This window comes from Cyrtonyx montezumae, unplaced genomic scaffold, assembly GCF_038088225.1.
Source record: "Cyrtonyx montezumae isolate F1298 unplaced genomic scaffold, pur_monq_1.0 scaffold_3, whole genome shotgun sequence".
Lineage (NCBI taxonomy): Eukaryota > Metazoa > Chordata > Aves > Galliformes > Odontophoridae > Cyrtonyx > Cyrtonyx montezumae.
In genome coordinates, this window is record NW_027072034.1 from 108,498,683 (window position 1) to 108,723,604 (window position 224,922).

The window sequence follows — 224,922 nt, forward strand, 5'->3', positions numbered from 1 at the left end:
ATTTATGTTCATCATGAAATTTGGGTGAGTTCCTTAGGATCGGAAATAGCCACACGGCACATGTATTTTGAGCACTGGGATTTTCTTGTACACATATGTCCTGCAATTTATTTCCAAGCCTATCACTAGAGTGTGTTTCCAAGAATATTTCTGGAAACTTACTTCCAGCTAGTTGGATTTGCAAAACCAAAAGCACAGGATGGTATGTTTAAAAGTTCTGACGCAGCCTGTGCACTGTTTCTGTGCAATAGCAAGAGTGTGATGCAATTTGCAAGCGTCTTATGCCTTATGACACCACCATAACAAGTTAAATATTTCAAGAAGCATAATTCCCTAATTCTATGTCTCCAGCATTTCCAACCCTCTTCCTAAATTTTCAGGGGCTTAGGTTAGCGAAAGGAAGATAAGCTTAAGACTCTAATCAGTGTTTCCCTGAGTGACAACAAGATTGCTTGAAGAGCTTGTCCTCTCATGCTTAGCTTGTTTGGGACACAGAAAAGATGGAGTGACTTCCAGAAAAATGGAGGCAGGGAAAGAGCCAGGGAGTTGCATAAAAGTTACAGAAATAAATCAAGTCCCTGTTGACGTTTTGAATGAAACCTTCTTGGTTGGTTGTTTTGTTTTTTTTTTTCCATCTTGCATTCCATAGAAATGTGAACCAACGCAATTTGCAAGCAAAATGATTTAAAGATGAATGCTTAATGGTCCTGAGAAGAAAAGTTAAGATTGTGTAACTCCCTAGTACCTACACACCTTTTAAAATCAATAGGCAGTGCCTCAGGACTGAAGGAAGTAGTTAAGTTAGCCATCAATGCCGAGTGGATTTGGATCTTATAGTTTATTTGCTGGAGAATTCTGTGCTTTCACTTAAAAGAACAAATTTCACAATTTATTTATGGACTGCAGTGAGATGTGACATGTATAATTATTTTCTCAAGAGAATAATTAGTATGAGGATAAAAATGTGGTACAGGTTTCATTCCTTCTTTAACTGAAAAGGATAAATAAGTTACATGCTTGAACTTTATTCTCGTGGCATCGGGATCTTTTGTTTATTTAAGGTGTTCAATTTTGCATCAAGAGAATTACAATTCAACTAGTTTGCTTACTCACAGTTAATGTATGAAAAAGGGCTGACGAAAGTTCACCAGAATGATCAACAAAAAAAATTGATTTTTTTTTTCTGAATGGATCTTTTCTTGATTTTCTTATTTTATTTCTGTCGTTTTATCTTTCTCCACTACCTGCCATCCAAATGATTTCTGCTCACATGTTTGAGTTGGTGTTATTTTGAGATATGCTTGCTCTGGGTATGCAGTGTTGGTACTGCAGTTGTGCAGCTTGGCTCCCTACATTTCCCCTCTAACCTGTAGAGAAAGGCAGCCTCTTCTGAAAGAAACTGCTGCTTTGATGCTGTCCTGGGAGAAACCTTTCTCTTCCCATTATCTACAGAGGAAACCTCTAAAAATGAAACTCCTCACTTCAGCACTTAAGAATAATAATAATAAAAAAAGTTCCCTGACACTATCACAGTGCTCTGAGTAGATCTACTTTTTATTATCTTCATTTTTTCTTCCATTCACACACAGGAGTCTTTCACCAGTTCTGGCATCTCCCTTGTTATCCACCTGTTGTTCTTCTTTGTAATTCCCAGCGATAATTCCTCTTGTGCTCCCAAATTCCTTTCATCATGTTTCAAAATAGGCACTGGTGGAGAACCTGTGAACTGGCTTCTGTGCTACTCGACACGTAAGTGCTGGTCCTCTTCCACTGGTTAGGAACAATAGGTCAAATGCAACCACTGTGCAGCACATAGTTATAGCCAGAGAGGTTCATTGCCTCCTTTTATAAGCAAGTTCCTGACCCACATAAGCAATGAGGACTTCACCTGCCTCAATGTCATTTTTTTTTCCTCACTTGGGTGATAATACCCAAGTCCCATTTTCTGTTGCTGAAGTGCCAGGCTCCATCCACCTGGATATCTTTCACACAAGGATCTATTCTTTGAGTGCATGCTACTTATTTCAGTTGTTTTAATGGCTGATCATATTTTAGACCCACAAGTCAGTATTAGAAGCAATGGCAGGATCCAAAAGCTTATGTAAGGTTTCTGTAAAAAGAAGAGACAGCCATGTTTCTTTCCTTTGAGTTATCAATATCTCTACACTATTAATAAAACTTTGCATTAATAAAACCTTGCAATTCTTTCACCAGAGAATTGTTTTCCAAGCCATTGTATCTCCTTGAAGGGTTTGTATCATAAATGGGAACTAACTGACTAGCAGAAACACGGGGTGTTAGGTGTTAAGAGCACATGCCTGAGACGTCTCTAGCAGTCCTACTTCATTATGACTAGGCATGTTGTCCAGAAGTGAAATGAATTCTGTGATGTTGTATGAACCAGGTAGATGCAGAGACTTGAAGAATAGAATCATTTGCATTGTATGCTATCTTCTATTCAGTGGCAGGAACTCTCAGTAACAAAGCAATTCCTCTCAGCAACAAAATGCCTGGCCTGATTTGCCCCTGAAAGCTGTGCACAGCTGACTTTGCAAGTTAGATGGCAGAAACTATTTGAGAAAGGATACTTGATCTCGTCCTTCAATCATTTGATGTATCCCACTCTAGATTAAACAACACTAGTTTCTCAACATCCTTGTTACAGAAGAATTGTTTTCAGTAGGGAAATTACTGTTCTGGATTATTGATTTATTATTTCCACAGTGGCCTTTAATAGATAAAGGAATAAATAAAGACAGAGCAGAAGAAGGGGAAATAAAAGAAAGAAAACTAAGGTGGAGATGGCAGTGATTTTGAGGGAAGCATTCTCTTGTGTGCACCTGTTTCTAAAAGATCTTTACCTTTATCCATCTTCTCTGTTTTGGAAGGCTGAACTTACTTTAAAACTTAAAGTTGTGATCTTTTGGTCCCTGTTCCTCACACTGCAGCTTCAAGCTACCGAGCAAACAAGAGGGATTTTGGGTGGGGAGAAGGAGAAATCTGGGAACACAATTTGGATCCACTACTGAAGGCTTTATACTTTGTTGCTGGACAAGCCAAATATCCAGATTTCAGGACCACTGTCAGAAACTTGGATTAGACTGCAATCAGATGTTTCAGTCCCAGGCAGCTGACAGAGACTGACTGTCAAATCCAGATGCCCATCATTCTAGTGGAGAGGGCAAAATACACATCCCTTTCAGGAGAAGACTTACTCCTGCTCACTGGTGTCCTCTGCTTCCTCTGTGGTTCTTGCTCCTATTGCCCCTGTTGCTGTTGCTTTCAACAAGGCTGATGCCAGTCTTGCTGCTGCCATTGTGGCAGAGCATTGGGATGAAGAACAGTAGCAGTGGACACCACTGAAATCTCTTCCTGTCCCAGAGTCATCTGTATAAATGTTATCCATGCAGAAATCAGACCTTCCTTTTTTTTTTTTCTAACAGAAACTACACTCCAACTTTCTTCCCCACATGCACACACACAAAAAAAAAAGTGTGGCTTCCCACTGGGCAGAAACCTTGAGGCAGTAGTATTTGGCATGAGACAAAATTGTACCAGAGACTGTGTGTTAATGATGTTAACGATTAATTGGCCTAGATGGTCCCTGGGCTCTGGCACTATTCAGTTCACTTCTAGAGATGGAGCTTGGGCAGCCCACCTGCTCCAGCTCTGCAGCAGCACCCTGTCTTGCAACAGAGGAGCCACTGGCCTAGGTGTCTTGAGCTGAATCATGTTATTAGTGACTGTTGTTATCAAACTGTGAAGGAAGGCTCTAAATTCAGGATATTTCATAAATATAGCTGTAGAAATCTGGGGTATTTTTTCCAGCTCCTAGACCAAAACTCCTGATGTACAAACCTTAAGGACAGTTGAAATTCTCCCCAGGACTCAGCCAGCATTGACCTGGTGTCACATTATTTACAGAATCTCTGTGCTTCAGGCAGATTAGAAAAAATGTGGCCAAACAGTTCTACCAGTTTGCAGAACAGGATTCCAGTGTCTTGTCTGCTTTGTTTTTGAAAATGCAAGTGCTCTCAACCATAACCTACATAATCTTGTGGGATGTCCTCCTGCAGGACAAGGCAAAATGCCAGCTAGAATTTCAGGAGGAAACTGGCAAAGAAAAACCCAAACATGTCCTTGTGTTTCAAAGGGCTCTTCATGCTTTCCAGACAAATTAAACAGTTAAAAGAGTATTCTGAAGACATCATTCACCTGTATAACCTGCCTCAGACCCATGCCAGCCTTCCTTCCCTGAGGATTTTGAGAGCACTTGTGAGGCAGAGGGGTTCCAGCTGCACACACAGACTATGCATCAGAGCTATTCTGTGGGGTGAGTTGTACAAAGAGAAGGACTTTTGGGATCACAAGCAAGGCTCCAGAAGTGCTGATGTATTACTGTCAGGGACTGGTGGTTGTAGCCTACAGCAAGTGTGTGAAGAAGTCAAATCTACAGAGGTCACTGCTCTGATAGACACACACCTGCTGTTTTAGGAGTTTTCTCTACGTGCCTCTATGGGCATTACTGCCAATAAACCATCACCCTTCAGAAGGCAATCTGCTTGCTATTAGTGTAGATTTCTGAAGAAGAATTGTCGACAGCTGGATCTGCTAGATAATCATGGGGTGTTGGAGCTGGGACCTGCCCACAGGTGGGAGAGCTGCATCTCTTCCTGGAAAGGCAAAGGAATAAGGCTTAAGGCATTGCAGTTGGAGTGGAGTTCTTGTAGTCAGGACACTGCTAATTTAGATGTTATTAATGCAGAAGTGAACGCCAGACCTTCTGCATCACTGGACCCTCCCAGCTGAAGTGCCAGACCTACTGCTATGGCCACACTTCCCTGTGGCTCACTCAGATGCATCCTCAAGCACTATGTTCACAGCACTGGCTGAAGTGCAGCCTGTCAGTGGTTCTTGCAGGCAGAAGCTCTCGTGTACATCAGCAGCTGCAGGTCTAGCCAGTCTCACTCTTCTGGAAAGCTGCCGCTTCACAAACAATAAGTGACAAATTTCCCCAGCATCTTCTGTTATTGCTGATGACGCCTTTTCTGCAACAAGCAGAACATGCTGGAACTCTTCACCCTGCTGCTTTTCACAGATGTGGAAATGATGGTCTTTTCCCTTGGTTTATTTTGGAACACAGGCATCCAAGGAATTTCCACAACTCTAGAAGATTATAGAATCATTGAGATTGGAAAAGACCACTAAGAGGATCACAGCATTCTAACCGACAGTCCATCCCCACCATGCCCACTAACCATGTCCCTCAGAGCCACATCCACACAGTTCCTGAACGCTTCCAGGCATGGTGACTCCACCATCTCCCAGGATGCTATTCATAACAGAAGAAAGATGTTGTAGACTGTTTTTCACAAGTTAGCAGTGTGTAGGAGACACATTAGGGGAATTTACTAGCCAAAGCTGAAGAGGTATTTGTAAACTTCAGTGGTATCATATTGATACCTAACCTCTTCTGTGGACCTAAACCTGCCCACAAGCTGATAGCTGCACATTACTATTGAGGTATTTGGGCTTGAAAGCATTAAAGCCAAACTTCTCAAACTCTAGAGCTTAAATTAAATGTGGGGTTTTTTTGTTTGTTTGTTTTTTGTTTTTTCCACTTAATGTAAATACCAGAAGTTCTTTTTCATTCCTCAAGAAGAACAAGCTCAAGATTCTGTAGCTGTAGGTGCTGGAGTGAGCACGCTCCCTGCCCATTCAGATAGCTATCATGCTAATGGCTTATTGCCTGCCTGTGGGCAGCTTTGCTGGTTACACCTGGCAGCACATAACCTGTCAGGTCTATTCAAAGCAGTACTCCTAGGAGTGCACTTCAGCCATGCTCACATCTAGCTTGGTGGTTTGCTGAGTAACCTCCATGCCAGGTTTGGGAGCGAGGCCTTGAGCTGGAAAAACAAATAAGATGGGGAAAGGCAAACCCTGGGGCCCTATCAACTGCCTCCCAAAATGGGCGCATGGTTCTGACCTTCTACTGCATCTGCCCAAACCAAAGCTTCCAGCTTCCGCTCTCTCTACTTCTGTAACTGCAGCCACAGCCAGAAACTCCCACAGGCTCTGGCATTCCTGTGACCACAGCAGTAACAGCCAGTCTATAGTTATTTGCTCTTGCACCATTAAGAAGGTGCCAGATATTTTAGGTAACTTTAAGCACTGTCCAAATCCATGACTAATCTTGGTCTGAAGAATTACAGATACAAAACGGCTCCTAAAACTCTGTGTGTGAAGAAGTACCTTGCCCTACCACAGAACTGTGGCTAGATGTTGCTTTTTTTTCCTCAGGGTTGTTCGAAATTAAGTAAATATTCAGAGAAGTCCCACAGCCTCAGTTGGGCAAGAAAAGTTTGATGCAAGCCAGCAGCATGCTCTTGCAGTCTAGAAGGCCAACAGGCTGCACCAAGAGTGGTGGCCAGCATGGACAGGGAGGGGACTGACCCCCTCTGCTCTGCCCTTGTCAGGCCCCATCTGGAGTACTGCATCCAGGTCTGGGGCCTCCAGTACAAGAAGGATGCAGAGCTGCTGGAGCAGGTCCAAGGGAAGGCTACAAAGATGACCAGAGAGCTAGAGCACACCTCCTGTGATGAAAAGCAAAGAGAGCTGGGCTTATTTTGCTTGGAGAAGGCTCTGTGAGACCTTCAGGGAATCACAGAATTGTAGGGGTCGGAAGGGACCTCTAGAGGCCGTCGAGTCCAACCCCCCTGCCAAAGCAGGCTCCCTAGACCGGGTTGCACAGGTAGGTCTTGAATGTCTCCAGAGAAGGAGACTCCAAGATCATGACCAGTAAGGAGGGTGCCTTTTTACATGGACAGGGAGTGATAGGGCAAGTGGGAATGATTTAAAACTAAATGAGATTTAGATTAGCTATTAGGAGGAAACCTTTCACTCAGAGGGCAGTGAAGCACTGGCACAGGCCAGGCACACGCCCCATCCCTGGAGACATCCAGGGTCACGCTAGAAGAGCAGCTCCCGCCTTACCCCACACAGCCCTCCCATCCGCAGCCCCGGCAGCCGCCCCTTCCGCCGGCAGCCCCGCCTCCTCCTCCCGGCAGCCCCAGCCGGCATGGCGGCTCCCAGAGCTTAGCATCGCACGTGTGGTCCGCGCTGCGGGGCTCGGCTTGCCGCCATGAAGGGCAAATCCTCGGCCCACAAGTCGGGGAACACGCACCGGGTGAGCGCCTTAGTCTGCATGGAGCGGTGGTGGGAGGGACGGAGGGCTCTGCAGGGCTCTGCTCCTGTGCTGCAGGGGAGGTGCGGCTGCTGGCCTCGCAGGCAAACAGCACGAACATACTTGTCCCTTTGTTTTACAGTTTCTTACCTTCTCGGAACGCTTGAGTAATATTAACATCGATATTATTCATCGCATTGACAGAAGTGGAAGCAGCGCTGAGGTGAGAAGAGCAGTCCTTTTCTGCTAGAGGACCGCAAATCGCTCCACAAGTAGGCATGCTCCCTGAGAGATTCACTTAAAGTTTTCTTTTGGGAGCAATTAGAAAACGCAGCTCTTCCGTGAGCTTCCTAAAGTCTCATTGACTGTTTTGTTTTTTTCCTTCTTTTGGAAATACTTCTCAGTATTGCCATTGAGACCCATTAGCAGTGTTACCCTGATGGTTCCCACGTAATGAATGTGCCTGTGGGTGACAGTCAGCACTCTTAGGTCCTGTCCTGCAAAGACTTAAGGATGCTGAGTAGTTGCAATACTTGCTGGGGAGTTGGACTTGATTTCATTTAAAGATGCTTTCCAACTCTTTATGGGTCATAAATAAACATCATCCGTGTGTCTTGCAGATCACCAGTGTGAATACATTGCTTTGCAGCTTATTGCCTCCTTGCCTGCTGGATTGTTTTCCTAAGCTTCCTAACAAATAGCTGTGAGGATGTCAAAACAAATCCCAAAGCATTTTTTTTTCATACTGGATAGCCATAGTTCAGCATTTTAGATTATCAAGCCCAGTCAATAGAGGTCTAAAAAGCAGTCATGTAAATAAGTTTTGTCACCAGAAGGTATTTTAAAATGTTTTTTGAGTGTAGAAATGCAAGTCTTATTTTCAGACAAATCCCATAGCACCTTGATGAAGGACTTTATCAAGATTTCTTAAAATATTCTTGAAGTGTTTGAAGCACTTGGTAGTTCTTTTTGCTGGAACCTGTCGTCTTTACAGGCTACATCCTGTAGAGTTGGTGAGCTGTTATTTTGTCTTTATTTTGACAGGAGGTTGAAACCTACTTCTTTGAAGGACTACAGAAATGGAGGGAGCTGAACCTCACTCAGCATTTTGGTACCTCATTTTTATTTGTTGGTATTTTGTGCCTGTTCTAGACTGTTAAAATACGTTTCTTCTGCATCCAGAGCAAACTGAGAAAGTTTCTGTAGATTTGGTTTTGGATTGGGCTTTGGAGAGATGTTATTTTTAACATCCTGTATGTTCATTGAACTATGGCTTTCATGATTTCTCTTTCGTGCTTTGAACAGTGCAATTCTACAAAGAAGTGGCCAAAAAATGCCAATCCTTCAACCAGCTGGTATATTACCAGAATACCATTGTTCAGAGCTTGAAGACACATTTGCAAGTCAAAAGCAGTCTTGCTTATCAACCACTGTTAGAGTAAGTATATGGTGATCAACTGTAGAATCATTCAGGTTGAGAAAGAACTTTAAGATCATCTAGTCCAACCATCAGGCCATCACCATTGTGCCCACTTACCTCAATGCCACATTCATGAATGCCTCCAGGGACAGTGTCTCCACCATCTCCATGGACAGCTGTTGAGTACTTGACCACTCTGGAGAATAAATTTTTCTTAATATTTAACCTGAACCTCCCCTGGTACAAATTAAAGCCATAATCTCTTGTCCTATCACTGTTACCCAGAAGATCAACCCCACCTTGCTGTCACCTCCTTTTGGGGCATAGAAGAGAGCAATAGAGTCTCCTCTGAGACTTTCCTGCTTTGAACAATTTCAGTTCCCTTGGCCACTCCATGTCAGATTTGTGCTCCAATCCTCTTGCAGCTCCATTGCCCTTCTCTGGACGTACTCCATGTCCTCCATGTCTTTCTTGTAGTGAGGGGACCAAAACTGAACACAATACTCATGGTATGGCCTCACCAGAGCCAAGTACAGAGGGATGATCACCTCCCTGCTCCTGCTGGCTGCACTATTGCTGACAAAAGCCACAATGCCAATGGTTCACATTCAGTCAACTGGCACCTCCAGACCCCTTTCTGCCAAACAACTTTCCCCAGGCTTGTAGCACTGACTAGGGTTGTGACTGAAGTGCAGGTACTAGCACTTGGTCTTCTTGATCCTCATACAATTGGACTCAGCCCATTGATCCAGCCTATCCCAGTCCCTCTGTAAGACCTTCCTACCCTCACTTTTTCCCAGCTTGGTGTCATCTTCAAACTTAGTGAGGATGCACTCAATCCCTTCATCCGGATCATTAATAAAGATGTGCCAGTGTTCATTCCCCCTGAGAAATGCTGCTAGTGGCTGGTCCCCTTCTGAATGTATTAAAAAGCCTGATGTTATTGCAAATAATCCCAAGTCTTGCTCTGAGCGTTCTTTTTTGTACGTGAAGAATATGTAAAACAATGAGATACCCAAAGTGGTCACGTTTCCCTGGTAGTACATTATCCTAGGTCTTCAAAAAAACAAAAACAAAAAACAAACAAACAAAAAAAAAAAACCTAACAAGGAGTACTAACTGAGTGTCTGAAAGAAAATTAATGTGCTTTGGTTGATGTTGATCACTTAATGTTTGGTTGGTCCATTTTTCTTATTATTTAATGTTAGCTGTTTGTATTATTTTAAAACCATTGTCATCCACAGCTGCTTAGAGGTGATTTAGTAAAGGTAAAAAGCAAGAGTAATGCTGTCTGTGTTCCCAAAGATACTGTGCTTAACTGCAAGCAGTGCTTGGCTATCTTTTTACTGCTTTGTGTTTGTTTTTTTTAAAACAACATACTAACACTGATATATTATCTGCAATACAGTCTAGTGGTGCAACTGGCTCGAGATCTGCAGACTGATTTCTATCCTCACTTCCATGACTTCTTTGTGGCCATCACCAAGTTGCTGGATACACAGGACACAGAGCTGCTGGAATGGGCTTTCACCTCTCTTTCCTATCTCTACAAGTACTTGTGGAGATTGATGGTGAAGGACATAAGCAACATATATAGGTAAAAGCTGTTTTCGATTTCTGTCTTGATTGGCATTTAATAAATGCTATAGAAATGCAAGTGTCATACAGATGTATGGTTTAGTGCATTAGAATACTTCTTAGCATGATTTCTTTGCTTTCTAGGACAAGCTGAGCCTTGCTATCATATGCAGCTCCTTTGAGATCCTCCTGACTTACAGGGGGCACTGTTTAGGAGGAGGAGTGTGCATTAATCTGTTTTCAGCATTCATTCTTCTTTTCTCCTGGTGTGTTGGATGCAGGTGGTCATAGGAGAGGAAGCAGCTACCTTGGCTGGTTAAACAAAGCTCAGAAGGGCACTGGCAGCTTAGAGAAGTCTAAATTCAACACAGGTCTCTTGAGTACCTGTCAAATACATTGTTTCCATCATTTCCAGTTTCAGGCACTTAGACATACAACATGAAATGAATTCTTTTGAGTCTTTTATTGCTTCTGTTGCAGCGTTTTGCCCTTTATGTTCTTCTTGTCTGTTTAGTGAGAGAGCAGGCAGGCTGTGCTGTATGCTGTGAAGCTTCTTGCCACAGGATTCTAGGCATGTAGAAGTTGGGCGTGAGCTCAGAGGGAAATTGGCAAAATCTGAGGGAATTTCCAAATGCACAAGAACCAATTCTGTCTTGAGAAGTCCCTGAGATGCAGGTGGTGGAAGGCTGTTTTTGTATGTGCTTGCCCTCTTTAAATTTTACCCAGGCATCTGCTCCTGGCTGCTGCTGTGCTGGATGGACTGTATTCTGATCCATGGTGGCTGCTTGCTCACTCTTGGGCTGCAGTGGTAGCAGCTCTCTTCATGTCCTAGCCAGTGGGTCCATGCTGCTTCCTACTAGTTTCAGTTCAGAACAGATGGAGCAAAAGATGGGTTACAGATTTCCTCCCCAACCCAGCAAAAGCTGTCAGGCATATTGCAAAAACATCTGCTTCTCTGTGAATGTGAGGCACCACTCTCTACTCTTAACATGTGCTGAGCCACTTGCAACTGTCACTGGTATTTACCAAAGAACTGCAAACACTTGTCACTCTTCTCAGTTGTGTTTTTGGAAAATCTACATGCACAGGAGAGCTTGTTGGCTCATCTGAAATACAAATGTGGCACATCAAGTAAATTTTGGTTTCACTAAGTGCTGCTGAGTGTAGCTCTTGAAAACCTTGATGCTGCATTTAGATCTCTGTGGATCCAGAATTGTTACAGGTATTCAGGCTGCAGCTTAAGTTGCCTGGTGTTATTATTTGGTCTTCACATAGGGGGAGTGAGACAGAATGGAATTAAGGAGAATATCTGCAGTTCCTCAGTGGTTGAATTCCTGGTGCTTATAAAACGTGGCAATGTAAAATGAAAACATAATTTTTAAAGCCAGTTGGTGGCAGTTCTTGCACAGCCTTTAAGACAGCTTGTTGCTGTGTTTCTTTTTAGCCTCTACAGCACCCTGCTGGCTCATCACAAGCTTCACATCAGAAACTTTGCTGCTGAAAGTTTTGTCTTTTTAATGAGAAAGGTAAGTGAGGCGTTTGTACCTTGACACACTCCTTTTTCATGGCTTCAATATGTAATCAGTTTTGTAAAAAGGAAGGTCTAAACTGACATTCTGCATATCCTGAGTTGTGATTTTCAGTGAGTGTTTTGCTAGCTATGTCATGCACTTCATATCAGCAGTGGCAAATAGAGGCCATAACACTGTTTTAAGAGCAGTTAAACCAAGTGTTTGTGAGCATTTGTTTAGTTGTTTTCAGGAGTTGCTGAACTTCGGGTCCTTAGGGACAAAGGGTTTAAAAATCTAAGAGCAGAAATCCTTGCAGTATTCTTAGGTGTCACTGTAGTTTTGGATGACTGGATTCTGCTTTCAGTTGATGCATGTCTCCTTCCACGCACCAGAACACTGACCTTTGTATTTCAGTTAGGACCAATTTAGTGGTGGTATGCACATTGTTAACTCTAAAATAGTAAGAATAGCCAAAAGGACATATTTCAGCTGCAGTGGCCTCACCACAACCTTGGTGGTTGCAGAAATGATGAGGTTGAACAGGTGAGAAAGGACTTAGAAGTGCATTGTGGTGCAATGGAGCCATTGAATTGCCTCTGTCCATCTCATAGCTCAACAGAAGATGATTATTTTGTTTCTCTCCTTGTGTTTTGTAGGTTTCTGATAAAAATGCCCTCTTCAACTTAATGTTCCTTGACCTGGGGGAGCACCCCAAGAAGGTGGAAGGTGTGGGACGGCTGCTTTTTGAGATGTGCAAGGGTGTTCGAAACATGTTCCACTCTTGCACAGAGACGGTAAAGACAAGAAGAAAAGAAAGTTGGTTTAATGGTGCTGCAGTGAAGCACTCGGTGAAACCAAGGAGTAACCTTGTTCCTTTCTCTGAATCCTTAGTCACTTTGTTCATTATTTAACAGGATCCAAAACACACTTTCTGAAGATCTTTTTCTGAGATGTTTTTGAAGCATTCCTATATGATACAGCTGTATGTTAAAACAATACTGCTTGATAACACTGCATGTTTTACACACTTCAGGTGAATCTAAAAACAATTTAGGTTTTAAGTGATAGCCTATTTTTTTTCCCCACTAATCATTCTAGAGAGAATTGAGATCACTGGAATATAATAGTATCTTGCACTAGCTGATTTTTGGATTTAGTTCTGTTTTTTTATTTATTAGATTTATTTTCTGATATGTTGAGATATGCTCTTTTCCTGTAAAGGCTCTAAAATTAATTCTGGTAAAGCTGGGACCTGTTACTGAAGAGGAAACTGAACTACCATGGATAACAGTTGGAGAAGCCTTTGAGCAGATGATCAGAACAGCTGCAGTGCATATACATAGGGAGCATTTTGACATTGTTTTCAAGTGCCTGGAGGTATGCTTATTTCTTTATTTTTTTTCCTCCTTTGTGAGAGACTGAAGAAAAGCTGTGTGTACTTACCAAGAAAACTGTTCGTGTCCTGTTTGACCAGAACTGGGTTTTCTCTCCTTTGGGAACATTAACTTGAGTGTCGTATGTATGGGAAAAAATTCCATCCATTTTTTGCAAGTCTTCTGTGACCCAGGTGGCTGTGCTGCCCTGTGAGTAGGAAGGAAACCATTGTGAATGAGACTGAAAGCTCAGTCCCATGTCTGGGTAAGGAGTGTTTGTAGGATCTGCCTTGGCAGAGATGGATATTACAGGCCCCTTGCTGGGCTTTCCTTGTGTTCTTCTGAATCAGATCTACTGGTGGTTCCAAAAAAGCTTTGTAATGGTGAATTGGAAGCTTCTTTCCCTCCAGTTGTCTTTACGTCAAAGACTTAGGCTGTACTTGGAAAGCCAAGTTTAACCCTCAGAGCCAAGTGCTGCAAGTCGGAGCGTGTGTTTTCCAATTGTACATTGCTGTGTTGCACCATGGTGGTTACACTCTGAGGTCTGAGGGAGGAGAGCTGAGTGCCGTAGGCCATGCTGAGTCAGGATGATGTAGAATGGATAAGCAAAGGGTATAGCAAGTGGGTTTTACTTACCTGATCAGATGTTTCAATCCTAGGGACTGGGATTTTCTAAGAGGGTTTGAAACCTTTTGTAAATTACAGCATATGCTGTCAGCTTTGCTCCTCAGAAGGGCAAAATGGGAAACTGGAAGAACTGGTACACGTGCAAACCTAATGTAGTTTGTATGTGTTCCATGCAGGGCAGTCCTTCCAGCACTGATAAATAATCCTATCTGTGTGGTACTTGGACTTTTAACTACCCATAGCTTCAAATGGAAAAGTAAATGAAACAGGGTCTGATCTTTTTTTCTGAAGCATTTTGTTTTTCTTTCTTCTTTGAACAGGAGTCACTCTTAAACTTGCAGAGCAAAATAACTAAGGCCAACTGCTGTATGGCTTCAGAGCAGATGGAAAGGGTTCTGCAAGCATATCTGATCCTAGCGAAACATGCAAATGGATCCAAAATCTCACAGCCAGAAGAAGTCTGTCAGGTAAGTCAGACCATCTCTTCACCATGCCTGCCAGAGAAGGATCAGTTGAACCTGGAAGAAATATGATCAGCTGAAGCACTCTGAAACATTCATGCTGCAGTAACAGGCTTAAGATATGTGTTAAGTGAACAGACTGATTTATGGGGAATATTGCTACCTTTCCAGTTCCGTGAAAATTTTCTTCTGTCATGAAATGATGGTGTAATCTTCCTTTAAATAAGCAGGGGGGGATGTGAGATGTTGCTACTAGAGACCACGCTGTACTGTAATTCCTGCTACTGTGAAGGAGAGCTAGGTGCCCCCAGCCTGATGCCTGTGGTAGATATGTTCCACCAGATTCACATGCATTTGTCCTTGTGAATTCAGCTATAGATTTCATGCCTTCAAACTTAGACAGGGCTTGTTAGGATTCATTTTTGTGGGCTGAAGCTTAGAGGTCACTATTACCCTCCTGCTTCAGGAGGTCATTCAGGCCAGACAGTCCCTGTCTTATTACATGGGTACCAGTTATCTCTCTTTCATTTCAGGTTTTAATGAAAATGTTACAGACACCAGATCTCTTGTCATCTTGCTGCAAGACCCTGCTGAACACCATTTCTTCATTACTGCTGGCCGAGAGTGTTCTCTTGCCTGACTCTTTGACCAGGGAAGCTATTGAAAAGGTAACAAAGACTTATTACCAGAGAAATACCAGAGTCCAGGTTCCCTACAGCAGCCTCATTTCAGGATACTCTCATTTCAAGTTGGGCAACAGACTACAGCGTTCTCTTTAGTTTTGTTTTTTTTTATGCACTGAAAAGTGAGAAACTGCCCAGTGCCTAAAATAATGTCCACTAGGTTCTTAGGACTCCTTAAGAGTCTTGCACAGGCTGTCAGAGTGTTATAACAATGCCACTGTGGCAGACACACTTGCAGGGAAAAACGGATCCTGTTTCAAAAACTAACACCTTGTATTAAAGCGAGGGAACAGAGAGGGATCCTGTTCTATCCTAGATTATGAAGCAAATCAGTGAGTTGGACTTGATTGAAAAAGTATACTTTTCACTAAGCTGACAAGCACCACAGGTTAGGCTTATGAGCAAGGTTCAGGCAAGTTTTATTTAGAAAGTACAGGGTAGGCAAATTTTAGTATAACCACTGAACCTGAAGCATTAACAGGATCAGTTGTATACACTCATATAAAGCACAATGTAGCAGGTTTGTTGGAGATGCTGCTTCAAAGTGCTGTTCATCAGTTGTCCTGTTAAAGTACATGATAATTTTGCAATCTACATTGTAAGCCATAGTTGTATTATGTATGCAAAAATATTATGGAAAATAAAGATGTCGTGTGATTTGCAATTGGAAAATAGGGCTGTTGCAATTGTTTAGAGAAGATCATGTGGACTTCAGCGTTGGCTTTTGCTGAAAGAGGTTGGTCCTGCCTGTGTGGCAAGAGTCCAGTTTTGTTCAAGAGAGGTGATCTTGAAACGTTTAATTTGTGCAGGCTTCTGTTCATCTGAAGGAGGCTTAAAGCTGTTGTAATCTGAAGGGTCTGGGAAAGGAATTGTGCATGCGTGTTTCTGTGTTGCACATCTCAGCATTGAAAAGCACTGATTCCATGTGCAAACAGGGATGGTTTCCATCTTTTTTCCTTCAGAAGCGTATAGGTTGACTCCCCACCTTGAAGTGGAAAACTTTCTGCATCCAGCTATGTTGGAGTCGTGTACCAGGATGTATGCAGCAAGAATGCTGACTTAAAAGACCTTTTGAACCTGAGCTTCTTTCTAATGGTTGTAGTGTGTCTATGCTGCAGTCAGAGACCTTTCAGCTTACATTTTCCACACCACTTTAAAGAGATGGATGAGCTCTCTTTGCAAAGTGGCAGCTTGGACTTCACAGGGATTATTACAGGGGTTCTGCTGCTTCTATACCTGAGCTACCACTGGAAATGGTATTGCTGTGTGTGGCTGCCTTAAAAACTGCTAGCTGTGAACAGAGAGCCAGGCAGGGTGTCTCAGAGTTTAGAGCGTGGTTGATTGATAATCCAGAAAAAAATATCCTATGGATATGGAAACTTAAGTATAGGATGTCTCTTCTTAATGTATTCCTGCCAATTTTTCATTTGCATCTTGCAGGTATTTGGAAGTGGAATTGAATTGCGCTTGCTTTTGGACTTCTCTGAAGCAATGTTCACAATGAAGCAATTTGAGAGGGTAAGTGGAAGCTCTTGTGCATTTTGTTTATTTTTTGTTGCCAAAAGAAGTGTAAGTCATGAGGACACCTGGACTGGAAAATCCTTTTACAACTGGAAAATTCATAGTATGTTTATTTGTCTTGTATGATGAGTCACTTATCTGTATTGATGTGATGTTTAAATAAACTTTTGTCATGATCTGGTAAGAATGAAAGAGGTTTTACTTATGCCATTGTGTTAGAACTTGCTGCTCGGGGTTGAAGAGGCTACCCATGTCCACAGGGAGAAGCTTATGTTATGTGTTGAAAAGTAAAGATGTGGAATTGTTTTAGATAGGATGAGGGGAAAATTAGTGGAAATGATGAATAAGGGATATCTGATGAACAGGGTCTGGAAATGGTGATCTGGGAGGAGTGAAACAAATTAAAGGGAATGAGATACGAAAGGACAGTTGAGCATCAGGAAGATCCTGACAAGATTCCTGGGAGCAGTGTGAGTTTTTACATCAAACTGTTGTCCTGTCTCAGGTATCAGGATGTCTATGTGCTGATGACTTGGAGCACCAGAACTGATGAGAAGTCTGGTGCTTTGGTTGCTCATTTGTGCTTGGCTTCCTCTCTAGCTGGTATTACGTGCTCTTGTGGTCTTGATGACAGTTATGGAAACATTACTAAAGCTTGATTTTTTGTTTTTTCCCCTTTAGCATTTTCTTCCATGCTTTCTGAAGTACATTGAGCATTGCTTCTCTGGCACAGATGCACTTCAAAAGGATCAGGCAACAGCAATTCTGGCTAAACTCATTCTGGTGAAAGCAGAGCCTCCTACCATTGGTTCAATGGCATTTGAAAAGTATCCTCTTGTTTTCACTGAATCATCATCCATCAGGTGAGACTTCTCAGGTTTAGCAAACACTGCATGTGTCTGCACAGCTGCAGATCTGAAAGCCTGCAAGGTGATACAGTGGGATCCTATTTTCCTTTCTGAGGTGATTTGAGGAGAGATAACTGCACTGGAAATGATATCACTCATCAGGACTAACCTCCTGTCTGTGCCTCATCTTTCTTCCATGTGTGCTTATGTGTGTCCAGGTGCTTGCTGGAAGCTGTGCCTGTAGTCTTACCACAGAGCACAGCTGAGTTCCATAGTACATATAATGAATCGAGATAGAGCGGTGTGCTGGCACAGCTTGGCTGCTTCTGGTTGCAGAGCTAAGTTGGCTACAGCCAGGTGTTTGCTTTCCCACTGGAACCTCTTTGGAAAGATTTGAGTGACAGCAGTCAAGCACAGAATGACCACTGTTAGTCTTACAATGACCATTAATGATCACTCTAGCTCAAAACTTTATCCTGCTGAGAGTGGTGACTGATACTGACTTTTATGTAAGATTTTGTCTTTCCTAAAAGTAATTCATTCTGTGGGTTTCCTTTTGTTTTTACTGAGTGAAGGTATCAGGTTTAGGGAACAGAAGGCTGAGAGTCAAAAATTAAGAAAATTAAAAAACAAAAAATTCTATTTTTGTCTTTTTATATTTTTCTGTGGGTTTTTCTGGATTTTCAGTGAAATTGAATAAATAGCTGGAAGGATGTTGCTCCTGCAATGTCAGTGTCTGAACTAAACTTCCTTTGCTGCAGATTAAATCCATTGCTGCTTATCTTATCTGCATGGAACACAGAAAACAGATTATCTTCTTTGTGTCCAGCTTTCACAAAAAACAGACTTTGATCATCAGAAACATCAGAAATCATTTCTGTGGGCCAGCAGTCCCAAGTCCTTGGGGTTTATCTTTATTTTATTTCTTAAAACCTCTAATCATTTTTGTGTTGTTATATGTGTTGTTAGCTGCTTGCTTTCTTGAAGGGTGAAGCTCACGGAGCTTTCCAGCTATGGTCTTGCAAGTGCTGAGTGGAATGGAAAGGAAGCTTTCCATGAGGTGTGAAGTACTCCTATTTATGTGTTCCAGTATGGTGTCAGCTCTTTGTGCCTGAAGATAGGGCTTTGAATCTGGGCTCAAATGGGGATTCCTTATAAGTCACCAAACTCTTAGTTAGCAGGTTATTTTCTGTCATCTATTAGTCTTTGCTAGTGTCTGGGTTGTTGTAAGTAAGAATCACTCTGAATCCCAGAGTTATACTCCCAGGTGCTTCTCACCCTTAGTTGTAAGGATGTCCAACTGAGAACTGGACTCTCTCCTCCTAGAAAGGCTTTTAAAATTTGTAATAAAGACGTGATATTTATTGTGTGGGAAACATGGGTTGTTTATATCATGGGAGGAAAAGAAACAATCTCTGATGTGCAGGGGGTTTCATGGATTGCTAAGAAGTTTTGATTTTATTTCTAGCTCTAATACAAGACAGCAAACGAGTAAAAGACAAGGAGGAAAGGTAGAAGTCCCAGTGCTTGATCATGTGCTGTCTCTAATCCAGTTGCCTGAGAATGAAGACATTGCTGACCTTTCACAGCCTTGGGTTGCTTTGGTTGTACTGCCACATCTTAGGTAAGGGATACTCTTAAGGTGCTATTGCTGTGTATTTCTGCAGTACTATCTACTTCACATCTTTATCAAAAATGGCTTTACTATGGTAAGCTCAAGGGTTGTTAACCCTAGTTTGGGGAAACTGGGGTGAAAATGTGGAGGGAAAAAAAAAAAGAAAGCTGTGCAGAAATATTGGGTCAGTGGTGAAGTCAAGAGTGTCTGTTTTTTTAATTATCTGCTCCTTTAAATTTAGTATGCTAGCATATGGAGTTGTTCCTGACACATTTCTGTTTTTGTTTGTTAAGTACCATCCTTTCTAGACAGCAGTGTTTTCAATGATTATTATATTCTGGTATGACAGAAGCAATTGGAAAGAGGCTGCTCTTCTGCAGCTTTGTGACTCAGAAATAGCAAGTATGGTTTGCTATTGATTTGATACTTCAGATAATCTCTCTGTAATTTGAGATAGATGCAAAAGGAAGTATTTGTACATGTCTAGGTGTGAGTGTTAACACAGAGATAAAAGGCTTCCCATTTATTTTGAACAGACCAATGAACAAAGAAATGATCCTGTCCCGTGTGACAAGTTTTATAGATTCTCTATGCACAGCCATTGACAAAGGAAGCCTCTGGAAAGGTCGGTTACTGTTACTTCCTGTCCGTTTGCTTTCTGTTGAGACATAAGAGGGAGAAAAAAAATAGTTTTGCTGATGGCTCAAAACATGAAAATGAATGGCAGTGGTGTTGTATCCAGATGTACTCAGCAGGAAAACTAGAAAAGCAAAGCTTGAGGGAAACACCGTCCAGGAAACAATTCTGCTATTGTTATTGATAGTCATAATGGAGTGGCAGATGTTCCACAAAGTGGAGGGCAGACTGTTCAAACTGAGGCTTGATCAAGAAAATAGAGAAGGAAAAGAGTCATATAAAAAGAGGAAGGAAATCCTTCCAAACCAGATCCAGGCTGAAGCAGTCAAGTGAAGGAGAGACTATTGACTGAAAAGCTCCAATTAGACTATTTTAAACCTGTAGCTCAAATTTTGGGACCTTACCATCTCTGACATATATGCCAACACCAATAATAAAATGATGCATCCTCACTCCAGGCATGGGTGGCTGCAGGGACCCCACTGGTTGTCATCTATCACTGTCTAGAAAAAAATAGTCTTTTTGCTTAGTTTGTGTGGTGCAGTGCTGTTGTTACTCGAAGAGATTTCAAGCATTTGGCTTTGTGACAAAGTATGAGCAAGTATTGGGTTGCCCCAGGTTCAGTGTTTTTCCTCCTGTGGGTTGAAAGGGCTTGCCTAACGTTTGGCCTTTCTTCTTAATAATCTCTTTATTACGTTGCTGACTATATCCTATATCTGCCAACTGGTTCTGCTGCTTTTTCATTTCTGGTGTTTGTTGAGCATGGTCCTTTTTAATTTAGCTCTTCCATCCATCCTCTTTGTAGGTTTTGCATGCTTTCATGACTATGTGACTGGTAATTACTCTAGAAAGAGAGTACCCAGACTTTTTTTTTCTCATTCTTGGTGACAGCAGTAGCAGCTCTGCACCAGTTGTGTGAGTGCCCCAGAAGAGGCCATGTTGCCATTTCCTCCTTCACTGCTGAAGAAAAGATAACAAATGAAGTGTCAGTCCTATGTTTCTTCATTCTGTTGCCCTGTGCTACACTTTCTTACTCCAAACTGGTATTCTAGGGCACTAGGTCCATCTTTGCATTCTCTTAAGCTCAATGGCCTCTGTAACTCCTTTACCTTCAACTCCAGTCTCCTCTCATTGCCTGTGCAGGGTGCACCCTGCCCTGTGCTTCCGCTGGATCTGCCTGGCCTCTAGCCTGAGGCACTGTGCATGTCTCAGAGCTAGGTGGTTTTCTACAGTTGCTTGGGAGTGCAGAAAAGCAGGTTTGGAAGCTGGGATAAAGCTCAGGAAGAGACAAAGAAAGTGATTATTTTTTAAACAAGCTGCTTGCCAACTTAAGGCTGGCAGGGAATGGGATTGCCTTCTGTTCTCACCTGGATAGGCTTTGAATGACCCATACTGTTGGGAAGCTGTCCCTGGAGGAGGCTGGAGGTTTATGAAAGGCATGCTGTTGCTGTAACAATATTCAATAAACCCAGCATCCACTTAGTGACAGGAATTGAGCCTTTAAGTATATGGGACAGCTTTGAAGATCTCATATAGGGCCTGGAGCACCTCCTGTGCTCCTTTTGTACTGACCACGGTGCCTGCAGGACTGTATCTGATTACTCAGTTCTCTCTCCTGGCAGCTGTTGCAGAGCAGTTTTCCCCTTCCTTAAATCTCCAGTGGGGCCCTGCTGGAGCAGCCGGAGCTAGCTCTTGTCACAGAGCCCTCCCTGCAGCCTCCTCAGCACCCAGACTTTGCCATAGAAGACCAATACAGCCATCCGTAGCATAAAACCCCAAGGCCCCTGTGACAGTGCTTGCTTAGCTCCAAATCTCATCTCCATATATAGAAGGGTGTGATGGAGGGAGATGTGAAATGGGAGCTGTTCGTGGCTTTCAATAGTGGCTTGCCAGGGTAGTAATTTACTTTGTTAGCCAAAGAAACATTTCCCTTAAGGGTTCTAAGTGTTATAAAACACACATATGAGTTTTGAGACGTATGTGTTACTCTATTTCTGTGACTCAAGCTATTTCAAGAAGGGCAATCGCCATGCAAGCACAAGTTGTTGAGACCTGAGTAAATATACAGGCTGTTCTTGTTCTCTCTGCTCCAGGAAGCCTGTTTGTGGCCTGCCAAGCTCTAAGTACTCTTCTCAGTTTGACAGAGTCTTCTGAAATACTCCATTTGTTGCCTGTGGAGCGTGTCAAGAACTTGGTGACGTAAGTAAGCTCTGTGTGCACTGTGATTCTCAGAGATTTTCCTTCAAATGGCAAGGAGTTGATTTGCCTTATATATGGAAGCACGTTAATGCCTTTTTGTGAGTTGTCAGTCTGCACGTTGCTTCAGTACTGTGGTTATGTACGGTAGTAATGCTGTAGGCACTATTTAGAGAACTGTATAGGTATAATACCTGCTCAGTGGTGTTTTCTCTGCAAGCCCAAGCTTTCTTAGCCAACTGCAGGATAGTGTATTAAATATGTTGCTTCTAGTTTTTCTAGAGCACTACACTTAGTAACAGTGTCTTACATTATAATAATAAAAGACAGTAGCAGTGCATTTTGAGTTGCATCAGAAGCCTGAGGCTCAGCAGTCTGATGCAAGTGTTGGGATTCCCTTGTCCTTGCATATTTACATGTATGTTTGCTTCACAGTGCGAGTATGCTCAGTTGTGGTCTTTTTTTGTATACTCAGTTTTATTTATTACCCTTTACTTAAAATTAACAGACGTAACTGAATGGCTGGAGAGATTGAGGGAGACTGTTGATCTCTCTCCAACAAGTCCTGCTTAACCTGTCATCTCCTGTAATTGCTCTGCTTAGAGCATTTCCAGGTCTTCAGTGGCCTGAGCTTCAAAATATTTTGCTCAGATAGTAAATCGGCATGCTGCCCGTGTCTGGGGCACGATGGAGACAGAACAGATGAAGCAGAAAGTGTTGGCAGGGAGTGCCAGTGTAATGCTTTTGTTCCAGCTTTGTGCTGGGCGTGTAAATCCCTCTTGGAGCAAGGGATGTTGAGTAGAAGGTTTCCCTGTGAGCAGGCGAGATTCCTGCTGACAGTAGAACTGATGTCCCCTCTAGGCCTGATTGTTTCTTTTCTACTGCAGGTGATTGCTAGCCAGGCACCTAGGCAGCAGCAGCAGCAGATTTGTTTTCAGAAGCTGTCTGTGTGTGGGTCCAGCTTGCTTGCCCCAGCTTGATAGGCCCAATTAGTACAGAGGGGGGAATCTCATGTCTCTGAGGCTGCTGTGGGTACTGTCTTTGAGGCTGTGTCCCATTGTGTCGGTGAATTCTGGCTCTGCCAGCCTAAAATCCCTTAATGCTGTTATTGTCACTATTGCCTTATTTTCAAATATGTGCATTGTTGGCAGTGCTGTTTGTATGCATAATAAAGCACTCTCTTGTTTTAGCACTTTCCCTTCAGACCCATCAGTGTTGCTGCTGGCCGATCTCTATTACACAAGACTGGCATTGTGTGGCTGCCAGGAGCCTCTTTCCCAAGCTAATCTAATGGACTTGTTTGAGAAGTTGCTGCCTAATATCTCCACTGGTATTTCCAAGGTAATCTGCCTTATTTATTTATTTTAGCACATACTAGATGATTTGTATTTTACAAAGCAGTTTAAGTAAGCTAGCTTGAACGAGAAAGACTGAAAGGAGAAATTTAAGAGGCTACCACAGGACATGAATTTGCAGAAGTTAACTTTTAGCCCTGAGAGGCTTGCTTCTTTCCTAGAAATGAAAGCAGATCAGAAGTCCGCTGTATTTATTCTGAGTTGCCTACTAGACCAGAGGAGCTCATCTGTTTCTCAGCTTTGCAGGGAACCTGATGAAATCAACGATCCTGTGCAAGACATGAACCTCTGTGTAACTGTATATGTGTCTGTATATGTAGCCTGCATTCTTCTGTGTGCTTCTGACCTACGTTTCCACTTCACACAGGTCCGACTCTTAACTGTCCATATTCTGAACCATTTTGAGACTCCACCTTCTACAGTGATTGAGGTAGGGCTAAAACTTTCATTTAACGTTTTGAGTCAATCTGATTTTTATAAGTGAACCATTTCCTGCTTTGCAGAAGCAGAGCATGTTTCTGCCCAAGGCTGTGCCCTGGTTTTGTGCCTTCACATTCCAGAGTAATCTGTTTATCCCTCTGACCTCTGATGTTTTCACATGTGTCAGTTCTGATCCCTAAGTGATGAAAAGTGGAACAAACCTCTTGACTTTGTTTTCTGATTCAAAATAGCTCAGAATCTGTTTAGTTTTGTTGAGATACCTTTCAATAGGAAAAGGATACTCCAGCAAAACTTGTGTCACTTGTTTGTTCAGGCACAGGGGATGTCACAATTTGATGGCATAGGGGAACTCCAGTCAGTATTTGCCATACTGCTGCAAGCAGAGCTTATGCCAGCAACAGTGAATGATTACAGAGAGAAACTTCTCCATTTGAGGAAACTGAGATGTGATGTAGTGCTGTCTGCAATACCAAGTGGATGTTTGCAGGAGGTAAGTAGCTTTTGTCAGTTGACATTTGTCACATTCCCATATTCTAATTCTTCCATTCCATGAATTACAGAGTTTTTAATAAGAATTTGTAAAAAATAAATTAGATCTCAGATCATAGCTCACTCACTCAGATCATAGATCACTCATTTGTCCTTGAGACTATTGTGTATTGTTGGGCAATGGTGATATCTAGATGAATGGCCCACAGACTGTTCGATCAGGTGTTATGGAAAGGAGGGCTACTCGTTCCAGGGAGAAGTGAATTGTCAGCAAATGTAAAACTATGACCTTGCCATACACTCAGCATGATTTGACACTGGTAGGGTTCCTACTGGTCATTGGCAAACGTAGCGTCTGGATATTGCTGCAGGGTGAAAACTCTTGCCTTCCATCTGGCTGTTACATCTCCTGTGCAGCTGTGCAAAAGGAGCTCTCACTTTCTAGATGCTGGAAGGGTCACATTTTAATAGTATTAAAATGTTCATGGAGGGGGGATGGGAGGATTTTTTTCCAATTATTTTTATGGCTATTGTACTTTTATTTATTTATTTATTGCCTTGACTTGCTAGTTCCTCAGAGGAGGGGTTGTAGGTTGGTCCGACTGCATTCAGCATTGCTGTGCAGAACTGTCTTTTACACATTCATGGTACGTAGATATGGGCCTACAAATTTCATCAAGTAGCTATGAGACAAAAAATTATGTATGTGACTTGATCTGTTACAAGTAGTACTTCTAAGTATTTCTTAGATCAAAGTTTCTTCTTTGATAAGAGGAAAGGTTAGAGGAGGTTGGTTGGTCTTTAACTATTGTTTTTAACTTCTCAGCAAGGTGGTTTTATGTCATTCTAGGTGCCTCTTCGGTATTTACTGGGAATGCTTTATATTAACTTTAGTCCCCTCTGGGATCCTGTAATTGAACTCATAACGTGAGTATATGTGGCTGGATGCTGCAATCTGTGCCTGTTTCACAGAACAGTTCCTTCCATTGAAGGCTGAGGGCAATCTGCTCGTGGTCTACAGCCTCCTCATAAGGGGGAGATGCTAATTTCTTCTCTCTGCTGACAGCTACAGGGCCCAAGGAAATGGCATGGAGCTGCTTCAGGGGAGGGTCAGGTTGGGCATTAGGAAAAGGTTTTTCAAGAGTGTGGTTGGGCCCTGGCACAGGCTCCCCGGGGCAGTGGTCCTGATCTCAATCTGATGGAGTTCAGGGAGCATCTAGACAACACTCTTAGACATACGGTCTGAGTTTTGAGTGATCCTGTGTGGAGCCAGGAGTTGAACTTGATGGTCCTTGTGGGTCCTTTCCAACTGAGAGTATTCTCTGATGATTGTTCTGTGAACAAAAGCTGATGTTAAAATGTCTGATTTGAAGAGATGTGTGCATGAGAGCCTTTGTGTGAAATCTTTCCAAATGGATTTGATCTCCCATATTATAGTATAGGGAGCCTGTTAGTTTTTAACTTAATTTCTGATTTTTTTCTCACTATTAAAAGGAACTTGCAACAAATACAGTTAAATAACATCAGAGTTTGAGTCCAAGATAGCAAGATTTTATTAATGTTTCACAAATGCTCAAGAAACAGAAAATGCCTTCAATTTCCCCATCTCCTGACTTTTCTGTCCTTAGTAAAAAAACCTCTCAATTCTGCTGAAGAGCAGGGAAGTCTTACCATGGTGTCTGCTGAGCTGAATACTGAAGTAAATATCTCTTCTTGCAGCATGATGTTATCTCCTTGCTTTTGTGTTTTTTCCTCTGTCATATGATTACAAAGGATGGGATTTGCCCCATCAAACTACTGAATTAACAAAATAATATTAAACCAGCTCTCATAAGTTCATAAGTTCATAAGGTTGGAAAGGACCTATAAGATCATCTAGTCCAACCATCCTCCTATCACTATCTCTACCCAACTACTAAATTAAGTCCTTTAGCACCTCATCTAAACGCTTCTTGAACAGCGCTAGGGATGGTGCCTCAACCACCTCCCTAGGCAGGCCATTCCAGTGCCTGACCACTCTTTCAGAAAAGAAATGCTTCCTGAGGTCTAATCTAAATCTTCCCTGGCGCAACTTGTGGCCATTCCCTCTCGTCCTGTCATTACTTATCAGGGAGAAGAGGCCTACCCCCTCCTCACCACAACCCCCCTTCAGGAAGTGGTAGAGTGCAATAAGGTCTCCTCTGAGCCTCCTCTTCTCCAGACTGAACAATCCCAGCTCCCTCAGCCGCTCCTCATAAGACTTGTGCTCCAGGCCCCTCACCAGTTTTGTTGCCCTTCTCTGAACACGCTCCAGGGCCTCAATGTCCTTCTTGTAGTGAGGGGCCCAAAACTGAACACAGTACTCGAGGTGCGGCCGTACCAGAGCTGAGTACAGGGGGATGATCACCTCCCTGCTCCTGCTGGCTACACTATTTCTAATACAGGCCAGGATGCCGTTGGCCTTCTTGGCCACCTGGGCACACTGCCGGCTCATGTTGAGCCGAGCATCAACCAACACCCCCAGGTCCTTTTCCTCTCTACATTCTTCAAGCCATTCTGCCCCAAGCCTATAGCATTGCATGGGGTTATTGTGGCCAAAGTGCAGGACCCGGCACTTGGTCTTATTGAACCTCATCCCATTTTGCTCAGCCCAGCTGTTCAGCCTATCCAAATCCCTCTGAAGGGCCTCCCTACCCTCAGGCAGTTTGACACATCCTCCCAGCTTTGTGTCATCTGCAAACTTACTGAGGGTACACTCAATTCCCTCGTCTAGGTCATCAATAAAGATATTAAACAAGATGGGCCCCAAAACTGACCCTTGGGGGACACCACTCGTTACAGGGTTACTCGTTACTCTCCTAAAGATGCACACTAATTCTTCCTTTGGTTCTGTATGATATAACTGTACTGAAGTCAGTGGAAGAGTCAAGAACATTTTTAATCAATTTGAGTTCATTTGAAGTCATGGGATACGACCTGATTATTTTAATAATTGATATTTGGGATCCATGAATGAGGACAAGGAAGTGCTACAGCTGTATCTTGCAGATGTCCTATCTTCGGACACTCATTAGAGCTATTATCAAAGCCTCTGATTGCATTAGCTGTTAGCTTCCCTTGATGCATGGCTTTTTCTTCTAATTTCATGCTCTTACGTTTTCTTTAGTTCTCATGCAAAGGAAATGGAGAATAAGCAATTCTGGAAGGTCTTTTATGAACATCTGGAGAGGGCTGCTGCCTATGCTGGTAAGTGTCAGCTCCTAAATGGTATTTTGATAGTAACCCAACAGATTGTGACTGACATGGGACCATGTTTTTACGTGTCCCAAATTTACATGTAATGGAGGAATTCAGAACCAGAGCTCTTGACTGTCAGTGTCGTGTCCAGGGCAGGAATGGAGAGGCTTGGGAAGGGACTATGCCTCCTTTTGTCCTAAATAGCAAGAAATAGAAGTGTCACCCATGTCGGGGAGTCCCATGTTGTGGAAAGCCTTGCAACAAATTCATCTCTGCTTAAGGCTGGCTTATTTTCCAGACTGATAGTAACAGTGAAGAAACTTGTATAATAAAGTACATCATCTTTCTGCTACATAGATTGAGTGGAATCCCCGCGGGCACTATGCCTTTCTTGATTCTACTCTGCATACTCGAGATATACTCTGTGAACTCTTGAGATATATCTATGACTGTATGGAATCTATGATTTCACAGTAGAGATGTGATCGTACAGCCATTTGTGGGCTTCTCTGTTATTAAAGAGAATTGAACTCAGTTAAGCTGTCAAGGCTGTAATACATCCTGGAGTACTCTCTAAGCAATGTGGGCCTTTCAGGTCATAGTTAAATGTAGCTGTCTGAGCAGGTGCTTGGCATCAGGAGTCTTACTTTCATAATGTGGGGCAGATTTCTTTCTGCTGACTCAAGTAACGTGAAGATATTTACTTTATAACATCCGTTGTATAGAAATGGAACTGCAGAATGAACTGGATGAACATAAGGAAAGCATCGATGAATCCAAAAGTGAGAAGATGCCAGAAGGAGGGGTGGGCACTCTCTTCCTGGAGCAACTGGGGACAAGAACAGACTGCAGCGAGCGACTGGACCACACCAACTTCCGCTTTCTATTGTGGAAAGCATTAGAGAAGTTCCCAGACAGGGTGGAGCCCAGGTCGAGGGAACTTTCCCCACTTCTTCTGAGGTTCATTAGGTAAGTATGTTTTGCATATTGTTTGGGAAGACACATTGCTTTCTGTTGATTTTGGTGTTGCTGAACTTTGAGTCAACATCTAGTTCTTTATAGACTTTGTTTCCTAAAAGCATTCCTGATAGGCTGCTTGTTCCCAGCTAACATAACTTTTTGACTGAGATGCAGATTCTGTTAGAGTATGATGCACGTGGGTTAGATGTGATATGGTGGCAGGGAAGAGTTTCTAATAGTCCTTTTCTGTAGTTAGAATGCCTGTGTTTTGCTTGTCTTCCTGGAGAAATAAACTGTACTGTGCTAGGTTAGTTTCCTGCATTTTCTCTCATGCTGCCATACAATCTGTTTGTTGCTCAGTGTAGCAAACAAGGCCCCTTTCCCTGCATGAAGCCTCTTTACAGAATTCTCATAACTCAGTGATTCTCTTTTCCCCTTTCCACCAGGTACCTCCAGTATTCTCTAGCATATATGGCTACTGCCTTGCATTGCTGCAACTTGTAGGCAAAGAAGCTTGTATTTGGTGAAGGACACTCTTCTGAGAGTTTTCAGCCATACAGCATCCCATAACACAGCAACACGAATGAGAATTCTGGACTGGGCAGTTTGAATTTATTCTTGCACTGAAACCTTGAAAAAATGCTTCTTAATGCCTTTCTTTCTTCTTTCTCTTAAACACAGAAATGAGTACTACCCAGCAGATTCATTAGTGGCTCCGACTCAGGATCTTAGAAAGAAAACCAATGGTACAGTCACAGCAAAAGAAGTATCTGGTGAAGAAGTTAATGATGTTAATATGGAGGAGGAGGAGGAGGAAGAAAAGGAGGAGGGAGAAACAATTACTGTAGGGCTTCCAAAAAAGAAGACAAGAAGAGCTGCTGCTAAGTATGTGTTTTTAGTTTTCTAGTGATTTCATGGAAAGGCAGATTCAGTGGTTCCTTCCAAGATAAAAGCTATTTGTGGGTATATTCATTTTTCTTCTTTTGCTTGCACTTTTTTCAGTGGATTTTTAGAATTTTAAAGTCATAAATTCTGCTTGTGCATTACTGTACAAAAGACCTGCTCAAGCTTTTATCATTATCTCCTTATACCTGATAGGCTGTGGTGTTATTACTGTGAGTGATGTAGAATTCTGAAGCCGTTTTGAAGTACCTGTACTCCCTTAGCTTCTCTGTCTGTTTTTCTTGATCTTTTAAAACCAAACACTTTGAAGAATCAGACTGTTCATTTAGGTACCTTTGATATTGGGATCCTGTTATTTGCCTGTTAAATATCTTGGTCCCACTTGTCTTCTTGTGGACACAGGTTGTTCTACTTTGTTTTCTTTTGTTGGTACAAAGCTCCATGGCATTGTAATGTCATTGTTTTATGATACTGAATACTTAGAGGAAGTGGATCTATATGAATTCTCTATGATCTTTAGTGGAGTTTCTTTACGTTGATACCATCCATTATGTGTCCATTACAAGCACTTCATTCACATTTGTACTGTGCCCATTTTTTGTTGGTTTTTTTGCAAAGAATGGTGTTTGTAATCACAGAGAACTTCAACATGTCACCTTAAAGGTGGGAACACCATAAGTATTTGAGATCTAACCCATATTGATGTCTTATCCTGGATTCCTTACAGATGCTTTGCTTTGTTCTCAGGTTCTGGCTTACATCTAGAAATCAGCAGCAATAAAAATACAGTGACAGTTCAAGATTATTATATGTGGAAAAAAACAACAACCTTCCATCTCAGAGTGTACTTATGTGGAAGCGTTATTTCCTCGTAGTGCTAACAAGTCTATAAAAGATTTGCTGGAGACATGTTAATGAGTTCTGGAGTGACCTCTCTTTGTCTGGGCCCTGGCCCAGTTCATGCTGCCAGGTCTGTGCTGCTGTCCTGAGGCTCTCACTCATGATGGCTCAGCTCTGGCTGGTGCAGCAGGAGAACCCAGGGCTGCCCTGTGCTCCATGTGAGGTTGCCTTCTCTTTGCAGTGAGGTGACACCTAGGAGAAACTGCGCAGGCGAGAGAGCAGCATGCATCCTGCTGCATCTCTGAAATGGAGACCCGTAGGCTTGGGATCCTGTTGGGTTTTCCTTCTTGTTGATCAACTTTAAAAAAAGTTCCCCTAATGTTTGTGATAATCTGGGATTATTTTAGCCATGTTAAAAAAAAAAAAGATAATTGTTTTGTTTTGTTTTACAGGCAGCTAATAGCTCACTTACAGGTTTTCTCTAAGTTCTCCAATCCTCGTGCATTGTATCTGGAGCAGAAGTTAAATGCACTGTATACCCAGGTACTTGCTGGCTTTTAGAATAATTGCTCATAAATAGACACTTTCCTTTCTGAGTGCAGTGCCTGCAACTGTGAAAACCTGTTGTTTTCTGAACTCAGCCATGTTAGCTGGAAAAGGAGCTATACTTGAGCAGGCTTTGTAGCAGGCTTCAGTTGGAGTGAGCCACTTAGCAAAGGCCTGCTTTTGAGATAACTGGGTTAGTTTTGCAGGAGTGGTTCATGTGAATGGATCTGGTGACTGAAAAAGTAATGGGCTTTGGCAGTGTGGGAACATGGCTGTAAGGAGAGCAGGAGGTACAGCAGGATTTGGAAGAGGATTTTGAATCCAATGCCTGGTGAAGAGATGAAAGCATTTGTTATTGTGTTATATCAGTAGAAGGCATGGTCAGTGTGAAGAACAGATCATTTTGCACCAGCTGTTCTTCCAAAATTGTTGTAGACCCACAGCTATTGGCATTTCTAATTGTGACTGTTGAGATACAGAATGCACTAAATTCTGGATCTTCATCCTGTCTAGCATTTGGAGAAGGGAAGTGCAACAGTGGCCATCGTTATGAAAAAACAAACTTCTGCAGAAAGATAGAGGAGATACAAATCTCCTTGTGTGTGTGTCTCTTTTTACTTTGGTTTTAGTGGCTGATGATGGCAGTCCTTTGCCTAGCGTGTGTGTACACTGGCTGTGCATAGTGTATTACTCACTGTCATTATCAGTAGAATAGAAACTGAAGATAAACAGACATTAAGTGAAGAAGGAGCAGACAAGAATTAAAGAGCAGAGCCTAGATAATGCCTATCCAACCAAGACATAAGGAAAGCAGGAAAACAGATCTAAAAATGAGATGCGCCCTTACGAGTGTATTTCTTGAATTTTTATCATATTTTGTTGGTTCTGGATTTGTTTGGATGATTGGGTTTTGCTCTGATCCCAGTTCATGTTCTCTGACAGTGCAGTCTGTGGGCTGTAGAACTAAATTAAGTGGTGTGAACCTATTAGTTCTCTGCTCTGGGTTCTTTCTGGTTCTTGATGTGGAAGCTGGAAGGCCCATTTGTTCCCAAACATAAGGATCTCTGAGGTGTATCAGCTCTGGTTCAGTCACCCTCAGAATTTAGTGCAGGAGCAGTTGGTCCATGTGTTTATGTATTGGGAAAACATGGAGCAGATGTGTACAGGTCAAAGCGGTGTGTCAGCATATTTATTATCACTGGTGTGTCCATCTGTCAAAAGAACGCTGTGGCAAAGTGGCCTTTGATGACTCCAGCATGTGCTGTTTGGTAGGAGACTGAAGAGCTGATAAGGATGCAGCCCGGGGAAATGATCTGATTTCTCAGTGCCTAGGCTATGAGGATACATCTTCTAGAGAGGATGAATTTCAGTGAGGCCTTGTATATCAGCTCTGATGAGGATTTTGTGTTTGTCAAAAGAAAGAAAGGCAGGTGTCTTGGGTTGGTTTGAGTAGGCTGTTTTTTTCATTTGGTCTCACCAGAGGCACAGTTGAGGCTGAAAACTCAAACTGATGGTGGCCCAAAAGATCATTTGGAAAAAACAATTATAACCAGGCTAATGAAGATGAGGGGCTGGGGTGTAAGCATGTATAAAGTGCCAGCAGCTGTGTCTGCTTTTTATGAGTGACAATTGTGTTTACGCATCTCAATGTTAGACTTGCAACACATGTTCTGCTTCTATTTTGGCAGTGTAATCCAAAACATGCTTGAGTTTGGAAGGTTTGGGTTGTTTCACTATTTTTGTTAGGCAGTCCTGCAGATGTGGTTACGATCTCATTTCCTTTCTTTTGTCACCTGCAGTTACTGTCCCATCAAGATCAGAATGTGCAGAGAATAGCTCTTGACTGCATCATGACATACAAGCATCCTCATCTACTGCCATACAGGTAAAAACCTTTGCATTATTTTAGTATCAGTGAATGAGCCTGCTGTCGAATGTTTACTTGGAATCAATTGCCTCTGAAATTACAAATTCTTCAACAAACACTAATTCTAGTGAGAAGAAACACTAATTCTGATCTTACCCAGCTGTGTGTTTCCTACCTAAAACAGAAAATAAGGCCATAATGCAGTAGTATGTCAGTGTGTCTCTTTGGTTTACAAAAAAATGACAGTACTTCCATTTTGACACAGAATAGTATGTGCTTAGCAGTTGCATCATTTTCAAAGAGGTCTTCAGTTGCAGTGCTTTGTAGCCACCCTGTGAAAATAGCTGCATAAAACTGTAGTTGGTAATGGAATAGTATCTTCAGAACATGTTCAGAAGGTACTTACATGATTAGTTTAAACTCGCTGACTTTTAAAATATATTTTTTTAAAAGGGTGGGAACAAGATACTGTATTAATTTATACACAGTGTAGGTAGGAAGGTAGAGATAGGTAAGGGGTGTGTGTGAGTTTATGTTTATTTTTACAGTCCCCACCTGCCCAACAAATTATATGTATTACTCTCAGGGAGAACTTGCAAAGGCTGCTGGAGGACAAGAGCTTTAAAGAAGAAATAGTCCATTTCAGTATTTGTGAGGAGAGCACGATCGTAAAAACGGAGCATCGACCACATCTTGTCCCTGTTCTTATGAGGTTTGTAACAAAGCGCTGGAATTAAGGTTTCATGTCAAAGTACCGTGAGCAGAGATGTGATGCTGCTGCTTCACATTTTAAACAGTTGAGAGAAGTCTAGGGCTAAAGGTATAGTTCGACTTCGTGGTTTGTGATGTTACGCATAGCTTCCTTCTTAATGCCACTGTGCAATGTGTTAGGCAAAGGATGTCCTCTTAAAAAGCAGCATTTTGGTAAATACTCTTTCTTCTAAAGCTTACAGAATACTGGAAGACATTCCAGTGCATTGTTTATGACCATTTATTCTTACTAAGGTGTAATAATGCAGGTTGTATAGATTGCTTCTTCAGCAGTAACTACCCTCAAGCTGGCCTGCAGGTGTTCTAGTTTTGTATCTGAACTCTCCAGCAAAACTGCTATAGTGGAAGCAGAAGCTGATCTTTCACTGGCATGTTTCTGAGCACTGTGTAATTCAGAGGAGATCCTGAAGCAGGAGTTTCCACTTGATTTACTCACGCTGGGCAAAGCTTTTAAAGCAAAACAACCCACGGAGTGAGAGGTAGGGAAGCAGATGGCATGCTGAAAGCTAATGCAACCTCTTTTTGGCTCTTGAAGAATTCTCTATGGCAGGATGAGAAACAAAACAGGGAACAAAACACAGGGCAAGTCTGCAGCAGCCACTCGCATGTCCATCGTCCTGCGATTTCTTGCCGGCTCACTGCCAGAAGAGATCCGGATGTTCTTGGATCTGCTCTTCGAAGCTGTGAAGCAGTTCAGCCACGGTAGGTACAGGCAGTAGATCCTGCATTTGTACTGCTTTCTGAGCTGTTGAGAAGTAGGAGAATAAACACACCTGGTGATGTTTGTCTCTAACAGCTTCCTGTTGGAAGGATGAAAGGGTGAAAATCCCAGGGGACCCTGAGGTTTTACTTACAAAGCACGGTTACTGTCTTTTTAAGATCTGAGTTCAGACAAATAAAATGACTTGCCACACCTGTGCTACTTACTATAGCAGGCCAGGAGTGAGCTGATTACTGATGCTGTAGGCTGCCCCTGTGCTGTCCTTCCCATGTGATGTGCTGCTGTGCACAAGACTTCTGGTATATGATGGCATTGAACAGGGGTTATAAAGAGGAAAAAGTGGTTATAAAGTGTTCTGATACTGTAGCAGTGGGAAATGTCTTGATGTCACAGAGTGGTGAATTCCTGGAGCTGCCTTTTTTTAGAAAGATGAATGTAAGGAACTGTAATTTTAGGCTACATTATACTATTTTTTAATTGACAATTACTTTTGATGTTTTTATGGTACTTTTCAAAGTAAGCTACTGTCCCTTTGTCTGTAACAGGGCCTTGCCAGACGGCAGTGCTTCGAAGTATGTCAGAGCTGGATTTAGCTAAAGTCCTGCCTCTTGGGCGTCAGCACAGCCTCTTCAATGGTCTTGAAGTTGTGTTGAAGAACATGGGACATTTGATCAGTCAGTACCTGCCTGAAATTCTACAAATTCTGCTCTGCATGACAGCTGTGGTATCCTGCATCCTCCAGCAAAGAGAAAAGGTAGATAGTAAGCACTACGTGTATGTGTACACCTATGCGTACGAGATGTAGGTGAAATTCCTTTTCCAGGGCTTAGCTTGCAGGTGTACAAACACCTTGATTGATTCAGATAAAGATAATTTCAATGCCTGCATGCAATGAAGCTTAGCCATTAGGTGTCATTCAAAATAGAGGCCAGTGATACTGAATGTGCTGCAGGGCTCAGACAGTACAAGCAAAGCTGACAAGTTCAGAACCCTGCTTTGGAGTTCTGTTTTTTTTCAAGTTAGTGAAGGTTGGAGGTTGCTACATATCTGCTCTGTGGACGAATAGGCATGAGGGCAAGGTAAATGATTTGTTGTAAGGGCATAACAGGATCTTATGGCTGGAGGTTGAATTTGATCTTAGAGTTGAAGCTTCTTGGCTGCAGGGGTTAAATACTGAAGCAGGAGAAGGAGAGGATTTCAAGTTTCTTGGCCTGTGGAGTAAATCTTATCTTTAAGGTGTTTTGTTGCATTTCTAGGTCCCAAGGGAGCTCAGCATTGTGGACGATCACAAAGATTATGTATAGTGATAGTCTCCTGTCATGGGACACAGGGAGAACGTGGCTATGAGCTGTGCTTTCAGCACACTAGTAGCACGTACAGCTCTGCATCAGAAGCAGTCGTGCCAATCCAGTTTGAGTCTCAGCCAGGTACTTGCAGAGCACTGAGCATGTTCTTTCCCTTGGTGTGCAGTGGCTGTACTTGCAGAACAAATCAAGTGAGGAAAATATTCTGTTAAAGATTGGCTGCAACTGAAGACGGGCCTTGTTGGCTTATTGCCACCGTGTTGACCAGGAGAGCAGTGTGGAGACTCCTGAGCTCATTCCCAGAGCATGGGCAGAGGCAGGGCTGACTGTCTGGGTGGAAAGGATGTGGCTGTTCTGCTTTGAGTTGCCTGCTAGCACTTCTTTGTAACGCTCCACAGCATCTTGTGGAGGCCCTGCTATCTCATGGGCTCTGTTACCTGTTGCTTGGAATTAATGACATCAAGCCAGGCTTTTCTACCTTTCTAAAACTTGTGCCTTTGTCAGGTTTCAATCTAAACAGGATAGAGAATGTTCAAGTCTAGTCCTGTGCGGAGCCTGATGGTATATTTGATGAGAAGCAAACTGCACAGCCATCATCATCACTGTGATGCTGAAAGGAATTATGTCATGATAGACTCAGCAAGTAATGTGTTGAAATGAGTTTTGTAATAGACTGATCGAGGGATGTTAGGTAGTGAAGGTTCTGTCACCATGTGTTTGTTCTTGCCTGGACCTGACTGTGAACATCTGAGGCTAGAACTTGTCTTGAAAACAATCCATCAATGACTCAAGTCCTTGCAGTCAATTCAGTAAGGATAGCAGCATCCCATAGTCCAACTTCAGCAGTGGACTGAATGTGCTTACATGTTTTAAACTGAGAAAGGAGCTTCAGGAGCTTCGTTCATTGTTGAGATAGTCACGTTTTGCCTGGGCTACTACATAAACCTGTCACCATTTTGTAACTTGAGGAGTGACAGTTTATCATTTTCCTGAATTTAATTTAGCACTTCATTAGTCCATAAGATGTTAAAAGCTCAAGGAAGAGTGTGAGAAATCTGTTTGTCTTGGCTAATGATTAGCTGACATGCTTGGGGGTTGAGGGTAATTTATTGCAGGCTGATAATGCCTGGGGAGTTAAACATCTACACTGACAGTTTTAAGCGGAGTTATTCATTTCCCATTTCCTTCTGACTGTGTTCAGTGGTGAGTTTCTTTGTCCCCTCAAAGTCTTGATCTCAGAGGACTGCTCTTCTGGCAGTTTAGCTAAGGGTTGTCATTAGCATTAGTGGCCTGGTTTGTGCTCCCTGGGTGAAGGGCTCCCTGGGCGTTTGGCCCTTCAGGCAGCTTATTGCTGCTTTGGAAACCACTTGCACACCATTATGTGACTACATTTCAGCATAGCTTGGGAGGTTCCAAGCAAGAGGATCTTTGATTTGTTTTCCATTGTCTTCTCTTCTTGCATATAGTTTTGGGTGTAGAGGCAGTGTAGCAGTGTATTACATTTTAGAGGGTGCTGGATTCAGAATTCTACAGGTATGTCGAGTACAAAAAAAGTAGTATCTTTCTGTAGGGCAGCACCAGAACTGCTTGGCAAAATAAGGACGTGTGTGTTTATTCAGCATGGGGGACTGTGATGCGTGATGGAGGCCCTGAGGATCCCAAGATGTAGTTCCGGTATCAATCTGACATGGCTCCATTGTTTCTGAGACAGGAGTTGGTACTCTGCACTGTGCAGTGTCCCTGTTCTTGAAATTATCTCAGATTATTCCTATAAACTGCATAAGATTATTCAAATTGTAACAGGGAGAAGAGCCAGAATGCAGCAGTGTGTGAATAACTGATTAGCTGTGTGGCTGATTTCTTTACTTAAACATTTTCCCCCAAAAGCACATGGAGCATCCTTCTGTAACTGAGCGCTGATGCCCACGCTGTTCTGCTGTATCTGTGGCCAATGAATTTCTGTAGTTAATTTCAGAGCAAGTAGTTAGTGATTATTCTGCAGACGCTTTATGTTTTGTTTTTTGTTTTGTTTTTACAGGTTCAACCACGGTTGATTAATCCACTGAAGAACTTGCGACGTCTTGGGCTCAAGCTTGTGGTTGAGTTTTTTTCAGATCATGAGACCTACAGCTTTACTGTGGAAGAGATTGATGCAGTTTTCCATGCAGTGGTATGGCCTCAGGTAATGTGTTTCTTCTTCATCCAGGCCAGCATGTGTGTAACCTGTACCGTGCAGAGAACTCTCAGGCATTCTGATGTGTGCCTGGAAGGACAGATTTTGGCTCGAGTCTGATTAGTCCTGGAGTAATTTAAGTCACGGGCTTAAGTTGAAACTGTGATGGAGGATTACAGAACCGAACATAAGCAGGCTTTCCTGCTGCTGCCAGAAAGGAAGGACTACAGCATCATCCACCAGTGGGCTGTGTGCTCTTCTGCTGGCCTGCCAGGAATTCCGTTTGAGCACAGTAACAAAGCACAGGATTGCAGCTTTCATCAGAGAAATTCAGACCTCTTTTAGTTGAGAAAATGCACTGTTGACACAGGGAGAGAGAACACACAGTATTGAAAGTAAAACTGTACTGATCACATCAGGCAGTGCATATATCTATGCATTTCACTAGGCTGAGCAGCAGCAACTTGTCCATCCCAGTGTTTCAAAGCTTTGTGGAACAAAGCAGTGAAAATTTACTTCAGTCCCAGAGCAGTAAAAGCACATAGTTCAGGCACAGGATCAGCAAAGCACTTAATGCTCACGAGAGCATTGTGTTTGGAACCACTCAGTAAATCTGAACAGGGTGCAGAATTGTTGAGAAGTTGTAACTCCTGTTTTCCTGATAGATGTCAGGAAGACTGTTAATTTTGGAGCTTGGATTGTAGCATGATCTATAAGCTCCCTCTAGAGGGAATTTCTGTCAGTGAACCTGGTGAGGATTTGGTTTTGGCAGAAGAATATTTTGACTTTTGAGCTTTAAGGCTGTAGAACTGATACATAGAAAAAGATTTAATGCATTGCGAAGCTGGAGGTGTGGGAGGAAGAAGTCTTGGGGTCATGCCTGAGATCTCATAGGCATGTTCAGGAGAGGTGGTTAGATCTCTGTGGCAAATGTGAGATTCAAATCCCTGGTGGGGGAATTCACTTTTAGGGGAGGACAGAAAAAGTAGCTGGAGCAATGCTCAAAGTTGGAGTAAGATAAACTAAAGTGAGGGAAGAAATATTGAAGGGGATGGAAAAACAGCAGAAGATTGCTTTGTAAAAGAGGCAGTATAGTCTGTAGTGGGGTCTTTGTTAGAAATGGGGTTTTAGTTGGCCTTCCATACTTGTATTGCATTGGTGTCTGATTTATATCTCCTTCAGGTTTGCAGGTTGGCTTCAGAGAGCCAGTATTCTCCAACTTTTCTGCTCAAACTCATTCACACCTGGAGTAAGAATCCTAGGTGAGTAAGTGCTCTTGCAATGAAACTCTCAAGTATTTCTCTCAAGTACGCATTTTTGTTAAAACAATCACAACACTTTTAACAGACTATGAATAATTGCGTGAAAACTCATCTTCTCCACTAGGCTGTTACTCTTTTGCTAGCATCCCAGATGCAATTGTGAAGCTTTGCAATTTGTGGCAATTAAGCTATTTTTAATGGTCTGCTTTTCCTATACATGAAGAACCAAACAGATGTGTAAAATAAACCCAGCTCACAGTTCAGGAGGACAATGAATTCCTAGAATACATCTGTGTATTAAACAATTACTTTTATTTAAGTCATCTGAGGAGATGGAGGGGATAGTTTGACAGTATTATTTTATTCTTGATTCTCTATTTCTTGCTATTTTATGAAAGAAAATGGGCAAATTCAGCACAGAATTCTGTGACTGAAAATTGCAAGAGAGCCTTTTTTGAGGCAAACACTATGAGAAATTTCATCTCTGCTGTCTTGGGTGATCTCCCACTGACATACTGCTCTTCTTTTGCTAAAGTATCTGGTGTCTCTTTTGACAGCTCTCATTTGTAAGAATGAAGAACTTGCTCACAAACTTACATTAAAAAAATCAGATTGTTAGGATAGGAGCAAGCTCTGACAGGAGACTTGGGCAAACATTTGTGGAGAAAGGACTAAGCTTAGATGATGCTATCTTGAAGAGTGAAAAGAAACTTGACGACCTTTTAACCTCCATTCCTTCTACTTTTCATGACTCACTTCTATGACATCTGTGTTTTTTCCCCGTCATCTTTTTTGTATGACTCTGCACAAAAGAACTGTAAAGTTCTGTTCTCAGATTTTCAGTGTATCTTTTTTGTAATCTTTTTCTCAGATACTTCCCCTTACTGGCCAAGCAGTATCCGGATCATCCAGAGTATGATATACTGTCAAATGTGTTTGCTGTTCTGTCAGCCAAGAATCTGTCTGAGGCAACATCCAATCTTGTGATGGACATCACCGATAGCCTTCTCAACAGCCCCGATTTTGAACCCACGGAGCAGGTTTCCAGTTTAAATGTGACTGACTGTGTTATCCCAAACACTGGAGAAGTGACAGAAGGTATCTGTGTGTAACAGCCGTGAGAGCCTTTGGGGTGATTTGAAAAGAGGCATTAGATCATGAGGGGATTGTCCTGAGTGAGAATACAAGGAAAAAGACTTCAGGGAAAAGTCATTGTACAGATTTGTCATAGCATGCTCAAAAAATGTTAAGGCCTGCTTATCACTTAGACAAGTGAGATCCACGTTTGAATGTGGATCAGGAGAAATTCCTTATGAAGAGCCTACACTTACCATGGCCATAATGGAAATCTGTAAGGCGAGCTTTTAATTTCTGTGTGTGTGTTTTTTTGTCCTAGCTCAGACACACTCTACTTGTCCTCAGCAAGTGCCAGTGTATGTTCTCAGCAGCACGTTCGTAGTTCCCACTGCCTTTCTTCCACTGATGAAACCTCTTTTGGTTGCCTTTCCTCATGTTTGTGAGGGGCTGAATCTTCCTTCTGTTGCACGGAGCTTGCCTTTGTTTCTTGCAGCAGAGAGTTGAGTGTTGCTGACTGTTGTATCCCTTACAGAGGCCCTCAGCCTAGGCTGTCGCTTGGTCCTACCTCATGTTCCTGCCATACTTCAGTACTTCAGCAAAGCAATGTTAAATGTGGAGAAAATGAAAAAGAAGAAGTACAGAGCTCAAGTCAGCAAAGAGCTGAGTATACTTTCCAAGTAAGTGATTCTTTAGAGCTCCGAACAGTTGAAGGGTTAGAAAGGGGAGGAGGAAAGAGTCTTCTCTTAATAGGCTGCAAATTAGGAACTCTGAATGAAACTATTTAAGTTTAGAGCATTTGAAAACGCTCGAGTATCTGTTGTTGACCTTGGAAGTTTTCAGAAATTGACTCTACTTGTTTCTATTTGCTGGTGCTAAAACCAGTGCTTCCTGTGGTAGGAAAAGGTACAGAGCGGGCTGCAGTCATGTGGAACCGAATACTTGGGCTGATATTGTGATGTTGTTGGAGAAGTCTATTAGCCTGTGTGCGGGTGGATGGGCTGACAAAATCCTGTGATATGGCACTGGTGCTGGCTGCGTCCTTCTTTGCTCTTTACTGGTGATTGGGTTGAATTAAACAGTAAATTACATTGTCTTATCATGCAGGATTAGCAAATTTATACAAGAAAAGAGTCAGAATTCAGTGCTTGTGAGCCTCCTCCTCCCTTTCCTTCACCAGAGTAACATTGAGCAAGTAAGTAGAAATGACTTATTCCCCCCAGTTGAAAATGCAGTTACCTTTCTGTGAAGTAGATTTATTTGAGATGCATTTAAAGCACATTGGTTACATGCCATTTCTCATAACTAGTCTGAAATCGGGTTTCATGTGTTTGTAGTCCACCCACCAGTTTTTTATTGTGTGTTGATGAGTACAAAGCCACTGGATGCTTTGCAGGAATGCCAGTGTCACACCACTTTTGCCCCTTTTCATGGGAAAGGTCTGCAAAAGTGTTCATACAATCTTTGCCTCTGTTGCTGGAGTAGTCACTTCACCCAGTTCCTTGCCATGTTTTCAATAAACGCTCTCTTGTACTTCATACATCACAAATCCCAAGTGACAGAATTTGGACAGAGTGTGAGTATGTGTGAATGTAATACATACTGTGCAACGGGCTTTCCTTGGTCTGTTGCAGGATACAAGGCAAATGTTGTATAGTACTATTAACCCACTCCCATAATTCCTCTTTCCATTCCATTCTCTGTCTACTGTTACTGAAATACTCACCCACCTGTGAGTACAGAAGCATATTTCAGAACTGAAACTTCACTAAAATTCTTTAGGCATGCAAAGCTTAGGGGCTGCAGTTGAGTGAAATAGAGTTCTCTGTGACTTAAGCTTTGGATCATGGTTTGAGTCTTGCTTTTTCTTAAATGGGATAGAGTTGCTCAAGAAGAGGTTTCAGGGTTTCAGAAAGAGCTGCTAGGCAGCAGCCTGTAACTTCTGCTTTGCAGATGGTCATCAAATTGTTCACCATTTCTTTTTTAAGAATTCTTTTATGAAGCATTAGTGAAGTGCCTGCAGTTTCCTTTAAAGGAGATCATACAGGGAGTTGGTACTGTTCGTGTTCATTTCACAGATTGAAGAAAGATGACTTTGTAGGGCTCTAAGAGTTTTCTAACCATTGAGTAATCAGAAGAAAGACCCTGAAAAGAAGTTAGCATTGTGACAGCACTCTCCTCTGACTCTGCTGGTGTCTAATTGGAAGGTTTCAAGTGCTTCTGAAATGTGGTGATTGCAATGAATGTCCTCCCATTTTTTTGTTCTAATTCAGTGTCTGTGATCTGTATAAAATACAGCAAAGCTTACTCTGTGTCTTGAAATATTTCTCAAGTAATCTCATGAGGTTTCAGTTACTGATGGCTTTGTATGTCTTTCAGGATGCAGAGATTGACATTCTGGAGACAGTGCAGAACTTGTTGAGGCATTGCTCAAACCCTGCAAGCTTTCTCAAACCTCTAGCAAAGCTGTTTTCTGTCATCCAGAACAAACTGTCTCGACAGAAGTTGTGCTTGGTATTTCAGGTACTGCATTTTTACACATCTTTCTGTGCTTTTTCTCCCATTGATTTAACAGTTCAAGAACAAAATAAATGCATTTATCTTCGTTGTACGTGAGCTTAAGAATATTTTTCATCTCTACCAATCTGCTTAGTGGAAGTGAACTAAGAGTATTGCATATTGCAGACATTAATGAACTGCAAGAAGACTGGTAAAACTTGTGTTTGAAACTTCCTCGGTGCGACATCTCCAGGGTTCTGTTGTGGAAGAGAGGCCAAATAAGCACAGTGCATCTATAGGGAATCCTGTGTCTCTTTATGAAATACGAGTGGCTTTTAGCAGCTTCTAGATGATCTTTATTTTTATCCTTCTCTCAGATCTATAGCAGTCAGGCTGTTCTGTACTTACTGAAGTGACTTACATAGCCATTTTTGTTTTGTTTTGTTTTTGTTTTCAGCAGGAAAACCCAGGATATCCTTCATGTAAACGTTTAGAAATTTAGGGAGTTAAAAAATATTCAGTCCATCTTAAAGAAGAAATATGCTGAAGGCAAAATAGCTCTTATTTAGCTTATAAAAGGATTGATATTGTTACCTTTTTTTTTAATTTCAAGTGGTTAGAATTGAAATAAGTCTGGAGTCCTCCAAATTTATGACAGCTCTAACAGTTAAACTATTTTCATTTGTTTCATTCTAGACTTTATCTGATTTGGACAGTGAATTGAAATACATTACAGATGTTGTTAAGGTATGTTCAGCGTCTTTGCTCCCTTTTTTTCCCCCAAATTGTGCTGTCATGTTTCTAGCTTTTTCATGAATGACTTGTTGCTCTCTTTTAGTTGAATGCCTTTGATCAACGGCATCTTGATGATATCAACTTCGATGTACGTCTGTCAGCGTTCCAGTCAATCACTGCCCACATCAAAGAAATGCAAACAGTGGATATCAACTTCCTCATCCCTGTTATGCACAACTGCTTCTATACCATCCAGGTGGGCTAAATGTTCCTTCTCTTGCTTTGTGTGTCATGTTTGCGTGATGAATCCAACCTAAAAATTCATTCCATTCACTGTTGGGTTTTTTGACACTGCAAAGCATTCAGAGAGGAGATGGATTCTTCTTACAAACACCTGTTTTTAATTTTCCTCCACTTGCCTTTTCCCTTCTGTGTCCTGAAGGTACAAGGGAAGCTTTCTTTTATGATCAGGATGGTGAAGCACTGGCACAGGTTGCCCTGTGGTGGATGGTGGCAGATGCCTCATCCCTGGAGATATCCAACGTCAGGCTGGAAGGGCTCTGAGCACCCTTATCAGCTGTAGATGTCCCTGTTCATTGCAGGGGAGTTGGAATGGATGATCTTTAAGGGTCCCTTCCAACTCAAACAGTTCTATGTTTCTATGGAGTGCACCTCAGCAAGAAGAATAAACCAAGTGCCAATATACCTGTCTGTCAGTGAGCCCTGAACTCTCTGGTCAGTTTTTTTCTGTACTAAAGGCGTATTACAATCTCTATAGGCTGTTTTTCTTTTTGTTGCAGTGTGTTCTGGCTGTGTAGGCTTGCTGCTGAGTCAAAAAGCATGCTTTTCTGTTTGAAAAAGTGGGCATAAGTTAAGGACTAGAACTTCTATAGGAGTTGGTAGAATTACTGGATCATTATAGGCTTTGTTCTGCTATGTACAGTGTTACTACTCACTCCAGTCTTTTGAGCAGAAAAGGTTGTTTGTATCTAGACTCATGTAGTGCAATTTCTTTATCCCCTCAGCTAGGAGATATGGCTCTTAGTGACAACGCAAGCCTTTGCTTGACCAGTTTTATCCACCGCCTGGCAGAAATTGACCACACAGAAGGTGACTACAAGGAGCTAATCCAGCACACTCTCTTGGAGTCTCTGAGAAGGGGGCTGAAGAGTAAGACTGAGGTAAGGCACTGCTATCTGATGACCCATGTGGCAAGGCACTGGTAATGGGAAGGCTACAGGGGCAACCTCTGTGAGCAGAGCCCCAGGTCAGATCATAGCCAGCTCCCACTCCAGAAGAGACTCACTGCTGGCAGTGGGGACCCATGCCAGAGCAGTCTGCTCCTGAAGGGTGGGCACCTGTGGTATGGACCCATGTTGGAGCAGCGCTCGAAGAGCTGCAGCCTGTGGGAAGCCCATGTGGGACCAGTTCAGGAAGGGCATCATCCCATGGGAGGGATCGCACGTGGAGCAGGAGCAGAGAATGACCACGTGAAGGAGGGATGGAGACCAGTGATTGAGAGCTGCCTGCAGTCTCCATTCTGTGTTACCCTACACTGTTTGGGGAGGGAGGAAGTTGGAGAGGGTGAATAGGGGAAAGGTGTATTAAGTTTGCTTTAAATTTCTCACTGCTATAGGGAATTATATTAATCTCCCTACCCTGAGCCTGTTTTGCCCATGATAGCAGTTGGTAAGCAATCTCCTTGTCCTCATCTCATCCCATGAGCCCTTTTTAATTATATTTTCTTCCCCTCTTCCTTTGATGTGGGGGGAGTGAGTGAGTGGTTGTGGTGAAGTTTAGCTGCCCCTCAGAGCCAAACCACCACAGAAGTACAGATACACACTGTAATCGAACTTAACGTTCATTTGAAATCACAATAAAATCTAACAAATCACAGAACCTTGCTGTTGTGTAGGGTTTGGGTTTTTTTGCTGCTGCTTGGCTTTTTTCAGTTGTATCTCATTCTTTGAAGAAGAAATTTTAATTTACGTGCAGTCCAAACTCATTATATATTTGGTGTTACCAAAGAATGTGACCTGTTGGCCTCAAACACTGTGAGTGGCAGGATAATTGTTCTGAGTGTGTAGCTGCCTTTCCAAGGAATGCTTAACCTTCATTTCTTGTTCTTTGCAGAGCATCCAGCAAGACTACACCTCTTTGCTTTCCTGCCTCATTCAAACATTCCCAGCAAATCCTGAATTCCGGGATTTGGTCCAGCTGACCAATAGCCATGATCCTGACATGGACTTCTTTGAGAACATGAAACATATGCAGGTAAAAGGCAGTGCACATTCCTTAACACCCCTCTTCCCCTTACCAAAGCAAAAGCATTTTACTTTGGGGTAATGCCATTCCTTTAAGGAAGTATTGAACCAGTATCATTAGATGTCATTTATAAAAAGAAAAAGAGGCATGGACGTGGAAGTAATGTGTCTGATAGCTGAAGGTGACATGTTCTTGTGCCTGTTAATTCACAGTGAAGCATCTCATTGAGTAATCATATTTATTGGGGCAAAAGTCTAGTGAAAGCCCAGATAAGAATGGAAAGGCCAAGGCCAACCTTTGGAGATGTACTGCATTTATGTCATTGCCTCAGACTGAGCCACCTTCATGACTGCTGGATGTTTGCTCCCTTGTGCTAGCTATGACTCGAGGGCCACCTCATCACTCTCCTTTGTGTTTGGCTCAGATCCACAGGAGGGCACGAGCTCTGAGGAGACTGGCTAAGCAGCTGACTGAGAAGAAACTTGTGCTGTCTTCCAAATCTCTGCAGAACTACATCATGCCTTATGCTACTACTGCCATTTTTAGTGAAAAAATGCTAAAGGTAGACATGTAAATTGTATGCATCCAGTTTTTGTATTTTTGCCATTCTTGTTGTATTGCTCTCCTTAAAAGAACAAATGCTTTAAAAGGCAGATGAGTTTATAGAGTGTTTGCTCCCCCTTCAGGGGAGAGCACTGTTTTTCTTTCAGTGGCAGAAAGTGGGTTCGGTGGGTGCAGATGCAATCTGGACCCGATTCTCTATATGCTAAACTTGTCCTGTTTCTCCAAAGTCTGTAACATCGTTTGGGTTGGGTTTTCAGTGCTGGTTTTGTTGTTGTTGTTTGAGTTGTGGTTTTTTTTGTGCTTTGGGTTATGATTTTTTTCCACTTGTTTTTATATCACTTTGCTTTTTTTTAGTAATCTCTTTGGTTTTTCTCCCTCTCCCTCCAAACTACTCTCTCTCAGTTGTGAGATTAGCCACTGTTTTGGCAGCTTTTAAAGGGTCTGTGTTGGACATGGGCTGTATGTAATAACTGAATTAGAAGTAAATACCCTTTTGGCTGGGACTGAGGGGGACTGCAGGAACTGATTTCAGAGGTTCTCACCCAGCAGCAGCTTTGTAAATGTTTGAAGGGCAGCATTCACTTTGTCACTTTCCATACCTTTTACTTAAAGCATGAGATTAAATTACTTGTAATGTCACTATAGATAGACTATCAGGAGGACAGCAGAGCTGCTTATGTCAGACCAAGCAGACATCATTTGTGTAATTCACTTACATTCAGAAACATTCTTCTGAACTGTGCCTGAATTAGTGCTCAGGCACATGAGCCAGCACCTGCAGTCATGTATATAGTCTGTGCCCATTGATGGGGTGAACATGATTGCCCTCTTACCAACAAGAGGTGAAGTACATTGACAGAAAATACATCTACTAAAACCTTGAAGGAACAGATGTGTGATGTTATTACTCATTGTGACTGCTTTCAGTTCCTCACGGAGGTGGGCCCATGGATTTAGTTACGTGAGAAAAGATAAACTACAGAAATGTTTGGAGGAAGCAGGTCTGAAGAACTGCTTGGTGAGCTGTGATGTTGTTTAAGCTGATAACAGAGAGGAGATCTAATAAAGCAGAGTACCAGATGTCCTCACCAGACAGGAGTTACTTCTTCTGGCTTGTGTTATTTTGAGTAGAGTATACTTTAGAATGCTTGAATGCTAATAGTGCCTAACTTCTGTTTTTTGGGTAGCATGAAAACATGGTAACGGCCTCTGTTGAAGTCATTGGAGCCATCTGCCGGCATCTCTCATGGTCAGCATACTTGTACCACTTAAAGCATTTCATCCATGTCCTGCAGACGGGACAGATCAGTCCCAAGTTGGGAGTCAGGTGGGTACCACGAGCAATGCTGCCATAGCTTCGAAGACTAAGGCAGAATTCAGAGCCTTAAGGAACATCGTGTGGATTTTAAACTCTTCACTAGCATGAGATTTTTCCCTTACGCAATTGAAAGTGGGCATGGCTTTGCAGTTCTGTGTAACTGAGCTATGAAGGATTAATAGGTCATTGCTTTCACTTGCGGGATCTTGGTTTGTGCATTAAACATTAAATTAAACATTAAAATTTCCTCTCCCATTTGGCTTTCCCAGCTCCTGAGATGCCTCTGCAACTCCAGTAGTGCTGTCTGTGAGGTTTCACACTGAGCTGGGTGACAGAGGCCATCTAGCTGAAAAAACAAGTTTTTGTTTTTGTTTCAGGACAATCCATTTTTAGCTGCACTGCCACTGAGCCTGAAATATTTTTTAAAGCATTTTTAAGATTTTGTGTTGTCTTGGTTCTATGCAGCCTCTCTTTTTTTTGTGTGCGGAGAGCTCACCTCTGTGTGTGTTTCTTTTTCAGCTTGTTAGAAACAGTGCTGGAAGCCTTTCACTTTGACCATGAAACACTTGAAAAACAGCTTATGACCATTGAGAACCAAGGTGAGCTTTCTGCTCCTGATGGTGGAGACACAACCTGTATTTGCTCAAAATGCAGCTGATTGATGCATTTTTACTTCAGAGCTCAACTACTCAGATTTTTAAAATTTGCATGTTAGAAAACCAGTTTTAATTTGCCTCCTCAGGAGCAGACTCTCTTCCTATTGGGTGGGGTGGGGAATCACCTCCACGTTACCTCTCCATCCCAGACCAGCCTAGACTGAGATTATGCTAATCTGGAAGGTTCTCCATGCTCTGCACCCAGCTGTGTTGCTGCAACCACGTTTTCCCTTGTTGCCTGCTCCTATCACTTTTATCTTCAGCCTAGCAGAGTGCTTTCTGCCCTGGCCCTCTTCCTCTGAGGTTTCACAAGGAGAAATTATGTTGTGGCCTTTAGGATATTCTGAGGAGGGAGGGGTATATCTCACAGATGGGCTTGTCAATACTTCTTGCCTTGTAAAATTACCAAATGTAAATGTATGATACTTCTCTAAGGTTCAAGGGCGTTGACCTTAGTTAAATTGTCTATGGAGTTCAGCTGAAGAACAGCCTAATCTTTGCTTTAAGCCAGGCCCTGAGGGATGATTATCAAAAACCAGCATGGCAGAGCTTCTCTGCCCAGTAGAACAGCCCTGATGTTTATTGATTTTTTTTACTGTTACCGATGGCAGGAAGCTCTGTCCAGATCAAAGCCATGCCAGGAGTCTGTTTCAAAGGCTCCAATTATGTTGCCCCCAGTATTTACTTGTGGTTCTAATAATTACTCGACAGAAGCTGCTGCCATGGATCTTGAGCCAGAGGTGGAAGGTGAAGAAGCCATGGAGCTGGAACAGAGTGAAGGAGAAGAGGAAGCAGTTGATAAAGACAAGAGGGAGAATATCCCTGAAGAACCAGCAGAACCTGAGCTGGTTCTGCCTGAAAAGGCAGCTGAGACACCTGAAAACACAGACCAAGTGGCCAAACCAGTTTCCTTCTTGCCCCGAAATAAAGAAGAGCTGGAGTGTCTGATCAAACACATTCAAGATACAGTCGTAGTCAACATTTTGCCTAAATTGCACAGGTGCATTGTTGCGAAGGTGAGAAGCTGGCATTGGAAAGGCAGTTTGCTGACCTGCTGCTGTGAGTGTTGGAGTGGTACTGCAAAGAGCCCTGTTGAAATGCAGCGTGTAATAAAAGAAATAGGCACAACTGGAGAGGGACCACCTGAAATCACAGTAGAGACTTATCCCATTTGATGTGTCATCGAGAAAGCACATCAGTGTTGGTGTGAAACAGTTCACTTAGTGCAGCCTTTTGAAAATTTCTCAGCCACTTGATAGCACCTGGCTTTCCTTATAGAAGGGAATTCATCTTGCACATCCTTCAGCTGTGTGGGCTTGTCATGTAGTCAGCATTGGAAATCAGCTTGCAGTATTGACCTCTTCTCAGGTTTTGTTGAGAAAAAGACAGATTTTTTTTTTGAACTGTTGGTTACACTTGTGTATATTTAACTTGTGCTGTGTCTTGCTCTGTCTTACAAAGGTTAAAAGAGATGAAGAACACAAGCTTGTGAAATCCAATGTTGTGAATGATGACGAGGTAGTCCGTGTGCCTTTAGCTTTTGCAATGGTCAGGGTGATGCAGTGTCTTCCCCAAGAAGTGATGGAAGCCAACCTGCCAAGGTAGGTCCTGGAGGAGTGCTTTGAGTACTGCTCATTTTGTTGGGAATTAGTACAGACATGTTTATTAAGCTGCAGTTATACACATGGCTAAATGCTGGATGGGCTTCCTGACTGGCCTGAAGTTCTTTTTATTTGGAAATACATTTTCCTAGTTATGTTCCCCTTGCATTTGACTTTTGCAGCTAAGTTTGAAAGGGACTTGGTAAATCCTTAAATTAGAGCAGTGCTGTTAAGCAGAGTGCGGAGGTAGGAGTGGCAGAGCTGAAGAAATAGCATACAGAAGTGACAAAATCTGTTTTTTGAAAGACAGTAGATCTGTGTATGACTGTAAAGTCTTTCTTTGAGGTTGACTTTGAGCATTGCTCTGCTTATAGAAACATCCCTGAAAGCCATCTCCTTGGCTAGCAGTGTAATTAATTCTGCTGTGTTTAAGGGCTGAACTAAGCTGTCTGTCTCTGCTTCCAGCATCCTCCTGAAGGTCTGCTCATTTCTGAGGAACAGATTTCAGGAAATCCGGGATGTTGCTCGTAACACCCTCACTAAAATCATGGAAGTGTTGGGGGTGCAGTACCTTCTGTATGTTTTAAAAGAGATGCAGTCAACTCTGATCCATGGGTACCAGGTAATGCTGAAATTCTTTGTAAGTTTGTTTGGTTTTTTTGAAGAGTTGTGTGTGTGTGTGTGTGTGTGTGTGTTAGAAGACTCTAAAGGGGAATTGCTACTGAAATTGTTTTGCACTGGGAGAATTGATGGGTATTGTAGAACTAAATACTACTGCTATGCCTACATCAGTCTTTGTTATTTCAAGTAGTATATAAACCTATGTTGATGGAGGGTCTGTATGCAAAGAAACAGCAGTCTAAGCAGAGAAGGGAAGATCTCCATTTTCTCAGGGAAGAGTTGAGGTATGGAGTTGAAGAACAAATTTCTTATTCTGGTAAAGTTATTGGGAATCTTTGCAGTGAGTTCATCAGAGCCAAGCATCATCTGAGGTGAACTTCCACAAAGACTATGTTGACAATACGTAGAGATGCTAATTGAACTCTTGCTGCTTAGTTACAGAGCCAAGACCATAGCTCTGAACTCATCTTTCCTTTTTACACAGTGGTTGGTGGCAAGAGTGATTTCCACAGTGGAAATGTGGGAGCTTTTATCTACTATAACAGTGAAAGCAGTGATTAGGGCAGCCTGAAAACAGTTCTAAGAGTACTGAGGAAAGAGGAAATTCCAAGCCTCTGCCAGCGTGTGGAGGGATGGAGGTCCTTTTCCTGCTACTTGTAATGAGGATTCCTATCCTCCCAGTATTTTTTCCTGTAGCAGGAACTCAAGTGTATTGTGTGAGTTATGATGTCTCTGTATATAGGTGTCTACTTATCCAGTAATACATGTCCATACGGGGGTTTGGAAACTTGATCTGTTCTCTTCTTTTCTAGCTCCATGTGCTGACATTCACTGTGAACCTGCTACTGAAGGGTCTTACTACCAGGCTGAGTGCTGGTGATTTGGACCCCTGCTTAGATATACTGATTGAGGTAACAGTTATTAAAGTCTGAAAGAGGTAGCATCATGAAATGCTTGGGGGAGAATCTAAGAGGAGAAGGTTGTGTGTAGATTGCCTCAGACTTGATGGCAAACAGGGTTGGTTGTGCTTGTACTTCAAAAGTAAGAGTCCATTTTCTTCTGTGGCATCAACATGCTCCTGGTAGAAGAGCAGAGTACTTCTAGGGCTGTTTCTTGAGCCCTGCATCTTGGGAAGGGCATGATTTAATATGAAGACACTTAACTGTGTTTCCCTGTGTTTTCCTGTGGCCTAAATGACTGAGCAGTAGACAGCGGATGTCTGTTTAGTGGGGTCATTTGCAGGTGCACTTGTCTTTGTTGTATTTTAAGAAGTTCCTCTTTACCTATCACTTCAGTCTCCTGAAGTGCTTCTGGATGGTCAGCTTGGCTGGAATCCCACCATTTGTATCAAAATACCTCCACGGGTTTTGAAAACAGCTTCCCCATCTAATGTGTTCAGCCTGGGATGTCTTATGTCAACTAAGAAAAGGTGGGCGTGATTTGTAGGGAACCTGAAGAACTGAGTTTTCTGCACCTGGGGAAAAATAGTGTGGTCCTGCTGTTAATGGAAGAATCTTGCTCTGTTTTTTTTTCTGCTCCTCTCCTTGATTTCTTTGGGCTGCTTTCCAAAGATTTTCAACCAAGAGCTGTTCGGTGATGTAGCTGAGGAGAAGGAAGTAAAGGGAATCGTCTCCAAGGTCATGGAAGCACGCAAGAACAAGAGTTACGATTCCTATGAAATTCTTGGAAAATACATAGGGAAGGGCCAGGTGACTAAGCTTATTCTGCCACTGAAAGAGGTAAGAAAAAGGCAGCCAGAGCCTTCCTTTACTCTGAGTACTCTCAATTCTGTATGATCTGAAGAAACTGTAGAGCCTCCAGATGGCTACCTACATAATCCCACTATGGTTCCCTATTTTCTTTTGAGAGGCAGCACATCACCAAAATGTATTAAATCTCTGTCCATGTGCAGTAAATTGCCTTTACAGAGATGCAGTTTTTTGATTAGGTGGGTGCTCATGCAGAAATGGACCCTTGTTTGCTTATGTGCCCTGGAGTGTCCTGGTGGTGACAGGTGAACTGGTTGGAGTCTGAGGAGAGGCTGGAGAGTAAAAAGGAGGGATGGTGGGGTGGAGTTGAGGGGATGGGAGAGCTGGGGGCTTAAGGCAAGTCATGTTGGATGAATTGCACTGGCTTTTGCTATGATTTCTGATGTCAGATCACTGCCTTCCTGATTCTCGTGGTGATGCCTTTGCAGATTCTAGACAGCACCACAAGCTTGAAGATAGTCCGGAAGGTGCACGAGGCGCTGCGTCACATCATGGCAGGGCTGATCTTCAACTCAGACATGAATGCAGAATCTCTCCTCCTCCTCAGCCATGGTCTCATCAGTGAAAACTTGCCTCTGCTCACTGAGAAGGCCAAGTGAGTTCCAAGATGTTACGCAGCTGCTCTGTTATCAGTTGAGAGGTCTGCTTGCAGCTCTCAAACCAAATGTTTGAGGGTTTCCTTCCATTTGTATGCCTTTTCTTTTGGGTGTAAGCAAATAATTTGGGCAGCTAGAGGGTGAGGGGAAAGCTTGGAAATTGAAGCTATCCTTTCCTGAACTAATGGGAATCTACTGTTGCATGTGCTCTTGAGTAATGCTCCTTCACCCTCTGCTAAGGTGATGTTTGTGTTTCAATTAAGGTACAGGTGACAGTGGTAAGAAGGGAGCTACAAATTAGCATATAAGAGGTGATTGGGGTCCTGGATATTTTTAGTAAACCATGCAGTAGGTGTACATTCTTGAAGGAACTACCAAAGTTCTGTCTGTGGAAATGTTACCCAAATCAGTGTGTGTGTTGTAATCTTTCAAACAGTGACACTGTTCTTAAGTCTGAGTGTCCCATCTCTCCTGTTGCTCTCAAGCTCAGTTTATTTCACTGTGTTCACAGACCTTTTACTTGCTGTGTGGCTATGAGCACACTCCAACTCTTTCCACAGCAAACTTGTGGAGAGGGCTGCAGTCTGAATTTTCATCTTTGCCATGTGCCTTCTTTTCAGAACAAAAGTTGCCCCCCCTCCAGATCCTCGACTGCAACCAGAGAGCTGCCTGCTGCTCCAGCCCACTCCCACGAGAGGGGGACAGAAAGCTCCTGTCAGCAGAAGGACAAACACATACATCTTGGTTGAATCAGGACTTAGGGTAAGGATTTCCTCAGATAGAAAGAGAAAGCTGTGAAACCAGTATTTTGGTTAAGAAGAGCATCCAAAGGAAGGTGTTTTGAATACATATTGTTAACAGTATAACCATTTACCTTAACTTCAGTTTGCATGCGTTAACTCCAGTGATGCCTCTTTGAGAGCTCAGCCAGTTGCAGATAATAGCCACAACTTCTACTATAACCCAAATGAATGTGGGACTTTACTTGAACTTGAGTCTCAGTTTGACTTTGAGATGAATGTCCTTTGTTTTCTGTGCTAGCTGCTGCACATGAGCCTGAAGAGATCCAAAGTAAATTCTTCTGATGAACATGTTTTGGAAATGTTAGACCCCTTTGTTCAGCTGCTCATAGACTGCCTGAAATCCATGGATGTCAAGGTATGGTTCTGTGGTGGAGCCCATCTCTTCAGCTAAGAAGGCTCCTGCCCACAAATGTCATCTTGCAGTCAATTTGCAAAAGCAGAGAAGGGCATTCTTTTTTCAAGCCTAATTTTATAGGTATACAGTTACCTTTGATACAGATACCTTGTCTGAGGACAAGCTGTCCCAGGGGTGAGGGGGAATTACGGTTGATGGAGGAATTAATGTTCTGGCCGTAGTGCTGCTAGTTCAAATACGGACAAGTTCTCTAGAAGCATGTTCACACGAGGACTTCAGGGCCATCTGTGAGGAGGTTCCTGAGGTCCTGCAGCTGCACAGAACAGCTGTGGTTTCTTTTGATCCTTCTGTTAACATCTTTGTGCCCAGCACCACAGCCTCCCTGGGTTTGAATGAGCCTAGGGGGGAAACTATTAAACCCCAAGTTTCCCAGGTGTGGGAGACATGCCTCAGACAGCATGAGATACTTCTAGCCAGACTTTCAGGTGACTGCGCAGCTTCTGTGCCTTGAAGGCACCTCTGCTTCAGAAAGGGTTCCTGCCCTCTGCTGAATCAACTCTGTGTTAATGTCTTTACCTCCTAAAATCCAAATTGGAGAACTAAAGAGTGGCAGATAGTGTTCTTAGGAACTGAGAAACCCTTTGTATTACATATGAATGGTTTGAAAGATGTTAATGTTAGCTAATCCCTTTTTACTGCAGTTACAAATAGCCTGAAAACATCTGAAACATCTGTAGCAGAGTGAGAAGTGTTCTTTCAGTATCACCGTACCCAGGTGCTGATCTCTGGCTCTTTCTTACAGGTGATAACTGGTGCTCTGCAGTCCTTAGTATGGATTTTAAAGTTCCCTTTGCCTTCTATCAATACTAACCTGGAGTCACTAATCAAGCAGCTTTTCCTCTTGCTGAAAGAATTTGCCAAGACAGGAATAGCCAAAGGCCAGAATTTCCACTTGGTTGTGAACTGTTTCAAAGTAAGTCAGAGCAAGGTCTGCTCACCTCTCCTTCAGAATTAATTGTGTAGAACGAGACTTCTTCCACTGCGGATCCCTCCTGTAGCTGATCCTGAAGAGTTAGTCTGGAGACCACAAGGTAGCGTGGGAGGAGGAGTCTTGCCCTGAGTCTTTCCTGAGTACAGACTTAAAGAAAGTTACCCTTTGGAGCTGCACACAGCTTGGAGCTGAGGGGTGGTGTTTTACTGAAGCGGATTTGCCTTCTTTCTTTCTTGTGATAGTAACTTGTTACCACCCTGTCTTCTGAGAGGCATCAGTTTTGAGCATGAGTGTTGGAATAAACCCTCACAGATTAAGTGAAGCAACTGTAGGAGGGCAATTAATTGTAGTAGTAACTGTTGTTACTGTGTGCATTGTCTTCCTTTACATGTCTTCTAAATGCATTGCTGAATTAGTTACAGCTTTGCAATCATAAGGGATGATGAGAGCCCCAATGCCATAAAGATTTTCTCCTCTTTCAGTCTGTGTTCCTGGATTGTGGCACGTCAGTGAGCATCCCCACTCATTTCAAGGACTGAATTTGTATATTTGCTTGTATTCAGTTTTCATCTCAAGATTGCTAGCGAAAAGCAAAGAAAACAGCACTGGAAGCAGTGTTAACTGCATGTTTGAGAGCAGCAGTTTGTCCTGTCAAACCCAAGTGTTATAAACAGTCAGGTTTTGATGTGAGATTATATTTTATGGTGCTATATGTGTATTGACAATGTGCAATTTGATTTTGCAGTCTGTAACAATACTTGTGAAGAATGCAAAGAGCCAAATAACAAGCAAACAGCTCCAAGTGCTGCTTGGCTTTGCTGAAGAAGATATTTATGATTCATCACGGCAAGCCACTGCCTTTGGCCTTCTAAAGGTATTTCTTTGGAGTGAGTGTATGGGTTTTGTGAACCACTGGAATGGTAGTGATTACATTTTGGTGGAAGTTTATAAGATCTCATTTCTGGAACAGCCTGCAGTGCTGCTGATGTTCTCTGTTACAGAAGAGGAAAAAGGGGACAAAAAAAAAAAAAAGCAGCAGAGCTTTCCTGTTTGACTTGTAGTCTCTGTTTAAAATTGTTTGGGAGGCTGTTTGATACACAAAATCTTAGAGTCATTAAGGTTAGAAAAGTTCTCTAAGATCACCCAGTCCAGCCATCAGTCCATCACCACCGTGCCCACTGCCCGTGTCCTCAGTGCCACATCCACACTGTTCTGGAACACCTCCAGGGATGGTGACCCCACCACCTCCCTGGGCAGCCTGTGCCACTGCACCACCGCTCCTGAGAAGAAATTCTTCGTATCAAACCTGAGCCTCCCCTGGTGCAACTTGAGGCCATTACCTCTCATCCTGTTGTGGTGCATATGAGGATGCATTTGGGTGGCAGGATGTTTTTGCTAAAGAATTCACATTCCAAACCATTGGACCAGGTATTCTGTGTCCTCCAAAAATGGATTTGCAAGCCAACTTTCTTCACTTTTTTTGTTTGTTGTTCATTGATTGATTCCCTCTGGCTATGTTTGAAGATGTGTAAAAGTCAGTGTTGATGTACCACTTGATACCAATGTAATCCCCCTGGTTATAATACAGCATCTCACACTGTGCAAACAGAACGATGTGACTCCAGCTGTGCTTTCATATTTTCAGGCTATTTTATCCAGGAAGCTGATTGTCCCTGAGATTGATGATGTGATGCAGAAGGTTGCCCAGCTTGCCATCACAGGCCAGAGTGAGCCAGTGCGAATCCAGTGCAGGCAGGTGGGAACCGTGAGAAGTCTCATTATTTACAGCAGTAACAGGCTGGAGGGCTCTGTGAGGCCATCCCAGCTCTCACAGAGATATGCCTTAGCTCTGTTGAATCCCAGCCCTGTTTCTCCATCCTCCTAATCGTTTTTCCCTTGTCTGGCTGGTTTTAGCTCATGAGATCCATAGCAGAACTTCAGGCTGCTTGCCTGCAGTGAAACTGCTTGCCAGGGCATGCCTTCAGAGGGCTCCTCAGCAGCACTTACACAGCTCCTCCTTTGAAGGCTTTAAAGCTTGTGTAACTTGCTGTTTTCTGTATCCCGGCAGAAGAGAATTTGCCACAAACCATGGTTCCTTCCCATTATTTCTTTTTAACCAAAAAACAGCTAAAAGCAACCGGAAGATGGAGTTGGTTGCTTTGTTTTGAGCACTGGGATACAGATGCAGCAGGAGCTGTGTGTGGTCAAACAGAGCTTTTCCACAGTTACCTGATGAATTATGAAGAATGCTGCATTTCTGTTAACAGAAGCCTGGGCAAGGCACGGTAATTACTCTGAGGACTGATCTGGCAGATGTCAGATGCAGATCCTGTTCCAGGCGTGGAACTTCCACCCCTTGTGGAATAGGAACTAGTGCATTCAGGAGGATGGAAGGATTTATTCTCATCTACCTTCGGATCCATAACTGCATTCCTTATATCTTTTCTACAAGCTTGTCCAAGTGTTTATTGTAACTCCTTTCTGTTGTGTTGTGTTGTTTTGTTTTCCAGATTTACTTGAAGTACATTCTGGATTACCCCCTTGGTGACAAGCTGAAACCCAATTTGGATTTCATGCTCGCACAGCTGGAGTGAGTTTATGCTCTCCACTTCTCTTTCTCTCAGTACAGAACCTTGGTGCTTTAAGTATGATTTTAGCATCATCCTTTTTGTTTGCTGTTCATGGAGAGGAGTGGGTGCACTGGCCTTTTGATTTTTTCCACCTGTAAAGAGCTTTCCTTTTTTTCTGAGGTGGATGATTGAGAAATGAAGCAGTTTTGACTTCCCCCTTTCCCAGCTGTTTTTTTTTCTGTTGTTGTTCTTCACCTGTATAAGCAAAGGTGCTGTTTTCTGCCTTGTGCATCACCAGTTGCACTGCTTTGTGACCCAGGTGAGCTAGAAAGTCCAGAAAGGAAACAGGAAGATGCATTTATATGGCTGCTGTCCCTTGGCAATTGTCTGAGCTGCAGCAGTTCAGCAGGAGCAGTGTGTGTGCCTGAAGCTGCCTTCTGAGCATGACCCCTCCCCCTTGCTTGAGGTGACAGCAGTTTGCTGTGCCCTCAGCATCACAGCACAGTGCTGTTGCAGTGGCACAGGTTGTCTGCAGCAATGATTCACCTCTGTGAATGTGCCCATTCTTTAGCAGGTGGAGCTGAGTGGCCTGTTTTGCTTCTCTTCTAAGCATTAGAGCAGGGAGCTGTTGTAAAAAGATCCATGTCTGTGTGTTACTGGCACTGGCGATCCTGATCCTTGTAAATCGTTAGTAACTTTATGGAGTGTCAGCCCAGCCCTAAACTGTTAACCATTTCCTTGCAGGTATGAGTATGAAACTGGAAGAGAGTCTGCTCTGGAGATGATTGTGTACCTCCTTGACATGTTCCCACAGGTAATGATCATCAGGTACCGTTCATCAGGCAGTTGATTCCCTTCAGCTGCTTGCAGTAACAGCATTTTTAGAGCAGTTTATTTGTTAAGAACTTGGTATTTCATATTAACTTCTATCATAAGCGAATATTCACTTATCTCCAAAAAAACTGTCTTTGCTCCAGAAGAGAGATGACATGCTGGAAGGTCTGCATCACTTCTGGATCTAATGTGCTCAGTCTGCAAGTAAAGCAAAGCTCTGTCAGCAGGAGCTTGGGTGAACGTGATGCAGGTTTATGCATTGGGATGTGCTGTGAAATACCAGTTTTGTTGGCCTGATTGGAGACAGAGGGCTTCTCGGTAGGATGAATCAAAAGACAGTTAAATAATAGCTGCATCTCTGTAGGATAACATGCATAAAATGCTAAGCTGCCCCGATGCCTTGCAGCTGGAGCTTGACTGAGCATACAGGAGGCTGAGAGAAGTGCAGTCAAGCAAGAGTATGGGAGGAAGGAGGAGAAATTGAGCACAGTGAGCTGTGCCTCTCCATCCTTGGTTCACGTTTGTACCAGCTACTCTGTATGGCAGCAAAGCACTGCTTTTTCTGCAAGAGAAGGGCCCTTGGGCCTTACTGCAGCAGTGCTTAGAAACGTATGCCTATTTCAATGCAAGTTAGTTATAAAAAGGCCCTTTAAGGTCTGCTACTCAGGTTGCTGTCTTAGAGGCACGTTAGCGAGTCAGGAGACAGAGGGGGCTGCTGTGCATTCCCTGCCTGCATCAGCAGCTTGGCTGTCCTCTGCATTAGTTCATCTGCCTTGACTTGAACCCTAGTCAGGGCTGTGCCTCAAATATCCCTCATCTCCCCTTTAAATGACAGAAGTTCCTTAGGGGTGTATCGCACACTAATGGTTGTTTCTTTCCAGGAGCTCCTCCACAAATACTGCGGGCTGTTTTTCATCTCCTTGTGTATGATGATGATAAACGATGACTCGGCCAAATGCAAAAAGATGGCGGCTTTGACCTGCAAATCTCTGCTCAGTAAGATAAACAACAATAAACAAGATCTGCTGTTTTCACTGGTCACAGAGTGGTTTCACAGCAAGAAGGTATTCATTCCATGCTCTTTTTTGTTCACTGAGTCTAGACTTCGGGGACTGAGTAAGATTAAGGCAAGCGTGATTGCTGCTGTCAGGCATGGTGCTTTGATGGCTGCAGTTAAGTCTGTCTTAGAGCTTTAGGAAAGGAGTATGAGCAGGAGTCAGTGTAGAAGAAAAAGCTTTTTAAAGCTGTGCTCAGTAACATGCTTCTTGTTAGCAAGAAGGGAGGGAGAAATGATAAACGTTTGTGTAGCTTCACAAATGCAGAGAACTGCTGCTGCTGTGGATCAGGATCAGCCTACAGATTTCCTGGCTGCATTCAAACGGTCCCACCTAGGATGGGTGTTTTGCCATGAGAGCCTTTGCTGAGGTTTAAGATTTGAGCAAATTCTTTACAGCTCTTCTGATCCCATTAACTGACTATCATGCTGTCTTTTGCCAAGACTTGCTTCATTTTGTGGCCAGCATCTGGAGGGTGGCAAACCTGGTCTTACAGACCTCCCGTTTTGGTCTGGATTCCTGGCTGTTCACTTCTCCAATAGGACCCAGTTTCTTTCCCTTTGCTCTAGTGTAGCAAGTGTTCTTCAGTACTTCATCCTTGACATCACTGTTGCGTTCAGTTCTGATTTATAGCTTTGAGCTACCCATGGTATTGTAAAGAACTCAATGAATGCAGAGTTGCCTCCACTGCTCTGCAGTTGGGAACTGGGCTAGAAAGAACCCTTTGGCATTTATTTGTAGGGTGCCTTCCCTGGGATAATGTGTCCTGCTAGGTGTTTGTGCCCCTAGCTGGCAGCATCTCCTATTTCAATAGTAGTCAGAAAATCAACCTTTCTTAAAATGCCACTGCTGCAGGTAAAAATAGTTGTCACTGGCTTGTGGGAGCTGCAGGACTTGATGAACAAGAGGTAACGGGGTGTTTTCTTTCTGCTGGCAGAGCTCACACCGCAGGCTGGCTGCCCAGGCGTGCGGCTTGTTCGTGGAAGTGGAGGGAGTCATGTTTGAGCGGCGCCTTGGAGCTGTCCTTGCCTTAGTTGAGAAAGAAATCAACCCAGTTCGGTTTGAAGATGTAAGTCATACTGCCACTTCCTTTTGGGGAAGGAAAATGGAAGAAGGGAAGAAGTGTAGGAGAGATTTAACCTTTGGTGATACTGTTTTGAGACTGAGGAAACACGCATAGTACACACATTTGTCCTGTACACACATTTGTCCTGAAGGGGACATATCTGATCTAGAACCATACTTTGTAGGCCCAAATTTCATGTCATTTGTCACAGCACAAGGAGCAAAGGAGCTTTGCAAAGCCTCAGCCTGCAGCTGTGCTGTGTAACCAGCAGATGCTTTGCTCCTTGTCAGCCTCTGTCTGGATTTCTGTGGGTGAAAGGGGTTCTTGAGACAACCCTTGAGTCATGGGCTGTTGGATTTTTAGCCTGTTGAATTGGTGCGTAGAATCACAGAGTCATTAAGGGTGCAAAAGACTTCTGAGATCACCTGTGCCAGTGCAGCACCACTCCTTCAGAGAAGAAATCATTTCTAATATCCAACCTGAACCTCTCCTGGCAGAGCTTGAGGCCTTATAGCAGTGTTTATGTCTCGGCAGCTTTCCCTGCTTGTGTGGTCCTTGCTGTGGTGGCAGGAGAGAAGGGATGGAGGAAGGAGTGGTGGAATGCACATTCTGGGACTGGGATGCCATAGTGTCTCTTCAGTTAGGAAACAGCCTGGTATCATGCTGACACCTGTTTACCTGGGAAGTATCTGCTAGATACAGAGATCAGTGTAAGCATGGGAGGTCAGAAGTGAATCACTTGTGACTGACTGCCTTGTTCAGTGTTACCTACAACTTTTACTTTCTGAGGAATTCACATACCATGGTTTTGTTGTTTGGTGGTTGGGATTTTTTGTGTGTGTGTACACCATTAACTCAGAATGACAAGGCTGCCTCAGATCCTGCACGGCATGTGGCACTCCCGGAGGGATCACAGACACTTGGGAAGCTGCCATGTGTGCTACTGGTGTGCCTGGAAAGCATGCTGAGCAAGGGAGGAGAGCCTTGGGGTGTGAAGATTGGCAGGAGGTGAAAGTATCTGCAGTAATAAGAAATGCCATGTGATCACTCCCTGTGCTGCACTGTGGGAGAGAGGCATGGGCTGGCTGCATCCTGCCAGCTGGGACTGCAGGCGGTCAGGTCCTGCACGCAGTTCAGAACAGCATTGCTCTAATGGAGCTACTTCCCTTTGGCTGGTTATAGGAACTGGGTACAGGTCACTCCTCTGCTTCCTTGTGGTGCTGGTAGGAAATGCACCTGGTAGGGAAATAAGCACTATCTTCACACCCTCTCAAGCACATTTCTGGTCTTGCTGATTTTTTTTCAGATAACTGAGGAGGAGGAGGAGAAGGCTGCAGATAGGCTGCTGTTCAGCTTCCTTGTGCTGGTGACAAAGCTGATCTCAGAGTGCAATTTGATTCAGCTAACTAAGCACGGGGACATTGTCAGCCAGATCTGGGGTGAGTATGGAGAGTCTGTGTTACACAGGGAAGATTCTTGAAGTGCCTTGGGTTTCTTCATGCCTGAAGGGAAAGAACGAGATACTGTCACACAAAGTTTGCGTGCTCATACGTAGCAGCTGCTGGGCAACAAGAACAGATCTTAATAGAAAAGGTTATGTAGCTGTTGAAAACCATATGCCATCTGTCTCAGTTGCTGGGAAGTATTTCCTATCATCCCAAGAGCAAACACTTGCAAATGATGGCATGTTTGACCGTAATTACAGCCTCCTCGATGAAGACTTTCACTTCTTCCAGGAGATTTCCCTGATGAGATCATGCACACAGCCAGCGATGACATGTGGCAGTGGCACTGTCAACACTGTGTGCCTGCCAGCATGATAAGGCCCAGAGATTGTCTGATCCCAGTGATTTCTGTATGAGTGAGATTCTGCAATGTCAGGCTGCATTACTGTCATTTTTGTCAACTTGTTTCCATTTGCTTTATTGCCAGTAGTGGAAGGCGTGTTTCTGGCTGGGTTCTGTCTTCAGCCTGCCAGGTGCTCCCTTTGAGAGACAAGGCAACCCTGGCAAGTCCTGGATTTGCTTTGGCTTGACAGAGATCCTAGGAACAATTTTATTAAGTTCCGAGCATATGAGCACAGTTGGTTTCTTCCACCATTTTACTGCAGTGTGTGCTCTGATAGCTCTAGGAGGGATGGGGTGATTTTTCTGCTCTTGCCAGGCCAGCTCCTGGACTGAAAGAGGTTTTCTCTCCCCTAGGCCATGTCCAGTCTCACTTGTGGCATCCCCACAGCTGGGTCTGGCTGACAGCCACTCAGATCTTTGGCTTGTTGTTTGCATCCCACAAGCCAGAAGACCTGGTTGCCAAGTGGAAGGAAAGGCAAGCAGTGAGGAGGAAAAAGCTGTCAGCAGAGCTGTCTGCATCCACTTTCTTCTTGGCTACTGAACTGGACAGAAAGGTGATTATGTCTGTGCTGCTCCTTCCCCTCTGCATGCACCCATTCCGTGCCCAGGACACCAAAATAACTTCAGTAGTTTGGTGTGCGTGTTTCTTAGTTGCTTCTGTCCGCTGCCTAATCCCAGTGACTTGAAAGCATTTGAGCAGCTGTCTATGCTGTTGGGGGGGGGCATCTCAGGGGCCTTATTCTAAGCAACACAAAGATTCCCTTCAGGATGCAGGCAGAACTTGTGCTGAGTCAGTTCACCAGCCTTCTTGGGAACCACGTTTGGTGACTGCACAGTGCTGCTGTGGGGTTCTGATGCTGGCTTCCTCTCATGTTAACAATTCCTTCCATGTTTTGTCCCACCAGGTGAAGGAACTTGTGTTTGCATTCTGCCACCAGCTGCACTCCAAGTTCCTGGACCAGTCCCTGGGAGAGCAGGTAGGAGCAGCAGCCTGTCTGGGGCTGCAGGGGGCACCTGAGGCAGTGTCACCTCCTGGCTGGGACTGTAGTGCTGCCCAGGGTTCTGGGGTCAGTATGCTGGAAGGGTGAGGGTGACAGGACGGACATTTTGGGCATCATGCAGAGCAGAACACGGGTCTATTCTGTGCAGCCCTTGCCCAGGGAGTCTGGCTCTGTGCAGTATAGACAGGATAAGGGCAACCAGATCTCTGCTGCTGTCTCCCTGAAGCTGAGGTCCTGGCTGCTTGCTTGTTGGAAGCATTTAACTGAGCTTTATGCTGTTGCTTGAAGGCGTGCCTCCACTATGCACCATCCCGCGGCATGGTGTGAACCCATCAGTGGGTTGGCCAGTTTCTCTTTTAGATTTAAAGTTGACTCTTGGCTACATTGAATCACTTCTGGTGCTGGCACTGTGGGAACCCCTATTGATTGACCGCTCTGTTTTCACATTTCAGGTTATAAAGAATTTGCTGTTTGTTGCCAAAGTTATCTACTTGCTAGCACCTGCCTCAGAGGAAAGTGAGCAGGCTGAAGAAGAACTTGGCTGTGAGGTGGAAGAGCAGGAGGCTTCTGAAGATGAGGAAGAGAAAGATGTTTCTGCTCAAGGAGAGGATGCAGAAGAGAAGGGCCGGACAGCCACGCTGATATGGCTGATGAAGAAGCTCTCTCTCATGGCAAAGCGAGAAGCAGCGTATTCCCCCAAGGTGCCACTAAAGGTGAGAACAAGGTTAGCCTACAGGTTTGATGTGGCAAGAGCTTGCACAGGCTCTTTGCTACCACAGGCTGCTGGGAACTGGTGCTGAGGTGAGGAGTAGTAGGTGCTGATGGAGAAACCAAGCATTTCAGGTTGGGATTCTGAGGAAGGTCTTCCTTCAGTTCTCTTCTGCTTTGCTGGTGCTTCCAGGCGGTGGAAAGGTGGGAAGCCAAAGGCACCAGGGTGCAGGGACCTGGTGTGGAATTCCACACCTGTGATTCTACGCACCAATTCAAACAGGCTAAAAATCCAACAGCCCATGACTCAAGGGTTGTCTCAGGAACCCCTTTCACCCACAGAAATCCAGACAGAGGCTGGCAAGGAGCAGCTGGGCAGGGGAATGGCAGTGTGGAATTACTTGTCAGGAGAAGGGGAGGCCATGGGACTGTGATTTCTTGTGGTGCAGAAGAGAAGGCTGAGCTTTCTTTTCTCAAGCTATCACAGTACGGGACAGTGACAGAACAAGCTTGTTTTTAAAGTGTTACCAGCTAAGAAGTGAAGTCAGAGCTCGCACATTTACATATCTCACGGGGCTGTGACTCGTCTGAAAGCTGTACATAGCTGCACTAAGACCTTATGCCAGCAGTATCTGAAGCACCTTGTACACTGAGCTGTGATGCACATGTAGCTGCTCAGTTAGGCAGTTTCCTTCTTACACTCTTTTGCAGAGGAGCTGCATCTTTAAGTTCCTCGGAGCCATCTCAGTGGATCTGGGGAAAGACAGAATTGAGCCATACCTTCCAACAGTCCTCACTCCTTTGTACAGGGAGCTGAACAGCACCTATGCAGAGCAAGGTAAGTGATATCCTTCACCATGCTTGCCCCATCATCCTTTTCCTCTGTTGAGGAATAGATACCTTAACAAACAGTGCATTTCACTGACTTGCAGTTTAATTGAAGTATCAGGAGAGGAAGAGAATGTATGACAGCTGCAACAAAAATGTACATGTCAACAAAGCAAAGTCCTGGAGTTAGGCAGGCTCCTGCATGCAGGGGGGTAAAGCTTGAGCTTATGTGAAAAAAGTGTAGTACTCAAGGGTGGGCTCATGGCAGCAGGACTGACTCCTCAGCGAGGGCAGGCTGTGCAGGTCTCAGAGAAGCCAGAACAAAGCTGCTGCCAAGTGTCTGTCTTTCTGAAATGCCATATTCAAGTCTGCTGCGAGGATTAGGGGCTCAAAGATTCACATCCTGTGGCTAAAAGTGTGTTTCAGAAGTGGAGAGGAGGTGTTTATGGCCACAAGAGCAAGGAACTGTACAGTTTGGAAGTGCTTGGTTGGCAGGAGCTGCTGTTTTCCCCAGGTGTTCTCTTTTGAAATAGAGCATCCTGAAAATGAACTTCAGTGTGTGTCATGTGAATAGCGACTGAAATCAGAGAACCAATGCTGCAGCGAAGGGGTTGGGGGGAAAGCTGAGCAGAAACTTGTTCCTCCTCCGTGGGGACCTGTGTTTATTTAACATTCTTAAGGAAACCTGAAGGTACATACTGTGGAAAATGACAGCAAAGATTGCAGGACGGCCTCAGCACTTAATTGCAGAGCAGTGAATCTGCGTGCGTGACCTGTACGACGTGATGCTGGTCAGAGAAAGACCAGCTAATTTCCCATGATGGACTCCTGACTTAAGAACAATCCTGATGGTTACACTGTTCATGAGAGTGCTTTAAGTAAGTCACACAAATCCACAAGGATCAGGATAAGCACAGGCAATGAAGCAAAGAACAGCTACACAGCCATACATTTAGAGCGACATGTGCCTTAAAAGTATATTGTGCAACACTGGGTCCCACGTCTCTAGAAAGGATATAAAAGAACTGGGGAAAAGGAGAAGGGCAGTGAATACTGGGAAAGATCCATCAGTAAGAATATTTTTAGTAAAAGGGGTAATTCTCTATTGGGTTCTTGGCTTTTGCTTCATATGCTGAAAAGATTAAGCTAGTTTATTTTGGTTTATTAGATCCAACACTGAAGAACCTTTCCCAAGAAATTATAGAACTGCTCAAGAAATTGGTCGGTCTGGAGGCTTTTTCACTCGCCTTTTCTTCTGTGCAGAAACAGGCCAATCAGAAAAGAGCTATGAGGAAAAAGCAGAGGGCTTTACAGGTAAGTTTATTCTGCTTCCCCTCTGGGAAAAAACAGGGCTTTTCTAAAGGCTGGAGAGCTGACCAGGAAAGTGAGCATGAAGATGAGCATGAAGAATAACTTTGTCCTGAATTAGGATAGTTTCATTTCAGAAACTTGTTTAAGTATTGAGAAGGGTGGTCAGGTACTGCAACAGCCTCCCTAGGGCAGTGGTCACAGCCCCAAGCAAGCAGCATTTGGGAAACACTCTCAGACATAGGGTTTGTTGGCTTGTGCAGAGCCAGGACTCGATCATCTTTGTGGGCTCCTCCAACTCAGGATGTTCTATGATGCTGTGTTTTCATTTAAGGTAACATTTGGGGCAGCTTTTGACCGACCCCAGGGCCCTACTGTTTAGGTTAGCTGAAGAGCAGCAATAAATGTGGCTCCAGCAGCCAGAAGACCCTGAGTTCTGAGAAGCCTTGCAGCTAAAAGTGTGCTGGCTGTCAGTCACACATTTCTTTGGAACTGTGCTTACAGCTTTAACTAAGCAAACTAATGTTTTCTTTTTCATTAGACTGTGGCAAACCCTGACATCGCTGCAAGGAGGAAGCTGAAGAGACATAAGAATAAAGCAGAAACAAGGAAGAGAAAAATAGAATTCCTGCGTCCTAGCTACAAGGCCAAGAAACAGCGTGGTCACGCTCTGAAAGACTTAGCAATGGTGGAACGAAAAGGCTTTTCCTGAAACAGAGGATTAATTTGTAAAAATGAATTTCAAGCTAATTACTGTTGGGGTGGGAAGGGGAAAAAGAGAATATTTACATATTTTAATTGTATTTATTTGTATTTTTTCCATGTCCTCTTTTTCAGCTAGGATCTTAAATAGAAGCTTTTTAATAAAGCTTAAGGGTTTTTTTTGTTTGTTTGTTTTTTCCCCCAACCTGTGTATTTATTAGAGTGGGTACAGTTGATTGGACCACCACTCACTCTGGGTTGTATGATACGGTGACTGCATTCACACCTATGGCCCTCCTACCTCTGGAGAAAGCAGGCTGCACTGACCTTGATTTGTCTTCCAGCCTCTCCACAGCTGTAGGGAGAAAGCAGACTCGCTTCCAACTATGCACAGACTATAGAAAAACAGCTCAGGAAAGGGAGGAGTTAAAAGTGCCACGCCACATCAGGGCAGCAAGCAGTTACTGAAGAAACAGAAAAATTGATGCTAAGTTAAAAGGCACAGTAATATCTCAGTTGCACTTTATTCTAACAGCACAGCTGCACCGAGGAATGCTGAAGCATAACAACATCAGCTTCAGGAAACCTCCTGCAACACTCAGCCACAAGTCCGCTAGAACTGGCTGCAGTTGAACTCAAATCTGTTTCTGCAAGCAAGCAACGCACCTTTGATTACAGCTGATGGTTGCAGATTTTATTAATTAGTGTTTTAATTACACAAAGAGTAACCACACCAACTTCAAACTACCTGGTGTATGGAAAAAGAAAAATATAAATCCCTCTGCCCGCCAGGAAAGCTTCCATACAAATTATTAAGCACATCTTTAAACACAAAGAAGGAAAATGAGGATCATAATGTACACAGACATTCGCTTGGTTCAGTTTTCTATCTGAAGAAAGGCATCCACGTTACACAACCCAAACACAAACCTGCCCTATTTACAAGTGCTTGCATCCTGACTGTCGCTGACTGCAGAAAGAGGGATGCTGGACGCAGTTAAAACTTCTTGGCAACTGTCAGTTCTGTATCACTGCCTACTCTTCAACGCTTCCACCAACCTAGGAAAAAGGGTAAACCAGTTAACTGAAACATCATTTCAAAGGTGCCAGGACACCTTTCAAAGCAAGCTACCCTTATCCATTCATGTGGGCTCTTGTTTTAAGAAGACTGCCCAGAGCCATACAGCCCTAGCTCGAGGGCACAGTGAACAGGCAAGTCCTGAAACGCTCATCTTTCTGCTCTCACAAGTACCAAGGAAGCACTGCAAGCCTGCCATTCATACCATAATGCTTTTACATCAGTTACACTTTCCACAGATCCAGTCTTTACAAAAGAAGATGAGTTAAGAGACATTTCAGTCATGAAGCTAGCATAATTAGATTCTTACTCACCATTCCATTGCTTCATCAAGCCCAGTGCCCTTGGTTGCAGAGGTTTTGAATATCTGCCATTTTCTGTCCTTCAGTGCTGGTAAGCCGAGTGCGTTTGCCATTTCTGTGGGAGTCATGGCCTGTTCCATGTCCTGCTTGTTTGCAAACACCACCAAAATGGCTTTCTTCAATTCTTCTTCCTAAGAAACGGGAATCAATCGTGCCAAACTGTTTGCCTGGGTTTTTACTATGTTGATTTTCACAGAGAAAACCCGTAGGACAAAAAGCAGCTTATATCATGACTCTCCAGCTTGCCAATTTTAGTGTGTCAGCAAAAGAATGGCACCTATTTTGAATTGCATATTCTCCCACATCGCATAGGAGCACTTTCAAAACAAGGCAGGCTTCATGACAGAACAGCACTCTGTGAACGGGAGGCAGATTTAACAAGGCACACTGTCAGAAAAAGCTTGCAGCAATTTTGGAAGAAAAATAAAGTTTCACTTCACACATCCTTCCTCTCTTACTCTGTACTATATATGTTCTTCAGGTTCACCACCCAGTAAGACACCACTGGAACTCCTTCAGGGCCTGATTTTCCACCAGTGACACAGCGAGCAGCTGTCCCTGCAGACAGGTAAGGCTACACACAACTTACTATCCACAGAATTCCTGCATGGAAGTATAAAATACCAGCACACTGAGTTTGTTTCAGTTAGAAGTGCTGCATGGGCCTGTTCTGAGGGCTCAAACTTCACACATGAACGTGATCCGCAGAATCAAATTTCACATTTGCTCCAAGGCTTGCAACTTCTTCATTTCCATTCCACTCTCATTTCCTTACCTCTAGCATAGCAACAAGCTCTGATTTCGAAGTGCCAATTCTGTCTCGGTCACAGCTGTCCACCACATAAATGACCGCATCTGTATTGGAATAGTAACACCGCCAGTATGGCCTGCACAAGACACAAAGAGCCGTATGGAGGTTTAGCAGTACCCTACAGCCACACAATGAAAAGCCAACCAGAGGAAGCAACAGACGCCTCTGGGGAGAAATAAGTTACCATCACGAGGTTACGTAAAAGACTGAAGTGGTACAGGTACTCAACAGCGAAAACTAAGTCTTTCAAAGAGCTAATTCATATAGATACGTAATTAAAAAAGGGTCACAACAAACCATCTTCACCAGGATTATTTTACTGGAGCTAAAAAGGAAAAGGAAACAAGCACTGCCCCTTACTAAACAGTGTTCAGAGCACAATCCTGAGGAGAGCACACAGGGGTCCTGCTCAAGACATTAGAATTACACACAGAATGGTTTGTTACTATGTCTAAATATAACCTTACAGCTTTGCACTCTTAAAAATATTCATATTTAAAGATAATTTTTCAGAACGCTGCCTTATTATACACAACAGAAGTAAACTAGCTTTTCAAAGCAGAATAGTACACCAGTGAAATAATTCACTTGCAGTCCACAACAGAGGTGCCAGTAAGGGAACTCTCTCATACAAAAGTGCTCTCCCATCAATGAGCTGGTTTTAAACAAAAGGAGACAACTGTCAGAACCAACAGCTATGAGAACTCCAAGAACTCTGCAAGCACTTTTTGAAGAAATTTGATGACATTTTTTCATTTTAAGACACATATTACCTTATGCTCGTCTGTCCTCCCAGGTCCCAAACTTGAAATTTCAGATTCTTGTACGTCACTGTTTCAACATTGAAGCCAATTGCTGAAACAAAGTTAAACAATTTCACTGATGATCTTTTTTTTTTCCCTCTGAAATACGCTTAGTCTAAAATCACCCTGCCTAAAAATTCCTCATGAACAACACAGTGACATTGAGAAGTTACTCCAACAGGCATTTGTGGCTGAAAAAAAAAGCATCATAAACATATTCTAGAGACTCGCCAACAAGTGAAGTTGTTACAAATGAAGTGTGTCTGAAAGCATCAAAGGAAGCAAAGCAGCACCTAAAGAAGTGGCTTGCTTTGATAACCAAGTACATAACTGACAGCAACAGAACACTAAGGAGCATATCCTACATGACAACACCAGATCTGTGGCCTTTTAAGACCAGAGCAGAGACTGCTTTGCAGCAGAAGGCTTTATACCATGATATCTGGAGGATGTATATGTTGTAACTTTACTGCCATAGGTCATTCCTTTCCCTGTCAGCACAGAGAAACACAGTAACAAACGTGGACTGCCTAGAAGACCTGACCAAAGTCAGTCAGTTCATCACGGCCATTCAGGAAGACTTCAAGAGATGTGGCAAGGAGTCAACAACCAGCAGGCCCCATGCTTTATGTTACACTATGATCTCGCTCATGTTATGCTATGATTTAGACTGTGTATCAAGGAAGAAACTCTTTACTGAGAGGGTGGTGAGACACTGGAACAGGCTGCCCAGAGAGGTTGTGAACACTCCCTCCCTGGAGGCATTCAAGGCCAGGCTGGATGGGGCTTGAGCAACCTGGTCTAGAAGGATGTGTCCCTGTCTATAGCAGGGGGTTGGAACTAGATCCTCTAGTTTATGTCCCTTCCAACACAAACCACTGAATGATTCTGTGATCCCAGACCAAAAACTAAAGCACACAAACCTCAGTGTTTGTTATACGCAGGTCTGACTGCGTGAATACTAAAACAATTGGTGAAATTGTATCTTTTGAGGAAATACTTCCTACCATTACATCTCATATCAAGTTGTTACACTTTCTACAGCATGTATAAGATAAGAAGCAATACAGGTGATTTTCTATGTTAAATAGAAGTGTTTATATAACAAACTGAAGACCCTTGTCAATAACAAGAAGTGAGAATCATAGAATCACCAAGGTTGGAAAAGACCACCAAATTCACCCAGTCCAACAGTGCACCTACCACCAGTATCTCCCCACTAAACCATGCCCCTTAAATTAAATAGTGTGGCACTAGTGAATTGTACCTATGTGAAATTCTATAAGTACAATAACAATAAATTCTAGTATTCGCATTAGTGCTGTGTCTGCAGACAGAAAATTTCAACAGTCCACAGTGCCTAGTTAGAAAAGTCTGTCAATTGCAGTAACAACCTTGAGGTCAAGTACTTTTTGCATTCAGCAGAGCAGCAAAAAAAATTCCTTTCTGTTGTATTTCCAGTAAGAGAATCATGCAAGAAAGTTCTCAGGCTGCCACAACGTAAGGTGCTTTTGTTTACAAAGTAGCAGATGTGAGTTCAGCTGATAAAGCTGACATACCAGAGCTGTGTTTAGTAACGGACAAACTGCTTACTTGGAATGGTGGTAACAACTTCTCCAACCTGTAACCTGTACAGGATGGTTGTTTTTCCCGCTCCATCCAGCCCCAGGATGAGAATCCTCATCTCTCGAGTTCCAAACAAACTGGAAAATATGGTGGAGAAAAAGCCCCCTGCAAAAAATAAAGCAGAACAGCAAACCGTGTCAGCTGGCAAAACAGTGGCTGTCCTGATTTCTTACTGAACAGCAGTACATCTCTTACATTTGAAGTTAAAAAAAAAAAAAAAAAGACAAGTTCAGTGCTGAATTTATCAGTCTTACGCCTTTATTTTATCACAAACCTGCCCGGCCAAATGGAGCTCGTGACAGCATCAAGCTTTCTCACCGCGGTTAATGAGGAAGCTCGATTTGCCAAAATCTGAGCCACCTACTTCTTCCTTTGCATCGTCCTCTGCCTCATCAACGCCAGGGACCGCACAAGGGCTCCTCCTGACGCGCACGGTCCCCCTAGGGACCGCCTGCTTCCCCTCCCTCGAAACGAAGCGCGGGTGCCCACAGAGTCACTCCGCCACCGCACCGCGCCGTGAGGTCCTGAGGTACGTGGGCGGGAAGGCGGCAGGCGCTGCTCACCGCCACGAACCTCCCCCACTCTACGCCCTCACGCGCTTCTGCCACCGTGGGTTAAGACTCGAGCGAACCGTTCACCTGACCCTCACCGCTCCGCACCACGAGCTCAACCCGGCCCACCGCGCTGCCCTGCCCCGCCGCCCTCACCCATGTCGAGCCGCCGTGCCCGCCCCGCCGCTCCTGTCAGCGCCGCCGCCGCCCGCCCGCAGCTCCACGTCGCACGCCGCGCCAAGTAAATGAGGCGTCCCCCTCTACCCCGCCGTTTCGACACGAGAGCGGGACGGGCTCTACCTCCAGGGGAAAAATGGAGCAAAGCGCAGGGCAACCCTAACCCTGCTGGTACAGGAGCACGCGGAACGGAAGGAGAAATAAAAAAAGAAACGATAACGGTAAAGCGGGCCAGCGCGGAAACGTGACGAATCTGACGATGCTGAAGCGGAGTGTGAGGAAGTTGGAGCGGTGGGGGCCGGATCTCTCCCCACACCTCGCCCTCGCGCGTAGGGGGCGTTACGGGCGCAGGTGTGTCCGCGCCGATCCTTCTCGCACTGATCTTTCCCGCTGTGACGTAATAAATACGCACGAGCAGAGTCGCTGCACGGCAGCAGCAGCACGAAGGGCAGAGTCGCGCTATGTAAAATGGCGGTGGAAGCGTTACCCATCACCAACACAGCGTTCCAAAGCTGAGATGTCTGAGCACACACAAGTCCAGGCTTTCTCATTAGGTGCGGTGCTCCCTGATTCTCAGTGATGAGCATGGTAATAAAACCACTGTGAACCATCAGAAAAAACACAGCTCTGTAAACCATGAATAACCCAGTAATTCCTAGAGAACAGCTAACAGCCCTCAGCTGACAGCAGAGTACCACCATCCCTGTGTGAAAAACAGTATCAGCACAAATCAGTTATGTGATGTATAAAATCCTTAATGTGAAACGCTATGTAGTGGAAGCTCAGGAGACAATTCACAAAGCATGCATAGAGAAGTGAGCTGTAACATCAGACTGTCATAAGAAATCGAACCAATCTCACATCACAAGTCAGTGGTTACACTATTCTTTCTTTACCTAAAAGACAGTCAGATATGAAAATCTCTTCTGAGAATAATCTCTTAACTAAAGAACCAATCTACCACTCCAACCTGCCAGCTCCCTCTTCAAGCACTGTATTCTCTCTTTGTAATCCTGTTCCAGCTAAAGCAGCACAGAAATATTGAGCCCTCCAAGCCATAAGTACATAATCTAAGGCTGTCACCTTCTGTGCCTTTGCCCGTTTTTTTTTTTTCCTTGGATCTAGACTTGTCCAAAGAAAGAAAGCTTGTACCTGTGTCAGCTGAAAAAAAAAGGCAGGTCTATGGGGAAGAGAAACAAGCAGCTTACAGTGCAAAAATAATCAACTTTCTCATAAAATCCATATCAAAGAGTGTGATCACAGTCTGCAAATGCTGACATGAAAAAACCTCATGCTTTCATTAAATGCATGTGAAGCAAGGGCAGCATGAACAGACAGACCTCTCCATTTTCTATGGGATCATCCATAAGTATAGTACCAACGCAGTTGCAGAACAGCTTTTGTTTCCTTTACGTCCTCCATTTGAATTCTTTCTTGCTTTAGTTTTTACATTAATCAGAACTCACTTAAAAATGATTCTTTATTTTTCCTTTCAAGTTGGGAGCAGTAAGAAAGAATGCACAAAACTGCTCACAAAGGGATAAGAAGAAAAGGTAACAAAAATGTTTTTTCTGACATTGTTTAGAAAATGTGTGATCTACAAAATCTGATGATCCAGAGGGCCTGCCCAAGTGCACTGTTTCAAGGGGCAAGCTTCATGTATCAGTCTTTTAGGTCCTTGATATCCTTAGGAGACCACGGATACGTCTTACAAGAGCTTGAATGAAGGTGTAACGTGACCGAACCTTCGAATATAACCCCTCAATGTCCAGAAGCTTCTTCTGTAGAGATTCACCAAAACTGTTGGTGGTTTCAATCTGAAGCTGAGAAACAGATTTGTTTCAGTCAACAATACAAAATCTTATCATCTAGAACATTCTAGAATATCTGTTTATCCATCACCTGTCAACTCTTACACAGTACTTTACAATCAAACTTTCAATAGGGTTTTTTTTTCAGCTCCCCTAGTATGTACTACTTGCATTCTTCCTTACACTTTGCCCCCTAACATTTAAAGGATGGCCTTTCAGAGATGGTTTTTGATGGTTCAAAGCATTTGCAGATTATCTGCATATCATAAATGACAAACTCTCCAAGCGTTTAAGGAATTAAACAAAACATTTTCTTACAAAGGTGCTTGAGATTACAAAGGATTTTGAACACAGGCTCTTTTTTGTGCACAAACAGCAGCAGAAATTTAATGGAATTTTTTAACAAAAATGACCATTTTTTTCTGCTGCTTCTGCACCCAATTAACACACACTATTAACTTTCTGTGTAAGAAGAAATCAATTCTGTTGCTAATATTCACGCTTTACAGTCTGCTCAGTTTCTGTTACCCTTTCCAATCTCATTTCTCTATGGTTAGTTGCTGCTGACTTGTAAACAGTTACAGAATTGAAAACCTTTCAAGATAACTGATGGTTTCAGATAGGTGCTATTAATAAATACATACCATTTGTTTATTAAAAAAAATGATTAGTTTCATTTGTAATATTCAAGCTCATTTTTCATTTAAATTTAAATTTTATATATTGTCTTGAAAATGTGTGTGCAGCAATGGAAGTGCTACCTGCTTCATAACATTTCCTAAAAAAACACGTGCAATGCATCATTAGTTCTAAATCAAGTTATTGACTGTTGGTGTTACCGCAGGTTGTTGAGAGATGGGAGAATCGTAGTCAGACTGCTCTCAATAGCTTAATTAACCCTGTGCATTCTGCATTTTTCAGTAGACTGTCACATCTCACCTGATCTATATCATGCTGACTCACTCGATTCAGTCCACTGCTGAAATCCAAGCTGGACTCTGATCCAAAGGAATCTATCAACAGAAAATAAGAGGTTAAAATTATATTGGCTACTCAACACCATAAATTTTCCACATTGTCATAAATGATTTTAAAATGTAATACTCGAGATTTGTCACTAAACTTGCATATTAGAAATAAGTAATTTTTTGATTTAACATATTCTCTCTAAAATATTGAGCAGCCACAATCACAGAACGTGGCACTTTAAGCAAAAAGCTTCTCCCCAGATCACTAATCTTTCTGACTTCCATCAAAATTCATCACATTCTGCCAGTCTCCATTCTAGTTCTTCATTTCCTCTTTGTTTACAGTATTCTCATATGTATCATTTTGGATCACAGGTCTGATTTTATTATTTGAACTTCACTCTGTACGAACGATTTGAACGACATAAATAAAATAGTTAATTTGAAGATTATGTGTAAGAGAAAAAACCCCAAAGTCAGTGGCTCAAAAACACTTGCACTGTCGATTCTTCAGAGGAAAATACAAACTTATCTCCAAACCCAAACAAAATCTCTTTATTAAATACAAATGGCAAAATGTTAGTAGTAACCAATCAGTTTTACATTTAACCATCAGATTAACTCAAAGACATCTTGACATTTCTGAATTTTTACCTTGCAGTCTTCCTCTCTTAAATGACATCCTAGAAGACAGCAATGAGTCTTGGGAGTCAGTGGGCGCGTAGTTTAACAGATAGTGTTCCAGATGACGCCAAAGAACGAAGAGACACGTTTCTATAATATCTGTTGACACATTTCTAAGTGAAGGAGTGTAAGTTTGTCTTCGGATTGTAAATTTACTTCATAAGCATATTTACACAATCATTTTTAAGCAGTTGAAGATTTTATCTCAGCCAACTGTAACTTCCTCCAGCAGCAGGTTCCCACCCCTGCCGCTGATGAGGGCCTGGAATGGCTCACATGGATCCTTACCTGCTTCCATACTGGCTAGGCTAGTTCAAATGACTGCTATACTTATTCTGAAGAGGCTTTAAACCAGCACTCTGAAACACAACAGAATACAAATGCTAATGTGACTTGTAACGGTAGCTCAGTTGCAGTAGTGCGTTACAGCTTATGCCTTAAAGGTGGAAGTGGCTGTACCAGCTACAACAGGTAAGTCTGCAAGTGCATGTCTTTCCTAAGCTAGATTTCAGAGGAAAATTCTGAGCCAATTATTTTGTGCAGTACTAGTTATTTCCAAGGAATTACTGGTATTCACAGGAAAAAGCTTATTGTTCACTATAATACTGTGAACTCCAGTTGCTCTCATGAGCATCTCAATTATTTTTCAAAGTACTTTTGGTACTACACTTGTACATATGTGCACATATCTAGCAGGCCTGGACACTAAATTTATGGACTGGTGTGTAATACCATTGGCAATATAATACTGTAACAACACTTCTCAATATTATAATGAAGCACAGCTCTTAAAACTCCTAGTAAGGGTGTTTCTATGATGAGAAATATCACTGACCTCATCATCCACTCCAAATACTAATTCCAAAATTTTTACAGCCTGAAAATACCAGAACAATGTGTGCTATTTTAAGTGTCTGTAGTTCAAGTTTTCCTTTTGCAAGATGTGTTGTTCAAAGTGGTCAGAAATATAGGTTAAAACAACCCGTTCCTATTTGTCTTCATTTTTGAAGGGAATTACTCTGATGGAAACTTCCATTTCAAAAGGATACAAGAACAAAGAGAAAGCAGCTTGGCTCGGTTGTTTATTAGCTTCACCAGCCGTCGCCTTGCCAAAACATATTTTTGGGCAGTGGAGATTTTATCAACACCAGCTGGCATAACTGATTGACACAGCTGTGACAAGAAGAGGAAAAACAAGAAAATTTTAGCAAGTCAGAACAGAAGGAAAGAATAATGAAAGAAATAAGCAAATAAATTTACTTATCAATATCTACAACTTCATTGTCAATCAGTTACTATTTCTTCAAAACTTTACTCTTTAATTCTAACCTGCATAACCTTGCTTACCAAAAAATGAATCAATCAAATGTATCCTCAAGGAACTTTTCTGTCAAGAAAAATGACTATTTGGTTTATCATTCAGTGATACACTGTGATTGTGTTTCTATACGAAGTACTCATTCTCCCTGTAACTCAGTCAAGGTCTGATGCAGAAGTTACAGCTATTACAGTTACTAAACACTATACAAGTTGCATCTATTTAGTCAAGGAGAAACATGATCAACAGACCCGAAGTGCTAACAATGGTTTTCCAATATAATGAAAAAAATCACTCAACTTTTAAACAAGCCCAGCATTATCCACCCATAAATTTTATGTCACCCTTCCGTGGTCCTTTTTATTAACAGTAGGAAGGACCATGCAGAAGAACTGGAACTATTTATCTAAAATGCTTCAGACTCCCTGGTACAGCTGTATGTTACAAGCAACACAGTCCCTACAAAGTTAGCAGAACTGGTACCTCTTTTATTTCATCTGGTGGGAGTTGCTCCACATTTTGCAGTTTGTTAAGACTCTGTCGATGGCTATCATAGTAACTGAAGAAATCATTAGTGCTCTGTTTCAGTAGATAGATGATAATGCCCAAACCAGGCAAGCGCCAGTATGGGACCACTGGTACTTGTGTATCTAGAAAAAGATGACCAAGTCATGATAAACAACTCAAATTAAGAAAAATGATTAAAAAAATTAAAAAAAAATCAAGAAATCAATCCAGTATCCACTCTGTCAATAAAGCAGTGAAAGACACAAAAGCACTGGCAAGTCTGTGCTTTATTGCTGTGCCAGAATTCATATAAATGGAAGTCTAGGCACAAAGTTCTTCTGCAGCAGTACTCGAAGACAGTCAAAGCATTGAGTACACACAAAACTGTAACTAGAAGACATATGGTGTACATTTCCTAACCACTCAACTGCATAATAGCACAACCATGTGTTGTAATGGAAAGCCAACACCAAAACAAATCTTACGTGTCATAAATAAATAGTTTTGCCTAATTTAATCCAGCATAGCAGCTGGAAAAAACAAGTCCTTACTTTCCCCTGGCTTGTACTATTTATTTATATCAACTTTTTTTTTTTTTTTTTTTAACTCACGCATATGTTTCTGAGGCTCCAGTGGGAAGTAGATTAAAAATATTTTTGGTTGTATTTACTTTAACTCGATTAGTTCCCCAATTTGGATTTGTTCAAGGCTGTAAAAGTATTTATTGCAGAGTATGAAAATCATAGATTCATAGAATCATAGAGGTTGGAAGGCACCTCAAGAGATCACTGAGTCCAACCTCAAAACGAGCAGCAACATCATTGGCATAAAGTGTACATAAAGCTGCAGTCCCTGCTACATTATTTTCTACAAACCCAGATGTCTCTATTCAATCTTAAAAAAAAAGTAGCAAGCCAAAAATGTCACCTTGACGAGGCCCATCTCGGTTGGTTGACTCTGACAGACTAGGAGTGAACAGACAAACCGTGTGCTCAAAACTGGGGGCACTTTGCAACATCAGTGACTCACAGTACTCCATCACATTTGCACAGATCTTAAAATAAAAAGAAGGAGATGGTATGCAAGTTAAAACATGGAGAAAAGTCAATACATAACATTTGATTTTTCTTTGTCTCTATTCAGTTGAATGTGAAGATTCTCTTTTCTGATCAGCTATATCCCCACTTCCATTTCAAGTCTAGGACTTTCAACCTTACCTCTTTCCCAAACCCACTAGACACAATTTCTGGTAGCTCAAAACTCCTCTTGGGTTCTGACTTCGTATTCTCCATGCTCCCTGTATCCAGGCTTTATTTTGAAATTCTCTGAGCAATGTAAAGCTTTCAAATCGACAGACTTTGTATCCAGAACAGTAATGATCACTAATGCAAATTTAAGTAACCAAATTTTCAATGACTATTTTGAATAGAAATTAAATGTGGGATCCTATACCAAACTAAACATAGCGTAGAGCATTAAAACTAGTCAAAAAATCACATGAAAGTATGGCAACAAAAGTAATCCACACAACAGCTAGAATTCCATAATTTGAGAATGAAGGTTCCTGCGACTTCTTTTGTCCTTACCTGTTGCATGGCCAACTCAATTTCATCTCTCCTGTTCACTCTGTCTCCTGCATTATCATCCTGCAGCTTGAACTGACGCAGCCTGTCTGAACCACCAAATCGACTCAGAAGTCCTAAGCACTGGCGCTGCCATGAGAAACACACAGTTCAATTAGAATCAGCAACGTGCCTCCCTGCCATTCTTAAAAGCAGGAAAGCAATACACATCCCTTACCACACAACAGAAAGAGCAACACAAATAAAACTTTTAGAACTTTGTAAGCTACATTTCTATCTTTCGAAACACAGCGCTGTACCTCATTTTTAGTTAAATCAGAAACTAAATGACATCCTAAAACAGTTTGTTGAGAAATGTGATTCAGAAGTGCACAGTGTCTTATACCTCTTTCAGACCTTTACACTGACTAGCAGTAATGACAGATTAGGTTTATGTATACTCATTTAAAACATCCATGAAGAAGCAAAATCTGGATATGGAGATACTTAGTTGCATTAAAGAAGTTAAAAAAAAAAGTAGTTTCATAAAAAGGAGAAACAACCTATAAATTTGGTTTTATTTGTATACAGCTGTTAAGATCATCATAGTGACTCACACTGGAACTCAGTTTTATATGGAGTGTTCAAAAATATTGAAGATTAAAGACTTTTTTGCTTTTAGGAAAAAGTATTTTTATTACTTGATGAAAATAATATGACAAACTAGAGACAGAAGTTACAGTAACAGACGACTGATTTGCAGTTTTGCTCTGAATAGCTGTTTCAAATTAACCAATTAAAACTTGTTATAACAAGAAACATTTCTGCTGTTTGGCATGAGAGTCTCCTGCTGACATGAAACAACTAGCCCAGCATTTCAGCAATCGTTCATATCTTACTACTCTTCTTTAGGCTGGTCAGACTAGTAGTTACTATCAAAATGCCCAGAAAACACATCCTCCTTTTGGTAAATAAAAATATTTGCCAGGGCAGCTCTGTCTAGCCAGTTTTCAAAAGATGTTTCTTTACAAACACCCTTACTGACATGAATAGCACAGCTTCAAACACTGCTGAATGATAAGCTGCAAAAAGGTCAACAGTTACAGCTGCTAAGCAAAACTCACTCTATCTTGGCTTTACTTAGAGATTTAAGTCAGTTATTCTTAAAAGGAGAGCAAAGAAATTTAACATAAGCATGTTATATGTCTTACACTGTCGAGCTAGAGTCACACGTGGCAGAAGTGGTAACAATATTCTGCACCACTTCACGTGCATTGGTGTTTATTTCAAATCATTCTCCATATAAGTTGGATCCCACACCACAAAACACACAAAAAATAAGCACTGCACATTCTCTTTAATGTTAGACAAGGCATTTCTTACCTATTAGTCAGCAAAAAACATACAGAAGCAGGAAACAACTCTAATCTACACACACAGTTCCAAAAAGACAGGTGTTAAATATGTAACTTTATTACCTGAAATCGACCTATATGTCCTTGTAGCTCCATCTGTGTCCCATCACTAACATCAACATCCAATTCATTTAGCACTCCTGGTAAAAAATACAGCCATTAATTAACTTTTTCCAAAGAAAACAAATGTATGCAGTATAAATATATTTAAGTGCAAGTATTGATCAGGAAAAAAAAATCAGCAAAACAATCTAACCTTTGCACACTTTTGATGAAAATATTCAGATATGAATGTAGCTAGTATGCATGTTATGTAGCTTACTAATTTGCAAAGTAGTTAACAAAACCACTGTGTACTACACACAAATTAACATATGGCCTCAACCTGCAACTTTGTGCTCTTTTCTGCTGTACTCAAGCTTTCCTTCAAACAAAACAAGCCATTAAGCCAAAATAGAAAAGTTACTTAGAAATTGTAAGCAACACTTCTGGAATCCAGTAGAAATCTCCATATACTTCAAAATAAAGATTGGCCTCTATGAAGATACATCACCCAAGAGAAATGTCAGTGTGCTAACCCACAGAAGTTCCAAGAAAAAAAAATAATCACATTTTTTCTTTATTTACTTTAATAGAAAACGTTAATAAAAATATGGGTACACAATCATTTTCTGTCTTTATTTCCTCAGTTACAGAATTTTCTGAATGAAAATTCTTTTTGAAGCAGCTCATGCACTTTGAACAGTATTATTAGCAAGTAATCTCAAAGACAAAAAGGACTTACTGCCAGCTAAGATAATGAAAAGATTATGAAAATCAAATGCACGTTTTACCAGTGTACTAATTCTTTACAGAAAACAAACTCCAAGATTCATGCAGATGCAGGTAAGAGAATTCATAACTACGGTTCTTACCAGGCAAAGCTGCCTTGCTGATTATTCCTGTCAGGAAGGCCAGCTCTTGGAGAGATCCAACACTAACATCTTGACACCTCAGGATTGCCTGGATAGTATCTGAATGGGAAATGAGAAACTGCAAAACCTGTACCACAAGAAGAAAAAAGGAAATAAGAGTCCATCCAAATTTAGCAGTAAGCAATGAGGAAGCAGTGTTCTAACTTCTGAGAGAATTTTAGAGCACTCTCTCATTATCAGTGAAGAGGCTGTTTTAAAATAGCTTACTAAAGCAGAGCAAGATGACACACAGTCTGATTGAAGGAAAGATAACAGTGATATTTCAGTATCTTTCAGAACATACCTGCCCCGCTGCTTGCAAGTGATGCGCCATGCTGGATGTGAGGATCACTTGGCACAGCTGAAGAGCTGGAAGAAGAATCTGGCGATAACGTTCCACTGGAGCAGGAATGAAGACTGGGGAATCTCTCATTCCATACATTCTTAAGAGGTTCAGGGGAAAACAAATTAAAAGGAAAAAACAATGAAGAAAAGCGAGACCCGCTCATGAATCAGAGCCTTAGCTTAAAGTCACCCTCAACCTAGAAGGCTGCCATCAGACAATTTCTCCATGCAGAGATGATTACTTCTTTGTACTGTACTATATAAAAACGGATTTTTTTTTATTTGTAGAAATAAGACATTGTTTTCTTTTCCAGAAATAAAACTAAATATTCTCAAATCTTTTATGGAGAAATGTGCTTCATTCTGCAGCAACTGAAAAATACAGTCCTCTACAAATAACCTATAGGTTTCATATGATTTTATACGTGTCACCGACACTTTTACACAAAGTATTTCACATAACCATAGAATCATTTGGACTAGAAGGGATATTAATGATCATCTAGTTTCAATCTCCCTGCCATAGGCAGGGACATCTTCCATTAGATAGGTTGCCCAAGGGCCCGTACTACCTGGCACTGAACACTTCCAGGGTGGGGGTGCCCACAACTGCCCTGGACAACCTGTGACAGTGTCTTACCACCCTCAAAGTGGAGAATTTCTCCCTTACACGTCATCTAAATCTACTCTTTTACTTTAAAGTCATTACACTCACTGATAAAGTGTCCCTCTATCAGCTTTATTGTATTAAGTAATAGAAGGTCTACACAGAGCCTTCTTCAGACTGAACAACCTCAGTTCCCTCAGCCTGTCTACACAGGAGGGCCGCTTCAGGATACAGTTGGCTTTCTGGGCTCCAAGTGCACACTGCTGGCTCATGTTGAGGTTTTAACTAACCAGCATCCTCATATCTTTCTCCTCAAGGCTGCTCTCAAACCATTCTCAGACCAGCCTATATCTGTGCTTGGAATTGCCTCAAATATTAATGATATACAGACAATTGCTGGCTAAGGAACCTGAAACAAATAGAACTTCACACACTATAAGCAACTTAACATGCAAGTACACTCACTTGAAACTTCTTTCAATAAGAGAAAAAAAACTTGAAAAATGCAAAAAATACATGCTAAAACTTACTTGAAAGATCTATGGCTATAAAAAAAGATATCACGTGCTCTCTTTACCATATTGCAGTTTCAAAATCAAATATGGGAATAACACTTACCCCTGATGGTCTGTTTCAGGTCGCATGTCATACACTTGACACTGCGCCAGCCTCACGATCACACCGGACCGCAACAGTTCTAATGCCCCTTGCTGACTTTTAGCTACCCTGGTGAGGAATGCCTAGAAAACAACAGAAAAACTTAAGTACTTGCTACTGGAGATGAACAAATTTCTCTCTATTTTAGCATCATTTCAAATACCATCATCTTAATACAGAATTTCTGTATGATATCAATTTTAAGTATAGAGAAGCAACTCTAACGTAGAAACACAAAGTTGTTCCTTAGCTGCTCTTACCATTTTGGACTCATAGGTGTACAACGCTTTAAGTAAAGGTGGCTGAGGTGTGAGTAAGCTCTGAAGAGTGAGATCATCATCTGCTAGGCTATCCACAAGCACCTTCAGGTAGCCACTATTGGACAGGTACAAAAGCCACTGCTGCTGCTTGTCTACTGAAACAATGCGGTCAAGCAACGCCAATGCCAACATCTGGGGATGGGAAGGAAAAAAACAAAATTGGAAAAAATTGGAAAAAAAACTAAAACAGGATTAAATTGATTAAGATGAATGAGATTTCTAACAAATACCCAAGAATATGAAATGCTAGAGAGTTGTTTCTAATCACTTCTTAAAAGCAGAATGCACTTCTGTCTACAATTGTAATCCCTCCTTTGTAAAATATTTTATAAAAATTCTTGTTTTAGTATAGGACAAGTCAAGTATCTTTCCTCTAAGCCAATTACCTTTCCTCTATTGCTCATTCCTTAACAAAACAACATAGATATTCTTCACCAATAACAATACCAAGTTCTTTTTTAATGACGTACTGCTACAAGTACTATTAGTAATTAAAATGCATTCTGACTAGATTCCCATCTACTGAAGTTATCACTAAATATTTCTGAAGTTAACAAATCTTTTGGAAGTGGGAAAAATAACCAGAAAGTTCATGATTTAAAGATAACAGATAAATGTCACAGCAGCTCATACCTACAATCTTACGCAGTAGTCCCTGATTCTTTTGTTTTTAAACAAAGGGACACATTACTTTTTTGACAAAATAATACATATATACATCCATATTTCTAACAGCTTGAAGGATGAGTGGGAGGACAGAAATGTGAAAGAGAAAGAATGTTCCAGTTCTACCTCATGCAATTTACCTTCTCTGCACAGTAGGAAAATGTACTTCACAACAAACAAAGCAATGATTGCAGAGGAATAGATTTATTTACCCGGCCTATCTCATGACCATCACAAGCATCACGACAGACCACCTCCATGAGAGCTGCCCCGTAACTCTCAATAATTGCCATGTTTTCTCGTTGCAATTTACTAAACACATCTTCAGGAGCTGTCAGACGTTCCCACATTGTCTTTTTAGCTGTAAAAAAAAAGCAAAAAACAAGTAAAGCAAAGAAGGAAAAATACAAAGACGAGCAGCTTAGCATTAGCTTAGCTATAGCAAAGCTCAGCCTATTTCCTTCAGGGCACTCTATGTTGAAAGAGAAATATAAAAACCATGGGAGGACAAGTTTTGATCAAAGCACAATGTTTTCCCACAAATCCTTTTTTCTTTCTTTTTCCTAAGTATCACATACATGCCAGCCAGAATTATAAAAGGTTTGTGCCTGTATACATGCTTGTAAATAATCTGTATGAAGTTATTTTAAGATTCAGTACATGCAAGTTAAAATATATATCAGGGCTAAGAACTTTCACTGGGAACGAAACACTCAGTTTGAAGGAAAGTAAACAAGATGAGTTAAGTGGGAAAGTCCTGACTTCAATAAACTACAGAGAGGTCATAACAATTTCAGAGTTATTTTCACTTCAGCTCAAAAAGCTGATAAAGTAATAGCAGTCTCCATTTACAATTACTGTCCTCAAGTGTGGTGTTTTGTTTTTTTTTTTAATCCTCATTCAACATCTAAGATGAAATAGCAGTTACAAATGCTGATGAGTCAAGTACCCAAGCCATTAACAGAGAATGTTATATTAGCCATAAGCTCTCTTGGCTGGTTAAGCAGTTGTGGACTTTTGTTTGATGGTTTGTTTTTTTGGCTTTGCTTTGTGTTTTTGTTTGTTTTCCCCTGGAGTCTCCCACTAAACAATCAGAAAGTATATTATCTTAGAGGTTGTTTGCTTTTTTTTTTTTTTTAATATAATCACAGTGGTATCAGTGTACACAGAGGTGTGAAGGCAACATATTTCTACAGCTGTAACTGTTCTGAGGTAGGTCCAAGTAATCTCGAGTCTTTCAACAACTTTGTAGCTATGAGACACAGCTTTAAATGAAAACAAATGATGTAACTTCCTTCAGTGCCTATGCAGACAGTAGACATTTGCATCATAAACTGTATCTCAGCATGTGTTAAATTTTGTTTGCTCTTTCCCAAAATACAGCTGATTCATACCAGCTTCTAAAGTGTCTGGTTCATCCGGTCTCTGGGCAATCTGTAAATAATAAAGCAGTGATCCATAAAGGTGTGTCCTCACTCTCTGGAATCCACCACCTGTTCACAAGAAATATTCATAATTACAACCAAACAGATACAAACAGATAGCTGTCTTCCACTGACACTTTTCTGTGGCAGAGCTGGTAAAGACAAAACAAATAGATTTCTCAAGAGTTCTACTGTTTGTATAAGTAGTAACGTATGAGTAAATTCAGCAAGTTTATGCTGCTGTAAGTACCAGAACATGACATTCCCTTTAAATTAATTCACACTCTCTTGTTATTGCTCTGATTAAACATACACATGCCTTTTTCTAATTATTCCTTTTCATATTAGCAGTATCACCTATTATTCATATTATCAATATGAATCTCAGAAGATCCACCTAATCGACTGCAATAAAAAAAAACTTTACTGCAGTAGGTTTGTTAAAAAGAGCAGTTCAGTCCATCATTCTGCTCTCAGTGGCACCTTGCAAATACCTGTTTTCAAAATGAAATCCAGCAGCTTTTTTAAGATGATGTGGAGTGAAGAGTCACCAATGGAAGCAAAACCCATGGATATGCTCTCGGAGCCAGGTGATGAGGTGAAAGAACCATCCAGCATCAAGGCATATTGGGACTGTCCTGCCACTGGGACTGAAAGTGGCTGTTTCTGCTCTGTTTTCACAGACTGGCTTAGATGGGCAGTGAGGGTGAACACAGCCCCTGCCACCACTGGCATCAGCTCCTGAGCTGCATCATCATCTAGGATCTTAACATAGAAGAAAACAAACAGTAGTAGAAGGAAATAATTAAAAAAGAAAAAAAGTCCATAAGCATCTAATTTCATGAGTTACCGTATAGGAATTGCTAAGTCACAGCCTCAACCAATGATTGAGCACCTGGTGAAGGGACACAGTCAGCCCTGAGGGCACAGATGAAAGCAATCAAGGGTCCATCCCTCCCTAAGCCTTACTAAAGAGCTGGCTGCTGCAAGGGAAGGATCTCTACTTAGAGATCCCTTCTTTTGGAGTATTTTGTGAACTCTGATCCTTGGGATGTTTAAGCAAATCTTTCTTTAACTGGATTTTGACAATCACTTTTTTGGGTAATTTAGAACTGGTTATCTGCCACAGCCTTTTCCTACAGTTATAGAAGTAATTTATTTAGCCACTCAATGCTATTTAATCCATACATGTGTAAGAAATTCATTAATATGGCAATATTTAAGACAAATTAAACCAGTAGTGTTAGATAAACGTGTCCAGAAAGACAAGCTGAGAATATCTTCATTGAGATGACCATTAACTTTCTGGATTTTATTTACACGTATAGGAAAGATGTGGAACTACAGGCAAGATGGGAATCAAATATGGATGGGAAGAAGAAAAGAATGCGTTGACATCTAAGTTGCTTTACTGGTAAAATATTTAAACTTAAACTTGAGAAAGCGCAACTAATCCTCTCTTGGTTTTAGAGCTATTTAAATAAAGCTTTCTATCAAAAAATGTGAAGATGCTGTAAGAAACTCAAAGGGGTAAGCATCAAAGAAGTACTTAATACAAAGTGTAGAAACATAAACAGAAAGCACATACTGTTTTAGTTCACACTCCATCATTTGAAAGGTCAACCTAGTATCTTTATACCTGACACTCAAGCAGCTTTCCTTTTAAGCAGTATGATTGTTTAACACAGTAGACAAACTATTTCCAAAGAAAATCAAAGAATTTTCCTCAAGTTACCAAAGATCTTCCCTAAAATGTAATACAGAAAATTAGAATCTGAAAGTTCTGCTGTGAAAATATCTTAGAAATTGAAGAAATTGCTTTGGTCAGTAAAGGCCTCCCTTGTTTCTTGCTTTCTAAGTTTGTTCATATAAAAACTGAAAATCACATTTCATTTTTTCAAAAAACTAATCAAAACAACAACAAACCCCAAAAGGTTACTCCATCAGAAAAGATGACATTTTCATATAGATACCTCAAAACACAGCATGTATAATCAGGAGAACTGCAAGCAGTATGCCTCTCACAATACAGAAAAAATTACACCCCAGTAGATGAAACAACATTAGGATCAGATTTTGTCTCTGAAAATGGCTGAGTCGGTAGTAACTGCCTAGTCTGTCTCAAAGATTATTACTATAAATCAGTAGTAATCCTTTACTTCAAACATTTTAAGACAAAGCAAACTCTCCTGTTTCCAGAAGTCTAATTACAGAATCCTTTCTCTTTCTACTATGAGGCTTCATTCAACTCTTTCACTCTTCAAAGTAAGTATTGATAGCATTTAAATGAGTATGTAAGTGCAGTAAATTAACAAATGCAGTACTGGCTGCTTTCATCACTTCAAGTGTTTTCTTCTATAAGGGCTGCCTCCTTCACACTCACCTTTTCCAGACTATCTTCATTCCAGTATACACTAAAATGTCTTTGAAATTTGTCAATAAATGGTTCTTACTTCATCAGAGTAACAATCAAAAAGCTGAAAATAATACTTAAGGCAGAGAAATTTTGTTTTGCCTATAATCAAGAATGGTACATAAAGAGTAGTTTCTCTTTCATATTAAAAAAAAAATTAAAAACAGAACAAGTTCAAGGAGAGAGCTGTTTTTCCAATAAAGCTTTACCTTGTCATGAACATCCTGTAACAGATCACGGATAATCAACTGTCTGTCTTCAGCCTGTATAAGATCCTGGGGGCAGGCAGTGAGTATAATTTCCACCAGCTGTCTCCATGACTCTAAAGCATGCTTCTTAGCATGGAGGCACTGCAGCAGCTTATTCCGTTCCACTACATATTGCAGGATAGTGTTGATCTCCTGACCACGCATGACAAAGAAACTGAGTTATAATATGCTAAAAGAGGTTAATGGCAAAGACAGATTTCAAGACTATACATTTTAATCTATTAGTAATAGTCTTTGGGAGAAAGAAAAAAAAGAGGAAAAAAGCATAAGTTTTCAGCTTTAGAAAAATTAAGGAATTTCAAACAAATTTTGAAAACCAAAACAGACAACTGTGCAAAGGCTGTTTGTGTATTTTATTCTCATTTTAGTGTCAGTTATCTCTCCTTCATATTTTCATTTTCAAATCCACTTAGCTAATTTCAAGTAAAATTAAAAGATAGGACTCAAATCTACAAGCTTTCATGGTAAAACTTACTGCTTAACACTATGAAATTCACCAAGAGAAACAACAGTAGGTTATTTTTTTTTCTTACCTCCATAAGTAGAGGTCTCTGACCTATTGCTGCCATTCCTTGAAGGGCATTGACTTCTGCAACCAGAACTCTGTGAAGATGCTGAAAAAAAAAAAAAAAACTTTAAGCATAGGAAAGATTTAAAGTTATTTAGGAGGTAGCTACATAGTAACAAATGCAATTAAAAGACAGAAATTCAATAAGTTTCAGCAATTTTTTAGGTTTCTCTCATATTTAATTCTCCAGCGAATTTCAGCTGTCCAGACTCTCCCTGCTGACTGCACTTTCACTTCTGCACTTATTCATCTCCATCCTTTCCTAAGTTGGTCAGTCTTTTCATCAGAACTTCCAGTACATCACAGTCCCTTTTTTTGTCAACCTCCACTACAGCCCTCTTGCACAGGAGTAAGGTTTGTCTCCTCTCTAAAATATGTTCTACAACGTAGAGTAATGACATTCCTAACATGGAATAGCAGTTTTCTCATTGCCATCAAGATTACTTTTATATTCTGTTCCACTCCTCCATTGTTGACTGTCTTTCAGATCACAAATTTTTCAGGTCTACCTATTAGGTCACTCCAAAAACAATGCCTCCTATTTGTTTCCATGAAAACTACAAAAGATAAAAAGAGCACAATAACACTACTTGACAGAGCAAATTCTCAGCTACAAAACATGCTTTTTCAACACAGTCAACACCATTAGCTAATTTGTGCAGATGAGCTGATTGAGATGCTCTTTATATCACATTGTGACTGCTGTGCACGGCAGCCATCCAGAACATGGCTTGTCTTTTACATCACAGTCACCTCTCCTGAAATGCACCACCCACCTCACTACACTAACATCCACTGTTTGGTCTCCATAAATGTTAAGCAAGTATCAATGAATATCAATGGGTGCAATTTTTTGCCTCATTTGCACTTCCATGACAAATGTCATTTTGTCAGACTGCCACTCTGCAGTCATCTGTCGCACAGCAACAAAACATAATGAAATACTGGTGGGAAGGTTCAACCTCTACTGTCATACCACCAACATCCACCTCTGACATTGTGTGCCAGCATAATAAAATAGGAGGCATTACTTCCAAAGCAGCCCTCAGATTATATGCTCGTCAAGTACTTATCACCACGAGGCACTATCTTAACTGAAGCCATTAAGCCATTATTTTGTGTACATAACTGTGTACATACACAGTACTACACAGTTGCGTATTGCACAGCAATGAAATAGGAAATGCAGAAGTCACTTCTGCAATTTCATTCAGCTATTCTGAGGCTGGAAGATCATTAAAACAGAAAATATTTCCTGAAAGGATATTTCTATTCATAAACTGCATAAACTGCTAAATCTGACAGGTGCAAATGAAAAATCTGTGTATACAATACAGAAGAAAAAATAAGCTAATCCAAACAGTTGCATACAGCTACATTCTTCATGTAGAAGTATCTTTCATAACATATTAATAAACCGATCAATTAAAGAAATTATTAATTATTAGGACATAAATGGCACACACAATTAGAGAACAAAGACTGCTGCACACCTTGACATTGCAGACTACTTGTCCACGTGCATTCTTGTGCTCACAATTAGCAATGACTTGCTCAATCTGAACACGGTCAAAAAAATCTAGTTGCAAAGGCTCTGGAATGTCCTGAGTGAAGTCAATTGAATCCAAGATACTTAAGATTTTCCTGCGTACTGTAAAAACAAAACAATTCAGATGTACTCCAAAATACCAGAGGGAAGAAAAGGATTAAATAAAAAGACTGAGAATAGGAGCCTTATTTACCTCTGTAAATTCAAATCTTAATGTCAAAAAGGAAATTAAGTCTTCTGAAAGTGCTATCAATCCGCATGAGGGAGTTAAGAACATTTTCTAGAGCTGTTAACTCTGCTGTTTTCTACTGTTATCAGTTATGTATACACTTAATCTAACTTACAACAACCACGACTCTAAATTTTGTCTCTTCAAAACAGGCTGTTTTTCCTGCAGTCTTTTGTTGAGACTTAATAAGATGGTAAGGAATCTAAAGTTAATTATCTGGTATTTATATTCCCTGCCATTAATATACAAGTAAGTTGAATCTTAGCAACAGTCTCACTGTTGTTACTGTTACCAGTAAATTTATAGACTGCCACCTCCCTTTTCTCCCTTTCACAGATATTAAAACACACAGTTCTTCCTTCCTTTCCAGTCTGATATTTTCTACTCTCCCATGTCACTCTCCTACTCATCTATGTCACGGTTCTAAAATTCATTTATTCCACAATAAATAAAAGTATTTCACGTTCTGCTGCTGTTTTGAAAGACTACTATTTTCTTTTTCACAGTGTCCCCTCTAGATGCAGCCCCAATTCAGGATCAGAACACTTTTCTGAGAAATAATCAGCAGCCAGAACAGTTACCTTTGGAGGCAGTATCAAAATGGAGAAAACCACTGACAGATCGACTTTCGTCTTCCATTCCTCCTTCGCCATCAGCTGAAAGTAATGAAACAATAAACCAAAAAATTGAGAGAAAAATACCACCTATTGTATCAACACTGATACTGAATCAATACTGATTTGTATTGCCACCTGTTTATATTTGTCTTGAATCACTTCCAATCTGTTCTGAAGTTATGTATTCTTGCCTTTTAAAGTAACATTATTTTAAGGCATATTGGGTTGAAATATCTTTTTTGTGATGTTGTACTGTCAAAGGTCAAACTGACCTATAGCTACTGTCTGAAGCAAATACAAAGTAGTTATTAATAAAAAAAATGCCCTTTTTTCACTTTGGAGTATTACAACCACGTTCATCATCTTTCTTACAGTCTCTCCAGTGGCACTTCCAGACCTAAGAACACATTAATTTTCAAAAATCAGAAATGAATGTCACAAGCCCATAGAGAGAAGACTTCAAAATAAGCCACTTTCTCATACTTTCATTTATTTGAGTTTATTTGTCCTCACAACAAATTCTTCTTACCCAAGTATGGTTTCACAGGCACGTCATCAAGCAGCAGATGCAGCAGTCTCTGTGTATGAGAGCGCTGGCGGTTAAGTGATGTCACTCGCATTTCTATAGCTGCAGTTTTCATCAACCACGACATTTGGTTCAGTGTTGAAATCTCATGTTCTGGGTGGGGATAAGGAAACAATTATAAAACTGAGCACAAATAATACTGCGCACGCCAAGGAAAGCATTTCTTCATATGAGAAAACTTTTGGCGGATGCTGTTAGTAATTGCTCACCAAGTGTTCACAAGACAAAATTAATGAGGGATCTGACAGAAGCCATTACATTCACATCAATTTTCAGAAAGAATCACACATATACTTGCATTTAGAATTATAAAAAAAATACAGGATATCTGTACTAACAGTTATTGTACACAGTGTATGAAAAAACAAGATCGATTACGATTTCAGTGGAAATAAACAGACATCTACTAAATGCGAAGTTATCATTTTTGTTTAAAGTTGTTAAGGCTTGAACTTGGATCTCCAAAGGTCTTATAACTCTATATCCATCTAATTTAGACACTTAAGTTACATAGGAAATCATCTGAAATACTTTGCCTATTTTGGATACGTATATTTGAATACTAGGTTCACTATCATTTAAGAAATGACTTGTAATCTGCTATGCGATATAGGAAGTAAGTAAACGTAGTCAGTTTGAAACACTAGAGAAATGTTGGTCTGGAAGCATTAAAACACATCTATTTATGTAGAAACTAATGTAATCACCAAACAAAATCAAGATATTTATTTAAAAGGAGAGAAGCTACAAGAAGTTATAACCACCGACCTTCTACTCTCTTAGTTATGCTTTCAAAATTATGCTTATTTTTTCCTGTTACATCACCTAAAACTACAGTGATTATTAAAATATAAAAAAGATTTGCTTCTGTAGAACTGATGCACTCTGAAAGTCACAGAATCATGAAATCATAGGGGTTAGAAGGGACCCCTGGAAATAACCTAATCCAATTCCCTCCACTTAAGCAGGTTCTTTGGAGCAGATTACATGGGAACATGTCCAGGCGGGTTTTGAGTACCTCCAGAGAAGGCAACTCCACAACCTCTCTGGCAGCTTGTTCCAGCACTCTATCACCTTAAAAGTAAAGACGTTTCTCATGCTTATATAGAACTTTCCAGTTTCTAGTCTGTTGTCACTTGTCCTGTTGCTGGGCACTGCTGAAAAGAGCCTGGCCCCACACACTTTACTCCTGCACTTCAGATATTTAAGTGTTGATAAGATCCCCTCTCAGTCTTCTCCAGGCTGAACAGCCCCACATCTCCCAGCCTTTCCTCACAGGCAAGGATGTGCCAGCCCCCCCATCATCTTTGAGGCCCCCTGCTGGACTCTCTCCAGGAGTTTTCTGGACACAGTACTCCAGACGTGGACACTCCAGAGCAGAGCAGAGGGAGAGGATAACCTCTCTCAACCTGTTGGTCACACTTTATAATGCTACCACAGGTTACCAGCAGCCCTTCTTGGCCAAAAGGGCACACTGCTGGCTCATGGCCAACCTGTTGTGCAACATCAACAATACAAACTTAAATCATAAAATTACAGGAATTGTTCAGGAAGAGTACAACCTTTACAGAAATAAACGATTAGCAAAGAGGCAATCATTAATTCAGTATTATAATGCTACATGTATTTCTTCTGTGACTCCTAGAGATGCAAAGGATGCACTGAATTTTAACCCAGCACAATCTTACCTTAGTGAAGGAAATTTATCTGAAAGAGCGGTCAGGCACTGGAATGGCCTGCCTAGGGAGGTGGTAGAGGCACCATCCCTAGTGCTGTTCAAGAAGCGTTTAGATGAGGTGCTAAGGGATTTGATTTAGTGGTTCAGTGGGTAGGGATGGTGATAGGAGGATGGTTGGACTAGATGATCTTGTAGGCCCTTTCCAACCTAATGTATCTATGAATCTATAAGTACAAAAGTTACCTCTTATAGAAAATGGCAAATACTGCAGCTGTGTGAATAAGAAATCCTGACTGGTCCTCAGGTATCGCATAGTTGGACCCGATGTGTCAGAGCATGCACATAACTGATAGATCACCTGACAATTAAAAAGAGTAAATACTCATTTATGGAATTTATTTAAAAACGAAAAAGAAAAACAGAACAAAACAACTAATCAAATCAAAAGCAGAATAACCGTTTTACTGCTCAAACAGAATAGCCAGTATCTGTATTACATAAATATTGTAACATTACAGGATTCAGCATGTGGGCAATTAGAACAACTAGTCACCCACAATCTGACACTGAATAATCCTTCCTGTTAATCCACTTCCTTTAAATGTCATTTTTTCTTTTTAGTGTCCAGGTTCATCAAGACAGGAAATGTCATCTTTCTGTCCCCTTCCACTTTAATCACTTAAATTTAAAATAATTTCTAGATTTCACAAACCAACTGCATGATAAAGGTGTGTAATTTTTATTATTTTATTATTTAAGGCCAAACACCAGCTAACCTTGCATACATGTAAAATGCAACTGCCTTCCCTGCCTCCTCCCCGACAAGACAGATAGACAGATAGACACATGTCTCTGCTACAGAATGAAGAAAATAATTTCATTTTCTTATTTGTGATTACCTATCATCTTAACTGTTGGCAAACTGCAGTTCCAAACATTAAAGAAAAAAAAAGGCAGGTGGTCACAAGAGACTTGAAGTCTTGAAAAAAATATTTATATCATCAGCTTTGTAAGTATATACTAATTCCAAGTTCTGATATGAGTGTAAACTCTTTATTATGTGTTTAGAAAACGCCTGTTAAAAAGTTATCCATTTCACCAACCACAAAGCAGCTAATTTTATTTACAGTTTTTCACAATGCGCTGAAAGAAAATATGTTGAATACCTGGTAACAGAGTTCTGCAAGATGAGGAGATTCCTGAACTGCTGTAGGCCCATTTCTTGTTTCAGTGCCTTTCTCCAGTATGTTCAAAATAGCATGAAGGCAAGTCCGTGGACAACCCAGGACACCTTAAAAATACAAATCTTTCCTAGCATTCTTGATCTCACTTGCCTCCACAACAAATACACATTTGTACACAGAACCACAGAAACTGAACTCTTCAGATACCTTATTCTGTACCATACAACTTCAAAGAGCAGCAGAAAAGAAACATACATAGATTCTTTTGAATTAAAATAGAAGGAGGAACTCTTTCAGAAAAAATGAAATGAAAACATATATAGTTACTCTGCAGGCTTTTGAGACTGGTGAAAGAAGTCAAATTATGCAATCAAAACTTATTTAAGAACTTCTTCAGTTCCATAAAAAAAGATTCAAGTGATACTTTAACACTCTGAATGAACCAAAGGAAAATCTGTATACTTGGTTTAAAGTTATATTCAAAATACTTATTTGACAATTTTAAAGGCGAGTTTTAAATCTCTGCATTTAGTCAAAAAACTGCAATTGTTAAATAATGCTCATATAGGTACTTGACACCACAGCAAATGGGGAAGGGAGAAAAGACTTCAATACCGAAGTAAAATTAATTCTTTAATAAGCCCAGAAAGACGCTGAGAAGCAGTAAAGGCATCAATAACCACATTTCTTACAGATGAAATAATCTTCTGTCTGGACCTTCAGACAGAGCTTTAGTAGAAAATATTACTTTTTTAGGCATATAGATGTCTATTATTTTTTTTACATTATTAATGAGATAATTCAAAGGGGTCTTAAAGGTTTTCTCATGCCTTTGAGACATCAACAGTCCCCTATCACATACCAGATGCCTGACCTGTAAGCCTTGTGTGCTTACAGCTTAGTTACCTGTATTCTGCAGGTACAAAATTTCAAAATACTCTCTTAACATGGCCTGCAAGCTACTTTCCAGATTAAAAAAATAGGCTAGCATCTTTCTGCACCTGATACGTGAAATAAGGTTATTCTTTCAAATGAAATTTAGGTCCTACCTCCCTTCTACTTCTATCTTAAAAAACAATTATAAAATAACAAAATTTGCAGGGATGCAGCATCCAACACAAAAACAGCTCATCTGTTCATTCCAGTGTGGTGTTGTGGTTTAACCCCGCAGGCAGCTAAACACCACAAAGGCATCTGCTCATTTCTCCCTCATCCCACCTGAGGGGGTAAAGTGGAAACAAAATAGAACTCATGGGTTGAAATAAAAACTATTTACTGAGGCAGAAGAGGAAAATGGAAAAAAAAATGCAATGGCAGCTATATATCTACATATCTACCTAGATATATAGATATATTTAGCCACTGCAATTATTTGCCACCTGCCAACCAATGCCCTGCTGACAACAAAACTGCTCACCAACCAATGCCCAGCAATCCCCAAGCAGTGGCTATCCACCCACCCCAGCCAACTCCCCACAGATTTATGTCCTTCCACATGGTGCCAGGTGGTATGAACAACCCCATGCCTCATTCAGGCACTGTCCTGGCTCTGCCCTATCACCTGCACCATAAAGACATGCTATTTTTCACATCTCTTCAAGAAATATTTAAAATACCGCTCCCATTGCTTTGAAAGCTTGTAAATATGCATATATGAATTCACAAAAGAATGAAAAATGCACATTTTCTATCTTTAGCACTGTTAAACAGCAAGACTGTTCTTCCTAACCTAATAATTAATCTTAGAGGAGGGGCAGGATAGTACTCAAGCAGTGTAACAGTTCAAAGTGTTGTCTTATGACGGGACTTTCTGGGTCCGAAAATTAATTTCTTCATACTGCTGACACAACACCAATGCATGGAAACAGTAAATAAATCAATGCTTCACTTCTAAACTAATATTTTCTCTGAGAACTCTCATTTTGAGTCTGATCTTTCATATAAATTTGCTCTGGAACAAGTTCTGAAGTTTAAGTTGATACTCAGATGCAGTATTTAACTTTTAAATCAGATTTTGAGGAATAGAATAAGGCTTGTTCTCTTAGTTTTGACATTCAGAGGAACTGATTCTCTCCATGAATTTTACAATAGATACCCTCGGTGGCAGGAAAACTGAAAAACAATCTGCTTTTCATATTCATACCTGGGTCTTGCAGGTTTGTGGTGCTGACAGGTTTCTTTAGTTCATATCCCAAGAGATACAGAGCAAGGCTGGGAGGACTACACTCAAGAGACGTGATGAGGAGATTCAGAATATGGATCCTTGTCTCATGATGGATGCGCGCCCGCTTCTTTTCAGGTTCTAGCTCTTGATTCAAAACGATCAAACGAGCAACAAAGTAAAGAAATCCATTTAACAAAACAACTTCCAGAGCCTTCAGATTAAGGGCAATAAAGTTGAGGCATCAGCTTATATTAGTACAGAGAAATACAAGAGCAAAGTTTCAAATTGCTGTTAATAAAATCCTAAATAATACATCCAGAGCAATATTAAATGCTTCCCTTCTGAAAACACTCAATTTCCATTAGTTTCAGTATACAATGGACATGCTTTAACAAGACACAGAGTTTTTTCGTTCTGTTAAGGGTCTGTCTCTAGAGAATGTAAGAAAAGTTTTTTTTTTACTTAAAAGCCTCTTCTTTCATTAATTTCATACTGTGCAAAAGATAAATGCAAATCATTTTACAAAGCCTTTTTTACATACCTGGATTTACATCATCTGGATTAATTAATTCTTCTGCATCTTCATTGTCCAAACATTCCACAAACCCAGCCATTAGTTTCTGACTAGTACTCTGCATTCAGCAATGGAAGGATGGAAATGAAGGAGATTTTAAGAGTACTGAAAACAGTAACAATTCCCTCCATAGAATTGGTACACAAAAATTAACCTAGTAACCTGGTTACTAAGCATTAAGAGTATATGCTAAGTTGAGCTTAGCAAGTAGCCACTGGAAAAAAAACAAATCCTCTGTTGTTACATATGCTACCTTATCCTCAGAAGCTGAAGGCTTTATAGTCTTCATAGAGACTTCTTCATGACTATCACATAGAATATTGTCCAAAAACGTGTGATTTTGCTTTTTTTTTCTCCAATTAGTGAAGTAGTCACAATGCCGCTTTAAAAGACTTTTTGGAGGAGCAGAGACAAGACAAAATAGTGCAATCCACAGTACAGGAGAGCTGTGAAGCTGTTAGTGCACATCCAGAGGAGCGCCACAGGCATGATCCAAGGGATGGCAGACCTCCTCTACAAGGACAGGCTGAGGGAGCTGGGGCTGTTCAGCCTGGAGAAAAGAAGGCTCAGGTGAGACCTGAGAGCAGCCTTTCAGTACCTAAAGGGAAGCTATGAGAAAGAAGGGGCAGACGCTTCTGTGATAGGACAAGGGAAACAGGTTTCAAATTTAAAGAGGAACAATTTAGAATGGATACAATGTTGTGTTGTTTGTTTTTTGTTTTGTTTTTTTTTTTACAATGAGGAGTGAAGCGGCATAGGTTGCCCCAGAGAGGTGGCAGATGCCCGGTCCCTGGAGACATCCAAGATCAGGCTGGACCAGGCTCTGAACACCCTGATCAGCTGTAGAAGATCTTGTTCTTTGCAGGACCGTTGGACTAGACGACTTCTAAGGGTCCCTTCCAATTCAAATGGTTCTATGATTCCACAACTGTTTTAATGTATTTCATCTAGAAACATAGCTCTGAAAGTAACATCACGGAGCACTAGGATTTCTCCACTAGTTGGTCATTCCAAATGCAAACAGACACCCACCTGATCATGTGTGAAATCACCAACTAGCTTTATCTGGATATTGGAGTTACAAGAAATACAGCACAAAATCTTGGCACTTTCAAAAGCCAGTTCAGGATTGCTGTTTCCATGATAAAGATACCTTCAAAAACACAAGATTATTGTAATGACTTTTTTGAGAATTGTAACATTTCAAGATGATAATGCATAGATGAGAGAGTACTAAACAATCACAAAACAAATGTGGCAAGAAAACGTTAACACTATGAACAAATTTTCATTCTGTATGAAAGACTTAACAATACTTCATCAAATGTATAAGCTGATGTGAAAATTTAATAATGACTCCTACAATTTTCATCATTCTTTTTATCCATTATCTACCCACAAACACTGAAAGACGAAGCTAAAACAACTGGTCAAAGACTCGCATAAAACACACGGACAAAGTACATTCAGCTCACGCAGAAATGAATATCACTGAACATTAAAACTATCTAAACTCAACTGTTACCTATTCCCAGAACAGGAGAGATTTTAAAACGATTAAAAGCATCTTTAAATACACTTTTTTTTTTAAACTACTTGTCAACTACAGTTACGTGAAAAAAAAGTAATAAGGCAAAAGAAAGACAAAGAGAATTTGGTTTCTCAGAATCTCACTGCTTTTTATGCAGTCAGTTCTGCTATTCAGTGCTGGTGTGTGTAAATTCATAAAACCTATTAAAACATAGTAAAACAACAAATCACTATATAATATTAAGTACAGTAACTAACGGTTAATTCTATAAAATATGTAAATAGACAACAGCAACAAAAAGAAGCTTTTGGTTGTCTCCCACTCTATGACATCCATCCAAAGTATGTGACGGATTCAAACTCATATGCCAGGGAACCACTGCATATGAGGCAAATTGGCAGAATTAATGAGGAAAAAAAATTAAAAAGAAAAAATATAAAGGCAGATTCCAGTATCGAGAAGTACTGCTAGCTGATAAAAATGAAAGGATAGGGGATTCAATGACTTCTGTGCCTCTAAAACCTCTCCCTTCTCAGTAATTTGAACGTACCTAGCAATATTCACCACATGATCGGCCTTTTTGGTGCGGGGATTGATTCCTTGAAGCAGCTGCTCCAGTGGTGTGACAATCAGGGAAAGATGGCTTTCCCGTAACAGATCCATAAAAAGATTCTCTTTTTGTAGGGTTAAGTTTAGAAGTGCAAGGCAATACTGCACTGCTTTCTCTAAATGCTTCTTCCCTGCGGTGTACAAAGAAACAAGAAGAATAAGGAGCAAATAAATTGGACGTATTCATAAACATAATTCACCAAGTCTTACACCAAGAAAGAATTCTGTCAGTTATTTACTACTAGGAAAATTCCCCATAAAACACTATAAAATCAAGTTGAAGTTATGCAACAGCAGCTTCAGATCCCATGTAGTATGCACTTAAGGTTAACTAAGTTAATAAATTCTAGGCACATACCAGGAAATGGGGCATAAGTATCCAACTGCTTAACTCCTTCCTCCAGCAAACTCAGAGACAGTTCCAGCATTGGGGACTCATTCAATAGATGATACATCAAACTGAATCCAGGTGGTTTGTATACTATTATTTCATCTCCTAAAGGCAGAAGAAAACACACAAAAAACCCCATGAAACAGAAAAGGCTTCCATTACTCAAGCTAGCCTGAACTAGAAAACAGAGCAGAACCTGTTGTTGCTGCAAGCAACAGATGTAAGTAACATCTAAATTAATGAAACTTGCTGCATCTGCAGTCTTCAGAGCTTTTCTTTATACACAAACCATTTAGGTAGCTTAGAAAGTTCTGGAAGAGTAGTAATGCCAATTACCATTACTTTCCAATTTCTAATGGCATGATTTCAACTCTAACCAGTTAGACTGTCCCTAAGCTGATCTGGCCTTGAATTCAGATAAACGATAGGACTTTATACTACACTGGAGCTATGTTAAATGGTTTTGTGAGACTGAAAAGTAACTGAGAAAAAAATTCCATCCCTCAAAACCTGCATGAAGATCCCATGAAGAAAACATTTACAGAAACCAATGTTGAATAGACCCACTGAACCACTGATGCTTAGAGTCTATATTTACTTACCTACTGCAACAACGTATGTAAAAATAACAAAACTACTAGTTTGAAACATGAAGTTACTCAATAAAAGAAAAGAAAAGCAAAATTCAAGACTGGTCTCTGACTTATCCAGTCCCCTGGTTCAAAAAAAAAAAATAGGAAAGCAGTCAGTATCATTTTTAAATATGCAAGTGACAAAGGAGCGTGCGGTTTCTTTAGGCATTGGAGACAACTTAAATCTTTTCTCTCTCCTTTTTTCATTTATTCTGTCTGCTTCCTCTTAACATGTTGATAGACACACCAAAACACTGCAGACAAAGTTAATTCAATAAATGTATTTGTCTAAAAAAGTAGTTCCAGCCCATTTCTCAAATACATCACATAATTCACAATCAAACAAGATGAAGCAGTAGCTGAAGACAAGAATGAGCTAACAATGATTGCTCAAACCAGTTCAGCTAAAAACTGTCAAGAAACAGGGCACAGAGGCCTCTACATTGAGCTTGCTGCAGACTGAAAGCGTCTTTAAGTTAGAATCATTTCTGAAATGATTCTAACAGCTCTCTACTGCTACAGTAAACCAATAAGCATCAGGTTGGCATTCAGTGCAAAGGAGAAACTTTGTATTGAAACAAATCTGTAGCCCAAATGGAGTTCCCATATGTCTTATGAGGTAATTGCAATTTGACTTGGTATTTAAAAGAACAGCTGTACAGAATTAAATAATTTCAGATCACAATTCTATTATTATTGACTGCTGTGAATAATCAATATATTATTGGATAAAGGATATATCAAGTACACTGATATTTTTAAATTGACTCTATGTATAGTGGTGATTAAAATCTAGACAAAAAGGAAAAAATCCAGGGAAATAAGACTCAAAATTTTTTTAGATTTTTTTTTTTATGTGTCGAATGTGGGTTTTAACCAAATCAGCAATGGAATAGAAATGTAAGTGATCCTCCTAGTAGAGCTAGAGATGCTCAAAATCATTTACATGAAGCCCTACTAAATCAGGAGTATAACTCCCCATAGTATGTGGACTTTTTTAAAGTCTTCCTATATTACTGCCCTGACCCATCTTTTTGCCTCCTTACTTGCTATATGAACAAGATCAGAAGATTGAGGCAAGACAGCAAACCAAGTTACAGTTCTGTTTGTCAGTGAACAAATCTAAGTGAACAAACAAGTTAACCTTGTAGCTCCACGTATTGGTCCACGAAGTCTTCAAGCTGAGGTTCATAGTCCCGCAGCAATTTGTAAAATACCTCCAGTACTACCTCAGCAACTTCCCACTGTAGATAATGACAAAATAAAGAAAAATTATACATAGAATATGACTAATGCTGCAGCAACAAGGCTAGAATGCAAATAATACAACAGAATACACTGATGTGGTGGATCAGATGCACAGCATGACTGCCTCATTTTAAAGTACTATCCCACAACACTTAATTCATCACAACAAATAATTTAGACTGCCAAGTTTCCTTTTTATTTATTTGAAGTAAAATGAAACAGTAAAGCAGATTTACTGTCTATTTTGTCCTCTCTCCCTTATTACACATATTAATGTATTAAAAGCTACAAGTAATAAACAGGCTACAGATATACAGCTAGTAACAGTTCCTTAACAGCTTTCAAAATACAGTGTAGCATGAATTTCAAACAAACATTACTTTTTCAGCAGCTCTTCGGTAAGCCCTGGTGCGGAATCGAAGAAACACAGAGTCCCTGAGGAACTGGAGATAGGGATCGAAGCCTGGTGGGCGCAGACCTGCTCCCAAGTTTGAGGGGAATGAACTCTCTACAAGCGTGCTGATGAGTCGACAGAAGGCACGGGTTAAAGGATACTCCTCACATCTGGATTCAATCTCATTCAGTTCAACCTTCCCAAGAGGACAGCAAAAACAGAAAATCAAACATTCTGAGCGAGAAAGAAACACACGAGAACAATAAGATAAGGGCATCATCTAAAAACTGTTTTCAGTGAATTGACTTCACTGCACTTCTGTCCACAGAACTTCACAAACAAAGCAAAAGCAGTGAAGCAACAAAACTGTCATTTAAGTTCAACAATATACTCTTCATTAAGTTATGATTTATTGGGAGATATGCTTCAGCATTTAACTGCACTTAGCATTTAATTACCATTATAATGGAACTGAAATGTATTAAGATATAATAAAAATGACTCAAATTTAGGAAAATAGGAAAATCTTGAGATGCATGCTCATAAGGACCATGAAAGTTTAGACACTTTTGTATTACTAGTACAATACTGCACTATATTCATAAATGTATACAATTTCCAGAAATTGTAACAAGTCCCTAAGTTTCCCCTGCTCATATGATGAAGATGAGACAGTCTGCATAGGAACAAAGAAACCCTCACCTCAATACCAATTGCTTGTCTCTGGCCTGGAGTTCTCACAGTTTGTAATATCTTCAAAACAGAAGGAGAAAAGAAAACAGATAAACAATACGTTCCACTTCATCAAAGCACTTCTCCATCATTCCTAGCTGTACTAAAAGGTACTCATCACTTTGTAGCTGTAAGCAGTTTTCTATATCCTCTTAAAAGGCAAAAAGCTAATATTAGTCTGGCTGAAATGATGAAGTAGATATTGTACACTTACATGCTTCTAGCTTTACATTCCCAAAGATTTGCATCATGCTTTTTTTTTTTTTTTTTTTTTTTTTTAAGAAGTTCTATCCCATTATTGATTTTCTTCTGATACTGGTCATGGAACGGACATTTCCTTTATTAACTCCTTCAGCAGTATATTTTAGGAAATGTCAAATTAGGAAGCAGAGGTGGTGAGCATTTAAGGTACTACTACTGTAAGATGTCATCATTGCCAGTGCCTGTTGCAATCAGCAATATGTTAGCAGACAGAGCTCAAATGCCTCAAGTTCTTTCAAACACAACAGAAATGAGCCTGAACTATAATGATGGTAATTTTTGATTATACACAGTACAATGTAATTCCATTCCTTATGATTCCTGAGTTAACAACATTGAAAGTATTTTTTGAGATCAGTCTTCTTTAGGAGTCATATTTACAATTTTTTGTCTGAAATCAAGAGAAAAAGGAAAAGCTGCTTTTTTAAAACATCCACCTGATGTTTGCCATCTCATTGTGAAAGTTAGCAACCATACATGAAATTTCAATCAACTTTTCCTCTGAAAATCCTGACAGAGATTTTCTTCTTTCTGCGAGCACCACTCACAGCAGAAGAAAGTTACATGTGTTCTAAAAAAAATAAAAAAAAAAAAACAAACCACAACAGAAAAATACATGACCCATAAAACATTAATTGTTAGTGACAAACATGGAGGGAAAGAATATACTGAATATTACATGAGTGCCTGTTACAAAGCATATTTATGTAAAAATAACAGAGCCTGTGAGATCTGAGACATTGACAATACAATTCTTTTTCAAACTTGTTTCAAAATATGAACTGCATTACCTAAGCGAAGAACCTGAAATTCAATAATGAAAATGAGAAGTTCGCAGAAAATGTAATACTATTGGCACAAATACATATTCTAACCATACTGGCAACTTTAATCAGACTGGCATGCTATAGCTGTGAGCACTGAAAATCCTAAATTACCTGTGTGTATTCCAGAGATTGCCAAAGTGAAGCAGCTATTTCAGGAGATTTCCCAAAAGCAGTAAGAGTTTCTAACAGCTCAGCTTTCAAAACAGGAGGAATGCTGCACTGCAGAAGTCCCAGAATGACCACCACTGGTGTCCACTGAGGGTGTTCACAAAGAGCCAAGCGAGCATTCTCACTCTAGAATTCAACATTACAAAAAAAAAAATTGCATGTTATAATTTTGATGACTGTTACTGAACTGTAAGCTGGAGATTATAAGTCAGCAACAGCAATAATAACTGCACAGGTACACAAAACATCAGAAGAATGGCAGACTGTTCCAATGCAAACAACTTACATTCAACAAAAACCCAATTTAATGATTCAAATTTTGCCTAAAATTATGCAGAAATAGCCCCGTCCATAAAGAAAATTTAGGTGCATTATAAGTTTATTAAAATAGTCTTTTTTCCTAAGTAAATGCACATATATGCAATTAACCCTAAACAAGTACCTAAATTCTATCATTACCTAGGAAGTTTCACGCAATAGTTTAAATCTAAGAGCAGGACCATCATCACTGTAAGCTCACTTGAGACATTTTGATCCACTAGGCAAGATCAAGCCTCTAGCCTCATCAAATAAGAACTGCTTACAACCTTAGATGTTTATTTCTTCCAAGGTTATGGTTTGATATTGCTAGAATAATACTTCTTCCCCCACTCATTCAATGCTGACGTGATAGTTAATGTAGGTTTCACTGAAATAATTTGGCTTTCAGGAGAAACAGCTCTATGTCGGCACCAAAAAGATATGTTTTTAAAAGCCCAATTAGGTTCAGTGATCTGTCTTGTGTTTGTGTCAATAAAATCGAGAGCATCTTGATAAAATAAAATTTTTAGGCTGGTATTCTTCAAACCTCTAAACTGCAGACTCTGGTGGGTATTAAAGAAATGAATTCCATAGTACCCTGAGTTACACAGATAATTCACAAAATAAAGCCTGTTTTGCACTTTTATTTTCTTAGATTTCCTCCTCTGGCCAATCCATGGCACATTTTGCATTACTGGTTTGGGGATATACTGAATGTAACTCTGAAGGCAAGTTTCTACCATTTCCCTGGGAAGTCTTTTATTATTTTTACTTTTTTTAAATCTTTATCAAAGAACTCGCCTACTCTCTAAGCTCTTCTTCTAAATATACCTCACTTCTGAAACACATCTTCATGACAGAAAAGCACCAGGAAAGCAAGAAAATCAGTATGTTCGGTCATAGAAGTGATTTCTCATACTTCTGAAGTTCCCTAATCAAATGAAAAGAGCTGCTAAGTAAATTAGCCTTAAATATCTTTTTGGTCAAGCGAACATCACAGCTGAATGGAAATCTTCATGAAAAAACAATATATTAAAGAACAACAAATAAATTGTCACTTACCCAATTTACTATAACAGTGGTCAGCTGTAAAAAGGCAATTAACCCATCCTGCTCTTTCTGTGTGATTCCTCGGAGAGGCAGGTGACGATACTGAACGCTGTCTGCACTTGGCAAGTCTTTCCTTAAGTGTTCATGATAAAGCATCAAAGAGTGGAAAAAATGCTCCCAGGAGACAGGGCTGCCACCTGCTCCTTGGATGTTTTCCGCTAGAAAAATGACAAAAAGGTGACAAGATTTTTCTTTTCTTTTTTTTTTTTCTCCACTCTTTCATAGGGCAACCAGGAAGGTAGTTAAATTTTGTAAAAAGGAAAACTTTCTTATCTTGACTCAACAATAAAGTTCAAAGGAAAGCTATTGTTTCAGAAATTAGTGGTCTTGTTGTTTTGCTGGAAGTTGTTTTGCTTCTTTGACAACAAACAGGTAAGTGCTAACATGAAAAGCCAGCAGAAAACAGTTTTCTATTTTATTAATCAGAATGTTTGTAGTACTGCTTGGAAGTATTTTTCCAATTTGACCGATGCAAAATATAAAACATAGGATTAACTACCAATTCTTAATCTGTTCTGTTAGAATTTCTTATACATTTCTCAAAATGCTTCTGGAAAACAAAAAACAACAACAAAAACTCAGGGAAGATAACTACATTTAAAATATATCTAACTCATGTAGAAGATAGTACCCACATTGTATTTCACATTAAGCTATACTAATATTCTGCATCTTGTTGTAAGTCATGCCTTTTTAAAATGCACTACTTGGTTAAGTAATTTATTTGCTAAGGTACTCAGACACTTAATTACCTAATCAGTTTTTTTTTTTCCCTAGGTTACACTTTCAAGCAAAGCATTCCAACTACATCTGTGTACTAATAATGCAAAGTGTAAAGCCACAGTTCATTTCACAATTCTTCATTTTTTTACTTTATTACTTCAGAAGGAAAAAATACAAGAAATAGCTGAAGTGTTATTTTTCTTACCATGACTACTGCCATTAACTTTCAGCAAACTAAAGCAGTAATGAGAACACTGAGGCCCACTGGCCAGTCCCCGCAGCATTTTCAAGTATGGGATGTAAATGGTGGAGGGAAGCAGATCTCCCATTTGCCTAACAAACTTTGACAACACAACCTAGAACAAATAAATATATATATATCATTTATACATATACGCTGATACGTGTGTGCATATGTGTTTGTATATATATAGATATATGAGTATTCTAGGAAAACAAGGAAGTCAGAGTGAGAAAACAGATCTAGAAGTCCCTTCCAAACCCTACAATTCTGCGATTCTGAAGCAATCATAGGGGATGTATGTAGAGGTCATCAAACAGAAAACACAAGAGTGCTGACTAACAGCAGTAAAACTGAAGTTTAAGAGAGGTTACTTAGACTCTCTATTACTAAATGTATTGACAACCATGAGTGACTTGCAGTAGCTCATTTTAGAGTAAGCAACAGGAAACACATCCTGCCAAATAAGACATATGCAGATAAGCCAGGGAGAAAAGATGATAATGTCTTCTCAGAGGCTAGCTGTAAATAAGGTAAAAAGGATACCGAACTTTCTTTTTTTTTTACCTCATACTATTGTATAATCTGTTACTGCTTCAGCCTGCAACTATTATTACTTTAATTTGAAGTTAACAGTAATTACTCAAAAAACTTTTTTCCACTTTAAAAATTTTAAAACACAAATGTAGATAACCTGGCGCTGAGGAGGCCGCTGATGAGCTACTCCAAGGTAGGACCCCATGATGGTAGAAGTCTGCAAAGGCTCTGATGGACACCAGTATTCGAGTGCAAGTTCCAAATTAAAGGGGTCTTTCCTATACAGTTCAGCAATCTGTCAGAGAAAGGAGGATGACAAAAAACATCAGTATGTAAAGATGAGAAGATTATTTCTATGAGTACCACTTCCAGGTAAGTGAAGCATGCCTGAAACACAAAGCATCCTACACCATGTTTCATTCCTTAAAACTCTATGAAAAAATGACAGCTGCTTAACAGTAATACCAGAACAAATGACAGCCAGAGAAATCAAAAAGCTCACGTCAAACTTTCATAGCTTTGATACTTCCTATTTAATTCCTACAGGTGAAAGCATTGCTAATAGAAGAGTGGCATTTCTCCTTAAACAACCATTTGTGTATCTTGCTATATTGACTTATCAATATACTTGTTGGTATCAGGATCACAAATTTTTCAATTATACAATTTCTCAGATAACGTTCACTTTTAGTTCTTTGTATAAGTTTACTACTTGAGAAAATATTTCACTAAAACCATTTCTTTTGATGACCTACAGTCTAAAGGGCTACCTTTACATAAGACAAGTAGTCCCTATATTAGGCTGCAATATTTAAAACTGCACACTTGTACATCAGCATGCTAGTTAGCACAAAATACATACATGTTTTTAATTCATAAATGAACAGAAAATATGAAGCAGCCACTAAATTTAAAATTTCTTTCTGATTTTAAGTAGCATTAGGCAACTTTAGTAACTAGTATTTAAATAAACATATAGACTCAATTTTCTTTCTTTTATTAAAAAAAAAAGACTGAAACAAAAAGACCTTTTTTTCAAATGTAATCATAACAAAGGAAATGATGGAATTTGCAATTCCAGCACCAGACTTACTGTGGTCACCTTGACTAGCCTACTCTATAGCAAACATAAAATAGAGTTTCAAAAGTCTCATTACAAATACATCACACATTAGAAAGAATTGTTTAAATAATAGGGGAAAAAAAAGCAGCTTTCTCCCTATGTATTACAGATGATTTTGAAGAATTAAAAAAAGATCAAACGTTGGGTAAAAAATAAGGCATTGATACACACTGGTGTTTAGAATTTACATTCATTTTGTCAGATATTAACTTCAACAATGAGAACTTAAAGAATAAAGGTTGTTTCTAAGTTACATTAAAATGTTTATAATGTATAATATATATATATTATAATATAATATGTTAAGGAAAACGGTTAAGACAATCTTGTTATAATTTAAATTATAGGTATTCAACATTTTCTACAATAACAATAGCTCAAGAATTCCTCCACCAGAAGAAACAACACTGTATTTACTCACTAAACAGGAATGAATTGATGCTTTAACATCAGAAGCCAGGGCAGTATATTCTTTTCATAAAAACTTATAGCAAACATCAATACTTATACAAGAGGCAATTCAATCCAAAGACAGCAAGATCCAGCACTGTAGTTTATCATTTAAATACAGGCTTTCTGATGAAGAAGGAAAGTCACAATCACTTTTTTTTTCCCTATGATAACTTATATGAAAATAGGGCTTACTAAAAGCATTAAATGCTCCAGATCTCTTCGAAGAGAAATAGGTGGATCATTTCCCATCTGAATACTCATGTGGATCATGCGAGCATCTTCATCAGCACGGTTTCTCAGCTGCTTCACCTACACAATTTAAGAAATCAGAGAAAATACCATTCTATATTTAGCTGAGAATGAAATACAAAAGCAGAAATAACTGAATTACCTCAATGGCCTATTAAAAAGTAAGAAAGCAAATGAATTTGCATATACGCAACAAGCAAATTTGATAATTTCATTCATTTATTTATAACAGAGCCTACATTCAAAGATATGCTCCATCACTTCTTCATTATCAAGGCCCTGACTTCACTCGATCCCCTAGTCTGGCTGTAGAAGATAGATCCTTTTCTTCTTTTTATTTTGAAAGAAAGATAAGCTTAGCTAGATTTCACAGAAAGTTTGACTGTAATCCAAAAGGAGAAAAGAGTAATGGAAAATACCAGGAAATACTGTCTTCTATATGAAGATCTCTGGACTGTGCCTTACTTAGCTGTATTTAGAAGTAGCCTTAAACTACTAATTTATATTTTGAGAAGTTTTTGACTGATGCTATTACTTCGGCTCTAGGAATAGTCTACAACTAATAGCACTACTGTATTTCAAGAAATACAGTAGGACAAAAGAGAAAAGAGAAAATACTTACTAAAAGAAAAAGCTGATTTAATATTTTATCAAAAAGCCTTTCACAAAGCAGGCTGCTAGAGTTTTAAAGAAAAAATAGCTATGAGATAAAAAGTTCAGTTCTGTTCTGCTAAATATTAAACAAAGATCAAGAAGCAGCCAGTTCTACACAAATTAAAATGCAGTGATGCCCAATAGTAAGTTCACAGTTCTGTAACATATCTCGAAGTGTAGAACTGAACAGTCAGCTAAAGAATTTGTAATCTCAAAAGGTCAGTTAAAATTAGAGGTAACTATGGAAAGGATAAGAGCAAACTATCCAAACCAGTATACCAACAAAACTCATACACAGACAAAACAGTGCTGATAACTGAAATAGTGGATTACCCAAATTACTAAAGCTAACTATGAGTGCAATACAGTTAACCAAAAGATTTATCCAAACCATAACTGGCAAGCAGCATTAGAATTATACAGAAGAGTTAAATGAAATGCTGAGTTACAGACTTAAAACTAAACAAAGATTATAAATACCTTAAAAGGAAAAGGATCCTGCAAAGCAAAGATTTCTATTTCCCTAAAACTTGAGACTCAGTAGAAATAACTCATAACACATAAGTTAAGCACTGAATAACTGTAGCTGGACAAAAGAATCCCCTTCTACAGCTACATCCTAATTGCCTGTCAACAAGCCTTTCCTCCAAAAGAACTGGCGCTGGCCTCTCTCAAGCAGGAATATAAGCCAATGGTTAGACTTTTGTTTAATAACCTATTACAGAATCCTATTTCTGGCGACAAATCTCTTTTCATGTTTAGGCATGAACAAACCACAGATTTGAACCAAAGCAAAAAAAAACCGAAATACTTTCCTAGAGCCTCACTTTCCATTGTGCTACTGTATGGGAACTGTTGAATCACGGCCTGAGCCACAGATTGATCACCTGAGGCAAGCACTGAGTCAGCCATGAGAACACAGGTGAAGGCAATGCACCTGTGTGACCAGAAGGGGTGGAGTCTGGCTCCACCTCTCCCAGACCCCATTTAAGGGCTGACCACCACTGGGGAAGGATCTCTTGTTGGAGATTCCTTCCGTGTGGAGTTCCACATGAACCTTAACCTTCGGTGAAGGTGAGCCCTTCCTAATTTATCAGGTGTCTTTATACCATCTGTAAAACCTGTCCAAAAATATACCATCCATCTTCATTATATTGTGTGGGTACTATTCATTCAGGGAATTCACCCTACAGAAACAAAGAGATGTATCAACAAACAGCCTTGAGGTTTTCATGCAGCTCTGTGGGATACAGGAAACAGGGTCAGGTGTGCATCTAGAAAATCAGCAACTTGAGCCTGACTCAGCCTTCAGCTCTTCTACCTTCATTCAAATAATCTGGCTATATGTCCTTTGTGAAATTTAGTATAAATACAGGAACATGTTTCATCTCTGGTGAGGTAACACTATCCTCAAAACTATCTTGTTAAAAAAAAAGTTCCCAAATCCAAACATGTTAGCACCTGATTGCTCACAGAACTTTCATAAGACACACCTCACGTACTGCTCATATATTCAACGTACTCCTATGGGCTACTGCTTCTGTACTGCAGAAGACACTGCTGAAGGCAGCCTTCAAAGAAAGTCCAAAGTCTGTTACAACACAGTCAATTCTGTATGCAGGCAACCACTGAAGCAGAAGTATATTGCTAAAGTTATCTACAAGAATTTGCGTGAAATGCCATCATATTTGTTCTTCTGTGGATATTCTGTGGGTTAAACAGACGGCTTCAGAAAATAACGTGTAAAACCAACGAATTATAAATTAGTATTAAAGACAAAAGCTCTCTCCAGTATTTTTATATGTGCCCTCAGAGATTCTTAAAGCTCAAACATTTTCCTGCCAATATTGTTCTCATTCTGACAGTTTACAATGAACAGAATTTTAAAATATTCCTTTTTTTCCTCATTGAAAGAAGTAATTATTTGCAACTCCAATTACAGCTCAACACAATGGAGGTCAAAAAATAAAGCTTCTATCAATTAAGTAAAAGTATTTTCATAGAATTTTCATTTTCCATGCCCAGATACGAGGTCTTACACAAATAAAGCTATTGTAAATGCTTCAAACTTTTTTAAACCCCTTTCACATTTCTGTTCTAGCTCTCCTACCAACAACTGATGGTACTACTGAAAGAAACAGCAGCATCCTTCCCCTTAAACATGAAAAAGTTTGACACTAACAGAATGAAATAAACAATGAAGGACAAAAACAGTCAGTTCAACTGCCTGTATCTAAAGAGATAAAAAAAAAAAAGACAAACACATACTGCCAACAACCCCAGAATTCGTTTAAATTATGAGCATTTAAAACAAAACCAAATCACTACCACCACAATAGCTTACTCTGCACATCTCACCACGCTGAAATAAAACATGATTTTTAAAACACTTCAGTATGGAAAACAAACCCCAAATGTTATGGATTCCACAAAAGAGTTCTGAACTGCAGCACCTCAAGGCTCTACATTATCAGCCCCAATTTTAGAAATATAGAAGACATCTACATTTCTCAAGAACTGCTATTTGCAGAAAACAAAACAAAAATCTTACTTTCATTGGCATGAGTGCAAGGAAGTCTGTGACAAGGTTATGAATCTTGCGAATATAAAATTCCTCCTGGTAGAAATTTTCAGATCCCACAACAGATTCCGTCAGGAACAGAAAGACGTTATCAGCAACTGCTAGCTCTGCCATTGCTTCATCTGCCTCTGTGAATTCTGCAAGAGCTGGGCAATTAAAAATAAATAAATTACAAAGGAGAGAAAAAAATGAATTACAACTATCTGTAAACTAGCTAACACATTTTAGAATAACTGTCTGACAAGCAAACCAACATTCTGCTATCCTCTAGGTTTTTTTTTCTGCTGCACAGGAAAAGTCCAGACCAGAAAAGACAAGTTACTATAAGGTGATAGTCTCAACTTTCTTCTCTAAGTGAGATAAAGAGCATAATCCATTAAATCTATGATCAAACCTAAGGCTGTGTACTGCCTTCCTAAGGCTGAAGCACAAACCTACATTAATTCAACATTAACTACAATGTGTACATTTTCTTTAATAAACATTCTGTAGTAGACTCAATTCTGAGCTAGTGTGGAGCATAGAAAGCTTGTGAAGTACAGGAAAAAAAAAATAAGACATCTGTCCTCTTAAGATGCTGAGACAAAAATATCTCCAGAGGCAAAAAGTCATAAACATGAATCTATAATCTATTTTTAATTTAACCGTTCAAGTTAATATTAAAGTAGGTAAGATGCAATTTTTCACATTTTTCAGTGTATTAAAATCCCTTTCACTTCACTGAGATACTATACAATATTAATGTCTAATGACTAATTATTAATAAACCTGTGTACTTACCATAGCAATTTAATTCTCAACAACCAAATTCACACACCAAGAAAGCTTTGAAGTAGTGTCAACAGTAGCTTTATTATGAAAGTAAATACCAGTGCTTTGAGAAGGGAACATATACTTTGACTTGCAAGCTCAGAATACTGAAGTGCACTAACTGCAATTCAGGGTAATTTACCTGTCACATCAGAAAATTGGGATATTCCTCGTAATGCCAGTGCCCAGGCTAATCTAACAGTTGCTTGCAAGCCTGGTAGCTTCCAAGGCTGAGACTCCTGAAGACGAGTGTGTATTGTTGCTATGTACTGTCTTTCTGCTAGTAGAGGGAGCCGGTGCATGAGATCTTAAAAGAAAAAGAAAGCCACAAATGCAACACCATCAACCCTTGAACATGAAAAACAGCATGGGAAATTTCACCAATTTGTTATCAACAAATAAGACCAGTTGAATAACAATGTATCTATCTGCACAGCATAACCTCCCTGAGAAAGAAACCTATCAGCATTACCTTCACGGTCCTCTGTGCCTTGTTCCAGAAAGCTGACATCAAAGCAGTAGAGGAGTGCCATGAGAAGAGACAAGTTCACAGCATCCAATGAGCCATCAGCTTCTACTGTTACTTTCTCCAAGTAACTTATGAGGATTAGAGTGTCATCCTTACTCAGCGGTGACTGGCAGGTCCAGACAAAGAGACTTTCAGCCAAGGACTGTCGGCACTCTTTGATGAGGTCAGAAACCTTTTGAAAGAAATAAGAGCATATGAATGAACCAGCAACACTTCCAATTTGTCCTTCTCAGTTATTATGACTAGAGTAAGCTAAAAACAACTCTAAAAAGAGCAGGAGTAAATGCTGATATTTTTTCACTGCTAAACGACAAAAGGCACTTTTTTTCTTGTTAAATGCCCCTATTTCATGCCATTTCATATGGTCTGTGACATGATATCTCTGAGTATGACAATATGCAAACCAGCATGGCAGTCCAGATCAGAAGATACAAATCTACACAGAATTTTGTAGCTACAAACGTAATACATACAGAAAACTAGACGGATATTCTTTGGGTTGTTTCTAGATAAATAGCAAAAATGTAAAACTGATTATTTGGCAGAAAATGAATTAACTGATTACATCATAAAATAAATTTTAGTTATATCACATATCAGAAAGATCAGGAGTTAAACTGTTTAAACACTTAAAAGTTTCATATTGCAAGCACACTGTATAGCTAGTCACAGTCCCAATTAATTCCAAGGAATACAAAAATGAGAACTGATTTTCAAGCAGTTTTTACTGTTTACAATTTGAGATGCTTCTGATCATATTAACACAAATGGATAATTAAAAAAATGCGTTATTTGCCTGACTAGACCTGGTTTCATTCTCTTTAAACATTTTTGAATTTTATTTTTCAATTTTTATTCTATTCTATTTTTATTTATGGTGGAAATGAAAGCAGATAATTAGATATACACTTTTAAGAATAAAATAGCAAAAAAATTGTACTACATGTGAATATTGCACTTCTATACAGCCCTTAATTCCACTCCTTCAGTAAAGATAACACGTGTCCTTATGTAAAAGAGCAACAGAGAAACAAATCCAGGTAGTAATCTGGATTACACAGCGATATAGTGTAAAGTGCAGAGCAGTTACTTTTATATCTCAACCAGTAACGTAGCTCCCAAAGGTAAAGAAAACAGAAAGTAGGGAGGAAAAAAAAAATCATCCATCTCTCTTTATGATCCAACTGTATTTCGTTCTGTGCAGTGATATGGAAGAATAATTACACCCAGCCTCCTCTTTACCTCTTTGCGATGTTTCTCACTGCCCAATCCTCGCTCTCTCTGGAGTTTATCAAATTCATTGTTTAAATCAATTTGAGACACAAGTGTGAGGATTTTCTGAGTCAAACCTTGCTCCATTAGGTCATCTGTAAAGCGTGTTGTCATGGACACTAGCTCTTGACTATAACAGAGGGAATATAAATGTAACAATTAATCATACTATTCTCAGTCACAGAGGAATTCTAAAATAATGAATCCCATCAACTGCATATGCAAGCTGACATAAAATGCACACCTACATTATACACATATAAAATAATTTAATGTGCATGAGTGATCAGTAAGCAGTGCTCTGTCTAAACACGCTGAATGGATACAAAGTCTGTATGTAACTAGGTCTAAGAACATGGAATATGAGGATAGTGCAATATGGATTAGGTAGGTTGAGATTTCTAACAAAAGGCAAAAAGCATTATGATTAAGAAGCACATCATTCATAAGCTCACATCCCCTTTCTCACTAGGAAGTGCAATTATCCAACATCCTAACAAAGCAGCAGAATTCATTTTAAAGCAATACTTTCTTTTAAGTTACAGAACTTAAGTTTATGCCATAAGACATCTTTTAAGCTTTCTGCATTTAAGCAATCACAGTGCACTGTAACTAAACAGTGTGTAATGTTCTTAGTCAAAAAGACGTGCTTGCAGTAGACAGTGCATCCATTTCAAGTAGAGGCAGGAACACAATTCTCTGCTTTGTGGGATGTGGGAAGTCAGAACACAGCAAAGGCAGAAACTCAGTTTCTCAAATACTGAGTAATCATCACTGGTTTGAGCAGCAGCAACTGGGAGGGTGCCTGAAACAAAACACTGCTAAAAGCTGAAGCAGTATGAAAAAAATGAAAATAAAATGGGTATCCTCATTATCTGTTAAACATACTACTAAAACAGAGAATATTATGTTTAAACATGAAAGCAATAGCCTTAGGTTACAACTATGACAAACCTGAGAATATCTGCATGCCCCTAAGCCTACACAGTCCCAAAAGCATTAAAAGTAGCTAACCCAAATACAGACCTGAGTTCCAATGTCCATGTCTTGCCTTGGCGTGACTGGATGAGAGTTCGTAGTGAATTGGCTATGCACCTCTTTCCATCCCAGTACAACAGCACAGCCACAAGACCTCTTGTAAGACCAGGAAAATGAGGTTGCTGGTGTTCTCCTATTGAGTGAAAAGAATATCCAAGGAAATTTGAGGATACATATTCTGGTAATAGCTTTATATGACTGTATTTCTAATTTAAATATAAACAAACAATCCAAAGCAACCACTGTTACTCACTATCACTTTGATTTGCTTCAGGCATTTCCAAGAAATCCTAAGTGTTTTGGGTGATATTAAAACTCACATCCAACTATTAAAACTTCCTCAAACTAAAGAGTGGAAGTGCAAGTCCATAAATAACCTAGGTCAAATGGTATTTGCAATATCTGCCTGTCTTAATCAGTTCAAGCTAATTACCAGAAAAATATTTTTCCCTTGTTCAAAATGAAATTTTCTTTCTGAATTTACAACAGAAATGCAAGTTCCAACTAGAAATTGAGACTGGTTTCAAGGTGATTTTCCAAAGGTGACAAACTAGCAAGCCATTTCTTCATGAATTTGAAAAATAGTTAACGATGAACAGTAGCTAATAATGATAACTAAGATATTATATTTAATAACACTGAAATCGCTTTCCAGAACACAACCCTTACTAATCATTTATTAGATTATAACTAAGTAGTTACATATTAATGTGTAATTAATACATAATTTGCAGAACCAATGTCTATTTTTAGACCATTTAAGTTATTTTAAAACTTTTCTTTCTCCATCACTGAATTTAAAATCTTCTTTTTTTTTTAATCAAATTACTCCCTTTTGCAAAACCTGCATAAGATAAAACATGAAAACATAAAAGTTCAGAACACTGCCTTTACATTAAATGACAGCAGGTAGTAGAGTTTATTTTAAGACCATTCTAAATGTCAGGAAAGTCAGGTCTTGACAGAATCATGCACTCATGTTAGGCATACACTTGACATAAAAAGGAGGGTTCTATTTAAGCTGCATTTGCCCAGCTCTTAAATGTTTTCCCTTCTTACCAGCTAGAAGAAGTTCAACAGCTGCCAACTCTCCAATGTCAAAGAGGTCACTGAGGATAAAGGCTTCTCTGATGAGTTGTTCTGGCAAAAGCCTGGTTCCCTGCTGACCTTGGATAGCAACCCCTTCTGTACTTGCTTTCTGAATTTTCTCATGCTGCTGAACATTCTTTGGCTGGAAGAGAAACAAGAATCCAAAGTTATTCAAAATGGCAAGATGAAAAACCAAAGGAAGCTTTACACATTAATCCTTCCTCACAAATACATTTCTGATGGGTTAGATTGTCCTCTTAAAAACAAAGGCAGCATTTCTAAACACAAAGATGGTAAAGGTATCCCAATAACACTTTACACTTCACAGCAATAGTCTTGTAGTGAGAACATATCAAAAAACAGTATTGTACAATCACTGTTAGTTTACTGAAAACAACGGATCTGAGAATTAAACTTTGCTAAAATTCTCTACAGAAATGGGCATCAGATCAATGAAAGGTATTAGGAACTGCTGCATTTTTAAAAAATGTCTGTTTTCCATGTCATTATTTTTTCTATTAAACTCAGACACTCAAATATGCTGACAAGTCTTTGTATCTCACTGTAAAATCTTCCGATCTACTGGTCTCATAAAGCCACACACTACTTCAGAAGTAACAACAGGAAACATTTATAGTTACTACCTTGTGATCCATTAGCCAAGAAGCAGCGATTTTTTCCAAACCATGTCAAACTCTGAACAATTTATATAATATATATTTCATAGACCCACGTTTACCTGTTCTGTGGGTTCATTTATCTAACTAACTGAAGCATGAGCATGGGCCAATGCCAGAAGAAATAGTTTTGTGCTTCATTTCAGACAAACAAGAATATTCACGGAAAAAGCAACACTGGATCAATGGATCATCAGATATTCTTACTACTCCTTTCAAAAAATTCAAGTAATCAGAGGAAAAATGTTACAATTATCCTATACAAGAGGCAAAATAACGTGTTTTTCAAGCTACTTCTCTCTGTTCAACAGAACAAGATTTCTGTAAGACAGCTGTGTAATGTACTGTAAAAATGTAGAATAGAAGGTACAGTCAGTGCCTAAATATGCAATCCAGCAATACAAAACAGAGAAAATTATCAGTTCTCCAAATCGTTCTGTAAGAGCATTTGTCCAGTACCGGATTTCTGAAGAGAGAGATGAAGTCAGATCTGTGTTTCTTTAAAACCTGGTCGAGGCGATGAATAGCTTCAGGTTGCCTTTTGCAAATGGCATTCATTACAGTCTGCAATATGTCCTTATATGGACCCCACAGGCTGGCAGCTGGAAGAAAAAAATAGAAATAAATAAACAGATTTCTTTTTAATAGAAAGAAATAAAACAAAAAAAAATATGCATAGATTCTGTGATAAGAAATAGGAAAAAGAAAAAAATAATTCTTCATACAGTATTTTCAATAGGATTTTTTTAGTGACAGTGTGGATTGTTACACACATCAAGTGAAACATATTTTCCCCTTTTTATGGTACAGAAAACAACAATCACCTGATATAAAACCTAACTGATTAAGAGAAACATAAAAGATGATGCAAGCAGGTAAGTTTTGGGACTGGAAGTCAACATCTCATGTCCTTATATACTTAAGAAACTCCACCCTCTTCAGTGAGATTAAAGAATAATTACAAATTAGCAGCAGTCGTTGAATCTGAATGAAATTCAGCAAGATAGGCTTCCTGCTTTTAGCAAAAAGACCAAACCAAAGAAATACTCAGTAAGAGGGACTATGAATGAACAATTGCTCTATCAGAAAGTGATGCATCACCAGACTACGGAGAATAAAATATATATTAGAAACCAAAGCTGTAAGTGTAAAGGTAATACCATATAAATGTTAAAAATCATAAACCTGAAGACATTTTCTCATTTGTTCAACCTTCTCACTCTAATTAAAAAAAAAAAGTACTTTGGATTCATAAACACATTTGCTGCTATCATTGTGCATTAGAGTTTCTCAAAGATATCGATTTGTTTTAATAGAAATAGACAGATCAGCACAAATAATTACCTCCGTACATTAAGAAGAGACTAGGTTATTTCTGGAAGCTAGCAAGCACAAATTTAAGTCAAGTCTGACCCTATTCCAGAATCTCTCTCCTCCTCAATACTGAAAAAGTTTCCTTTGAATACTTCAAACCGGAATTCAGTACTACAGCTGTCAGTATTCACTAGAAGTAGCAACATTCACAAACCAAAGTCTGCAGTATAAAGATTACACTAGAATTTTCCCCATTTGCCTCAGGTCTCATGAAAATAGTATGGCAACCCATTCCTCAGACTTCTGTCAGTACCACTGTGTAAAGAGACAACCCCCACCAAGTATTAACATCCCATTAAAAAAAAAAAACCAAAAAATAGAGATTATAAGGTCCATATAACAAAAAGTAACAAAATGTTTCTCTTCTTAAAGATAATCTGTAATCATGGAAGTTTCAGATTCTAAACTCAAGCCACTGCTAAAAGCATGATCACATCTATAATCCAAATTGCTGTGATGAGCACAAACTATAAGAGCACAAAGATGTGCAGAGAAAGGAACAAGCACCTGGGATGGAAATCAGCTGAATCGTTTTGTTTCTCTCAGTAACCATGCTAACTTTTGCCACTACATTATTTCTGTTACTCCAGTTTTAGAAGGACTGCCCATCCTACCAGGGTATGTAAGGACAGGCTAGGCTGCTTCTTCTGACAAAGCCTTCTATCAAGCTACAGACTTGTCCCTGCTAGGTCTGTCCTCACAAACAACTTACTACAATCTAAGGCAAAATTTCCATTAGCTGTAGTGTTACATCTGGCTTATTTTTTACCTTATCTTTTGTCCATACATTTCCTCCTTCACCTTCATTTTTATTTTACCTGTAGGTTTCATAATTTGTTTTACTATTACACAGCAAGAGAGACCAAATGACTACCATTTTCACCTTAACGAAGTCATCACTGTTCAGATCTTCCTCCACCCTCAAATGAAGGATCTGTTTTATAAATGTTATCTGTGGTGGGGCAAAGGATGTAATTGCTTCATTTAGATCATGACACCTTCTATGTAAGTTTACTCCATGCTAGATGTGGGAGCTGAGCTTTTAAAATCTGACAGCTTTATTAACTACTTCACTATGATATATACTACCATTTGGCCACGCCCACATTCTAGTCATAGTCACAACTGCTATTCAGAATGTCTCTGCACTCTCCATTTTAACCCAGTCCAAAGCTATCAAATGCAAATACCTGAGAGAGAATAACCATGTAACAATACAGGCTGGGAAAAGCTATTTTAATGCACGTTCAGGCAGATAAAAAGTTGATCAACCTCACAGAAAGGGCAGCCTGTGCACACTGAGATGTGCTAACAGAATGGCAGCCAGCAGTGCACGGAAGCAGCTGAGCATCTCTGAGGTAGTACTGCGTCGAGCTCTGGGCTTCCCAGAGCAAGCAAGATAACGAAGCAGGCAAGCAGAGAACATAATTAATGAGAAGGCTGAAAGAACTGATCTTGTTCAGTCGTTAACACCACGAGGGTTATCAAACTTTTGAGCAGAGGCCCAAGGCGTTCTCTAGGAGAATCTCCATCCTCAGAAACGCCCAAAACCCGTTCGGATAAAGCTCCGTGGCACTGTACCTAGCTGGCTGTACTGCAGGCAGGCGGGGAGAGGCGTTGGACGGGGTAACAACCACACAACATCCTGAGCCGGACCCATAAGGATCGTCAAGTGCAACTCCTGGCTCCACGCAAACCCCACTCAAACATCAGACGCACACAGGGAGGCAGCACCCGGGCAGGGCGGCCGCTCGGACCATCCCGTAGCGCCGGGCCTGCACGGAGCGCTTCCTCTACGCTCGACGGTCCCGAGGTGCGAGTTTCCCGCTGTTCCCTCCCGGCCGACGCGCCAAGGAAAGCCGGAGAAACCCGCAGTCGGCGGCGCCGCCGCCCAGCAGAGCGAGGAGGGGCCGCGCGGGTTCCTCTTACCCGAATTTACCGCCAACGGCGCCGCCATCTTGACCAGAGCAGGCGCGGGCCGGCGCCGCGCCCGAGGAAGGCCCACGTGGAGTGGGGCCGCCCGCGGCGGCGCCTCGGGGGAGAGGGGTGGCGCCCCTCCGCGCGCGTCCCTGCCGGGCGGGCCGAGGTCCCGCAGCCGCACCCCGCTCCCAACCCGGAGCTCGGGAGGGCCGCTTCACGCCGGGAGAGCGGCAGCCCGAGGCAGCCGTGCGGCGGGGCCTTATGCTCCGAGCCGAGGCATGACGGGAGCTGTAGGCTGAGCGCAGGTGCCTGCCTGAGGCAGCGCGGTGCGGCCGCTGCTTGAATTCGTGTTAACGCCTTTCCACGGCGGCTGCAGGGCGGCACGGGGAGGTGGGATGCCGGGCAGAGCCGAGCTCCATCGCGCCCCGAGGTTCTGCGTTTCCGCATTCCTTCGTGTAATGTAAATAATGAAGTCATTCCTTCATTCATTCATTTCCTCATTCAGCGACGGGGATTCATGTCGTGCTGAAGGGAAATCTTTCACGTCCCACCCGTATTAATTAAATGAAGAAGGATGCCTGAAGTCAGATTCTGCAGCATGGTGTAAATTCATTAGAACTTTCTTTTCGTTTTTTATATTAAAAAATACAGGTTTTTTTCTTCCCCCACCCCAAAATCAGAGTGGTTTGTGTTTCTGTGTCTGCAAACTGAAGCCTTTACAAAAATAATTTGGAAACGCATTACGGTGGCTGATCCTTATTTTAAAATACAGATAATTGAAACAGTACAATCCACTTAAAACCAGTAAACTACATTTTTGGATCAACTTTGCTAGTAAGTGTGGGGCATCTAAAAGCAATATCTTTCTTGGTCTTCTATTGTAAGCTAAGGCTTATAATTTTGTTTAACAAAAGGACTCTGATAGGGGTTATACCATGAGGAAATCTGCCTTTAAACTCTTAAGTATAAGATAAAGCTATGGGAAGGGAAGGGAAGGGAAGGGAAAAGAGGAAAGACATTTATACACGTTACTGGAGCTGAAGAGTGAATGTTGCTATCTTAGAAGTGCTGCATATCTGAAGTCAATTTACTGTCCTCCATCCCAGTAGTAATTATCCAGAAATTCTCTCTTGTATTACCATTAAGACAAAAGAATCCACCAAAAGCATGTATTCATTTTTAGTGTCAATAGTTTCTCCTCTTGAGCTTTATTAAAACAATATTTTGCCAGTTGCTGTACAGTATCCAACAAACTAGACCCATGGGAAACTGGCAAAATAAATACCTTTGCTTCTGTATAATTGGATGGCAGAGGGGGCATTATAGAGAAAGTGGTGGTCCTGGGGTGAGAGTGAATTGGCAAGATAGCTATAGGAAAAAAGAGACCAAAACCAGAGAAAGTTTCTGGAGAGAACAGAGGTAGCAATCGAAGAAAAAATAATCGAATAAAAAGTCTGACTTGTTAAGAATAGCTTCTCACAGACTTCATTGGACCTTACTTGTTCATTTAGTCACAGGGCTTATATTTCCTTGAGATTTCTGTTTTCCTTGTTTTAGCCATGAGCCTGTGCAGATCTATCATAACAATAAGATTAGTGTTGAATTATTTATTTTGTTCTAGGAAAAAAACAACAGCAACAAAACAAAAGTGGCAAGCAACAGGTAAAAGTAGAAAAGCTAAATTACTCCACAAACAGCAGAACTAATGCAACCTAAGTACAGCGTTTCTGTAGCTTCTCTTTTTGCATTCAGCACTGCAAAGCCACGTCCCTACTCCTACAGTGCACGTGTGCCACCCCAAGACTTGTGGCTGTGAGGAGAGAAAGAGCAGGCAGGTATCATGATAAATTCACAGACGTGCTTTTAGATCACCTGGCTGTGGCAAACCTAATACCTGAAGATTTGTTTCAGTCTTTCCAACAGCAGGGGCACTCATTTTCATCTTTTACCATATTCCCTGATTTACACAAAGCTCGTGAGGACATAAACTTTTAAGCCCATTAGCCCTCAATCATATTACATTGGAAATGGTTCAGGAATTGCAACAGGTTCAAAAGCTACTGAAAAAAATTGGCAGAGTGATTTCCTAAGATTCATTTACTTAAGAAACATGACCCAAAAAGAGAAATAAATAAATGATTTTTTTAAGCCTTTTCCAGGCATTAAGAACTGTCATATTTCTTTTGGCATTGTGATGCGGCCAGATTGCTTACTTTTTTTTTTTTTTTTTTTTGCATCTCTGTTGGAGAAAAAATCCTGTTGAACCACTGCAGATTTAATACTTTACATTTCCAGATAATTCTTTCCTGATCTTTGCCAAGTGGCCAACAGTAACATAGCAACATGAAGCAAAAGCACCATGAAAAGAGTGGATGGAATGGGGCAGGCCATTGGGCAATTGAACTTCAAAAGAAAAATACCAGTTAGCTGCAACTCCTTTCTTTTCTCTGTTGGCAATGGGGCTTTTTTTTTAATGCAAAATAGTTGTGACAGTACAACTCCTATTACAGATGAGGGGATGAATCTAGATAAACTATACAGTACATTCTAAACATATTTACATCAGCATAGCCACATTCATCCACGCTTTGATGAGTAGGCAAGTCCACGCATACAAATTCTTTGCTTTTTCTTGCTTTATTGCCTGTTCTTTAATTTAGGATCTTACTGTTTAGCAAGATCACTCACTGGTGTAGTAGTCTATTTTTAGTCTACCAAGTCAGTAAAGTCTTTTTTAAAGGAAAAGACTACCTCATTCCTCTTCCTAACAATAACTCTCAGCAAGTTCTCCTCCAAGACAGCTGGGTTCAGTGAGGGACACATGCTTCCTTCATCCTTAATTAGAAGATGGAAATCTGTGAAGTATTAAAGGCAGGCTGACACTAAATACCTACGATGGACATTAATTCCTCTGGATTCCAGGGAAAGGAGGTCCCCACATTGCCTGCAGAGTACTGAATTCTGCTTGTGTCAGGTGAGATCTTGCATAATGTATGTTGTTTTCCAGAGGTGGAAATAACTACTAGTAAGAATTAAAATCAGCTGCACATTGGAAACCTGATCTTTGCTTTGTGATATAATACAGGTGCTATTTATATTAGATCCACTCGTTGTTTTTCGTAGCCAAATCACATACCAAAATGCAAAAATAATAACGATGATACAATTAACTCTGCATTATATTATGATAAGAAAGAACAATTATTAGTAATAAATAGTTATTCCTAATGCACAAGTGACTATCCTTAATCTCCTACCATTAATTTTGTGTACCATTGTGATCACATCCTGCATGATATGAAATGCATTGTAGCTGAAAAAGATGCCTCGTGAAAGTATTTCTCCATACAGACCAGTCTTCGCCTTCTGAAATACGGCTTTTTCTCCTAAAAGTCAAAAGCATTTCTGGCTACTGATCAGACTATAAACCTTCCTTGAGCTTTTATTTTGACTGACGCTAACACTGTGCATCTCAGCTTACTCATCTGTAAAAATGGATATAACATTTCACAGTAGCCTGGAATGCTGATCAACTGGATCTTTAGCCTGGCCCTATCTGAAAGGAGAAAAAGAATGCATTCTGAGGTTATATTAGCAGAGTAAAATCCCTGACTTCTCTTGCCATGCAGGATAATTTTCCTGAAAACTTAACTGACTATAATCCTGTCTTCATTGCAAAAAGCTGTGTTTTATACATCAAGATAATTAGCTCAGCATCAAATCTTAGAAGAAAAGTGTAAGACATGCAGTGATTCTCAAAAAAATAACTTTCTAATATCTCTGTTTTTCCTCCTAGATATTTCTACTGTCACCATGGTATCTAAGCTCATCACAGAAACTGTGTGAGGTTGTTGCTAGCTTGAAAAAGTGGTTTATCTACTCCAAGACAACAAAGAGCTAAATGTTCTCAAAGTTATATGAATACCTTCCTCAGGATCTGGGAGTGGAGAAAAGGGAGCAGAACAATGGCAAGTGCTGTCCTTCCTATGTCAATTACAACAATTATTGACTATAGGCATCTGGTCATAAATGAATGCCCTGATAAATGCCGTCAGTTATTTCCCTGCTCAACAAATGGGTATTTATGATCCCTGTTGGAGCTGTAGAGGTACAATGAAAAATACTATTCTTGGCTATGTAATGTATCATTAACTATTTTGACAATGAACTTTTTGCTCTTCTTCTCCCTCCCAGAATTAAAAATAGCTTTTGAATTCATTTTTTTGCTTGGTAGTTTGTTTTTTATAATTCCTTCATTTAGGTTCTGAAGGGAATCAACCAGTTACTAGCGTAGGAGATATGAAATAATCATTGTAGTGCTTTAACAGCTAGTAATTGACAACAAGAGGTAGAGAAACATGCAGCAGGGAAAATGAGAGAAAAATGAAGTGTAAGTAATATGGAGATATTTAATATAGTAAGTAGAAATGTTGGCACATCAATTGCCTTATTGATATTCATTCTGTTCAGTGATTTCTCTATCAGATTTACAGATGGTTTATGTTTTTGCTAGATGCCAGCCTCACAATTTCAGACTTTGTTCTGAAATCCACCGTGAGCTATTTCCAAGGTATCTTGTACCCTGCAGGCTGACTTACACACTTACCTGTTGGATTCTCATCAGAGAATGGCTGTGCTGAAATAGATGTAAGGCACAGAAGAGTAATGAGGTCACTGACAAGACTGAAGGTGTGAAAGGTTGCACAAAAATGTCTGTGCTAATAATGTAAAGCACAGGGTTTTTTCAAGTGGCGATAGAGGAGATGGGAGAGAAAGCATCTTGGCAGTAATAATCTGAGCTCAGTTGGAAAATATCAGGACTTTATGCCTACAAACTGAGTTGATCTGATATGAGAACCCATAGGATTCAGGAAAAAATGGCATCTCAAAATACCTCCTCTACTGCAACATAAATAGGCTTCACAAATTATACTAGCATTCATTATTTTCCTAGTGACATCTACTTATTTGGAGTTTTATGGGTACAAGAGGACAAGCTCCTCCACACTAAAAATGTGTGTAGAATTTGTCTTGCACACTTCAGGTAGTCAGTTACTGGAGTACTTTCCATGTCTTGATGCTCTGAGATTGCGTATTCACACAGGAGTCTCTTTCATATAGGCTATATAAGGAAGGATTTGCTTTCAGCTCAAGTCCATTTTTGGTTTGCTTAAGTTTTCTGAGGATCAGGAAGAATAATCCTCAGCTGCAAGAATCTGAAGGACATGGACAGAACAAATCAAATTTCTGGAATGGGCAACTGTGTTAATTGGCTGTGTTGTCAGATTATTTCACTAAAAGTCACCAATCTGTTAAAAGTCTCTTCCTGCCTTATTTGGTTATGACTATGCTGCAGAAGGATAATGAGAAGCAACGTTAGCTGTTCACAGTTAATAGGGCAATTGTTGAGACCACATGTTCAATAACTCCTACCAAGGTGACACCTTAGATGTTGAAGTGCTAAACTATATTACATGCTTGAGTAATCAAGGCTGGAATTTATGGCTTATGCTCATTCAGTTGCTTGAGTGCTTAACAGTATAATAGTGGAAAACCTTTATCTTATGTGCAGGTTTTCCAAGCTTCTTGGCACGTATAACTTTCATACCTTTCTTCTAGATGGTGTCAGATAGTCAAAATGAATTTCCCTTATCATTCAAGTGCATTCCTGTTCTAAATCAGACAAAGCTAAGCTTCTGTCTTTGAAATGTAGTGCTAAAAAACACCTTGTCAGCTAATCTGAACTCTTAAATAAAGTGACACCTAAGCAATGGAGAAGACAAAATCCATTGAGTTAATTTTGTTTCTGTAGGTGTCCAACATGGTAGAATAGTAATCTTTTATGTCTTCCTGCAAGCCCAAACTACTAATGTGGTAAACTTTAGTGGAATTATAATGGATAACAAAGCATACTTAGGTGAATAGTTCACTCCAAAGTTAATAACCCATTGAAAGCATGCATTCAAGATATACTGATTTGAGGAACAGAAACTCAAAGGTCAAGAACAAGCAGAAAAAAAAATTTAGTGACCCACATTCATCATTACAGTTGGTATCCACATAAAGGTTCATACCAGTTCTTATTCAGTAGACAGCCATAAATTGTGGTTATGATCTCAGGATACCTTTACATCTTGTGCTATCTCTTTACAAATAGCAATCAATATTTGCTTGGAAATAACACTCTGAAAGTGTTGTCGGGCTGCATTCCTAGGCATCTTGCTATTAACAACATAATTCATTTTTTTAAGCATCACACTCTTCTATTTAATGCATAGTCTGTCTGCAGAGACAAGAAGTTGCGGTGAAGTCCAGCCCAAGAGAAGCCTGAGGTACTGACTCATTCTAAGACAACTAAAACAAATTCTAAGAAAAATTTGCTTGTAGGTGTGTTTAGAATATACATATGCAAGGACACTAAGCTATATAAAACACCTGAAAATGAGGTGCCCTTATTTTTAATGAAGATTTGATTGCGCATTTGGGTGGCTTAGTTTGACATTGTTTAATCCTGGCAGATGGCTAATGTGTTTCAAAGTAATTTTTGAGAACTTCAGAGAAATCTGAGTATCAATTTTGCTCTAAGATCCGGCTAGTGTTAGAGAAAGGATTAATGTCTCCCTTTCACTGGAGGAGTTGAGATCATTTGTTCAGATTGTGAGGGGCTTACTGTGTCCTCCTCCTCAGTTTAACATATATTCCGTATCTCCCATAAAGGTTGGAGGAAACTTTGGCCATGTACACTCTCAATCTGTCTTAATGCCACTTCATTTTGCAAAAATAATTAAACCTTCACTGGATACGGAACTGGAACCTTCCAGGGGGACTTAGAGGTAATTCCACCTTTCAGATGAATAATCTGACCACTAGGTAGAGAATATTTCTCATGCAGGCTGCTTTAGTCTGTAATTCTTTTGAGAAAAAGAATCTGCCTCAGCCAAGATAACTGAGAAAAGCACAATCCAAAGCAACTCTTTTTACCTGAGCAGGAGGTCTAGGCACATGAAACTCAAATACTAATTTACTTTCTGCCTAACTCATGAAGAAATATACCCCAAGTTCCTACTACTTTGGAAAGTTCTTGAAAGCCTGAGTCATATGTGAAAGGGGACACTACTTCCACCAGGTCTGTGAACCTGACCAGCTATAACCTTTTTTTCCTTACAGATCTTTAAACCAAGCTGATCTATATTCCCAACCTTCTTTGTCTTTTCTCTGATCTCAGCGAGAACAAAATTGGGGTTTTATTTGTATTGATCTGAACCACTCTTTTAATACTCTGCATTTTTTTTTACCTACTCAGATAATTCAGTGAGTCATATAGCCCCAGCACTCTCAATATACTGATCTCTTGTCTCAGTGTTCTTTCTTTTCTCTTTATTCGAGGCTCCAAAAGGATCCAACTCCAGGTCTGGCTTTCATGCGGAACCCAGATAAAAGGACTTTTTTGAGGAGTTAGTCTCCCTCAGGATATAACAGCTTTCTTTATTGCTAGGATTCTTTGTTCATTAAAAAAAAACAAAAAAACAAAAAAAAAAAAAAACCACCACGTACCTCCTTATCTCTTTAAATACAACGCAAACACAGACTTGGAGAAAATTGGGGAATAGTATTAATTGTTGATGTATAAAATTAAGGGGGGAACTGAAGGGAGATAAATTAGTAGGCTCTGCCACCACACAGAGCAAGTGTCACCGAGTGCGATGTATGTTCTTGCACAATGCTTCTGCCAACATCCTTCTCAACCAGTTCACAGTTGGAGGAAGCCTGCCTGCCAGAGATGGCCAGCATGAGCGCTGCTGTGGTGGGACAGGAGGAATCACCTTCCTGGTTGCCTTTTGCTGCATGTGGTAACATGAACAAGCTAACCAAACTCAGACTTACACACCTTACAGGCAGTCGTGCCACCAGTCTGCTCTTCTGTAGCCACAAGCTCTCTGCAGACTGTGCTGCCAGGGCTCACTTTTAGAGCTTTTATTTAAAACCTGCTTGAATTTCACAGGTATGAAAGCTTCAAAGAGGGCTTAAAGAAGCCATCCTTTTGAACCTGTGTGTGTTGAATTTCTTGGAGATTTCTCTCATGAACTGTTTGCTTCATGACACACAGAGCTACTAAACTGTAAAGGCCTATAAAAGAGACAGACAAGTCATGAAAACCTAGGGCGGCTCTATTTATCTTCTTAATTCCTCAGTTATCTGAGATGAAAGGTACCATTTAAAGGTGGATGCTGTGTCATAACCAAGTTTTCATAAAGATTTACACTACTATTAGCCAAGTGCCTGTTACAGTTTTGATTGTTCAGTCGCATCAATAATTAAAAAGCAGTGCCTAGTAAAGCTCAATTAGGCCATCAAGTTTGCTTTTGTATAGGAGTATAACAGAACCATTGTTAGTCTTTCAGTAGTTTTACTTCAGCAGATTTTGAGACCTGCATTCTTTGTTTCTACTCTTTGACTTTTCATGAAAATACTTTTACCTCAATAAATTGATACCGTACCTACTCAACTATTTTAAAATGAAATCCACATTGGTGTTTTCTTTTACTAAATTGAGACAAGAAGCTTGCATTTTTAACTAGACCTTGGAGATGAAACGTTAACTTGCTCATCTTTATTAGGATTTCAGCTGAGAGAACATAATGTTTACCCGTTCTGAGGTGACAAGATACAACTTCATTTTAGTGAGGTGTGAGAGATCTCCCTCTGATTTCTGCACCTTTGAAGTAGGACAGCAGTGAGTCAAGGTATAAACTGCTCAGAAGAATGAGGAAAGGTATATATTACTCAGAAGGAAGGAAGTCCAGTGTCTAGATTCCTATCTGCAAAGAAGACTAAAGAAGAAAGCAACTAGCAGCTCACTTCCCTCTTGTCCCTAATTTTGGCAAAGTCTCATTACCAAAGTGGGAAGCAGCAGGCTCCCCACAGGCTCCTGATGCTCTTACTCTGCTGGTTCTGTGCAGGAAGGTGTCTGTCCACTCGTGAGCTGCATGGATACCTCCGAAGGGCAACAAAGCTACCTATGGCAGGTAACCTATAGCAAAGCCTCCCCTTACACATCACCCTGTGCATCTTGCTTTACAGCAAATTCCCTAAGTGCATCCTGAAGTTTTTGTAAAACTCATTCCAACATAACATGTCCATGAGATTAAACATGGAAATCTCTGGATACATTTGGTTGAATCTGGTGGGTGCCCACCTCTTTTTGTATCATGCGTACCAATGCTTTCCACAGTGAAAGTCTGATATCAAGTGTGGAAATCCTGTGCAGGAAACTGCAGATGGAAGCTCATCCATAAGAGGAACTGAGTTTTCACTGTCCTCAAGAAAAGTTGCTAATCTTCACCTGTTGTAGAAAACAACGGTTTCATGGGATCCTGCACAAACAGAAATGTCTGAAAGTTTTTGAAGTTCTGGCTTTTAGACACTACGTTGTTTATTTCTTTGAGCAATTACCGCTATAGGAATGGACTAAACCAAAAATTTCAGCATATCCTTTCTTGTGCCCACGTCAACCCAACAACTGTGCGATACGTTCTAAGGCCTAGCGAAGACTGAGATTGTATAGAACAAGTGCTTCAGGCAAGAGTAATGCAGGACATTAGCAAGTGCTGATGGCATCTGTGCAGAAGATGGTCCCTGCTCTCAGTGGCTCTCGGTCCAGCACTGTTGTGCCACCAGAAGAGAGATGCTCAAGGGGAGGTGGAGCAGAAGAAGACAAGCAGAGTAGCACCAGGCACACAGCACAGCCTTCACTCTGCCAGCATGTCAAGTGCAGGCTGTTAAAAAGAGGAAATGCTCTCTATCAGAATATAAGGGTCCAATTTCTCTGTACAACAAGCACATCTGTGTCACACAGAGTCTCAGTTGTGGCTCTGCCTATATGCAAGACTGATCTTATTATTCTGGGATCTCTCATTTGTCATCATTACAGTCAGATTCCTGCAGCTCCTTTAAGGAACACACTCATATTTCTGATTAACAAATGCTTCAACTTTCCTATTTAATGTATTATTTTGGCTATCTTACCTACCTAATCTCAAGCTTGTCTCTCTATTGGTGTTATTTATATAGCATAAAATTAGCTGCAGTAGCTCATATGCCTTTGGCTAAAGGAAGCAGGGCTGCCTGAAAAACTGCAAGGTTGCAGCTAGAGCTTGGCTGGTGCAATATACTTACAAGCGCGGAAGTTCACCCCTGCCCCTTAGTGCAACATCATACTCCTTGACAGGAGAACTCCTGCTACTCCAGACCTGTGCAGAATGTGGACTCAAATGCTGCAAGACTGTGGAAATTCTTTATACTAACACTTTGTGTTTATACCGTGACTATGGAATCAATACACAATATAAAGTATTGCATTTTCCCAAGTCATGCACTTCTAATTTACTTTCAGCAAATCCCATATGGCTGAGGCATTTTTATAAGAATGCAAGCAATTCTGAGCTCTGTAGAAAATGCTGAGTGCTGCTGGATGCAGGCAGAGAAGGGCAGAAGAGAAAAAAATACATTCCTTTGAACACACTAATTTAGAAGGCAATTAAGGAATACAACAATAGTGAGCAATAATTTTCTCTCATAATGTATGCTGAACTTTAAAGAGCAGGTGAGGACTCACTGAAAACAATAACAAGTAGCATAATGAAGTCCTGTCTACACAGGGATGTTACTTCAATGCTTTAGATGAGTTGTCTTGCGTGCATTCACAGGGATTGTTTTAAAGTGACTGGGCTTTCGTTTTGCATGAATGAAAGCCAGGCTTACCAGCTATAAGCTGCATTGAGATCAGATGAGGATTCTGTCCATTCTCTCAATGATTTTCCCTCATTGCATAACATGATATGGTTTATTTGCTGTCTGGCCCCTGAGTGCCCTCTTCTGTTACGAGATCATCTGGATTAAATCTAGCTGAATGCTGATGGCTTCCTTTGCAATTCCAGCCCTGGCAGCCAAATTTGCACACTCCAGAGCACAGCCTCTTTTCTTCCTCTGATACTGTACCATAGGTTGTGCGTAGCATATCCACGCCCAATTCTGTGTCGTGCCTCAAGTACCATGATTTGTCAAACAGAATGCAAGAGGGAAGGACCGGTACCACCAGAAAGCAAATACTGGTTGGACTACAAGAGCATGAAAGATGTGAACAGGACATCCAGGACTTACTCTTTCAAATGCCCAGAACTGGGTGAGTTGGAAAAGATTCATACAAATCACCACTGAGCTCCAGTATTGTAGTGTAGTCACGGGATTTACAATAGCTGTCCAATGATGTCACTTCATATGGGGAGTTGTAGAGCTAATGTATTTTTCAAACTGCTACAGTGAAATGCAAAGACTGAGGTTACAAAAATGCTTTTTGCAATCCAGGTAGAGGGTGAGCTTGAAAACACTGCAGAGGGAAATCCTGCTATCAGCTTGTATTAGATTGCAGCCCTGCACCTCTAACCCAGGCAGTATCTGGATGCCATCAGTGACAGTGAAAACAAGCTACGGGAGCCATGAGCCACTCTCCACCAGCTTGGCACTGCCTTCCCCAGAGTGGTCACTGTGGTCTTCCACAACGAGAACCCAACCCACGTCCTCACCTCACACTGCTTGGCTGCTGCTCTCCCTGTCACGCAAACAGAGCAGAGACCCTGCAGGAGTTAAAGGGAGCCTGGACTGCAGTGCAGGCTTACTGTAACAGTGGAAGTAGAAAGAGAAAAAGCAGTAACAGATTTACTTTGGTTCACGCTATGTTCAGCACATTGAGCTCTTAGCTCCTTTCACATTTTATGAGACAAATTACCAAAATTAAACATTTCAAAATGCTGAGGCTATGAGACACTTATAATCAAATCTTTAGCAATATAAAATTCTTGGATTTGGGCCAGTTGCTCTGAAGTCTGTTCCTTCCTAGTGCACATGGTGCTGACCTGCATGTGCCATCAGATATGTTAATGCAAAGACTGCATTCCATTTTAGTGTTTTACTGTCATGTAGAGAAGGGCAATGCTACCTTCTTGCTTGTCAGTATTATGTCTCTCGTTTACTTCTGCAGTTGAATATGCTTCAGTACCCTCCTGTGCAATGCTGCATTCCTTTCTGATCTTTTTTATCGGTAGGACTTTTTCCTCATCTCTCAGAAACACACTTTGAGGTAACATCCTTGCCGACATGCACATGGAACTGCAAGCTTGAATTCTGTTGCTGGTCAGCCCCTGACAATTCTGGATCTCCTCTCCTTCCCATTCCAGCACCAGCACAGGCTTTCTATAGCAAGGACATGTAAAGTAGGAGGCATCCTACTTAGTTAAACACAACTGTGTCCCCTGGGAACATCAATTTCCTAGGGAAGCCCAGGCTGAAGAAGCAGATGGTAATGACATCCCAAAATTGAGAGAAAAAAAAGAAACCTATTATCATTGGCACTGTGTTCCATGTAGAAATGACAAATATTTGCAATTTGTCTCTGGCAACCAAGGCACCATAATGATGACGAACATGAGCCCTGCAAGCTGCTTGAGGCATGAAAAAATGTTTCAAAATAGAAAAAGAGAATAGGAAGGAGATGTCCATGGATCCTGTGAATGGCTTTTAGCACAGGAACCAGAAGGCACTAAAAGAGCTGGAAAGATGCTTGTGACATTTTGTGTTAACTTGCATGCAAGTATCCAGCTTCAGAGAAGGCTGGGACAAGGAAAACGACACACAGGGAAATTTGCTGGAAATTATGCAGAAGGAAAAAAAACCTCTGAAGGAAATATTTGGATGTTATATTCATTCCAGTACCTCAAGTGCGTACCAAGGTTAATAAGAGTAGCAGTGACTTCCTGTAGGTCCCCAAGGATCTCTGCACCTTTCCAGAAAACGGAAGTGATTTCTGCTTTCCTTTCCAAAGATAAGTGTAATTAGCACTTAAGATGTGTCATGCCAGAGTTAAACTGAGTTAGTAAAGGTCATCGTGAAAAAATGGGCAGAGGCATCCTAAAGTTCTCACCTTTCCCTGATAACAAAAGTTCTTAACAACAAAAAAAGAACAGTAACAAAGATGCTTGTCTTTCATATCTTTGGCTACAACACATTCATTTTTCACCTCTATATTCTCTCACTTAAGAAAGAGCAGAACAAAATCTCTCATCCTGTTTCCCTGAGCAGTTTGGATGCTTTCTCCTTCTCTCATAGATTTTGAGCAAGACATGGTGAACACCTGTCACTTGCAGCAAATATTGATCAGTGTCTGCAAGGCTCCTCCACCCGACCTTCAATTTTCCAACAAAGCCCTTCATTATTATTCTGCAGTTACTTGGAACAGTCACACAGTTCCTTTCTCCAGCACATTTGCCCAGTAAAAGGCATCATCCACCAGAGAAACGGAAAGATGTCTGCATCCCCCAGAGTGACAAGAGGGATGGCAACACTGCTAACATTCGCAGCAGTCCAGGGAGCCATTCTTACTTCGGACATAGTAAAGAAGTCTGAATTTCTAAAAATCCTGTCATCAACTATTTTATTCTTGAACTTTCCCTTGTTATCTATGAGACTCTGCAGAAGCTTGAAAAGCATTTTTTTTTTTATGAAACCTGTGGCATTAAGCAGGTGACCCTGTCCAGCTACTGCTTCCAGCACAACTCAGGAACAATCACAAATCAGCTTTCCAGATGTTGAAGGATTTTCTCAGTCCTAGCATGCCTGAAGGTCACACAAGTTCTGTACTTCCAGCACTCGTACAGAGCAGGGTGACTCCATCTAGCAGCACCTATCCAGATGACTATTGAGACAAGCAGCCAGTGCAGACGCTTTGCAGCCCTTACCATCTTAAAGTCCTAGTGTAAGGACTCGTCATCCAAACCATGGATCAGAAGGAGACAACCGCATCTCTTCCCAAGATGCTCTGCTGTATCACTGACCAGTTGGTATTAAGGGCAGATGGAGCTCTGCCATGTTTCTTCCACGCAGCTCAGCTGCCATTGGAAGTGGCACTGACTAAGAAAGTGGGTAACTTCAAGTAATGTCACCTAAAGCAATCTTCACCCATGAAGGCATTTTTCAGATTATTATTGGATGTCGCTGAAATCTGTGTTCATATGGGGCTCAAGCAAAGGAAGATGAATGACCCCTTAGGAAGGGGAAGTCCCCTCAACAGTGGATTTAAAAAAACATAGACAGTCTTAACTCTGATCCACCAATTACAGCTTTTAGATATATTTTTCTAATTTATTCTTTAGAGTCAAAGTACTTACTTTTATTCAACAGAACACACTGCCAGGTATTAGGTGTGTCACCAATTACATTATTTATGTAAGCTTCTTACATAATAGGCACTTCTGGAACCTAATGGTTTATATAGAGCTTGACACGGAAACATGCAACACATAGACTTTTTCAGATGCATATTATTTTTATATATATATACCTGAATTCGATTATTATGTAGCTCTATATATGATCTATGTGTTTCAGTTGAATATATAAGCAAACAAGGATTTTCTCACATAATACAGCTGTTTCAATTTCACTGAGTGCTTTGTTTCTAAAAGAGCACTACATTTGTGATACATATGTCAGAACTACTAATGAAAACTATTTATTTTTATGCAATCTGTAGCCAGAGGTGGTAAAGTTAATTCACTGAGCTTTCCTGGTACAGATATACTCACATCAGTATAAAGTTGCATATGTGAGGTAACGTCAGCTTGTCTCGGTTAGAACAAACAGCGTCAATATCAGGCGCTTCACTGCTAGTGGAGCACACAATGGTTCAGGGTTGTCCAACACCCTGAGATACAAAGGTGAGTCATAGAATACCCCAAGTTGGAAGGGACTCATAAAGATCACAGAGTTCAGCTCCTGGCTGCAAAACAGCACGGTGCAAAAATCAGACCTTGTGTCTGAGTGATGTCACATGCCCCTTGAACTCCAGCAGCTCGGGGCCGTGCCCACTGCTCTGGGGAGCCTGTTGCATGCCCACCGCCCTGTGGTGCATCACCTGTCCCTGACCCCCAGCTGCCCCTCCCCTGACACAGCTCCATGCCGTTCCCTCGGGCCCTGTCGCTGTCACACAGCTCAGCGCTGCCCTCTGCTCCCTGTGAGAGCTGCAGCCGCCATCAGGCCTCCCCTCAGCCAACGGAGGGAAGGTGAAGAGCATCACTGTGTCACTGAACAAAGCAGCCGTACCAGCACGCCGTGTGACAGCAGCTCCGGCACCAACACCCCTCTCCCTCAGCAACGGCTGAAGTAACCAAGCCCGTATGGGTTTCCGTCAGCACGGAGACCAAAGACTGGGGAGAGATCCCTTCCTTAAGAGCTGGCAGGAAGGAAGGATGCTTCGGTCAAAGTTACTCACGGCTGCTACACTCGAAAACACAGTTTCCCTGGATTTTGCTACTGGATAGAGAAAACCAAGGGCGCGGCGCGCCAGTTCCCGTGCCGCTGCTTTCCACTTCGAGACGGCAACAGATCCGGGATATCCGTCAGCGGCAGCAGCACCCGCGATCGTCCGCGCGGAGGAGCGGGGGGACGCGACGCAGGCGCGGTCCAAGGGGCTCCGGCGCTCCCCGGCAGCGGCGCTCCCGTCCCGGCTGAGCAGCCTACAAGTCCCGTGCCGCCCCGCGCCGTCGCGCTCGCTGCCATCGCGCCCCGTCCGTGCGGCCGCCCTCTGCCGTGGCTCCCCGCCCATTATCGGCGGCGCAAGCGCAGGGGAGGCGGCGTCCGGGGCAAGTCTCCCTAATGTAAGATGGTGGCCGGGCTGGCAGCGGAGCGCCCCGAGCTCGGAGATTCCTCGTCTCTCGCCTAAAGGTCGTCGGAGCAGCCGCCTAGAGCGCCCGGCCGGCCGCCGCCACAGGTCCCACCCCGGGAGCGCCGCTGCGGTTTCCTCCCCGCGTTTTTCCTCGCCTCTTCTTGCCTTCCCTCCCCACCCTTCTCCTCCTCCTTCTCCCCTCTCCTCCTTCCCCGCACGCTCACCCACTGCCCGCCCCCGCCGGCCCGGCCGCCGCCGCCGCCGGGCAGCGCCGCGCAGGGAGAGCCGGGCACGCGCTCCGCGGGCCGGGCAGGGACGAGGAAGGCGGGTGAGTGCGAGCCGAAGGCCGGGCCCGGGAAGGAAGGAGGGAGAGGCGAGGAGGGGGGTGGGGGTGGGAGCAGAGCCGAACAGAGCCGCTCTGCCTACCACAGCGCCGAGGCTTCGCCGGGACGGCGCAGGCCTCAGCCCACCCCCCCGGGCCGGCCCTGACGATGGGGGTACGCGCCGGGCCGGGGCGGCGCGCGGAAGGGCTCGGGCCGGGCGGGCAGGGCGCGGGGTGGCGCCTCCCGGGCCGGGGGCGCGGGGCCGGGCCGGGTGCTGCGCCCGGAGCCGCCGGGAGCCCGCCGCCACCGGCCGTGCGGGGAGGCCGGGCGCGGGGATCGCGGCGTGATTCACTTAAGGGTTGCGTGGAAATTTCCTCTCTTCTCTCCTTCCTCTTCTCCGAAGCTGGGGGCTCCGTTTGTTCTTACGATTTGCACTTTTTTTCCCCCGTTTTCCTTGAAAGAGCGGCAAACGGATGGTAAATGGCAGCGTCTTGTTTTTCGCGTCGTTTTGGACCGTCCGTGTAACCTCCCGAGATTTGTCTGTTAGTAGAATAATCGGTATGTAACTTTCCGTCTCCAACTTGCAAAACACTGCGAGCTCTTTCCATTTTGTGCCTCGGTGGAGGCAAATGACAGGGCTGCGTGCGGACTCTGCGTCGACTTCCAGTGACTGTCAGAGCTCTGCCTGCCAATCTGAGCAAGCTGCTGCCGGCTGCGTGTGTGCAGGAGCAGGGAGGGAGAATATGCTCGATAATTACCTCAAAACACTTCTTTACTCTACCTGAAAGAACGTAATTGGCCTTGGCTTAGATATGTATGTCAGCACGGGAACACCAAGTGCAGAGTTTGCAGCAGAAAGTTCTCCTTGGGCCATATGTTAGTGTAAGCAGAGTCCTCAGCAGGTTAAAGCTGTGGATGCTCTCACCCTGCAGATGTTAGCTCCCTCTTGCCCAGAAGTTTCAGAAGTTACTGTTGGCCAAGTGTGTGTTTACTGAGCCTGTACCAATTTCTGACTTGCTGGGTTTTAACTCTCTGCATTTCATTTCACTTTTAAGATGTCTCCACTTGAGCATCCCTGTGCTTTGCCTTCGTATTCACGTGAGGATTGACATGAGCAGAAGATAAACTTGTACGGACAGATGAATACACAGAGGAATGAAATTGCTGCTGTCCTCCCTGTATTCCTGTTTGCTTCTTGGTGGCTTTTTTCCTTTTTTTGTTAAATACAGTCCTAGAGCGGAGAACAAAATAGCTGTTTGGTTTGAGTAGAGGAATTGTTTTCAGATAGCCTTCAAATACTCAAATGTGTGACTGCTTTCTTAGCATCTCTTTAATGTATCTGAACTCTAGGCTATGCTCTAGTTCACTGAGTTGCACCTTAAGCCTTTGGGACTCTGTGATAGTTCCTTGCTCATGAGCAAGTTGAACACATGTAAGTGTTTAGAAATGCTTGGCAGTTGAACTTGGCTGAATTGCAACCAAAGTTCATTCTAGGGGAAAGGATTGTTTTGGAAAGGGGGAATACAATGATAAAATGATCTGTTCTGTGAACTTACTGTTTCTTCAGGTGCCTCTTTTTCCTTTTTTTTGATGACTCTTGGATGATCCTAACAGCTGCTCTCTTTCCAAAGAGGTGGTGAGTGCCTTTCAAGAACAGCATTCAGTTAACGTATTTGTACCTCTTCTTCAGAAAGTTTAGGAATTACTAGAAAGTGCCCTCTGAATAAAGGACTTGGGGAGAGAATATGCATAAGTATGTGGCTTTTCTCTGTTTTTTTTCCTTCATGGCTGTTGTTCAGGAAAGTTAGAGTACGTAAGTGAAACATTTTGAGATTACTCTGACCAAGATCTTAAGTACAGGCCTTGAAGACTTAACTTTGGCAGCTCTCTCTCAAAATTTTGCTTACTTCTTTGAAATAAATGAGTTTATTTCAAATAGCTTACGAAACATCTTTGCAGTGGCTGGTCTAGGCGTTGGATGACTACCTTCCTTGCTCAGGTAAGGTGAGGCTGATAGCTAGGCCCTACCACAGTGGAAAGAAATTAATTGCTCAATAAGACCAGTAGCATCAAGGCTTGCTGAACTTTCATGTGGAGAATGGTGTCTTAGGTTGTACAGACCAGTTTGTCCCACTTGCATTTGTGTAGTATTCTTCCTGTGACAGCTCTGTACAGAGACTGCCTAATCTACATTTCTTTCTGATCTTTCTACCAAGTGTTTCTATACTTTAGGATTTTGGTGTTTTCTTTGCTTTTTAGCATGCGTCTTTGGGTTGCTTCATCATATGGGAACAGTGTCAAGAGTCAAGATTTGGTGAATTACTAGACATCTCTTTGGGGCTGTTCTTGTTTTTGGAGAGTAGTCCAGGAATTGATACCTTTCAACACATGATTTAACATTTACTAAGATGTTAACAGCTGTAAGCACTTACCAGATCTGGAAACTGAAGTTGGGCAGGCCTTGGGGTGCTGCACAGGTTTTCTGGTGCTGCCTGTAAGCAAATTGGGAGGGCAGTGTGAGTGTCTAGCAGGCAGTATAAGTATAAGCTCTGTGAGTGAAAGTGTTTAGGTCTGTTAGGTGCATGCTTTCATCAAATTGGGTTTTATGTCATATCAGAAACCTTGTGTTTTGTTTAGTCAGATGGCGTTTTTCTTGATGAAGGTTCCCTTTAAACTCACCCTTCTGATTTCAGAATTGTATTAAACAGTCTCAATTTAGTATACGTTCAGAATTCACGTTCAGATTTCTGGTTCTGGCTAGATGCTATTAAGCTGGAGTAGGCAGTCTAATGAAAGGAATCAGTTGTTTAGATAGTGATTTCCCCATAGCACTTGATCTAAGTGTTAGTAATTAGGCTTGATGGCCATTTTTGTGCAGGTGTGGTACTGTTTCTTTTCTTCTTCCTCCCCACCCACTATTCTGGGGTCATGGCAAATCTGTGTTATTTTTCTTTGGGGATCTTTCATTTCAGTGGGCCTTAGAAATGTTTTCTTGAACATAAACTACTTTGTTCATATGTGTTATCTTTCCTTATGGTGTTACAGCATGTACACGCATCCAAAAACACTCCAAAAGTACAGGCCAGAGAGTGACACTCCTCATCCCTTTTCTGTGAATCTTAAAAGCGCTTGACTGTATTCTGGAGAAGAGTATGATAGAATTAATAAGGGTGAATCAATTACTTGAGTGTTTTTATCAGTTACTTGCTCTTTTGGTGGTTTTCGCACTGGGGAAAGGGGTTGAGGTCAATATAGTGGTCTTCTAGTCAGAAAATTTAAGGACAGATACAGAGGCCAAGCAAAAACGTTACTTAATTTGGTGGAAGCAGAGCTTAGCTCTGGGCTGGGGCTTGTTTCCAGAGGGGTACTGCGTGCTTCTACCAAGATCTGCTTTCTTATAAAGAAGATGACAAAACTTCAGTTGTCTGTAAGTGACTTTCTCCTGCAAACTGAGCATCGTTTCTTTTGTCTTGCTGTTCTCTCAAGAATACGGGACAGCTGGTGTGAAGTGAAATTTCTATTGAATGCAATATCTAACATAGAATAAGAGCAATATTAAAGTTCTAGTTGTGCGATGAGGAGTTCTCTGGCATAGCACAGATCACTGGAATGTGTCCTTTAGGTTTGTTACTTGTCACAGCAGTCCTTTACTGCTGGAATGTAGTGTTGCTAGATCTTGTATCTGAGGGCAAGTACCAGTTAGCAGCACTAGGAGTTTCATTTCTTTCAGTTCTTGACATTGAATTTCTGCTAATGAATTCTGAACAGAATCACAGGAACTTTGTAGGAGTGACAAGAGTAAGTGAGAAAGTACTATGGCTTTCAAGCAGCGCTTCATTCCTGCTACTACTTCAGCCCACTTTTTTAGGCCTCTGTGGTGAACTGCAAGGTAATCTTCTGGTTCTGACAACTGCGTGCTAATCTCTTTCTCCCTGAACAGAAAGGGTGCTTACTTTCCCAATGTGGATGTTCTTGAACACACTCCTGTCATGTAAAATTTGATACAGAAAAGTGGTAACTGAAAGGGCGGGTATCTTGTAGAAGGGCAGAATACATGGCTTACAAAGACTTCCTGAATTCTCACTTTTCCACAGCACTAAGCTGGCAGTAATTTGTTTTAAGCACAATAGATTCAACAGATGAGACTTGTAAGAAACACATGTTGTGCTTATGTTAAGCTTTCTGCCAGGACTGTAGATTTAATGTGAAACCTGTTTGGATGATATGTGTTAGTCTTAATTTGCAGGATGCAGGGGCTAACACTAAGAACTGTGAAGTGCTATATCTGCCCTTGAAGTAATTTTATTATTTCAAATAATGTTACCATATTTTGCCCTTTTAAAATACATATGTTTAATAATTTGTGTACAGTAATGGAAGGAAATAATTCAATGATACAAATACCTGCTTTGGCATTGCTGACCTGAGGGAGTTTCAGTGATAAAAATTTTGATGCAGGTAGTGTAAGCTAGGTGATAGGTAAGCATGGTGACTCATTCAGAGTTCCTGGTTTGCAATCCATCTTAGAAATTAAAAATAAAATAAAAAAAAAAAAAAAAGAGGCAGGGTGGGAGTGAGGTATATATCAGTAGTCCCTGGATGTGTGGAGAAAGTGTTTGACTGCTTTTCTTCTGTCAGCGTTCTCTACAGATGTAATGAACAAGGACAGGTATAGGTGGCTACAGAAGTAAGAAGTACAGAAGTAGTAAGTACAGAAGTTCAAGGCCTAGAGCTTCACTTTGGTCTGTAGAAGTTAGCTTGGGCTAATGGATGATTCCAAAATAGAAACTGTGCCCCCACTACTGAGCAGCTACTGCTTCATTACGTGACTTTTTTTCTTTTAATGAAATCTAGAGTTCATCTTCAGTATTTCATTCATAAAAAGTGTCCTCAGGGAGCTCCTAAACTAGCATCAAAAGAAGGGCCAGAACTTGCTAGGTCAGAATCAGTTTTTATAGGTCATCTCACCTTAGAACTAACGAGTGTGTTTCCCCCATCAGTATGAAATGTAGGGGCCCCTAAACTGCTGGAATTAGTTAAAAGCGCTCTTCCAAATGGAAGAGGGACCCAGTGACATTAATCCAATTTGTCTTGTGACTTAATCTTGCTGCCATTTACTGTACAACTGCTGCTCCTCTGAAGCAGCCCACTTGCATATGCTTCTGTTGCTTGTGTAGTGAGTTCAGTCCTTCTTCCTAAGGCACTAGGTTTTCCTTCTACATAACTTTGTCTTTAAGTTAAGGGTCAAGGGAGTTGTAACTGAGGAACCATGTTTGGAAAGTTGTAGCTGCCTCTCGTCTCTTAAAGCTTCTTTGCTAATACTTTCATTTAGTGAAGTGTATACTTAACATATTAATGTTGTGGTTTCAGTTATTGGCTAACTGGTTCTAGAGCGCTAGGTGGTAAGCCTGAAAATAGAGGATGATGATCACTGGTGACTTTCTTTAATATAACTATTAGTGTATGTTGAAAATAAGAAAGAACAGCTGGGAAATTTAAGGGGATGCCAGCTTCCTAATCATCAAGGCTGTCTTCTGCACATAGGTAGTCATCTTCTGGCTTGTTTACAATTTCTTTTGTCTCAAATAGTAGTTACAACTGTAAGCGTGCTTTGAGGTAGGTCCATTCTCTTGTTCACGCCAGTGTAGTGGCTTCCTGCTCTAATTGAGCCCTCTTAAAAAGCCATTAATTCCTTCTTGCTCATGGTCTCATTTTGATTTAACCTTTCAGGCTCGTGATTCCCTGGGAGTGGGGCAGTGGCATACCTTGTCTAAGAACTATTGCTCTGGTTACTACTATATAAATACATAGCACAGTGAAACTTGGTAAGAACCAGCTGTGTTGTGTGACCATATGACTCCTTGACAGTGTTAAGAAAACACCTTACCTCAGTTGGAAACCGCTTTGAAATGATTCTGTAGACAGCAGTGTCTTTTTCTGAGCGACCAGCTAACAGCTGTTCACTAGCCAAAAAGAAAGCAGCCATCTTCATAAGGAGGCCCACAGTGGCACTGCTTTTATTTCTTTGGCTTAGTTATACAGAATACAATCAATGTGAAGGACAAGGAAACAAGCACTTGGAATCCTCATTCTGTCCCTGCTGATTATCTATTTAAATTGTGTGCACACATCTCACCATAGTGTGTAGAGGTGAGCCAGAATTTTTTGCATAACTGTAATATGGTAAGAAGAGGTGAGAGGCAGGTTCCTTTTGGTATTTGCAGTACTGTCATCAGCCATGCTTAACAAATGAGCTGCATGATATTGGTTGAGAGGAACAGCCAGCTGCTTTTTCTGTTGCGGTGAGAATGTACTTCTGCAAGCTTGAAGGCAAGTTCCATAGAGGTGCAGTACAGTATCTTCTGATAGTATTGTGTTTTCCTGGGATTGATGATGGACTTGGGAACTACACTATTACATGGAAGTATAAGAAAGGAGAAGGACTCACTGCCACTGTCTGTATTACTAAATGGAAAGCCAGGTATTAGAGAGCATCCCTAAATCAGAGCTGACAAGTATAGATGTTGCTGAGGCCTCTTTAATGTTGTGTTCCTCTTGTATACTTCTTCCTTAAAGAAAAAAAAAAGGCTGTTGGATTTCTCTTAAGGCAGTTATTTGAATCACGTGCATTCAGGTTAGTTTATGTCTAACATGGTCTTGAGCTTCTGAAGGTTACTGCATTCAGCTGCTTTTGTTCAGTAAGAATTTGGAGCTGTCTGTTGGCATGGGAGGAAGCAAATTAAACCTGTGAAGTAGAGCCACAGCACTTAAAGAATATGCTGGGCAAGTGCATCTGCAGTGCACTTGAGCTTCTGTGCTTTTTGCAGCATGTTTAACATAGTCTGGCAGATTTTTGGTTTTTTTTTTTTTTTGGAGATTGAGTTTGATATTTTGTATATATCAGATGACATCTTAAATTCACCCATCTGAATGGAAGCAGTTCCACATAAATTAGTAGAAGGAATTTATCTAAGAAAGCAGTACTCTGTACCTCACTGAAGTCTGTGGGAGTTGGTGCTCTGCTTTTGAGTGTTTCTTTTTAGAATATGTATTTTATTGTTATTTTTTTGCTATGTGGCCAGCCTTTTTAGAAAACAATCTGGAGAACAATGTCCCTAGGATACTCCTTAATGTTCTCCCCCCTTTTTTTTCTTTTGAGGTGACTGTCTCTAGAATTTGTTTACTACAGCATAAAGGTTATCTTCAAGCCATTATATACTCTTCCCCATTGAGTTAAAGATACTTCCCTGAGTGCAGATCCTGATCTTCCTCAACATTGTTTAGTAACAGATACGTATTTCCCTGAACAGGAGGAGATTGTAGCTCATGTACCAGACATGTGGGAGGCAGGATTTATGATCTTGAGAGAATACTACACAAAGCTATCATCTTTCTGGTTTTACAGCAGTTGTGTGGAGTGAGAGTGATAGGAGGATTCTTCCATCCTCTGAAGTTTACCTTACCTCTACGTTGAAATGTATGAAGTTTGGTTTGCTTTCTGAAATATATATTAAAAATGTGTATAGTAAAGCTGCAACTTAAATCACTTTTAGAATTGACTACTTGCAAGTGTGTATATCTTTTTATTGTTAACTTGTGAATTCTTGAAGCTTGCTAGCATTTATCCGTTGGAGATGCAACCTTCTCTTGGAGACGCTGATCTGATGTTCTTATCTGGAGTCTTTAATTCTCACTTTTAGTTAGAGTAATAATTTCAAATTATTCCAAGTCATACTAAATTTCTGCCTGAAGGAATTGAGCTTAGTTCCTTGTAATGTAACTTACTGAGATTGTCTTCCAATTGTAGTTTGTCTTTTTATCTTCATTTGTATACTGTCATAGGATTTCTTAACTTTAATTCTCTCTGGTAGAAGTGAATGGTGATTGATAATTTCTGAGACTTGTCTCAAATGCCTAGGCATGTAAATCTGAGCTCTGCTCTGCATTGTTGTTCGTTGTTGTTGTTGCAGTAACAATCTTTTTAGGTAAAGAAGTGCTGAATTAAGTGCAATATTTCACTTTCTAAAAGGTCTATTTTATAGAAAACTATAGTGCATGTTAAGGTAGTGGAAAAGATAGGAACTGAATGTCTACTTCTGAAGTAGATTTCACTCTGGAATTGCTAGTATTTCTCCTTTTTTGCCCCCGTGATGTCTTCAGGAGATGCAAGGTTCTGAACTACAACTTGGTCAAAAGTGAGCAGGGAGGATAAACTTTTTAGGGGGTAGCTGTTCTGTTAAAGCTCCTGATATCCAGTTCTACATGGGATGTCTCTGTGTTCTTTTCCTACAAAGTAAAGCTTGAAACGTTCTGTGGAAAAAAAAGTAATAATCCCAAGGCGTGTTTGGATGTGACTATGATGTGGTAGTCATTTATGCTCTTCACTGTTGTGTGAGCTGTGACACTGGATCTTTTAAACAGCATCCTATGTTGTCTGTCCCAAGAGTGACCTGAGCACGATATTCTTATTTTCCATGGTTAAACTGAACTGGGTCAATGTTGTTCTTCAGCCAGTAGAACAAATGTGTCCCTGATTTTATCTGGTACTGCGTTTTAGCTAGTTGTGCCTGTGTTCTATTCAACTAATTCCTCTAAGTTGCTAAGCGAGAGTTGAATATATAGATTTATATCTGCTGTAGAATTCCAGATTTTGGAGAAGTCCTTTGATGTTCATCACAAGACAAGGTAGAAGTTAGAACTTTGGTTTGTTTCAGTAGCGTCACAAATCTGGACATGGTGCTATATTTGCAATCGACTTTACCTTCCAGATGTGCTTAGACAACAAAAAAATAAAATTGCTTCAATTGTGTTTTGTTGTTTCTTCCCTGTTGCTAGCTGCAGGGGCTAGTGCTTCAGTTATTTGCATGCTCTTGAAAAGTTCTGAATGTAGAATTCTAAATGTAGGTGCCTAAGTATAGGTATTGTGTCCACTTAAAGTTAAAACAGACTTGTTTATGTTAAACTTCTACTGTAACTTAATAATTCCCCCATAACATGTGGGTTTACACATTAAGGCAGTTTTGTTGTGCAAGGAAAGTAATTATACTAGAGAATCTTTTAATAAAGCATACATTTTTGCACCTGATATTGCAAATGTAGGCTTTGTTCTGTGGTTCAAGCATATTTTTAAGTTTTGTTACAGTTAATAGATAAATTCCACTGTGAGATGTTAGATACTACTAAGAAGTGTTCATGGGAATCAAGGCATCAAGTTTTGTGTTTTGTTTTCTGCCTTAAGTGTATAAATTAGGTTCTAATGCATTGCTGTGTTGCCTGAGGTTTAAAGTGAAAGTATAGGCAAGTTATTCATCTAATATTATTGTATTTCCAAGCTGTTAAGTGCTCTTTTGCCCCTGGTTAACAAACTGACTCGGCTACCTCTGCGGTAAGGGTAAACATTGTCACTTTTGCAGAAGTCAGGTTTGTTTTCTTCTGCACTTAAGTGGCTATAAATACACCACGTGAGTCAATGTCTGAAGCAGTGGCTGTGCTGTTTCTCAAGTTTTAGAATGAGGCTGCTCTCAGATCTCCCTGTAGCTTTCAGTGTGTCTTTGGTCTCCTTTAGCTAGGAATGAAAGAAAGGAAGGGAGGCTTCTCTGAGAAGTGTAGAAAAGATTTCCTGTTAGTTTTATTGTATTTTATTTTTTAATGAAACATTGCTGTTTAGCTTTATCTCTCTCATCATTCTTTTGAGAAAAAGGGACGGAAGACATCTTGGTTATGGGATTTCCCAGTAGTGCACTATTTCTTATTTTACTTGCCTCACCCTGGAGTGTCTGTGTATAAATAGCTAATATTGTCCCAAAGTATCTCACCATTACCCTGCTCGATTGCTTTGGTGGACTGAATGGAAGATCTGGGAGATTGACATAAACTTACAATTGTCTCTAGGGTGCTATGAATTCCCAGAACACTGGAGTGCTTGTGGCTCTTCTGTTATTTCACTTTATCACCTTATGGTTTAGATATCAGCCCTAGTAATGTATTCTTTTTCTCTCCTTGGAAGAAAATAAACTTCCTCAGTGTACACACAGCATAGTTGTTTTTGTTTGTTTGTTTCTGTGGATGTTATATACATTCAGGTATACCAGAGAAAGTAAATATGTATTGCTCTACTTAGCAGAGATGTTGTTCAGTTGTGGGTCCTATTGTTGTCTTTAGGAAAGTATAGAGATGGAGAGCAATACCCACTCTGATTATCAAACTTTATATCGTAATGTGAAGTTCTGTCAATTTGTTTAGTATCAGTTTTGACTGTTGCTGGTACTTTTATCAGTGCCGATTTTAGGCATTGCGGTACAAGAAGGTGACAGATTGAGTGAGTTCAGTGGAGAGCCATGACAATGGCCCAGTCACTTTGTACTTTCTGCCTGGGTGAGAAGAGATGAAGGGAGGTCTTCAGCCTAGAGAATGGACTTCAGTAAGGGGAGAACTAATAGTGACCACTGGTACCTATGGGCAGGCTGTTGAGAGTGCTGAGCCAGGCTCTTCGCAGTATGAGGAGGGCAGGGTGGGCAAGAGACAGCAGGACTGAGTAAAATAACTGGTTTTAAGAATAGTGTTTCACAGGGAAGATGTCAATCATCAGAACGGGTTGCTGGATGAATTTACAGTGTCTTATCTTCAGCTACTTCAGTTACCCAGCTAGACAAAACCCTGAGTAGTCTGGACTGATCTTGCTGACTGTTTTGAGCAGGAGGTTATTGAGAGAACCTCTTAGGTTCTTTCCAGCTTGAATGATTCTATGATGCTATAACAGAAAAGGCATGAAAACTCAAATTCATAAATAGGAAGTTGTCTGTGCTGCCATTTAAAACCAAGTATCTGTCCTGAGCCTACGTTTAAAGCATTAATGTTGGTATTGTGGGTTCAATATAAGCACAAAAAGAGTTTTTAAACTTCAAGGAGCTCCTTGAAGAAAACACTGAAGCTTATGGGTGTTATACAGAAAATTGCTGAATTTCTTTCTCTGGATAATTATGTCACTAAAGACAAAAAAAATCAAGAAGTTTGAGCTGACTGCATACAAATTCAATAATTCAGTGCTTAAATTCTAAGAAATGAAGAAACTTTTCCATACACTGTCCATGGTACTGCAGGTGCAGCCTGCATCCCTCTGCAGCTTTTGCAAGCCTGAGAATGCAGCAGCAGCAGTGGTGGGACTGAAAGTGGACAGGTTGTGTGTGTGTGTGTTGTTTACTGTTGTTTTTTTTTCTCCTGTAAGGTTTTCTTTTCATTTGCCCTTTGAGCTATTATTTCTGTTTGAAGCCTCAGGAGTAGTAACAGTGCTGCTTGTGGTTAAATGCTATTTCTTGTAGTTGTGCCATGATGTAAAGCATGAGAAAGTGAGCATGCTCTACAATAAAACTGTCCTTTTTAACCAACAGAAGTTAGTCCAAAATCTACTTGAAACTGCAAATATGCTATAATTTGTCTTACAGCAGAATTTAAAGTCACAATTTTCTGCCAATACCAAGACCTCTAATTAGCTGGCTAGTGAGTTATGAACCAACAAATAAAATATAAAATTAGCTGTTGAATATTGCTCTGGTGGTTCATGGCTTCCCCAGTGTCCCCTGGGAGCACGCAGGCAAGGAAGGAAATCTAGTCCTAGCACCCAAAACATAATGCTCTTGTTCTTTGTGCTGTGCTTATGGGTGGTATCCTTTATAGTAGTTACTCTAGAGTTTACAGGTATTCTTTTGTTGTTTTTTTTTGTGCTTTGGAATCTTCTTTGGGTAATTGGGAAAGCTTTTAAACAATGCCTTTGTTATGATGAAAATACTGTTAGATGGAAAAAAAAGATGCAAGTAGTGAATTACTGAAAAATTATTTGCTTTAAAAAAAAGAAAACAGAATACTTATTCAGTATTTAATTGTTGCATGGTAATGATTTGTGATAGTTTAGTGATACTTGCAAATGAAAGCTGATTATGGACTAATGAGCTAGTACAAATATTTGTAAAATATTCAATAACTTTAAAGAAAGCTGTGAAGAAATAGTGTTTGAGAACTTTTTTTCTTGTTCAGTAATATTCTTCAATTCTTCATCCATTAGGCAAGTTTGGCAAGAACAGTGTGAATAATCTTACAAATGTACCTTAATTATGGCCTGGAGGAATGAGGAGGTAGCTTATTCTTCAAGCTGGCATTGGTTTGTGATTTCTCAACACAACTGGTAACTTAGTTTGGTAAGGGCAAACTGGGGTACTATGTGTACTGGATATCTGGACTGCAGCTGACAGATATGATAAGTAGTTTACATATCATGGTCACCACTAACCCTGAACTAGATCTGGGCGCCAGCTAAAAGGTCAGAGTTCTTAATCTTTCAGTGACTGCTGGAGAACTGAAGTTCTGCAGACTATGTAATTTTGGCTTTCTACTGTAAGAAAAACAGGGTAAATGAAGGACAGAATCTTCCTCTGTGAAAATTCTTTCTTGGAAACATTGAACATACAGTACCTTTGCTCTTGTGTGTTGTTGCCTTTTGCCTCCTATGTAGCTTATCAGTGGATTACGTTTGTTGACTATTATTAGACATGTTGAAAATAAAATACAATGAAAATAATGTTTCTCCACCTAAAAATGCAAATGTAATGCTTAGCTCAAGTGTTATTTTTGAAGAGAGTGTGCAGGGGTAAACTACTTATGTCATATAAGTGGTTCTGTACCGTAGACTAATTATCTATGAAAGGACTAAGAGAATGATTCTGAAAGACAGAGTGACCTGTAAAGGTTGGAAGGAAGTAAACTTCTAAGATTTTTTTTTCCAAGCTTATTTTGTTAGTTAATGTATTTTTAGGGCAGAATGCATTGTGAGAACTAATTCTAGCTATGAATGACTTCAGTTAAATCTAAAGTAATTGGCATCATTTACATATAAATATGTAATGGATTTTGCCATTTATACCTAAAATCAGTGTTGAACTCTGGGCAAGACTAGGTGCAAGGTTTGTAGACTTGTCTAAATGGGAAGCGTGTATGATTGGGACATTCAGCAGCCATAATGCTACGTGTTTCAGGCACAATGTGATTATCTATAATAGGTACTTAAGAGATCTTTGTTCGCCTTTTAAACTGCTATAGGATGTTTAATTTACTGTACAGATAAAGTATGAAGAAGGCTCTTCTGACCCTCTCCTCCCTTGTCTGTTAAGGGTAACTTGTGAAGCATTCTCTTGCAGTAATATAATAAATCTGTTGTTGCTTCTCCTACTGGTGTAGCTGTTGGCTTCTTTTGCAAAGCCATAGTTGAACTTCTGAAATGGCCATGTTTCTTTTTGCCTTTTACTGGGAATGGTGATGTAAATGATAATTCTTACACACAACCTTATTAAATCTGTTTAAAAATTCTCTGAAGTTCTTCAAATCAGTGAGATTTTAGGACATCAGAATTTGGGATCAAGTACTGAATATATTAAGGAACCTATTTATAATTAATAGCAGTCAGCAATTACTGAATTTTGGAAGTACTGTCATCCTCTTGATCTGTGCAAAAATATGCTTTGCAACGATCCAGCTGTAATTGACAGGGTTATTACAGATGTACAAGGCTTGGATACAGAGGTGGTATCTTGTTGTTAAACTAGTATGCCTGTTTATTACTGGTGTTGATCTAATAAGATGCCATCTCAGCCTGCAAACCTGCCCGATGTCCTTAAACCATGGTGGCTGCTTTGGTCTAGGGTGGGAGTATATGTGAGACATGAGGATGTGACTTCTCAGACTTCAGCAGCCCCAGGACTCTGCAGCAGTGCACAAAGCTAGGAGGAAGCTGAGTTTTCCTTTCCTTCATGTGCATTCTCACCCCTTCTTGTGCTCTGCTGTTCAAGAATGGCTACCTAGGTCTTACACTTTATTTTTGGTATTAATATATTTGCGTTCAAGTACAACAAAGTGACTTGTGATTTGTAGTGGAAAATCTTAATTCTGAGTAATATATCTTTTTCTATCTTACGTACTGTGGTCTTAATCAAGAAATTAAATGCTCAATGGCTGTTAATGTCCATTTAATAGTGTTTGGAACTCTCTTCAGGCTTTTACTGAAACTCTTCTCCTATGAAAATCAAAAAGCTAAGCTGTAATGCAACTTTTGAGCAGTAGTGCTTTGCCTTGGGTCTTCTTGAAGGATTGGTCTTGGGGAGCAGCAGGAGAGCCTGGCAGCTGTTGTAATCTGTAATCCTAAGGAGTGGGGATAGTGGGAAGAGTGTCTCTGCTGCTGTCATCAAGACTTTTTCTCTTGGGAGAGAATGTTACTCTATTTCTCTTACTTTGGATTTCTTCTCTGTACTGCCTACTCCACCCAGTGAGAGTTTGGTAACTGAGTTGCTGACGTTCCATTTCCAAAGGTTTGCTGTTAGTGTGAGAGCTGGGAATTTATCTCACTGATGTTCTAGTCTAAATTTGGGATCGATGATGCAGTTGAGACATGCATACATCTCAAGGCTTCAATAAACAGAGTGAAGAAAAGCAGTAAGAAAAGCACACAAAATTAAAGCTGCTCTTTATTCACCCTGACTTTTCATTGCTGTGTTAGCGCTCTACAGGTGGTCTGAACTAGTTTCTTTCTATATGTATTACATATCAAATAACTCTTGATAACGTATGATTTATGTCTGTATGCACAATACTGATTACAAGCCTTTTTTACTTTAGTACTTAAGGAGAAAGAACTAACCTGCTTTTCACATTCAAGTTTTCTTGCTTAAAAAGCAGATAAGCGTTTTCTTCTGCTATGTGTTGTACAGATTACTTTATCCTCTTTGTTACTGCATGGATCTTAGCAGATCTGTATTAAAAACTTAAAATATGTTGACTGTTGCAGTGAGGTGGCTACAGCACTTGCCAGGAAGCAGATAACCTGGGTGCTCACCTCTGAACACGATTCACCCAGCCCCTAGACCTCAAGGAACAGTGTTCTGTGACTATTTTGTTGACTAGATAAATGGTGTTGAAAAATCTAGAGTATGTCTGTGGTCTGGTAGCTTTTCATTATTCTGAAACTGGACATTTTTATTGGAGCCAGCAAGAGCACTTTTCTGCTGTTGGAACATTAATGAGGGTTTTTCTGGTTGCACTCTAAAACACTAAATTGCTATTCAGCACCTTTGCAGATAAGGCTAAACAGCACTGTAAAGTTGCTATTATAGGTAACACACACGAAAGTGACAAGGTGTGATGACCCATTGTTGTATTTTCTGATTTCTGCATGTATGTTTCAAATGGAGTATCTGGTTTTAAGACTAACTTTTGGAGATGTTTCTCATCAAATTAAGCTCCATGCTAAACTGCTCTTGAAAAACAAATGCAGCGTGTCAGATTCCAGGTAGTGTTGGCTGCCCTGTGATTTATAGCATTGGTAAGCATAAATGTGAACGGACCTATTTGTAACTCATTCTGGTTTACTGTCACTCAGCCTCCTGATGCCAAGGTCCTAGAAATTCTGAGCACTAAAACAATAGATTGAGAAGATTATCTTTTTAAATGCTGCTGCTGAGCTTATTTGAATATATTTACATATTAGTTTTTCAAATACTTTGATTATTGGGCATATGCAGCTATATATAATGAGCATGCGTGCTAGCCATCTATGTTGTAAAACAATTTAGAAATGGTCTTCCTCTGCACTGGTAATATTTGTTGTATTTATGAAGAAGCTTTAGGATATATGCAATAATGCTTTATTTACATCCAGAATTCAAGCAACTGAAGCTTACTATATGGAACATTCTAAGGAAAATAGAATGATGTCAGAAAAGTAGTCATGAACAGTTGAGCTCTGAAGATCTGAGTCAGTGATCCCAAACCTAAAATATGAGATCATGGCAAGGGAAAAGGATGCTGCTTTTTATGCTTGCTGAATTCTGTTCAGTGGTCTTGTACGTGGATCTGTCTGCAGTGAATAACTGTGTCCAGTGCAGCTTCTGTACTAAGCCTGTGCAGCTAAAGGAATAAGAAAGCCTGATTGGGGCAGCTTCTTAGTTCTACATCTCCTGAACTTAAGAATTGTTGTGTGTGATAGACTGTGGCTGCTTCCAGTGGTAGAGACTTTAGAGTAATAAAGCACTTGATAGTAGTTATTAATTTGGAGAAATCCCTGCAGCTTTTTTCTAAACTTCATTTCTTGATGACGCCCCCCACACACACACATTTTAATATGGGCTCAGCTTCTCTAGAGAAAGTCCTCGGAGTTCTGTTCTCTCTTCTATGACCAGCATCTTGAAAGAGAGTTCTATTCAAAGGCTCATGTTGGTTTGCCATACTGATCAACAAACTGAAGTGTTCCTGTAACCTACTGTAGGGAACCTACTTTAGTGGGGGTTGGATGAGATGAGGAAATGGCTGCAGGTTGTACTGGGGAGGTTTAAATTGGACAGAAGGAAAAACTTTTAGAGAGTGGTCCGGCCCTGGAATGGCCTGCACAGGGAGGTGGTGAAGTCACTGTCCCTGGCAGTGTTCAAGAGATGTCTGGATGAGGAGCTCCAAGATATGGTTTAGTAGCTTATGGTAACAGTGATAATGGGTGGATGGTTGGACTAGATGATCTTGTAGGTCCTTTCCAACCCTGTGATTCTATGATCTCCTGAGGTCCCTTGTAGCCCCTGTGACTCTGTGGTGCAAGTCTTCTAGAACGTGGTAGTCTGAGACTTCATTAGAATCTCTATTCTGACCTGTTTCTTTAATGTAGCAAGGACTGTCGTGCTTCTGGCACTGATTTGACCTGAAGCTTTTGGTGATTATCTCTGTGCTGTCTGTGCAGTCTGGTACTGAAACAGATCCCAATAAACAAAGCTTTCTGGTTGTGTCAGAGTGGAGGAACTTGAAGCCAATATAAAGATGCAGTCTGCAAAATTCCTTTCCTTGCCTGAGAAAGTATCTCTGGGCCGCAACACAAAAATCTGTTAATTGTGGCACACAGCTATGTTTCTTCCTGTGCTTCTTCCCATGGGAGTGAATAAGGGCAGTGATAATTGAGCCAAGGGTTTTTAGTAGGCGCTGTAGCCTTTCAGAGGAGGCATAATTGTATACTAGGGTATATTTATTGGCAAGGAGGAGGTTGGTTGGTTTGTTTGCTTGTTTCCTTTCCCCCTCTTCCCTGATCCTGGAATCTTTAATCGTGTCAGCTTGGATGATGTAAACTGCCTCTTAAAAAGCAAACATCTCTGGAGTCTTCTAGAGATGGCTATAAAGGAAACTTTCAGTTTAATTTTGAGAAAGGTAAGAAATACATCATAGGTGTACCCAGATTTTACTACGCTGTTTAGCTTTTGCTGAAAATGTGTGAGAATGATCTTTTTCCACATAGTGGGAGTCTTGGTGTGTGATGTTTGCTGCCAGATGAGAAGCACAGACCCGTCTGTTGTTGGCCGTTCAAACTAGGCTTATGTAGCCTCTCTTGTTTGGAGATGTGAAAGGGGAAACAGCAATACCTCTAATTCTTTGCAGAGCTCTGAATTATGTTGTTATTCTTTGATTCCAGAACTGACTTTAAGTCACTCTTTGGAAAATACTGTACTTTCCACTTTTGAGAACCATTTTCTAATGAGAAGGGACACCATCTGTATGAAAAACATCAGAAAAATCCCTTCTAATTAGGCAATACTCCATGACATAAATAGACTGTAGATGAGTTGTTTCTTTTTTCCTTTAAGCAGTTTTCAGTTGTGGCTGCCACTACAGGTTATGCCTTAAGTTGTGGTGGATAAAAGAGGTCTGAGGTGCTTGGGTGTGGTTATGGGAGATACTGCTCTGTCAAGAAGCAAAACTTTGCTTGTAAATCTAATCAAAGATTCATAGGGGTTGGAAGGGTCCTCAGGAGATCATCTCATCCGGCCCCCTGCTGAAGCAGGTTCCTTGCAGTTAGGTCACGTAGGTAGGCATCCAATTGGGTCTTGCATATCTCTGTAGAAAGGAGACTCTACAACCTCTCTGGGCAGCCTGTTCCAGTGCTTTGTCTCTCTTAGCATAAAGCAGTCCTCCATTTTTGTATGGAACTTCTTATGTTCATGTTACTCCTTGCCCTCTCACTGTGCACCACTGAGTAGAGCCTGGCCTCAAAATCACTGTCAAGTTGTAGTCATCATGAAAGTTAGTTTACAAAAACATTAGTCAGCTCTTACAGATAGGAAATGAAATTAAAAAGACATGGAAGGATTTTTGTTTCCAAAACATTTCAGACTCATTGGTACATATTACAGGATCTTTCCTTCCTTTTGTGTTTCTGAAAGTGTGGAACTTTGTAATTAGACCGATACTGTGATCAAGAACTGCTGTACTGGATCAGCATAGAATTACTAGTGTAGTGCTTTGCCATGGTTAGTGACTGGTAGCAGTCTCTCTGTGAAAGAACATAAGATTGGCAGACGCATGATGTTGCTTCCTTCTCGTGGTTCTGAAGTCTCTGCTTCTCCAACTCAGGAGGCATTGGGAGCAGCAGCTTCCTTGGCAGTGTATTTTGTTTCATTGTGTTGGAGCTACTCACTTAACCCTGCTTCTTCCACACGTGGTGGTTTGTGTGATTACTTTCTAGCCTTCTAAATTCTATCATCCTTGCCAAAGGTTGCAGGTTTTCACAATTTAATCTGATTCCATGTGGAATATTGCCTTCATCTGTCAGTTTTAAATGTTTTTACTTCTGTTTAAAGCATTTCTCTGCTTACTGCTTGATAATGTATGCATGTTCCATTTGTCTTGACACTTACATGGTCTCACTCGCTCTCAGCACCCTTTTTTCCAGCACATCAGTTTTGTTCCTTACTATACACTTGGTAATTCTTGTTATCCTTCTCTGTTCTATTTCCTCCCACATGTGGTAGTAGAACAGTTTTCCCAAGTATCAGTTGCAAGTGCTTTGTTGATTTCTGCATGTCCCACGATCTGTGACATTGTTCAGAATTATTTGTGGAGAGTGACTTCTGTCCAAGAGTAGCTGGATATTTCTCTTGTTCTGCCTGCCTGCTGACTATCTGGCTGTGACTTGCTCGTCCATTAGACTTGATTACAGGCTAAAGCTTGAGAGCTTCAGGTTTTGCATCACTTGCTCACAGCTGGAGAATCTGACCTGTTACTGTTTATGAGCAGATGCTTCTTTGAGTGCTTAATATCTGACTGGAAGCTGAAGTGTGCCTCTGATTCTGTAAACCTAATGGGAGGAGATGCAATGATGTTTAAACTACTTATATTCTTGGAAATATCTTAGCGCTTTTCTAACCATCAATGTGCAGTTTTAATTAAAGGAAGCAAAGTTTCTTCTAAAAAGTTTTTGGACAGTTGCTGCTGCTCTTAAAAGTCTTCTACAGCAGCTGTTAAACAGCACTGCGTAAATGCATTGGCAAAAATTTAAGTATGGGCTTCTAGGCTGACAACTGCACTGCTCTGTCCTGTGTGTACTACTGCGCATAGTCTCAGCAAAAGTAAGCGTGCAAACAGCTTCTCTACTAAACTTGTAGAGAAAAGCCTGGTCAAATTCTTAAGCAAAACATTTTAAAAACAGCCTAGAACTTGCTCTTTTGCTTAGTGTTTGTCAGGGGATTTATATTTAATCTTTAAGTTGATTTAAAATAATCTGATGAAGTATTAATGATACTTGGCATTATAAATTTGCACTCCTCATCAGTCCTTAGTAAAGCTTGTATTTGGAAAAGATAAAATCTAAAGATATTGAGGGAAAATATTTTTTGCCCATTTTTCAGGCTATCTATATTATGATTTTAAGATTATATTCTAATAAACAGAGGCAAGAAATCCCAGTTGTAGACAACTGTTTAATGTAAATAAGATTATTTTTGTTAAACATAGAGGCTGCAAATTGCAATCTACTCATTAACACTGTTACATGTTTCCTGATAGCACTCTCTTTCCCAAACGGTGAGTTTTCCTTGAAAAATAAAAATGTAATTTGGATAACATGGCCTTGATGCTTCTGTAGTGGAAAAAAGCAGCTTTGCTCTGCTTATACTAAGCAAGGAACAATTTGAACCATGAGATCTCTTTGATTCTCTCTTGTTCACCCCTACCCCAGTCAAGGAATGGCTAGACAAAGTGTAATGGCTGACTTTCACATCAAACCTGTATGTGTAAATTCATGTTGCTGTTTGGTTTGGTTGGTTGCATTACATGTCTGATCTGTACAAGTGAGCCGTAGATTACAGGAAAGTCAGAAAATGTGAGATTCGTGAAGAGAAATCACTACTAAGTTGCCTGATTATTTAAAGAAAAAAGAAAAAAGAAAAAAGATGGTGTTGGAAGCTGTTTGTTGTGGTTTGACCAAGTGTAACCAGAGGCATTGAAAAGCAAAATGCTCGATTTTGCCATGGAAATACTTCAAATAGTATAGTATGAAAATGCTGATAAACCACAAACGTGAGGAAACCATTACTGCTTAGCAGTTTTTCTTGCACTGTGTCCTGTGCAGCTACTCTGCCATTCCTTTTCATAATTACTTCTATGCATCACCTTTGGGTCTAGAAATACAGTGATTTAATGGTTGCAAAATTTAACTTTTAGCATGTCTGTTCCATTTCTAGCCTTTTCAGGAATGTATTTCAGGTTAGCAGTCACCTCTTGATTATCCCTTCTTCCTTGTTCTCTTGCTGTCTTCATTTGAAGCCAAGTGCTGTAGTTAATAACTGCCTGCCGAAGGTTCCTGTCATAGGCCAAACAAAGTATGTACAATTATGCCTTGAGAAGGGAGTGAAGGGGAAAGCATGGCTCTTGCTTGCTTTGTAGGAGGGCGGCCTTAGCTCTGGAGGGGAGAGCTCTCTCTTCAGTTCTCTCCATTGTTTTCCTTTCTACATGTTTGTAAGGATATATTATATATTCCTTTTCCTTTTGAAATCTGTAGGAACTTTCAGGAGTGAAACACACTTGTTGATACCAAATGATATCGTTTGTGCTATTTTGTTTATCACAGTTCTCATTTAACATCCTGTGCAGGCTTCAAAGCATATGATAGGGTGCCTTGAATTGTCAGGAATAAAGGCTGCATCCTGGAGATTCAGGTGATTTACTTTTTTTTGTAAAGTACCTACATAATTGTAGGGTGAAAGGTCAGTTTTTGTTCTTCTTTTCTTAGTTGTTTTTTTTTATTCACAAATAAAGGTTAGATTTCATCTGCCCTCAGTTTTATCTGTAGGTTTTGATGTAGGTGGTTCATGGTTTCTGGCCAGGGAGCTGACAAGAAAAGAACCACTTTGTTATTTACTTGCATAAAACGAAGGAGGGGTGTTCTACATGGCTGTTGGTTTGTCAGGCATGCAGAGCACTATGCCAGTCAGATTCTCCCTGGCACCAGCTATCTGTGAGTTTCAGGATAGCCCATGCATTCCTCAGTGCTCACATCTCTTTGGCAAGAGTTATTATTCTTCTGAGCTCAGTGCTTTGCATTACTCCTCGAGCTCAGTGGAAGCACTCAAGCTGGAATCGGTGTGCTTCCAGAACCTAAATGTGAGCTGCATAAGGTTTCCTCTGTACGAATTTTTCCATCTAAACCTTATTTTGATGTTTCTCTTCTCTGTCCAATGCAGCTGAAGCACTTAGGCTTGTTTTTTTTCAGGGGTTATGAAAAAGCATAAGATGTCTAATGCTATTGTTGCAAGAAAACAATTAGGCTAGTCTTACATTCATGTTTGCCATTTAAAGTGGTTTGAAAGTGGCATAATAGGTCTGTCATTGGCAATACTGAAAGGCCAGGTTATCCTTTTGTTCTGTCTTGATCATGTTGAACAATTAGCAGGAGCTGAGGCAGGGAATGATTATGCCTTAGTTGAGAAGCTGGGGAGAAAGCAAGACAACAATGGCTTATCATAGATTTTCACAAAGTTTGTTAATGAGTTTTAAACACCTACGTAAGGAACTTTGATCAGAATTATTTAAAATGTGCTGCCCCTTTCAGGTTCTTGGTAAAGCATAAGGTGAGATGCCAAACTCGAAGTGTACCACTGAACAGAGTTCTGGGGCTGTCGGTAACAGCGGCTGCATCTTCTATACCTGAGTTCTGAAGCACCTTAAGCTGATGTTAAGCTTCAGAGCAAATAAGTCTTAATTTCATTCATGTCACAGTGACACTGAAAGAGTTACAGAGTTGATTCAGTTATACTCTGTTCAAGAAAACTTACCGTTGTGCTTTATTTTGTCTGAGAGTAGTGCTAATATATGGCTGATAACCCTTCTGTTTTGTTATATGTAATACTGATTTGTCAACTCAGCAATTCAATTGGAAGAGTTAAAGAATTTCAGAGGTTTGAGGTGTTTGGTTTGTTGAGACAGGAATCCAAAAGCTGTGATCATTTGGTCTTACACTTTATACTCAGCTTTCTACCAGTCATTTGGGGAATTCCTGCAGGCTTTAAGAGTCTCTGTGTGTCTCTCTGTAGTGAGTAACACTACCAATAACAATGCACACATCTTTAGTGTGATCAGCCTTTATTATCTTGTTCTGTGCCCTTTTGCTCAAACCTGACTTAGAGTTATTAAATCCAAGGTAACTTCACAATTGTGCTCTGAGAACTAGGTACTGTTGCCTGGAGCAAAAGATAACACTGAACTTTTTAACAACTAGAGATTGTTGTTTGCTTCAGTTTTCCCAAACATTTGTGTTCATGCTTCTCCATGAAAATGCAAGTGAGGGTTTTGTTTAATGTAAAATCTGAGCTTTTACTGCACATTAAAAAAAAAAAAGTTGTTTCTTTTTGAGTATCCTACATTGATGGTGCTCTGCACTTAGGGCTGTATCTCTTGTTCTTCAGACATCCTTTGAGATCAGACCAGCTGTAATATTAGGCGTGTGAACAAATGCAGCTGAAAGCAGCGGGTCAAAAATAAGTCCTGGTAAACTATCCAGGTAGTTATAGTTGGCAGCAGAATATTGCAGACTTATTTTCAAACAGTCTTACAGCCTCAACTGGTATGATTTTTGTGTGAGAGTATTTCTGGGTAGTCACTCTAAAGGCTGCAAAAGCTTTTCAGAACTGAGCCCTTCTCTAGTTGGACTTGGGAATGCTGGCTATTATTATTAGGTGTGCAGTTCTGATACAAGGTAGCACAAGGTGTTTTCATTACAGAATGGTATGTTCTTACCTCTCCAGGTGAGAAAGGAAGACTGATTAACAACTCCATTAGCCAGAAAACTGAAGTAAACTCATTTTGAGTTTCTCTTCTCTTGGATGAAGGCATCCAACTAAATAACTAAAGTCTTGTTAACAGCTACACCAAGTTTTCTTAAAAGTGCAGTCAGACCATGTCACTTTAATTTACTAGCTCAATGATCTGTTCCCTTTCTTTGGAGAAACCAGTTCTCTTACAGTTGAAAATAACACTTTAAATTTCTTTCTTCAGGAAAAGAATGAAGATATATTGTAACTGTTCTGAAATCATATGGGATTTGGAGATAGCAGCGACTGTAAGATCATTACTTCTGGATAATGTTCATAGGTTTCACATATTCTCAGTTCAAGGGGGTTGTAAGGTCAAATGGAGCTTTAAGCTGTTCCAGCCAGTGCCCCCAAAGTTACTCAGGATAACATCAGTGAAACCTCTGTGTTTAGGTTTTTTTAATCTTCAGAGGTAAAACTGTCAGAAAAAAATGGATGTTGGGAAGTTCTGTGAAGCACATGAAATCTGGTCTGCTGAGGTACAGCTGCTGTCACTCAGCCTCTGTGCTTTGCTGAGGGGAGCTTGAGTTGCCGCAATCTATTAGCTGGTTACATTAACATTGGGCACTCAGCCTGCCAGGATGCTCTGCCTTGGTGTTGAATACTCTTTAGTGTGTTAGTGACTACAATTAAATGCTGTCATATCACAAATTGCTGCATGTACATACATTAAGAAAGCTTTTAATTGCAAAACCATCTGTCTTCTACAAAATGCTTTGTTTTGCCAAAGTACTGTTCTGACTGCCTAATAATGTTTCTATATTAGAATGTGGATCTCTTACAAAGAGATCAATAATCTAGACCTCATATGCAGAAAACTGCTGTATTGGATTTGGAGATTATACTCCCCTTCAGTTCTAGTGATCCTTTACAACTGTACAAGGACAGCAGAAGTAAGTAGACGTGCACTTGTTCTTGATATGGGCTAGGGAGAACACAGTGTTAAGGAATACTTAAACTACTGGCAAGCATGTAGGTACCTGCAATGAGGTTTCTGTATGGTTGAGCAACCTGACCCATTTTGATTCTCTTTCCATCAATGACTTTGCAGATGCTCTGAAGAAAAAGTGCAAGAAGTGGGAGTAGCACCTTTTTTTCCCACTAGTAATTAGAGATTTAGGGAACTTAAACTTGAAAAATTACTAAGTATTCTAACAGCAGCTAATAGATGTAAATCGTGACTATTTTTGGATGACAATTTTTGTCTACAACATTTGATAACTTATTGTACACACCTGTGTAGGTATGGCTTTTCTGTTTTTACAGTGTAAGCTTTTCTTTCTCATGCCCTGGGAAGTTTGAAATAATCTTTCTGGAATATTTATTCTCATATTAAGTGGTTACTGTCTGTGTCGTAAGCTTTTTAAGAGTATCTGAGTTTCTGATTGTATAGACCACTGTAATATGTTGTCCCAAGTTCTTTTGGTATTTTATTTGTATAGTCAAGTTATAGGTAGGAAAAGAATTCAAATGAGGTAACATAGAAAGCGAAGAACACTTCACTTTTCACTTTTTTTCACTTTGGAGGATGGTTGGACTAGATGATCTTGTAGGTCCTTTCCAACCTTACGAACCTATTAACACTGGCATTCATGTTCATAGGATCATAGAATGATTTGAGTTGGAAGGGACCTTCAAAGTCATCTCATTCCAACCCCTCTGCTGTAGGCTAACCTAAACCAGGTTGCTCGAAGCCCCATCCAGCCTGGCCTTGAATGTCTCCAGGGTGGGAGCATCTACGGCCTCTCTGGACATACTAGTCCAGTGTCTCACCACCTTCACAGTAAATAACGTTTTCCTAGTATCTAGTCTAAATCTACCCTCGTCCAGTTTAAAGCCATTTCCCCCTCATCCTGTCTCTGTGTGCCTCTGGTCATCTTCACGGCCCTCCTCTGAACCTGTTCCAGCAGCTTGGTGTCCTTATTGTGTTGGGAGTCCCAGAACTGGACACAGTACACCAGATAGAGTCCCGTGAAAGCAAAGTATAGGGGTAGAATCACTTTCCTCAGCCTACTGGTCACACTTCTCTTGATACAACCCAAGTAACTGCCTTCTGGACTGCAGGGTCACATGCTAGCTCATGTTGAATCTGTCATCAGCCAGCACCCCAAATCCTTCTCCTCAGGGCTGCTCTCCAGCTATTCTCCACCCAACCTGTTCTAATATGAATGTGAGAAGTTAATTTATACAGCTACAGATCAATGTAATGCTTTTAATTTCTTTCAGTGAATCAACTTAGATGCTAGAATGTTTGTTTTTTTTATGGTGTCCAACGCTTTACTATGGATCAATTTGTCATAATCTTATTTGGCCTGTTTTCTTTCTGAATAAAGTTCAACATCTTGGTTCCATGCATGACTTGTAAGGAAGTAATTGAGTAAATTATCTCTTAATAGGCATTCATATGTCATCGGTAGCATGTAGCCCTATATGCAAAGAAGCTCTGAGTTCTGTAACGGTAAGACAGTATAGTATTGATTAGATCTTGGCTTAATTTACATCAGAGCAAGTTTTTTTTGTTGTAAAAACTTTTTTCTTTTTTGCACTTAAGTGTCTTACATTACATTGTGAACATAAACTATTTTTATGAAGAATTAGTATCGCTTTCATTTAGCAGTTGCCACTTGTCTTCTGTTTTTGCCATTAGGGGTGCCTTGAGGGCACTGTATAGAAAATTGTCAGGTCATTTCTCTGGCTGATTTTTACACTGATGCTGAATGTGTTACTTGAGCAGTTACTACTTCCAGTTTCTTGTTTCTACATCTTACTGTTGTGATGCAAGCTCTTGCATGGCTGTATGATGAACTGAATGAAGAATTAAGGTAAAATGTTAGCTAGCTAAAATAGTTTTTCTTCATCTTGCAAAGTTGAGAGTACAAGCACCTAGACTGACAGAGGTCAGAGAGATGGACAGCAAGAAATGACCCAATCTGAAAACATGGGGGAGAGCTTCTTAGGCACCTGCAGGGAGGTGTAGAGCTGAGGAATCTCTAGAGGCTTCAAACAGTGATCTCAAAAGTTCCTTCTTTCAAAGAAACAATCCTAATCAGTGTAGTATTCAGAATGTCAATCACTTGCTTTTCTTATGCCTTGTAATATAATCAGAGCGTTGCTGCAGACTTCCAAATGAGTAATAAACATAATATTAGAGAGAGAAGACAGAGAGAACAGGCTGTGCAGTTACTGGGCACGGTTTTGCACTTACTAGTACTGTTTATTTTAAAAGTGTGAAATGGACAGGAAATTGAGGTAGACGGAGGACAGCTCATGAAAGAGCCTGGAGAAAGTTCATAGATTTCTGAACCCTGAGTGTAACTTAACTCATGGGAAGTTTTAGTGACTAGGCGACCTGGGATGTATGCAAGTGATCTTTCTCTGTCACTGGTTTGCTAGATGACTTGATTGGTCTCCTTTAATTCTGGGTTCTTAGAAATGTACCTTTCTGTTCCATTAGTGGGCATGGCAGTGATGGGTTGATGGATGGACTTTGATTGTAGAGGTATTTTCCAACCTTAATGATTCTTGCAATGGCCACTGTGATAACCTTTCATACATTTGGAGGTGAAAGGAAATAAGGCTGTTTTCCTGTTAGCAGTAGTGCTAGTCCAGAGGTGGGCCTCTGAACAGCAAACTGGTGCTACCTGGAGGAGAGTGTTGCACTGAGGAAGCTGTAGCTCTCCTAGATCAAGGAAGTAGAGTAATTCATTCCAATTTTTTTTTTACCTTTTTCACCTCCAGCTTTTAAGCAGAGTCACAGTAGAGATTAGGGTTTAAAGGGGAATTGATCCTTCAGCATGGTGAGGATGGGAGTTTCCAGCAGGCTGCCTGTTGTGTGAAGTTATACAGATAGAACCCCCGCTTCATTCTTGAGATTTCTCAAGGCCTAGATGAATATCAAAAGGTACAAGGCAGCGGAAAAAAATGTGAGTTTAAGTTTAACTGATACTTACTGATGGTTTTGTGCATAGGCTCTGATCTGTTTCAGTTCTAGTGTCAGATGTGTTTGAACTTAATGTGAAACATTAGCTGTCACGTGCCTGGATTTCTCTTGAAAGAGGCCTCAGATCTCTAAAATATTTTCTGGATTGTGAGTCTTCTACTAAAGTTTTTTTTTTAACAACTTTAGATTGTAATACTTTTAATGTCCTAAAGCATGTGACAAAGCTGGATTCAACCCATTGGCTGACAAAGGGGCCATGGCATCTGCATCCTATGGGTTGAGTTGCCCCCCTGAAACAGGAATTAAAGAACACTTATGCTATGGCGAACTGCTAGCAAGTAGAAATGTTCTAGTGTTTATTATGCAAAGATGTACTCTGCATCTGTCAAGTTTTGAATGAGTTCACTTGAGAAACAAGAATGAATTACAAGATAGTTGCTTTCTTCCCGCTTCCTCCCTCTCTTTTATTTTTTCTTTGATAGACCCCTTCTAAAACTAAGGAAGAGTATGCTAAACTGTGGGAAGCTAAGCTTGCTCACCTCATGTCAAAACCAAACCGTCAGTGTCTGCATCCTGAATGGACTGAAAACACAAGTTGTGTTAGTTTTAAATAGTTTTTTAATTTTACTTATATGTTTGGAAAAAGAAAACACTGTGGTGGTGTGTCTTATCCCTTCTATCACACCAACTAAATCATTCTTTTTTCTGATTATTACCTGTTACAAATTCACTGTATCTACGAGATGCTGCTTGATGTTGTCCACCTTTGCTCTTACCTCTGTGAATGCTTTCATAGTCTTTAAACAGGATGCAAGCTGCTGGAGTGCTGTTTGACAGCAGTGTCAGTGCTATAGAAAGTGGACAGATAAATTCTAGCTGCTGTTATTTTGTGTGTGCATATACATATGTGTACACAGCATTCCTTTATTTTTTCCTCTTGAGATGCTATTAGATTAATCTGTGGGAACTCGAATCCAAAGACCACGTACTTGGGATTGAATGCAGCATGTAATACTGCCTTGTGTGGTTTGCTGTCACTGTGTTACTTTTCCTACAGGGTTAATCTTCCATATGAATTTTGTAGAATAGCCTTAGAACTGACTGGTTATTGTTTTTTTTTTTGGTAGCTTTGTATGAATGTGACTCTTCTAGTTTTCCAAATTAGTATTATTCTGATGCAGGATTGGGCCATGGTCCCTGATATATTAACCTCCCTTTCCCTCCCCCACCCCCTCCAAAATGGAGACAATTCATTGGAGATAATCTTTAGATGGATGCGTGAATGGTGTTTTCCCAAGCAAATAAATATTGCTTTTCACTTAGTTTCTTGAAACATGGTGCACAGCTGCTCTTTACTCCTTGCTGTAAAATAACAGGCCATTTATTGTCTGAAGCAAACTATTGGCGTTATTGCTAGCAGATGCTGAACTCTTAAGTGTTAACTTAAACAGTTCATTAACAAAACTGCAACATGATTAACGCTTGAGCTTGTCTGCATATCCCAGAGGCACTGGCTAACATGTCACACTCTTTTTACATGAACTGTTTCTAGCTGAGATTCCAGAAATGACTTCCTAATTCAGTAGGATTATTGTGATGACCTGGAAGTTCTTCAAAGATGCACTTCCATGTACAGCTTCACTAGTACTAGCATAACTTTACTTAAACACATTTCAGTAGGCTCAAAGTTGCTGGGTGTGCAGTGGAATGAGTACAGTGTGGAACAGAATATGCTGTTCACTTACTGACCTGTCATTCAGCAATCTACAGAAAGTCAAATCCAGGTAAATACTGAGCAAAATGTGTGCAGTTTATTGCATGCTTCAGTTTTTAAAGTCACTTTCAAATTGCTAAGCTTTTTCTGCCATACAAGTGTGCAAAGTGTGTTACAGCAAACTTAATTTGCATACAGCAGATGCAAAAAGTGTTGGAGTTGCTACAGAAATGTGTGTCATCTGTGTAACAAGCAATTAAATAGTGTGCTATGGGCTTTTAACAATCCTTGCAGCCGATGCAAATGGGTTTTATAAACAAGACAAAGCTCCCAGGCAAACCAAGCCTTTCTTTCAGGACAGATTCTGTTCTGCCTAAACCACTGGTGAGGTCCTAAAATGTGATTTTTGAGGTGGCCAAAAGGATTGTAATATACCACTAATTAAATCACAGTTAATTAAGTGAAAGTTGCCATGTTATTGTAGGAGTTAAATTTGATTTTTAATCCTTGTGGAGGCCAGAAAGAGAGTGGTGTTGTTGCTAGTGCGTGTCATGTAGAGAAGCAAGACTTAGTGCATCTAATATACATTCTTCCTTCTTTGCTTTTATTTGAGTATTTAATGGAACTTGTATTTTTGTTTTACTTAAGGGCAGTGCTGTGTGTTTACTAGAGCTGTTTTGTACCTCGAGGCTATACTAACTACAAAAATAGTCTATATTGCAGTTAGTCTAGGATGCTGGTATCAGCTGGTAAACATATAAACCAATGCAGCCAGTCTATGCAAAGCTATGTACTGCTTTTTCTCTTGCTGTCTGTTTAGTTTGTACTTTGATTGCATGTGTCTATGCTGTTCTTCAAGCTTCTCTCCTGGCTATCTGCTTAAAATTTTATGTCCCTGAAGAAATGTGTAGGATGGGAACAAGCATTGCAGTCTGCTTCTGAACTGGTCCTATCCTATGGAATTGGTTGGTCCCAAGCTTGAGCTGGAATTTCAGGGCACTAAAAGATGTACCTTATGCAAGGAAGTGTGTGTGGTTTAGAGTCAGAAGACGATGGTAAACAGAACTGGGTTTTGTGGTTCTTTAGGTATGAATTATAGATACATAAGGCTGAGAGTGGTAATACAGAAATTTGTGAACAAGGAATTGATCTGAAAACTCTAGTCTGAGGATAGGATTCAGTGTCACTCTTCAAGTAGATGGACATAAGGATTTCTCTGGATTTTCTCCTAAAAGTCTGGGGAAGGATTGAGTTGTACGTGATCTAGTATTTTTTTTTTTAATATAAAAATGAAGTGGAAAACTGTCTGGAAAGGTAGAGGAGATTCCACGTGGTGTGTGTCCTTAATTTATGATTGTATTTGCATGATAGCATGCTATCAGAGATAGCGTGGTCATCCAGGTATCAGTTCTGATTGGATATCTTTCAGGAAGGCTGTGTTTGTAAACGTGTAGCTGACATATCAGTCATAGTGTTGTGTGGGGTTTAGTTGTATGGTTTTTTTGTTTGTTTTCCTCCAAAAGATCCACAACAAAATTCTGTTTCTTTAATTTTCTCTCATATATGTGTATGTTTCCTGCAGCAGCTAAAAACAGCTTGCTGAGACTGGATACTGCTTCAGGTATCCATGCTCATAGTTAACTGGAGAGAGGAGGAAAACAACCAAAAACTATTTGAATATCCCAGTTAGTACTAAGTGTCCTTTTTGAGTATGACAATAACTTCTTGTTCTGCATTCTTAAGCTGACAGGATGGAAGCATACTCAAATGACTGAGATCAAGAAATGAGTTAAGAAAATAGTAGCATGAATTTTGTTTCCTTTTTGGAGTTCTGATTCAGAAAAGCTGTATAGTCTGCTCTCTTAGCTGAAACTAAAGAGTTTGTTTGTTTGTTTGTTTATTGTTCCAGACACGTAGAACATATTTCTACTTTGGTGTGAATTAAATACTGATGAAAAGCCTAAATGACTTGATGAAAGTTGTCTGACACGTGTAGAAAGTTTTGTACGTGAGAAACCTTGGTTAACGCTACTTTAAAAGTAGCCTCTAGGTTTGGTTGGTCTCTGTACCAAAAAAAAAAATAGTGCAAAGAAATGAATCGCGCCGTGTAAGCAGCTTTCATTGTTTCTGTTCAATAATTCTGTAACCCTCCTGAAAAGTCTGAATGGATGACCTAATTGTAGTTTCAAGTCCCTGGGAAAAGGAATAAATTGGTCTTGAACATGAAGTCCTGAGTAGAATTAGTAGATCTCAAGCAAGCAGTCAGTAAAAGGAGCTGGAATAACTTGACGGTGTACATCATATATTCTAAGCATTTCATTGTGACTGTACAGCTTGAAACTCAAGTAGACTAGTAGCTTACATACCCAGATAGGGAAGTACATCATCAGTAGCATCTTTCGTATTACTTGTGTGACTTGTAAGTAGGAAGACAGACTCAGACTTGGGTCATTAGCTATTAGCTTGTGTGTTCATAGATAATTTGTATGGGGAAAAGGAAAGCGGTGAAGTGAAATACAAAAAATGGCTAAAGAAAGGTTGTCAAAAGTACTAATCACTTTCTTATATTTTTTTTTCTTGCAGCCCCTCAAGTGCTGACCTTCTTTATCTATTAAGTTATTATAAACTTTTGCTGCTCTGCGAACACAAAGATGTCTCGCAGCCCTGATGCTAAGGAAGACCCTGTGGAATGCCCCCTTTGCATGGAGCCTCTGGAGATAGATGACATCAACTTCTTCCCTTGCACCTGTGGCTACCAAATCTGTCGTTTCTGTTGGCATCGTATCCGCACTGATGAGAATGGACTTTGTCCTGCTTGCAGAAAGGTAAATATCCTGGATCAGCGGCTTGTCTTGCACATATTGCAAGGCTCTTGCTTTGTGATGATACCAAAGACATCCTTTTCCTTGTGGAAAACGTTCTTCTAGTAATGGCATAATTCAAAGATGAGGTGTTGGATCTCTGGGATTCTTGTCTGCATTTGTCAAAGCTATTTTGCAACTGCTAGTCTTGGTTTGTTAAATTCAGAACTGGATTAATAGGAGAAGTTGTGGATCAGAACCAAGGCATGCTGGTGCTGTGAGAACTACCAAAAGAAAAATTCCTCTGATTTGCAGTGCCAGTTTCTTTCAGGAAGGACAGTGAGGATTCCAGTGTTAGGGATTGTTGAGGGCCAGAGTTCAGCTAAAGTAGCAGAGCCATCTGAGGCAAGCTTATAAAGCACCTGCTTGTTTTGTTTGTGGCAACAGAGCTCTTAATCCATTTTTCTGGACACTAAATATGTAAAACCTTTGGAAAATATATCCAATGGTATTAAACTTGAAAGCTTTTCAAAATCTAGTTTAAGTCTATTTACCTAGTATTCTGATCTTGTTGCCATATGCTTAAAGTTAGTATTTTGAGAGTCTCGCTTATTTTTTTTTCCCTTATCTCTTAACTGAGGTCTGGCTATTACTGTGGTTGGCCACTACTACAAACTTCAGCTTCACTAAGTTGCCCACTTTTTCCTTAGAATTATTCTCCTCCTCATAGTGTTTTGTATAACCTTATTACTTCCTTATCTTCCATGTTTACTATAAAATTATTTCAGTATCTTATCTTCAATTCTAATTCAATCTCTTGATTTTTAACTTCCTTGCCTGGCCTTCCTCTTTTTGTAATTGCAGCTGTTTATATCTGCTTTTTCTCCTGCTATTTAATTGTGTTCCTACCCTCAGTTTATGCCTTTGGCTTCCTGTCTCACATTACAGCTCCCTTCTCAGACCCTGAGTAATCTTACCTGAGTTCACTATCTTGATTCACTGCCACAGCTTTCTATAAACACTTCCAGTCATGCTTTCTTGCTGCTCTTTTGAGCTTTGGCTGTGCTAGAGCTCTCCCTGCTAACCTGCCTTTGGATGCCTCTGCAAGCTGCGAGGCTATTGCGCAGCAACATTAATGCATTGCAACAAGTTTGTACAGTATTTGATCTGCTGAGTCTACAAGGAAGGTCTCCCTGTCATTGACCAAATTGGTTTCTACGTACATGTCATCTACAGCAGGCACTGTGCTGTATAGTACTTCTCATAGTACAAGCAAACTTCTATTCTACAAACATGAGATGTTCTGGCATTTCCTCATCTGTATAAGTTGCTTCATGTATTTGGATATATTATACTACTTTTTTGCCAACAACTATTTGATTTGTCTCTGATCGTTCATTATTGGAAGTTTGGGGAATATATCTGAGAAATCACAATCAGCCTGCTACTTTGGTGCCTCTGGGATTCTTTGAAATACGGATGTTGCCTCAGCGGAACTTTCTCACGTGGAATAATCTGCCTTATGATTGGTTATGCAAATATTTTACTGAGTTGGAATACAGTTTGCTTGGAAAAAGGTGAGATTGTGGAAGAAAAGCTAGAATGAACTGTGCAATTGGAGGGAAGGAAGCACACCGTTCCAGGAGAGGAAGGCGACTTCTTTCGCAATGGATGTGGATTATATTCTTGATGTATTCTTCATCTGTGGACTGCAAGCTGCTTTAATGAGAATTGTGGCTATTTCATTGGATTGTAAGAGCATAGAGGAAGATGGAGTACACACCTTTTTGTGGTACAGATGGACATTGTGGTTCAGAGACCCCACTGAGATCTTGGGAATAAACCATATAGAGATATACATCAAAGCCTGAAGAAGCCACTTTGTGAAGTGTACTGAACCTTCTGCATCAGGTGTGTTTTTGCATGCAGTGTGTTTATGTATTTCGCATCTGTGTAGTAAGGTTTCTGGGGTAAAGATCTAAGGAGTTTTCTATTGTGTCAACTGTTCTGCATTGGCTGCAGGCACTTAATGCTGAAGTGTACAAAATGGCAAAGCAGTAAAATTTTTGCAGATGCTTTCATTGTAGGGAAGTTACAGTAGGTACTGTACTCTCAACAGTTACCTCTTGTTAGTAATGCCTATGCCAGTGCAGGATGCTTACAGCAAAATGGAACTGTGAATATACATATATTAAAGCAAGGCCTTCTATGTTAAAGCATACAAATGTCTATGTTAAAGCATACAAATGTCCAAATGTTCTTGGTGCCAAGGGTGTTGAGTAGCAATTAATGTTCTCCAGTGGTTTGGCTTTTAGTCTGTGGAGAGTAGCAGTGAAGTTCCCTAGCAGGGGGTTTTGTTTGAAAGGTTTGCAAAATTCTTGAAGTCTGTGATAAAAATCTATTTGTTCTATTCTGGGAGTGGTATGTGTCTCAAAAACTTGGACTGCATATTGTATATATAATATTTTCCTAAGTTTCTCTAGCTAGCTTCTAACCAAAAAGATGTTAGCTTGCATTATTTCTCACACCAAGGAGAAAATTCCTGTTTACTTGAACTGTGCTTGACATACACTTGCACAGAAAATATTCATGTGGTTGTAGTCATTTGAGTTAGTATCTATCAAATTTTTACCTGTTAGTAATGGTAATAGATTCTCACTCACTTAGCTTGTGAGAGTAAGAAAGTATGCTTTAATCTTGAGTACTGATCTTACTTAGCATTTGTTAGTCTTAACATAGCAAAGGTGCTGTAAACTTTAATGGCTTTTGAAATAAACTCACAAGTTGTTTCTGCTTAATTCATTAGCTATAAGAAGTCTTTCCTTATTTAAAAAATAAAATAAAATACCAGAGCTGACCTGTTCTTAATGCCCTTCAGAATTGTAGGTCTAGTCAATTGTAAGATGCTAAGCAAGCATTTCTGTTTTTTCCAGTCAATTGGTTTCTTAACTGTGAGTGAAATAGACACTAACTGGACAAATTAAAATGAAAACATGCTGTCCTTAAAAGCTACTTTACAAGTCAGCAAACTCACTAGTTTCAGTTGTACAACCAGTGATTTTTCTTTGATTTTTGTCTTCAAAATTCTGTGGCTTAAGTACTGGTTTTGTATGAATGTCTATAATTTTTAGTGACTTGTGTTACTTTGATATAACGTAGCACAAAATCCTTAGTGTCGGTTATTACAGTTTTTAAATGTCAGTAAAGGAATAACTCAAAAAAACCCATAAACAATCAAAAAGTGACGTCTTCAGTTTTCTTAATTGCTTTGCACTTCCACCAAGAAGTGTAATTTGATATGCTGCCATTCTTGTATATTGCGATGCCAAGGAACTGGAGAACAAACCTTATTTCTCCTGCCATGTTGTATTGGAGATGGAGATTAGTATTAAGCTTATGCATTTATGACCAAGAAACTAGCATATCTTACACATGTTTTTGTCTGCTTTTTTTCCTGTTTCTGCCTCTGTAAAAGCAAGTCTTTAAACATAATTTTCTCCTATGCTGCTAGTGCCATAACTGAATAGTTCAGTGCAATAGTTGATATTTAGAAATAGCAACATGTCAATATAACTGGTATGGTGTATTCTTTACATAAACCTTACTGACTTTCTCTGTATTTCTCATTTCAGGACCTATTTCATAGCAAGGCATCAACTGGGAAATGTTGGTACATCCGCTGTGTGGAAGGAATGTGACCCATCTGGGAAATGACAAAATCAAAATGCTTAATAAATACCAGCTCAGCTTCCCACAGATGGGAAAATGTGGGGAAAAATGTCTGAAAGAGGAAAAAAATTTAAATGACAACACAAGCTTAGTGAGGAAGATTAAGAATTCATCAAGGGCCATCTCTGCCAAAAGAAATGAGACTACAGAAAAACATTTGAACTTTTGAAGTTTCTGTAGGACTACCAGCAACTTTTAGATAACATAAACCGTTGATTCAGTATCCATTTTGGCAGATCTTGTCCAGGTGGTTTCCATAGGTTTTGTATAACTCAAGGATGTAAAATTTAGGCAGTGAATCAGTGGTGTTGACATCTCTTAATGTCAAGTACCTGAAGGTATATGAATGCTGATAACATTTGTTGTAGCTACTTTGCTTGTATCTCAAATTCTTTACCATCTAAGGAATCAGTGATAGTACCATCTGATGCCTCTTGGCCATTAGGAACATCTAGTCCCTTGTTTTATTGCATGCAAAACAGAAATAGATTTGTGCTTTGACTTCGGTTGCTGTGAATTATTTTCAGGCATGTCTAGTGAAGCACGGCCACTTCTACTGGCTGAGAGCTTGTAGGGACCTATGGCCTTCCTTTTATTTAGTGGAATCGGACAGAGTAAACAACAGGTGAAATGATAATTATGAGATTACCCCTACAGTCAGTTCACTTTGGCTTTCAGAGCCGTTTCTCGTCATCGTTTGCTGCTTATATTGTCTGTATATACTTATACTGTCATTTGAGTTCATGAACTTCACTGTCAGCAGTCACTCTGAAGATGAAATTATTTATTGTTCTACTTGTACACTCAATTTATGCCATTATTTGAAAGTAACAATTCTTAGGACTCAGAATTTTTAGAACGAACTTCTTGAATGCTGTTGGTGCTGTGCTTGTCTTCCTCCTTAAATGCATAATATTATTCAACTCTCATTCATGCTGCATGTCTTATAGATAGTCATCTATTACTTAGAATTGGGTTTCTGATTTGCTCTTGAGAGTCAAGAGGTGCATAGATTCATTTATGTGTCCTGCAAGTCAGGATGCCCAACTGTTTGTGTTCTTTAGAAGCATTAACAGTCATGGAAGTAAAAGTATACATATGAAACATTTCAGGTACAATACAGTACTACACTAGCTAGGGAGGACTACTGATCATTCTGTTGCTCAAACAAGTTATCTTTGGTGGCAGATCAACTGCTGATACTTCTAAATGATTGAAATCCTTATTCTAGTGATTTTGTACCACCTGCTGAGAAGACATTTCTTCTCTCTGATTTTGAGGTTACTGCTGTTTAGTTGCATATCTTCCAGCAGTTCCCATGCTCTGCGGTACAAAAACAAAGCGCTGTTTTTACTATGGGCTCATGCTCTCGTTGGGCATGTGCTTGAACCGTGCAGGAGGTTAGCAGGTCTGTGTTGCGGTCTTCCAGTAACAATTTACAGAGAAGGGATGTACTGTTTCCATGCTTCTCATTTGAAGATACGCTCTTTATGTTGCTATACTTGGCAAGAAAGAAGTTGGTGAACTTTGGCACTGTTTGCTGTATTTTTCTTGGTTCATTGGGGTTCTTTAAGAAACTACTGAAGGCACAGTGCCAGGCAGCAGTACATTTGTAAGTCCTGCCTTGCATAGTGCAAAGTTTAGGGAAGAAATCTGTAAAAGTCTTGTCAAGATGATACCACGCTGTTCACTTTAGGGCAAGGCGTTTTATGTTTGGAACTCCATCTTGTACTGGTGCGCTCGTTGCTATTCCTGAACTCAGCTTGATCATCATTCATCATCATGACTGAATTATATCTCTTTGAGTGTTCTTTCTCTTCAGTATCTCAATACAAACCAATATCTCCTTTATTCTGAGGCTTTGAGAAGTTCTTTAAGTGAAGCATACTGTAGGATTATTCTATATCTATACATTCTTTATGCATGCGTTAAAACTTGAAATCATTGGCCATAGCTATATTCAAATGACCTTACTAAGCTGGGTCCTTATTCATCATCTGATGATCACTGAATGTTCAGTAAGTGAAATCTGCATCAAGTATTCAGTGTTACTTAAGAATGGAATAACTTTGAGGAACACTACAATCTTAAGTATTGTTCTTAAAGGATAATGCGAGTCCTTACGGTGTTTTCATGCAAAGCACTTAAGTGTGTACTTTTGGTTAATGCTAGATATCATAGAAGTTTAAATTCCTTTGTGGTACTAAAAGGTTCCAGAGAACTTGATGTTTGAACTTTCAGTACCACCCACTGAAGTTGACCACAATGTATTTTCAGATGTTGTCTCAAGCATAGTCTAGTGATGCTAGACTTGTGACTTATTAAACTTGAAAGTGGATCTTTGTTTTGTATGCATGTATACTCAGAAAACTGTTAGTTTTAAGAATTTGCTGAGTGGCTCTTTCATTATCAGAATACATGTGTTTAAGCCAAACCTTATTTTCATTTGCTGCTGTAAGTTTTCTCAGGTCATTTAGTATGGTAGTGTTTTGTATTCTAGTATTAATAGATGGCAGTCATGAAAGTTAATATGTTTCTGTTGAAAATTGAAATCTTTGGCTGTTGTAGTACAAGCTAAGAGCTTGGCTCAGCGTGCTAGTCAGCTTAAGTTCTCAAATATTTACCTTAGTGCACGTATCCTGTGCTACTACTCTTTTTTGACTGTCTTCAATGCTTAGAAACATTTTTCTGTATACTTTCTGTGCCTTTGCATTATTTTGTACATAAAGTACAAAATCTAATTTCTTCATATGAAAAAGGTGAGAAAAGTAAGGTACATGACTTGCTTTGTGAAGTAGCGTGGGACAGAAGGCTGTGCACTGTAGTCTAAATGATTGGTCTAAAATACTGCTTTTATGGCAAATAGCTGCATGCTGTACATGAATACAGCAGTCTTTTGAGGTAATGTCAAGGACCTTACTCTTTCTTTTTCTTCTCTGCTGGTTATTTTTGAAATTAAACTCTAGAGTCGGGCCTGTTTGAGAAGTTATCTGTATATCATAATCTTAAGGTTTGAAATACACCTTTGTCCAGGAAAGACAAAGCCCAAGTTTCAAACTGATGAATAAGCATGGAAAAAATACTGTCAAATCAGTGTGCAGTTAACTGTTTTGAAACCTGTCTCTTTGCTCAGGGAAGGTAACCATGTAAAGATTGAGTCATATAATGGTGTTGCTGTTGCCTTGGGCCACTAAAATTATATTTGTACTTCAATTTTGTATCCTGTAGTCTTCATGTTTGTTAACACAGATTTGAGTATATCGAACAACTAGATATAATGTGAATATGCAGAATATTTTCATGCTTCTTAATATGCAGTGTTAGTGAAATCTTAATGGGGTGTGTTGGCTGTCAAGTTGCAGCTGCCTTTAATGTTGCCAGATTGACGAGACAGCTCAGTTAGAATGTGGCTCTTGCTTACATCAGTACTGTACCCATAAAGAGCAGAACTCTTTCTGGAAATCTGCAATATTTACTTAATATGCTACTTTCATTGTTGGTCTTAACAATCAGAACAGTCAGATGGAAGAAAGAAATGCATGTGTTAGAATGTCAGGATTAATGATTTTCAAATGTTGTCTCCTAGATGGGTTGTTTTTAATTGTATTTGTTATATCTAGCCATACCCAGAAGATCCAGCGGTGTACAAACCACTCTCCCAGGAAGAGCTGCAAAGGATAAAAAATGAAAAGAAACAGAAACAAAATGAGAGGAAACAGAAGATATCAGAGAACCGCAAACATTTGGCCAGTGTACGGGTTGTACAGAAGAATCTTGTCTTTGTGGTAGGGTTATCTCAGCGCCTAGCAGACCCAGAGGTGAGCACTTTGGATCTGTAGCTCTTGCTCTTAACTTGCTATCGAGAAACTACTGGGACACCTGTGTCTAGTGGATACTAAATTAACCTGCTTTCAAAAGACTTTCTGATGCTGACTCAGACCTGCTGAAGGCAACTTCTGAGCTTCCTACTCCAGAATATTCAAGGTCAAACTTAGCCAGGCTTTGAGCAGCCTAATCTAGTTGTAGATGTCCCTGTTCATTGCAGGGGAGTTGGACCAGATGACTTTTCAGGGTATGTTCTAACTCAGAGAACTTTGTGAGAATAAACTCACTAGAAGTGATTTGTGTCTTGTTTTTGAGAATAGCAATGCTGTATTTTTTAAGGAAATTGTTCTTTGCATTCCTTTAAAAGAGCCTGATAAGATAAAATGAGCTTAAGGATTTTTTTGTTTTTGTTCATTTGATTTTACTGGATTTGCTGGCAGTACACAGCTCTGTCATGCACAACCTATACTAAAATGGAAGCTAGGTCAAGTTATAAAGAACAAATAAAAGGGTAGGGCAAGTCTATAAAGACAAAAGAAAAAAGCCAGCAGCTAAGGCATACCTAGAAGGAACGTAAGGGTGATGTCATTTAAAGAAAAAATTAGTAAGAGAAGGATCCAGAAAAGAGGATCATTACTCTCTCATTGAAAATAAGCTTAGAATTAGAATGTGAAAGGAGTATACTACAGGATAAGATGTCCTTGAAACTACTGTGCCAACTTGTATTCACTTGCTTGGACTTAAACTGTCTGGAGCGACCTCCGATGTGAGGACTCATGGCTGTCTGAAATCTGGCTTGCCTTTCCCATCACTGTTGCCCCTGCTGAATTACACACTGTCCACCACTCACATCCACTGTGTGGTCTCCATAAGTGTTCGCCAAGCATCAATAAATGTCAGTGGGGGCAATTTCTTTCTCATGAATGACTTCAATTCTACTCCTTTGATTAACAGACACTTCCACTTCAGATGCTGTTCTGTCAGACTGCCCTCTGCTGCCATCTGTGACGCAGCAACAGAATGTAACAGCGTGTTGGTGGGAAGGCCCATCCTCCACTGCTGGCCACTGACATCCATCTGACCCTGACATTGAGGGCCAACACAAAAAGAAAATAAAAGACGTTACTTTTGGAGCAGCCCTTGTATACTGTCTTCCTACACTTAGTCTAGTTTTAAAGAAGGCTATTTAATTGGTTTACTTTTTTAGAGCAAATGAGTGCTTTGCTTAGATCAAATGCTTACATAGAGCAAATGAGTCAGAATTCAGTATTTTGTTCCTGGCAGTTAATGTATCTGAATGCAAATTCAAGGAAATTCTTTTAAGATTGAGAGGAATAGGATTTTGAATTTTTCTTCTAATAATAAAATAGGCATGTACAGGAGAATGAGATGCATGTTACAGAAGCAGGGTTTGAATATTCTGGATTAAAATAAAAAAACAGGGTAAAAATTAAAAAAAAGTGGTAAAACATAATATCTTTCCTTTAAGCTCTTTACTTTAGAAGCAGTGTTTTTTGTATTGTACATAACCATGATTTTCACTGGAAACAAAATCCTCATCTACTTGCTCTGTTCTACTTTTAACAAAAAGCATGTATCTTGTATAGTTGCAGCTCCTAGTTGCATAGATGCACTGACTACTGATAAGCACTTTAACTTTTTGTTTTCTTTTTGTAGGTTTTGAAACGGCCAGAATATTTTGGGAAGTTTGGTAAAATACACAAAGTTGTAATCAATAACAGCACATCATATGCAGGCTCACAGGTAAATCTGTAGACACGCTTGTGATTTTTATTCTTCTAGGGAAAGTACGTTAGTGCAGAGTGTATGTGGAGCTCTCTTATTTCACACTAGGTAGTATGTTAAAGTAATAAAATGAAAAAATACAGTAGTGTAGAATAAGTTACTGTACAAACTGAGGCATTGTCCAAGCAGCCTTAAAGTTCTGTTGGAAGATGCAGAATAAGTAAGAAGATTAAAAATTGGTAGATGGGATTAAAACCTTCAAAGCAGCAGAAGCATGTTCATTTACTATTCTGCATTCGAGGGTCAAAACACCACATCTGCTAAATATTTTTGTAACTTTAAGCAATGTTTTTATACCTATTGTTTTGTTATTTATGCATCACATCTAAATTTGTGTGTTCTCCTGTTTTTGTCACTTTTATTTTCAAAAACATCTGGCCTTGAATATACCAATTTTTTTTTAGTGAGCTACTAGAAGAGCAACTTAATGCACAGGTTTGTCTGAGAAGGAAAAAAATGTGACCTGTTTTCTTTCTAGGGTCCAAGTGCCAGTGCGTATGTAACCTACATCCGGTCAGAAGATGCTCTCAGAGCCATACAGTGTGTCAATAATGTGGTGGTAGATGGCAGAACACTTAAGGTGATAATATTTCCACATTTTCATTTATTATTTGATAGTGCACTAACATCATCGCATCCTGTAAAAGTTATTTGTATAGATGTGCTTGCTTTCTTGAACAGAAATATCCATGTAACTGTGTCATCAAGGCTACTCTTGTTTGTCTGTTTGCTTCATATGTTCTCAAATACTCTTTGCTTCCTTAATTAGACTTGCATTTATTTATTTTTCCTAGTGAACTTAACTTGTTTGCTTTATATCGCTTGTAAAATTGATGGGAATATGAAGGTCTGTGCTCAGTCATCTTAAAATTCAAGCTGTAATATCACATTATTTTAAGTAGGTTTTTTCTTTTTTTTTTTTTTTTTTTTAAAAAGCCTCTCAAAAGCTCTCTGGAAGTGTAAGATTTTCTTCTTCTTGGTATCAGTATAAATGGATAGAGGTTCATAGGTACATTAGGTTGGAAAGGACCTACAAGATCATCTAGTCCAACCATCCTCCTATCACTATCCCTATCCACTGAACTAAATCAAATCCCTTAGCACCTCATCTAAACGCTTCTTGAACAGCGCTGGGGACGGTGCCTCAACCACCTCTCTAGGCAGGCCATTCCAGTGCCTGACCACTCTTTCAGAGAAAAAATGTTTCCTCAGGTCTAATCTAAATCTTCCCCAGCGCAACTTGTGGCCATTCCTTCTCGTCCTGTCATTATTTATCAGGGAGAAGAGGCCCACCCCCTCCTCACCACAACCCCCCTTCAGGAAGTGGTAGAGTGCAATAAGGTCTCCTCTGAGCCTCCTCTTCTCCAGACTAAACAATCCCAGCTCCCTCAGCCGCTCCTCATAAGACTTGTGCTCCAGACCCCTCACCAGTTTTGTTGCCCTTCTCTGAACACGCTCCAGGGCCTCAATGTCCTTCTTGTAGTGAGGGGCCCAAAACTGAACACAGTACTCGAGGTGCGGCTGTACCAGAGCTGAGTACAGGGGGAAAACTTTGACTTGGCCAAATTAGCAACTGCAGAAAGTTTTTGGTTATTTCCTGATCCTGTTACAAAATATTAACCAGTTAAATGCAATACAAACTCCTAACTACTTTCTTAATTTAACTTCTTATGAATGCAAACATTTACTGAGGCTGTGGGGTTTTTTTTGAGATTTATTTAGATTAGATGAAAATAGAAGTACATTCTAACTGTCTAATGCTTGAGCACGTGGGTTTCTCGCAGATTATTATCAGTCCATCTGCATAAAAAATACACTATGTTGGAACTTTGTGAGAATAAACTTTTTTTGTAAATACAGCTTTTTCTTCTGCTGTAAATGATATCTTAACTTCTGATACTTAATTTACCTAATTATTTCTTTTTCTTCAGGCATCACTAGGTACAACAAAATACTGCAGTTATTTTCTAAAAAATATGCAGTGTCCAAAACCAGACTGTATGTATCTACATGAGTTAGGAGATGAAGCAGCCAGTTTCACAAAAGAAGAAATGCAGGTACGTGTAATAAATGGGAAATGTGTGAAATACGGCACATATGTATTTATTTTAGTCCAATATTTCTGTAATGTAGTGTTCTGCAGAATGTTATGGAGTTGAATTTTTCAGTAATTCAAATAACGTGGAGTTAACTACTTGCCCTTCCCTCATACCAGTGTAAAGTAATTTTAAATTTCAGTGAAAGGTTAATAATACATGTGTGGTTTTGTGTATGCGGTCAGTTATCGTGGCTTAACTATTGTATTGTGATGTGACTATGCTATTAGGATTCTGTTATATCTGTTAGCCAGTGAAGGGTATAGAAACCATTTGAACATGCAACACTGAAGGTAACTAAAATAGTGCATGTGAGGTTTTTTTTTATGGCAGCCTCGAGAGCAAAACATTTACCTAGAGCAGAGAAGCAAGTAAATGGATAGCCTTAATTTGTCAATGGTGGTATGTTCTGAAGTCTTGAGTTTGTCCTTCTGTGTGAGGTATGACACAGCTTTTAAATTCAGCTTTAAGTATGCATCCATGTGGTAACTTTTGAATGTGGTCTGTCCATGAAGCAGATGGTCCACACTCCCAGTGTTAGCAGTGTTAGTACACGTGGATTTTTGTGTGGTACACTGATTTAAGGCAGAGAATAAGGAAGCTTGTCTATTAAACGTTTTAACAAAATAGTAGTTATTTCTGAGAATTTATTTTTAATTCAAGAAAATACATTCTGCTTGTTCAGATGAAAAGTTCTTGCTGTATTTCATCAGGTGATTTGGAATAAGAACTAACTTTCAAGAACTTGCAAACCACACAACTTCCTCTGTTAATTTTCCTCTATTTCTACCACCACTTATATCTGTAACAAACAGGAACATGCACTCAGACCTGTACAGGCTCTTCAGTTTCTTACAGAACTGTCAGTCGTGAATTTACTCAATCCATTTTAAGCCTGCCTATACCATCATGTCCACAGCCTTCTGTCCTGAGATGTCGCGAGCTGTTCTGTGAAGTAGTACTTTTTTTTTTGCAGTGTCAGACTGATCTCTAGTTGGTTTTGTCATTTGTCCCTAGTTGTAGCATTGTGGTAATTGCTAAAAGCTAAATGCTTTGTTATATTATCCATAGTTTTTGTGGTGTTCCAAAACTTGGTTTGTACCTCTCTCAGCCTTCTCTCCAAATTGCAGACTTTTTGGTCACTTAATCTTTGGTAAAGCAGTTTCTTCCTTTCAGTGATAATTTTTATTGTTCTTCTATATGCCCTCTGTGTCATCGTTGAGATGCAGAGACTGTACACATTATATTCATAGTGTAAAGGCAGCAAAGCTGAATATAGTGATCCTCAATCAGAATCTTTCCCTATGATGCCCACTACAGATCTGGCTTGATTATCAGCGCATAATGAGCTAGACCTTTCATATCTGTTGACAGTGACTTCAGTATCTCTGGGTTTTAAAAGCCAGTTCAGAGGCCAATACTATGTAAGCATAGTTTTAGATTAACTTTCCAAGTATGTTACCTGATGTGTCTCCGTGGTGAATCTTTGATACTCTTTGGACTGTTCATTGGAGTAGTGGGTTTCTTCTGGAGTTCCTCATTATCAACACTTTACTACCCAAAGGAGTTTAGTATCAACTAAGAATATGCTGTTCACTCCTTTCTCACCCTCACTGATGTTGCATAAAACTTAGGTCAGTCATCATTATTGCTTGCTTCTGCATTCAGTCTTCAGTAAGTCTTACCTTTGCCTTTGTATCTTCAAGCCATGTAATAACCTTTCCTGAACCTCAGGGCAACTTTGTAAATAACCTTTAATATGAAATCTCGTGAAAGGGTTTTTGAAAACTTCATGAAGTCTCTTTATTGATGCTTATTGACACCATTGTGAATGTCCGCATTAGTGAAGCAGGATTTCTCTTTACAGAAGGTGTTCCAACTAATTCTCGAACAGCTTTTATCCATGGACTAAAGTCTTTATTATTTTTTTTTAATGGAGTTTATCATCTTAGCAAGAATGGAGGTTAAACTTGGGAGTCTGATGTTCAGAGGATCTCTTGGTACACCCCTTTTTGTAGAAGTCAGTTACAGAGGTGGTCTGGCAGTGCTCTGACACAGCTGCCAATAAAAACAGTTAGGCTCACTTTGGCTGGCAGTTTAGGTTCACGCTTCATCTTGACTTCTGTATCTTTCTTTCATGTTCCTTATTAGATTACTTAAACTTACAAACTTATTTGATTGTTTTCTTGACAATTATTTGGAAATGAATGACTATTGAAAACTGCTTTGTGTTTTTAGTGTAAGATCTGCTGAAGTCTCCATATTTCTCGTTCTCATTGCTATCAGGGAATTTATATTTACATTCCTCACCACTAAATGGAAAAGGAGGAGAACTGAATGGATAAACTTAATTTCTGTGTTCTAGAATGGTAACAATTAAATATTGTGATGAACTGAAAAGAACTGGTATAACTCCAGGAAGTCGCTGAAAGTGAAGTTGGCAGTTTAGGTGGGATGGGTTAGAGGTACTAGTTTTGGCCTCTGGATTAGTTCATGTGAATAAAAGGTTAGTGGAAGCTTCTTTGCAGGATTTTAATCTTGATTCTTTCTTTCATTTATGTAATGAGTGAGCTTAGGGCTAGCCTGACACTATTGGCCATAGAGTTCATTCTCTTATAACTAAACTGCTAAGCTGAGATCTCAGTGAATGATTGTCCTTGTTTAGCTGTTTAATGTTTGCAGTGTATAGGCTTATGCATCTAAGCAGAAACATTCTATTCTTAGCAGATGGCCAAAGAAGTATTTCTAGGGTATAACGATGAATAAATATTTATATTTAGATGAATCACATTCTAGGAGTAAATTCTTACTCTACTGTAGTACTTATCCACACCCAAGCTAGTATCAAAGAGGGGTAAGAGTGCGTACACTAGATGTTTCAGTGCCCTTTGGGGAATTTATGTAGTGTATGTTAGACATATTAAAAATCAACCAGTAATAGAGAACTAAGTACCAAAAACATTAAGATACTTCTACTGTTTGACTGATTTGGAGAATTTACTCGGAATGGGGTATGGAATGTCTTTCTAATAGCACCCATAAAGCCAAGTTAAAGGGAGCTATTTAGCATGTGGATTTTCTTTTGTTAGGTTTTGTGTGGGGGTTTTTCATTGTTGTTTTGAATCTTGTTTAAAATTTCAAATTTTCCTGCTCAATTTTTTGGTGGCAGAGAAAATGAAATAGTATTCTTGTAAGCTATAGTGTTTCTCTAGGAGGATGACCATATTGCCAATAGACCTACTTCCATTCCTATCCCAACAAAACCTTTATAAAGAGAATAGATTAAGTAATGTACAAATGTTGCTTTTTTATTGCATATGTAGTTTGGGACCCTTCAAATCCATATTAAAGATTCCGTAAGTAACACTTCAGGCTTAAGATTCAGAATGTCTAAATTGTGGCACTTATGCACTTGCTAAAGGTCATCTCTTAATATCGGAAACCTCTAGTTAAAAGCTATTGATTTCATTGTTCAAGTTTGCATCTTGATTAAAATTAAAGTACTTAACTTGCAAACAGTACTTAAGTGTTTTAACACAATGTTATAGGTAAGCTGGACTGAAAAATACTCACTCACCAGACTTAGCATTCTGAAGTTGGATCAGTCCTCAATTTCTGAAAGCAAGAAAATGTTCTCAGTTATTTCAGACAAAATAATTAAATTCTTCAATTACTAGGAGGAATGATTTTTCAATTACTGCTCAGAGCACACTCCTTGTCAGATGTTAGGTAACACCTGCACCACCTCAGTGGTTTTGTATGAAGCCTGTATAGAATGGCTTATGCAGTCAAACTTTGACTGGATACAAACTTTGTTTTTGCTCCTGTCTTCTGAGAAGATTGATATAGTTGATGCATAGAATGCAGATTTGCACTTATCTTTGTGATTAAGATATTTATGATGTAGAGGTTATGTAGTGAAGCTTGTTACTCGAATGGAAGAGAAAGTCTTAACTGGATTGCAACTATTTTTCTGCCTTAGAAACAAAAAATAAATAAACTTGGCTAAAGGCATTTGAGTTATTTCTAGGCAAGCTTTAGGTTTGCTGGGATCACATCAATACTGAGGTTAAGAAACGCATTTGAGTCAGGGCCACCTCTTAAGGTGGTGCAGGTCAATTACTAGGTTTTGAGATGTATACAAGTACTTGAAATTACTGTCCATTCATTGAGTTCCTCTTTCTTTGTAGGCGGGTAAGCATCAAGAATATGAACAGAAACTACTGCAAGAACTATACAAACTAAATCCCAACTTTCTTCAGTTATCTACGGGTACAGTTGACAAGAACAAGAACAAAGTGACAGCACTGCAGAGGTATGATGCGTAAGTACTGATGCTGGACTACTTGGAAACATTTTCTTTCTGGTTACTCCACAGAAAACATTCCTGTTGCATTCCTTAAGTGGCCTTTTCTTTTCAGTGTTTATTATATGAGAAACTTGGATAACACTTATTACTGTTTCATTTTGTTGCAGTAGTTTTTATTCATTAAGTTCTAATAAGATTTCTGTCAATATGAGTACAGTTATACAAATGCGTATGAAAGTCTAAGGTTGTCAGTCCTCCTGAATTATCTGCTCAGATCTTAAATATTAGAAGCTATTAATAAATTCCTCCACTCCTTTTTGTAGGATTCTCATAATAGGATTCTTAAAATGAACTCGGTGGGGTGAAAATGTAAAACTCGTGTGCACCTTGGCCTTGTGATAGTGTGTTGTGTTATGGACCAATTTATCCACTGAATTTTCAGACTGTTTGCCACTGGTAACATCACTGCAGAACAATTTAAGTAAGAAAGGGAGCGCTGTATCTAAAATAAGGTCACTGGAGCTTCAATCCACAGAATACAGTTCTGAGAATTGGTATGCCAAGTGATATGCTAGATTTATTTTCTTGAACTTCCACAGGAAGTGTCTTATACTCTTTGACTGCAAGTGGCCAGGGCCTTCAGTTTGTTCTTTTCTCAAGTACTTGTTACATCTTCATTTCTTATGCATTGGTTCACTGTTGACTTGTCAGGAAGAGTATAACAAAGAAAGTAAACACACTACTTCCTTCATTGTTTGGACATTGATTAGTTCAGACTTCGAACATAAAATAGTAAGAATTTGAAACCTAATTAGATTCAAGCAAGACAAATGAAGATGAGTGACACCCAATATGAGAGAATGTTCTTCTGTCTGAAACTACAGCAAGTATTTAAGCCTCCAGAAAGCAAGTATGAATTGAAGCATGGCCATTCTGTGGTGCTAAAATTTTTTATCACTTCTGAGAAAAATGGTGTTTCTGTAAATGGAACAAGTAATCAGGAGTGGATTTCTCTTCACCTGATTGGCATCACCACACAGCATCTGTTCTTTCCTAACAACTAGGCACCGTCTTGTGGGTTGTAAAGTATGTTTCTTCTTGCAGCTGGGATTTTTAAGTATTTTCTTAAAGTCCTGTCTTACCAGTACAGCATTTTGCTTGTGAGCTGGTGAGTGTATTGTTCTTTACAGCTTTCTGCTGAGTCATGTTTTCATTTGTTTTGATTCACTAATATAATACTAGATCTGTCAGTTTATTGGAACTCTTTGACAACTTTGTGTCAATCATGCTTCTGGCATGCAGGATTTCTTTCACTTCGGAAGAAAACAGTAGTTGGCTTCTGAATATGGATGGATACTTATAAATAAACAATAGGGAAGACAGCGTTTCTTAAACTCAGCAAAAATGCTTTTTCTAGTTTCAAAGATCCTACTCAATTTTTTTTGCCCCTGCTGACTTTTCCCCAAAGAACTGAAACAAAAGTTTTAGTATGCTGGAAGTGGAAGAAATGCTGCTTAGGCACTTACTGGCTTTTCAGAGAAGGCTTTTGGAAGCTTATGGCTGTGAACATAAAAGAAAAACAACAAAAACACGTGTACAAAATGCCACATGAGGCTGTTGACTTCACTTTTCATTTTTATTGCAAAACTGACTTTAATTGTGGATTTTCAAGTTGTAGTAGGGAAGTGACTTTATGTTGTAGTGGGCACAAGTGTATTTGAAGTCTGTTAATGGATTTAGTCTTGTTAAATCTAGACTTGACTCACCTCTGAAGGGGACAATTCGAGACAATATTAAATTACTGCAAGGATGTACAGGTTGTTTTCACTGCTCAGAACCTATCAGCTTGCTATCTCTTTCAAATATTTACAAAGCAAGGATGAAATATGTAAATTGCTTAAGACTCTCATCTGCATGCATGTTGTATAGGTATGTGAGAAGAGGTACAAGTACAATAGCAAGTCTTTGCATACTAATAGGTATTTGAGGTTAGTTAGCAATACCAGTCTTATCTGAATGAAACAGCTATAAACAGTTATGGGAATCTCCAGATCATGACTGTCGATTTATTAAACTGACCTGGATATGTAGAGAAAGTGTTGAACCATGTAGTAAGAACATTAATGAAGGGGCAGCAGAAGAAATGTAAATTTACCAGAAAATATATATTTTTGAAAGCTTTGTAGTTACAAAAAACAGCATTTGAACTATAGTACATGAACACTGAAAGTAGCATCATAATGGAAACAAATGAAAAGCTGAAGCTAATAAAAAAAAGTGGAGATGGTAAAGACAAACCTTTCATATTGACGCTTTAGATTATTTTAGATTATTACAGATTATTGGATGAAAGTGTACTTGAATGCACTTGGTTACAGATGATATTCCAGCATACTTCAATTTGTGTAAAAAAGCAACAATTTTCAGTGATACTTTTGGCTTTGAGTCTTCTGAAATTTTCAGATCGGATGAATGTGTTCTCTGAAATGGAATTTAATGAGTCTTTGTTATAAAAGAGGAGTAATTATATCTCTTAACTGGAAGAGAAATGAGCAGTATCTTGAATGAAAAATGTTCATCTGACTGGTCTCTTAGTCCATTAGTAATGCTGCAGACCCTTGTGCAGGAATAAAACTTAATCTGAGCGAGGCTTGATAGGTCCTGAAATGTAAAAGTTTTTTTCTTAAAAATGGTTTAGTTTATGACTTAAATGACTCAAAATGCTTATAGGATAAAACCAGTAACTCAAAATGAGGTGTATGTAGGTCTGGATAGTTGAAACTGTCAGTGTGTTTTTGGGTTTTTTGTTTTGTTTTTTTTTTCTCTTAAGTGAACATGTTCAGACTCCAGCATTGGCAGTGCAGTAATCTATCCAGTGAAGAAAACAGAGTTCTGCCCAGTTTTCTTTCTCCCTTTTCTACCCCCTCAGTTCTTTTTTTTTTTTTTTTTTAAATCATCACCATTTTAAATTATAATATCCAGATACATCTGTTCTTATGGATTATCTGGTGCAAGGATTCATTTCCTCAGCTCTTACAATTTTTAAAAACACTTTCTTCATAACTTGAACTCTTTTTTTCTTTTTTTTAACTCTTGCCTTTTTCCAGACCCAACAGTAATAACAAAGATGCCTGGCCATCATTACAGAGTTCAAGTAAATCAGCCAACGGCTTAACAGTGGAACACAGGAAAACGCCTCCTATATTAGAAAATGGCACAGACCCAGAACACATGACTCCAGATGGTGCAGACTCAGATTTCGGGTAATTGTGCTGCCTTTTGTACTTCAGATAGCTTGTTCTCTCTCACTGACTGGTGTGGAGGGAATCATTCTCCAGTCTTTGGTTGGAGAACTGGATTCAAATCCTGATCAGGACGTAGAAAGCCAGGCTTGGGTTAGCCCACATTGAAAAGGCTGATTGGCAGACACTGCAGGAGAACCCTCGTATTGCTAGAGAGGGTACAGGTACAGGCTGAGGGGAGCTGCATAATCAGGGCATCAACAGCTTATATAGTGGCCTGCAGCAGTGCTCGGTCCTAGCCAAAACTGAAACTTCCAGTTCTATACAAAACCACAAAATCTTCCAAAAAATAACATGTCAGTTGCTGTACATCAGGAGACTTAATACTAAAAAAACCCTCAAGAGAAGGAAACTAAACACTAGGTTGAATATTTGTCATCACTTCACTGTAATGTTCCAAAAAACACAACTGCAGAGGTAATGATTCCATGATTTTTAATCAGTAACAGGAGCAATAAGACAGGGCATTCAACTGAGGCTTCTGTGTGCAAAGCAAGTAATTAATCTGCCTGCAGTGACTTCTTTATCATTGACCAATTTTTTTTTTTGCCCAGTTTTGGTGCCTCCTTTGCATAGAATTGTTTTCTCCCATTACAAGCATCGCTTGCACTTAGATCATACTGTTCCTCTTTTTTACTGGACTAAATTGTTTGGGCCTGTTCAGAGGTTGAGTGGGAAAATAACAAGGTAAATATTAACATTTCAAGAATTAGTACTGTTGATGAGGCAGCTGATCTTCATATTAAGGCAGCATTGAGCTGATTCTGAGTGCTGTAAGTGGTACCTTCTTAGATGTAATATCAGTTCAGCTGAGATGTGGACAGATCGTATGGTTGCATCTCACAATTAACATGTAGCTTCTTCTTCACCTTTGCTATACGTTCTTTCCAGAATATAAGTAAAATATGATGACCAGTCGGTAGTGAATCACACTCATTCTTGAGGATTGAGAAGCATATTTTAAAATAAAAGGCTCCTTAAGCAGGTTTAGGCATAATGCTCATTGTCTTTCTGTATCTGTTGCTATTAACAGTTCTGTTGCGTAGCTTCAAGCTGTTGTTTTGTGACTTCATGTCAGAGGCTTTGAGAAAATATCTGAAACATGGGCTCTGCAATCAACTTTCTTTGGTTAATGAATTCTACAGCAAACTGCTGTAGGTATTCAGGAGCTACTAGCGTAAGGGAGTTTATTCAAGTGGAAGAACTTTAATAGTTTTTCAGCCACCAGGTACTCCAGGAAGTCTTTACTGGAGTAATACCTGATTGCAAATATTACTCTGATTTTTCTTTCGTAGTAGTAAATACTTGACCTTCAATTACCTTTGAAATACCAGCTCTGTATTTATTGATGACTAACTTTTATACAATTTCTTTAGAATGGAGAAGAATTAATCCTACTGACTTTAGTTATTCTGAGAGGAGAAGAACAAATATGTGTGGAGAAGCAAGTTTTTGAGTTTGGGACTTTTCTATGTGGCTTTATGCAATGTTATGCTTTCCAACAGCAAGGAGCATTTGACAACAAAGCATAGCTAGAATCTGAGATCTGCACCCAGTTAAAATGTCTTCTATATTTATATTTACTTTGCATTAGCAGGTTATGCCTGTAGTTTGTCACATTCACAAGAATCTTACCTCTGGTTGTTGTCTATAGGACCAGTGTTCTGGGCTGTGTAGTCAGATGCTTGTGTGTATTATCGTACGAGAAGAAAATATTTTTCAGCTGAAAATCTCTGCATTAGAGTTTAAGTTAAACTTTTATCATTTCGTTATTGTGGTGTTTAGTATAATTAAGGCTGTTCACAAGTGCCTGTCAAATCTTGAATTCTGAGGTGTGCCATTTTAGCTGAGTCATGTTAATTCTCAATAAATGCCTTTCTGAGGTGGCTTTCTGCAGTACCTTCTCTTCACATTTATTGGCAATTTTTTTTTTATTTTCCTGCATTTTTCCCCTTCTGTCATCTCTATCAATTGTCTCACATTAAACTAATTTTTATTAGGTAAAGCTTTAAGGCTGACAGGAAGCTTGACTTACCACCAGGATTAAGTAGCTAATATAATCTCTTCTTTCCCTAGATTAATTTAGGAGTTGTATGGGAACTGGCAACTTAGGTATTCAGAAAACAAATCTATTCCTGAGTTTTGCTCCAATAATAGAATAGATAGAACTGATTACAAGTGGTATACTGCTGTAGTACCTGAGTCCTTTTTTTGAGTGGCAAAGAGTTACTCTGAAGATGCTTAACTTTTCTTTTGTCCCATAACAGGGTATTCCACAAGCAGAGTGGAGTGTGGTGGGAAGAAATGTTATATGGCATATGTTTACAACTAAAGTCTCAAAGGGTTGACTTTTTTCCTTGTTAACTGCCCCAATTTAATTTTGGTTTGTTTTTATTTCAAGGCTTTTCTATCACTGCAAAAATCAAATGTTGATGTTCACGTTAAATACTTGAGTGACTTACTCTTTCCCTTCCCACTCCTGCAGCCCTATCGACAAACCTTCAGATTCCCTCAGTATAGGAAACGGTGACAGCTCCCAGCAGGTAAGACAGAGAAATCCTGTGAACACACAAATTGAGTTCGTTTGGTTTGGTGCAGCTTATACTTTGAGAGGCAGATACTTTCTGAAATGTAGAATAATTTTAAACAAAACTAAAATATCCTACTGCTAAGTTGATTTAATGTTAAACATCATACTGAATGATACAACTAAATTAAATGTAGCTGAAAGTTTTGAGAATTTTCAACTGTTAATGAAGAATATGTATGAACTCTTATGACCTAATTGTCTCTCTTCCTCCTTTATCTGTAGATAACAAACAGTGACACACCTTCCCCACCGCCTGGTTTAACAAAGCCCAATCCGGTCATACCCATCAGTTCATCTAACCACAGTGCACGGTCTCCTTTTGAAGGAGCTGTAACAGAATCACAGTCGCTCTTCTCTGACAACTTCCGGCACCCTAACCCCATCCCCAGTGGGCTTCCTCCATTCCCCAGCTCTCCACAGACTTCAAATGACTGGCCTACAGCACCAGAACCACAGAGCCTCTTCACATCAGGTATGCGCAGCTCCACGCCCAGCTTCTACTGCTTGTGTACTGCTTGCTTTTGCAACTGATGTCTAAAATTAAACTCTAGGATATACTTTATATCACTCAGTTCAATTCACAAAAGTTTATGGTATTTTACTACTGTACAAATGAATTGCATTTACATAAAATGTCTTCTGAAAGAAACTTCCAGAGTTTTCCAACTGTGTGATTAAGTAATCTGACCATTTGCTTTCGTCTTTCTTAGCCGTATGCCCACTTGTGTGCATCAAAATTCCAAATTTTCTTTGGTATCCTATGTAGTTATCTGAAGATGAATAATCTTTTTGAAGTGAGATTGTATATATTCAGAAAAGATAAAAGTGCAGTTAATTGCAGTAACTGAAAGGCATAAAATACCTCTTCACTTGAATGAAACAGCTTTTTAGATGTACTGATACAGTCTTGGGAATAGTTAACAGTATTTTAGAGTTCACAAATTAGGAACCTGAGAAGTGGTAGAAAATTAAATGAAACAAGAGTGTAATGATACTTTTATATCTGTTAGTTTAGTGACTAATCTTTTAATGCTTCTCTCCCTTCTGGGAAATGTTTTTAAATAATACTGTCAAGAAAATAACGTGCTGTGAAGATACTGTGCATGCAATATTGTAAAGATTAAGTAGCAGTGGGAGACAATGTCCAGGTAGCAGAAATTGTTCTATAGTTAATAAAAATGTTACAGTAAGAATGCAAAGGACAGGGTTTTTTGTCTGTCCAGCAACTTTTTAATTCTGGAAATGGAATTATAGATTTTTTTTGAGAGAGAGAGGATACAAGACTTAAGCAGCAGTCTAGGTTCCTTACCAGCAGAGGGAGTTAATGTAAGTGATGCTACCTTGTACTTTGCTTTCTTCACTTCAGATGTAAGGAGAAATATTGTGAAAATAGAATTGGCATGCTCTAAACCTGAACTAAAAAACTTAAGCAGTATAATGAAATAAAGTGCTAATTGAAAATTCAAGACTCATTTTTCTGCAGTGCTGCTTAAGAATATTTAATAGTATCTTGCAATGCAGTGCCTTATTTCCTTTGTTTAATCAAAGTACATACTTAAGATTTCGGCTTTTTTTCTATAATAGCAGATGGTTTTTCTTTTTTAATTATCACTCAGAAGTATCTGAGAGAGATTATCCCACTCCACTCTTTATCACACCCAGTTTCTTGCACAGCATTAATACTTAAAACATTGAGCTGAATAGCAACTTTAAACTCTGGTTACATATCTCTTCAGTAACTGGATGTTAAGTATGTTATAACATTTACTGGTCTCTTTCTACTCTGCTTTTCCTAAAAAAAACTGATTTGACAACAGCTTTTATGCAGTTGAAGGAGTTATGCAGTAAAACTACTACTTGCTATTCTACTACTTTAGCTGAAGTAGAAATTTTGGCTTTTGCCTGAAAATGGAGTTCTGAAAATGAATAAATTGTCTTTGAGCAATTTACAAACAAACGTTATGTGAAGGATAGACTGGCAACAGTAAAACACTCTAAGGCTGAGATTTTTCTGTGGACAGCAACTTACTAATCCTTGTTCTAAATCTTATTCCTCTCCAACAGAAACTATACCAGTATCTTCCTCCACAGACTGGCAAGCGGCTTTTGGGTTTGGTTCCTCCAAACAGCAAGAGGACGACTTAGGATTTGATCCCTTTGACATCACCCGCAAAGCCTTAGCAGACCTGATTGAGAAGGAACTGTCAGTTCAAGACCAACCTTCCCTCTCGCCCACATCTCTTCAGAACCCTTCCCCACACACTACAACTGCCAAAGGGCCAGGCTCTGGATTTCTGCATCCTGCTGCACCCGCAAATGCCAACTCTCTCAGTAGCACCTTTCCAGTCATGCCACAGAGGTTCCCACAGTTTCAGCAACATCGAGCAGTTTACAACTCCTTCAGTTTTCCAGGCCAAGCAGCTCGCTATCCTTGGATGGCCTTTCCACGCAATAGCATCATGCACTTGAACCACACAGCAAATCCCACCTCAAATAGTAATTTCTTGGACTTGAATCTCCAACCACAACACAGCACAGGTCTGGGAGGGATCCCTATATCAGGTAGGTGAATCAGGACACCCGTGAATGTGATGTATTTCATGCTTTCAGCTTAGAGCTCTGAGTCAGGGCAGGAAAGGGAAATAGCCAGCTACAAGTCGTAGAACTGTATCTCTTAACTATCATACTAGGCTTATGAAGAGAAATTGAACATCATTTTAAATATGCCCTCTCTGTGGTTTTTTTTAAGTGGATGTTTAGCCTTGTAACATTGAGCTTTATAAGGAAGGTGGAGTATTCTGTGCCCATTTAATTTTGTGCCTAAACAGATTGGTATTTTGGTTCTTCATTCTTGCAAGACTGGGCTTTCCTTAAAATTAGTAAGTAGGCCCTGAAAGTGCATTGTGACTGTGTTGGTGTGCAGGTGCTGATCAGAGTTCCTAAAATTGGAAAAAAAATTATGATAATTTGTGCCTGATGTCTTGGCTGGGGTTGTTCCCTCTTGAGTGTAACCAAATGACTGAATAATAAAGCATTCATTGCTGTTCATTCCTGTACTTCAGACGGCCTTAATGTTATGATAATCTTTCACTGATTGGATGCTTGCAATGTGTGTTAGAGGATTCGTCCTGATTGTGAGGGCTGTGATGTTTGAATAAATGTGCAGTTGCACCATTCCAGACTGCCCTGGGTGAATTGATAAGCTCTTACAGTAAACATTACAACTGAGGAACTAACTGTAATAATCATTGTTCTGATTAAAAGTTCACTTCTGGAATTTGAAATCTTTCCATGGTTACTACATACCTTGGCCCATGCAAGTTCTCTTTTCCTAGTAGGGAAAAAAATGTTAGTTTTATAGTGAACTACAAGTAGAAACTCTGTAAGCTCTTAGTACCCTTGATGTGAAGAAAACTGCTGCTTGAGATGTTGTTGATGTGTTGGGTTTTTTGTTGTTGGATTTTGAGATGTATCAGCTCTACTGTGAGATAGTGACCTAGAAGGAGCTACTTGGTTTTTATGCTCTGATATAGGAGCTGTTTTTGGCTGTTATTTCTCTGTTGTTTGTCCTCTTTGGAGGCTTGTTGAAGCTACAGTACTGAGCTAGGGTTCTTCAGCTGATTCATAATATAACCATTTAGTCCAGAGGGCAAATGTAAGTAGTTCAAAAGTCTTTATGCTGGCAGAGACAAAGGTTTTAAACAAAAAATACTGGTTATGCTGAAATGTTGGGAGAGGAGTTTGTTGTTTTGTTTTTTTTTTTTTACATGGAATTAAAAATGTAGTGTTGTAAGAGAGCAAATTGTTGCTCTCTAAACTACGAAGAACTTGTAAGAACATTACAAGCCATAGTTTTGACTTTACCTCGAAGTTCTAAAGCCTGCGAATCATAGAGCTGGTAACAATGCTGTCTTGTGGACAAGAGGGCAGGAAAAATTGTTCAGTGTTGAAAAATTGTCTGTTTCAGTACTGGTTATTTCTAAGCTTGTAAGAAGTATTCTTTAAATTGTTATTTTAATTAATTTTAGCAACTCGATAGTGGGTTTCTTTGTAGATCTTTGCATTGCTCCTTGAAGAGCCAGTTGTGTGTTCCTGTTTGATAACACATGGCCCATTGTGTGTGCTTTCCCTGTATGTTTTAAGGTTACAGGAATTATACTTAAGTCTATCCATTTTTGTATGCAACTGCTAGAACCAGTTGATCTCTATATCTTTGGCAGTTACAGTGCTAAGAATGGAAAACAAACATCTGCTGTAGTCTCTATGGAAAGTTCCTTTGTATTGGTTTTAGGCGTTTGTAAACACTTGCCTAGTTCACAGTTAGCACCAGTTGCTGCTGTGCAAATGCTCCTCAGCTGATCTGCGTGTTAGCTCTAATGAAATATGAAAAAGTCTACACAGAAACAGGTTTGCTTTTATATTCATATTGTAAGACTCAAGCTGATCTGGTGTTGCTTGTGAGTTATAGCTTGTTATTTGTGTAATATGTAGTACCTTGGATTTCCTGCAGTGATTCTAACTGCAAATAATTTGAAAATCAGGGGGTGCCCATGAGCTGCTTGTTTTGATATGCTGACTTGATAGTTTTCAATTTATTAAATATATTTTCAAATCTGTATTTAGCATTCAAGCCTCTCAACAAATCCTTTTTTCAAAGAATAATACCAGTTCCTTATGCTTGCTTTTAATCCATCAGCAGCAGGTATGTAATTGTAGGACTTCCCAAGTTTCCCTGTTTGATTTACAGATTCACCTACTTCATGGGCTTACAGGGAGGGAAGTTCTACACCAATAAAGAAACCACGGAAAGAGGACTTTATTAGTGGTTTATAGCAGACTCTAACTGACCTAAAAAGGCTACTATGTATGTTGCTATACCCATTCAGTGGTATGGAGAGATTAATTGTAATACATCTAGTGCTTCTCTTGTTAGGTTTTTCCCTAGTCTGTATTAGGGTGTTTTAGAAAATGTCATCAACTCAGCTGTTTCAGCAAAAGAAACCAAGTGTAAGCAAAACTTAGATTGTTTTCTAGCAGAGATCCTTGCTTCCTGTCAAAGTTGTGCATTTCCTAAGATTTTTGTTCAATTTTTACAGGGCAAGTTATACTTGACCTGTCCTTAAAATAATGGAAGACATTATTTTCTATGCATCATCTGATTAGTTAGCTTGTTGTGGTTAACCAGCCCTTTTCTTGTTTTTCATTTATGTGAAAACAAGCCACTTTTACACTCTTCTTAAAACCTCGTTTTGAGGTTTTTTAAATCCTAAATTTAGTTGCTTTCATTTAAATATAAGCTTTAAAAATACAAATATATGAAGAAAACAATGTAATCGGAACTCCTGCTGCTTTTTCTTTACGTAGGCATTAGTATTCACGTGAATGTGAAGTATTCATGTTTGGCATATGATATGTAATATTCTGAAGTGGCCTTTTGTCTATTCTCAAATGATATGAACCTATGATATCTGTGCTGTGTTTATACCTCCACATATTCAAGTAGTTTTGTTCCATGAAGCACAATAGATTTAAATGCGAGGATGCAGGCCCTACCTAGTATTTTTAAGCTCTCATTTAAAAATAATTTGTGTGGTCTCTTTCTCAGAAGTAGTATTTATTAATCTTACTCTACTGTTTCCAGTGAAATGACACCATTATACTGACTTCATAATAAAATTGTTTATACTTGAAATTTGCCATACTCATCAGAAATGTCTGTCCCCAGTCTTTACAAGAACTTTTTGACTGTTCGAATCGAATTGAATCTTGCCCTCTCTCCCTCAGAAAATGATTTTCATAAAACAGATGATGGATAGGTCCCACTGTAAAGGAACTACAGTTCAGGCTACAGTTGCTGTTCTCTGAGGAGGGATGGGTTAGAAGGTTTACGGTATAATTAAAACTATGGATGTGCTTTAGGAGAAAAGTTTGGTGCTGACTTTCCAGACAGCTTGCCTGTTGCTAAAAACAGTATTAACCTAGATTGTTTTGTTGTCCTTTATTCTTCAGGTAAAGCCAAAGGAAAGATGCACTGACAGCAATACAATTGGGTGGACGTTATACTATTTTTTAAGTACTACTTTAGCCTATCAGGAAGCCTTGTACTTTGATAACTAATACACTGTTGTCTTTGCTACTGTGCCTGGTGTTATATTCTAATGTTGCAAATATGGCAACAGATGCAGAATGGAGTAGATCCCACATTAACAGTGTATTTAAAATTAGCCAGTTAAAAGTAGAATAATCTGGAAACTAGTCACCCTTTCCTGTAAGTTTTATGTAAGATGGGAGTAATTCTGAAACACTGGCTGTTATTTCATACATTAATTTCATAATTATCCTGAATTTAATTCCAAACGAAAGGATAACTGTAAGAACTTCTCAATTCTGTAACGAGATGCCTGAATTCTGTTTTTTCCAAGATTAATTCTATACCATATTGTGTGTATATTCTTTCTGCATATACTAGGAATCTAAAATAGATTAAATAGTCAACTGTGTATAGAGAGAGGTAGAAAACATAAAGAATTAAAGCGTGTTTAGAGTAGGGGAAGAATTTTTATCTGTTGTATTTGAAGATAACAGCTGTAAAATCCATTGAATTATTTAATCCATGAGGCTTAACTAGAGATTGCAGCAGACTGAGTTGTTCGTGGAATTTCAAAATGAATCTTGAATGTCATAAGCATTTAGAGGTGGAAATAGTCGGTAAATCCAAATATTGTTCTATCAAGGGCTTTTTATTATTGTAGCTTGTCTCTTTAATATGCACAATTTAACTGATGGAATTATGCATATGTAATGACTGAGCCAATAAATAGGTGGATGGATCTGTTGCTAGGTTTGGGTGCCATCCAGCAGTTGTTGCAGTAATGGCATCACATACCTTACTAAGGCGCTGATTATCATGTACTCTTTAGAGTCTTGCCTACATTTGGATTTAAGTCCTGAGCTTTTCCATGCTCAAACAGCTTTACTTGCTTGCATCTTCTCCTGATTCTATGTTCTTAGCTATCGAGCTCATCTTGAATACCAAATCCTTTCTTGTCTAATGCCACCTTTGGGGCAAGGTTTGAGTGAAAGAAGGAAGCATTGTAGTATGTTGTTAATGACTATTGTTTTAAAGACCTTATTTGGACCATGGAGAAGGGTGAGGTGTCAGAACTAGCACTGTTCTTTAGTACTGAGTCTTTGACTTGGTGTTTTCCCAAAATAAATATGTATTTCCGTTTAGGACACAAATTCCTTTTGGACTTTGTCTCCTGTCCAGGTTGGTACTTAATAACAAAACCATGACTTGTTTTATACGGAGGCAAAAAAAGAAAAGCACTGAAATGACAGCATAGGTGCTGACCTTTTTCTGTAGTTTTTGGCTTAACAAATAACATGAAGTTTTTCAGCATTTGATGAGGTTTTTTGCTTTTGCTAATCTTGCATCTCTAAAAGAGGGTCTGACACGTGAATTCTGAGTGTTGTAAAACCCAATATCAGAATGCTGTGTACAAAACTTATTTAATCCCATACTCCTAATGACAGCTAATGCAGTTTAAATAGTGTTGCCTCACATGTCTCCTTATTTGTTTGTGGTGGGTTGGAAGAGCATTGTACCATGCTTTTCCTCTTGGCCTGGCAGTGTGTGGAAGGTTCAATGCCAGTTTTAAGTACAGATAGTCTTACACTTAACGGTAAGATGTATTAGTCCATTAACTTTGTTCTAAGCCTTTAAAGAAGACTACTTGCTCCCTTGTTGGTCTTCACTGACATTTGGCGTTCTGACAGCAGCGGGGTGGAAGGCACTGCAGCTGAACATGCTTTTCTGTGCTTGTGATTAGATCCATGGGTACCTGTAGCTGAAGCCTTATCTTATAAGGTGTAAATATTGGAAGTGATGCAACTAATAGATTAAGTGCCAGATTTGGCACCTCTGAAAGGCCTGAATTTTTGCAGAGTACAAGGAAGCTGCTCTTTGAAGTGGATGCTACACCAATATCAAGATGGCTGCTCGCTTGAAATTAAAGTACCAAGCACTTCTTCTGAATTGTCCTTTCAAAAAAAAAAAAAAAGCTGTTTGGATTGCTGCAGAGGTCGTGTGCTCTGTTCTCATCAGCAAAGATGACACAGTTTTTTGTTTAACCTTTTTCACTGAATATTCTGTAGTTCTTGTGGCTGAGGTGCCAATTTTGGTCAGGGAGATTCTGGGCCCTTTTACCTCCATTCTCCCCATTTTATTCTGGCTGTGCTTTGTGCCTGTGTGTTCCCCCATGAAATTCAGCACTTCATTTGTAAGCTCTAGCTCTTGTTCTTCTCCTTTTATTTCTGGTCTGAGCTAATGTTGTATTTCACTGGTGAAGGGATAGTGTTCCACACCATGTGTAACAAGTTAATTCAGTTTAGAAACAAACTCTTGGCTTGCTTTCTTCCCTTCCTCTGGAGGTACTGTTTTTAATGCTGCTAAATTTAAAATGAAGTATGTGGAAGGGGGATTTCAGGTTCACTTTTAAAATATTAAATCAGCGTTAAGATTTAAGTCCCATTTTTTTGAAACCTGCTATAGATATTCATTTATACCTCTATTATCATATTCCTCACTTGCACGTGCTCTGTATTCACTAAGTCCTTTCAACATAATGCAGTTGTGTCGCAGTCTGAGAGAACTTCATCCCCAGCACCTGTCCTTTAAGACAGAGGGAGAAATAGCAAGGCTTAAAATCTCACCCCTTCCTTGCCCCGTTGCCTTTTTGGTGCCAGTTTTTTTTAACTGTTTTAAAAAAGCTGTGGATTTGTTTTTCTTCTTTTTTTTTTTTTTTACAGTTGCACAGGAGATTGTGTCCCAGAGAAAGCTTTGTGTATAAATACTTATGTTTTCATCCCTGGAAGCTTTGTTTATACTCTTAGAAATCATAAAAGTCTTTGTGTGATTATTAGGGATGGTGGTGAAAGCCATTTTTTGAGTGACACCATGGCTATTTTTAAATGTATAATTTCTCTTTGGAAGAGTGGCAATGTAAGGAAAAGCGTAATAAAAATCCGTCAACTTCTCTTGGCTGCAACGTATCAGAGGAATGACTAATCACATTAACATAGCTAGATTTGAAATAAATGCTGCATTAACTACAATCTGCCTTAGCAGCTCACCTAATTTGCACTCTGGCAGCTCTGGAGTAAGTCTCCAGCAGCACCCAGGGGAAACAAACAGAGGGAAAGGATTTCCAGTCGGCCTTTCCTGACTGTGCCACGTCCCTAGCAGTGTCACCAAAGGAACTTCAGCAGCACGGGCACTGGGGCCTTGCCTGTGTTTTAGGGATAGTAGACTGAATTTATTGGTTAAAAAATTTGGCAGTGAGAAGTTCTTGCTTTTATGAGAATGATTCACCAAATGTTACAAAAGCTGTGTAAAACAAATAGTGTCAGACAAGGCCATGTCTTGTGAAAGGACTTCAAACTTCACATCCTTATGATCAAGCCAAAAATACAAATTCCAGTTTGATTTGATTAGCTTAACAAAAAGCTTTCTACGTAAATTTCTAATTAAACTTCAGTTTATTTAAATATTTGTTTATATTTAAAGTTAGTAATATCTACTGGAAGATATTAATCAGAATTCATTTATTGTCGTGGAAGGTTTGCTTTTTCTTTATCTTCTTACAGAATGATATATCCACAAATATACCTGAGCAGTAATGGTGTGTTACACATTATGGAGAAATTTAAAAATGAGTTTAAAACTTCTCAGTGTATGCATTCACTGTACTAAAGCTGTTCTCACAGCCTTGATCAGAGTGAGTTGGGAATTCTTGGAATCCTGAATCTTCAGCAGTACAGATTCTGGTTAATTATTGATATAACATTGGAAATGGAAATACTATCAGTTCTAGTTATCTAATTTTCCCTTTGATCAATATAATAAGTTTTCTTCTATATCTCTATATTCATGCACTCCAAGCGCCCTTAAAGGATTTTCATCTGAGATTGCTTCTCAGTTGAAAAAAACTTCAAGGTGTAACCTAGTAAGATGGAAGTCTGATGCAGGGACTAAGAGTAAGCAGCGGATACTCTTGATGTTAAAAATGTTACTTTTCCTTAAATTAATGGGAATTGCATGTCTTTCTCGGGTTTACTAAATTGTCCTATATGTAGGATTCAGGTTATCTTTTTAGTTGCAGTGTCTTAACAGTGTTTGTGAGCTCAGTTTAGGCTTATGTTAAGACTTAGTATTGTAGCTGGGAAGAGCTGTGTATTCTTAAATGATCCATTTTTGGATGAGGAATTAGTTCATGAAAGGATATTACTGACAAAGGTGAAAGTACTACAAAATATCTTGTCATTTTTGTAGATTGAGGTTGTGTGCTGTAATGCTATATACTTTCAGTAATAAAAAAGTCAGTAATAAAAAGGCAGTATGCTCTGGAAACATCTGACCTGAGCTCAGGCGTATGTTTCAAAGTGAGCTAAAATTGTTGATTTGAAGTTTATTTATAGCTTTAAATTAGGTGGACGGCTACTGTAATTATTTATCAAATTTGATCTCTCAAGTCATAGTAAGTATAAGTCAGTTACAAGGAGAGCGTGCTAATATGAAATTGCTTTTCTCAAGTCTAATACAAGTTCTGATATTGCACACTGAAGTGAATACTAACCTTCGTGTTGAATCTCTCAGTAGCCATTTAGTCACAGGTCATGCTGTCAGACCTTCAGAAAAAAGCAACATTAAAAAAAAAGCTTATTTTCCCCTTTAAAGTGACTTATTTAGAATTCTGTGTATTGATCTTCTACTTGATAGTTCACTTTACAGGCATGTTAAACTTCACTTTATTCTAAAAAGTGAAAAATACTGTTTTTTTAATTAATGTGGCTTTTAAGAGAGGCCACATTTTTAATTAATGTGACCTCTCTTAAATTGAGTAGATGTGGGATTGATAGAACCGTAGAAATCAGCATATAGTCAAGATAAAAGCTGCTTTACTTGCATTACTTTAAAGTTCAGAGCAGAGTGATGTCTCTATTACCAAATCCAGTTTTGTGTGTGTTTCTTGGTTCCTTATGACATGACCTTCATTTAAAAACTGTACTGGGGGATGATACATAGGAAGGTCTAACCTTTGTGGATTGCCAAGTTGCTTCCCATGGGTAGAGAATGTCTGTGGAGCATTTACATGTTTTCCTTCACCAGCTTTACTTTCTAGTACTCCTGTCACTTGGTATCTACCTTATTTTAAGTGGCTACTTGTATTCCTGACACAGTGCTGCAGTCTGAATGTTGGCAGATTCATTCATCTTCTGACAGTGATGTTTTCAGGCCCCTAGAAATCTGTGTGAAACCTAATGTGACGCTTTGTGGGATTCCTCGAAATCACAGGGTTTCTCAAGTCTGAGAACAAATCCTTCAGAATGTAGCAGCTTATTAAGTGTTAAGCTTAAGTTTAAAAACCTCTATGAGCAGACAAACTTACTTGTATTAGTGATACAAGTATAGCTTTTATTATCACAACTTTGGTGATGTGAAGTGTAGAGGCTTTGGTTCAAAAACTTTTGAATGTATCTTATGTATCAAAGTGTCCTCTCCATCTCTTCTTCCTACAAAGTGAATAACTGGGTGTTTTTTGCCAGAGAGAAATACCATTACTGAAGATCATCTTGAAATAAAAAAAAAAATCTGTTCTGAAGTGACAACGGCTTCTCTAACGGGGTGTTTCACAGAATGTGTGGGCTAATGTTATCAAAGTGGGAGTGATAGAGATTTCACTGCAAAGGTGTGGGGTTTTTTTGGTTTTTTTTTTTTGGTGGTCACACTTATCTTTGATCAAGTTGAAAAACTGTTTGAACACATTCAGGTTCTCTTTCCTTTTCCTTTTTTTCATTATTATTATTTTTTTCCTGTCTTGGACCTAACTTTGTCATTCAGGCTTCAAAACTTTTATTTTACAGCATCCTTGGAGATTTGATAAGGCCCTCCTTTGAGTCAGGTCATTGCAGTAAGTGTGAAGTTACCGAGTGTACTTTGATGCTGTCTGCACTTGTTGCTAGCTTGTGCAGTTAGTTACATAATGTTACAGTAAGTTCTTATTTTTCTCACATAGTGGTTTTTCCTCTGAATTTCTTTGGTTTATTTGAGGCTTTTCTGCAGCACTGCTGAGTGCTGTGGTGGCACACGTGGCATAGTGATGGGTACCAATTTATTAAAAAAGTAATTGCAACCTACATTTACAGAATAGTTGACTTTTCAGCAGGACAAGAATATATAGGACTCCTGGTGTAATGCTAATTGAAGTTTTATGCAATTAGTACATTAGACTCTTGTATTAACTTGGAATATAATTTTGACTAAGACCTACAGTTGTGTGTTTAATGTGATGATCTTTGATTTTTGTTCTTAGTTAAGAAGGTAGCGTTTGAATATTGATGCAAACTTGATCACAGTGAGCTCATCTCCCACCAAATTCATTGTAAGACTTGCTCCCATTACTGTGGACATAAATGTTAAGAAACCAACATCACCAATGTGGTATAGACAGATGTGAAACACCTCTGCGTCTGTGTTGTAGTGTTGTCTATCAGAATGCATAAGGTTATGAAACAGCCTGTCCAGTGTCATAACTGCAGGATCTGTTCACCTCTGGAAACTCAAGTTTCTACTTGACCAGATGGGATTATTAAATGCACATCAGGGGAAGACTGAAGTTTGTCAGAGAACTGTATTTGAGTGTGTTTTTCATACACATAGTGGTGCTTTCAGGGAGACTTCACCAGGTTATTTTCTTGTCCCAGAATCTAGGCTGGGAGGTATCTCTAATGTACGCTGTTTTATCTCTTTTCATGGCTGTTAACTGGATTTGGACTTGTTTTCTTCCGTGTCATCCCACTATTCTTGGTCATTCTGCTTTAAAGTAGGATGAAGCTCTTGAAGGAGACAGTATTTCTGCTCCTTGGGAAAGTGAAGAGGTAGTGCATTGGTTCTCATGTTCATAGGTTATGGTGTCCTACTGAAGTCTATCAGTGAAAGATTAAGACAGTGAAAAATTAAGTGTATTTTGTATCAGGAAGTAAAGTTGGTAAGGTAAGAAAATGCTATTTCTAGTGGATCTGTTAACTGGAAGTTAACCTTTTGTATTTAAATATGGTGCTAGCTTTATGATAGCCATAAAATTAATAAAAAAGAATGAGTTAAGGAGGCTCATTTTTGTAAGGACATGGGTATAACTTCTACCCGTGTGGTTGACTTGTCTTTTCATTTACTCACATTTACAACCTGTCAGACTCCAGCAGAGACATGCTGATTTAATTGTTTTGGTTTGATTCCTGCTGTATGGCACACAGGTTGCTCGTGTTAGTCATTTGCATCAGGATGCTCTCTGGCTGAGTGTTTCACCTGATCACAGCGAGTAACTGAGGGTACAGAGGGTAGTGCAGGAAGTGGGGTAGAGCCTTGCCATCTACACTCTATGGATCCCATCTACTTTGACTCCCAAACTTATTTAATCCCTTACTACATCCCATACTACAAGAGTAACGGCTGCATTTCTCCTTAGAGGGCTGGGAGAAAGCTGAGAAGCATTGGTTTGTTTTTCAATTCTGTGTGTTTATTAGTGAAGCTAGAAACCTGTTACAGGTGCTTGAGTAATGTGGTACTTGTTCTTTCTCTGCTGTCAGAAGGCAGGATTTTATTTGTTGCAGTTTGCCTTTCAGACTCCACAATCAGCTCTCTGAGAAAGAGACATCTGGAATTTGTCTTTCTGTACCCAGGAGCACAAGTTCTTAATAAATCTTAATTGTTGCTAGCAAATACTAGAGTTTTACAGATGTTAAATACTTTCAGTAGGCACATTTTTCTACTGAAAGTTTTCCTTTGATTCTTTCTTACATTCTGTTTGGGTAAATAGCCGTGGTACATCGTATCTGGTGCAGGGCCATCTGTGAGGTGGGAAGTGTCAGTCTTTTCCAGTCCTTGAAGAAGTTCCTTAGGAAATATTGTATTGCAAATGCTTGTTATCTTTCTGGACTCTTACATACCCTGTACTATGTCTTTAGTATATGGAGAAAAATATGACAGGAATCCATATCTTCTTAACCCAAGATGGCCTACTGTCACACAGTATTTGTTTTCCTATCCCATTTCTTATAAATAGCGTCATCTTTCTGTCTTTGTCTCCACTGAGCTTTCTCAGTGGCATTATTTTTGCATGCATCATACATACATTGGAGGTGTGTGGTTTATTTGCTCACTCATGAGCTTTGCAAATATGGTGGAGGTTAGTAATACCTGTGATTATGACCACGGGGAGCTTGCAGATCCCCAACTCAGAAGTATTTGGTAAGAGTATTAGCTTATACATGGTCTTAGTGACAATCTTGTATGTGCATTTTGCCCCATAGTTGAAGTAATTAAACTGAGCTGCATTGCTTTGGACAAGCTTTTGGAAGCAGTAGTGAGAAAATGAAGTGTAAACTGATGCTGTGCCATGTGGAATCCATCACAGTTATTTCTGTGATGGTGAATTGATTAATTTTGCTCTGAGAGATGAATTTGGAACTTCTCAGGCTTCTTAATGGATGCACGAGTAGGACTGTGGGCAAAAAAAATCTATCAAATTTCTGGCTAGCACTTAAATAACCCCGGGGGAAAAAAAATGTGTAACTAGATTTAAAATAAATCTTACAGGTCTCAATGAAGAAGTATGTGCACCAAGTTCCTTAAGAACTGTCTTAGTGCCTTCAAATTGCAAGTAAACAAGTGGGAGCTCTAGGGAGAACAGGAAGTAGATTGTACTTGGACAGTAGTAGAAATGGAAGCCAGCTGTATGCACTGTGACTCAATAGCAAATGAATAGCAATTTGGACAAGTCAGTGATAATCCTCTAAGACTTGTAGACCACTTTCTTGCCACACATCCGTATGGATATAGTGATGCAGAAGCTGGGACTAGTTGCTTTTTTCTCATCTGTGTGGCAGGGTTAATAAAAACTGGTCTGAATTACTTGCTTGGAGCAGAACTGCAGTTCTGTTACTAGTTTGTTTGCATTTTTCCTCCTGTAGCACTTAAAACTTGAATCTCTACATGAAACATGGTACATGTATTGGACAAGATTTGGAGTTTACTTCTACGGGATTTTTGACCTGTTGATTACATCTGAGTCCCTTCTTCCCCATTGGAGTAGTTCATTCACTGCCCTCTGGATAAGAATGATTGCTTAGCCTCAGCCAGTGAGTGGGGGTAACATCACTCAGCCATCAAATCGTACCCCACAGACTTGTCCAAGCAAAAAAAAAAAAATCTTTGTAGTATGCTCCTTGCATTTGTGCTTTGCCCCTTTCCAGGCTCCACAGGCAGCAGTAGTTAGGGCACAGGTACTCTAGATGTCAGCTGCTGACCTGCTATGCAGAGATATGCATACAGATAGTTGCTCCAGCACAAGCATCCATCTGTAGTAGACATGTGAAGTGGTAGAAACAAATGCAGATGATGTTCCCACAGTTGTCACTGGCCAAGTAGATACAGCAGATCAGCACAGTAATTTGTTTTTGAGTTCAGCTGGTGACTTAGGCTGAAGTATGCTATTTGTGAGTTATTTGTGGTTGAAGTTGTTGCAGTTCTACAGGAAAAGAACATCTTACATTAAGTTTATTTTAAAAAGAGAAAATAAAAATCCAGTCTCAGACGGGGGAGTTCATTATGAAAGCACAAGATTTCAAGATTTTGCATTTTTGTTGTTTCAGAAGCATAGCTAGAGATATTGGTTCTTCCTGAGAAATACTCCTTACAAAAATTGCATGGGGAGGTTTTGATAGCAAGGGAAGTCTGCTTTTTTCAGGTTCCAAATGTAGTCTTGCAAGTTAGCAATATCCTCTGATTTTTCCAGTGAAGATTTAAATCTCTTCTGCTGTCAATGAAGTGGCAGTGTCCTGTATATATCTCGTGGTGATAACATCAAGATCTCTTCTTCAATTAGGACAGGCAGAGGTGGCTTAAAAAAGAAAAAGTTGTTTTCTGAGTTTTTGGCAGAGCATAATACAAGCATACTACCCACCAGTGTCCTTCTAAATATATTTGACTTCGACTTATTGTTAAATAAGGCTTTCTACATTGGTTATAAATACTAGTAAGCTCTTGCTTATCCTGCTTTTGCATACTGAAAGCAGGAGATGGTTTGAAGGATCCGATGCTCTATTTTAGATAGCGTGGTTTACCACTTGTGTTTGGGGATCATTTGCTGTAGTGCTAACAACCAAGGTGTCCCTTTTCAATATGTGCCACGAATAACAGCCAAATAGTTCGGGTCTGACAGTTGTGGTATCCAGCTGGTTTGCTTCTAACAGAAGTTTGAGGATATCGCTGTGCCCAGAACTTACTCTAACAGGTCTTTAAAGAATTTTTTCTACTATTCTTCAACTGCAAGAGGAAATCACGTTCCTTCCAACTTCATGAGAACCTAGTTATCGTTTTCTTCGGAAGAACACCTGTAGGGCTGTGAATGAGCAGCCTGTAACGAAACAAACAAAAAAATGGTGATATTCCCCTGCCTCTCTGGTTCCTCAAGAGATTTAATTATGTTCGGTTTCTGTAGCAAAGCCCTACCTAGCCTTTCTTCATTTTAATATACTTCAAAGAAAACAACCCTTTCAGATCTGCTGCCCACTCATAAAGCAGATGAATTGGGTTACCTAGCTTGTGCCAGAGGTCTTCTCTTAAAAGGATCTGGTATGTTTTACCTGATTAGTGACGGAGGGAGAGCCTCTGTGCCCTTGATTATTTGAGTCCATGATCTGTAGAAATGGGGAGTTGGGGGAGGAGTTAAATCTTTCTCCCACTCCCTTACACTTGGTTTAAAACCTGCCAATCCTCTGGATAATTCGTCAACCATATAAACATTGACCCTAGTTTTTTGGACAGGGAAAGTATTAAATGCTTGACTTAAGAAGTAAAAACAAAATCCCATACCCCACCAAAGAAGGACATCTGTTTCTAACTTCAGCTTTTTATTTTTTTATCTTTCATTTTTTTTTTTTTGTTGGTAAATCTCCTAGACAACAGCAGTTCTGTAGAGAGTTTAAATATGAAGGAATGGCAGGACGGGCTAAGGGCACTTCTACCGAACATTAACATCAACTTTGGTGGACTGCCCAATGCTTCCTCCCCCTCCAACGCCAACCACAGTGTACCAACGTCCAACACTGCCACCACCGACAGCCTGAATTGGGACAGCTCTGGCAGCTGGATGGACCCCGCAATCATCACAGGTAATCGTTTCTCACTCCTTCAGCTCCGCTGGCAAACCATCCAATGGGTGTTTGGCACAAACTCATTTACATCTGGAAAAAAAAAGTCAGTATGCGGTGGTCTCTTCCAGCTTCCATCCACAAAACCTCAAGGGTCCAGGAATTTGTGTGGAACCTCTAGGTATGAAGTGTCACCTGATGTTTTGCAGTGCATGCCTGGGACCTTTGCAGGCAGTCAGGGTGATCAGTGCTTATCTATAGGGTCAACCTAGGTGTCCCTTCTGCTGGATGGCATGTCCGGTGTGTGCGCCGCTGGTCCTGAGGCACTGAAGGCATTAACTGGACTTTCCTCTTTAAAAAGGGACGTACTCCACTTGTTTATAAAGCTCTTTTTTATAAGGCTGTCTGTTTGTGTTTCCCTGCTAGAGAGGCTGAGGCATGATTCAAGTAGGCAGAGTAGGAGCTGAAGCATGCAGGGTACTGGTAGGGGATCGGTGTGGTAAGGTCATGGAAACAGGGATGCGGTCACTGCGCAGAATGCTTGATAGAAAAAGTGCTCTGAGGGGGAACTTTCTCCTATCTGGATTTAATGTTAAATGTTTTGTGGGCAGGGTAACTTATATGTAATAATGTAAAATGCGTTCTCTGTACAAACTAATCATGTTTTCTCACTGTTGCTTTGTGTTAGGTTAAATTTGACCTCCTTCATGCTCAACTTTTTGCTTCTGCTCTGACTTGCCTGTATCCTGTTTTTTCTTCTCTTCGTAGGTATCCCAGCCTCCACAGGAAACAGTTTAGACACCCTTCAAGATGACAATCCTCCACATTGGCTAAAATCTCTTCAGGCCCTCACAGAGGTGGACGGCCCCAGTGCAGCGCCATCACAGACACACCACAGTAACCCCTTCGGCACACAGATCCCTCTGCACAGAGCCAGTTGGAATCCCTACTCTCCTCCTTCAAACCCAACCAGTTTCCATTCCCCACCCCCAGGCTTCCAGACAGCCTTCAGACCCCCCAGTAAAACCCCCACAGATCTACTACAGAGCTCAGCGCTGGATCGTCATTAGGAAAGGAGGAAAAATGGAAAAACAAAACGTTAGAAATGCAGGAAGTGTCCCACCCCAACTCCTCCCCACGCCCACCTACTGTTCCCTGTCATATCTTTCTTTCTGAAGAATCCAGTTCCTGATCAAACCTCCCCCCCCCCCAAATGCAATGCCATCACAGGGTTGCGGCCGGATCTTGTCATTAAGTTTCTGCTGAGCCGGTGTTTGAAATGCACTGTTGGAAATAATTTCTAAACATTCTAAGGAGGAAAAAAAAAAAAAGAGAGAAATCAAAGCGCAGTCTCAATGCTTAAGGAGAATATTACTGTCTTACATCTTTTGCACACGAGTATTCCTGCCTAGTGGAAAAGTGTCAGCCTACGATAGGGGCAAAATGCAATGCAGAACCAAATGCAGAAATATGAGAAAGGTATTTAATTTAAATGAAGTTACTGAGCATGTGGGGCAAGCAGTGGCCTACCATTTATTTTTTGCATTCAGTGTGGCACTACACAGAGAAGTTGCTGGTTTCTTTTTTTTTTCTTTTCAGAAGAGGACTTTGTGTCACTCAGTAAGAGGTTTGACATGAAGTGTGCTGAAAGCCAGAACACTTATAGCTATGAGTAAATGGCATGTTGCTGAAGAGTGGTTTAGAGACAGGAGAATAAGATTATTTTTTTTAATTTTGGCTTTAGATTTAAAGTTAAAGTTTAATGTTTTAAAAGTATTCACAGATTTAATACCTAGCATATACATAATATAATTATAAGCAGCTGAAACACGAGTGATATTTACTTCAGTCTTTCTCTCTCCTCTGTTGGTCTCTCTTTTTTTTTTTTTTTTTAAACAAAGATTCACCTGATTGGGGCACTCTGGGATAGCACTGCATTGGGGCCACATGATCACCATCAGGAGCAACCTCTGACCTCCTCTGCCTGCAGCTTTTACTTAACCCTGTAGTTTCTGGACGTTTGTGCAGTATTGAAAAGACAGGAAAAAGAAACAGATAAACATGGTTATAACCTGACGCTAAAACTAAACCAAGGAAATGTACCTCTTTCTTCAGAATTAAAACTAAAATCTTAAATAAAACAGAACTTGATGATGACTTTGCGTTGGCTTTTCTTTTCTTTTTTTAAACTTGGATCTTGAAGTGCTGCATCTGGTAAAACCCTGTGTTCCTGCATGGTTTCTTCCTCCTGTTCATCTGAATTGGACTGACTCTTTCATTGGAATATTGCACTGTGTGTGATGACTTCTGTACCCGAGGATGGAAGAAGCGTGAAATTTTAAAAGGTTTCTTCTGTCTTCAGTTGTGGCAATAGCTGGAGGATGCCTTTAACCTTCACTGCCATTGTTTTAAATCTGAAGCATGGAACAGTTAAGTTTATGCTCTCTCAATTGGGGTGCACTATGTCACTGTGGGATGGATAGAATATAATGTCTCAACACATGACAAGAGGGTTCTAGTCAGAACTTGCATCTTTCAGCTTCTTTGCTTTAAGTGAAGGTGTAAAATATTTTCACTGTGTAGCAGGGGCTGAAAATATGCCTACAGAAGGTCTCCAACAAGCTCTGATGCTTCCAGGCGTAGACCTGCTCTGATATTTGAAACCAGTAGCTTTGTGACTGAGGTGCTGTGTTGAATCTTACAGTTGCCTGCTCATGGGAATGGCTGGGAGCCAGAACTGCTAGGAATGCCTGAGCAGGATTTCTCACCTGTATAGCTTGGTCTCACTGCCTTCCCAAAAATGTTCCCTGTTGGAATAGGACTGAGAGCAGAGCCCCAAACCCTGGGCTGGCAGGGGAACTGTTCCCCCTTGCATCAGCTGCTGAGTCTGCATGAGGTTACAGCAAATGCCATGCTTTATACAGCATCACTTGGTGGGCACTGTCCACTTCTGCTTCTCCTCCCTGTGCTACTGTTGGGCACTGTACTTGCATCACTGCCTGTAAACCAAACTGAATGCTCTCTGTCTGAGCAGGCATTTTTGCAGCAGGTCAGTCCTGTGCCCTGGTTACTTGGAAGCATGTTTACGCCCTGCTTGTGCCAGCACCCCCAAAACAAAGGAAGTGTTTGTGCCTTGGTCAGCCCTGTGCAATTCCTGCTTTAACGAGAAGTGCTTGCTGCTCCACGTTAGAAAGAGGGATTCTCTTCCTGACCCTAAAAACAAGAAAGTCACCTAAAATAGCTGCAATTTGTTTCCTGTTTCACACAGCAATTACTGAAACTTGGAATCTTCATTGTTTCTTGATGTGTCTCCTTGACGTAGTTCAGGGGGCACTGGAGGAGGACTGTGCCTGCAGTCTGTTGTCTCTAAGCATGGGCTTCAGCTGTTCAGGAGAGAGCTGTAGCTTGTGGTCAGCCTGCTGGCAAGCTTCTAGATTAGAGAGAGATTCCTAACCAGAATGACCTTCCTCTCTGGTGCTGCCCCATCCTAAAAAGAACGACTTGTCTGGTCACATCATGCTGAAATGTATCAGTGTTCACGTGGATGGTGTGGTGTCTTGTGCTCCTGTTAGCTTATTTCTATATGCTCTCTGGTGCTGATTCCTGCAGCCCTGCTTAAAAAGCAACCAGGGATCTCACTCTGTTCAGCTCTGTGGGGCTCTATTGGTTTCTCCTGAGGTTTTTGTTGATTATGGTCTGTTCCTACTACAGGAAGTTATGTACAGGCACTTTAATGAAGGGAGAAAGTTCACGTGTCTGCTTCAAACTCTGTGTGGTCTCTTCTTGTTATATGCATTATGAACGTGTTCAACTCTTCCTTAATGTGATAACAAGAACAGTGCTTGGCTAACAGGGTGGTGGTGGTGGAGATGTGGAGAAAGGGAGAATGGATCATACACCTCCAAAATGAGTATGGACGCATGCTAAGGGAAGGAAGGAATTGTCAGCCATGAATGTGCCAGAAGTTCTGTGTTTTCAGTGAATTCTCTGTTCAATTGTAGTAATTCTGAGGTCAGCAATGCTGGGTTGTTGCTGAAGATTGATTTAAAAGTAATCCTCATCATGTTGTAAGGAAATGGCATCTATCTGGAGTGGCAGCGGGAGTATAATGTCACCTCCTAGCTAAGATGAGCAGCCCTTGCATGAATTCCTTTTTCATCTGGAAACTCCATGCTTCCACAGTGAGCGTAAGCATGTATGTCCTTCCCAATGCAGTGTTGCGACTGGGCTGCTCTAACCATCCTTAAAACACTACTGCCAACTTCCATGACAGTTTTAAATCAAAGTCAAGCGGTTTGTATTCCAAGTTCTTAAACTCTTAGCTTTTATTTTCCCTTCCCCCATAGTTCTTATCTGAGATGCTCGTTTAATCGTAGGTGCTCAAGATGCAGAATTTCAGAGAAAGTGCAGCAATTTATAATGGGCTGTGCTGCTGCAGAGCCTTCTTCTGGCCTGAATATATCTTTCCCTGAGATGGGGGACAGGCAGTAATGCTGTCCCTTAACAGTTCTTATTTGTTCCTCTTCTCAGGATGCGTGGAAGTTGCCATAGGTTGCAGGGGAGCTTGGAAGCATATATAAATCCATGGAGTGGTGGGTGCTGTGTTGCCGAGGACTGATCCCTTTGGGGAAAGCTATAGTGCTCAGAACTGAGGTGTGTTGAGCTCCAAGAGGTGGCATAGTGCTTCAAGGTCAGGGGCCTGGAGCTGTCACCCATCCCACCTGAAGGGGCCATAGGTACTCCTAACTCCTGAGGTGAGTGAACTCCGGCAGACAGGAGTTTTCAGTGTGCACAGAGCAAAGGTGTGTGAAGTGCTGTATGCTGTGAATGCATGTCTGGTAAGCACAGTGCTGCTTTACAGCTTCCAGCACTGTGTGACTCTGTGGCTAGCTGTAGGAATGCCTTCCACTGATGTATTAGCATGTTGAATGTGCAGGTAGTAACTAAAAACTTGTGCTCCTTCCTTACCTCCCAAATCCCAGCACCTTTTTTCCCCTGCTTTGGAACATCCTACTGATGGGAAGCAGCTCTTGGCTTCTCTCCTGTCTATGCCGTTTGCTGTAGACTGTACTTCTAAAGAGGAAAATGAAGAAATACTGTCGTAGCTTTGGAATACAGTGTAATAAATGGTATAAACTCAGTGCACTTTGATCTCTTGTAGAGCACTTGAGCGTGTTGTATACGAGTGAGATCTTCATCTTCCCTTCTTCCTGGAGTTTGCCCTAGGCTTACTGCCATTAGGTTTGCGTGGTACGTGACGGAAATGGTTCAGAGTGGAGCTGATGCAATGACACTAGGTGTGGTAAGCTGTCTGAACGGAGGGATTGTCACTGCAGAGGAGGAAAAGAGAGAAGTTGTTGTTGATCCAAACCACTCATCTGCCTGACCTCTGGTGCTCCACGAGTCCATCTCCTGAACGCGGAGGAGGTGCGGTCAGTGCCATCAGTCATCACATCGTTGCTTTTGCTTTCTCTGGGGAAATGCTAGATCGCTATTTCTTCCTTCCAGACCTCAGACTTGTAAATTTGACAAATCCTTCTCTCTTTCGGTGATACATGGAGGGAGGGAGGCAACTGTTCAGCTCTCCTCTTCCTACAATGAATGCGTCTTGGGATTTCTTAGCTTTAGCACCAGAATGTTACAGGTCTTAACGCTAATCTCACCCAGGTCTTCAGAGAGGGTATGAAACCTCTTCTGCCAGTGCTGACAGTCCACAGAAGGCCAATAAGCTGAGCTTATCTGAGGAATGGAAAGTTTGACCCAAACTTGTTTCTAAAGAAGCATGCAGGCTGAGGTTTCACAGTGTGGAGTCTTAACCTTAATGCTTGGTTATCAAAAACTGAGGACGCGCTCCCTGTTTGTTCAAACAATAAGCAACTGATGGTGAAGTTTGCTTGGGTGGAAATGGGCACTACAACCTTGCAGACAACTCCATCACTCTTCAGATGGTTTCCTCCAGTTCTGTGGCCCACCTTTGTACATAAAATACTATAACTAAACCTCTGGGAGACCAGGATCTTGTCTGGAAGCCCTGTTCCCTGGTGTGGAGAAAGCTGGAGGGAACTTCTCCGGGGAAGAGCAGCCCCACATGTGCTGCTTTGGTGAAAGTGTTAGTTAGATGGTGACTCCAAAGGGTGGTGAGAAGGTGTGAGATTACAGGCTTGTAAGTTGGTTTTTTTTTTCTTCTTTCTGTTCACTAATTAACTGAAGCTTGTATGTAGTTGCCTTCCTTCTCCTTCCTCTTTTGGCAAGTGGTGATTCCTGTTGCCCCACTGATGGCACCTTCCTAGGATGGAGCTGATCGTGGCTCTTTGCAGTCGTGGCTCTTTGCTGGGCTGAGGCAAAGTTGAAGAAACCGTGGTAAAGACTGAGTGACTGAGAGGGAAACCTGCAACAGAGTTGGGCTTCCTGCCCTTACCTCATCTTCCTCCCATTGGCTTTGGTCTCCTGCCAGTCTGAGATTTTTGTGGGCAGTCTGCAGGCTCCTCCCTACTGAAGATCTGCTCTTGGAGCTTAGACTGCCACAGGCTTGGGATCAAATTTCTTTGATAGAAATCTTAGCTTTTCACACACACACACACACACACACACACACACACACACAAAATTACTCCCAAGGAAACTGTTCAATTTTATCAGATTAATACTTTTTTTTTTTTTAATTAATCAGTCTTACAAAATGCTTGTTTCAAATTGATGTTTTTCTCTGTGAGGAAAAACTACTCTTGTCATATTTTTATTGCAAACGCCAACATTTTGTTATGACATTTCAAAATCGGTATCTTTCTGGACAGGGGTTATTACAGTCAGCAAAAGATATCTAAGATGTGCATCGCTGCAGCCTGCAGTGAAAGCAGCTGTCAGTCTCTTTGTAACAAAAACAAACAAACAAACAAAAAAACCCCACTCCACTTCTGTTTGTAAAGCCACGCTTGGACCCAAGGGAACATGAACTCTGAATGTGTCCTGCTTTTCTGGGTGGGTTTTCGTGCATGAAAATCTCATTGGGAAGAAGGGAAATTGTAATGAGTTGTTTTTTGGTTTTTTTTTAGCTTGATAAGGGCAAGGGGGAAAAAGGGATAGATATAAAAAAATTCATTGCCTTCTTTATGTTTCACTTCTATCTATCTATTTCTTTCTTTCTTCTGGTTTTGCCTCTCTACATGAGCCAGCGATTGAACCCCCACACACTGAAACATATTTTGGTGAAACAGAAGCACAGCCTGTGGATGTGGCACAGTGGGTATGCCAGGGTGGTCCTGAGAAGCTGAAACACCCTCAGCACCGTGTCATACCACAGTGAGCACGGGCAGAGATTCCACTGGGGGCCATTCTGGGGCCCTGCCAGTGAATGGCAGCACTGGGCAGGTCTGATGCTTACGGAGGTTTGCCAGTCTGTGCAGTCTGCCAAGCCCTGCAGGGTTAGGCTCAGGTGGAAAAAGAAGGGGAAAAAAAATGTTAAGGGTAGGGTGTGAACCAAAGGGAAACACAGGGTTGGTCCTCTTTGTTCCATGCTTTCTGCAGCTTTGCTTGTTATATGGGAATGAAAGGCTTTTCCTTCTTGTGGTGTGGTTGCTAGTAAGTGTCTGCTGCAGGTGACACCCTCTTTTGAAGGGGACCTGTGGAAGCTCTAACAGCTGCTGCCTTCCCAACACCATCCAGCCCCCAGCCCTTGCTGGTGCCTGGTGACGTGAAAAGAAGACACAGGAGGTGGAATTGGGAGAGGCATCTTTATTAGAAAAAGTGTCCCTGAACCTCTTTCCAGGGAGAAGCAGCAGTGTTACCAGGGATGTCTGATAGTAGGTCACACCTTTAATCACAAGAATGTTCTACTTTCTGTTTTTTCAAGGATACAAGTCCTAGCATAATACAAACGTTGATGGAAACCAAAGTGGCATCCCAAAACTCCCAGCTTTTGCAGCAGGACAGTTTTGAGTATCACAGTTTGCATCCATGAATGCTGGATGGTGATGCTGGTGGATCATGTTCTGGGCGCTCACTCTTACAGCAACTTAGCAGCAGCATGTGAAGAGCTAGCAGGTCCTGATATGTGTGATGTGAATTTCTAATGCAGGAGAGAAGGGATGAAAAGCCCTGAGGGTTTTTATTTTATTTTCTTTTTTCCCTAAAGGTGCTAGGTATTTTGTATTGAAGATGAATTCATTTTTTCCTCTTGGCTGGTTATCTTTACACACTTGTCATTGCATCTTGCAAGCCCAAGACCGTAGGGATGGGAGGATGGTGCAAGTTCTGAACAACCATCACCACCAAAAGTCTGGCAGTGTTCACCTTCAGCCTTTACAAGAGCCCTGAACAGAAAATCTGACTTGTGTGTTTTAAACACTGCACCTGCCTGTAGCTTTAAGTAGGGGCTGTTCCACTTGGCTTTATGCGTCTCCCCCAAACGATCAGCGGGAAGCTGCTAACGTGGGCACTTCTGAGAGGGGGGGGGAATAAACGGATCGTATCAAAAAAGCCTTTCCCTGTGAAGCGTCCCGCTTTTCTCTGAAAACCCGGACGCAGTAACTGACTTGTGAACTCTTTACTGAGCTCTGTGCTGTTTCAAGGCATTGATGTGGAAAGGGAAGGGACGACACCTTCATTTCTCAGACTGCCTTCCCGCACGTGTTTGAGAGGCTGTGTTCCGCGTAGCTTCGGTAGCAGCCGGGCAGCAGGACGATGCGGCCAGGCCCGGGTTGTGCCTGCAGGCAGCAGGGCTGGCGGCTCGGGGAGCTCCATCGCAGCTCCCCCCTGCGCGGGGCTGCGCGGGGCTGCGGTGCCAGCTGCGGCCACAGCCACGCTCCGGGCTGCGAGCCGCACTGGGGCGGGCGATCGGGGCTCCTGGGGGAGGCAAGGGGGGGAGAGAGGCAAGGGGCTGTAGCGGCTAAGAGGACGGAGGGAACTGGGGAGCGAACGGCCGTGTGCTGCGCGCTTCGGGCCGGGGCTGCTCCTCGCACCGCGGTACCTTTGGAAGGCCACGTTATCGCAGCCCGCGAACGCCCCCGGGAACACGGAGAGGTGGTAATCGCGGCGGTGATGGCGCTTCAGCCTCCCGAAAGCCTTCCTGCCCCGCCGTGCGGCCGAGCCGTCCCCCATCCGTCCCGCTCCGGGCTTCCTCCCCAGCTGCCTCCTGCGAAGGGGGCAGAGACGCGATCCTCCCCGCAGCCGCCCCTTCCCGCGTTCCCCGCACGCCGGTGCCGTGCGGCAGGCGGCAGCACCGGCCCTTCCCGCCCCGCCGCGCCCCGCACTCACCGCCCGCCGTTCCCCGGCCCCACGCCGCGGCTCCTCCGCGCCCGCTCCCGCCAGCAGCACACGGCGAAGGAGGCGGCCAGCGCCAGGATGACGGCTCCGCTCACCAGCGCGGCGGCGACGGCCACGCGGGAGCCCGTGTCCGTGGGCGGCGGGACGGCTGCGGGCAGAGGCAGAGCGCGGTCACCTGGTTCAGCCCTCCTGCCACGAGCGGGGACACCTAGAGCTGAGCGGGGTGCTCCGAGCCCCTCGTGTCCAGGGACGGGACGCCTCGCCACCCTGACTGTGAAAGACCTTTTCCTTATACCCAACGTAAATCTCCGCTCCCTCGCCTTACTGGCCATGCTCCCTTTCATGCAGCCTTCAGTCTGCTTTCTGGGCTGTGAGGGCACGCTGCTGGCCCAGCCGCCATCCACCAGTACCCCCATGTCCTTTCTGGTAGGGCTGTGCTCTGTCCCTGCATCCTCCAGCCTGTGCTGATAGTGGGGTTTGCCTCGACCCAGGCACGGGACACCACACTTGGATATTCTGAACCTCATGCAGTTCCCATGGGCCCACTGCTCAGCCTGGCCAGATCTCTCAGAATGTCAAGGGAAGCTAACGGTGTGGGACTTTTTGTCACTGAAGGTATTTCTCCGTTAGGCTGTGTACAAATGCAGGTCCTGCTTAGAGCTGGGAAGATAAGATTTGCTGATGAGTGTTCTACTGCAGAACTACGGGAAATCTGTGGCAACAAAGTTCATTGCTTTTATTTGGCCGTGATTGCCTTTCTCGCTGCTTATCACCAAATTTTACAGCTCTAGATTGAGGGCAAATCATTTTGTGTTTGTATTTAAAGAGCAAGCTCCCTGCTGCACTGCAGGGGCTGAGCGTGGGACCCATGGGATGTTCTGCTCTTGAAACCCGTGTTTGTGGTGTGACTGTTGTGAGATGTTACCTTTGTCAGATGGTTTTGCTTGGCTTGAGCAAATGGAAGAGAAGCAGCAAAAGCTCTCAGGCCTTTTCCATTTAACACCTTCCTTAACCAGCTGTTTTTACCACAGGTCTGCTCCTAGGCTGTTTTGGAAAGGGCCCCCGAGTCTTTAATTGCCAGTGGCCAATGTGATCACTGCTTCATGCTACATTGTATTTATGCTTCTGTGTTTTTGCTTGTTGCTGAAAAAATAAATAGCTTTATTGAGGGCAATTTTCCTGAAATTATTTTATGTCTGCACACAATTCAGAGTGCACAAGAGAAAGCCTTCAGACTTTGTTCTTTTGGTATTAAGCCATTAGTTCTTGATGAGCTCCTGACATGAAAATAAAAAAGAAAAAAAGTGGCACATTTTCCATGTGCTTTTATAAAATGCACGTGTTGGGTTTCAGCTTTCTTCCCCTAAAATGTTTTGGCTGCGACTTGGAGACCTGGGTCAGTAGCAGTTATTTCTGTGCCAGATCTCTCACCTCAAGCACTGGGTGCAGGTTTGGGTGCCACAATGTAGGAAGGACATCATGCTTTTAGAGGTGACCAAGAAGGGCTACAGAGATGGAGGAGGGCCTGGAGGGCAAGGTGTAGGGAGAGCAGCTGAGGTCCCTGGTTTGCTCAGCACAGAGCAGAGGAGCTGAGGGGAGGCCTGATGGCGGCTGCAGCTCTCACAGGGAGCGGAGGGCAGCGCTGAGCTCTGCTCTGTGTGACAGCGACAGGGCCCGAGGGAACGGCATGGAGCTGTGTCAGGGGAGGGGCAGCTGGGGGTTAGGGGCAGGTGATGCACCACAGGGCGGTGGGCATGGGACAGCCGTGCAGCAGAGGGGTTCTCCTATTGAGGCTGATGTCTCCTTACCCTCACAGTGCGGCGTGGGATGGCTCCAGGACGAGGTGCTCTCCTGTTGGAGGCAGGACAGCCTCTCACTGCCCACCAGCCGGTAGCCCTCTTCACACCAGTACACAATGACCGAGCCCACGGAGACACCAGAGCCTCTGTCCACGTAATAGTGTCCATGGTGTGGTGGGATCAGAGCTGTGCACTGTGCTGGAGGAGAAGGGGGAGATTAAGTGCAGGTGGTGGCAAAGCCTTGTGCCTTGATGCTTGTGAAATGACTGCCCATTCCCTCTGTCACTCCTGCAGGTCCTTCAAGTCTTTGTGGTATTTTTTTTTGGCAGAACCCTAAAGGAGGGGCATAGGGAAGTCTAATGGCTCTATTTGGGAAACAAGTTGCAAACACGAAGTGTTCCTGACCAGCAGCAGTGGGACCAAAAGGACAGAGAATGCATACAGGGTGCAGAGAGCACCCCATTGGAGGCAGAGGAAATGCATAGGCATTCTTAATACTCAAAATAGCTATAGGATTTGGGTAGAACTCAAAGCAATAAAAAATACTACTTTATGCTGTGGAGCGAGACTCTTGTTTTTGCTGAGATGACACTGGGCTGGCAAAAAGCATCAGCATGAGTAACATCAGTCTTTCTCCAAGTCCAGCAGTACCGGTTAAGAGGTAGTAGATGCATCTGCATGCATGAATGTAGCAGTGCTAGGGACATTGCTTAAATGATGCATAAATGCCTAAACTGAATCTGTTATATGGCTAAATTGTCTGACACTGATCTGTACCTTCCCCAACAATCCCTAGCAATAGTGTGAAGATGAAGGGGCTGTTCCCATCAGGCACTTTGAAAACAAGACATACTGAAGAGAGTTTGGGAAAGCAACAGTTTAGTAATCCAGCACTGGGGATGCCCAAAACTGAAAAGGACACCCCTTCACTGGGGAGCTGCGTCTGCTCCACGCCAGGAACCTGATTAAAAGCCATAATCACCCTCAGCATTTGAGATCATTTGTGCTTTTAACGGATCTCCAACCTCATTTCTTCTTGAGGGTCCTGGCTCAGCCTGTGGAGACAGGCATGTGTTTGGTGAGCCTGTCCTGTTGCTGGAGAGCTGGCCTGTCATGATGTGCACAGTCAGCATGGAAGAGATCTTTACACGATAAGGAAGGCGGTCAAGCATTAAGTTTTCTCCCTGTGCTTGCAACTTTGCCCCTGATGTGACACATCCCCCAGAGCACACCACAGGACCGCACAAAGCCCTGCAGCCCCTCCACCTGCTCCACGCACCCACCACAGAAGCATCTGTGTGCCCTTATGGTTACACCCTTTCATTGTGGGTCCCCCCACAGCCCCAGAGATGGAAAGGCTCACTCGAGTACCTGAGATGTTGCTGTGCTCATAGGTCCCGTTGGCAAAGTCTCTGGGCAGCCTTTTCCCAATGTGTCCTGTGGCAGGCAAAGCAGTTGTGGGCCCAGCAGCACTGCTCCAGGCAACACTCAGACAGCTCCAAGGCAGTAGGCAAAGAATGATGCATTTCCCAAGCCTTTGTCCTGTCATGGTTTGAAGAAGCACAACATCCTTGAGCGTCCCATGCGCCTGTGGTTTCCCTTTGCTTCTGAACAGGAATCAGAGTGTTAAGGTGTTAGTGAGTTAAGCCCTGAGCAGCAAAGCTAGCAGCTCTGCACCCTGCAGGCACGAGCCTCACATCCTTGCTGCTTGCACTGCCAGCCCTGGTCTGGCTGCACGCTGCTTCCCTCTGTTCTCCTCCCAACCCAGGCCAGGATCCAATCCTCAGCACCCAACACCTCCAGTCCTATGCTGCACTGCTGTGATCCTGCTGCAGGAACAGGCATCTGGCAGAGAGCAAGGGACAGCAGGCACTCAGATCCATCTTTCAAAGCTGCCTCCTGCAGGGACTGGGTGTCACCAATCCTCCAGCCATGGTGGGTTCCTCAGATGCTGGAGCCACGTGTGCTGGGCATCACACTGCCCTGCTGGTTTTTCACAAAGAGCTGCCACGTCCTCTGAGCACAGACCTTTCTATGTGCATTTCTCCCCTCCTGTCAGAGCTGAGGGCTGATGTTCTGTAAACACCCGTGGAGCCAGATATGTGCCACCACAGTCACAGGGGGCTTGTAGCAGCAATTCCACCACGGTGGGAACCATAGAGAAATCTGTTTTCCTTTTTCCTTGGCCTGGTCCCTGCACAGCATCTCTTGGCCAACTTGTGATGTTTTATAGCTGGAGCTACCTGGGACTTACTGCAGCTGTAAGGATTCAGGCTCAGTCATTAGCAGCACTGACAGGAATATGAGGACTACTACAGCATACTTAGCAGGTAGGCATGAGGGCATTTGCAGGAGGTGGCAGGTTAGCAGGGAGATGCTCTAGTTTTGAGAGCCATTCATTTTTTGTTTGCCTCGTTTATGCCCAGGGCCTGCAGGCACAGCCCAGGAGTGATGTCAAGGTGCCAGCTGCCTTGTGCTGGCTGGTGTGCTTGGCTGGTGTGCGTGGGCACTACACTGCACAGACAGGCTTCCCCAACACCACCTCCACCCCCATACAGCTCCCTGGCAGACCCATGAAGCATGGCATCCAGCACAGGGCCAGTGGCAGTTCCCACATCACGTGTGCTGAGGAATGAACAGGCTCAGTATGGCCCCAGGAACACAATAACCACACTTGAGCTAGTGCTCAAAATTCTGTGCAGATGACATGGATTATTCCTTTGCTAATGCTCTTAAGAGCTATTCCGGAGCCTGAAGGAGATGAAGGGGCTTATTATTGCAAAATTAATATCCTGCAGGGGAGGGATTTCAGTGCTGTTCCCCACACCCTTCTTTCTGGTGGCAGCGATCTGTGCAGAAATGGAGCTGGGCACTATGCCATATGGGGGCTTAGGCAAGGAGTGTCTGTGTCCTGGATTGGAGAGCCCTTTCCTGGATGGAGAGGATGAGGAGGCTGCAGCCTCAGAGTCTTGGCTGGGGTCCTCCAGCTTCCCAGCAGAGCAGAACGTGGATGGGTGGGTAGGTGGGTGATCTCAGTTTTCACCACAGCAGCCTGTGAGGCAGAGCACAGCTGACAAAGCCAACTGAGAGGCTCTTCGTACCTGCTCTCAAGATCTCTGCAGGCTGATGGGGATTTCTACTTAGGGATAAAGCTTTGCTATGCCCAAGCAGCACTTTTCCCTAACTTCTGTGCACCACTGAACCTTTCAAATCCCACTCTCTACAAAAATACCCTCCATCTTGTGCCCTATCTCCCCTTGTTGTGGTGCTCTCAGTCAGAGGAAGCAACATCTGTACTATATTGCTTTTATTTCATACTCCACATTCCCTCTAAACCCATGTTTTTCCAGCTCCAGTAGCTGGGACTTAGTGCAAGAAGTTTGTAGTAGCACTGTGGATGAACCTGCCCTCCAGCAAGGGGCTTAATGTGAATGTCTGCACCTCCCTAGATTACATGTGCAGTCCTGCACTCATTTTACTTAACTTCAGACACCTTTCTCTGTGCTGGTCATCTTGGTTGTTTCATAGTACAGGAAAGTAACAGGATTTGCATGTATGTGGTGGGCACTTGCCTCATCTGTATCTACCCATAGAGTCTTGTAAGTCCCCATGCTGGTGCCATCCTATGTGCAGTTTACTGGGGATACTGCAACAGTGTGTTCTCCCCTCTCCTCTTTCTTTCTGCCAGCTTCATCCTTCAGCCTGACTTTGCACTCAAGGCCTTGCACAGGATGACAATGATCAACAGTATTGATAATACTCTTGCTAAAACAGATTAACTACCACAAATCTAGTCTCAAATTGGGGAGGTTGAAAGAACTGATAACAGACACTTGGTTCAACAGCTGAGGGCCATTTGAGCATGTACCTAAAAACGATGTATGAACATGAGTCAGTCGTCTCACCCTGTAAACAGAGAGCAGCCCAAGAGCACCCTAAGCTCTACTGTGCAGCACCTAGCTGTGCAACAGGATTTCTTGAGTAGGGCTACCTCTTGAGGTTACATCTGTGCAGTAGATCCCTTACAACTTGACATTAAGATGCCTTGTTGGCACAGATCCTCAGTAAGTGGCTAGTTGTTTTAAGCTTTGTTAGCTTTGCTAAGATTATATCTTAGATTGATGGTAAGCTTTTTTAGCTTTGCTAAGACAATGTCTTTGATTGTGTGCGTATGATCTCTTAGACGTAATCTGTTGACCAAGTCTGGGAATAAGTGTGGATCTAGCCACACCTAGACTCCTTATTTCCATGGCTCAAGGAGTTTAGAATGCAAGCGAGTCTATTCTAAACCTCATGACTCAATGGGAGGGTCTTTTGTGTGTGTGTGTGTGTGTGTGTGTGTGTGTGTGTGTGTGTGTGTGTGTGTGTGTGTGTGTTTAACCCTACCCTCTACGCAGTAAATTGTCAAGTGTCTCCAGCTATCTCAAATCTTTTTTCTGTAACTGTTAAATCACTATATTATATCAATAATATATTTCTGCTTCTCTCTTATGAGTGAAGGGTATAGAGTAGTCATTTTGATCCTCGACAGGCACTCGTCTCCTAAAGAGTGCAGGAAGCTCCTTGGTCACTGAAAAATTGTCAGGGGCAGTTCAGGTTTGCATCTCAAGATGTCATTGTAAGTTGATGCATTGTTAAATGCTTCCTGGAAAAGGCTCAAGAGTTTCAGGGAGAAATGTTGCACAAGAGAGAAAATGACCCTGTCAGGAGAATCACAACACAGATGGTCCAGGCTCTCCTTGTGGGTACAGAAGGCTTGGGGTCAAGATTGAAGATTTGAGCTGGGTCTCCCATGCTCCCAAGTTTTTCCTTGATTAATCAGTTGGCTTCTCCTGCCTTCTTGACATAAGTTGAGACAGCCTTTACTGATGTGAGCAGCTGGCCAGGTAGTTTGATGGACAATAGGAGATAGACCTAACACAGAAACTTAAAGGGAATCCATACTACGGCTTTTGGTTCTTCTTTACTCACACATCCTGAATAAGTTGAACAGGTGGGTGCCTGGCCATTTTTATTCCTAAAAACAATTCACACAATTAATGAGGCTGTTACAAGTTTATGATATTACCAGTTTAGTATGTGTCTTTGCTATCTGAAAATTCCTGTTTCTAAAAATCTCACAGTTTAGTAATGTGTAACTAATCTTATATATATACGTGTACATATATGTGTGACATACTCAGACTTTTGCATGCACACGTATACTTCCTACAGTCATTGCTAATTTCCAAGGCTGGGACATCCTCATATGGAATCTGCTTTGGTATGTACATTGTGCTAGCTCATAAACTTCTGGTTTCCATATTAGCACATTAACCTTTTTTTGTCCAGAGACTGATAGTGGTAAACTCTTCAGTCCTAATAGGTCTACTCTGTTGTCCACGGTTTGGGCTATTTAGGGCTTATGTTCTGCATTATTTCATGAACACCTGCAGTCTCTTGGTACTCAAAAAGTGCATTTTTGACTGTAGAATTTACTAGAATGGCGAAATGATTTTCTTCCCAGCTTTTTTTGTGAAAATGGATTGTTGTTCTTACTGATAATTTTGTTGTTGTTTTCTTCTTACCCTGTTTACTTAATATTCCTTCTGTGGGCAGTTTCATGTGCTAGTTTAGATGATGTGGGAATTATAGTGCACCTGCTCCATTGTGTTGCTATACCAGTTTATACAAACAAGGAGATGAACTGATTATTGAGCACTTAAGGCCTGTTTAAAAACAATGTTATGGCAGGGCTGAGGAGTCACTGAACAGATACTGGGTTGAAATTAAGGGATGGAAGACTTTCCTGATGAATGGTCTCATTAACTTCTACTGGGAAGGCAAGGTAAACCCAGAGGAATATTGTGTGTTGTGGCTTGAAAAAATTCACGAGAAGTTGCGAAGCTCAGTGTGGCTGATTCGTGGAATGGAGAATATCAGAATACATAGATGGTGGTGGTTGCTTCAAGAACTATGCTGTATCCATGCAGAAATGCAAACAAAAATGCTCCTTTACGAAAGAATTAGAAAATCCAGTGCTCCTCTTCTTAGAGCTTTGCAATACTGTATCCTCACTGGTACTGCCTGAAGGACATTGTCAGCATGTATGGTACCGTGTGAAATTGTGTACATGCAATAAACTGCAACCATATTGTGAATAAGAGATGAGCAAGTCTGTAAAACAGGGTGGCTTCTGCTGCTCATTCTGTGCTGGAAATTGACAGAGTTGAGGGCAGAAGTATCCAGGGTAGTTTAACCAGGGGAGAAGTTCTCATTTAGAGCTTGCAGAAAAAAAAAATCTGGCCTCATGCCAAGATCAGTGAGGCTGGAAGTGCGCCCCTATAGATAAAAATGTGGGAAGATACGGCTATACCATGAATGTCTGAGGATTTTGATACCTGCTGATCTGCTGGATAATTAAATTTTAACTTCATTGATGATGTTTAGGGCAAGGTTGTCTTCCCCCTATAATACAGTCCTTATCTGAAAATGCCTCAGAATGCCAATGCTCTATATAAGTGAAGTTGAGAAAACCAACAAAGTAACTTGACACAATGAATTATACCAAGCAGGTATTCCTTTTATTTACAGTACTGGGTGCACGGGGATCACTCACCAAACATGCACTCCAAACTGAGAATTGACTGCATATTTAAAGGCACATTCCAAGGACATGGGCAGAAATTCCCATAAGTGATTGACATCTCTGGTGGCTGTGGGATTAAAGCTAAGAATCACTTTCGCTGTAAATTTCCAACCTTAAGTGGGGGGGTAGCCCAGACTGGTTCCCACTGATGTTACATTGAGCTGAGGCATCTGTTTTGCCATTTTATCTTCAAAAACAGGACATCTATTATTCTTATCATCACTTGACAACAAATTTCATGGGCTCCGCATTTTGTTCTTGAGCTTTCATTTATGCAAACCTCCTGTCCTTCAGCCTATATCTGCTCAAGTTGTTCTCACAATATTCTCATGATTCGTAAGAAACAGAGAACAGAACTTACTTTTGTTATGCTGCTTCCTGCCTGGAATCCAGGAGATTTTGGCTATCATTGTGCATGCAGTAGCAAGCCCCTCTTTACAGGACCTCAAGTTCAGGATGTTCACTGCCTTGGGGAGCTATTAAATTAAATAGATACTTAAATCTG

The 224,922-nt window shown here is 40.6% G+C and overlaps 5 protein-coding genes across 11 annotated transcripts; 2 read left to right on the forward strand and 3 right to left on the reverse strand.

Moving 5' to 3' along the window:
- The first annotated feature begins 7,075 nt into the window (after positions 1-7,075).
- Positions 7,076-66,438, forward strand: UTP20 (UTP20 small subunit processome component). The gene is made up of 62 exons (XM_065742757.1): positions 7,076-7,186; positions 7,326-7,406; positions 8,228-8,294; positions 8,489-8,621; positions 10,012-10,200; positions 11,626-11,707; positions 12,349-12,486; positions 12,914-13,069; positions 14,013-14,159; positions 14,687-14,821; positions 16,277-16,354; positions 17,039-17,220; positions 18,674-18,829; positions 19,357-19,445; positions 21,550-21,655; positions 22,843-22,993; positions 23,375-23,437; positions 23,768-23,938; positions 24,788-24,864; positions 27,083-27,162; positions 27,879-28,122; positions 28,795-28,998; positions 30,309-30,399; positions 32,202-32,287; positions 32,856-32,981; positions 33,576-33,742; positions 34,307-34,515; positions 37,104-37,247; positions 38,421-38,500; positions 39,372-39,598; positions 40,110-40,254; positions 40,682-40,769; positions 41,954-42,097; positions 42,770-42,820; positions 42,912-43,064; positions 43,834-43,989; positions 44,942-45,082; positions 45,498-45,635; positions 46,825-46,964; positions 47,475-47,554; positions 48,323-48,627; positions 49,073-49,212; positions 49,678-49,834; positions 50,646-50,744; positions 51,405-51,572; positions 52,031-52,197; positions 52,819-52,960; positions 53,240-53,356; positions 54,159-54,329; positions 55,093-55,221; positions 55,993-56,103; positions 56,858-56,937; positions 57,662-57,731; positions 58,633-58,815; positions 59,744-59,875; positions 61,179-61,311; positions 62,074-62,273; positions 62,625-62,696; positions 63,173-63,433; positions 64,140-64,266; positions 65,425-65,570; positions 66,106-66,438. Exons 1-62 carry the CDS (start codon positions 7,142-7,144, stop codon positions 66,274-66,276), a joined length of 8,421 nt encoding a protein of 2,806 aa, XP_065598829.1. The 5' UTR covers positions 7,076-7,141; the 3' UTR covers positions 66,277-66,438.
- A 336-nt stretch (positions 66,439-66,774) lies between these two features.
- On the reverse strand, positions 66,775-71,730 carry ARL1 (ADP ribosylation factor like GTPase 1). The gene is made up of 6 exons (XM_065742758.1): positions 71,654-71,730; positions 70,914-71,051; positions 69,291-69,372; positions 68,482-68,593; positions 67,659-67,837; positions 66,775-67,325 (listed from the first exon to the last, which is right to left on the reverse strand). Exons 1-6 carry the CDS (start codon positions 71,655-71,657, stop codon positions 67,295-67,297), a joined length of 546 nt encoding a protein of 181 aa, XP_065598830.1. The 5' UTR covers positions 71,658-71,730; the 3' UTR covers positions 66,775-67,294.
- A 1,410-nt stretch (positions 71,731-73,140) lies between these two features.
- On the reverse strand, positions 73,141-120,255 carry NUP205 (nucleoporin 205). The gene is made up of 43 exons (XM_065742759.1): positions 120,225-120,255; positions 117,381-117,523; positions 116,215-116,386; positions 115,144-115,288; positions 114,088-114,247; positions 112,789-113,017; positions 112,459-112,623; positions 111,477-111,652; positions 108,215-108,331; positions 106,604-106,741; positions 105,874-106,024; positions 104,898-105,103; positions 103,479-103,661; positions 102,250-102,300; positions 101,534-101,743; positions 101,050-101,149; positions 99,241-99,378; positions 98,824-99,013; positions 97,775-97,895; positions 96,710-96,800; positions 96,148-96,312; positions 93,987-94,111; positions 93,064-93,178; positions 91,086-91,235; positions 90,521-90,595; positions 89,655-89,812; positions 88,127-88,207; positions 87,534-87,725; positions 85,406-85,676; positions 84,882-84,980; positions 83,700-83,848; positions 82,762-82,953; positions 82,463-82,584; positions 81,197-81,335; positions 80,854-80,980; positions 80,003-80,079; positions 78,549-78,674; positions 77,890-78,016; positions 76,939-77,105; positions 76,187-76,310; positions 75,108-75,236; positions 74,425-74,498; positions 73,141-73,497 (listed from the first exon to the last, which is right to left on the reverse strand). The coding sequence occupies exons 1-43, from the start codon at positions 120,250-120,252 to the stop codon at positions 73,345-73,347; spliced, it is 6,051 nt and encodes a 2,016-aa protein (XP_065598831.1). The 5' UTR covers positions 120,253-120,255; the 3' UTR covers positions 73,141-73,344.
- A 15,648-nt stretch (positions 120,256-135,903) lies between these two features.
- Positions 135,904-208,886, forward strand: CNOT4 (CCR4-NOT transcription complex subunit 4). Of its 7 annotated transcripts, none has more exons than XM_065742767.1 (13): positions 135,904-136,035; positions 167,644-167,885; positions 175,211-175,408; positions 177,093-177,179; positions 177,700-177,801; positions 179,153-179,278; positions 183,508-183,632; positions 186,734-186,889; positions 189,414-189,471; positions 189,741-189,990; positions 191,583-192,080; positions 206,538-206,750; positions 207,498-208,886. In XM_065742767.1, exons 2-13 carry the CDS (start codon positions 167,712-167,714, stop codon positions 207,797-207,799), a joined length of 2,289 nt encoding a protein of 762 aa, XP_065598839.1. In that variant the 5' UTR covers positions 135,904-136,035; positions 167,644-167,711; the 3' UTR covers positions 207,800-208,886. The 7 variants fall into 7 exon arrangements, with proteins under 7 accessions (XP_065598839.1, XP_065598832.1, XP_065598835.1 ...); XM_065742760.1 differs by having other exon boundaries at positions 135,953-136,258; XM_065742763.1 differs by lacking the exon at positions 206,538-206,750 and having other exon boundaries at positions 135,953-136,258.
- Positions 208,887-215,335: 6,449 nt separating this feature from the next.
- Positions 215,336-219,338, reverse strand: LOC136051445 (sushi domain-containing protein 3-like). Its single transcript, XM_065740885.1, has 5 exons — positions 219,161-219,338; positions 217,799-217,987; positions 216,000-216,138; positions 215,695-215,856; positions 215,336-215,570 (listed from the first exon to the last, which is right to left on the reverse strand). The coding sequence occupies exons 1-5, from the start codon at positions 219,336-219,338 to the stop codon at positions 215,336-215,338; spliced, it is 903 nt and encodes a 300-aa protein (XP_065596957.1).
- Between the last annotated feature and the right edge of the window lie 5,584 nt (positions 219,339-224,922).

Bases quoted from the DNA above. Each gene is read 5' to 3' on its own strand.
- CNOT4 (XM_065742767.1), top strand. From the start codon at position 167,712: ATGTCTCGCAGCCCTGATGCTAAGGAAGACCCTGTGGAATGCCCCCTT. The intron at 179,279-183,507 runs GTACGTGTAATA...CTTTCTTTGTAG, and splicing joins TCACAAAAGAAGAAATGCAG to GCGGGTAAGCATCAAGAATA. The intron at 189,472-189,740 runs GTAAGACAGAGA...CTTTATCTGTAG, and splicing joins ACGGTGACAGCTCCCAGCAG to ATAACAAACAGTGACACACC.
- NUP205 (XM_065742759.1), bottom strand. From the start codon at position 120,252: ATGGCGGCGCCGTTGGCGGTAAATTCGG. The intron at 105,104-105,873 runs GTAAGAAAAATA...TCATTTTTCTAG, and splicing joins AGTTAATGGCAGTAGTCATG to CGGAAAACATCCAAGGAGCA. The intron at 91,236-93,063 runs GTAACTTTTGTA...ATCCCCACCCAG, and splicing joins TTTGCCATTTTCTATAAGAG to AACATGAGATTTCAACACTG.
- UTP20 (XM_065742757.1), top strand. From the start codon at position 7,142: ATGAAGGGCAAATCCTCGGCCCACAAGTCGGGGAACACGCACCGG. The intron at 55,222-55,992 runs GTATTTCTTTGG...TCATATTTTCAG, and splicing joins CTGCCTTTGGCCTTCTAAAG to GCTATTTTATCCAGGAAGCT. The intron at 63,434-64,139 runs GTGAGAACAAGG...ACTCTTTTGCAG, and splicing joins CCCCCAAGGTGCCACTAAAG to AGGAGCTGCATCTTTAAGTT.
- ARL1 (XM_065742758.1), bottom strand. The intron at 69,373-70,913 runs GTAAGCAGTTTG...ACTTTGTTTCAG, and splicing joins AGTTGTTACCACCATTCCAA to CAATTGGCTTCAATGTTGAA. The intron at 68,594-69,290 runs GTAATATGTGTC...TGTCTTGTGCAG, and splicing joins GGAGGACAGACGAGCATAAG to GCCATACTGGCGGTGTTACT.
- LOC136051445 (XM_065740885.1), bottom strand. From the start codon at position 219,338: ATGACAGGACAAAGGCTTGGGAAATGCATCATTCTTTGCCTACTGCCT. The intron at 217,988-219,160 runs GTACTCGAGTGA...CTTCTCCTCCAG, and splicing joins TGAGCACAGCAACATCTCAG to CACAGTGCACAGCTCTGATC. The intron at 215,857-215,999 runs GCCGGGGAACGG...CCTTCGCAGGAG, and splicing joins CGGAGGAGCCGCGGCGTGGG to GCAGCTGGGGAGGAAGCCCG.